This window comes from Brienomyrus brachyistius, chromosome 1, assembly GCF_023856365.1.
Source record: "Brienomyrus brachyistius isolate T26 chromosome 1, BBRACH_0.4, whole genome shotgun sequence".
In the NCBI taxonomy this organism is placed as follows: domain Eukaryota; kingdom Metazoa; phylum Chordata; class Actinopteri; order Osteoglossiformes; family Mormyridae; genus Brienomyrus; species Brienomyrus brachyistius.
In genome coordinates, this window is record NC_064533.1 from 25,681,962 (window position 1) to 25,925,341 (window position 243,380).

Genomic DNA, 243,380 nt, shown 5'->3' on the forward strand with positions numbered 1-243,380 from the left:
GGCTCACCTACCGTCTGTTACCCGAGTTAAGGGGCAGAAATGCTGGAGGTTGAGTTTCAGTTTAGCTCCAGATAGTGGAAACTTAAATACAGAGACCTTCACAAACTAACAAGCCATGGCTGATTTTAGTGATAGCTAGAAGTGACAAATTTTTTCCAATAATTTCTGTAAAGGTATGGAAATGTTTATTTGAAAAGGTTTTCAGTGTTCTGTACATTTTTGGTTTGAAATATAAAGGTCAGTTCCTCTTCATGGCCTTTGTTTTATACTGTAGCGTATTTTAAAGTTGCTTTCTTTCAGAATTCCTGCTCTGGCATTTGAACCCTTCATAAATCAGGCTGAATTCCTCCCTATAGCCAGTCCAGACTCTATCTGCTGCCCCTTGTCCACAGATATGAACAGGACTATGCTGTCCACTAGCACTTTTTTGAACTTCATTGCTGTAGAACTCTTTATTCGTCATTATTTATCTCTGATATTTATTAATATGTTTACTCCTGCATAACACTTACATGCTCTGCTGCTTCCATTATTGCCCATTCTAAACATTCCATCATTGTTCAATTTTACATTGTGTGTCATGTTGTTTTTTTTCCCACTTGTCCTGTCTGTCTCTGCACTTTATGGATATATCTAGAACCGCGATCTTGGAGAACGTTGTTTCATGCCACCACATTTAGTGTACTGAAAGTGGCTGGTGTGACAATAAAGTGTGACATTAAATAATTAATGGTCTGCGAGTTTATTTAAGGTTTACTTTTTTTATTGTGGGGGCTATAAGAGAGGTCATAATTCATACAGAAGTGTCAGCCCCTGCATGATATGTTAAGAATTGGTGAGTGACAAGAGTGGGTGACTCAGGGGCCAATCAGCTTTCATTTCAGGCCAGTGCCCCAGTGGCTCTGAAACCAAACAGACTGTTTAGGGCTTGTATTATAGGCATGGTTGGGTTAAATAATTTCCAGCCCTATGTAGAAGCAGGAGAAATATGGAGGGCAGGTGAAGTATTTTTTTCTCTTCTAGGACAATAATTCCTCTTTTTGTGACAAACTGACAAATGTATAATTCCCTTTTCTGAGGCAGTGACAGCGAGAGCCCCGGATGCATTTGGGATTGAATTTAATCATTCTGCTGCTCTCCTCTCCGCTCGTACATCTCTGGCCGCGAGGCAGGAAAAGCAGGCAAATACCCGATCCGCCCTTTTATCATCTTCTCTAACATCTGCTGCTCGCGCTCGGCATAATTTCCTTAATTATTAATGGGAAATGTTTCGCCTGCTACCCTCTCCGAGGTGAGCAAATGCGTGACGCACCCAGACAGGTGTCACCTTCCTGATGGTTGGGCTTTACCTTTTTGAGCAGTGTCACCGTGGAGTGTACCCCCGAGGGGCTTCTACGAGGGGGGGGGTCACTGTTTTCTCTGATTTTTCTGAGGGCAGGAAGCAGCGTGGCCAAAGATTCAGCCCCATAACCCACTTAGAGTGTCATTCTTTGATCAGCTGGAAGGAAATCTTAAAAGCAACCAGGCCAGTGTAAACCCACCCACTCCCCCCAAGAAATAAAAAGAAAACATTGAGTATTTCAGGAAAACAACAAAACATATTCTTGTTCATGTAAATAATGAAAATCATGTTACATATTATATGGTGTATGTTTTTTTTTGAGTGTGGAAGATGCTTTTTCCCTTCCCTTATTAAATACATAGGTTCCGTGGAGGGGGGGGGGGGGCACAGTATAATTTATGTAAAGTGCTGGATCCCCTGAATCGGCCAGAGCTTTCCTATCTTTAATGGGGCAAGCTATCTGCCCATTAATTTTCTATACCAGCTTGTCCTATTCAGGGTCACAGGGATCCAGACCCTGTCCGGGAAGCTATGGGCGCAAGGCGGGAAATCACCCCCGATGGGGCGTGGGGCAAACTAATCCTGTGATATTTCACCAACTTCACCACATCAAGAAGTGCTGAGCCTGCATATCCATGGCAATGTGTAGTGTTTTCAGGTTCACCTTGTGTCTGCGGCAGCTTCCTCCAACTGTACAGAACCTTCTGCTCTGCTGAATTCGTGTCCCTAAATGGCCCATAGTGTGTGACTGTGCGTGTGCCCTGTGATGAACTGGCATCCCATCCAGGGTGCCCCCTGACTGGTGTCCTGTACTGCCCGGGACAGGCTCCAAGGTTCACATCTAACTCGTACTGGACGGAAGTGAGTATGGAAGATGCTTGTATGGATGTATGTATGATGAGCTTGTATAGCCAAATGTGGTGAACAACATAGCTGAAGACTGTCCAGAATAATTTTCTACAAGTTATAATAGAATAAATGCTTTTGACCTAGATTGATGCGGTTTTTAATCATGTAGTATAGAGGCATTTCCCCTTGTAGTTGCTTCTACAGATCCTTCATGTAGGCATAAATGTACACTGGTTCCACGCCAAGAACCTTTTATGGCTAAAATGCCAAGTAACCAATTCAGTGAAAAAATAATTTAATCAAATCTCCTTCCTAATCTATGACATGTTTGTCGGTACATTTTATTTATTAAATGCTGCTTTATTATTTTTTTGTTTGTTTTCTTGCAGACTGTAAATATAACTTCTTGATTGGTATGTGTTTGATTTTGAAGCATTTTTAGTTGTATTTTTGTTTTGAGGAGCAATGAAATGTAAGGTAATTGGTTAGATTTCATTTTTGGCATAGCAGTATCTAGCTTATCTAGGTACCATAAAGAGTATGGTAAGAACAAAAGCACATCAGGTGTGAGATCCTCAACGTTCACGAAAGGCCTGGACATAATGATCGACTTTCCCAACTTGCTCAGCCCTCCTCCTGTACCCCGTTTGGCCTTCAAACCGTCATAGCAACAGAGTGTGTCGCTAAGCGTGGCTCCTCTGGCATCCAAAAAGTAAACAGACGCGCAGACGCACGGTCTGAAAGAGAACTGCTGCCGGCACAGTGTATTCCAGCAATACAGAAAGCGCAAAGCTAGATTAAACACGATCCCTTCAGTGTTAATCCACAGTCAGAGCTGCTGGAGTGTGTACTTTGCTTTGCCGAAATTATACATGAGCACTAAAGATCTGTAGGATGAATACATGTACATCTCTCCCACATTAATAATATTGAAAATGTTGTGCATTGTAGTTGACCATAAACTGGGCAGATCCCCACAGCAGATGGTGGTTCCCGAAAGAGCTTAGAGAAGGACTTTTTCTAAACACGTACACCTCACAGATCGCAGTAGCTGCTTGGGTGTCTCCACACATCCCCATCACCTCTACTTTTGGGTGCCCAAGTGATGTATCACTATACTGACACAGCGGTTTGCTGAATTCGCCATCTAAGAAAATTAGTCTTGCAGTTTATTTTTTATTTTTTTTGCGGAAAGTTATTTTTTGTCTTTGTGTTGTATTAACAACATTTATTTCTGCATGGTTCTCAGCACCGTCTTAAAATCCCTGTTACATTCCAGAAGAGAAGACCCCTAATACTGCTTCCATCAATCTTCAACTCCCTCATTATGGTCAGGGCGCAGTCTGTGCAGAATGGTTGACCTTCACAGGACATAAATGTCCTCATGATCCTCCACAGTTCCGTAAAATTGCACTTGTTAACTTACTATGACACAACTATTGTTAATGACAATGCTGCTACTGGCTCAGTTTTCATCCACAACACTTATTGTGTTCAAAAGTTTAGCAAAGCTTTCCAGTCTGCAAAGAAATGTTTTATGTTTTCTTTTTCCTCGGTATATGTAAAGACAAGAAGGTTCGAGCCATATAATCAGTTATTATTTTGCTGTTAGTTGCATCTCTGCAGGTTTTCTGTTGTTGCAATTCACACCATTGGCCAAATAGGAAATGTTCGGGCCTGGCATAATCATATTTAGGTTTCAGGCTGTTTATTTTATCTTTCCTGCATTTTGCATGTTACCCACACATCTACAGCACCTCTATCTCCCAGATTGGCTCCATTGTGATAACGCTGGAGAATTGAATCGTCGGTCACAGAAAGGTTGTCGCCGCATGTTAATTAAGGGGAATTGATAAAGGCTAAGGTCAAACTTTGCAGGTGATAGTTTATTATTCACCTTCTTTTTTGTCAAACAAATGTGCTTATCTCACAATTGTTTTTATCTTCCAAGGAGGACACATTGACCTTTTGATATGACAAAATATTAATAAATGTATGGAAACACAGTAACTGGGGATGTGAAATGTTTGCATTGCCGGAGCTTTGAATCCTGAAATCTGAGAGGGTAGAGGTTCAGATAGAGTGGCAGCATGCTGATTCAATGGCTACCATTACCATCTCACAGCTCTATGCATTTGGATTCAAATCCAGCCCCGGCTCTGTCTGTGAGATGCTGACACGTTCATCTCCATATTCCTCTGTATTTCCCTCCACAGGTCCCAGAAGACACATCATTCCTGTGAAATACTGGCTCTAGGGAGTAAATTTATGTGTGTAAATGTTGTGAGATGGGCCACAATCCTGTACAGGCCATACCCCACCTTATGTCCTATTCTTCACACCACTATGATCCTGACTGGATATCTATCCATCTTTGTATTGCTTATCCAGAACAGTATAATGAGAGTCCTGGAGCCTATCTCAGGCAGCATAAGGCCGGAGAAGAGCCGAGAGATGTTGCCAGTACATCACAGGGCACGCACACGCTATGGGCAACTGAGAAATGCTGATTTGCCTGTAGAAGGAAGCCGGGGAACCCAAACAACAGGAGGAGACCATGCAAATTCCACACATACAGAGAGGAGAGGGGATTCGAACCCCCAGGCCTAGAGGCATGCGGTGATATCACAACCCTACCGCACCACCTGTGACCAGATATTCAGTTAGTTTGTTTTTGTTTTTAATTTTACAGATAATGACAACAAGTTTATTAAAGCAGAACAATATCACCATAGATCAAGTACTTTTCTGCTTTGGCTCAAAATTACACAAAAAAATATTTTGTATCCCAAGCTCAAGGAAAATGTCCTCAAAAAATGTCCTAAAAATGATAACAGTTACAATTTTGTCTTCGCTGACTCCCATTTCCGGTTTCCGCCTGTCTGTCTCCACCAGCCTCCTTTTCCTACCTTGTCCCCCAGCCCTGCAGCCAGTTATTTGTACGACTCTCTGAAGGATGATTAACTTTTTTCTGGCTTGTGCACCCCCCCCCATCCCCCCCTCTCAGGTCTGTTAGGTTTGCCTTGTTACCAAGGTGTAGAGGCAATTCTATAAATGTTTTTAAGGTGGCGGAAATAAGAGGGGCCATAATTCATAGAGTGGGACCATCTTAATCCTGCATTCTTGGGGCCAACCAGGCTTCAACTGGGGGCGGTGTCTCTGTGGCCCGCCCCTGTATACGCCCCTGCCAAACAGGTCAGAAATTTTGAAGAAAAATAAAACAGGCATTTTCTGTTTTCTCTTCAGTTCCAATTGTCTCATTTTTTAGAGTTGGGGCTTGTTAATCCTGTGTATCCATGCCACTCTGATGTGTGTGTGTGTGTGTGTGTGTGTGTGAGAGAGAGAGAGAGAGAGAGAGAGCAGGTATACCTATCCTTATGGGGACACAATGTCCCCATAACGTGATAAATATCCATTTTTTTTCCCTTATGGGGAATGGTTTCCTGATCCCCATAAGGGAAAACTCTATTTTATAAAAATCAGTGACTGCTATGAAAAAACTAAAAATGCAAAAACTCTTGTATTTTTCTTGGTTACTTATGGTTAGGGCAGGGTGGGGGTTAAGGTTGTCATAGTTAGCATTTTTCCCATAGAAGTGAATGAGCGGGCCCCATAAGGATAGGTATACCCTACATGTGTGTGTATGTGTGTGGAGTTCGCAAATTCTCTGTACCCTATCTTGTGTGAATTTCCTCTCTGCATTCTAGACCAAGCACATGCTCCTAGGCCAGTTGGTAACTCCAAATACCTCATAGTGTGAGAGCAGGGGCATACCTAGAAATTATGTCCCCCCTGACAAAATGTCACCTTGCGCCCATCCCAGCAGCCCTGCCTCCCACCCTGACTCCAAGCCAATTTTTTTATTCAAGAGCACCTATTAAGTGCTGGAACCCCTGAATCTGCCAAGGTATCCATGCCACTCCAACGCCCCTGTGTGTGATTGTGTGTGCCCTGTAGTGGACTGGCATCCCATACTGCGTGTCCCCTGCCTGGTGCCCAGCACTCCCTGGGATATCTGCCAGGGGTTACCTGGATGCCATCCTGAGGTGAGCATTTGAGTATGCTGGGTTAGCCATAAGCTTTGGATGGTGTCAGAGGTCTCCTGATGGGTAGGGATGGTGATCGTAAAAGCTCTTGGCTAGGTGGGGTGAGGGTAGGGAGGTTCTGTTAAATCAATAATGATTGTTCTGTTACAGTAGGGTGGGCAGACGATCCATTTGGGTAGGCACTGTCCAGCACCTGCCCACTGGTACCCACGCCTTGACCCTGCACTGCATTAGAGGTTGGGAGATGGATCGCTCGATGTTTATTGTGGTAGATTTGTATCAATCTTCCTTTCCATATCGTTATAAATGAGGGCAGTAATAAAAATAAAAGACGTTACAAACTGTCCACTGGGTGGGGTGAAAGTATAAAAAGATTAAGCCTTGGAAGATTATGTTTCTCTTAGGCTTTAACTGACTGTATCCTCAGTATGATACAGTACCTCCACTTCAGCTTTAGGATGGATAAAAGTTTTGAAGCATGTTACCAAATTGTGATTTTGAAAATTGATGTGTACGACTCTCGCACTTAAGACGTGTCTCAGAATGAAATTCGGTGATTAAACATTAGAATTGTATTGACCGACAAAGATTGCTTCAGATTTTGTTTTCTGACATTGTACCTCCTGGGTTGTTCACCTTCTGGGTAAAACCTTCAAACTGACTTCTGGAGTGAGCAAATTTCTGTACCTCGGAGGCTGAGAGTCACGGAGCACGTCGCTTCAGTGTATTAAGTGTTTGGTTAGAGTGTATGTGTGTATTATGTGTAGTATCTATATATAGCGTTGTCACATCACACCTCCAGAACTGAGGATCCATCAAATGTAACCCTGGCTCTGCGTGTGCCTCTTCTCCTGGTGCTCGCGTGGGCTTCCTGAAGATTCCCTGGCTTCCTCCTGCAGACTCGAGACATGCAAGGCAGGTGACTTGGTTTTGTTTTTCACATAACACCCAATGCTTTATGTTTTTTTACTTTGTTTAATTAAGGATTAAGTCCGCTTGAGTGCCCCTACACCAGATTTCTTGTCAAATAGAATGAAAAGTGTGATTCGATGGATGACTGGATATTGTAATTCCCCATATCAACGGCATTTTATTCTTTGACGAAACAAAAATAAAAAATGTTTTGAATGAAGTCTCACTGTTTGGAACAAACTCTCCCCTCATTTTTAATAGGAACATCAATGCAAAAAAAGCAGACAGATCGCTGTGCAGTTGGAAAACATACAGAGATTGGCTGTTTCCTTAATAGCATGGAACAGCTGTACTTTATCCATCCTTGTGTTAAAAGTAGGTAAGTCATTAGCTGCACCCACTGCAGGGTCAGGGGATCACACACACACACACACACACACACACACACACACATATGCATGCTCACAGACAGACAAACAGACAGACAAACATACGCCTGTAATCATATCTTTGTGGGGACCACGCATTCATTTCTATTGGGACAAATGCTAACGATAGCAACCTTAACCCCTACCCAGCCCTAGCCATAACCATAAGCAACCAAACGATATATGAGTTTTTGCATTTTTAGTTTTTTGATTGCAGTTTTGAATACCCTTTTTTTTTTTAATATTGAGTTTTCCCATATGGGGACCAGAAAACAGGTCCTCATAAGGAAAAAAAGGATATTCATCACATTGTGGGGACATTTGGTCCCCACAAGGTAGGGTATATCTGGACCACACACACACACAGAACCACAAACACCATTCACACCTACACATGATCTGGAAACTGCAATGCACCTTAGCATGTTTTTGGATTGCGAGAGAAATCAGAGAACTTGGAGGAAAACATGGGGAGAATTTGCAATTGTTTTATGAAACAGGAATTGAAGTGGTTTATAGATTAGAACATTATATTGGGTGTACAACACCATATACTATAAAAAAAAAATATGTGGACTAATATTCTGAATAAGGTTACTCACACGTCTTGAGTAGTTTATCGAGTACTTCATCAGTTGTATTTGACAGTGTTTGTCTTTCCATAAAATGCATTTTGTCAAATGGTCACACAATGAGCTGTATATCACATACAGGATGAAACATTTACGTTGCATTGGTAAACACAGAGACAGTGACGGACATCTTATATGGGTATTAGATAATGACAGGGCAAATAATAACCATCATACGATAGTGACCATAATTTACTTAATGATCTGCCACTGTGGGCAAAAAATTTGAAGTAGCTTTTTAATTAATATAAAAAAGTGGTCTATGCAGAAATTTGGGATAATGTTACGTGGTATTTCATCTGCTATGCACATAATTATAATTACTGTTACTATAATAATTCACACGTTTAAAAAATGACAAAATTGGCTTAAAGTAGTGCAACAAAACTTTTCTATTTAAAGTAGAAGATCTAAAAGAATGAAGTGACGGGGGTAAAAATCATCATTAATATTTATATTTAAGTTATCCTAGATCACATATATTTCAGGCCAATGGAAAATTAGTTAACTGAGTATAAAGCCTTGCTGAAGTCTTACAACGAGAGAGGATGTCCACTGGGACCATGTCTCATGTTATCTGATCGTTTTTGGTCTCTACAATAATCTCCCTGTTCTCCTTCTAATCCTTCCCTTTAAACACTCATTCTTAGGAGCGTTTGCATGCCACCATTAGGGGGTAATCTGTGTACCCCTGCTCATTTGCTTTGTGGGGTCATTTGGGGACCGGTAGTCTATTTTCTGTTCAAGATCCTGGTCCACTGTAATCCTTGTTTCTATATTGATTACATAAAATCTAAGATGACAGCGCTACCTGAGCGGTGCTAATAAGTGTTCTTAGCGCTGTGTGGTTCTACCCCCCCCCCACACACACCCCCACCTGCATCCTTAGTGGCCAAAGGCTACTGTTTTTATTTATCTCCTTCGAGGTCTTAATCACAGCAATTTGTTCTGTCAGTCAAAGCACAACTCCTGGCAGATTCCGGAAGGAGCAGGTTGAAGGGAAGAAAGACTTTTTTGATGGTAAAAGACCAATTTGGGGGGGGGGGGGGTTCTTGCCACCCAAATATGGGGCATCCTACATGGCAATGAAGCACAACAAACCACCTCCCCCATCCCCATCCCCCTGACCCTGATCACTGAAGCTTGTATGTGCATGTGGTCACCAAAAGAAGAAGAAAAATATATATTTCTAGCCCCATATTATTTTCCTTTTTTTCTCTAATGGGAAATAAAGCCTGAGGGTTGTCACAACAATGTAGAAACATTGGTCACCTTCCAGCTGCCTGGAAGCCCTGATTGGGGACACGATGTCTAACCTGAAATGGGACACAGACAAAAGCTCGAGCTGGGCAGTGAGTATAAAGACTTGAAATGTACAAAAACAGGACAGTTTTACAGGACAATTTATAGAAAATATAGTTTTAAAAAAGTCTATGTTTTTTTTTTTTTTGCCGGGCTTATTTTTATTTCTGTTTCCCCAAATAAAGATCCTCTTCCCATGTCACTTGGTTCTGTTTTCCAACCCTCATGAGATATACCTGATTCAAAACCATCTATTTTCTAATCCTCTGGGAACAGGATGTCCTACATGCATGTCAAGAGAACTCTTTTGTAAATCATTCAAATCCTGTTTTGGATTGGGGTAGAGGTTGACTAGGGATAAATGTACTTTTTGAAAAATTTATATGATACAACATTATCGTGGTATTCGATCGTCGTGGATGGTTTGAGGTGGGCACTACTGACATTCTCCCCCAGAGCCGCTGATTAGGTAAGTGGGTCAGAATACAGAGAGATGGGCAGATATTAGCATACCAGTGAAGATAAACGCTGAATCGCAATGGCTCTTTAGCTACCCTAAAGCAGTTTTAGCTCTACAAGAGAACATTGGTTCGATTATAGGTTCTTGGTAATCGAAAGTGGGCATTAGTAATACTTATAGATAAAGCTGCATGAGACCAGTAAAGCATAAAACTCAATTGTCAACTCTGCACAGTATTTACCTTCAATGTAATCTAATCTAAATGCAATTTTATGTTGTGTGGCCCCAAAGGAGGGGGAGCAAAGACTGTAGGTGTCAGTGTGGATCGTGGTGCGGGTTCTGGAATGAGAAAGAGGAACAGAACCATCACCTCTGGTATTTTATGTCTCTGTGTGATTGATGAACAGGGGCAGAGCAGCAAAACTCTGATGTCAGATTCCAATTAAATAACCCTCAGCGCCACACCTCCTCTCACCCCCTCGCTGTCCTGTGTTTTTTTTTTCTCATGTCTGAAAGACAGCTTTCACTTTGACTCAACAGGGTACGGCAAGTTGCTTTGAAATATCCCTCGATGCTGAGTCTGCCTCACTCTTGCTCCAGGGGAGGGAGCAATCTGACAGCCAATCAGCTTTCAGCTCGGGCCTGCGCTCCTTGGCCCCACCCCTCTGTGACACGGCACACGGCTCCCTGTGACCATTTAGTTTGACGTTACGCAAATAATGTATGACCGAGTGTCTGAAAAACAAGGAAAAAAACCGCCTTAACACCATTCAAAAAAAAAAGTGTAAGCACGTAGCGTTAATGATATACCATAGCACATTTCTGTGTCATCTTTATGGATGAAAAATGTTTAAATTAGTAGGGTGCACAATACTCAGTGTAATATGGAATATGCTTGATAAAATTGTGATTTTGACCACAGATATATCTGGGCTTTGTTTAACTTGGCTGACACAGAAATGTAGCTTTTGTTAATACGACCACAATCCAAGATGTATACAAGATTAACCGGGATTAGGTGTAAAATATGTATATCCTTTGCAAGCTGCGAATGTGTTCACAATGCTTTAGAGCACTAGCACTTAAAGCAGAGACATTGCTGCATGATTTTAAAACATGATGAATGTCATTAGACTGGTAAAATTGAAGAGTAAATATGTATTTCCCTAGGCCGTCTGTTGAATACACTTGCCTCTTCATTAGGCCTTTATCTGGCCAAAGGAATCAGAACTATTTACCCCCAGCCCTGGGACACACAACAAAAGAACAGTTCTGTGGATAAAGGGCAATCACAAATCTCAAGTACCTATGCGGGCAATCCTTAAATAGTCTGCCTCATACGGAACGTGTTTTAATATCATGGCTTGGCCCGAATTCATTCTTGCAACATTTTTTTTTTTTAAATAAAGACTTTCAAAGTGCATCACTGTCAAAACAACGGGACAGAGTCTCAAAAAAACAGACTTTATTACAAAGGTCCTGAATGCCAAGGCCAGGTTGAACCCCCCCCCCCCCAAAACTGCACGTAGGTGCACCTCTAAGTACTGAGTACTGGCTGGCATTAAGCCACAAATTGGTCTGTCAAGATTCAGTACCAGTCAAAAGTCTATACACAGCTACTTTTAATGCATTTGTCTCTATTTCAGCTTTGCTATTCACCATATAATAAAGGCCTTGAGGCAATGAAGTAATACATATCAAATATTGCAAGGAGTAAGAGAAGTGTTCAACACCTTAAAACTTTCTCAAATTTTAGACTCTTCAACATAGTCCCCTTTTGCTTCGATGACAGCGTTTCAGTCTCTTGGCATCCCTTCAACCAGCTTCCCGATGTAGCCACCTTATCCTACAGTCCAGAAGGAGTTTCCACAAGGTCTGGTAACAAGTTGACTGCCTTCAATCCAGCTCAGCCCAAACCAGCTCTATAGGGTTTCGGTCGTGGGACTGTGGGGGGCCTGGTCATCTGTTTCAGCACAATTTCTTTCCTTGTTCACAAAATAATACTTACTACATAACCTTGGGGTGTGCTTAGGGTCATTATCCTGTTGAAAAACAAATAATTTACAGTATGTGTTTCCAGACTTTTGACTGGTACCATATGTAGATCACTAAGAAAGACTCAATGAGTTACTATGGGGTCACTAATGATAGTTTAGGGATGAAACAAGGTTAGCCAATTAGTAGCCATGAAAAAAGAGCTAAACCAGAAAGCAGAGCATGAACCAAAAGTCAAAACTGTTAACGGTCTACCAACTCCAAATCACAGAGCCAAATCAGAGAATGATGAGAACAGACAGACACGAGGGCAGAAAACCAGAAAACCAAAGCAAGAAACAGACTGCCAAGACTGAGCAGAGAGAGCCAGACCTCAAGACAGAGAAACAGGATGCTAAGCAGACAGAACTGAAAGACACAGAGGAGTGGGTGATGATGCGTTGAAATCATCTGGGGGTGGCCATGAGGAACAGCCACACCCATTGCAGGCAACTAGCGAACTGAAATGTGGACCACATGTGTCAAACATGAAAATTTATATAAAAAATCCCAATATCACGCACTTGTATTAATCTTCCAAAGGAAAATGACAGCATCTACCTAACTGCAAAACATTAGTAAGATCGTTTTCAGATATAATGGGGGAAAATAAGCATACTGCTTAATTTGACGATGAATTATTCCTCCCATCCCTGCCTCCATCTTGAGCCTGGACCCTCTCTCTGCAAAGACACTGGGCATGAGGACACACACTCACACATTAAAGGCCATTTTACTGCCACCAGTTCTCATATTATCCTGGTTTTGGACTGCAGGAGGAAACCCACTCAGACACCGTTGGGGTGGGGGGGGCATGAAACTCCACAGAGGACCAAGGTTGGGGGTCCAGGAGCCTTATGGGTTTACAGCTATAAAGTGAAGTCTGTAAAAAGCTAGTCAAGCACATTTTAAGCATTAATATATACAGGTGTAGACACTATATGAAATTATTCTTCTCTTTCTACATTTTACTTTATCCTTCATCACCATTTCTCCTGCATTATGGAGATCCAACTCATGGCACTTTTTCAACATTAGTCCCTTCTGTCTAGTGTGCAAAATATGTTACATTTACCAGACCCTTTTATCCAAAGCAACGTATAATTTCGGAAGCAGGGTCAGCTGATCTCTGGAGCTTTTGGAGTTAAGGGCCGTGTTCATGGACCCAACAGTGACATCACTGTGCCAGCCCTGGGATTTAAACCAACAGCATTCTGACCATGGACACATTTATCACTCAACGTAAGGAGGGAGCCCGTTTTCCTCATAAATTTCCCATATTTTCCAAAATGATTTATTGCATATATGTGGGCTAAGCTGTTGTTGTTTTCTTTCTTTTTCTCTTTCTTTTTCTCTTTCTTTCTTTCTTTCTTTCTTTCTTAACTCTGTTAACAAAATATAAAACAGAACAGGTCATTGTCAGAAACACTGGGGTCTGTTTAGACTGCTTGCTCTTATATTCCGAAGTTCAACCAACATTAATCAGAGTTACATGGCAAGTATTACAGTAAATCACATGGTCATCAAGATTCATATACTATTTTAATCAACGGGCATTAAATGAGAATCAGTCTGATCCAGTAGCAATAAAATTAGCTAACTAAATAACATCGAGGCGGCAAACGCTGCCACAATAAAGAACTGAATATTGTACTCAGTCATCAGCTGTTAAATAGTACAGCGGTCCATTGCTGAAGTCTTCGTTTGACGAGATTCTCTTGGCATAGCTGAAATATGATGCTTCCGTTTTAAATACCGTAGATAGACCTTTATTCCTAAACATTCCTTACGGACATTTATTCAAGCGAAAAATGTAGAACAAATAAGTTTGTTGACTCACTTTCACTAATGTGTTAAGCCTGGTCGCGCTTTTTGTGGTGCAGACATGGACTGAAGTGCAAAAAGTCAGCTTGAACTTGTTTATCAATGTTACCAGTATTCAAATCCATTTAGAAATTTACCGGCCATTCAAATTTAAAATTCGCTCTTTGCTGTGCGATAAACGTGCATAACGCACTTTATCTTTGACAAGCATAATATTTGCGACATAAAATGAACGTGCAAGTATCACATCATGACAGACAAACCACCTACAGTCTTCATCCAGGAGAGATGTGGGTGAAAAGTGGATTGGAAGCAACAGAAAAAAGAGCAGCAGCAGCTCGCCTCCTCTAGGTGCTCATTTTCGGATTTCTAAGAGTGATAAAAGACAATACAAAAGGGGGAAAAAAAGAAAAACTTAACTGACTTTATAGCCGGTGTTTGGACACATGAGTCAAGATTTCAAAACACCACATTTTTAGTGGAATAGCAATGTATTTCAACGGGAATCTTTTTAAATTGATAATATTAGCACACGTAGCCTGCAACAAAACGAACGTACTTATACCGATGACCCACGACAAGTGGAAAAGTAAAGGCATCGTGCGTTTTTCATCTCGTTACACGTGTTAACTGCACTAATTATATACGTTTTAAACTGGAGGATTTTGTAAATGGCGTTAGATGGAGAACAAGCCTCACTGCTTACAAAGTAGGGAGTAACAATGGGATGTACAGATATAAAGTCAATATGACGCTACAGTGATGCACAGATGTAGATGCTCTAGCTCTTTTTCGTATCCAAGATCTCGTTTGTTATTGTGCGTTTAATTGGTGTTCCGACGCGATGTGGGACAATGGGAACAGAACTCGGTTATCCATCAATGCGTTCTTTGAGAAGAAACTAATCTTATACTGTCTGCCTCCCTTTAAGTCAATACAGGTATAATTATCATTTCTGCTTGAAAAGCATGTTAAACGGACGGATGCAGGGTGTGCGATTCGGTCGCGGGTCTGACATCTTCGCCGGAGAGTCAAGACTGCGCTGCAGCTAAAGGCAAAGGCAGTAATCACGCGTGTGTGAAAGGACAGAGCAAAATAGAAAGGGAGAGAGAGAGAGAGAGAGAGAGAGAGAGAGAGAGAGAGAGAGAGAGAGAGAGAAATCACAGCAATCACAAAGGAAACTGCCAGTTTGTACAAGGTTATCACTGGACTTTGCTATATTTCTAACTTTGAAGCATTTATTGGCATCCTTTTCACTGGGATATACGCGGAGCGGAGGATCTGTTTTACATGTAATTCCTATTTTGATAGTACGAAGAGCACTCAGCAGAAAGATCAAGCAGCCCCACACAGTGCTATATAATAACTGCTCGGGAAACAGGTAAGACTTTGAGTTAAAACTAATATGAGATCCCATGCATATGCAGTAAATGTACCGCAAGAATAAAATAAATGAAAATGATTTTGAAAAGTTGCTGTACATGAGTCCCATGAATTAGAGGGCATCGTGAATAAGGAAATTGAGAAGGGGGACAAGATAAAAATCACAACGAATTTGAAGGTAATTATTTCAATCTGTTACTTTTTGAGTTTGGGAGAAGCGATTTAAGTTTGATGCTTTAAGACGAGTGCCGGACTGTTTCTTGAGCTTGAGTAATGTTGTTTCTTGACACTAATGCATAATGCATGACAAGTGATAAGTGCCCGATTCTTTAATTAGTATTCTGAGGATACCGGGTTTTCTGCGGCGTCTGCTGGGTGAGATACTGACCCAGGTTTTGTCATTGCAGGCAGTTGGATGATACTGTACTAATATGTAAATTCTCTTCTTCCTCTCATTTTTTTATCCGTTCTTTTTGCCATGGTTCGTGTGCTATTTTTTTATAACATCTCAACGACAGAACGCTTGATCCATATTCTAATTTTAATATATTTAGGCTATTCATTGTATTGCTTATTTTTGCTGGAGATAAAATAACTGTCGATGCGGTGTATGGGGAGGAGGTGAGTGTTACAGATAGTTGCTGCTTTTAAATAAATGCGACGCCAAAATGTATCGGCATTGTACATTACGACTTCTGCCGCTACGTATTAAAACGTCCGCATTATTATTACTATTTTCAGTTTCAAACAGTGTTTATTCGTAGTTGCGCGCTCCATTTACTAGTTAATCGGATAAAGTAGTCATAGACTGCGGTTTAAAAAGTTTGCACTGCCGTCAGGATTTTTATTGCCTACCTCATATGAAACACATCAATGCATCTCTACTAAGTTGTTAAAATTACAAATCATCTAAAAATCATATCATTTTATACTGAGGGTTGTTTTCAGTTATTATTGACGCATATGGTTGTGTACTATAATGATTACGGGAGAAGTACCGAAATTGTACAACTGCATATATTAATAACGTATCTTTATTATTTGCGCAGTTACTGAGACTGTTTTCCTATTGCCCTAAACTTTGAGAAATTGTAAAATATTAATTTTTCCCTTAGGTTCTGCATATGTTAAAGTATTGTTGGGTCACCATACAATGACACAGAGAGGAAGGGAGAGGGAGAGATAATGAGAGACAGATTACTATTTATATGCGGTCACTTCACGTAAAACTGTATTTTAGAAGTGAAACTGATGCTTACTGAACAGTGCGCTTTGAGCAGATGCAAACGGAGCCGCGTGCAACGCCCGCTATCTACACCAGGTGGCGTAAATTATGTGTTATGAGTTTAGGTATATATACAGCACATGTATATGTACATATTTATATTTTTTGGAAGTTAAAAACAAGCAAATGTCTCAAATGCATAATCAGTACTTTGCACTTTACATCGACTTCTCATATTTAGAGTGAAACCCACTTGAAGATATCGAGTTTTCTTTAGCAGGACATTGATGAACCAAGGCAGCTTGTTATAAGCGGTTAGATGCACATGTTTTGTACAGTTTTTAACATATGAATATCGGTGAGGTAACTGGGAAACTAATGAGATTATATGAATTAATCATTTGCAATTGTCGTTGTGTTCCTGTTCCCGTTTTAAAGTACATAGCCTACCAAACTAATTAAAGTCATAAAACGCAAATATATGAAAGTAATTTTGTTGTAGAGGGTGTCTGTACAAATAAAGGGCATGGATGTTTGTGAACTGGTGGAAATTATTAGAATTGGTACAGAATGATCTGGAAATATTATATATAAATATGCATGTGAGTGCAATCCATGCGGAGTCATTAACAGCTACCATCGCTCTTAGATTTCTAAACCAGTTCCATGAGGCGCTTTGTAAGTTTCCATGTAAGCAGCAACACCAGAGCTTGGATCCCTCTGCCCCTCTCGAGCAAAGCCCACCTTCCCCCATGTGAGAGTACAGAAGGCACAGATAATAACGACACCATATGCTTGAAGTCTTCCCCGCAAGGCATCGGGTTGCCAGATGCCAGGGTCAGCGTGAGCTCCCCGTGTTCCGGGACTCTCGCTGGCCCCTCCGTCAGTGGGTGGGGGCGGGGGGCTGGCACGCGTGTGTTCCTTGTCGGATGACGCTGCAGGCTAATGAGACTTCATCGTCCTGCCCTGGGCCATTTGGTCAAGGCACACAGGACGGGAGTCCGGGTATTCGGCCAAGACTGAGCAGAACTGGTGCCAAGGAAAATTACCGTTTTTGGGGGTCAGCGATTTGGTGCATTGGTAGTGTTACATGCTTGTTGTGACTGAAATGAACCTTATATATACACCAGTAAAGTATTATCCACTAACCTGTTCCGTTCTAATTTATTTAATCAACTGCATAGTCCTAAATACAAGGGAAGCTATTTACTTTCGTCATTGTATAATTTATACTCATGTCATTAAAGTTAAACAAATCCATAATATCTCATTACTGCTACTACATTCACAAGAATCATAGATATGTGATAAACTAGAGGGACATTTTCGGTGTTCCAACTTTTAACTCAGACGAAGCATTTTTTTCAACGCGTGCGCAGCAAAATCCGAGCGGAATTTGCATTGAAAAGCTGTAGCCAGTGAGCAGACAGAAAACGGGAGGATTTAAAGGCACCTGGCGATTACAGGTGTAGCGAAGGTCTGCAGTGGTATTCAAGAAAGATCACTTCAAATACCCCTGCCTCTCTCTACAGTTCAAAGGACGTACTGTGATTTAAGAGGTCTACGATATTTAATTGAGGCTAAGGAGTAACTCATAAAACTAAACCAGACAGCGTACTCGTTACAGGCATGTGCTTCCTTCTGAAGTATAGAACAATGTTGTTTAAGGATTAAGGTTTAAAGGGCTATGGATTGGGAATGAAGAATGGAGAGGGGCAATGCAGGATTATTACACAAGGCGTTTTTCCACCGCAGGAACCTTTTTTTCAGGAACCAGAACCTTTTTTCAGGAGTCAGGAAGTTCTGTCGCGTTCACCCCCTAGAAACTCTGCCGATTGTTGTCTCTCGAAAGTAGTTCTTGAACCTATTAAAAGCTCCATTTTGATTTTCATCACTGCCCTATAAACGCACCAGGTTTAATGGAAAGGAGGAAAATAATTTTTTTATGTACTTTTCCCTAGCTCATGGGAGTTCTACTTACACAAAAATGTTTTGAGGGCAGAAGGAAAAATGACTGGTTCAGAGAGATATCCAATCAGTTTTCAGAAGAGATGGGTCCAAGCAACTAGAAGAGGTGGCACCAGTCAATCAGATGTCTTACTTATTGATTGATACTTCTGTGTAATATTGCCAGGGCTGGTGAAACTTGCCAGCACTTATAATGTTGCATCATTTTCGATTTTGTGGAAGACAGAAGGTCTATTTGCTGTCCAGATATAAGAACAAATTGTAAACATGCCGTGCCCTGTATAAATGAAATATAATTAAAATGTGAATTGTCCCATATTTTTGGATCTGGACCTGGACTGGGGGGCAAAGAGGGAGGGGAGGGGCACAGAATTAACTCTTCTGCCCCTGAAAAGTTATCATGTCCCAAAACATTATCTTCTTCAACTGATACAGTAAAGTGTCAAGGCAGGTTTTAATCATTTTAAGTTTTAAATTATTTATGAAATTATTTATGAAATTATGCGGGGCGGCATGGTGGTGCAGTGGTTAGCACTGTCGCCTCACACCTCTGGGACCCGGGTTCGAGTCTCCGCCTGGGTCACATGTGTGCGGAGTTTGCATGTTCTCCCCGTGTCGTCGTGGGGTTTCCTCCGGGTACTCCGGTTTCCCCCCACAGTCCAAAAACATGCTGAGGCTAATTGGAGTTGCTGAATTGCCCGTAGGTGTGCATGTGTGAGTGAATGGTGTGTGAGTGTGCCCTGCGATGGGCTGGCCCCCCATCCTGGGTTGTTCCCTGCCTCGTGCCCATTGATTCCGGGATAGGCTCCGGACCCCCCGCGACCCAATAGGATAAGCGGTTTGGAAAATGGATGGATGGATGAAATTATGCAATTTGCACTTGATTTTCCCTGTGCGCCCATTACATATATTCTGAAAAAAGTAAATAATAGGCTATATGTAAAATAAACTGAAAGATCAGATTTTTTACAGTATGTGATTAATATACAGATAAATGCTATACATTTGACACAATAGTTGCATTGATTTGATATTTATATTGTGTTAGTACTGAATGAGGGAAATCAACATTGTTAGTAGCCGGTGGTGTAACAGTCGGTATTTTATAACTGTTGAGGCACTCGAAAGATCTTTAATGCTGGCTTTTATTTGGAAATTTGTCTTTTTTTTAAATGCTTTAAATAGGCCATTGCATTATCTCAGCCAAAGAACTTAGATGCACAAATGTATACTTGTTCTTTTATAGCACAATTTCTGAAATGGGAAAAAAATGGAAAATTCCAACGCCGTTCTTCTTCAGTGTCAGTATATCAGTGTCTGCTGGCTTAAGGTGGAGGATATATTACATGGCTTCTCAGACTTGATGATCTGCTCTGATAAAAATTTCAGATGGTGTCTGGCAAGCTCTGAAATGTCTAGTAACTCAGCTCTATGGACCTTTCCAAAGTATGCACACTACAAAACAACTCTAGTTTTAGACATATAATTTTAGACATTTCTCTGGAAAATTGTTTTTCGTGACATTTTCTTATCAAACATGCCTGATATGCATATTTGTCAAATCCTGCAAAACATGAATTTCCTGATAATTGTTCTTCCAATCATTTCATAAAGGAAAACATCAATAAATTATACTAATAAATCCAGATCAACAAACAAGTGACATTAAATCCAAAATATAAACTTAGTAACATGCTGCGTTGGTATCATAAACTTAACTGAATGGAACAAGTGCCCTATGAGTATGTGGGGAAAGCTCTACACTTTTCTTAGCTGTACAGAGCTATTTGTTTGAATGTAGATTATCTGTAATGAATTTTATTTTATTTATGCTATCAAGACTTTATAGGCATCTGCTATTGTCACGAGTTACTATACATAAAAGTAATATTATACTTCTGCTGAAAAGGATTTGAATGATTCATTAAAATATATGAGGCAAGACAACGGGAGCCTAAGAGGGTTTGCTTATCAAGCCTTATGTTTTGAATGATGATGGCCATTTTATTGTATGTTTCAGAGAACAAATTAAGTCAAACACAGTTTATCTTTTGACAAACAGTGCTATTGAAGTACAAGTTTTGCTTGTGGTTTTTCATTATAAATATTAATCTCACAAATGTGTTGGTGTAAAGATATGCTTCCTGACTGAAAATGTGATGAGGGGATTTGAGGTGAAAATAAAGGGGTGGTTAGTAACAATGGGTTTTTCCAGGTATACATGACTGGTAGACAATTATAGTATAAGCAGACAATTTAAATAAATAAGACATTTGGTTTTGGCGGGAAAGGGTCTGTTAGTGTAAATATGGTTAAGCAACCAGTGATTTACGATGCCTCCTAAACATTGCGGGTAAAGATAACTTTCTAAATGTAATACCAGTGCTCCTCTGTGGGACATTTCAGGGGTGTTTACAGGGGTGAAAGCTAATTGGCCCCCTCCCCTTTCACTCTCTCTGATTCAAAACGGCTAATGTTAAAGTTAGCTTATCTGTATGAATTATACCCCCTCTTATACCCCCCCCCCCCCCCCCCCAAAAAAAAATAAAAAATCTTTATTACGTTTTAGTTTTACACATTTTAGATATATGGTACATTTACTTTGTGGAGGACGCGATGCTATGGTTAATCCCCCCTAGTTTATTGTCAAAACTACAGAACCATCAATATCTCCAGGGTCGTCCTGGCAGGGGTAGAGAAGCAGGACACGGAAAGGGTCGTTAGGAAAGATGAAACAAGCTGGATACCATCTTACCATACCTCAATGGGGGACTAAATCCCTGGGTGAGAGAGAGAAAGGGAAGCAAGGGATGAATTATATTCCTGACAAAAAAAAAATCTGTGTGCCTTGTTGCTGTTGTTATCTGCAACACAACGCTCGACAGCGTCCAGCTAGATACATAAAAAATATATCTCCTCCTTTTCATTAGACCGGATGTGTTTATGGGGCAGTGACAAAAATCAAAATGGAGCTTTTTAGTTTATCTGCTTGTACTGGACATACAGCAACATCTTTGCGGCTCGAAGCTGATGACCCAGGGGTGCTGGTGTGGGGGAGGGGTACCGTTTTATCTGTTCCTGGCATTTTGATGTCCACAATATGCAAATCTCTTTTGACCCCTCTCTCCCTCCCTCTTGTCTTTCTTGGCTTTCAATTTCCACAGGAAAAAAAACAAAAAAAAACACGCTGACAACATCCGAAACAGAATGCGGGGAAAAAAAGGGGAATGGCAGATTATCAGCTGCTGGAGTGTTTGTGATCTTTGCGGTAAAGCTAGCTTTTGTAGAATGTTCTCTCCTTTTGTCCGCGTAGACCCTCGACTTCAAGACGGGGAAACCGGGAGGGAGAGCGATACCCTCCCCTTTCAGAGGGCGGTGGAGTCTATTCTCACAGAGCGGAGCTGGATGAAAGCGAGGCAATCGCTTCAGGCTTCGCAAATTTCTCGCCCCTGCATTTATCAATGTATTTTTCTACATTGTAAAACGCATTTTCTTTCACTCTCTTGGGAACTGGGGATGTGGGGGGCGGGGGGGGGGGGGGGGGGAGGGGGGCTGGTTCGGGGCACAAATGTGCTTCTGTAACATACAGTTGTTATTTGCACAACCTGGTCACCTTGGAAGTGGCCACAGTAACAGAGAATCAGAGAATAAGGAGGGGAAAGGGATTGGGGAAAAAAAATCATTCTTCTGGAGGCTTTTCTTAGCATCAAAGTTGGCATTGGGTATGCTGATTTGTCTGGCAGCAGCGCTCCTGAACTGCAGGACAGAAAAGGCCCTTTGAATGTTCCATTGGGGAGCTGCAGTGTTCCATGGTAGAGTATACTTTAAACAAAAAAAGAAAAACACTTCCTTTGTTATGTGTAAGCATCGACCCAAATGGTCCCTAGGAGCGTTCCAAGAGATTTCAAAAAAGTATGGTCTCCGGGGGGTCCCTTAGGGGGATTTTGAAACAATTAAAAAAAATCTCTCTTTTTTTCTGGTTGATTTTTATAATTTTTTTTCCCCTTTCTTTCTTGATTCTATCTTTACTTTCACAGCGATTTGACGTAACCTTGTTGTATGTCTTTGGCCGTTTTAATAAAAAGAAGAAAAATGGAGGGATGCCTTAGCAAACTTACACTCTCAGGTAAGTGAAAAAAATCTGCCTTACAGTGAAAGAATGAGGCCCCCCCCCCCCCCCCCCCCCCCCCCCCCCCCCACTGCTGAAATCCGGCATTATTTTTTCATCCATTACAGAATTATTACTTGCTGCTGTTATTACATGTAGAAGCACTTGTTTCACTTTCACTACGAGAGCTCCTGATGTATAATGCTACAGTAAGCATTCAGCTGTCTTGGCAGCTTGAACCTGGTCCCTTTAGGAGCGCTGTAAGGTTGTATGCAATAAGAGCACGCATTAATCCGCTCTCCGCAAGCCGCGCCGGGCTGACCTTGTACGCATCCTCGCTGACCCGACAGCGTACGGCGGCTCTCTGCCTCCCAGCTATATGTGCTGTACTTCCTCCCTGGTGACATTACAGGCGGCTGGGTCGGACTCCTTACTGTATACGCTGTTAGATGCTTACCTGCAGCGCTATTCTTGAAAGTTTTACAGTAGAGAAAATAAAGTCATCGAGAAAATAATATAGGAAGAAAACAGCATTAGTTATGAGAGACTGTAATTCTGTCGATAAATCGATAAATTCCGTAATACACATAGATACGGAAAGCATAGAATGTATTTTGGTATCTTTTGGTACTTTTCCACTGCTGCCAATAACCAAGCCACACCCAAGCCGAACCGTGAAAAGATGATTTTCCAGTATAAAAATCATGCAAGCTGTACCTGACTCGTACAAGCCGGCAAGCTGGTTGTGGTTTAACCATCTGATTGGTTGAAATATGCAGAGACAAGAAAGAACCAGTGATCTGCATTGATAAGCATGGATTATTAAAGGAATAAAGGACATATTCTATATATTATTCATTATGAGTGTCGCACGTCGTGACATATCGATGCATTTCCAATAACTTGGAACTTGAGAATTTTCAAACTCCTGCTTGAAGAAATACTACAGAATGACTTTGCATTCATAATGCTAATTTACGCTAGCTAATGCTAATCCCACTAATATTTGATGCTAACATAATATGGCGAAACTCACAGATGTGCCAGCAGAAATGATTTAATTAGTAAATCATGTTGTACACACGTCTGAGCAGCAAACAAGCATCTCTTTGGTTTTATGACACTGTGGCTGTTCTGTAACTAGTGTCTCTTCACGTACGGGGTCAGCTACAGCCTGGTTCCCACATGCTGGTGGAAAATAAAACCCCGTATATTTATGGTTTTGTCTGTGTGTTCTGGATAATAGTGGAAAAACACAGACAGGAGCCCCCAACTGGTTCTTCTGTAGGAACGTCTGAGGAATATTTTGGTAGGAACATGTGTTTTTAGTTAGACGACAGGCACGACTTTTGCACTTCTGCTGCCTGTGAGGTGAAATACCACTGCACACCTCGACCACGAATGTGAGAACGCACCTCCATGGTGCAGCCCTTGTTTGTGTGTAGCTATTATTTATTAACAAAGAAATAACTATAAAGGCGAGTATTTCTCTCCCAGCTGCACAGATCTTTCAACCCCTTCACAAATTCTGTTTCCACTAATTGTATAACCTGCTTGTGAGCAAATAATGTGTTAGCTCCCCAGCCAACAGAATATTTATTGTTAGCTTTGGCCTTGCAAATTTCTTCTGAGAAGTACCGTGAAACTGGCAGCTTTGATGCACCGTTCACGTCCATGACTGCCACTGTCAGAAGACTTTCCCACACCAGGAAAGGCAGCAGAGCAGCTGAAACGGCCTCCTGTAATGTCAGGAAGAAATGCCGGCGTGAAGCTGGACCATTGTGACCAGAGTATTGTCAAAGCGTGTCAGGGGGTGGCGAGCCTGCGGCAGCGGGAACCCAGGAGAGAACCAGGAGAACCCGGGGGAAAAGATGATAATCAGTTTTTCAGATGCACACAGGAGATCTTATTTGATCAAGCATGAAGCTTTTGCAGGCAAAGAACAAAAAACAAGTCGGTGCGTGATACCTGATGTGCCTTTCCATGTGTTCAGATAATTCGAAAATATAATACTGCTTAAGCCTGATTACACTTTCTCTCCAAGAAGTTATTTAATGGATGCAACAATCCTCATCTATGACCCAAGCTCAACTAAAGAACTGGAGAAGGAGTATCACAGCAGTTAATTTATCCATTTTTTGTTCAATGATGGAAGACAATGAAGTAGATGAATATTAGCATATTAATTATTATTTATCACTTACAAATTTGTATTATATATGGGAAAACATATAGTTTATGACACCAGTGAGAAGAGTTTGTAATTCCAGCTTTAATGGTGTTTGATTTTTCCTTCACTAACAAAATCAAACTCTTACCAAATATACTTGATTTTGAATTAATGCTATTCTCAAGTTCAGAATATACCTCCGGGATCAATAAAGTCAATCTTAAGTTTAGTTCAAGTTTAACTTGAACCATTTCAGAAAAAGTTAAACTGTTCATGTTTTGTTTGCCATACATTTTTACAGATATGTATTTTTTAGATATGTACTGTAGATATATAGCTACAAGGATACATTGACGTGGATATGTGTGCATATAGACTCATTCATGTTTGAGGTCAGTTGACACGATGGGGTGAATTTGTGCCAGATGTTGCTGCTTGGTAGAAATCATCATTTTGTACTGAGGTCATCATGTTACACCATGAATATAAATATTATTCAGAATCTGCAATGTTGTAGGCAAGAAAATATATTGGATAAACTGCTCTTCATTTCAGTCTCCTGTGTCATTTCTTTCAGTAACCTCCAGACAAATGGCCAGCAGCGAATTATCTGAATCAGAAATGTGTATTAGATACATAAAAAATAATTAAATGCGAACAAAAAAGGATTTTCAAGCGGTCAGTGCAGGATTCTTGTTCCCAGTCAATGTAACAAGTTACCTCAAGTCAGTTATTGACACTTTATTATACATTGGTTTGGAAATACATGGGGAAATTTTATTGTAGAATTTGCTTCATTTGAATGTTTGTTCCAGCTTGGGGAGGAAAAAGCATTTGTGCGGACATGTAATTTTACCCTCTGGTTGTAGTGATCTTTGTGTATGCTCAACTGCTATTAAGGAGCTCATCTTACCGACATCCATACTAGATTTAGAATTATTAGAACATGACAATGTGAATTTGAAAAGCCTCTCGAAACAAGAAAATGAAAAAAAAAGCATGACCGCCGAAAAAAAGGCAAAAAAGTAGTAATTTATTTCTCACTCATTAAAATTCAGTAGTTTATCTGTATGCGATTTTCACAGGATTATTTGTTATTCTTTTTTAATCTATTACTTTAGTTCTTATCAAATTTAAAGTAGAAATGCACGTAGAGCTCATTGTCCTGAGGCATCATTTCATCCCTCTACTATATTGTCTGAGCAAAAGTATTCAGTGAATAGAGGATAGGGAGAGTTGAATTTAATATTGAGGTTTAAAAAAATGCTGCTAGTTGTTTTTACTAATGTAGTAATTTAGTAATTTCGTTGCGCCATAAATTGACACTGACTGCATCGTCTGGCTCTTGACATTTGTACAAACTGACTGCCATCACCACGGTGATCTTAATTATGCTCATTTTCTTTTCTGTCTCTCTTTCATTCTGACAGGTCCTAGTAACACCGTGTTGCCATTCTGGCTCTGTGTTACATTCTACGCATCTGTATCGAAGGCAGTTCCCCTTCTACTGGTCCTCGAGAAGGAGCAGTCAAACTAGACCTTCCCTGCTATCATCTCCTGGCATCATATTTTTCTGGGGGCGGTGACTTTTTCCATCGAGGCCCCAATGAGGCTGTGTAACCCGCAGGTCTACAGTGTGGTGGGCATGGTGATACTGTTCCTCTGCCCATGGGACATCGGCTGCTTGGGCCTGGAGCTCTGGTTCCGGTCCCCTGACCCATCGCCTCCAGGCCTCGGGGATCCCCGGCACGGCCATGCGGAGACAGAAGCGGAGCTGGGTGTGGAACCAGTTCTTTGTTCTGGAGGAGAATATGGGCAGCGACCCACTCTATGTGGGCAAGGTGAGACAGTTTAACCTTTATACCTTTCAGATAAGCACGCGTGGCCATGCAGAGTATTATAATGTGGGTCACCTCTCTCAGTCGTACATGGAGACAGAAAGAAGCGTATTATATCAAACTGTGACTGTGAGCCAACTGCTTATCCAGTACCAAACTGGGTCGGGCTGGGAAGGGGTGGTAGGCAGTACACAGTGTAAGGCAGGGGCACACTCTGGGCAAGGTGCCAGTCCAATACAGGGCACACACATAGTTTAAAGATGCCAGGTACCCAAACTGCATGTCTTGGGACTGTGGAAGATATCAGAGAACTGAAACGAAACCCACACGACACGGGGGGAACACGCAAACTCCACACGACACGGGGGGAACACGCAAACTCCACACGACACAGGGGAACACACAAACTCCACAAGTCACGGGGGTAACACGCAAACTCCATACGACACAGGGGAACACACAAACTCCACAAGTCATGGGGGGGAACACGCAAATTCCACAAGTCACGGGGGAACACGCAAACTCCACACGACACGGGGGAACACGCAAACTCCACAAGTCATGGGAGGAACACGCAAACTCCACAAGTCACGGGGGGAACACGCAAACTCCACAAGTCACGGGGGGGAACATGCAAACTCCACACAGACACGGGGGGAACACGCAAACTCCACAAGTCACGGGGGTAACACGCAAACTCCACAAGTCACGGGGGGAACACGCAAACTCCACACGACACGGGGGGAACACGCAAACTTCACAAGTCATGGGGGGAACACGCAAACTCCACATGACATGGGGGGGAACACGCAAACTTCACAAGTCACGGGGGGGAACACGCAAACTCCACACGACACGGGGGTCACACGCAAACTCCACGCAACACGGGGGAACACGCAAACTCCACAAGTCACGGGGGTCACACGCAAACTCCACGCGACACGGGGGAACACGCAAACTCCACAAGTCACGGGGGGAACACGCAAACTCCACACGACACGGGGGGGAACACGCAAACTCCACAAGTCACGGGGGGTAACACGGAAACTCCACACGACACGGGGGGGAACACGCAAACTCCACAAGTCACGGGGGGAACATGCATACTCCACATGACACGGGGGGAACACGCAAACTCCACAAGTCACGGGGGTAACACGGAAACTCCACACGACACGGGGGGAACACGCAAACTCCACAAGTCACGGGGGGTAACACGCAAACTCCACAAGTCATGGGGGGAACACGCAAACTACACAAGTCACAGGGGAACACGCAAACTCCACAAGTCACGGGGGAACACGCAAACTCCAGAAGTCATGGGGGGAACACGCAAACTCCGCAAGTCACGGGGGAACACGCAAACTCCACAAGTCATGGGGGGAACACGCAAACTCCACAAGTCACGGGAGAACACGCAAACTCCACAAGACATGGGGGAACATGCAAACTCCACAAGTCATGGGGGGAACACGCAAACTTCACAAGTCATGGGGGAACACGCAAACTCCATAAGTCACGGGGGGAACATGCAAACTCCACACGACACGGGGGAACACGCAAACTCCACAAGTCATGGGGGGAACACGCAAACTCCACATGTCATGGGGGAACACGCAAACTCCACAAGTCATGGGGGGAACATGCAAACTCCACAAGTCACGGGGGGGAACACGCAAACTTCACAAGTCATGGGGGAACACGCAAACTCCATAAGTCACGGGGGGAACATGCAAACTCCACACGACACGGGGGAACACGCAAACTCCACAAGTCATGGGGGGAACACGCAAACTCCACATGTCATGGGGGAACACGCAAACTCCACAAGTCATGGGGGGGAACATGCAAACTCCACAAGTCACGGGGGGAACACGCAAACTCCATACACATGTAACCTAGGTGGAGACTCGGTCCCAGAGATGTGAAGCAACAGTGCTAACCACTGCACCACCATGCCGCCCCCATAGATATTATTATTATTATTATTTACATCATCATTGAAGTTATTATGACATATTATTCTGTATATGTATAGTTTAAAAATACTAGTAAATTCAGAGCCGTTTTACCAAAACCATACTCTGAAACCATACTTTGTTCATAGTGATTTTATTGTACTGATGCCAAAGAAGCGGCATGTTGAATTCATGTCATCCTTCTGAGATCAATGGACTGGCCTGTATGATATGAAAATGTTAATATTATTTATGATCTTGGCAAGATGAGGAGGGATATGCACTGTGGTAGATAAAACACATTCCCCTGGTCCCAGTCAGATGAAATGTAACCATACCTGCAACTTCAAATACGTTTTGTGCTTCTAGCCGGTTTTTTGTTGCTGTCTCAAGCACTTTTAAAATATATGATTTTTTTTTTCTGAAATATGGATCGTGCAACTCACAGCTCCTTTGAGACGCCTGTGAGACATTATTATGTCATTCCTTTCTAAAAATACTTATAAACTCTCCTTAACAGGTGTTAAATACAGTCATGTTCTATATACTGTATGTTGTATGTCAGAATATAATATACTAATGGAAATACTGTACTGGATAAGCAGAATGAATGATGGATGGATGGATGGATGGATACGAATTAGACGAATTCATAGCTAAATCACTAATGTGATTTATAACAGTTTTACTCAGTTTGGATGTCATACTTTCTGAAATCACACTAAATGATCATGTCCATTGATTCATTTTGATTTTGTTAATTCATTAGATGAATGACGATGGTACCTCCCTGGTCGTCTCAACAGGGCCCAATCAGGCCACAATCACAAATCAGTTCCTGTCTGCAAATTCTCCGTGGCTCGTATACATTTCCTCATCAAGAACCCGAATCTCGCATGCTTAAAATTAATTGGCAGTGACTTTGATGAAAACATGCATTGCTCGCCACGGAACAGCCATATGTGCAGTTTTCTGTTCAGCAGCCATATGTTTTTCTATTTGGAGATGAACAGTATGGCGATAAATAAATTGTATTCCACCTTGAGTAGTTTTGTGTTGTCAAAAAGTTAAAAAATCTATATATTCTTTAGTTTGCCCAGCAGCACGGCTGTGAAGGATATTTATATGATTTTGTTGGTAACTGCAGGTAAATTCCTTTTAAAATCCGATGTTAAACTTGACTGTTTTTTACAGGATAACTTTAACTTCACCGGGTTATTTTTCACGAACTGGGACTGCCTCTGTAGAGAACATTTATGAGCACACTGCTTTGAAATGCTCCCTCTGTTCCCAGCACTTACCAGTTGCTAAAATTTGCCACCAGTAACTCAGTAGCTGCACTATTTTTTCTCTGTTGGCTTTCAGGCTGTAGCCCTGAAGTTGTAGGCAGTGTTTACAGGTCGTGTTTTGGAAAGGGGGGTTTCAAAATCCCTTAGAGTTGCGACACAGATATTTATGGAATGTGCTTCTTTTTGGACGCCAATCAACATTAAAATTGAAGATACGTGTTTTTTATTACACTAAGCTAGAGTGATTTTGAAGATGGGCCCATGCAAACTTTGGCCTTTGCAATCCACCAATTGTATCAATGCTTGAGTGACTCAGCCAACATATTACATTACCTGAAATTTAGGATCTGATGACAAAGATTTTGCAGAATATGAGCAAGTAAGAAGCCATGATATGGAGTTAGAGGATTAAGTTCGGGACCACAGGCTATGTGGATGTAATCCCTTATGTGGGGATTTCAGCTGTGCGAATCAGCAACAATAAAAATCAAATTCATCCAATAACTGTGACAGGGCAGCTTACATTCCACAATATTTTCCCTCTAAAATAATATTAGAGAATTTTTGGCACTCATAACAGGTCTGTTTTGTGTATTTTTTATGTATTCTTTTGTGAGAAGATGATTCCATATTACAAAAAAAAATGTACCCGTCATAATATTTATGCATCACACACTGCAACACACCCTCCCCCCCCCCCACACCTCAAGGCCAGTTGTGAGCACTCTTCTGTGATTCTCTGCCAAAGTGAGTCTTCTTTTTGCACATTGCATGGCACATGCTATTGTGTAGGAGAGTCAGTGTTGTGTGGGGGGAATGCTTCTCTCTGCAGCCCGCATATATCTGGAAAGCCACTAGGAAGCGCTAGTACAGGTGTGCAGCTGACTGTCCCCCCCACAGGCAAGAGGATGCCAGTTATTTTCTGCTTTTTGGAGCCACCCAACCATAAAAAGATTTGACCCAACATTTGGACTGCAGGATTTAAAGTTAAATGCTAGCTGTTAGCCGTGAAGCTAAAATAATAATAATAATATAAATAAATAAATAATAGCTTTCTGTAGGTCTCATTCGACATGGGTTTCAGTGTTAAAAATCCTCTGCAGAAAATCCAGTTTACGTTGACATTAAATGGCAATTTGGGTGCGTCTGAGAACTGCGGATTAGCTCTGTGGATTAGCTGTGCATGCTCAAATGTGTTCTTTCCAAAGTCAAGCTCTTTTGTTTTGTCACAGCAGAAATGTGATGCACATTTCCCTCTCTCTTCTTCTCGCACTCGCGTCCCTCTCTGTCATGCCACCCCCCCCCCACCGTTACCTAACAGAAATTTGCCTGCGTTGTCCATATCGCGCAGCGTGCCCACGAGGGACGAGCATTAGCTAAAAATGATGTGTGCGTCAGATCGCTTGACCTGCGAGTAAATGGTGTCAGGTGTGATGGCAGAGTTGCTGAACGTTTGCAAGGCATGAGGTGATGCAGGGAACGAGGGACCACAGGGGGATAGATAACCTGCAGATCAGATTACAAACAAAAAACAGGAAAACAGCAGGCATGGACATTCAAATTTATTCCAGCTAGCAGGTTAGAAACTAAATAAACTGTGAAAAAGAACAGCTATAAAGTATTATTATTAGCTTTTCTTTCGTTGCTGTACTTGAGCGTGATTTTTACGAGCTCGGCAGGAATCCACCTGAATCACCTCTATGTTCGCCATCTCCTGAAGCTCATGTGCTACATCAGTGAAATAATTAGCTTACTGTGCTAAGACCTTTAGAGGACATGGGACTGTCAGACTGTTTATCTGCATGGAAGCAATAGGTTTTCATGTCTTTTGACACAGTCTAAACCTACTGTTACACATCCAGTAAAGAAAAAGTCTTATAATGTGTCTGATTTACCTGCCTAGGGAATCTTATATGCACTCGTATTCGATCTGCTAATATGCAGTGATGCAATTTTATCTGGAGGTACATAAAACTGTCCAAAAATGTATTTGTCTTGCTTTCACATTTTTGAGGAAAGTCTAATGCAATAAATGAGGACTTCTTGAGAGCTTTGATTAGTTTTTAATGGCGCTAAATTTAGGCATTCATAGTATCTAATATATCAAGTGCTTCTACTGTCTTCAAGTTGCATATGAATTAATAGAGCACTGTGCCTTCACATGACCATATGACTCCAATACACAACACATCACAGGGACTATTGATCTTATATCCAGTATTTTTTGACAGACCTATACACAGCACTACGAAGATCACTTTTATTGAACTTCATTCTCTCTTGTAAAATACGGAGGACAACATGATCAACCCAGGTGTCTTCAATATTGCTTATGCAGAACTGGGTTGCTGGAGATTTGCTCTCACGTCACAGGGCACAAATCAGGGTATACCCTGGATGGGGCAGACAAAACTGAATAAGCTCAGAACTTCTTAGGCAATTAATTAAACTGGATGTTTATTTGCACCCTGTTGAAAATAGTCACACAGGCATCTATTTGGCTATTTACACCCAGCCTCCTCACTCCCTGCCCCCGGGCTTCATAAAAAAACATAAACAGTGTGTCGCTTGCATGGTCGCACGTCACTTCAGTGGCTGAAGGTGCCAAAGTGGGCTGCATTAAAGGCATGGTACAATAAACACTATGTACCATTTTCCTAGCAATAGTTAGCTAGCTGAAGGCACACAGTTATCTTGCTAACTAGCATTAGCACTAGCTACAGGACTTGAAATTCATTTCTCCGATTAGCTTCTTGGGGAGGAATTTTAGATGTTCAGGAGTTGCAATGACAAAAGAACTATGCAGATTCAATAGCATTAAACATGGAATTTTTAGCAGAATCTACTTCCCTGGGTACAAATAGCATCTGCCTGCCATATACATTCGGGTGCAAATAGCCATTTTGGCTACTTACTCTAGATGAAAACAGCATTGTTAGCTACTGACACCCGAGTATAAATATCACCTTAATTAAAATATATGTATATAAGAGAGGACAAATAATTAGACAGATATGAAGGATATTTGGGGTAATAAGTGGCTCTGCAGTGTAGGAGTCTATGGCTGCATTTATAGGTTACAGGTTCACATCCCATGGCTGGAATTTCATTTTTTATGTGCCCTTCAGCAAGGCCCTTAACCCCAGTTTTGTTCAATGATCCACACTTTTGATCCACTATGTTGCTTTGGACCAAAGCAACTGTTAAATAGATATGTGTATGTAATCAAAAAAATAAAAAATAAACTTTTACACAATTGTAAAAGTTCTTGTCTAATTCAGGCAAAAAAATTTCAAGGTGGAGGTGGCATAAGAAGGGCTATAATTTATACAGAGGGGCTGACCTTATCATTAGCCAATGACATGTTTTGAATTAGTGAGTGACAGGGGAGTATGCCAATTAACTTTCAGCTGGGGCCAATATCCTTGTGGCCCTGCCCCTGTATATGCCCCTGGCAATGGACAAACCTTGAAAGAACATTACATATACCCAGAAATAATACGTGCTTTTAGCAGTGGTTTCCTTTTACCCTCTCTTGCCTTCTTGCCCAGAGCCCTGGGAGGATTCCCTTGACTCTACCTAGTGACAGCTACAACTGCTGAGGCAGCACTTTTCAAGAGATGAGCCACTGCACACGTCCCAAAGGGTTTTTCTTTTAAAATTTATTTAAAGCTGTATGTGTTCATACCTGAGCATTTAATTTTTCTGTGTGAAGATGTGAGAATTAAGGAGGCTTAAACCTTAGCTTTTGGTAGGAAAGTTAAAGGACAGTAGAAAAGGACAGTATTAGCATAGTACAAATGGCAGCTTAGTATAATCATAATATAAGCCTTGTAACATGTAGCTGCTTATGTTCCTTTTTTGTACTGACTGGGTGATGGGATTTTGGATGTTTTAAAGCAGTTTTGACAAATGCTGCCTAGGTATTGTGACAGAAGGATTGCATTTCATTCACAATACTGTACCAGAAATAAGCTAAGAAAAACAAGCCCGTTCATCAAGCTTAATGTTTCTTTCATTAAAAAGGAGAGTGCTTCCTTCTGCTTTATAGATTTTGTAGAAGACTTGCATTTGAGCTGAGAGGAAAAGCAATGATGGCTGGAGCTTTTAATACAACTGTACAATAGAGTGAATGAGATATTAGTGTAATAATAAAATGTAAAACCTTGTGTTACTTTCCGAAATTCTTGCTCATATTTCATTACGTGGGCATTATTAGGTCGGATCGCTTGAGGCTGTAGCCCCGTGTATTTTAAGCCGAGCCTCGAATATTTCAGCCCCGATGCCAGTCTTCCCTCAAAATAAGGCTGCGGGTAAACTTTACATAGCCCCTGATCGTTTCAATAGCTAGAAACTCCCCTGTTTCATTATCAGGCCAGGCAATTGATGTACTTTATGGTAAATGGACTGCATTTATATAGTGCCTTTCTACTCCTACAAGTACTCAAAGCACTTTACATTTTATGCCTCACATTCACCCATTCATTCATACAACAGTGGCAGAGGCTGCCATGCAAGGCGCCAACCTGCTCACCGGGAGCTATTTGGGGTTCAGTGTCTTGCTCAAGGACACTTTGATGGGGTCAGGAGGAACCAAGGCTTGGACCTGCAACCCTCCGGTTGCCGAATGATAGCACTACCTCCTGCGCCACAATCTTCCCCAAGCATATCCTCGCTGATCTACAAACTTAGAAGAAAATGTACTATAAGCTTGATTGCTTTGGACATGTACTGCTCTTTGTGACTCTTGTCTGAGAAAAGCACTTTATAAATTAAGTTTAACTTTTACTTAAATTTTATGGCCAAACTAGTATTCTGGGAATTATTTAGCTTAGTTACCTTAGATGAATTTGTTCACTTATCTATAGCTATAAATACTGTAGTGTAATTAAACATTAACATTAACATTAAAAATTAACATTAAAAAAAAGAAAACCGTATGTTTTAATATTCTGAAAATTCTAAAATTAATTTTGTTAAAATTTCAAAGTCTAGTTAGTGTCTTGTATGAAATTTAGATGTTTATTGATGTCTTTTTCTAATGCTTTGTATGAAATATTTAGTTAGCATTACTGTAATGGTCATTTTAACTGTTAGTCTTGTACGTCTAACTTCTTTTAATACAACACATATATAGTTTGTGCCACGGTTCAGGGTTGTAATGGAAAAACAAATAAAAGACACACCACTCCATCTCGGACCGTGCTCCTGCCTGGTGGATAAACATCAGCAGTGACCTTGAGTTGTGGGATTCGATGAGGTCTTATGGGGTAAAATGATGCAATTCTTTCAGCAGTCGTTTCGGTCAGGTTGTTTCAGCTCCGACTGGTAGCTAAATGAAGGACACCTGAAGCGTTTCTCATGTAAACAATTCGGCAGGTCAGCTTGCGCAGAAAATTCCAGAAGGGACCAATGCCAGAAATCCACATGAGTGTGAGCTGTGTTCTAGGTGTGAATTAAAAATAATAATGATAATAATAATAATAATAAATCATACAGGAGCTGACATAGCTGAGTCAGCTACACAGGGAAACATGGGCAGCTGTTTGCAAAGTTTTGGTGAAGAGGAAAGAAGAGATCAGCATGGGAACAGCTCTCAGGACGGGAAAAATAAACATGTGTCTATCTGTCAGCATGAAAGTATTTTTCAAAGTATTTTCATTCATCCTGGCAACAGAATATAACTGGAAAACTAGCCATCTAACAAGAGGCAGATTTGTATCATGCCAAATAGTTGTAAAATAACAAGAAGGTTTGTGAACCTGTTATGATATGTTTTTTTGGAATTATTTTATATTTTAATGCCTTCATTAAACACATGAATCCAACTTCCACTGAGTTGGTTGGGAAAAAAAGCAAGTGGATAATGAGGACAATCAGGCTTATTCAGTACGTAATTTGAATCAAATGTTCCAATCGATGAAATTAAATGAGAGTTTGAGGGGTCCTGCTCTAGTAAGGAAAAACAACTCCTGAAGCCTGAAGTACTGTACCATAGCCCAGGAAGTCGCAAGGGACCATAAAATTGCATTTCCAGGACAAGATGTGTTAAGAGATGAAGGAAAATGTTGAATTTCTAAAGATGACACTTTTAGTTACACAGCCTATGATGCATGTATATAAATGTCTTTGAGTACATATGTTTTATTAAATTAATGCATGTATGTTCAATGTAATTTATTAACGCCAACATACATATACAACAACTTGAATCTGACACAGTCGAATTTTTCCACGGCAATTCGTATTTTTGAAAATATTCATTGAAATTGGAGGAGAGAATAGCTTGACTGTGATGACTGGCACTCGTGCATCCTTACATAACCGCCCGAGGACGCCACACTGTAATAACCTCATACACTCTCACATGCAGGGTTATAGGTTCGAATCCTCCCTGCCCTGCAGTTTTAATGGTCTCTCTGAGTTGTGTGGATTTCCTTCAGGTGCTCTGGTTTCTTCTGCAGTCTAAAAGAAATGCAGTCGGGCAAACTGGCACCTCTAAATTGCCCTAAATTGCCCGCATTGTGCTCCAGGCCTCCCTGTGACCCCCGACCAGGATAAGTGCTCGGAAGATGGTTGCATGGAGTGTCTACATATTTCTTTTGAAGCACAGCTTGTCAGCATAGCCAAACAAAATGATAAACCCTGACTATTGCGTTTACATTTATACCGAAGCAGATTGTGCATTTTGTATTTAAAAATATGCAAACATATTAATGTGATTAAAGATTAAACTTGTACTGCAGAATAAGGAAAATACGTCCAATAAAAATGAGAATGACCTCTGAAAAAAGTTAATAACACCCTGTATTCTAGAGCCTTGACTATTAATAATTTATGTGACATTATGGCTTATCATTGTATTTTTACAGATAGGCCGACTTTTGGAATAGACAAGATTTCTGAACTGATGTTTCTCCCTAATGCATCTTTATGCATGAACATAAATTCAATCTTTTGGGAAATGCACCAATACATATTCTATCTAGCATTCCACGTCTATTCGCATTGGTTCTCAGCATTTCTCATTCGAAATCAAAATTGAAATTGCCAGTTACCCTTGACCTTCACAATAGATCTTTATCCATACACACCTGCAAACTTGGTCCGTAATGTGAACTGCATTTTGTGCGTTCCTCCATCTGAATTCTTTCATCTCGAATTAAAGCATGCCACACATTTGCACCACAAATGGCATCTGAACTGTTTTAAAACTTTTTTTTTTCTTCCTGGCAAGGAATTTGTGATGTTTCTCTCAAAGAACATTTTTTTCCCAGTACCTAATGCCAGAGTAGTTATTGAGGTGTGATTTTATTCTGGAATACATTACACCGCACCATTCGCGGATATTGTGCATATGTTTTGAATTACATCTGCAAAGCTAACAGGTTTCTGCATTTTCTTTTTAAAAGGTTTATCTCCCAGATGTATTCCATTTTCATTTGTTGAAATCATACAATGTAATATGTATAATGTGTGCACTAAATCTAACAAAGAAACAAACCTATGTAACCAAAGTGCAGTAATTGGCACTTGGCTAGATTTGTATAATTGGCTGTAGCCCTGCTGATCTTCCTCCATTTGCTGAGGCTTGAATCAAGCTGAGAACCATGGTGATTATCTTAAGGGAAATGAATCTGTTGCATTGCTGACTGCTATCTTACCCACCCTAAAGAAACTTTAGAATTATCACTTTTTTCCTTTATATGCTGCCTTTAGCCAAAATACAGATCACCTCAGTCGAGATCAACAGAGCTGCACTGTGTTGTTATGGGTGCATCACAGTTTGACGGATCTTTTCCTCCTGCAGTGTAAAGACATGCAGTTAATTGGTAGGTGTAATGTACCCATGGTGTGTGACAGTGTGTGTGCATGCACCCTATGATGTACAGAATAGGTGTGAGGCTCGCTTTGGCTCTGCATTGGATAAGCAATTGGATTAGAGAGAGAGAGACACAGACAGACAGACAGACAGACAGACAGACAGACAGACAGACAGACAGATAGACAGATAGACAGATAGATAGATAGATAGATAGATAGATAGATAGATAGATAGATAGATAGATAGATAGATAGATAGATAGATATTGAGCCTATTGTCAAGTACTTTCTCATTACAAATGTGCACCTACCCATGCATATTCTGCATACTGGATTAGCAGGGATTAACTGATTGGGCCATTGGCTCAGAGTGGATCATCTGGTAATGCCATCCGGTGATGTCTGGATCCCTGTGAAAGGCTGAAGCAAATGCTTCAGAAGTACCTTTGAGAAGGATAAGTCATGTTCCCCTTTGGCTTGATGGGCAGCCATCCAGAGGAGAGTCTTCTCAGACAGTGACCACTTTGAATTTTCCAGAGTAACCTCCCAGATTTGCGATACAGTCAGGCTATGTATTTTTCGTCTCAGTGGATGTGTCACTTTCAGCCTAACATTGATGATCACACCCAGTTTCCCCCATGATCAAGTTACTTGCAGTGTAACATTATTTTCTTTAATCTGGATCCTTTTGAACGCCCACACATGCCACGTCTGTTGTTTACCCCATAGATTTTGTAACACCTTTTATTCCATAAATACCCAGCCTTTTTACTTATCCATAATTGCTGTGAAGAATTGTAGACCTACTTAATGCATCTATTATTGGACTATTGTTGACTGGAAGCAGTGATTACAAAGTACCAGTGATTGCTAAGCCCAGGAGAAATCATTCCTCTGAGTGTAGCACATTTGTATTTGCTTCTTATCAGCTGTTTGGGGGGGGGGGGGGGGGGTACTGGGAGATTTATTGTGATCAGATTACAAGATACTCGTATGACTTATGCAGGTGAGACATTAAGCTTGAAACCAAGCAGTAGCGATTCTAGAATTTTCTAAAGTGGGGGGGCATGGGGGGGATAATTCATACACAGGGGCCAACCTTATCATTAACCAATGATATGTTTTGAATCAGTGAGTGACAGGGGAGGTGCACTCTGGGGACCAATCAGCTTTTAGCCGGGGCAGTTGCCCCTGTGGCCCCGCCCCTGTACACACCCCCTGAAGCTCTAGTCTGCCAGACCAAGTTAAAATATGCTAGTGTTATACTATGTAGCATATAGCGAACACACCAGATTCTCTGGATCTTGTGCTTCAAGTAGGGATAACCTCGTAACCACTCACGGCAATGACAAATCTGTCAAGAAGTGTGAACAGCACCACTGTCGCTTTTTCCAATTACATTTATTTACTTGGCATACAGTTTGATCCAGAGTGAATCGCAGGTCAGCAGATGCAATAAAATACATTAAAACACTGTCGCCTTGCTGTTAAACAGAAGTGTAACAAGTGGACATTTTGCTAATGGTTGCATTTCAGCAGAATGACGGGAAATGTGCACAAGAAAGTTTCTAAATGCTGGAGTCTCAGAGACAAAATTGTCTGCAAAGTGTGAATTTGGGGATTTGATTCCACTAGAGGCATCACATGTAAGGATATTGAATATGCAACTGTCGACAGAGTGACAGAACTGCAAGGACCACACTTATTCCTCTCCAGTGTCTTCCCCTGCTAGAAGAACCTTCATAAGACCTTCACAAAAAACTTGCTGTGGATTTACATCTTTTTGTGACATCAAACTGTCAAGCTAACATCATTTTACCCAGCGATCATGCTATTCAACCTGAAGTCTGGGTAATAGCTTCATTTTTTTGTTCCACAGATGTCTCCTTTAGCTGAAATCTAGACAAATCTTCTCAGTAGCTCCAAACTGACAGAGCAGCATAATGTTGTTGCCGTTGCATTTTCTTGTGAAATTGTTTTAACAAGAAAATCTGTACTAAACTACTAAACTCAGTATTCCCAACAATCCTAATTCTGGCCAGTAGCCCGAAATACATTTGGGGTGACCCCCCCCCCCCCCCCCCGGAAGAGTCTGCCAATTGCTGCTCAGGAGCAAATATTCAGGGGGTTCATAACTCATAATTTTTCTACTTGGTTATGTGCCTGGCTGAAAGGGTTGTCAAAAGCATTTTGAATGTGGGGGGGGACACACTGGCATACAATTAATATTTTATGTTAAATGTGGGGGGGGGGGGGGGGGGGTAGGTCCAAACGAATAATTATGAAATGTGATTTAATGGCAGCAACGCCCATGCTGACTGGGAGTAAAGAATTTTTTTTGGGGTGGGAGTTTGAGGGCTGAAATCCGAGATTTTTCACATGACCATGTGCCTGACCCAACATAAAGCTTTAGTAAGTAATTGTGTAACAGTGATGAGAGCAGGGTTGTTCTAGTGAGCTAGATATTTTTTTGCTGTTGAAATATTTAAATATTATAACGATTGTGTTGAAACTATGTAAAGTACACTGACTGTATAACAAAGTGATGTGTCGGTTTTAGCTAGCTAACTAAATAATACTGCTTTGTTTTGACCAGTAGAACACTAAACCTGCCTATTTCCATTTCCTGTCTTCTCCTGACAGCCTTCCTTTTGCTACCACTGAACTTTCTTGTTGAGAAAAACAACAATTAATATTCACTTCTTCTCCGGCCAGTATGTTGTGAGAGGCACAGAAAACTCCCACGTAGGAAATCAGCGAGGCCTTTGTGCTTTGTGCTGAGGTTTTCTAATTTTAGACCGCGGTTCTAAACGAGGACAGAAGAGGGATTCGTCATCAGCTAACTGAGAAGCAGGTCTCCATCTAGGCTTCTGGCTTTTTTAACGAGCACAGTAAAGAAACCACTGTCAACACATACTAATCCATTTTATTCAATTAACAGACAAAAATAAAATAAAATGAGTTCTTCTCGCATATTACCTCTTGCTTATTTAAGATTTTAGACCATTGATTCATCCATTTTCCATTTGATGACAACAGGCTCTGCCTTCTTACTGATAAGTCAGAATGAGTAAATCCTGTTAAACTAATCTACAAATACGGGAAACAAATTTTAATATTATTTGAGACTGAGGGGAAAGAAACACACATCCTGTATCAATCAATTACATTTATAGCATTTATTCATACTCTATTCCATGTAGAATGAGGCATAATTCCATTAATAATCACAGTTAAATGACCGTTAGCCTACTGTAAATAAACAAGCAAATTCTGTTGGTGAATTTTTGGTTATATTTGCAGATAGAGGCATTATTTATACTGAACCTCTTCGGTTTGCTGTCAAGCTGGCATATATATATATATATATATATATATTAAAAAAAACTGTACCTGTGGTGACCCGTGTTTATGAGACCCACTAAATTTTAAGCCACTGCTAATTAAATTTATAGCCAGTGCTAATTAAATTGTGCTAATTGTGTGTCCATTGTTCACAAGATCATAGCACTAAATCGTCAGTGTGACATGAACCAGACCCCAATGATTGCAGTGCTGTTCTTGTCATGTACACAAATCCCATACAGTACAATTTCATTATTTTTCCTTTTAAAGAAGCAATAGATATTTCTCAATTTCAGAGAATTTCTCAATTCCAGCAGTACGAAGAGCCTTGTACTACCTTCCCAGGAACTGTATTTTTGCATATAAAGCAACCGATGAATCATAAAATACATTTTTGCAGTGTGATATTAGAAGGTTTTTTCTTCAATTCTTAATTTTTGTCAAACATACCACCAACAATGCTCTTCTTTTCCCTTAGATGATGTATTTTTGATATGAAATTCTCTCTTTTTTTCTTTTTTGCAGTTAGCTGTATCCAAGGTAACAGGAAAATTATCTGAGAATTGCTTTCTTTTTTCAGCTTGACATGTACTCTGGTGGTTCATTATCATTTACCTGTTCAAGATAATGACAGCATTCACTGGAGTATTTAAGGTGATACTACCGATAAAATATTACACTCCCATTATTTAATGTTTTAACACACTTGGCTCTAAATAGTTTTTTCCCACCTCCAGGCTAAAAGTTGGACAGATTTGCGTTGCGATCACGGGATTTTGAGGTTCATTTAGTTATACGATGTCAACATTTATTCAAAGTTACCCCAGAGTTCCCTCCTGTGACCCATGTTATATATAAGGAGTTTGTAAAGCGGTGGACTAGGGACATTGGAGTGTTATAAAAGATGGAAATATGAACCATGATATGTAAAAGTGCAGAGAAACCCAACATCTTTTGGGAAGAAGACATGGTAAAACTTAAAGGGCCCTGTTTTAATGATCTGAAGTGCACGGTCTGATACGCACAATGCTAGTCCCTTTATGGTGTGGCTAACCCGCTTTTGCTAGTTTAACGGTGGGAAAATAATCACAATGCCAGGTGCATGGTCCAATAGGGTTGTACTAATGGCGCTTTCCCATTGGCATACAGGAATGGACCCGTACCCAAGCCGTACCATGCCGATAATCTAGATACAGAACGGGTCCAGCATGCTTTTATTTTCCATTGCAGAAGGGTCGGTTGGGTATCGGCGTGGGCTTTTTCATTTTACGAGTTATTGAGAATGCATCAGTACTTAAACGATGTGTGATACTCTTAATAATGAATAATATATAGAATATACCCATTTTCACTTCCAATAGGCCATTCCGGGGTGGCATGGTGGTGCAGTGGTTAGCACTGTTGCCTCACACCTCTGGGACCCGGGTTCGAGTCTCCGCCTGGGTCACATGTGTGTGGAGTTTGCATGTTCTCCCCATGTCGTCGTGGGGTTTCCTCCGGGTACTCCGGTTTCCCCCCACAGTCCAAAGACATGCTGAGGCTAATTGGCATTCCTAAGCTGCGCATGTGTGAGTGAATGGTGTGTGAGAGTGCCCTTCTGATCCCTGCCTCGTGCCCATTGCTTCCGGGATAGGCTCCGGACCCCCCGTGACCCAGTACGATAAGTGGGTTTGAAAATGGATGGATGGATAATCCATGCATATTGACACAGATCACTGGTATCTCAATGCATTTCAACTAATCAGATGGTGGTGATGCGACCTTCTTGGTTTGATCAAGTTTTTGGCCAGTGTGGATACAACTAGGGTATGACTTGGGTACAGTTTGCATACTTTGCAATGGAAAGACACCAGCTTGCAGTACAGGTTGGTTCTTAGTAGCAGTGGAAAAGCAATATACTGTAAGTCTTGTAATTAGTCATAGGTCAGTTTAGGCTGTAACGTGCTATAAACCAATCAAAGTGTCATCTCCCATTGCCATAATTGCTATTATAACTGTGGATTTTTCACGTAGTAGAATAGAATGATTCTCTGCAGAGGAACTGTGCAGGAGCAGACCATCTACACAACATCAGCATTCCAACAAAGTAGAGGTCTGCATTCCCACTGGACTCGCAGCAATAAAGCGTGGCGCAGGGCACATTTTCATTTTTGAATGTGGGAGTAGGTTTGGAAGTTACTGATATGTTAGCAGAAATCGTAAAAAAAAATTTTAACATGTAAGTGATGCTCAAGTATGTTTTTTTTGTTATTTTGCTATTTTTATTCGAGTGAATACAGAGTTACCTAAAAACTTTTACCGAATAAAAAACACAGGCAGCCTATCTAAAACTTTCGTAAGGATGTTAGCAATTTGAAAGTCCCTCGTCACTCTCGTGATCCCCCAGCTAATGATGGCAGAGCCAGCACGAAAGATTTCAATGCCCGAGGATGTAAGTGTCTGGAAAAGTGAAAATAGAACTGTATAGCTACTTATTGTCAAAGGGGATATGAGATATTTGGCAGTCCTTTTCATTGTAAGCACAATGGGAACCACTTTTGCCCATCATGACAAATGAATCAAAGTGCTATCATACACTGGGCACTTCAGGGCCACATGTGTTCAGTCTCAAAGGGCCAGACGACAGTGACATTCACTACAAGTGCTGGCAAATGAAAAGTGACAACTGCAGTAAAAGCTGAAACAACACACAAATGTGTGGATTTTATTTGTATCGATCTACGACCTGTTATTGTAAAAATACATGCCTATAATAATGTCTAGGCTACCAAACGTGTTTAACTTAAACTTTTCATTACCTGTAATACATAAATAGTAAATAAATACAGTAAAACCTCGGATTGCGAGCGTAATTTGTTCCAGAAACGTGCTCGTAATCCAAAGCACTCGTATATCAAAGCGAATTTTCTTATTAGAAATAATGCAAACTCAGATGATTCATTCTACAACCCAAAAATATTCATATAAAAAGGATTAATATAAACTATAAAGTAAAAATACATGAAAGAAATTAACCTGCACTTTACCTTTGAAAAGAATCGTGGATGGAATCAGGGAGACGAGAGAGAGGAGAACAGGTTAGAGAACAGTTATTTTGTAGGACGACTTTCACTATAACTAACGGAATCACTGCTATCTGTTGGCTTTTTGTACGACTTTAACAAGGAACCTATCAGCCGCTTTTGCCTCCTTTTAGATTTCGTGGAAATGTGGACATTTCATTGTCATTAAACACCCTTATTCGGGTGGTGCTTTTCTGCTAAATTTTTACTATACAAGTGAGGCACGCCGATTGAGACCGAGCATGGGAGGCGATTACCCACAATCCTGCAGCGAGAGAGAGAGTGAGAGAAGAATCAGCAGCTCAGTCGTGATCACGTGACCCTCGGCAGACAAAGCGTATGCATAATACTCATATTGCAAGAACTCGCTCGTTTATCAAGCTAAAATGTATAAAAAAATTTTGCTCGTCCTTCAAAACACTCGCAAAGCAAGTAACTTGCAATCCAAGGTTTGTCTGTAGTTTCAATATAAAAATGAGAAATGCAATACGAAGCCATGACAGGTATGGAGTTCGGATTGACGGATAGTGAGGCAGAAGCAGAACAGAGTTTGGGCTTTTACATCTCATTGACCACGTCTTTGCTTCTGTTTGCTGGCCTCCTAGAAGAAGGTAAAAAAGAAGAAAAAAAAACAACCCTGCTCTAATTGGTGTGGGGTCTTTGATGAGTTTTCACTGATTTATCAGTAAAGCTGTTTTACTGCTGGACACCATTAGCATGTACACCCCATGCTGCCAAATCCAAATCATTCACTCATTTAAAAGGGGAAACGGAGCAATTCATCACATCTACCCAGAATTTACTGCTCAGAATCTGATGTGTTGCCACCAAAGGAAAGACTTGTCATCTCTAGCACACGCACATGCATGCACACACACACACACACACACAGATGGACACACATGAGAGCCTTCTCTACCTTTTCATCTCTTTCATTTTGCACTCCATTGGTTGCCATTTATGCAGATGAAAGTCACCAGTCTGGCAATCAAGGTGCCTTTCAATGGGCACACATGAGGAACACATGTAAATGTAATATAAAAAGACTCATTTTCAAAGGCCTATAGAGGAGAGGGAGTCGTGGCTTTTTTTAATCAGTGTGATCTGCAGGATGCTTTGCGAAAATTTCACGATGAACCAAAAATGATACATTTTTATTTGTTTTTTGATAAAGAGTAGGCGCAGTATGTATGCGTTTCATAAAATAATTACACAATGCTGTAGAAAACCTTTTGAATTTGTGAAATACTATCAATTCCTGTTTTATTTTATGAATATGTTCATCAGCAATGTGTATGGTATGAGTAAATGTGTTTGGTGTGACATGAAGAGGGGGTCGTTGTGGATTAAAAGTCGTTTTAACCAAGGTATCAGTATTTACATTGTATCAATAAAAATACATTCTGCATCAACTTAAAATTCATTCTGTTTTTGGCAATGGGTAGGCTGTAAAACTATTTCAAGGGAGATGGTGGGGGGGGGGGGGGGGGTGGGCTGGGAGGATGATTGCATGGTCTGGATTAAGTTATGTTTCAGACTATAGTCTGCCATGACAGACGTAATAGATTTACATGTTTGCGTCGATGAAAATTACATAGAATTTAGGGGGGTGGAGAGGAGCGATAGTGTATTTTCGGGGGGTGGCATGCAGGAGCATCCCATGACAACTCAAGCTATGGGTTTTGGTAACCCCGTGGTGGGTCCAAGGGCGTACATAGAAATTCTGCCCCCCCCCCCGATACAGTGTCACCTGGGACCCTCTGCCCAGTTTTAGGTATAGTTTTATGTGTTCAAGGCCCCCTGTGAAGTGCTGGGCTCCTTGAATCTGCCAGGATATCCATGCCCCTTCTGCACCCCTGGCTGGGTCACAGTCAGCACCACAGGGAATGTGGCAATGGATGTTCTTTATGAGGTGACAGTCTAGCACAACGGCATCTAAAAGAGATGTAAAGCATCTACACATACACTCAGGTCTTTAATAATATTATCCTATAGCTTCATTGGGACTAAAAATGCTTGTCAAACATATATCACTCTAGATTAATGAGCATACTGCACTTGTGGCCATCTTAAATAACATTGTTTCATTTCATACAAGTACATTTGATACTGGTAACCTACTTTTGAAGTAACCAGACTTCTCTGCAGCTGCCACTGATACTATGTGTTGTCTTGGAGGAGTAAAACACCAGGGGACTTTTGGAAATCAATCCTACTCGATGGATGGCTGGATTCTGAAGCAGTGATGCAGTATTTTCCTTGTGGCTGCCTGCCTACATTTTGTCATTCATTCACAAAGTTTACTATTAATGGTGCCACCTACCCAGGATTGTTTTGGAATTGGTTCCATTGTCCTGGAAAACAAAATGGACATTATTTTTTGGTGTTGATTATTATGTAATTGGCGAAAATGAAGGCCTTTGTCTAGCAACAACTGTTTTGCTAAAGTTAAATGGTGCGCATGTGTGAAAATGAATCCGGAGCCAAACACTGAATAGCAGTTAGCACCAGTTAAGACAAAAGCTTCTCAGTACAACCTACCATTATCTTCTAAACGAAGAAACAAACACATTTGTTTATGGGATATGGGTGAAAAAAAAGGAAAATAACCTTACCGAAAATGAGAGCTACACATTATGCAGCACTGCAGAATATTCTACATTCAGTACCTTCAGAAGGACCATTATTTTTTCATAATTGTTTCTGTCACACCTTTTAAATGACTGGAAATAATGTTTTTCCTCTTCACTAACACGATAAATTAAACCTATTCATGTTGCAAAAATATCCATTCATAATTCACTCATAGTTGTCACATTTACACAAGTAATCACCTCTCCAAGTCACCGATGAAATAGAGACCGCCATTGTACTGTAGGTTTTGTGTGCTTCAACTGCCAAATGAAACCGAGAGCTTCCGCAGACAAAAAATGAAAAGTTTCAGGTCATACCATGGACATTCATTGTGATTTGTGGCTGGGCCGTTCTTTTGTAGTGTTTCAGGTCATTGTTCTGTCGGAACATAAACATTATCCTTAAACGGAGGCCTCTTGCTGGCTAAAACAGGCTCTGCTCGCGGGTTTGTTTACATTTGGCTCGATTTGTCTTGTCCTTGATGGCAACATGCTATCTATTCCTTCATCAGGAAAACAGCTCGGTATGTGATGACACCACCACTATCTTTGATGGTCAAGATGGTGTTGTGCAAGGCTGGACTGCGGGGGTGGGGGGGACATAATTACTTTTAAAATTTTCCTGGCAGGGTGGGGGTGCATAATATCTTTTGCCCTATTGCTGTTTTGTGATATTACTAAGTCTAGGTGATGGTTTGAATTTGTATGGTTTGCACCATAACGCTTCATTTTCAAGCTACAAAATCCAAATCTCCCAGCAAGGCCAATCTGTGAAGTGAGGAAGAGGTTCTTGATCTCTGGCTCTGGATAGTGTCTCCCACTTCTGCAAATAAGTTCTGTGATTGCTAACTGGCTTCTGGTCACTTCACCGAAAATGGCAGTTCTTACCGCTTATCGCTGAATTTGTTAAGAAGATGTCTGTAGAGTCTGCGTCTCTGTGCAGAAAGCTTCACTAATCTTTTTATAACTTCCCTCAATTTTTTGACTCCTCGTAGATTCATTTATTTGAAGCTTCTCAGGTAGGCCTTTGGTCTTAATGATGATGTGCCACATCCAGTCTTGAGACATTGCAAAATCAGTAGAATGTACCTCCCACACAGGTTGACCCTTCACTCGAAAGCCACATGTTGGCCAATCACGTTGTTAATACTAATAATGAACACTTATCCATTGACCTGTTTCTTCAGGTGTTTAATTTTTCAATATGGAAATATATGCTTTAATTTTGAAATTATACATCCATCCATCCATTTTCCAAACCGCTGATCCTTGTGGGTCGCGGGGGGTCCGGAGCCTATCCCGGAAGCAATGGGCACGAGGCAGGGAACAACCCTGGATGGGGGGCCAGCCCATCGCAGTGAAATTATACAGTGTAACTTATACATGAGTGAAAGACCATATTATGACACTTCATAGGATATTTATATTATAAATTCACTGTACACATGAATATGAAATGTACTGTACTGTCAAATAAGAGCAGGACAGGGATTTCCCAGCAACCAGGTTTATTAAGGGCAAAACAGAGGACAGTCATAAGCCGATGCAGGGTCTTAACCAGAAGCCATCTGTGCAAAACACCAAAAGCCAAGTCATGTCCCAAAGTCGTGGTCGTTAATAAAAGAACTGAGGGTCGAGGAGCTGGGCGGTCAGTCAGGAGACATGGAGGAACGAAGACGGGGGAGGGCGGACGTGCAGGAGGGCAGGCAGGAGGTGCGGTAAGTTCGGGAAGGGCAAAACAGATGGAATGTAACTGTGGGAAGAACAAAGAGTTGAAGCGCTCAGTAGCGGCATGCCAACAATACCTCGCCCGCACTACCGTCGGTGCGAGGCTTAAGAAGGGAGTTTTACTTATTAGAAACTAGAGGATTTAGCTGCGGCTGCCACTTCCATGAGGTGGGCGTGACATGTATAGTGTGTCCAGGATTTTTAGAGGGTTGTTGGGTTACAAGCTCAATGAACAGCTGTCCCTATTAATTCAAGCACAGACACACAAGCTTTCTGTTAACTCTGGCCCTTTAAGTGCAGCGATATGTTGTATAAGCACAGGTACATGATTTGCTCATTAGACTCTCATTAACCAAGTGCCTTTTCAGAAACAATAAAACTGTATCTAAAGAATAAATCATTATTCTCTAATTTCTCTGTACATCTGTACAAGAGTGTAAAAGTAGATTAGCAAAACAGTATATATAGCAACATATATGAGCAATGCAAACATGAAGTATATGCATTTTAATGAAGTACTCATTACTTCTTCCAGATAAAGAAGGAATTAATAAACACAGATCTTTCTTAACTATTGTTTCATCCATCCATCCATGCATCCATCCATCCATCCATCCATTAATCCACGTAACAGTTCAGTATCCTGGAAATGGTTAAGGGATTTATTTATGTATTTGCTTATTTGTTTCCCAGGTGTGAAGGAGGCAGAATAGCAGTTTGATATTTTATTAAAGGATTTACAGATTGAATCAATTACAGATAAATCAATTATCCACACATTACCTACTTGACAATCCAAGTGCTCACATTTTTGTGATTCTTTAATAAAAAAATATATATTGGCAAAGTGAATTTGCATATTTAAAGTGCTGTGGAAGTGATGTCATTTTTTCAGCATTGTGATCTATAAAATTATTAGTTTACATTTATTTTTTCTGCATAACAGACAATAAATCTCAGTGTTATTCTCTTGACACACCGTGAAATCATGAAACTAGACCAGGGATAATCAGCTCCTCTTCCCACAGGTCACATTCTGTGAGTCTTCATCAAGGAATCAAAACTACTTTGCATACCATATTATTGTTTTGCTCCAAACATGGACAATAAAACCAACTCAGATAATTGATGGAAGGCACACCACTGGCCTTGTGTGAATAAGCATGCATATTAAATTAATTTATGCCTGGCATTGTTATTTTTGTAGTAATGGTGACTGATTTGTATCGGATATGGACACTTGTTGGAACAGGAGTGTCCATGAGCTGCAGCCATTTAGAAGTGGAGGTTAAGTATCCTGCTCTACATGAGGGTTTTAATTGAATCATTTAATATTGCATGGAAACCTGAGCATTTGGAAATGAACCATTTACTGTATGATGGGCCTGGAGTCTATCTTGCATCCAGGAAGCTCAAATCATGGTATGTCAGTCCATCACGGGGGACACACCCTCACACATGCTTGTGTATTATTTGCACATGTTTTAGGAGGAAACCTAGGGGTACCCGCTGAAAACCTCCAAAAATCTCCAGACATGCAGAGTTTGGCCAGCAGCTGAACCCAGAATCCGGGATGCATGGGGCTACAGAGCCAACATGGGACCCCAAAGAACAAATAAATCAATTCAATAAAAAAAAAGAAAATAGAGCAGTAACACTGAGGGTGCTCTGATTTTCTCTGTTTTAATTTAGCCATTTTTGTTTTACTCTTCCTGGAAGCACAGTTATCAGGGGCAATGTGGCACAGCAGGTTGGGATTCTGTGCCTGTGATTGGAGGGATTTCAGGTGTGAATTTCAGAGTTCACTGAGTGATGTCACCATTAGGCCTTTGAAAAAGACTCTTAACTCTTGCCCCATGGACTGTCTGATCCTGTTTTCTCAATTGTATATAGCATTTGGATGAAAGTGTCAGCTAAACAAATAAAAGTACTTGAAGGACATATGGAACAACAGTGTGATTCTATGTGCTTAACATAATTCAGGTGTATTTCTGTTGCATTACAACTACACCTTGTTTTTAACCATGATTTATATTCCCTAACAGTATGACAAAAGCTAAACAAAAGAACGTAGGGTGACTGCAAAAAATCCCCCAAAAAAATAAACATGTTTATTTTTTGACAATTAAATTCAACACTGTTGTGTTTTTAATAAATCGACAGCACATGGAAGCTGGTAAATGGATAGGTGTTGCAAATGTAAGTTGAAGACCAGAGTAACAACCAGATGTGTAGCTGGCTTTATGATGACTATCATCCAACAACATGGAAAATTAAGTCCCGGCTTGTTCCCAGGCTACATTCTGTGAGACTGGCAGCCACATGATTTTCCTGGCTCCATATCCATATATCGAGTGATTAACCAAACTCTGATATTTATTTATAAGCCTCAATATGAATGCCACTGGTAAAACATGTAAAACATCTTGTGTTGCAATCTACAGCTACACAAAAACAGTTCGCATTTTAGAATATAATCAGACATTATTATTTAATTGCCTTCCTCATTAAATCCCCCAGAAAGGATTTTCAAGTGTTTTTTTTTTTTTTTTTTTGAGTTTCAAGGTTTTATTGTTGCGTATGTTTGGAGGGACACACTGAAATTCTCTTGCTACAGTTGCAGGTTAAGGGATAGGTTCATGGGGGAGGGGGTCAATGAGATAAACAGTAGTGCAATATAAGACACCACAGTGCAATATAGAGGCCAATAAATAAGTAATACATAGGATGCAATGTGGAAAAAGACGCGCAGATTTTCTGCCCGTATTTATCCCAACAACTGATCAAGAAAAGGTCAAATAGGGAAATTACCTTACGGATGTCCAAGTAACTCTCGTTCTGTACTGACCCCAACAATTCATCTTTTCCTCAATAAAAGGCAGGCCACGTTCTTCAAGAAACCTAATGACATTTCAAAACCTCTCTCTGGTAATTACTCTCAGACGCAGACCGCCGAGCAATTTCCCCATTGATACTGCCTGTCGCCTCTGAGCATGGTGATGAAATAAAAATGAGTAATGATATGCATATGTGGGATGTCAGTCTATCTGTTCTTACCTGCTGAAGATGGTTCAGACCTTTGGGAATAAGGCGCGGGTTTTTAGTGATGAGACAACCGAGAGTACTGGGAGGGGGGCTGGCGTGACTTATTTTGCACCATTTCATATATAAACCTACAGTTGGAACAAATTCTTCATACTCTGTGTCTATCTCAAGCCATGGAGTCCACGTTATCGAGGATCAAGGATTTTTATCGAAGCTTACTAGCAACCTCCATAGTGAGGTAAATGACAATCATACAGAACATCCATCCAGAGCCTATCCTGGAAGCTCATCACAGGGGACACTCACACACCATTCACTCACACACCATTCACTCACACACCTTGCACTGACACACCTTTCACTCACACACCATTCACTCACACGCCATACACTCACACACCATACACTCACACACCATTCACTCACATGCCATTCACTCACACATCATTCACGCACACTCCATTCACTCACACACCATTCACTCACACACCAGTCACTCACACGCCATTCACTCACACGCCATACACTCACACACCATTCACTCATACAATATTCACTCACACACCTTTCACTCACACACCATTCACTCACACACCATACACTCACACACCATTCACTCACACACATTTCACTCACACACCATTCACTCACACACCATTCACTCACACACCATACACTCACACACCATTCACTCACACACCATTCACTCACACACCATTCACTCACTCATGCACTCCTACAGGCAAGTTAGTAGCTCTAATTAGCCTCAGCATGTCTTTGGACTGTGGGGGGGAAACAGGAGTACGCTGAGGAAACCCCGCGACGACATGGGGAGAACATGTGAACTCCACACACATGTGACCCTGGCAGACCCAGGTTCCAGGGGTGTGAGGCAACAGTACTAACCACTGCACCACCATGCCGCCCCGTCATACAAAACACAAAAATCTAAATAGTACAAAATAAATACAAAATAAACAGAAACCATAAATATAAGCTAACTGTCAGTATTCACTGAGAATATTATCAATAAATATGCTCTGTAACATAGCATTGTTAGATGTAAGAAACCATATAAGCATATGGTGTATAAATATATATGAAAGTGTAGTTCACTGATAAACTTAAAGTGCAGTAATAATGCAAAAGGGTCAGTCTGTCTAGCAGCATTCTGTGCTAAATGGGACCAGATCCATGACAAAGGGACAGCACGAGTTAAAATGGCATCTGTATCGGATGGACTTTTCCCTAAAAACACATTTTCTGAATGGTTAAGAAATACGCCTGGGGAAACACAATATTTTATATACTCAAGACCTAAAATTTAAAAATAACAGAATCTATGGGTATTTTAAATAGTGGTATATACTGTGATAGCAAGCTTTCCTGTAATATATGATGTGATAGTGAATATTTCTTCCTAAAACTTATGCTCAAATAGAAAGTGTGTCAGTAAATGAAAGATGGGCTCCCTTAATCATCGGAGAGGCTGGGTCACGTTCCCCAGGTTCCCAGTCATAAATCTATTAACCGATTTCATGCAGCTTAATAATATCCACTATCTCTGGCTCCTTTTCCCCAGTATGAAATGCAGTCCTTGTGGAAATGATGGCTGTTTTTATCGGTTGGTTTAACTTCTTTAGCTGAGGAGTATAAATCGGCTGGTTACTCTATCCTGACAATGCCAGAGGTACCTGTTTTCTTCCTGCCTGTATCTTTAATTCAGCAATTTTAAGTTTTTATAGAAGCAAGAAGTGGTTGGTACAGGGGCGGGGCCACAGGGGCACTGGTCCCAGCTGAAAGATGATTGGCCCCTGGAGTGCCCCTTTATCCTGTCACTCACTGATTCAAATCATATCATTGGCTAATGATAAGGTTGGCCCCTCTGTATGAATTTTGGCTCGTCTTATGCCCTCCACCTGAAACAATCGTAGAATATCCCCTGGATGCAAGCTATGCTTAACAAACTGTTGTTAGAGTGGATGTCAGATAATTTGCCCTGTCTATGCTAACTCTTTATTGTTAGAGTGTAAAGCCACATGTGTAATATCGTGTCTCGCAGATCCTTGAAATACTGAACTTTATATATTCTTCTCTGAATGATGGGCCCACTGTGCCAGATAACAAATGAATGTTGGCGAGATATGAAGGGGTCAGAACAGCAAATGCACATCCTTAATGAAGGCTTAGAGACCAGCATCCTCCCGGTTATGTTTTGTGATCTCTTTTTAAAAAAATTCCTCACAGGAGAAAACCTCTTTTTTTTTTCTCCGTGAGAATAAGTTAACTCATTTGTGAAACGATTTCCATTAGGTTACGGAGAGGCACAGTATGCTCATTAACAATACGACATGAATCTCCAATAGCTTACAGCCAGCAAATGTGGTTCTCATTACAGAGACTGGACCTCTGTGTGCCTTTTGGTACCACAGAAGTCAGCACACTTTGACTTTGATCTTCCCTACGGTCACACGCCTGGTGGATCTCGAGATATGGATTCCCACGATAAAGGATGCACTGAGGTTCACTGAGTGAGCAGCAAAGTGAGAGGGAGAGTGAGGTCTTGCTGGGTTTTCCTGTGAATTGCACCAGCTCATTTAGACTTCGCACCATCATCTGACACATCCACGTCCCTTTAATTAACACTGAATGTACAAAGAGGGTTTCACAAATTTATGGACTTGTTTGGGAAGTAATATGGATTTTGAGTACACATACGCAGCACATGGAAGAAGAACTGGAAATAGAATGTGAAAAACCGACTGAATTTGAAGTAGCCAAATCACAATTATAAACACAACTGCAAGGGTGAATCATATTATACTAAATACCAATTAGCAGTTTACATTAGCTATAAAAGAGGCCAGTGCAACAGCTTTTTAATATCTGAGATTTCAAAGCAACATGAACTAACAGGGTTTCATTAACTCCTAATTCAAAGCAACTATGGGAACAGACTCATAAATTAAAGGTTTTAGATTAGACTGATTATTTCCAAAGCCTATGCCGCTCAAAATGAATTAAATATGTGACCCATCACCACGAAATGAGTCTTATGGGCATATTTATACCAGTGCGACTTAAGACTCATTTCGTGGTGATGGGTCACATATATGAAAGATGTGAACAATATACAAAAAAGTAAACTATACATAAATTTTAACATGTATTGAGCTAGTAAAACTATTGTACTATTTATGCCAGATGTATCCTTCTCGCAATAGTATATCCTAAACATACACTATATGGACAAAAGTATAGGGACACCTGGCCATTACACCTACAGGAGCTTTTATGACATCCCATTCTAAATCCATAGGCATCAATATGGAGTTGGTTCCCCCCTTTGCAATTATAATAGCTACTATTTTTCTGTGAAGGCTTTCCACAAGATTTGGGAGTGTGTCTGTGGGAATATTTGCCCATTCAGCCAGAAGAACATTTATGAGGTCAGGCACTGATATTGGATGTGAAGGTCTAGCTCACAATCTCCATTCTAGTTCATTCCAAAAGTGTTTGATGGGGTTGAGGTCAGGGCTATATGCTGGCCAGTCAAGTTCTTCCACAGCAAACTCACTCAATCATGTCTTTATGGACCTTGCTTTGTGCACTGGGGCACAGTCATGCTACAGTAGAGAAGTGCCTTCCCCAAACTGTTCCTACAAAGCTGGACGCCTAGAATTGTCCAAAATGTCTTGGTATGCTGAAGCATTAAGAGTTCCCTTCACTGGGACTAAGAGGCCTAAACCCAACTCTTGAAAAACATCCCTACACCATTATCCCTCCTCCACCAAACTTTACAGTTGGAAAAGTGCAGTCAGGCAATAGGGCTGTACGATTATGAAAAAAGTGAATTGCTATTCTTTTGCTTAGAAGGGAAATAATAATTATTGATCCGCGTAGGAAAATTGTCTTTACACCTCCCACAACTTGCTCTTTTTTCATAGAGGAAGTTGTCTGCGAAGGGCTGCCACCCGTAGCGGCGCCCAGGGAGCTGGGGGTTAAGGGCCTTGCTCAAGGAGCCACAGGCTGAGGCGGGGTTTGAACCTGCAACCTTCTGATTACAGGCACACAGGCTTAGCCCACAGAGCCATACACTGGCTCTTGTCATGATATTTTTTCTTAAATTCAAATGTGTATTGCACTCATTAAACTGCAAAAGCAAACACAACAAAACATGACTGTGCCAAACATATAACTGATCCAGGACCAGGATATCAACTTCTGACAACAGAACGGAAACAACTGGCCAGTCGATTAGGGTATCCGAAACAGCCATACCAAAAGTTTCAGTACCAACAGAACAGAACATTTTTACACACTATGTGCTTCAGCACTCGGCAACCCAACACTCTTACTTTATGTGTCATTTCGTGGCTGAGTTTCTGTTGTTCCTAAATAATTTAACTTTGCAATAATTCCATTTACAGTTGACCATAGAATGCCTAGCAGTCAAGAAATATCACAATGACCCATTCTTTTGCAAATGTTTGAAAACCTGCCTGTATGGGTAAATGCTTGATTTTAAACACTTGTGGCAATGGGTCTGAATGAAACAAGTGAATTCAGTGATGAAGAAGTGTGTTCCAATACTTTTGTCCATATAGTGTATCAGCAAAGCATAGCCGTAGTCTAAAATCGAAGTTCACTGACAGGACTAGATGAACACCTAACAGCACAGTTGCTAAAGACCACAAAAGTATGGAATCAAAAATGACCACAGAATTCATACAGCACCTCTGTGACCCGGACTCAACAAAGACCAACAATGAGCCTCACCAAGTTGGGATTTATGTTGGCTGAAATCTGGAAATTACATATATCTAAGGTCAATGCACAATGATGCATAACCTGCTGCAAATAGCACCAAACCTTGAATCATGAGCAATAAATAAAGATAATATATTAAGTCTTCACCCCTTTTTACAAAATACAGATGGGTTTCCTGATTGGAGAAAGTCTAAGGATGCTTTCAACTAAGAATGCAGGGTGTCTGTGATGGTACAGATATCCATCTTAAATGTTTGCAAGATTGCAGAAACTTTCCTACATCTTCTCCAAGTCACATCCTCGGGTATCACAAATAAAGAGTCTAAGTTTGTGCATCACATTTTTGCCCTTGTTATTTAGGATTGACTATGTGAGAGAATCATCCCCTGCATGGATTTTTTCATGTCAGTGTAGTTCCAGACACATCCAAGAGAACGGTGGAAGAAACCTTCTTGAATCTTTGACCAGTAACCTTTTAATTAGTCTTAGTCCTTAACTACTAAGAAACCTGTTGAGACATGAACCATACTTTTTTCTAGTCATGCCCAACGGCAAGGAAAGTGAATCCACATTCTCTGTAGCAGGAAAAGAAAAAAACACCCTGAAATTCCAGAAATGTAGAATGTTGGCTAATCTATAAGCCATTTTCACAATGCAGTTACACGTGTCACGAATAATATATCGACTAATCTGTAGTTAAATTTTTTTGTACTGTATTATTACATAGATATTCAACAGCGCGAAGAATTAAAATCCAAGTGGCATTAATACCACATTCAATGCTAAATCTTCCGTAGCTATACCGTTTGGCAAATGTCAAAAAAATGTAGCATGTTAATAAAGATTATTGGTAAATGTTTCTTTAATATAATATACTAGTCAAATATTCATCCCTGTAGACTTTCATAGCATCTCACAAGAATATTATACTTAGAAACTGATATGTGAATTTTCACAAGAATTTCAGAGTAGGAATAAAAAAGCAAACTTTTCTTTACACTTCCTTAACGAAGCACAGCTTTGCATGATAAATATTGTACCTGTGAGTAACTTCTTGTGAAAGAAATATGTTTTTTTTTTTTTTACATAGGGATGAAATAATAGAAATAAAAAGGGTGCTGGTTTTTGGATGGAGTAATTATATCTCTGTAATTGTATTTCTTTCCACTCACTCCACAGATTTCATCATAGGCTACAAATCTGATGTTTCTAGTGGGTTCAAGATATAAATTGCATTGTTCTAACATACTTTATATGCAAGGGACGGACACCTCCATCCCCTCAGTCAGATCGGAATTAATTTGCCTCCCTCACACGCACATCCCAGGTATGGGCAATAATACTAAGTTTAGGGAGAGTCCCAAATGCGCTGATTACTCTCACAGAGATCAGAGGTCCTCATTTCTAAATGCTGCTCGGAGGATGTTTTCATCGTTTGTCATTCCACTTCACTGATCAAAATGCAATCATATCTTTGCTCTGGACATGAAGAATCTTGCAATGAGGTATAATTTTCAGATACCCAAATGATATACCATACTGAGAGGAAGGATACATATAGTATACAATATATACATATGGATATTTTACACCCAGTATTATGTATTAGTTAATAAGCCCCATAACTTGCTCTCCAGTTCACACACTTCCTACAATCCCACATTTCATTGCACATTTTATTTATTTGAATCTTCTGATACCATTTTGGTTTTCTTTGCATTACCTATTTCCTGGCATCGCACAATTCAGGAACCAAGTGGGAAAGCATTTCACTTCACAGTGTATGATTGGGTATGTGACAAATCAAACTTGAAAACTTTGAAAAAAATTAGTTGCAGGCAGTGAAGGAAAGTTAGTTTGGACGTGCTTACCGAGTAAGATACTGCTGAGGGAAGTGCAAAGGAGACTAGGCTGTTATACAGCTAGCAGGCACCCTTTATAGCAGTGTTTCTCAACTGTAAGCCCCACTCCCCACCTATAACTTCACGATCAACAACTTTTTTTGGGTCATGACTTAATGACCAAGGAGGAATGTGGGTCCTGAGGCTAGACCCGTTGAGAAGTGCTGCTTGATAGGATTCTGGCGGGTATAGACTTTGCGCTTTCAGTTGACTATATGCTGTATACACAGTTGGTAGGATAGAGGAAAACCTCCCCTCCTGAGACCAGAATATGTAAGGCTTAAGTCTTTTATACCAGACATTTCTAGCCGTCTGCTTCATGTAGCTATGGAGCCTCCAGAGAGCATTACTGAACAAAGCATCTATGCTAGAAAAAAGAAATTTGATAAAGAACAATGACTTAGTCAACAAAGCGTTAGCGAGAATTTTAATCAGAACTGCCAAAGAACAGGCACTGAAGATGACAACAATACATACTTGCCTTCATGTTAATGTGATTTATTGTAAGACATTAATTTATTCATGTCTCTTTGAAATGTACAAATTAAGTACGGTACTTAAGTGCAGACAAGCTGATATGAATTTGATGATATGTAGAGGTCTCTGGGATGAAGTTGACAGAAAGTCATTTGTGGCAGTTATTCAGCTGGAGTTCTATTCACCTTGTTTACATTTGCACAAAGCTTTTGCCGTTTAAGTGTGGGGCTCAGGAGGAAAACTCACGCAGCCATGGTTCGTCATTAGTACCACAGCAGCCAATGAACGATGCACGTACGCATTTGGCATAGTTCACTTCATGTCAAAGGTAAACACCCACTTCTTCTTTACTACAGCTTCACTCAGACAAAGATAACGGGGACGGCAACGTGAAGTACGTGCTGTCGGGAGAAGGAGCTTCCTCCATCTTCGTCATCGACGAGAATACTGGAGACATTCACGCTACCAAGAGGCTTGACCGGGAGGAACAGGCCTATTACACCCTACGAGCTGAGGTCCTGGACCGGGACACGGACCGTCCTCTGGAGCCCGAGTCCGAATTCATCGTTAAAGTTCAGGACATTAATGACAACGAGCCGAAGTTCCTGGACGGGCCTTACACTGCCATGGTTCCGGAGATGTCCCCACTTGGTAGGTTGCTCTCTGTCTGATAAGTGAAAAGGTAATAATGACAGGCAAACTTTACTGTTTCAGGTGAGTTTCGGAGGTGTGTTTGTGTGGTTAGGAACTGAATGTGCATTGATAACACTTTGCACAGTTGGTAAACAATATGGAAAAGTCATTCTGCTCATCTTGAATTTACAAGAAGTAATCACTGACCATACTAGAACTGCCAATCCATGAGTCAATCAATAAATTAATCTGTTTTCATATTATTATTATTATTTATTATTATTATTATTATTATTATCATTATTATTATTATTACCTTGTGTTGCTTTTCCTGTTCCCTATTCTGCTTCAGTTGGGGGGCAGTGCTGAGTATTTGTTTGGCAGATGGATGGATGGATGGATGGGTATTAATAATGTAGGAGCACTACATTTAGTTTATAAACCACTGTTGTGAAAAATATCAGTTAATAAGCAACATTGATATTGCAGTTTTTGTTTACTGATTACAGTGATTTACTATTTTTATCAGCTTTAATGGAATAATTAAGTGGCTGTCACAGACAGGGCAAACTAAAGACTGATAAGCATCGTGATTCTAATATGATGCAATTTACAAGCAACAAAATTGCACTAAGATGTCACACCCGAATTGCAGGTCTGGATAAACTGATAAGTTCACAGCGGAAAATGAAAAGCCATTTTACTTGCTCAATATTTTTCTAATATTCATGTGATGTTATAATCCCGGCCCCGTTTGGAAGCTGAAGCGGCATCTCGGATTCCAGACGCGTGATGTTGCTTCTGGAGTTTGCAGAACATCAGTTGTTCACAGCGAATATTTTTTCCCTCCACCCAGAAAACAATAAAGGATGTCAGTGCTCCATAAACAGAACTACCAGTGAAGATAAATTTGTGTAGACTGGGAACTAGGGTGTAAACTGGGAATTAGGGTGGAAATTAGGATATGATGATGCTCTGAAGCAAAATAAAGGGAATTTGAACAGGTGAAAGAGGATAAACTACACCGAGACTGTGACATTATTTATTTATCAGACATTTTTATCTTTTAAGAAAACAGTCTCTGGGTCAGATAAGGGCCTTGCTCAAGGACCCCACATGAAGTCACTCCGCTCAAACTGGGACTTAAACCAGCAACCTCCCAACAAATGACTTCACCGCCCACTGAGGCAGACAATACAACGTTGAGCTTTAGAGAAAGTCTAGGGCCACTTCAGCAGATGCACTAAGAGCAATTCTTACCGAATAACCTGACCTACATGCATTTGGGTTCTGCGAGGGAATTGGAATACCTGGAGAAAAGAGGGGAAAAAAACAAGGACACATGAATTTAGACTGAACACACAAAGCCAGGGGGATGTATTGTAATGTGTGACCGTGGAGCTCGGAAACCACACACCAAGCACCAGCTACAGTAATAACTGAGAAGAGGAGACGACATCCCCAAAAATTACTAAAGAAATTAAGGTGTGAAATTCAAGCATTAAAACCGAAATCCATTTGTGCGTGACTGAAAAGTAACATCAGCTTGCTAAAAGCAGCAGAAAAGGGACCTGCGTCGATGGAGCTGACGGACTAGGAAGAGCTACAGATAGATCATAATTGATAAGTGCTGTAATAAGGGGGGAATTTTACCATCACAGCGTTCTTGCCAAAAATGCTTTTCCTTTAAAGCTGTACTGCACTAATCGACTGCTCGCTTTGGATGACGGTGTCTGTGCGATAAATAAACAGAGCTGCAAAGCAGGACATGGGCTAACGCAGAAGTAGTGCAGTGACCTAACTTCGCTAACAAGAAAAGGGCCACTGTGGGCCATTGTGTCTAAAGCAAAAAAGGGAAGAAATGAGAGACAGAAATAAAAAAGAAAGGAAATAAAAATCACCTGGGACCTTGAAGAGAAAACCTGTATGTTGTACAACATGAAGCGACATGAGACGACTCAAGCAGATGTGAAATATCAAGGTTTTGTGGACAAAGGAGTTGCTAAGATTTTTTTTTAAGTGATGGCCATAAGTGCATCCATAATTCACACAGAGTGGCCAACCTTATCATAGCCAATGATATGTTTTAAAGTGACAGGGGAGGTGGCACTCTGGGAACCAATCAGCTTTCAGCTGGGCTCAGTGTCCCTGTGGCTCCGCCCCTGTATATGCCCCTTTCTGGATGGTGATTCACACTAATTAATACCTGTTAATACCTTAACAGAAGAAAAGCAAGCAAGAAAAGCCCGTTTCACAGATTTACAATAACATCATATTTTTTTACTGTAGATGTGAAAAGAACAGCAGCCACTTCAAGTAATTCAAGGAAGCTGTACTGATGTATCTGGATTTATAAGTGTCTTCTTCCATTTAATTTTTCAGTCAAAATGTTTTGGCAGCAAGTCGGATGACTGGCTCTTGCATTAGCGTAGCCAGAAAATTGACTTAGGGTGTGCTATGGGACAACAAGGTGTTCCAGAATTCAAACCCAATAATGCATTGTGTGCCTATAATAACCATCACTTTAATTTCTTAAAGGGCAAGCTATCACTACTGTTACATTGTAGTTATGGTTGCCACTTTCAATCTGAAAAGTGATAATAAAAACAATGATAAAACAATGATAAAACAATGAGTGGAGGGCAGGGTTCCCAATGATAAAATTTATTGATCGAGGGGGCTGGGGGTCACAAATGATAAAAGGCAAAAAAAAAATTATTTCATGTGGCGCTTGCACACTGTTATTAAAACCCGTGTAGATGCAGTTGTTGTGTTAGTATTTAGTAAGTAGTTGTCATTGTTGACACAGCACAGCAAAATGTGCCCTCTGCATTTAACCCACATGTGACAGCTAATTAAGCATTTGGGGAGCAGTACCTTGCTCAGGATACCTAAGGGGTGCTTTGCTGGCCAGGGATTCGAACCTGCAGCCTTTTAATTATGAGTACACTTCCCGAACCATTAAGCCACCACTTCCCCTGCGAACTATGGAGGCAGGGAAAGGAGGCATCAGTTGAACCTGTGGTCCGGAAGTGCGGTAGCCCTTTGCTAGCACTACAGATAAATGATAAATGCGGCACCAACAACACTAGCGCTTTCTTGCTTACAGGTGAAGAATATCCAGGTGAATTTGCTTTATAAATACTCAATAAAGAAGAAACAGCATGTGGTCAAATAAAAAGGGACATTTTGAATAGAGACACTTCTTTTCCAGATGTGAGGTTGTGTTGTTGACAAACTGTCACCCACTCACGTCAATCTGGGGGCTACAAGCATACCTTTCCAAGAGGAAATCCGAATCCAACACTCACGTTCCGTCTTAACTGTCCATCAAGACAGTGTCGGGTACAGGAGATGCAGACGCACTGACAGGGTTGGTGCTGCTTTTCGGCGCTCTGACTACATGCAGATAGAAATCAGAGATATGAAGAACGAGATGGGAGCAGGTCAGGCACTGGCAAGGCAATGATAATGGACCCATTCATGCATGGTAATCAGCTAGAGATCTGAAGTGTTACAGCAGGGTTCACGGATCGTCAACCTGTCCGTCCATAGGCAAACGTATCTGTGGCAAGACCTGTCCGTGTCTATGGAAAAATGTTTTGATTGGGGGGGGGGGGCGGGGTACTGTGCAAGCTACATTTTTAAGTACTATGTGGATTGCTAAAATTCCATTTTGATCAAAACGTGAGATTTCACCATGGTGTTGACTACCTGGAAGGTTTACTCACATTGTATGACAAAAGAAGTTGAAAGTTCCAGCAGGTTATTTACTCTGCGGCTGCACATATTCACCGCATCTACTTTGAGAAGACTCAGGATATTGTCCTATCATACAGAAGAAAATGGACTGCATCAAAAAATAGAATCCAGAGAAAGATGCTATTAATTGTACCCGTGTGAATGCTCAGCAATCTCAACATGTTGAAACTGGCAAAACATTGAAAAGAGCAAAGGTCACAACTGCACACACATTCAAACATGTCAATAATGGCCACTGTGACTGTACAGCAAACCAGCAGTTAAAGTACAGAAACAGCTCACTCCTCACCTGGTATTATCCAGAGCACAAAACAGCTAGAGAGGTAAACACAGCAGAAATGTGGAAAAAAAGCGATTCAGAGAATACAAGAACATGAAGGGAAATACAGAGCAGAAAGGTGAAAGTCAAGGAGACAAACATAACTCATTCCGCTATTCAAAAGGAAACTTAAATTACACCCTAATGGAAAATCAAAGAAAAACATGTTACACCAAAACAGGATTGGAGTTCAGATTCGAAACAACCTTGAAGAGATATTTTAACCAAATTAATCCAACAGATAGTTGCACCTCTTCGCGTTCTGCGGCACGTAGGCTGATGCCAATGTCATTGGACATTCTAATGAACCAACTGCCTACGGTGCAGGAAAAAAAAAAACAATCACGTTAAAGAGCAATTTTCCTCCAGTCAGTAGGGGGTGCTCATTACGGACCTGCACCCTCAAGTCAAATGGTATAAAGAAAAGATGCACTATAGAAAAACTGCCATGGATGAGTCCTTACATAACAAGGGTGACTCTACGTTCACTAAAAACACATCAGAGATTTAATTAAATAGATTTAGTCCGTGTGCCTGTCAAAACCATTGTTCATCCATATGAAGAGTATCACAGAAAAACTGCTTCTTTGCAGGTCAGGCAATTCAGAGTAAGCAGTCCAACTGCCCAGGATGCTGAGAGGGAAATGGGATCTGGAAGGTAACTGAAGCACAAAAAGTGAAAAACAAAAAAAGCCCAATTAAGCTGTAATCATAATCTTGGAACCTGACGACCCTACACACTGACAGCTGTATTATATAAACTCCAATGACAAGATGATTATTCAGCTCATTGCTCCAAACATAGTTCACTTATATGCATAGATGGATATATCCGTGTTATTTTTTAGTATAAATTGTGGGCGCCGACAAATAATTAAACTATGTCCATTTTTCGAAGACTTGGAGCCTCACTGGAAGCAAAAGGCTCAGGATAACACAATGTACAGTATGGGATGCCAGAGCATTGCAGGATACATACAGTAGATGACACTGATGGCCAACACAGTCCTTTTAGCTAACACAAAGTAATTCACATATTAATGATATGATCCTATGGGGCCTGGGATTTAGCCAAGTGCAAGGCCGATTTAATAGAAAAAAAGCCACAATTAGTTACCAGAGGTGGGCATTTCAGGTCCAAAAAGTAAAAATCCAAACCAGGATTTTGTTTCAACCAACCTGTTGAGTACTCTGCGACTATGACTCTTTATACACTGGTTGGTTGAAACAAAGTCCTGGTCTGGATTTTTACTTTCTGGACCTGAACTATCCAGCTCTGGTTATTAAAGGGGCTTTCATGAAACATTCATGACATTGTGTAAGCTCCATCTTAATTTTTACATTTTTTAACATAAGAATATCGGACAGTCACCTGTAATGGAATGGCATCCACTCCTGTGTCCTATCTTGCTGAGTCCATCCTGGACTAGGCTTCATGCTGTACAGTACATGACCCTGTACTGGATAATCGGGTGGAGAAAATGAACAGATAATAAACCTCATACAAACTTATGCCTTTAACTTAATCTTAGCTCATAGACACCATCTGGTGGTTGCCACGATCATCCCAAATGACGAAGAAGTAAATACGACCAAAACAAACTTTGACATGATTTTGCCCAGCCTCTAGCTATTTCACAGTGATTCATTTAGGGTTAGAAAAGAGTAGAGAAGCCTACTTCATCTTTTTTTCTTTAGGGTGGTATGGTGTACAACATTTCCTCCTTATTCCCATTGGATGAATCACTTCTTTCCTGCGTTTGAGTACAGAGTTCCCTCTCGTACGGATAGTCACTTACAAAAGGACAAACTACAGGGGAGCTCAAGATCATCATAGAGAGAAGGACACTACAAAGCACCGCAGAAATGATATAAACAAACAAACAAACAAACCTTTGGCTGTAAAATCAGTATAGAATAAGCCACAATGGGAGGAAAAACAGAGGCAAATGGGAAGGCAGACGATGTCCATCCTAGGTTGACTTGTTTGCAGCAGAAAATCGCAAGTAACACGCAGTATCCCTGGCACTCGGTGTCGACACTTTCCTTCTCGCTTTCATTTATTTTTCATTGCTCCGCCCACCACTTGTCTCACAGACAGCTGTGCCCAGCAGCCCATCCGTCAGCAGATGTGACAGGATGTGGATGGACACTTGTCTCACAGACAGCTGTGCCCAGCAGCCCATCCGTCAGCAGATGTGACAGGATGTGGATGGACACTTGTCTCACAGACAGCTGTGCCCAGCAGCCCATCCGTCAGCAGATGTGACAGGATGTGGATGGACACTTGTCTCACAGACAGCTGTGCCCAGCAGCCTATCCGTCAGCAGATGTGACAGGATGTGGATGGACACTTGTCTCACAGACAGCTGTGCCCAGTAGCCCATCCGTCAGCAGATGTGACAGGATGTGGATGGACACTTGTCTCACATTCCTGGGCAAGAAGAAATTTACCTAAATCTTAGTCTTTTTTTCCCTTTCTTTTAGTCATTTTTGTAAATGATTACATAATTGTTTTTTCATTAAACTTTTCTGAAGTGTGGACATATATCATATGTAATATATAATGAAAGGTTAAAACAATTTTTCATTTTTATTCAAATTGTTTTATATTCCATTTGTAAATCCTTTTAGCAGCATGCATTTGCAGATTCAATAACCTTTGCATTTATTCACATTTATTGTTTATTGAAAACCATGTTTGTGGTAATGAAATAAAGTTTTATTTAATGCAGAAAAAAAACCTAAATTACTTCTGAATAATGGGGAAAGGGACAGAAAATGCACAAAACATTAAAACCAATTATGAGCAACACATGGCAAACAGCTGTAGGCCAATGCTGTTTTTTCCTTTACTGCAATTGCAGATTGCATACCAAGCCACAATTAAATCGAGCAAACTTCGTAAACAACTTTAAGATCGCGTTCAGTTTTAATGTCAACAAAAACTCTCTTGACTTATAAACTATATTAATTAGAATAAATAAATTCTATATTAAATAGAAGAAATATTTTATGTAACTAGGGGATTACAAAAATGAAATCATAAGATGTCACGCTATGCTACAAAAATGTCATATTTTTGCAATCATTCATTTTCACTTTAAAATGACACATATCATTTGCAGTATTTCATTGTTCCAAAGTGTGAATTACATATTTCACTTTACCTTAATTTATATTTAATCCATACTCTTTATCCAGTATTAGGTAACAGTGAGTCTGGAGCTTATCCCAGAAAACAAGGGGCAGAACACAGGGCATGCCAGCGCAGGGACCATAGATATAAATGCAAAAACCTTCTGTTGGGGCTTATAGGGGTTATGTTGCTTAGCTGGAGATGTGTGCAGTAACCATCCTCACACTGGGGATACCCTGGGCCGAGCCTTGGCAGGCGTGTACTAGATAAATATGCAGGAGATTTTTACTAAGAGCTGGAACTGCTTATTTCAGTCACCATTAAAGGTGTTATTTACATCAGCCAGCAAATACATAACATTTCTGGGGAAGGGAGAAGTGTGGTTCTTTTACTGTTCCATGTGTGTGTCAAAAAATACACCCTTGGGTCATGCAAATGGAGTTTAAAAGGTCAGCTGGACGTCTTATTAATGCTACACATATCATGCATAATGTTGGGGGTGGCAATGGCTGGAAATCGCTGAATACGAAAGGCTGAGTAACAGGTTGGGTGGAAAAGTAACGAAAGGAAAGCATTCAAGTTCAAACTGCTGCATGGTGTAACAGCTCAGCTAGTTTCCAGGAGTCTCGGCAGGCAGCAGTGGTATAAAGTAATATGCCGGGAAATCGCCGAATAATAAAGGCTGAGTAACAAGTCGGATGGAAAAGTAGCGAAAGGAAAGCATTCGGGTTCGAACTGCTGCATGGTGTAACAGCTCAACTAGCTTCCAGGAGCCTCGGCAGGCAGCAGTGGTATAAAGTAAGATGCCAGGAAATCGCCGAATAATAAAGGCTGAGTAACAAGTCAGGTGAAAAGTGACGAAAGGAAAGCACTCGGGTTCGAACTGCTGCATGGTGTAATAGCTTAGTTAGCTTCCAGGAAGCTTGGCAGGCAGCAGTGGTATAAAGTAACTTACCACACTTAAGGGATGTCAGTATCTGGGCTGCACTTTACACACAGAATACCTCTAATGAAGAAATTCTGAAATGAAAAAAAATGCAAAACGGTCTTTTCAACTTATGTTTCATTAATAACAAATTATTTCAGCTTTACTCCTATGCAGAATGTGTGAATCAATTCCTCTCAACTATCTCATTGACAGATTGAAACTATTAAGGGTGGTTAATGATACTGACTTGGATATTGTCCGTGCCCCATACATGTACGTACTGTATGTATGTATTATCCCCTTCATTGGCACAGAAATCTATGTCATGGGGTGGTATTGCTGTGAAGGCAACCATAAATGTCACAATATGTGTACAGTATCACTTGAGTACTTAATGGCCACTTTATTAGGCGCACCTAGCAAGAATGATGGTACCCTTGCTACTTCAAGGACTGATGAGTCGTGCATTCACAACTGTTCTGTAACTTTAGCGCTGATGGCCTTCACGTCAACCTTAACGAATCCAGTCATCCTCCTCTGACCTTTCTCATTAACATGGTGTTTTCTAAGTACTGCTGATTGGATGTTTTCTGTTCTAATGTCTGGTCAGACAGTAAGTGAACCGCGTCACTCTTGCAGTTACATGAGTGGTTAGCACTGTTGCCTCGCACCTCTGTGCCCAGGGTTTGAGTCTCTTCTAGGGGTGGAGTCTGCATATTGATGGCTTTAGGGCACGATTCTGTGTGTAGCCTCAACCCTGGCTGTGATTAATATTTCGAAGATGATATCGAGAAAGACTGTGGATTTGAATTCAACATCAGATGGGACCAAATCAGACCTGAGCCCCCAGGTAGTCCTACAGTCCAAGAAACATGCTGAGGCTAAATGGGGTTACCAAATTGTCCACAGGAATGAATGGTGTGTGAGTGTGCCCTGTGGTGGGTTGGTGCCCCATCCTGGGTGGTTCCATGCCTTCTGCCCAGAGTCTCTGGGATAGGCTCCGGGCCCCCAGTAACCCTGAATGGAATAAGCAGCTACAGGAAATGGGTGGATATATTTTACTAGTACTTATTCCTAAACACAATAAAATGCCCCCTAAGCAGACTCTATTATATATAGACAATAAATTATATATAAATGATATTCATATCCATCCATCCATCTTCTAACTGCTTATCATATTCCAGGCAGCACAGAGCACAAGGCTGGAATACATTATCGATATCGTGCTAATCCATCTCAGGGCACATATATCCACGCACAATCTTACTCTATGGTAAATATAAACCGAAATGTAAATTAACAAGTGAAAGCGAAAAAAAGCAAACTACAAGTACCAGCATCGATAAAAACTTATCGTGTTGTTGACAGGCTTCTCCTTTGCATCAGAGACCTGTCATATGCGGATTATGAAAATATCACGCATGGGAAATGCGAGGCGTTAATCTCGGTTACTTAAAGATTAAATGCTACTTTTGCATTCCAGCCGTTTATTTTCGGATGAGGCATCAAAACACCAGCCGACACCGCAAACCCAAATGCTTTTTAATTCAATTTCAAGTTAAGTCCCGTTTATTTGTCATCTGGCGGCGCAGGGGAGCAGCTCGATCATTCGCCGCCGTTGTTTACCGGATTCCTCTGCGCATTTGGCCAAAGCTTCAGCAAAGGGCACTTCCATTAATTTAGGCACGTTGCACGCTTTATGGCTTTGCTGGATAAACCGTTCTCAGAGGTGTGAGACAAACTGGGAAGGTCCCCAAACCTCTTAATTCCACTTTATGACTTAAAATGGGACTTCCAGTCTACAAGCTCTAAATTCAATAAAAGCGCATAAATACAGCTCTCGAAAGTCACTGCCATCCCTTATTAGGTCCTAAAAGTAAAATATAACTTAATTGTGAGCAACACTTTCTTTTATATATTTTGTGTTAGCTGGCTAGCCATTAAAATGAATTATTTTTATTTTCGGATAGCAAAATCCATTCTCCTGGAACAGCACATTTATGTCGTGGTAAAAAGTTTTGATTGTGTGACTTATATTTTTATTTAGGTGTAATCATTTAAAAAATTAATAAGCAAAAAAAAAAAGTTAATATAACACAAATTTTGTCAAATGCTGAAATCTCGTAAATGCCTGACAAGCTGCCCACAGTAAAACTGTAATTTTGTTAAATCTGTGCCTGCTAGTCAAACCTGTGGTTACAAACAGATTTTCCAGGCTGCGTTAATGACCCCTAAACACCCCTAAAAACCACGTTATTAGTCTTCACGTTTCAGAAGTGCGACTATGAAGCATTTTGTGGTGTTTGCTGCTGAACTTTTGTTCTATGTTTTTGCGCATTGCGTGTTGCAAGCAAGAATGTGCTACAATGTTAAAATGTGAAAATTCAAGAAAACTCATTGTGGAAAATGTTGCAGTTCATTCAACCATATTTTTAGCCATTATTGGGATAGGAAACATAGGTGTCAAGGGTTTAATTTCTGAGTAACCCAAGCTGCTAGTCTCATTATAGATATTAAAATTAGTAACTGCTATAATTTCCTCCTGCAGTTCAAAGACATCTGCTGTACTGACTTTAAATTGACTTAGAGTGTGATTTTGTGTGTACCGCATGATTGATTTTTGTCGCCTGAGATAGCCCCCCTCCCAATTCTGACCAGGATTAGTATTTGGAAGATGATATCATAAAAGACTGTTGGTTTGGATTCAACATTGGAAGGGAACATATCAGCCCCGACCCCCCGCCCCCTAAACACACACAATCTCCCCACAATATTGGTAGAGATTCTCCATATCATCCATACCCAAATTTATGGCTTCGGTATCGCGGCAGTGGGAGTTATATGTTTATTATAGAGGTGCACTGATTTGATATTTGGGATCAGTACCGGTGCCGATTCATAGCAATTACACAGATCAGGTGTCTTTATACTTATTTAGTTTTCATCAGCCTGTAAAAAGGTAGCTCCTGTTTCTTTTTAAATTGATTTGTATAATCAGAATTTCCCATTTTAGATGTGCAGTTTTTGCAGCATTTATGCTGAACGCTAACACTGCCACTCAGTGGGTGTGAGTGCAGTGACTTCCGCCTGCTGTGATGTCATACGCATACCCTTCACAGTAGGAGGAGCGTAAGAACATCAGATATGAGGGTGATGATCTGGAAGTATTTTGTGCTTTTAACAACAAGTAGTACACAGCGATTCGCAGTCTTTGAAAAAGCAGTTTTGAGAGGTGGAAGTAGCATTTAGTGGAAAATCCCACTAAAAGAAGCGCATGCAATTGTATGGGACATTGTGATGAAAAAAGCAATGGATGATTTAGGAGTCGCTAGCCTGGGCTGTTTTGCGTACTGGCTGCAGCTTGTGATACACGAGGGGCTGTTATCGTGATGAAGTGTAAGTGCAAGATGCTGTTGCCAGTGGGAACATTTTAAGCATTCGTTACGTGCATATCCTCGCTTGGAAGATATTCAAATTGAACTGAAAATGCCTCAAAAACACTTAAAACAAGATGTACAAACGAGATGGAACAGTACGTTATGCATGTATCTAGTAGCCTAATTAAAGATTTTTTTTGGCATACATTTTTTAATTAGCATTTACTAGTTTAAAAATATTAATTTATATGAAGTATAAATACTTATATATTATATTTCGTCTAGGGGGCAGCATGGTGGTGCAGCAGTTAGCACTGTTGCCTCACACCTCTGTGACCTGGGTTTGAGTTTCCACCAGAGTTCCATGCGTATGGAGTCGGCATGTTGATGGCTTAGGTTGTAATTCTGTGTGTACTCTCCCCTAATATAGCCCCAATCCTGGCCAGGATTAGCATTTGGAAGATGGTGTCAAGAAAGACTGTAGGTTTGGGTTCAACAAATCAGCTCTAACCCTCTCCCCCCCCCCCCCCCCCCCCCCTCCCCTCCAGACAAAACACAAACATGCTTGACCAGGTATACTGGCTGTCACCTCTTCTCAGGTTTTGAGTACTCACACCGGGAGGATTGAGGTTACTGACTGTGTGGTATACAATACAACTCAGCAGGAATGACGCAGGTGAAAGGCAAGGTTATGGAACCGCACAAGATTTGGAACCAACATGCTAAGTTGAACAAAGAAATCCATTAAGGCCTGAGCAAAATAACAGCCCAGCATGAATGCATCGATATACCCAAATCCCAGTACTAAACAAGGAGCATTAATCACACGAAGTTTAAATAGATTTATAGATTAGCTGTGGGTTTGGGTGAATACAGATCGTAACCATCTAGCAGTGGGTGTGGCCATGGAGCATAAGCACAGCTGCAGTAGCTAACCTGTGAAGTTAATTCTGCAGCAGAGGGAACATATGGGAATATGGGTAATAATAATCTGCAGAATGAAATGTTAAAGTTCATGAAATAATGCTAGAAAGTTCAAAAAAGCTAAAAAAATAACAATAAGGAAGAAATTATACTAAATGAACGATTGTTTCACAAGGCCACAGCAAACTTCCTTGGGGAGTATGTCCCCCCCACAACCACCCAACTGATCCTTTTTACCGTTAAAGAGCTAATTTTTCGTTAACTGAGGCATCTGCAAGCATTATCCCCCAAATTCAGGCTTATGCCACAGACAGTGCCGTCTCCAGCACTCCCAGCCACATAAGGACATTTGATCTTCAATTTAACAATATTGAGAGATTAACATAATATGACTAAACAAGTAAAACTGACGAAATGTCTTTTTAATGATTTGTAAAATGCAATTAGTAGAAAAGCAATTTCTTGTGAGGAAAAAGTCCCTACATACATCCCTACATTCATTGCTACTTAAAATGCCTAGAATTAGATTCAGGTGCACTGCACCAGATGCAAATGGTTTGGATATCGTTACAGAGCACTTTGGAGGAGCCCGTCTTATTTAAACCTCAGACATTTAGTTTGGTTTGCTTTAGATTGTTGAAGTAAGTGGTATCACTTTTAGCGACATCCGAAGAGCTCTCTGTGGTCTTCAGAAAGAAGACTGCAGATGCATATGAGTCTGGTAAGGCGTATCAAAAGATCTCAAAAGAATTTGAAATCAGTCATTCCACTGTCCAGAAAATTATTTACAAGTGGAGAATATTTAAAACAACTGTCAAAATGATCAGGCTGGACCATTCTAGCAAGCTGAGCTCAAGAGCAAACTGCAAGATAAAGAGGTCTAGAACAATTCTAGAATGTCATCGTAGTACCTACAGGAAGCTTGTGCCACAGTTGATGTCAAAGTACCTGCATCTACTATCAGAAAGAGACTCCACAAGTCTGTATTTCATGGGAGGTGTGCAAGGAGGAAACCCTGTGCTTTGGACAGAAGAATCTAAAATTGAATTACTTGGGCATAGCAACAGAGGACATGTTTGGCATAAACTAAAGTCAGTATTTAACAAAGAGAAGCATGGGGGTGGAAATGTCATGGTTCGGGGCTGCTTTTCTGCAGAAGGATCTGTCCAGCTCACCATCATAGAATCCACTATGAATTCTTCATTGTATCAGAGGGTACTTGGGGACAATGTGAGACCATCTGTCTAAATATTGAAGCTGAAGCAGAGGTGGACCATGCAACATGACAATGACCCAAAACATTTCAGTAAATCCATTAAGGCACAGCTCAAAAAAATGAAACGGAGAGTTCTAGAACGGCCAAGTCAAAGATCAGATCTTATTCGTATTGAGATACTGTTTGGGTTATTTGAAACAGACTGTGCATGCATGTAAACCCCTCTCAAATATCACATAGCTGAAAGAATTCTGCATTGAGGAGTGGGGAAAACCTTCTGGCAGTCAATGTCAGAGATTGATGGATGGTTATAAGAAATGTCTCATTGAGGTTATTTCAGCCAAAAGGGGAAATATTACCTACAGTATTAGGAGATAGGGAGCCTAATTGGCAGTGACCTGGATTTGGCAGGTAGAAATTGGTATCTTAATTTCTTTTGTTAAATGAGTGAATTTGTTTTTGCATAGGTGATGCAATTATCACCTTTATCTTTAGATATAGTTGAAAGAAGTGAGAATATTATGTGTATGTTTCTTAATATTTAATGACTGTGTGTTGTATATACACACAAGTGAAACTTTGATTGTGTCTTCTTAGGGGCATATACAGGGGCACTGGCCCCAGCTGAAATCTGATTGGCTGCCGGAGTGGCCCCTCCCTTGTCAATCACTAATTTGAAGCATAATCATTGCTTGGTCCATTCTTGGCTAATGATAAGGTTGACCCCTCTGTATGACTTATGGGCCCTCTAATGTCCCACATTAAAAATAAATAAAAATAGAAAATAGAAGAATGATCATTGGTGTTCTTAATAATGGGGGAACTCATCTGGTACCAGTAGGAAACAGCCAGAGAAGGAGGATGTGAAGTGCTATCTCTGGTTCTTTTAAGTTAAGTAAATAAGTACATGCACAGATCGTTGACCAAGGATAGAGAAACACTTTAACAGGCACATAGTTAGCAATTAATTATTTTCATATGTGTCTCGTAAACCTGGTATTTATTTATTTTTGTTTATTTTATTATTCTTTTTTTCCATCTCCTGGATCACAGTTCCTTAGCTTGGAAATCTGCACAGAATGCATGAGAAACATATCTTGTTTTTATTGACTGAATATTATACATCTTTCAGTAAAGCAAAAATAAATGATAAGAGATTGTATGGAACTAGCAGTCCCAAGCTCTCAGTCAGTCAGCTAGTTAGATTGGAGAGGCCCATCTTTCTTTTTTTTCTTGCTTTTAGAGACTAATTCAATTGCATCATTAAAATGTAATTGTGAGGTTAAAGAGCAAAGTTATTAATCAGAAAGCTAACTAGACACTTAATTACCTGGATGTTCAGGGGAAAACAGAAAACTGTTGTTGTTTTGATTAATGTGCAATTCAGACATAATAAAACATCATTATTATTATTACAAACACGTGTGATTGGCATGAGAAAGCATTGTTTACAATAATCCACAAAATAACAAGATACATTTTTTTTACTAGATCGTTAAGCTAGCAAATGAACTAGTAACATAGAAGTCATTCTACTGAAGACCTATTGTGCATTCAGGATAAACGTTTATTGGATGGATGGATGGATGGATGGATGGATGGATGGATGTATTGACCTATTTTGCATAGTCGTTTACTGTACAGTGTTAAGAATATGCCTTTTCCCATGGCAATTCTCTTTTTCATTACTTCTTATCTTCTCTCCTCCTAGCAGCCTTAACACTTCTCAATGCCAGCACAACAATGGTGGTTTCACAATGGACTTACCCTCTGAGATAGTAGTGGCACTTACTATAAAATGTAACCAAGTTGATTTTTGTAATCCTCCCACACAAAGCCGCGAATATCTGAAGGACTTGATATTATAAGCGACAGAGTGTAAGAGAGAACCAGACGATCTTAGATTTCGAAATATCACTCTCTCATAATGCAATCAGAAATATTTTCTGCCTGTATTAAATAATTATAAAATAAAATATAAATATACAATATTTTATCTTCATTATGTCCTATAAGGAGGTCCTCCAACTTACTGGGAATAACTTGGGGATTGGTGGCAGGATTGGCACTCCAGGTACCGGAAAAAAAAACTCACACGGGTCCATTTGGACTAGAGTGGTGCTGAGGCATCACCCACCGCATGGCTGCACTCAGGTTCTCATCCCTGAGGTGGTTTGTCATGTGGTGGGTGCAGCAACGCACAGTCCTCAATGTGTGCTCTTTACATCTATCTTTATTTACAATGTAATTGCTGTAATTTACAATGTATTATAGCAATCAAGGTGGCAATGCAAACAATGAAACTAACCCATAGGTTTGTACTTAATCTCGTGACAGATCTGTTTTGTATGTACGCAGGGACGTCCGTGTTGCAGGTAGCGGCGACGGATGCAGACGACCCTACGTATGGAAACAGTGCTAGGGTAGTCTACAGCATCCTTCAAGGGCAGCCATATTTCTCAGTGGAGCCCAAGACAGGTAAATACACGACCTAACTTACCCAGCTGGCTGCTGTTTTCGGTGCATTTTGGGCATTTTCATTTATACCGAGGAGCAGGGTATAATGCTATTGGAGGGATTAACTGTATGTTTTCTGTTAAGAGGCTGTAACATGGAATGAGAATAGAATCTTGTCACAATTGGGGAACCTTGAAGTGCATTATAATACATGTACATTTATGCAGGGGAATACCGAGAAAAAGTTTACACTGGATTTTTAGCGGATTTTAGCGGATCCAATCCCTCCAATAGCATTATACCCTGCTCCTGTTTTTAAATATTGACATCCAGTGTACTGGACTGAATTTAAATTTAAATTTGAAATCGAATTTCCTTTGTTGTCACATGTACACAGTACAATGAGATTCAGTGTTCTCCTCCATGTAGTCTTCCTATACAATAATAACAAAAATGCAATTATATATATATATATATATATATATATATATATATATATATATCCATCCATCCATCCATTTTCCAAACCGCTTATCCTATTGGGTCGCGGGGGGTCCGGAGCCTATCCCGGAATCAATGGGCACGAGGCAGGGAACAACCCAGGATGGGGGGCCAGCCCATCGCAGGGCACACTCACACACCATTCACACACACATGCACACCTATGGGCAATCCAGCAACTCCAATTAGCCTCAGCATGTTTTTGGACTGTGGGGGGAAACCGGAGTACCCGGAGGAAACCCCACGACGACACGGGGAGAACATGCAAACTCCACACACATGTGACCCAGGCGGGGACTTGAACCCGGGTCCCAGAGGTGTGAGGCGACAGTGCTAACCACTGCACCACCATGCCGCCCCATATATATATATATATATATATATACAGTACTGTGCAAAAGTCTTAGGCAGGCAAAGAAAATGATGTTTAGATTATCCTCATGTTGCTGTAAAACTATGATATTATGCCAGCTTAGCCATTTCAGAACCTCTGCTAAAATCATCCTAGTATTTGCAGCGACCGCCCAGTGCAGCCATGTATTTTTTGGCCACTAGCACACCTCATACAGCTGGTCAATCTGTCACTGACCTTTTAAACCAATATATTTAATTATTTAATTGAGCTGTTGGTGAAATTGAACAAAATCATGTAACTGAGGTGCCCCTGAGGAGAAGTTTGGGAACTGAAGTGGTGTTCATCTAGCCGTCCAACTAGATATCAGTAACTTTTTAGAAAACAGAAGAAATTATTACTAGTCTTTATTGTGTTACTCTTAATTTGCACATGTTCTAATGTTAAATTGTGTTTTTTGTTCTAATCCAAAGTACACTTGGTAAACAGCTTTAAACATTTCTTTGGACTGCCTAAGACTTTCGCACAGTACTGTGTATGTGTATATATATATATATATATATATATATATATATATATGTATGTGTGTGTGTGTGTCTGTGTATATAGAGACACACACATGACAAGCTATAAGTAGGATAGCTGTTCGATCGTTATGTTGAACAAATTACTAATGTATGTCGTGCTATTTGCTTCACTCGTTCATCACTTTGGGTAAAAACGCCTGCTAAATAAAGTAAAACGTAAGTGTAATAAATTAGGGGTGTTTTCATAATTAAAAGGATACAGACTGTTAACACGACTTAGAAAGTGTGCTGTATTTATTAGCTGCTGGCATAAAATGATGAAATTGATGAAAGTTATGTTAATTACAATGTGTATGTAGCCACAAGAACACGCACACACACAAACACAGACAGACACACACACACACACATTCACACAAATAACAAGCCTGTGAGATACACAGATTTTAACCTTCCATTTAGAGTATAAAATAGCTTTACAGTATAAATCTCTGCATTTACTGTCTCTCGTCGATTGTTGACATTTACATTAGCAAAACATGCTTCATTAAGTGTGTCATCCATCCTTGCTCTACAAGCAAAAACAACGCTTTGCATGAATCCGTGTTACCCAGATACATACCTATTTCATTCAGAAATGGGTAATTTGCCACATCTGGTAGTTATTCCATTATGGATTTCAGCTACTTTCAGAAATGGTCTGTTTGGGCAGCTCTCCCAATTACCCTAAAAAGCTCTGTTTGATTAGGAGAGATGAGCTTCTAATGCCTAATCGGCTCCTTTTCCCCCTTCCCATACTGGCCACTTACAATGCTTACGCAGAATGTTTTTAGAGTCGTGCCCACTAATTAAACACCACATGTTTATGTTGGAATGTTTCTGTCCTGTGTTCACATAGAGCTCAATTAAGACTTGTTTAATAAGGGTGTACATTAGTGTTAAATGGGGGGAGTGGATGTCCTGAGAATCAGGTGAAAAAAACTCCCTGACTTCTTTCACGTGTTCGACATTCTTGAGTGTATGGGGGGGGTACAGGGGCATTGCTGCCAGCTGAAAGCTGATTGGCCGAGTGCCCTCTCCCCTGTCACTCACCAATTCAAAACATATTATTGGCTAATGATAGTAATTATTAGCCTCTCTCTATGAATTATGCACTCCACCTTAAAAAATTCCAGAATCACCCCTGTCATATCTGTATATGATTTAGTTTTATTTTGCAATCAGTTAATGTGACATCCCCAATGCCCAGTGTTTCCTTATGTAGTTTTTTCCTACACTGATAGTAGTTGAAAGGACTGTCTTGTGTTTTCATCTCTCCCCGCCGTATCTATTACACTGTCTTGGCTCCGGTCCTCATATAAAGCCTTATAATATAATTTTCTGAAATATTCATGAGTGCATGTTGACTGCTGGAGAGAGCCTTGTCAAACAAATAAGTAGCACTAATTATTTGCATCTGACAGTTTTTGTTTTTTTTTTTTTTTTTTTGCAAGACTGCTTTCATTACGAGTTAAACACACCTTCTGTTGCTCGTGCAGTTGTCCCAGTCTTAGACATCTTTCTGGCTGACAGAAGGATGAGCAGAGCTGAGTAAAAGAAGAAAGCAAAGAATAAAACGGATTTAGGAGAGCATTTCAAAGAGATATTCCTGTACAGTAAATGGCATTTGTTATGTTCAGTAATGCATATCATCTACTATTACATTTTCTAATAACTTTTCCATACTGTAACAACTGTGGTTTCATACATAATATTTTGTGAGATCCCTAATTTATTGTCGTTTTTGCTAATTCCTGGATTTCAGCAGCTTTGTTATTTTGTATCCTTTACACACTACACATTAATACATGTCACTCAGCTGAAATTGCCAAGACTGAACGTACACATTTAACAAACACGCAAAAACAGCATGGCGACAGCGAAGGCGGCTCTCAAAAAATTAAATGAATCATGAGCTAATGATCCAGATTTATTTCCACCTACACAGGTCACTTGAAAAAAAATATCCATATAAATAACTGAACTTGAAAAACGTGAAATGTTCAAATAATAACATATAAAAAGCTAGCTCTGCCGAACTCTCAGAAACAATAGAATACAACTCTGGGAAATTCTGCCTTGATTGGATTTAGTCCTATAACTTCATTAGCTGGGCATACTGGCCACAGTGTTATATTATAGAGGATCAGTACCGCAGCATTGAGTTGTTTCCTTCAAGCTCACCTTCAATATAAATAGTCCCATTTTAATTAAGATACACACAAATGCTTTACTTTCTATTGTCTAGGATTGCATTCTATAATCCATGCTATATTCACACTTCAGTCTGGTCAAATGGTGACGTCAGATGTCACACTAAAGAAATAGTACCATTGGGCCTCGTATAATGTAGTGACTATTCATGGCCAGCAGGGGGCCAACCTTTGGGACTCCATGCAAATGCATGATTTGAGTGGTGGTAAAAAAAAGTCTGAAATAAAACCAAGCAATATAACAGAAGAAGTTTATTCGGCTTTACACATCACAGCACAAATGGTATCCATATTTTGGTATTGGTTTCAGTGCTGGTATTGTGCTTTTTTTTTTTTTTGAAGAGTAGAAGCCTCTGAAAGCAAATGCTTTCAAACAGAGACAGGAATGTAATTCATAGTTATTCAGACATTGCAAAAGCCCGGTTCTAGCTTTGATGAAGTCCTGGTGGTAAGGCGCTGTGCTTCTATTGACAACAGTCCATGTACGTATGGGGGCCTTGAGTTTAATGCAGGTTCCAGATGGAGTCTGCTTAATGGAACCCAGGAGAGGTGTAACATGAAGGTTTTGAGAGGAAAACAGCAGCAAAGACAATGTCTGCCGCAGTGCTCTGCATGCTGTGGAGGCGCTTGAACTTCTTGGATAAATTCTATCACGTATGGCATTGCAGTCTAGGCTAGCAGTAATGCCTCAGCTCTGTAGGCCACTACCTGAGCTCTTTGTCTTGAGTTCAACCTGCACTGTAATTAACGTGAGCGACACAGTGACTCAGTGGATAGCAGTAATGCCTTCCGCCTCCAAGGCTTCCTTGCTTTCTTCTACTGTGTGTCGAGGTAGCATGTTCTCTGCATGTTGCGTGGGTTTCCTCCCACAGTCCAAAGACATTTAGTTAGCTTAACACTGTCTGTATATTGCACATAGTGTGTCTGTGTCTCCTGTGATAGACAGGCATCCTATCCCCGCCCACCTCAGTCCCTGACTTGTATAATTAGTTGCAAGATGGATGGATGAAAATCATGTAGCTACCAACAGTCATATCCCACACAGCCTAAAGGAATATTATGAATACATGACTCGTAAATAACAAATTGAATATCTTACCTTAATTTGCTTCTGGTAGATTCCTGTGGGTTCAATTAAAAGCACAAATTAGTACTCAATTTTAATGCTACCAGTCCGTCATTCACTTCCTGTTCAGGAACCATATCATTTAGCACTGTTTTTCATTAAAGGCTTTCATTTCAGTTCATCCTCTGAGAAATGTGATAAAAACAGGTACCTCTAGTTACACCAGTTTCCTCCCGCAGTAAATCCTGTAGCTAGAAAGTCCTCAGGGGGGTCCAATCTTACCCAGAAAGGGCCACTGTGTATGCGGGTTTTCGCTGCAGCTCCCTACAGTAATTATATTACTAATTAGAGGATTGATTGGCTGAAGAGTCCTCACACCGGGGTTTGAACAGCTAACCTACAGGTCACCCCAAAAACCCGCATACACATCGACCCTTTGCGGATAAAATTGGCCACTGCTGGCCTATAGTGTTCGATTACTGTATGTGTGCGAGTGTGATTTTACCCTATAACAGACATTTCACCCAGAGTGTCCCCTGCTTCAGGCCCTGTGCTTACTAGGATAGGCTCCAGTCACAGGAAAACTGGTTTTGGATGATGGGTGAACAGATAAAAGATTTAATTTTTAATGATTAGCAAAGTAACAAAACAACCAGAGCACATTAAGATAATGAAAGCATTTTATGAACTGCTATAAATAAAGCAGTAGGGGAAAAAAGTAGTGTGTTTATTGTGGATCATGGTATGTCGCTATATTTTTCTCAACCTCCAGTAAGAAAAAAAGTCCATAATCTGAAGGACTCTACTGGTGACCCATAGGTCAAGATTGAAACTGACTTACAGGTCAGTGTGTGCAATACATTCATTTAGATGGCAAAGAGCAATGGAAGGAGAGCAGGAGAACAGACACATCTGACCATTTGAGAAGGTAAAGACGTAAATTGCTCAGCAGCATTTAAAATGAGCTGAAGAGGTTTCATGTGCAGAGCTAGAGGCTCAGCCAGGTGGAATGACAGCAGTTAAGGTGTGAGATGGATTGTACCGCAGCTTTGGTCAGCAGATAGGTTGACAGTGTTGTGGAATAAGGGCAGATATATCAAGCACTGTACATACACTCACATACGGGATAGGTGAATGTCTATAGGTGAGGTGAGGGTGAGAATGTGACATTTTTGGCAAGGATGACAGTAAGGTTTTTGACAGTTGTTGATGATGCCACCGTTGAGTTGTTTAGTGCTACGGTGGCTTGACTGGGATAGTTCCATGTTCGACAAGCTAAGTTGGAAGTGACTGTCTGTCATCCAAGTGGAAGAATCTTGCAATTTGGGAAGGTACTTCCGTTTTGAGAAGTATATGGTTATATATAATATGATTTTTTCATTGGGGGCTGATGGTGTGATTACCTAATACATTTATGAAAAGTTATACTCTTCTTGATGTTATTAGTTATTAATGCAAATTCCTTAAGGTTATTAAGTACGGTTTTCCTGGACTGACGGCAAATACACAGTTTGAACAATTGTTTGAAGTATTACATGCTTCTTGGTCAGATTAGCTAGCTTGGCCTTTATAGATTTTTATACTCAGCCCTTCTGTTGAGGGTCCAGATTTCATACTGCCAGAACAAGAAGTGAAGTTCAATGGATCATATAATGTCAGTGCTAACTGAAATGATAATAAGATCTACGAGTAGAAACAGCTCAATAGGTTTATAAATGGATACATATAAAGGCTGAGAGTCTGAATTCTGAAGAAGGTCATTGTAAGCGCTTTATAATGGAATTGAAAAATAGAACTGCTTAACATTGCAGGTTAGCTGTGAAAGGTCATGATGTAAAATAATAATGTAGACCTAGTTATATATACTTGTTGTGTATTGCTACTATTTACAAGACATAAATAGTGCTACTGTTTAAATTTGCGAACTCTCTGGGAGCTTCGTGATGTGCTGTCTGCCGAAAGCTTCAATGCTTTAGTTAAGAACAAGTAAAACGATGTGTTGACGATACACTTCATTGAGTACTTATTCTTCTGAACAGCTCCACTTTTATTCCCCTAGAGGACAATACAACTCACTCCCAGCATCTGTCTCTCACCTTTTACTCTCTCTCTTCTTTCCCTCATGTTTTGTCTATTTTTTCATTCCTCTTTTATTTCAGGCAGCTACAGCTGTAATGAGCTTTATGTTATCTGCTTTAGTCAGATCAAGAATGAGTTGTATGTGTGTGTGTGTGTGTGTGTGTGTGTGTCTAGTATATTTAATATCCACAATGTTAAATATGGAACGTCTGACAAATATTGCTATAGGTAAATTAAAACCAGCTTTTGGTTTTAATTCTCCATGGCAATTAAGTTCTTATGTCCAATCAAGAAAACAATGTCAACCTGCTGCTATGAACTGCGTATATATTCTCTGGTGAAATTTATGTCGTATATCAGTAATTTTCCATCGCATCCATTACTTGCTGCATTTTATTGAGAGGTGGGAAGGTGCACAGGCGGCGTGATGCGGTAAATCTCACTTTCTGGCTGTTGTCAGCTTTAAAATGAGCACAGCTCCTCCCTCCATCAGGGACCATGTTTACAGTCCCATTGTCACTGTTCATCAGGAAGAGTGCTGTAAGTGTGTGGACACGGGTTAAAGTCTTTAACACATTCGTGATTGACGGTGCACCACTCTCGCATGATGAGGGCCTTCTGGGCACGTTCTTATTTAAAGCTAAATATCGTTCCTTAATTGGGAATCGGAGCTTGCACAAGCTATTTATCCAGAGTTTTCCTGATTCGATCATAGCAGCACTAGACCTTGGAGGTTTTTAGCGCGTGTGTTTGGTTTTCAAACTGTTAGTTGCTCGACAGAAAGCTTTGCCGATTGTAGGTTTGTATTTACAAGTGCTTACTAACAGCGTGAGTGTCCAGGGGATCCCGTCTATCCTGCATACTGAAGATTCCTCAAAGCTTCATTGCAAGATCCCAAATGACTTGCAAACATCTAAATACAATATTTAATGCATGTCCTGCTCACTTTCCTCAGTTTGAATTCCACATGTAATTACTGATCTTGCTCATTCTTCCCCTCGTATGTTTCCTTCACTTTTTCCGTTACAGGCATAATCAGAACAGCCCTCCCCAACATGGACCGGGAGACGCGGGACCAGTATGTGCTGGTGATCCAGGCCAAGGACATGGTCGGCCAGATGGGGGGGCTATCCGGCACCACGTCGGTGACCATCACCCTAACGGACGTCAACGACAACCCACCTCGCTTCTCCCGAAGTAAGACGTCTCCCCTGTCCAGCTCATGATGACCTACACATATTTGATCAGTGTTGAGATTTTTTTACCCCATAACAAGGACAGATTCATTTGTCTGGTAGCCCTATGCCAATATCAGCATGGACACTCAGGTGTTGCCTATTTAGCTAACTGTTCCGTTGTTCCTGGGGGGGCCATGATGCTGGGCCATAAGCTATATCCTATATATTAATCCTGCCTGGCCCTTAGTCTAAAGCAAGTATTTTCACCTGTTCTTTTCATTATTTTACGTATACATTATAATTTCATGGTATAAGATACCCAGAGTTATTTTAAAAACAATTAGCTGATGAAAAAAATATTAGCTGTCTTCACATCACCAATTTAGTTGAAACCAAATGCATTTCATATTAAACTCCTGCCCACAGTGAAGAAATTACTTTAAAAGAAAAACAACTATTAAATCTATGTGAAAACAGATTCAAAGTTTTATTGTTTATATGTACAAAGTACAGTGTACAAAGTACAATGCAATTTTTTTACTGATTACTTTTGAATTTTACTGATGAATTTTGGTCAGTCTGCTTGGTCCCCATGATTGTATAAGGCTTGTTTTTTGTTTTTTATTCATAATCATGCATTTCTAATTCCTGAATTTGTTTTGCAAGGAACCCATGAAAAACATTTTCTTCAAAGCCCTTGACAAACGTTGAACAGTTATACAGTATAATAATTTACACTGATTAGACATATTAAAACCCTGTGAGACCGACCAGGATAATTAGTTAGAAGACGGATGGATTGAGGAACGTATTAAAATCAGCTTTATGATCTATGCTGCCAATTTTCGGCTTATGGTATCATTATTTGTACCACAGAAGTTAGGTCTCAGCTCCATCGGTTCTTGCTGTTTCATGCACCAATTACTATCAGTGCTGAGTGTGGCTAAGGGGGCAGAACAGGAAGGGGCGGGGCAGAGAGGGGCGGGGCTTCCCATAGCTCTTCTAAAGTCACTGGTGAGAACTAACAGTTTTTTTCACCTGTCCGGTGCTGATTGTGTATGGGGCAGCACAGCCCGCGAACTGGTATCACACCTCAACCCAGGTTGTTGTGCCAGGAGATGAAGAGGCCAAGAATGAAGCAGCTATATATACTTTTACTTAAGGCCAGCAATTCCACGGCGAATTAAAGAGCCATCTCTAGTGTTCTATTCCGGCAAATACTGCTGGAGAGATTAGCACAGGTGTGACTGATGGCTACACCAGGGCAATGGAGGTGAATGGGTTGGCAGATGCCTTGTATATCATTATGAATATGATTTTAATTAAGGATTGGATAAAGGAATGAGGACATTATAGACAGGCCAATGAAAATAGAGCTTTCAATTATATAAACGATACTCATCTCATCTGGCAGCCTAACCTTTTCATGTCTTATAGCTCATAAAATGTCCCATATTCATTCTTTTGTACTGTCAACAATATTGTATTGTGTTGGTTCTTTCAGGGTCTGAACAATGCTGTGTAGATTCAGCATTGAACTCTGATGAACTCTGAACTCCTTTTTCGTTGGAGTTTTAGTATTATCATATTGGTGATGGCAACTTCAGTTCTACATCTGAATGACAGTATGACAGAATATCAATTAAACTATGCACAGTAAATAAGGATTCTCCTCTATGTGAATCATCCACCTTCCATAAGCACTTATGGGCCCCGGAGTCTACCCCAGGAAGCGAAGGGCACGACAGAAGTTAGGAAGGAATTCCAGCAATTTCAGTACCTGATAGTTGTATTTTTATTGCTCTACGGGCCATATTGAGTTCCACAGCATGAAGTGTAGGGAGAACTGCATCGATTTTGCATGCAGCAGGAAAAAAATTGGTATGATGTAGAATGGGAATGATGTGTTACACTAACAGCAGGGACTGTTATACAGTTTGTAGTGTGGACAGATATCTAACAGCCATTGTAAGGCAGACATGTTTCAGTACATTTTGTGTACAGTAATACTTATAAGTATTTTTGCTTTTTATTCCAGAGTCCTCCCAGTACACTGTACAGGAATCCCTGCCCATAGAGTCCGTAGTAGCCAAGATAAAAGCCGTGGACGCCGACCTGAACTCCAACGCAGAAATGGACTTCAGAATTATGGATGGGGATAGCCAAGGGACTTTTAAGATCTCAACTGACCAAGACACACAGGAGGGAGTCATAACTCTACAAAAGGTGCATTTGCACGCGCCATGAACAAACTTAGGGAGGAAAAGACACACAGTAGAGTTTACCTGCTAACTATGCTGCTGGTCATGTAATTAAAATAGGGATAATTATGAATAATATTTAATTTAGTTGTGTGATGCTTAAAAAGTATATGTGGTGCATGTTTTGGAATTTGTTAATTAGTTACTTCTTTTTTATTATTTCACATTTCAGATGGGAGTTGCATTGCTATTTTAATTTACACTCAGCTTATTTGTTCTTCATTTAAATGCCTCAGCAGTAACTACCGCTATGCTAATATGTTTGTTTTACACTGAGTTAATTACAATGATTAATTATAATGTCCAAGTGTTGCTTATTTATGTGTTTCAAACAATGGGGGGTGGGAGGGGGGGTGGGGTTGTGGGGGCAAACAACAGAAAGATACATAGGATAAAGATAGAAGCATAATGAGTACTTTAAGGTAGAAATAACAATCGCGCTCACATCCCCAGCACTACCATCACTTATTCAGTAATAAGTAAATTCAGTAATAGCACTAGTTCTTTAAATCTGTAGCCAGCACTTTTGATTTGCTACCAAAGCCAATAGCTCAGCCTATCTGGTTATCCTGTCAACAAACATGGGAGTTACAGTTAATTGCAGGGTGTGTGTGTGTGTGTTTGGGGGGGGGGGTGGACATTGTGTCTTTATGCTTCCATTGTACTCCTCTACATGCAGAGATGACAAAAGAGAGATGTCTAAATTTTCTGCTCTTATAACAAATTGTACATGTGTCATGTTCCTGTCAACCTGGATTCAAAACCAACTATATCATTGTTTACAATGACATCATTTATGAGTCTGACAAGTCAAACAAATGAACAAGTGAGAAAAACCATTTAAAAATAGACATGTCTGGAATCTGACTTGCATTTTTCTCCCAATCAATAGTTTTCCATCACATGGCACTGCTGGAAGTCAATAAAGACGTCTGAATGAATGATATATCTGTGAGCTGGGGACACATCACACAGTTACTACATAAACAAAGCTGCGATTTCATGACTTTAGGACAGTGTAAAAGGTACAGAGGATTTGCCAGACTGCACAAATATTTTCTACCCACAAGGGGACTAAGTTTATGATGCAAGAACATATATAATCATTAGTTTAATTGTTTATTTATTTATTATATATATATATAATTAATTTTCATTTATTTGAAATTTCTCTGTATTTTTTATTAATTTTTTTAAAAAACCCTCCAGCCTCTTGACTTTGAGACGAAGGCTAGCTACATGCTAAAGATCGAGGTCACGAACCGGAACATCGACCCGCAGTTCCTGAACATGGGCCCGTTCAGCGACGTGGCGACGGTTCGGGTGACCGTGGCAGATGTGGATGAGCCGCCCATCTTCACCTCGCCTCTCAACAAGATGGTGGTCTCCGAGGCCGCCAAGGTGGGCACCATCATCGGCAGTGTGTCTGCGCACGACCCAGATACTGCTACTAGTGCTATCAGGTAGACACCTTTCATCTGTTTTTATGGGTCATCGGCAACGTTATTCTGTCTCTTTGATTATCTTCCTATTCATATTTTAGTATATATCTGTTATTGTGTGCAACATTTGTTATTTGCCTTTACTACGTCAGTACATAGCAGTCAAAGTATCTTTATGGTCGTATACTGAGATGGAATTTCGATCTCGTTGGTCGTAGAGCAAATAAACAGTAATAAATGTACAGATTTATACCATGGTACTGTGGAATTCTTCATTTTGATTGGTCAGAAGGGTTAGGGGTAGTTAATTTTCAATAACCATTGAACCACAGTATTAAATTGATGCACTATTATAATCTTCAATGATACCTAACATTCTAGACATTGTTTAAAATCAACAGAACCAATTTTGAATCAATGACTGGCTTATGGTCTCAGCATTGGAATATTTTTGGATCATATCTAAGCAAAATGTTTAATCATCAGAGGAAGAAAATTCTACTAATAAATATAATATTGGCTTGCAGATATGAAAATAATGTCTTTAGGTACAAATATCTGAGATTGAGTACAGGTGCAAATGTACAAATATATAGTAACGGTGGTCTAAATCGGTTATTGTACTCCAAGCTGTGCATTGTAGATTTTGAAATGCTCTCCATGGAGGCAAAGAACCATTAACCCTTATGTTAGAGTTAATAAATCGTAACATAAAACATTTACACATAACACCTGGACATAAGAGAAAAAAATGTAATTAGAAATGTCGTCTAAAGAAATGCATAGAACAAACAACGATGGCACTCACAAACATCAAAGTAGGCATACACACATGAGCCATAACTCTAAACTGAGAGGTGAAGTGAATAACATTGATTATCTTGTTACAATGGCGCCTGTAAATGGCGCCATTATATATTAGGCAAGTGAACTGTCAGTTCATGAAGTTGATGTTCTGGAAGTAGGAAAGATGGGAAAGGGTAAGGATCTGTGCGACATTGACAAAGGTCAAATTGTGTGGGTCAGATGACTGGGTCACAGTATCTCCAAAACAATAGGTCTCGTGGGATATTTGCATGCTGTGGTCAGTACCTACCAAAAGCGGTCCAAGAAAGGCCAGTCGGTGAAGCTCCTTGATGCTCATGGGGAGGGACGGCTAGCCCATCTGGTGTGATCACACAGGAGAGCTACTGTAGCACAAATTGCTGAAAAAGTAAATGCTGGCTGTGATAGAAAGGTGGCAGAACACACAGTGCATCACAGCTTGCTGCGTATGGGGCTGCGTAGCTGCAGACCGGTCAGAGTGCCCATGCTGACCCCTGGTCACCACCCAAAGTGCCCACAATGGGCATGTGAACAGCAGAACTGGACCATGGAGCAATGGAAGAAGGTGTCTTGGTCACCCAAGTTACATTTTCTGTTACATCGACAGGTCAGAGCATGAGGGAAACGTACACAATATAAGGCAGTTGGTTTTAATATTACAGTATGGCTCATCGATGTACTTTATGACTAGGAACTGCAGTGGTATATATTTACTGAATAAATATGAAATATATAAAAGAAATTGCCAAAACGCTTGTTCCTTCTTTAGCCCAGAATCTAGTTTCAAGTTTTAAGTTTTATTTGTCATACACACAAGCATACAATGTACATTTTTCCATAATTTTTATATTTACTCTCATGGCAGAGTTCCCTGAAGCATTTTAATTGAATATAAAATTTGTAATAATTTACAATCATACCAGAAATCCAGAGGTGTGAATAACATCGAATAAAATAAATAATTAGAGAAATGAAACCATTTCCTATTCCGTTAATGAAAGGCAGCATAATTGCTGAAGTGAGTTTGCGGCCAAATGGCAATTTCTATGTTAACAATTAACGCAATAGTAGCTATGGCTATGCTAGCAGAAAGAAAAAAAAAACTCTTTGGAAAAGATTGACTGCGGATAGCAGCGGTCGCAGTCAGGTCCGCCCACCCGCTGTAGGCTACAGGGAGTGGGCTTGTTAATTTAAGCAGTGTTAGGGGCGACTGGGGGACGGGCTGGGTGGTGGAGAGAAGCAGGAGAGCAGGTGCAGTGCCGTGGGCGACCTTGTCGTGCCTTGACTGACGCAACCTGCATGCTATGCTGGCGCCTACAAATGTGGAGCTGTTCTCCCTCGAAAGAAGCTTCATTGATTCAGAAAAGAGAAAGGCTAAAAAAACCAAGAATCAGCGCGCATTTCTGTACCCAGTTCCAATGAACAATTAGCTATAGAGCGGAAAATCCAAAGCCAGATGTTCCTATAAAAGAGACAAACCTGACATTGCACAGATGGGACTAACTCAAGGAATGACTTTTGATAATTCTAGGCAGTACTGATTGAAGCCTGTGTGGCACCTAGATAAGCTTTACTGCCAGCGCCCCCCGTCTGAAACAGCGAAATCGGCTTGCTAAGTCGGCACCCCCTCAGAAGAAGGCACCCAGGGCAGCTGACTGAGTCGCCTAATGGGCTGACTGGCGCTGAATAGAAGATCTAGCTACAGTCTAGTGTTAGCAGTACAATCATGATTTGAATGGCCTTCAATTCATAGTCCATCTGTGGGCCACATTTATTTAGTGTTTTCAGCTCTGTAGGATCTGGTAACTTGTCACTTTCTGTCACCTTCATTGCTAGTGAGCATTTGAAACATTTATCATTGCAAGAACAGAAAAATAAATGTTTCTCACTGCATGTGGTCATAAATCAACAGTTTATTGCATTTTAACAGTAATCTTAAGAAGGGCACTCTGATGTTCCATGCTTTTCTAATCTGCATTAATATTGGATTATACTTTGAAGACTTTGATTAGGAACACTGATTTTATATCTTTTTTGCATTATTAAAAATTAGATTTTAGTCCATCTAACAGTCTAAATTGTCTAAACTGAAGCATTTTCAATCAAATGCAGTGTTGCATTTGATTACTTTTTTGATTTCTTAATGTTCTAGCGTTGGATAGCAATACTGAATATGGCATTCATGACAAAAGTATCATTGTCATGAAGCATCCAGTAAATTTAACTGATATTCTGGGACTTAATGAAAATGTTAATATAATTTACTCTAACTGTTATGATTATAAAAATGCTAGCATATGGTCTAAAATGATTTTCTTAACCTTGAATCTCACAAAATCTAAACTAAAAATCCAAAAACTACGAGTATTAGTACTATATTTTTTGTGTCAACCAGTGTGCAAGCAATGTGCCATTCACCATTTTCTGATTTTCACACTTTGTGTGGAAAACTGTATTTTGGTGATGAAAATACTACATTTTAATACCGTTGTGTGGCAAGATATTCACCGACATACATGAACAGTGTCTCAAAAATTAGAAGAAATGGATGGAAATCATTTTCCAGCAGCACTTTTGTAAGATTTGTTTGAACTCTGGCGTTTCGAGCATTAACAACTCCTCAGATAATCTTATCCATCTTTCCCGAACTCCTAGGTATTCCATAGACCGCAATACAGACCTGGAGAGGTACTTCAATATCGACGCCACGACTGGAGCCATAAGTACAGCAAAACTACTGGATAGAGAAGTCAATGCAGTGCACAACATCACAATCCTGGCGATGGAGAGTCGTAAGTAGAATATCTCAGCTGTTACCATGATGTCTTTGAGCTACAGTGGCTGCAGAAGCTCAAGTTTCCTACATTTACATTTATTTTACAAATGTCCCTGCTAGTTAAGCTAGTTGATCGATTTATGTTAGGTGTTCAGCTTAAGGTATGTTTTCACATGATGGTTTGATGGTTTAGCTGGTGATGCCAGCTTAAGATGGTCATTGTAGTTGATTTAGATGCTCATAGCTTGATAGGCTGGTCACACCAGCATGACCAACTGGTGACCTACCCAGCTAACACCATCAAAGAGCAGAAACAGTTGGGACATGAACGTCTAAGACCATCTTAGATCTTAGATCAGCTAAAACCAGCAACCAGTATAAGCTGGTTTTTAGCAGTTTTTTTTTTTTTTTCTCCCACAGGGACGTTTGTCTAACGTGACGTGCAAGCGAGGCAGATACTGCAAGACATCACAGGCAGACAGCTGTCAAGGAATTACTAGGCCGTTAGTATAGTTAGACTGAGCTTCTAATCAATCAACCAATCAGTTTTATTTGTCAGATACTCAGTTAGACTCACAATATGTAGTGAAATGCTTCCTTGTGTAGCTCCAAGACTGTGAAACAAGGGGTGCATAGCATTAAACATTAATCAATAAACATTACACAATAATCACTGTAAGTGATAACTATAAATAGTCTGCAAGTAGCAGCAGAGTGACATAATGAATAACCAGTAATAGAGAGTTACGGGAACAATAGCTATACAATGCATTACAAAACCACTGCAAGACCTTAACAAGAGAATAGGTCAGGAGCTGGATGAGCTAGCTGAAGCAAACCTGATAAAAGGTGGTATTGAGGTGTTTTTTGAAGGAGTCTGGTTTACTGTTCTGCAGCACGAGTTAGGTGAGTGGCAGAAGGATGCAGTGTTGTCTGACTAACTTAGACACCAACGGTGAACAGTGCGATGAAGTTTTTGACTCTAGAGAGCTTCATTAAAAAATTCTAAAGATATGCACCTGCTTACCCTGGACAGACTCGCAGGAGTGCCTGGGATAGGACACGGTGTAGGGATACATCCTGGACAGGATTCTAGATTACAGACTACAAAAAATGTGATTATGAATGTGCATAATTGTAATTGTTGATTATAATTAAATTCATATCTTGTAGAGATCCATATTGCTTTGAACAGCAGCTCAAACGGCAGGGCAGAATCTGATTGGGTAGCACAAGTCGTCATTTGATTCTTTTTATACCTGGTCAATTCAAATTTGCTGACGCTTCTGCCTTCAGTAGAAATTATTGTGATTCTGATTATTATCTTTTTTTTTCTCCTTCCCGGTCTCCTTTGACTGTCAGCAGTGCCGGTCGCATTGTTCCGTGAGTGTGATTGATGTTACACTGTAGGTGATTTGGGGGGAGCTCCAGTCAATATTTTACTTGTCGGGATTAGGGCACTTCCTCTCTTATGCTCGCTGCAGTAGAGCAGATCTGACAAACCGAAAGCAGATGCTCCTCAGCAGAGGTAATGGGTGCCAAGCTGGTTCACTGCAGCGCAAGACGTCATACGTGTTTCCTGAATCAGATTCCACTAGACGTGCTCTGTGACATCTTTGTGTAACTGGATGGGGATGTAAACCTTAAATCTACAGGGCGCATTCTTACAGGGTGCAGGAATAATAATAATAATAATAATAATAATAATAATAATAATAATAATAATAATAATAATAATAATGAGGGGTGATGTGTGGCTTAGGGAGTTACGATGCTGTGTCTGTGACCAGAAGGTCTGACATCCAAGAATCAGCAGAGTGATTTCATTGTTAAGCCCTTGAACAAAGCTCTTAGTACACAGTTGCTCCAGGGACTGACTGATCCTGCTTTCCAGAAATGCAAATCACTTTGGATAAAACCATCTGTTAAAACATATACAGAGGTAGATTAATAATGAGTTAATGGCCAAGTGTTTCGCCTCATGCCACCAGTGGTTTGAATCCCGCCTCCACCCTGCGTGGGTGGAGATTAAATGCTCTCCTTGTGTTGTGTAGGTTTACTCCGTTATGGTTTTCTTCTGCACAAGTTCATCAGCAGCCATAACTTACTAACATATGAAAACTAAACGTAAGGAAAAGACTAAATCACCGAAAGCAGCATTCTGCAGCAAACACTATCACAGAGACAAAAGAACGTCAAACACCAACTCTTGCAGTAAAAGTAACATAAGCTCTATTGTTCTAGACGATCAAGCGTAATGTAGCAATAGTGGAAAGTGCAGAGAGTGTTATACTTTCTGAGGTGGTACGTTGTGCAGAAGTTTGTGAAGCAATGCTTTAGACTGGCTCTGGAGGTGAGGCGTGCCTAGGCTTCCACGTGAGCTTTGACTGCTACTTCCCAGTTATAGTGTAAGCAGTTGGATGGATAGTTAATAATAATAATGATGGTAATAATAATAACAATAATAATGCGTAAATAAGTAAGATTCATTCGGTTTCTATTATACCTTTCATTAAGAAAGTCTGAAAATGATCAGTTAGTGTAAAGACAAAAACAAAAGACCAGGATGGTGAGCTGTGTGAAATGGGCCTGGCAAGAGAAGGGGATTTATTGCGGAAACACTGTTATTTTCACTGAGAATAATGGCAGACAGAAGACAGGGCAATAAACTCATAAAAAAAAAAGAAACTGAAAAGAAAACCAAATAGATGGGTTGAAGATGGTGGGAAATGCGGCACGGAGTTCTGCATCTTGTGACGTCTTCCACATCACTAGGGCTGGAATAAATAAATAAATAAATAATGGGTACCTGCCAATTTACACACAGTGCATGGAGGATGTGGAATTAATCAGCACTCTAACCCTGGTCACATGACTCTCTCTATTGAGACAGCCACACCCCGTCTTCTCACATATACAAGTGCAAGTCATAACAAGAGAGGCAAGAGGAAGACGTGATAGAGATGCTAATTATGTAGAAAATGGCAGAATATCCTGCCTGAGATGTGGAAAGAATGGTTTGATATGAATTCCGATGCCAGGAGAAGGGGTGACAACATACAGGCGGAATGTGTGAAGAACCAAGCCTCGTGCAAGTTTGACGAGCGCATGGCATGCATTACCGGGGAAACGCCACTCTCTGGAACCATCCCAGGTGCTGATAGCTAAATGCCAATGCTCCTGTTTCAGTCGTCTCCCACACAGACGCCAAGTTTCTCTTAATTTTCTGTCACGTTTTTAAGAAATGTAGCCAAATAGCCCAGAAAATGATGTAAATGTTTGTTTTTTTTTATTTACTTTTTTAGAGGAATCAAATAGCGCTCATCAGCTCTGAGCGCAAGAAAATTCACCACTCTTATTCTCGGCCTGACTGACACCCTGACAGCGTTATCTGTAGCAAAACGTGGGGGTGGAAACCTTGCCGTAAGCCACTTCCCTTGGGGGGGCTGAAGATTTGCCAGTGGGCCAGGCATACCTACAAGGGTCAACCCCTGTATCCTATTGATGGGAGAGATTGGGCAAAACCATAATAGCAAGTTAATACTTTTCAGTCTCCAGACGTTCTCACTCACCAAAGAAGCATCCATCTCTGACAATCCTGTTGTGTAAATCGATTGCCCACAGGGCTGTCCTGTAAAATGAGCAGATCCTACCTGGCTGGAGAACAGCAGTGTTTAGTAAGCTTTATATCACCCATGAGCTGGACAGTGACAGAGTGGTAATTCCTGCAGTTTAATATATGCAAAAACATCTTGGGAAAGAGCTTTTATTTGCACCTGCATGAAGGTAACGCCGATGGTATAATTTATAAAAACATTGCTGGATTTTTATTTGATTTTTACTATATCACGCTGTGGAGGAAAATTCCAGTGTAATGTGGTATTAGCTGGATAATGCATTTCAATACTCCCTGGAACACACTGGGAAATATCAGAGCAATTTTATTGTGGCCAAAAAAGAAGAGTGTAGATGGAAATTGAACATGAGCGTCGATGGCTGCAGACTAGCAGGCAGATTTTGTTGACTGAGGCTGTAGATGTTCAGAAGGCCTCCAGAGGATTTCGCCTTGAAACCTAAAAGTCCGTCGTTGGCCATTGAGTGCCATTAGCAAATAGATGGACATGTTCTGTCTGCTCCTAATGCCATGGGTATGAGATGGATCTGAGGTGGGGTGTCTGGCCAGTGGGCTGCACTGAAAACTTGTGCCTCCACATTTTGTTTGCATGTTCTCCTCGTGTTGCTCGGATTTATCCCACAGTTCAATAACATCCAGTTGGAGGGATTGGCAAGACTAAATAGTCCGTAGTACCAAAATGGACCCCTGCCTCGTGCTTGGGATAGACTCAGAGATCTCTGTAAGATCCATTAGGAAGATGTACCTTTATATTTGCAAGTTATCTGCCTGCATTGATATCCATCCATCCATCCATCCATTTTCCAAACCGCTTATCCTACTGGGTGGATTGATATCATATTTCTCTAATATAATATTACAATTAATATCATTGTAGAATTCACAAGCTGATTGGCTCCTATACTTGTGAAATTGACAATGTTAATAATAAAACAAAATGTACCGCAGTAAAAAATCATAAATGTTGTTATACAGTTCACTTTTGTAAGCTTAAAACAAGTATTACTGAAAACAGGGCTAAGATTATGTATGTTGATAATACGTTTACAAGTATACCATTGAAATTTGCATGAAATGTAAATGTAGGATAAAAACAAATGCAGAGCTTTATTTTTAGAGAAGAGGAATCAGTGTCATTTTTATGTTTCCTACAATTTCTACAGTATATTTCCTAATTAATTTGACTAGAGAGCTGTGATGTTTTCAGCATATTTATGCTCTTTAAAATAGTAATTCTGTACCATAGCCCTTAAAATTTTGCAGGGCAGAATGATTAAAAGTCATTATTGATGATATTTACTTGCAAAACAGAGAAGGACAAATTTATGAAACCCTTTAATTCCCTATAACGTTTTCCTGGATAAGTGCTTGGAAGATGGATGGATTGATGTAACTCTACAAGAGTGAATGGAGAGGCAATCTGGTGTCATTTAAAAACTTTTTATGACATCCATCCATTTTCCAAACTGCTTATCCTACTGGGTCATGGGGGGTCCGGAGCCTATCCCGGAAGCAATGGGCACGAGGCAGGGAACAACCCAGGATGGGGGGTCAGCCCAACGCAGGGCACACTCACACACCATTCACGCCCACGGGCAATTTAGCAACTCCAATTAGCCTCAGCATGTTTTTGGACTGCGGGGGGAAACCGGAGTACCCGGAGGAAACCCCACGACGACATGGGGAGAACATGCAAACTCCACACACATGTGACCCAGGCGGAGACTCGAACCCGGGTCCCAGAGGTGTGAGGCGACAGTGCTAACCACTGCACCTCCATGCGCCCCCCTTTTTATTACAGAATGTACATATTCTTCTAACGTGTATCCTGTCAATCCATACAGCCATCCTTCTTTTATAAATGCTCATTCTGAACATGGTCATGGGCCTGTTTTATACCTTTTTGGTGTATGCCAAAAAAAACACTAGTTAACACTACTAATCCTTAGAGAAAAGCTGCCTCTTTCAGCATTTTATATTTCAGCTGAAATGCTCTTGTTTTTAGTTTCACTTGAGCAGATGTTGAGTGGCTAGCAGGAGTCGTACCACTGCAAATTTTTTTTAATTGAGAGTTGTCATGAGAGTCATGTCGATATTGATTCATCGCTGATAACGTCAGCGTATGAAACCATAGGAGAAGGGAATGCTTTGGAACAAGCGATAATCTGTATTTGAAAACTTATTACACATGCTGACAACATACAGCAAAACTGTTCTTTGCTGCTGTAAGGCACTTTCCCACCAAAGCTCAGGAACCTAGTTCCTGGTTCCCACGACGGGCAACTTTTGTAACTTCTGGCCACTTTCATGTGTTGCTTCTACACTGCGCAACAGGAACTGTGGCCTTTACGCTAAATAAGCACATAACTTCTCACAAAACTACACTGCCACCCCAAAACGATGGAGGATAAACAAGTCATTGTATTAGTTATTGGGGGGAATCGATCAGAATTGAAATGGGAAACAGCCTTTTATTTATAGATAGTTTTCATTATTAAATCTGGCCAGCAGATCAATTTTTCGTTTTCCACAGAATAAAAAATGATGCAACATTATTCTGCTAATAAGCACTGGCAAGTTTCACCACTAGCACTGGTGATATTAGTCGAAAGTATGTTGGTTATCAATCAGATTTTCCGTTTCAGAAATATAAAGATGCAAGCAAAAGGGTATTCATTAATGTCATAAACGTAACCGAGTTACAAACAGAATTCCATCTGCTCAGTTTTTGCTCCTATGCTTTTATCTTGCATACCTAGTGCTCTCTGTGGCGTCTATGCTGTTAGTGTCATAATCACATGATAGTGTGCAACACTACAATTTCTGGTTAAAAAACGGGATGCATGGGATGTAGGTAGAGGGCTTAAGTCTAAAAAAAGCACCTTTACTGAACATCTGATTATGGTATTATGGAATTACTATAATTTTGTAATTGGAGGGTACGCACACCAGTGAGCGAGAAACAGCATTTCAGTTCTCATGTCTGTCTTGCACATATAATGTGGATTGACAACGAAATGTCTTTGACTCTCTTTGACTCTTATTTGACCTAAGTTGCTAAATTAAGCATCCTGCTTTAGGAATTGGTGAACACTACTGTAGGTTAATTGGGTAAACACATCGCTTACATGAAAATCCAGAACAAATTAACCTTCACATAATATAGAATAACAGCTCCTGTCATTATCGACTAGAAGTATCCAGAATCCCTTTCTCCATACAGTCAAGAAACAAAGGATATAAAATCATTTATTCAACCCCTCATGTACGGTGATGGGAAAAAGTAAGTACACTCCTTCAGTTTTATGAGTTTGTACAAAGCATCACCTTGCAATTTCCTTGAGGATTAATATAGCATTTATGCATGTTGGTAGGCACAGTTTGTATATATGTTTGAATGTGTGCACACATGCTCCTTGCTTTGCAATCGTTCGACTTGTATCTTGACTTTACAACGGTTTGACAGCGATGCACATTTATTAGTCAGCTTTGAAATTTGTTTTGTTCCTGATTTAGCAATATGCCATTAATGCTTTCTACTGATGCTGGACGACGGCATCGTCCATCCAGCCACACTCATGAGTAGAGTATGAGAGGCCCCCTTAAGGGATAACTCATACTTTGTGTCACACACAGCATCATAATCTCACACGTACAGCGCTACACTCTCACGTAAACATTACTATACCCTCCTAGATGCACAAACATACTTTCTTTTAATCACTAGCAATTGTTACGGACGCAAGGCATGGTGCAGGCAGGGAAAGGAGGGTGTCAATCCACTTGCGATTCCAAGACAAACATGAATTTTTAAAGAAACTAGAAACACAGGGTGAAACTACAAGAGAAAAGGACCACAAGGGGTCAGGAAACAAACAGGGAACAGTACTGAATTAACTAAACCATGAAATAAAGCACAACTAAGAAACTAGGCAAAACCACGGAGAATAGAACTGGGCAAGAGAACAGAGGAGCAGACACACCATAACATTCACATGGCAGACTGAGGAGCAGGCCAAAGGCAGGCCCTTAGATAGAAGCAGCTAACCAACTAAAGAGAGGGCAAGTGTGGCACATGAGAATTAACCAATCAACCGAGACACTGAGCGTTTAAGCACCTTTGTGATTCAGGCCCCCAGTTGCAATTGTATCTACAATACACATTTCAGAGGCGTTGTAAGAATCATTGCACACATGACGGTACATTACGGTAGGCATGCTACTGTAAGAGCACAATTCATGACAAATACATAAAACTATTTACATTATGTGCAGGGGTATCCCCTGCGCTACGCTACTGTATCATCTCAGTGATACCTGTATGTAAGAAAATAAGAAATTTACAAATGAGAAGAGATCATTTGGCCCATAAAGCGTGTTTGGGGAGAACTTAACTAATAGCTCAGAGTTGTTAAAATCTTATCTAGCGCTGATGAAAAGGAACCCAGTGTTTTAGCTTGCACTACACTAACAGGAAGATTATTCTGTACTCTAACTACACACTGTGTAAAGAAGTGCTTCCTCAGATCCAGTTTAAAATGTTCTCCTGCTAATTTCCACCTATGACCAGAGTTCTTGTATTGGAACTAATATTGAAGTAACTATTAGGTTGAACAGCATCCAGATCTGTTAGAATCTTATATACCTGGATCATGTCCTCCTTTAATCTCCTCTGGTTGATTCAGCTTAGCTAACTTATCCTCATAAGACATTCCTCTAGGATCAGTAATAATTCTTGTAGCCCTACGTTGAACCCTTTCTAAGTCTTTTTTAAGGTACAGTATGGTGACCAGACCTGAACACAATATTCTAGGTGGGATCTTACCAAGGGATGTAAAATCGTAGCATCACCTCCCTTGACTTAAAGTCCACAAACCTAGAGATGTAACCTGTGCTGCTAGTTCAGTATCTGCTATACCACCCATCTTGGTGTTTCTGCAAATGTAACCAGTTTACTGTATATACTGATATTAACATTGGTAATGCTAACGATAAGGAATAACGATTAAGGAATAACAGTGATTCTAAAATTGAACCCTGAATATCTCACTTCTTTGTCAATTATCTGTCTCAGTTGATCTCAGTTTAGTGACTAGATCTTGAATTAAAAACTTAACAATTTTTTTAAACAAGTTAGCTTACTTGCTGGAAAAAAACCAACAGACTGCTAAAAATATTGTTCTTGTATCACACGGTAAACAACACACGGTCCATAGATTGGACTGCTATGCTGTCTAATACATGACGTGTGTGGCATGGTTGATGAGGAAGAGGTGGTTTCAGAAAAGATTCTGCTTTAATTGTGTGGAGATGGTCTGTATATGTGAGAACTGACATGGACAAATTCTACAGTAATTTACAAACTTTACAAAGATACCGTTAATGCAACAGGTGGCAACACAACAAATGTTTTTAACCATCAGAAACGTTAACACACGTTTAAACATCCGGAATGCATGGCTATGCATGTACATATACGAGCACATTCTCCTCAGCCACAGTGTCTTCCACAAGTTCTGAAGTCACCAAACATAATCACTCTTATTAACACAAAAATTCTGAATTTTACATATATCATTTAATTCATTTATTTATATATTGTCTGCATTTGTTGTAAGCTGTGTTCATAAGTGTGCAGTTACTGAGTAAAGCGATAAATGTTCATTTGTACATACAATTGTATGGAAAAAAAGAACATGCACTTTTTTTATATAATGAGTAAGTTTATTTTACATGTACAATATTTTCCATACGTAAATAAATAAGTTTATTATTATAATGCTACAAGCAAACAGTTTCTTGTAAGGACAGACTTGCTGATATATCATTACTACATACATACAAAAAAAAAGAAATTGCGATCTATATTGCGATATTTTGGTCATATTGCCCACCCCTAGTCCGAACTCAGTTTCCATCCAGAGTCCACAGGAGATTCTTTGCTGTCTGAGGTTTAATTAGCACCAAGGAAGACATGCGAACAAAAATTTGTCCGTGGAAGAAGTACCCCCAAAACATTTGGAATGGCCAATTTAATTTGACACATTTTTATTTGAAAAGGTTATTTCAAACATTTTGATTGCAAAGCTAGGTTGAGTAAAGAAGTGTTAAAAAAAAAAAAAAAGTTTAGTTTGCTCATTAAAAGTAAACTAACACAATTGGAATCGGTCAGGATCAGAATCAGCAGATTAGACTTAAACAAACAAAAATATAACCCGCAATCGGTGCATTCCTACATAAGAGATTTTACTATTTCTTTCTTTATTCAACAATTAGTGAGTAAAAATGCAGATGACATGTTGGGGGGAAAAAGGAAAAATTAAGCAGTTAATTAGAAGAAATCCATCACCACTTCTATTAAAGCAGGACTTTTGGCAGGTTGGTGATCTGCAGTATCCAGGTTTGAGTTATTAACACCATCCCAAGGAGAAAAGACATCAACACTGATCTCAGGGAAGCAACTGTTGCTGCTAATCAATCTGGGAAGGATTATAAGGCCATTTCCAAACAATCTGAAATCCTTTTTGCACAGTGAGTAGGATTATTTACAGATGGAGGATATTTCAGACCGTTGACAGTCTTCCCAGCAGTGGGTATTCCAGCAAATTCCCAGTTCAGACGATAGTGTTTATGGAAATGCTAGAGAACCTGAGAGCTACTGATCACTGATCTCAGGTAACCTGTTAAATGCTAAAGTTTATAGCTCTGCGATCTGAAAAAAAGGCTGAGCAAGTATGGATTTCATGGAAGGATGGTTTGGAGAACATCCATTCTCTACAAATGGGAACATGGCAGCACAACAAAGGTTTGCAAGGTTAGATCTGAAGAAGCCCAAGCACATCTGGAACATTATCCTTTAGAAAGACACAAAAGCAGCAAAGTTAAGTTGTAATGGACAGCACTTGAGTTGGGCATTGCAGTCATCGAGGTGACCGTGAACTCCCCTTTACACCAAATTATTAAACAGGCAAGTGATAGGCCATCACACCTGGTAAGGACTGGAGGCCTGAAAGAGATAAAGAGGGTTTGAAAGAATCAAAGGGGCTGCGCTTTCTTTGTAACTGCACTTTCAGTGTAACTGTAGGTTACAGAAATGTATCCAATGAAAAGAACAATCCTTGATAGTCAACAATGTGCCTATATGTAATCAGGACGTAAGTCAATTTGAAAGAATTCTAGACAATCAGCATCAATTATATTTCTGAAATATACTTCAGCCACCCCCCAATTTATACACAGGACAGTAAGTGATCAGAAAATACTGTAGATGGATGGCTGGATGAATGGTTACATACGGTATAGCTGACTGTATGACTATGATCATCCCTCTATGACAATGTCAACACATACATAGTGCAAGCAGAGGTCTTGTGCTGCGTAAGACAGCACAGGGCACTTTGGATATCTTCAAACAGCTATCGCACATTAATATTCAGAGCCTAATATGGCTGTAGCAGTCTTCACAGGCTACACACAGTTCCCCATGGGGCCACCGCTAGCTTCAAAGGCGGCTGTCTCCGGGCCGCCGTTTTCACGCTGCTGTCTTACCGTTAATGAATTCATGCAGCAAGACTCAGGATACAGTCACACCCCAGGCTTAACTTTAAATGACATTTTAATTAGTTACTTTTTGATACGTGAACTGGCTGTCTTAACCGTCACGCCTCCTGTTGTATGAAAAAAAAGAGATGCATTGTTTCAGGCATGCAGGATGGGCGGCAAAGGTTTCCATAGTCATTAGTGCATTGTGACATTTTCGGTGGAGGGCTGCACGAAATGGCTGTCAGTCTAGCCTTCCGCTCTTCATCAACCAATTAGACTGCAGACATGATGGACCGAAATCTTCCTGTTATAAAATATAAAGCATGGATTGAGAAGGGTGTGGCCCAGTGTAACAGGATCGTATAAACGTAGTATGTTAGCCAAGGAGTTACAATTAATATAAAATCACTTTATTTAGCAGATGCTTTTGTCTGAAGTGCGGTAAATAGCACATTACAGGCACTGATGACGATGTGTTGCAGCTAACAAGAGAACTGTAAATTAAAATGTTACTTTTAAAAGCATATGGTGCCACTATGATATGCATGGATCAGCAGGGTGTGAAGCAGTTGGTTACAATGAGATGAAGCAGAAGTTAATTCATGCACAAAAAAAAAAAAAACGTAGGAAGAAAGGGAAGAAAACGAGAAAAGTTGCACGCAGCACTGTCATTATACACACCCAGTTTGATATTGTACATTTTGGTCTCGGACAAACTTCTGAAACAGGCGAAGTGCGTCTCCCCCGATACACACACCGGACTCCGGTATCACCCCCCAGAGCTGGGGAGACCCCCTGTCGCTGTTGCCGTAGACGGCGCATAGCGCTTGCCACCCCCCGCTTTCTCCCTGGCTCCAAAGGAAAAACAATTCTAATTAACTGCCACATTAACTCCGCCTCTTCTTCTCTCGCCCTGCTGAGTCGACAGCAGGTGTGAGAGACTCCCTGGCAGATGTGAGCGGTCTATTTTCAAACCAAATCACAGTCAGTGCCAGTGAACGGTAAAGAATCAACTATGGCTCACTTGTGCTTTCCCCCTCACAACTCCGTAATTGGGAACCTTTTTTTTTTTTAACTTAACTTTAAGCACTCCTTACAATATTGGATGGATCTGTTATGTGTGAAACAACTGAGGTACACAGAACAAATGTGTTACGCTGAAGGCAAAGCAACAGGTAGTGCAGAAAGAAATACAAGACAAATATGTACGTAGAAATAAATACAGCAAAGGATAACAATAGAAAAAGGAAAAAAAAGACAATAAATATGTAATAAAGTAAAAATAAAGGCATTAAGAATAAATAAGAGAACGATGAAAAACAATGTTGTTCATACAATGCAAAATGGCACATTGTACATTCCTGGGAGTATGAAATCTGTAGTGTTTGTAGCTGATTTGTAGTTCTGATTTGGTTAATGGAATAAGACCTGGTCAACTGACTGCCACTCATGGGAGGTATTGAGAAGACAGAAGTTTCCAGGTCAGCAAGAACTATGTGACAGGGCAAGTCCAGAGAGTACAGTAAATATTTTCATTGCTGAGGTACAGGGAAGTTACACACCATATATCTATGGTAAATCTTACATATATGGCCCCACAAGGCATCTTACTACCAAGAAGGAAAAGTCCTTGCAGTGGCATAATGGTGCCGAAAAATCATCCTGTAACACTTTCAGTTATAATAAGTTTAGTTGTTTATACCTGTTTAACTGTGCCGACAAGCACACCGTGTAAAAACTGAAGTACTTAAACAGATACATGGACAGTGCTGATAAAGGTAATGCTGCGTGAAGTTGCATGTTCCAGATGGTCCGTGAGTAAATCTGGCAAAATTGTTTCATGAAGTCGAAAGCCACCCAGAAAGATGCTTTTTTTCTTCAGAAGATAAAAAAAAAAGTTGACAAGCTGTGCTCAAGCTGTGTAGTGCTAAAGCGTGCAAATGGAAAAGTTTTCCTTCGTTTTCTCGTTTTAATGAAGTAAAGAATAAACGTAGAGCATTTACGTGAGGCAGTGACTCCCATGACCTGGTGCCGGGCGGATATCCTTTGTAGAAGCGCTGTAAACAGAAGGACGTGCTGGAGAAGCGCGAATGGCGAATGGTTCTCGGTGCTCTCCTCGCTATGATCTTAATTAGAGCGCTTCCGTGCTCGGAAAACCGCGGCATCTGTACAAAGCTTTTGGGGAAGATGGCTCAATTCTGTTTCACTATTTGTCATTGTGCATATTCTCACCTACGCACTCTCTCTCGCTCTGTCTCCATCTGTAGACGATCCATCTCAAGTTGGGAAAGGCACTGCCCTGGTCACGGTGATGGATGTCAACGACAACGCGCCCGCGTTCGCCATAGAGTACAAGCCCTTCCTCTGTGAGAGTGCCACCCCTGGAAAGGTACGCATGTCGCTTTGACAACCTACTAGCTTCTTTTACCCACTGTATTGACGTGTTGACATGTCTTCTTTCCTCTACAGTCAGAATACTAAATTCTAATATAAAAGTTTAAAGCTAGAAATATATAGAATAAAGCAGTCATGCATTGTTATCATTGTAAACCAGTTTATATAATATCGGTCAGCAACTTCATCGTAAGTTGTATAATGTGTTGAATCAAATTTACTATCTATTTACTAATTAATCAGTGCACTTTTAGTATGACGTCGTTGGTAGCACCACAGTTGTTGGTAGGAGCCTTATGCTAGTAGATGTGGAGGTAATAGTAGCTGGGGTCATTCAGTGAAGCGTGTTAAAAGACTGATCAACAACTGACCCCTTACAAAAATGTCCCTGGCCTCTCCTATCTATGCTGAAACAAGTCCACAGGTCACAGAACCAAACCACATTGTACTCTTCCATTCTGAGACCTCAGAAAACCTCTAAAATAATAGATGCAGAGAACATGAGGAGTGAGCGGTTAGTGCCTTGGCCTCACACCTCCATGGCTGTGGGTTTGATTCCCATCCACATTTCATCCTGCGGGGATTTTGCATGCTCTCCTGATCAGACCAAAAACATGTGACCTGGCGAACAGGCGTTTCTAAATCGTGCACAGTGTGTGAATGTACTGGCATCCCATCCGGGGTGGCCCCGGCCTCATGCCCTGTGCTTCCTGGGATAGGCTCCAGGCTCATCGTGACAAAGCGTTGCATCAGCGCTCATGGAAGATGGATGCGACAGATTTTATCATCTTTATTCTTCTTTTTTTATTCATTTAATGAATGACTGCAATATACCTTTAAAAGCAAAATCAAAACACAGACGACGTGCTACATTCCAACTGTGACACCATATGCGTATTATTCCATAAGCACTTACTACCAGAAACAGGGCGACGAGTGTAATGTTACGTAAAAGGGAAAAACATATAAACAGGGTATCTGTGGCGCAAGCTGTTGACTAGGCGCGCGCTCAGTCAAGCCAGCCCATCGTTAGCAAAACTTTAAGAGGCCGTTCGGGCAAAAAAAATGCAGAATTTTGTTACTTTATCTATTTGCTGTATATGCGAATGAAAAATGTTTTCGGTGTGATGTCAGTGTCATGTGATTCCCACAGAATTGTGATCCCCGAGGAACACTCCTGTAACATGGCATTCATATTAGAACAGAATTTCGGTATGATAATCATCACAGATATAAAATGAGAGTACGATGCATATGTGAAATTAAATGCTACCTTCCTCCTGTATCAGAAATAGCTCTCTAATAACAACAAAAATGAAATAAGAATCATCAGGTATAAATTACTGCCTCGGTAAATACTATCTAGTTATTAAAACAATTTCATTTCAATTTCCAACCAACGGTGAAATTCTGCTGTCCGTTCCTTCTCCAGTTCAGACATTAGGCATCATTAGGCATCGGATATGTCTATTAGTCCGGAAGGAACAAGTGCCTTGCTCTCTGATGTCAGATTTTTGTAATTCAATCGCTGCCCATGCTCAGTTTAAATGCATTGCAATAACATGAAAATGAAATGGGTGGACTGTCGCATGAAATTAGGTTTTGGGAATTTGCCAGGATCTCGATACAGCATCTGGGGTGCCGGTAACTTAACAAGATCTCTAGAAAGCAGATAGCCTCCACCAATAGTATGCATATGAGTGCTACGGTAAGTTAGTGGGTGGCATTGTTGCCTCATACCTCCAGGGGTTTGAGTCCCACCCCTGCCCTGCTCTGTGTATGTCTGGAGCTTTCATGTTCTCCCATATTGTGTGGGTTTCATCCCTCCTGCAGTAGGTGAATTGGCATCCCATAGTGTGTACAGTATGTGCACCCTGCAATGGCTGGCATGCCAAACAGGGTGTACCCCAGCTTCCGTCCCTGTGCTGCCTGGGACTGGATCCAGCCCCGACTTGTAACCCCATCCAAGAATAGCAATTCTGCCGTGCAAAGGCAAAACACAATAAATGCTTATTTTGTCAAAATTGAGTTATGAGCGATATTGGGTCTCCTAGACTCCGTACTGTCTCTTGACAAAATATTTTTCATGTATGCTGAGTTTTGAAGAAAATACTATCAAAATACCATACTATCATTTTCCTACCTACTACACATACAAGTGGATGGTCGAAAAAAACTCTGAAGTCTCTTGTCTCCTTCTCTTTGTCAGCGTCGTTTACTGTGATTTGCTTTTGTAAGGCAGAATTGGAAGATTGATGAATTAAGTTTGCCACCATACATGCCTCATTGTTTTCAAGACTACAACACCCCTCAACCGAAGTGAAGAACGTTATTTTAAAACACAATAAATGATGCGAAAAACTGTTAAAGGGATAAAATGCACACAGAATTCTCACAGCTTTTTATATCATGTCAAAGACCTTCACACGTTACAAGAGCTTCATGACTTTTCAGACTATCAACATGGTATGTGTTAATCTGAAAAAGAGAATAAGCTTGATATGCTGACAGATAAAAAAAAATAAAAGGACTTGCTATACTGAGCAATAAGTGCAAAATAGGACAAAAGGACAAGAAGCCTCCCAGCCTAAAACACAGCCTTTAAGAGGCTTCTGTTAAATAAATCGATCGGGCATCTTCATGAAGGTATGCTACTGTTTATCCTGGACCTAATCAGAACGAAAAACTGAGACAATGAGGTAATTAGGCAGGAGACAAATCCATGAAAGCTGTTTAACATGAGACAGACCAGTCGAATCAAATTATCACACCCGGTGTTTTTAAGGTGAGTCAAAAAGAACTCGGAGTTCTTCTCAGCGATAATATTGACTGCAACATGGAACGTTACCAATGTGAGTAAAGGTTAAACTGTGTTTACTATGGAATTCAGAAACCACAAATCAGCATGAATCACCAGAATTGTTGAACCTTTGAGGAATACTGTTGGATCCTCAGCAGTAGTGTGGGTCAAGAGCAAGAGGGGTCAAGCTGACCCTTTAGGCAGATACTGTAGCATCTACGAGCTCCATCAATAACAAGGTTACGAAACGCATTTTAACACGTCCCCTTCGTTCGTCCTTCTCAGGGCCTTGCACATTCCGAAAATAGTATTGTGTTTACTCCGAGCCGTCTTCACTTGGCTAGTGTGCATCCTTTAGAAAAGCTCCGGTTAGCTCTGCTACCCAACCCTGGACTCAAGAGCCAGGAATCAGCAGCACATCATCGGTGCCGCCAAACTCATGTGAATAGGCCCCAGCCCTCAGATCTCCCCTTATCCCCGGTCCCAGAGGTGTAAATGCCCTAGCCCCAGCACCGAGGCACCATGCCAGAGGAGATCACAGTCAGATGCATTCCCCGGGGTCTGGTCCTCCTTAACGAGGTTAGTCCAGCGCCATCTGTTGTACCCTGGGCTTTGTCAATGGCTTCCAGATTGCAGTGGCATGAAAAATAATAACATTACAAGCCAACCACGTCGCCTGCACCCCCCCTCCTCGAGACTGATTAGAGTGGAGCATGAATATAATAATCTGTCATATTTTACCCTAATTAAAGCTTTAAACAAGGCAGCTGGCCTTCTCGAGAGACACTCCGTGCATTCTTGGTGTGGCTGTCTTGAGCCGTGATATTAATTGATTTTATACCCAAGGTCGTGCGCCACCATAATTTCTATTGATGTAGACATTACATACATGAGTGGACTCAGCCACTGTTCAATTCCCGGAACAACCCCCGCTCCGCCTCAGCTGTGCGTACAGAGCACAAGAACATATGCAGCCAGTGGCCCGAACCTGGACTGAAGCAAAGTTGGGCCAGTGTCTCTCTTAGAGTTCAACATATTGTAAGCAGACTACATTTCTCCAGCTTTTCCCAACACTATTTCTCCCATAATTAAAAAAAGCATCCTGTAACTAAGGCTATGGACACAGTAACCTCTTTTCTAGAAGAACATCCCCAAAATTCCCTCATCTGTTTTCTTTTTTTACCCCTCAGGTGCCCAGCTGACCCTGTTTAGGCCTAAGAGGGTAATTAGCCTAAATAAGAGAGAGCTGGATTTCATTAGCTGAGGTGATATTAGCACGGCGCCGGTTTTCAGTTGCCATGGTAGAACGAGAGATCAGCCAAATCCAGAGCCCCACCTTTGCTCTGATTCCTCAGCTTTAAACGGAGATTCCGTTGTTTTTCTCTTGTATTTCAAAAACAGGCCTGCGCACATCATTATTGTTTTTACGTGAAAATCTTGAAAAATGTACCCAATCACGTTTTTCATGCCTACTTCAGTTAGGTATAAAAAAAGCAAAATAAGTTGAAAATGTTCTGTATAATCTCCTCCCATTATTCTAAGCAAACAGAGCTGCATGGCGTTTCAGACTTTATTATACTTTGTTTCTTTGTATGTCTTACTTACCAAAGAAACTAATAAAACAGAAATAAAACAGAAATGTTAGTTATGCTCCCATTTACTTGGGTAACAGTTTTGGGTAAATGGAGTAAAGTATCAATTCTGCTGCTGTGAATTTGTTGATTGGAAAATCCTGCCTGACATGAAATCTCTCTTTACTCACAATTCTTTATATCAGATAATGGAAAAACCTGCCATGTTGATTTCTTGTCCTTCTCAATGTTTTTAGGCGTCAAAAATATGGTTTGTAAAAAACATTTTCCGAAATCAGAGCTCACTTTATTGGCCATGTACACCTGCATGTATGAGAAATTCGTCTTGGCAGTACTGGTGCATACATTCAAAGACAACACAGGACATAAATAAAATATAATAAACAGAAGATTTAAAATATAACTAACAATGCAAATCAGTACAACTTACAGAACTTATAGTGAATAAAAATGTGCAATATGTGCAAGTTTAACTGCTGCTCCTAATCAAATTCCCTAATAAATAAATACAGTAAATATGTTAAATATTAAGTACAGCTGTACATGGTTCTGTGCAAAAGGACATACTGTACCAGTAGTAAAATAGTCCAAGAATGTGCAAAAAAGGTTCCAGAGATGTGCAAATGTTATGGGAATTTTCTTTTTCTTGATTTTCATATGTGCCTTCTTGCTATCCTATGAAGAAGTAATGGCTGTGAGCAAACCTAGGGTCAGCCATTTATATGGCAGTCCAGGAGCAGTGTTTGGTGTTAAGGGCCGTGCTTAAGCACCTAGTAGTGCTATAACTAGTCTGCCAAGCACAGGATTTGAATGTGAGATCTTCCTGATACAGAAACACAGGACTCCTAACCCAAAGATCCACCACATACTGGATTTGGCCTCAGGGAGTGTTACTTATAATGATCACATGATGGTTATTATAACTAATCTCAGATTAACCCACAGCTTGTGTAAGAGGCCAACACATTTTGCATGTTTAGTAAGTCGCATGACTTGAACAAATCTACTCCTTACTAAGAAGGATCAGTTCTGTGTATTCGCAAGTGAAATGTTCCCCTATAGAGTATTGCTCAACACAGTCCTCTGAGACCCCCATACACATCTTTTGCCCCCTCCCAGCTCCCAGTACACCTGTACCAAACAATCAAGCAATACTGAACACCAAATACCTGGTGAACTACAGTCCCTATTACATATATTCTTTAATACAGAGTTTCTCACCGAGTCCTTGAGGAGTCCCAGTCAGTTCACATTTTTGCTCCCTCCCAACTCCCAATGCACATATACCAGGTATTTGGTGTTCGTGATTGACTGGGAGCTGGGAGGGAACAAAATTGTGAACTGACTGGGTGTCCCCGAAGACAGAGAAACACTGACCTAATATATGTACAATGGGCTTTGAAGGCCCCTACAGAGAACTCCAGTAAATTAGATTGTTACCTTCTGAGGGCAGTCCTACCTATGCCTGGAATGGTCTCCTGGCTTCTACCTTAGGAATAACATCACCAGTCCTTATTGGCTGGTAGATTACTTCATACCCCCCTCTCTTCCATCTCTTAGCATCCTAAGCGCGGCTCTTACACCAGCTGATTTACTTTTAGCACACCATAAATGGTATGGTGAATCTCAAAATTGTAGAGCGAGCTTCCAAAACTCAGTCCACAGGACATGTTTTTGAAAAAATTCTGTGACTTTATTGAGTTTTGCAAATGTAGTGAAAGTACTTCTTTGATTCACATGAGGACTGAGTGAGATTTGGTTCCCAATACTGTGACAGGGAAGCCTGGCCTGAGGTCACTGTAGGTCTCATCCGAAAAAACAACAGAAAATGAGTTTTGGAAATTTGCTTTTGAATTAATGATTGCCAATCACGTGTCAGTTTGAGTTTGTACAAGCTTTTGCCCTGTGATAGACTGGCATTGCACCTTTGTGTGTTTTGCTTCACAGGATACACTCCAGGTTCACCATGACCCTGTAATGAATAAGTGATTAAAGAAGATGGATGTTCATAGATACATAATATAATTACACAAGTGTCACTTGTGCACCTTAAGTAAATTAAAATGCTAATGTTTGTCTCATTCAGAAATGTTGACTGTTGTATTTCATTAGTCAAATGCCCAAACATACACCATACATCTGCAGAATGAAGAGCCTTTCCACCCACAGAAAGAGGTGTGTTTACTGGCGGCCTTGATCAGTATACGGGAAGTGGTATCTTACACGTAGTTATAGGGTTCTCATTCAGTATACAGAAGGAGGTGTGTTAACTACAGTGGCCCTGAGGGTCAAAACAAAACCATGTTTTGGGAAAAACAATGCCATTTAACAAAACATACTGTAATATTTTGGAAAACAGAACGACATTTCACAAGAGAACATTTCGGAAAACACAATGATATTTCACAAAACACATCAACAAATGCAACAGCAAATCAGAAAACATTGAAAGATTAAAACAGCGAAATTTCTTGCTTAGTCAGATAACTTGCAGGATTTAAGGCAGCCTTTGCTAAATGTCAGTGAACAAACATATGGTATCATTTTATGTAATCTAATATGTTATACTGAGGAAGGAGTAAATTATGCACCTTGGTGATCTCTGCGAGCCAATCTTATTTGAAACTTATCCACAATGGCTGAAGTGTAACTTGCAGTGCATCTTGGGATAACCTTCTTCATCTAAATGCATTACCACTTATGGCTCATAAGAATCATTTTCTCACACAATATGACCAAAGATTTCAAGAAAATCTTAAAGTGTGACATGGCTAAAGTGTGACATGCATTTAGTAAAAATAGGTTATCCCAAGAGGCACTGCATCACTACTTATGGCTCTTAAGAAACATTTTCTCACACAATATGAACACAGATTTAAAAAAAAAACCTAAAGTGTGACATGCATTTAGTAAAAGAAGGTTATTCCAAGATGCAGTGCATCACCACTTATGGCTCTTAAACATTTCCTCATGAAGCGTGACCACTATGCATTTCATTATTCACACAGAACACTGCGAAAAACCGGCAGCCCAATTTACAGTTTATAAATCCTTCTTCAAATGCCACTCTGCCAAAAAATATAGTATGCACAAATATCAAAACACATAATATTTAAATATACAATATTATGTGATCCAATCATTTTCAGTATTGCTTATGTATCTTTAAATTGGCTTACCCTTTGTCCAGAATTATTCAGATTTAATTGTTCACCAACTCACGGATAACCGAAACCGCAAATGTGAAAATCATGAATATGGAGGGGCGACTGTAATAAGTAAAACAAAAGGTATGCATGGATTTTATGACATTGTATATGCTTAGCATTTATACATGATTTATGTCTTTGGATATGAATGGTTTGTGTTGTAATTTAAGTATGTCTCCTTAAGGGGAAATAGATGCATAGCTTAAATAGTCCTCATGAAAGGTTTTAGTTATGATCGACAACAGAGTTAAGAGAGGCGAGAGAAGGTAATGAAGGCCGAAAAATACAGCCACCTCATATCCATAGTAATGAAATAGAAACGGAAAAGAGGTTTTATTAATTGGAAAATCAGACATGTCCGTCACGGATGTAAGAAACAGATGGCTTGCATTACCAAGTATCCAAAGCCCAGTTTCACCCCACCTTGAAAAGAGTAATTTATACTAATAACCTATGGCATGTGGCTGTTAAGCATTCAAAAGGCATGTTTAATTTACTCTTTCGTTTTATTGTTAGCTATTGCAGAACTGTTACTCAGCTTTGTCACGTTACAAGAGTTCCGTCTTGTTTTCCATCATAAGAATCGGTAAGCGTGAGGTTCTCGTATTGCTGCCTATGTGTTTATCCTTCCTATTGCAATTGTACTGCTTACGATTAAGTCACAGGCATTTTCATTGGTTTGTTCTCACACATAGCAGTGTGTAAACACAGAATCCCATTAAATCTGTGATTTATGGGTCCCCCGTGCGTCATGCCAACAGGTAGCGTGCCAGCCGTGAACTTTATGTCTCTGTGTGATTTTATGTCTTTACATAATGCTTCGCTCACTGCGACTCCAGTGGAAGCTACTGCAGATACATCAGAGAAGATTGGCCAGAACTAACCGTTCATTGTTTCCCTAATGAATGCCAACATGGCTTTCCAGATCATTCTGTGTGGCTTTAAATAACTTTGCTGGAGCAGGTGTTACTATTTTATTATGTCCAAGGTGTTGCAATAACTTTTCGGGGATTTTTTTTTTTTTTGTTTAATGAGGAAAGAAAGTTAGAAAGAAAACACAACTGGTTAAAATGCCTTTCCAACTAAGTCAGTTCATATGCAGGCATCCTAGATTCTCCAACCGTACAGATAATCATATGCTGCCTCACCTCAAATCATGCACTGTTGTAATGTAATGATCCCAAGATGTACATTACCTTGCACACAGACAGTGTTTACTCCCGTTTAGATAAAAATAAAATGTTTTGACTGCTGTCATTTCATGGTAAAGCATGCTATTTAGGCTATCTGTAGCAATTCATTAAATTTAACAGCAGCAATTTAATTTATGGTTTAATTTTAACAGATCATTTAATATTTAAAATTGTGTTTTAATCACTGTATTGCACGCATGCTGCAATAAGGAAACTGATCTTAAATAATCCATGAGAAATACTTTTCCTATACAGTATATGCTTCACGTTCAGGTCACACTGATAAATGTACATAGCTAAAAATTTATGTGTGCAGACCGATCGTCTGTATTTCTATTATAAATTATATTAGTGATGTTCTATTGTTATGAATTATATAAATAATAATTTTAATTCTGAAGTAAAACTCACTTAATCCACATAAATACATGGTCTTATATATAGTTCTTGTTTATTGTCTCTGGTCCCACTTCAAAGTTACTTTGGGGGCCCGTGCCCCTTGTATAATGACCGTTTGTGGCCAACAGGGGGCACCAAACCTTGGGGAGGGGCTGCAAATGCACAATTTGAGTGGTGTTATACACCGCTGCTGAGTACTCCAGTTTTAACATAGTTAAACGTTGGTGACAAGGTCTGGTATATGTGTATATATATATATGTATATATTCATGCATAAATACTGACACAATTAGCCTTGGTGAACGTACTGTGACAGACCCTGACAACCGCTGCAATTTCTTTAGCCACCAGCTGCCACTGATCCCAAAGATTTCTGTTTGCAAGAAGGTCTGAACCAGCATATATTTCCAGGTCATCCAGACCATCAGTGCGGTGGACAACGACGAGCCTGTGAGTGGACACCGCTTCTTCTTCAACCTCACTACTAGTGCTGCTTCCAACCTCAACTTCACCCTCAGAGACAACAAAGGTCAGTGGCCAACGGCATGCAGCCTTGGCACGTATATGGACAGGGGTGGTGCATCTCCCACGTGTGCAATATTCTACATATCATACAATACTGTCCTATTTGCTGTTACCCTAAACCCAAGATGCATCTAAATAAGACTTGGATGACCATAACAAACCTTTACAGTACGAGTCTTCTTACTCCCTTCGGAGGATGCAGAGATCATCGCTGGCCTCTGTTCTAAGATTCGTTTCATTTTTCGCCTTCTTGCTTTTCATTTCTTGTTTTGGGTGGTAGACTGGTATTGCTTTAATGAAACATTTTATACATGTAAATCATATAAAATTACTATGTTTTTACATGTATTTCCAGAAAATGACTGTTATGCTACATCCTGTGACATTCTGTTTCACGCCCATTGTGATTAAATGTAATTCAAAAGATTTACTTATAATTTATTTTTGATTATAACTAACCCCGTGACCCAATAGGATAAGCGGTTTGGAAAATGGATGGATGGATGGATTATAACTAACATCTCAATTGTATTTATTTTATAAATAAGGCCATTTACCCAATTTAAAACAGTACATAACGGTCTTCCCCAATTTAAAATGGCAAATAACCTTAAAGTACTGTAATAACACGTTTACCGTCTTTATCAATTAATTCATTAGTTTCATATTTAGCTACTAGATACAGGGTACAGGTTCTCCCCATGTCATCGTGGGATTTCTTCCGAGTACTCCGGTTTCCCCCCCACAGTCCAAAGACATGCTGAGGCTAATTGGAGTTACTAAATTGCCCATAGGAGTGCATGTGTGTGAGTGTGCCCTGTGATGGGCTGGCCCCCTCATCCTGGGTTGTTCCCTGCCTCGTGCCTATAGCTTCCGGGATAGGCTCGGGACTCCCCGCGACCCAAAAGGATAAGCGGCTTGGAAAATGGTTGGATGGATGGATAGATGGATACAGGGTACAGTATAAGTAGTTAGCATGCAAGTGCTTGTGATCCACTGCTAACTCTTTAACGGCCTTGATTGACCTATTATATCTGTAGTCTTCAGGAATTACAGCCATGCAACAGGATGCCTTTAATTCAGAACTTTATATATGTGAGATTAATTGTCTGAATATTCAAATTGCTGCATCAATAAAGCATATTCCAGTTGAGGTTTTCGCATACTCCACAGACTGCAATTATCAGCCTTAGGGTACGGTAATTGGCTTTCTGGTGGACATCCTTTGTCTCTGTAAGGCTTTCAACTGTCATTGGTGCAGAGAGCTGACTATGTAAGTCCGACAGTGAGGACTGCGTCAGCTCGGAATGATTTATAACTGCAGAGTCATGACTTTGCATTTACCTCACAGCGATCGATATTAACCACCCATCCATCCATTTCCGAAACCACTTATCCAGGTAAGGGTTGCGGTTATTTAAAATTCTGTGAATTCCCCTCCTATTCTAACGTGTTATTGTGATTTGAAATGGTTTCCCTTTGTTTTACCATGCATAATTAAGAATACAAAGTGTGGATTGTAGTGAGAAATGCGGGCTGAATCTGGAACATGAATCGACTTATATTATTAGCGAACTGCTGTAATTAATAGACAGGGCAAATGGTGCAGTGATTGCATCTCTCCTGACAGCAGCGTGCATGCTCTGCTGCAGCCACAGATGAGGCTGTGCACTGTACACAGTGATTAGGTGGGTGCCCCCAGACAGGGGGCTGATGCGGTAAGACATGCGTCAAGGGCAGCAAAAGCTGATTTCCTTCCATGGGAAAACGGTGTGCGAAGAATTTCTAGAGGCAACAGTCTGCATGTAAAAGGCAGGACCTACAGTAGGTATCACTCCATTATTATAGTGTATCCCAGAGAACGTAATCTCATATACAGCAGGCTCTCGCTATCGCTGAAATTATTGAGCTGTAGTGTTAAAAAACGAAAAAACACTTTAATATTTCAAAGTCTCATATTTTATGCCCAGTTTTCATTAGGGCGGCTCATTTCTTTATTACTTTTGCTCAGATTCCCAATAAATTCCGAAATGATTAAAATGCATTAAATGACTCTATAATAAGAACCATTTCATATCTTAAATTAAACTGAGGATGCGTTTTCATAATAATCTATAATAAATGCTGCGAGACGTGTATGAGGGAAATTAAGACGCACATTTTGGCAAAGCTCTTCGCTCAGGTGTGCGACTCACCCTGGTCTTTGATCCGCGATGTGCTTTCGACAGACAACACGGCGTCCATCATGACGAAGCGAGGCGGGTTCAGCCGGCGGGAGCAGGCCCTGTACCAGCTGCCCATCCTCATCGTGGACAGCGGCAGCCCGTCGCTGAGCAGCACCAACACGCTCTCCATCCGTGTGTGCCACTGCGACCCCGACGGTGCGGCCCAGTCCTGCAGCGCCGAAGCCTTCACGCTCTCCGCGGGACTCAGCACCGGCGCCCTTGTCGCCATTCTTGCATGCGTCCTCACCCTGTTGGGTAAGACACACGCAGCCACGCCGAGCAGCCGGTCCGCTGACAGGAGCTGACATCTTTTGTCCTTAATAACTCCGCTTTTCTTTTTACGGTGTTTAAATTGAATTACACCAGATTAGTTGACCTGCTGTGCAAATAATTCTTTAAGAAAAAAAAAAAGGCATTTATAGTTGGGGCATAGCCAGGGGAGCTTACATGCACGGGAGAAGCGCAGGGCCCTCTGTTAAAATGGGGCCTCGACTTGTTTAAAAACATTTTAACCCCACTGAGGAAAATAGCAGGGAGGAAGCCTAGCGACTGAAATACCCCCGGGGCCTCTGACCTTGGGGTATACCACAAAGCACCCCACCTTTCATCCTGCCCACTGCTCATAATTCCTCGGCCAGGACTTCAAAGGGGACCCCCGAAACGGCAACCTCTCCTCCCACTTGAGGCCTCTCCTGACCCCCCCATCCCCCCACCCCTCCTCAGTTATCCCCCCGAGACGGCAGACCTGTCACTCACCATCAAGTTCCCATTGGACTGAGTGACTGTTCTTCTGCTGGGTGTCCATTTCTCCCTTTAAACTATCATCGGGACAGAATAAAAATGACTCTGTAAGAAACGATCCGTACTGCTCAAGCCCAGATTAATGTAGAGTTGCAAAGATGGGGTGGATTTCAATCGACATTTGCCAATCTAGAATTTTTTTTTAAAGTATGGATGTTTAAAAAAACATGCTTGCAGTGATAAGCTGGTTCCATAAAATAAGATCATGCTTATTAATTAATATTTGACCTTTTACTGCTACCAGAGCTGCATTCTTCTATACGGTTGACATTTTACACACAATGCAGCAACAGAAGTACCTCACTGAAAAAATGTTTAATCTGCTCTAGAACCTTTCCTTTCCATTATTGCACTAATTGTTACACCGAGTTCCATTTAGCTATAACAATAGTAACTTGAGTGCTGTTGGGATTTGCTGTTATTCCCCTGGGTGCAGATTTGAGGCTGTGTGTGTGTGTGTGTGTGTGTGTATGTGTGTGTCCAAATATCCCACAATGTGATACAAACCGGATATTTTGATGTTGTGGGGATATTCAATTTTATAGAAATCTGTGACTGCAATCAAAAAAACTAAAAATTCCAAAAGGCCTGTATTTTGTTTGCTTACTTTTGGTTCAAGTTAGGGCTGAGTAGGGTTAAGGTTGTCATTTTTGGGATTAGGGTTTAGCCCATACAAATGAATGGACGGTCCCCACAATTATATGAGTACAGGTCTATGTGTGTGTGTGTGTGTGTGTGTGTGTGTGTGTGTGTGTGTGTGAGTGTGCGCATGCAGCTCAGCATGACATGGTCCATTAAATGATAGATAGATAGATAGATAGATAGATAGATAGATAGATAGATAGATAGATAGATAGTTTTAAGCGTGTAATGAATGTAGGTATGTCCTTGACAGCAGGTACTGTATATACACTAGGGGACACTGACAGCAGAGTCATCCGTGTGCTACTTACACAGCGATGCATACTTTGGAAGAGCAATCAATCTGACTGCTACGTCACTATCTCAGTCCAAGCAGTCTTAACAGTATAATTACCTTATCAAACATAGTCTATGTCCAGGGGCGGGGCCAAGGGGGGCACTGGCCCCAACTGAAAACTGATTGGCCCCTATAGTGGCCGCTCCACTGTCACTCACTGACTCAAAACATATTATTGGCTAATGATAAGTATGAGTTATGGCCACTATATGCACCCCTCACCTTAAAATATCCTAGGCTCACCCCCGCATATCCCAGCCTTTAAGCTTTCAGTGATGTATTTGATGCCCCGTAAGCAGAACTCTCACTAGGGTCCCATTGTTTGTGGACTATGAACAGCCTGATTAGGCAGTTATGTGTTATACTGACCTACAAAAGGCAAAACACAGGAACTACATCAACACTTGGGAAAAAGGCATTTTCCTTGCTGTTTTTGTAGTTACTGAAATTTTTACATTTTTCTTTTTTTACAATTTTCAAAACCAAGCATAACTGAACAGAGATATTTTGATACAAGATGTTTGAAGAGCCTAAAATATGTGATTTCTCAATCATCCATCCATAAATCAATCCATCCATCCATCCATCCATCAATCATCTAACCATCTAATTCAGGATCCAAGCAGATCCCAGCACCAAATATCACTAATCCTCTGGTTTATTCTTTGATCACTGGGAAATCCTGGCAGGGTCTGGAGTACCCAAAACATTTTGAAACTCTTCCATATATTTTCTCCTTGAGACAAGGGCCACGAGGATCAGAGCACTGCAGGAATGCTTATTTCAGGCTTAGTAAATCACAGGACTCCCCCAAGCTCCCCCCATCACGGAGAAGAAAATGAGCAGAAACCCTCAGAATTTCCATTCAAGGTCAGGCGTGGGGAGGAAAGAAAATCAACATGAAAATCGCCATTTTCCCCAATACCAGTCATCAGGAAATATGCTTTGTGGGGAAAATCATCACGCAGTTTTGTTCTTTTCCTCAAGGGCAGTGATTTTAGTTCCTGTTTTAAAGAGTATAATGTAAAGGTGTTTAATTCTTGCCAACAGGGCTGCCCATAAGGGGAGAGAAGGGGGAACACTTTCACAGACACTAGGGGGAGTCCAGCCTCGGGGAAAAAGGAATGAGCGATCTGGGAATGCCAGCCCCCCATCCCGCATGGGAAATTTTATCGTCAGCATCCTGCTTTGGCTCGGAAAAACTTATCGTCAGCGCCCCCATGGCAAATTTAATCCGCCCCAGGCAAAATTCAAATTTTGCTTAGGAACCTGAGAAGGGCTAGGCTGGCCCTGGGGGTGGGGGGGCTGGGTTGGGGGGGGCAGCCAAGACTTTGTGCATCCATGCCTGTCAGTACAAATCACTTAAAAAAATGTAAACAAATAACATTTGAGACAACTGGCTACTACTGCATTTCAGGCACAAGCCACTTAATGGGTCGAGGTATGGATGTGTACCAGAGGATTGCAAAAGATTTTTCACGGTCACGTTACTTAGTGTTATTACTTCCTTATCAGTCCAATAGGAAGCTGACACCTCCCTCACCCCTTCTCAAAGTGTAACGCCCTGTTTGTGTCTCCCGGCCAACCCACGTAGGTTGGGGCTGCCACCTCAAAAAAGCCAGATCGCTGAAGGGCAGCGTGGACGTTGGCGAGCTGATGGCCGTGTCAGTGACAGCAGCCGTTATCACCCCTGTTCTGGCCCTTTCGCCCTCATTACACCTAAGCTATGAAATTGGGGAGGTAATAGGGTCACGGCAATGTGTGCTCATAGGGCATAATCAGAGCACAATCTTAAGTAGCCGCACTACCAATTCCACACCCTTGTCTGAGACACGCTTCCACACAGGAAGGACAATTTATAGGGGACGGAATACGAGGTACTGCCCTCAGCTGACTTGCAGGCATCTTGCCCTCGGTTTATTTGGTTTTACATTTGCACTTCACACAGTCGTAATTCCCTATCGACTGCTTGGAAAGATGTAGATTGAAGTGATGTGTCCCGGGACTCTGGAGTAAATAACGGCTCTAGGTAAATACAGAGCAATATGTGAAAATCCGGCCCGTTTGAAGCGCAAAACTAATTCGATACTTAAATTGCCATTTGCTTTTCTGACTAGGAGCAGTTAGAGCATATCAGAGTAACCAGAGATTGAATCTAAAATGCAAAAGTGTCAGAGTATGTTTAAAAATATTGGGAAAGATTAGCAAGTCAGTATTAAATGATCTTTCTAGAGCAGTAGGCAAGATAGCAGAAGTGAATTAGGACAGTATTGCTGTTGTCAGGTATGTGTATTATCCAATTTAATGTTTATTCCTGGGTGGCATGGTGGTGCAGTGGTTAGCACTGTTGCCTCACACCTCTGGGACCTGGGTTCGAGTCTCCGCCTGGGTCACATGTGTGTGGAGTTTGCATGTTCTCCCCATGTCGTCGTGGGGTTTCCTCCAGGTACTCTAGTTTCCCCCCACAGTCTAAAAACAAAAAACATGCTGAGGCTAATTGGAGTTGCCCATAGGTGTGCATGTGTGAGTGAATGGTGTGTGAGTCCAATAGGATAAGCGGTCCGGAAAATGGATGGATGGATAATAGTCCCTGACTGCTGCTGATCAGCTGACTGACTGATCCCTGGCTATCAAAGACCGTCACAGAGAACATGGAGGCCAAGTTAGCGACACAGCCAGAGTCTTAGATGCTGCTGCTAATTTTTGAGACTCGCCTGACAACCGGGCACTTTTTTCCTCAGCTGCATATCGATTGCGTTTGATGGATTTTTTTTTCCTCCCTTCCATTCAACAGAGGCAACAACTGAGCACCGTGTTAAATTGATCCATTTCATACCTGAACCTGTGTCTCATTTCGGCGCGTAGTAAAATGTGAGGATCTCAAACGCGAGCTGCCTTCCAGCTTCGGTGACTTACTCCCCCCACATGTGTAATATGCAAGCACACCTCTGCTCATAGGAGGGGAGCTGCAAATTGGGCACTATCCATTGTTTCTGGAATACCTGTCACAAATCTGACTCTGCCCCTTGCCACATCCTTGTCATTTTCAGGGAAGAATTGACAGATCGGTGTTTTTTTTTTCCTTTTGTTTTTTTGACTGGCACACTTGAATCAATAACATCCTTATTAATAAAAATGACAGCAGTTGTCTGTTAGTCTCTTTTTTAGCAGGATAAACTATTTTGTCACATTTCCTCCTTTTCTAGAGGCTAGGAAAACCGTAGCTAACATGAGGTGAAAATTACACACCGTGATAAAGCGCAGAGTGATAATTAGTGCAGAGCACACATTTCATTCCTTGATGCCCTCCCCGGTCTTTAATTAGTTTGTTTATTTTAGCCAGTTCGATAAACCGCCTCTCCGTTTTCGAGCAGTGCGTTCCCGGGACTGAAGTGTCCCATTAGGGCAATTATACGCAAAGGAGTTATAGACGCGACAAGTCCTGTTCTGAAATTCCTATGACTTTTTTATCCCTGTTTTCCTGTTTTCTGTCATTTTCCGTTTGATTGTGTGGCGGAAGATGCCCCCCCCCCCCCCCTTTTCTTTTTCCTACGCTTGGTCTGTCTAATGGAGGGAAAGTGGAAAAGGCTGGGGGAAGATATATGAGTCTATGGAGCAGTATTTCAGACTGTCTTGTGCCAGCACTGATGGATGGATCATTAGACAGGTCTGTTCGCCCCAGCGCGGGTGGCTATTTCCAGCTCTAATACATCCACTGGGATGGGGAGGAGCCGTCACAAAGTTGCTGAAAGTCTCGCAGGACTAGCTCTCGCCTCTCTCCGCATTTCCTCCCTCTGCCGCCCGTGAGCCCGTGCCAGAAGTGTGTAGTCTGCCTTTTTATGGCTGCTCTTCTGCTCCCGTATTAGAAAAATTAGTCACCAAATTTATCTCTGAGCCCAGCACATCAGCTGCCGTGTTCTCCTGCTTCTCTCCGCGTTAGCATTTCCGACAAACCGCCGTCTGGCTCATGCCTTTGCGGATGCATTTTTAAATCATTTGGCTCCATGGCTTTTGCGCGGTCCTGTCACAGGAGGCGTCGTGCTTATAATAGCTAAGTAGATGCTTATCGTTCAGGGAGGCACCCTACAAAAAAATACTTAAACAGTGACTCATTACAGTGAAAGATAACATCTGCGGTATATTTTTATGCTTTCTTATTTTGAGATGTTGTTTTATATAATGCGATGAGTGTTGGAGAAAAGTTTAACACAGAAAGGACAAACATACCTCTAATAGCAAAATAATATATATAAACAACTGAATAACAACAAATAAGGCAAAAATGCTTGATAGTAATATTAACAGGATGGAAAACGTCTAGGTATAACTATCTATCTTGGTGTCATCAAGTCCATATTACAGTCTATGAATGAGATAAACTAATATATGATGACAGACTGATTGATGTATGTTGGTTATTCCATGACGCGGTTGCATGAGTAATGATGTGGCCTCCGGGTTTGGGGTTGCCATTCTGCCCCACGTCTGTGTCCAGTATGTACGTTCTTTCCACCTTTGTTTGGGTTCTCTCCCACAGCCCAAAAACATGATTTACTGTAGGTTGATTTATATAAATTTTGTATATCTGTGTGTGTGTATGTGTGTGTCTGAATTATGTTTATATTACATTGTGGAGGGCATTTGGTCCCCACAATGTAATAAAAACTTGTTATTTTGATATTGTGGGGACCATTTTTCAGGTCCCCACAAAGATCTATGAATGCAATCAAAATGCCAAAAGTCTTGTATTTTGTTTGCTTACTTATGGGCAAGGTTAGGGATGGGTAGGGCTTAAGGTTGTCATTGTTGGGATTAGAGTTTTCCCCATATAAATGAATGGAGAGTCCCCACAAAGATATAATTACATAATTACAAAGCTGTCTGTCCGTGTATATATGCGCATGTGTGTCTGGGTATGTATGTGGGAGGCTGGGTGGGCTGTACATATGTATCTTGGATCTAGCATTTTCTTGGTTCTTGTCATCATTGGTGGTGTGTGTCCTGCTTTCCCAGTTTTTAGCAAATATAAATAGACAAAGCTTTTACTTTGCTGTTGTTTTTCTAACTATGGGCGGCGGAGCCTAACTGAGATATTCAGTACTGAGGAAAGGATGCTAACATGTGTTACCATAAATTTGAGTTGTGTGTGTGTATGCGTGTGTGTTTATGTCTGTGTGTGTGTGTGCGCGCGCGCGTCTGTGTGTGAGTGGGTATATCTTACCTTATGGGGACACAATATCCCCATTTGTTTCCATTATTGGAAAACTCAATTTAATAAAAAAATCTGTGACTGTAATGAAAAAAACAAAAAATGTATTTTGCTTGGTTACTATGGTTATAGTTAGGGAAGAGTAGGGGTTAGGGTTATCATAGTTAGCGTTAACATTTTGCCTATAGAAATGAATGATATGATAAAGATATGTTTACCCGACGTGTGTGTGTGTGTGTGTGTGTGTTTTTTTTTCTTGATGTCCTATGATTACGCAGCAAAATGTCCAGGGTGCACCCTGCCTCATGCTGGAAGAGAATCCAGGCTCACTATAATCCTGCATCAGATAGCAATTCTGGGAAGATTAATGGATACGTCATCATTTCTGTTGCATTGATATATTAGCTGGTGTGTCAGATGTTTTAGTTCAATGTACATTATTACAAATTTTGCTGTTGTCTATACATAGGGAAGCCTGACAGGTTAAGTATTGTTGTATTTGTCCCTGCAACAGCATATTAACTTCTGAGATTTTAACTTGCAACTTTTTGGTCAAGAGGTTCACTCTTCAACAAGCGTCTTCATTCTTGTTATTCTGTTTCTTGCAGTCTGTTTTCCACCCATTAAAAATAGGGACAGTACAGAGACATTTCCCAAGGCAAACAAAACTCTTCAAGGCTGCAGAATAACATGGGCTGCTCTGAAAGGTTTTCAGCGCTGCTGTACAGGCTTTGTTGTGTAATCCAACAATAGCTTTTTCTTTTTTTTTGTCATCCCCATTATTTCATTGCCAGTGGAGATTTTTTTTTTTTTTGTTGGCACGAGGAATCATTCATCTGCTGAAAGAGTCCCTACTTTTAATAATGAAGTCTGAAAAAGTCAAAGAGTGAACATGGAAATATGCTTTCAGTTCAAGATAATATGATTATAATACTGGGCAATATTATAAGGAAATAGATTTGACTTAATAATATTTAAACAGTTATAAACAGCTTAAGTTTCTTGTATCTATATATAATCCAAATTGTTAAAAGACTCTGATGTATGTGTAGATTAGATCCTTACTAGTCCACTGTTTCTCCTCCGCTGCAGTGTTTGTCTTGCTGATTGTGACGATGCAGCGACGGAGGAAGGAGCCTCTGACGCTGGAAGAAGAGCGAGACGTCCGGGAGAACATTGTGCGCTATGACGACGAGGGGGGGGGAGAGGAGGATACAGAAGCCTTCGACATGGTGGCCCTACGCAACCTCAATGTCATCCAAGATCCCAAAGCCCGCCGGGACGTGTCCCCTGACTTGCCCACCCTCTTCACCTCGCGGCTCGCGTACAAGACCCTACCGGACAATGTCATCTTCCGAGAGTTCATCTGGGACCGGCTGAAGGATGCCGATGTGGATCCGTCGGCTCCCCCATATGACTCCCTGCAAACATACGCCTTCGAGGGTAGTGGCTCGGTGGCAGAGTCCCTCAGCTCGCTGGAGTCGTTGAGCATAGACTCCGACCAGAACTATGACTATCTCAGCGAATGGGGACCGCAGTTCAAGAAGCTAGCTGACCTGTACGGCAGCAGCGAGGGCAGGAATTTGTTCTCTTAGCCCCATTTTCAAACACTCCCTTTTTCGACTGACTGCGGAATTTGAATCCCATGAGAGGGAAGCTAACATGAAACATTAAGCTACTACCGAAAAAAAAATAAAAAACGAAGATGAGGGAAACATCCAGCAGAAGACATTTGAATGATGTATTTAACGATTTTCTGTGCTATTTACATGGATGCTCAAAGAGAAACTTTGGATGTGTTGACTGTGATGAAAACGATGCTTAAAAAATGAAGCAATTAAGGCAAAGACATAAGCTAGGCGTTGTACTGAGAATTATCCTGGGACATTGTCAAGCTGACAGATTAGGCTGAACCCTGCGTAGTGACACCGGTTCCCTCATTTTACAGCTGGCCAAAGTGCCAGCATAACTGTTGTTCGCTAAATGCTAGAATGCTAATTACTGCTTTTTTTGTCCTCAAAATGATGACTTTATTTCAAAGTGTTTTTTTTTTATTTCTTTTGTGGCTAGTCAGTGCAAGGGCAGTTTAATCAGTTCAGTGATCATTAAAGTGTTCACAATCAGTGGTTGTATTTTTTTTTCTTTTTTTTCCTCAAAAAAACCTTTTTTAAGGAAAAAAAATCTAAATGTTATGTTATAAATGTGGGTTTTCAGCTTGGATTTTACTGTGGGGGGAAAAAGTGTCTGACAGAGGTTCCTGAAGTAATTGCTCTCTTACTATGTAAAGGAAGCTTTATATTCCTTTCATTGTCTCCTAGCAAACAGGCACCAATGCAGTTACACACTGTTTAGATATTCCGACGCCTTATCTGATTGGTACAAAAGTGTAGCTCATACTCATTTTCTTTTACTAAAGGTTTGACTGCTTGACAGTGATGCTATTGTTTTCAGCAAGGCAAACACATCCTCTAAGTGTGTGTTCTTGGGCCTGGTTCTTTCATGTTGTCAAGTGAAAATTGTAGAAAATACTTCACACCCAGTGACTCTCTGCTCTCCGGTCTGCTCTTAATTTTATTATCCGAAATTCAGCGTCGGGTTTCACAGAGCGTTGGCATCGCCCGCTATTTCGGATGCATTCGTGGTTGCAGATTTTACTGATTTTTACCGATCAAGCACTTACAATGAAGTCAAGGACATCCACAAGTCCTGTCTACCTTATCTAAATATATATTAATAACAAAAAAGTTATTCAGTACCAAAGTAGAAGTCAGGAGTTGAATGTTTTTGCTACAAAGGTGTTTTGAATTTGACTGTTGATTTCTTTTTCTTGTTTATTACAACAGCAATGTTTACAACAGAACAAATACTTCTTTCATTTTGCAAGGCAAAATTTGTGTGACTGATGTTTTTCCAGTTTGCTCAAAATAAAAAGAACATTTGTTTCTTCAAAATGCTGCAGCCCACTTCCTTTCAACATGAAAAACAAATCGCATACTGTAAAGTTATCAAAGTGAGGCAGATACAAGATGGGGTGTACGGGCAGATCTTCACCAGCACAGAAAAAATGTGACAGATCACCTACGCACCTTCTACAACGGGCAGCTTTGGCGAATGCTAAAGTTCTACCCGGACCCTGTGAATTGAACGAGCTCTACATTTTTCAGAGCTTCATGAACCCGCCTGCTTGACAGGAGAGTTACGCGCAGATAGAAGATTGGGCTTTGCAATCAAGGGAAAGTAGCACAGGATCACAAAGCCAAACCTCTTACAAATTAGCCGGGCATTTTTATGTGAGCGGTGAGGGTCCTGTTTTACGGCACCTTAACTCCTTTGAGGATGATGTGCCACATGCTTATGGCATCTGAAGGAGACGCAATCTGTGAAAATGATATATATCTGGAATTTGAATCTTCTGTGTCTCTTGGCAAGCCAAAAATGTGACGGATGGGGCTATTTCATTCAAAATTCAGTTTAAAAAAATTCTAAAATAAAAATCTAAATAAATTAAGAAGTCATTTAAATGAAAGAAACCATAGCTTCTGGAAGACATAGAAAAAAAGATTGATCCGTCATCCACTCTGTGCCAAACTCTCCAGCATGACTGGACTTTCATCCGAATATATCTGGCTGACTTGAAAATGTAGTTCTTATTGTAAATTTGTGCAAATTAATAATTATGTATATTTAAATAAGAAGGGCAGCATGATAGGTTAGTGGGGACGACCAATCACGTATGGATTAGGAATTTGAATGCTATGTCTACTCTGTGTGTGTGTGTGTGTTTTGTTTTTCTTGATGCCCTATGATTAGATGAATAGGCAGTACAATGTTCACGGTGTACCCTGTATATATTATTTTGTAATATGATTAAAACCTGCTATTTGACATTGTGGGGAACATTTTCCTGTCTCCACAACGGGAAAATTTTACCAAAATGTGTGACAGCAATCAAAATACTAAAAATGTCAAAAGTTTTGTATTTTGTTTGGTTACTTGTGGTTAAGATTAGGGATGGGTTAGGGTTAAGGGTGTTATTGGGATTAGGGTTATACCTATAGAAACTAACTCCAAAAAAGTGTTGGTTTCCTCCAGGTTCTCCAGTTTCATGCAAAACAGGGTGCTCAGTGAATCGGTGACTCTAAATTGTCCATCATGAGGGATGTGTGAGCACAGCCTGTGATAGACAGAGTGTGCGGGTGTTTCCCAGCCTTCGGCCTGTGTTACCTGGGGCCTGTACAGGATAAGCTTTTGGAAGATTAACGGATGATATGGTAAATATACAATCATTAAAATGCAGAGAGATCAGGACACTTACAGGAATACATATATTTTTTCTCATCTTTTCTGCAATTAACCATGAGAAATGATAAATAAAATGCTCCCAGAAATTCATTTATTTAATACTTAGCAATTATCTCATAAGTTGCTGCATTTATTCCCTAAGGTAATAACATTTCTTAATTACTCAAAGAATATTGCTGTAATTTTAAAGGAGATAATGGAAATTAATGATACTCAATGAATTGCATAGATGCCTTGCAGGTAAATAGATTTCTTAAGTGGTTTGTGATCTTAAAAGCAAATCTAAGTTTGCACAAATAATAATAATTTCACTTAATTAACAAATAAACACAAAATGAAGGAAAAAAATATTTTTTATTGAATATTTGAGACACCTGGGGTCACCAAAATCAGTTTTGACAGGAATGTGGAATAAATTGACTGGATGGCATCTTTCTAAGAAGAAAGATCATGTAGTGCCGATCGTCTAAAATGCATGTTTATTGATTTATTTTACACACTTTAATTGCTTGTTTCTTTAGTGTAGAGCATTTACTGCTTTTTAAGCTCCTTTAGGTGGAAATACACCATGTCAGCAGACTGCATTATTCGGTTTTCGCGAAACTATCTGCTCATCTTATCTTCTACAGCAAAGGCAACCCTCCCTAACAATACTTCTCCATGCTTGGCAGCTGTAATGACCATTGTTCTCCATCGATTGAGCCTCGAGGCAATTAACAGTCGACAGCTGAAGAAGACAGAGAAGCAACCACGAAAGGAGGTGCAGAGACTGGATCCTGTTGTGGTTCTTCTGTGATCTGAGTAGAAAGAAAACTAAAACTAAAAAACGGCAAAGGCCAGTGAGGCCGAGTACTCAGTCAGACGAGGTATCCAAGAGATCGAGGACGAGGAAAGAAAAGCCTCTGAAATGCTCAAACTCAGGGCAGAGATGGTGAACACGCCAGGCAGGCTGGAGACCCAGGTCAGGCAGGGTAAAAATAAGGGTCATGATCCAGACAATCTACTCCAGATAGCAAATCTTTGACTTGAGAATTATATAAGGCGGTGAAGACAAAACACAGCTGTTCATTTATTATGTTGCTCAAAACTCTTTCGCTAAATTTATGTGTGTGCGTGTATACAGTATATATATATATATATATATATACACACACACACACACACACACATAAATTTAGCGAAAGAGTTTTGAGCAACATAATAAATGTTGAATCCTACACTAAGTTTTATTCCTTAAAAATTAATTCTCTCTAAAATCGAATCATTTCATTTTTTCCCGCTACCCTGCAGAGGCGGGATTATAACCCCCTACCCCTCCAGGTGTCAGGCTACAGTGCCACCTTGTGAACCACTCTGCCATGCACTTGTTCTTCTCAATGACCATCACAAAGTATTTGTCGAATATGATGCAACACAAATAGTTTTGGCAGAAAACACTACTGATTTTCCAGTTGCCAAATCAAACAATTTTGCCAGAAAATAAAGTAGACATCGTGTGCAATGAAGACACAACGGTCATGAAATTGGCAGGTTTATTTATGAAGTTAGTAAAAGCTTATTTCCATGTCATAGTCTGGTTAGGCTTTGTCTCTCTATCATTACTGAGGTATGAGTAATGCATTACAATCTGCCTTTAAGCCACTCTTCTTATCGATTACAAACAAATCCTGTTTCTAGCTGCCCGTAATGAGTAAGCACCCATTTAGTAAACTATGTTTACGTCTTCGTTCAACATGGGTGAATATGCTGCAGTGATTCTCAAGGGAAATTACTTAAAGGCACAGGGGCGAATTATGAATGTGTATAACAAAACAATGAATAAAAATCATAGGAGAAAGGCATGATTTGTAGAAATGGAATAATGTTATTGTGGGGAAAACACTGTAAGAGTGTTAATATAGCATACACACAAACATAGGCATTCATCTTCTGCGCTTATCCTGGTCAGGGTCCAGAGGGCCTAGAGTTTAGCTTTTGTATTAACTCCATAATTACTCCATTACTATAAATTCTTTGCGGGTATTTTAAATTTCAGTCTACTGTTAGAAATATAAGCCTTTAATTACCTTTAATGAGCAGTTTACATTACATACGGCACCTTTAATGTCTGGGGACATGAAGATGAATGTAGCTCTTTCAGTTTAGACTACCCAAAAATACATAATATTATACATACTGCAGGCTACTAATGTGTTGTTTCAAGGATTCAAAGAGCCTTAGTGCTGATAGTTTTTATTGTCATATATACAAAGTAGAGTGTACAGAGTACAATGGAATTCTTTAAATCCTTCTTCAAAGACTAGACAATTTACAAAGCAGTGCAACATTACAATAACTAACATTAAATAAACAATAAACTAACAATAAACAACATGTACTATTGACAGTTGTGATGATCACCCAAACAGGAAGACACAGATCCAGAGATGCAAGCAGATGCTAGGTTTATTGGCGTGCCTTCTATGAAGGTAATAGGAGGGGCTAGCAAAGGTTGTGGTCGGTTTGGGAGCGCTGGGGTCGAGAACCAGGGAATCCGTCCTACAGGTAAGCACGAGACAGGTACACACGGGGGAGAGGGAACGGGACATGCCGGTCTCGGCAGGAAAGGCAGGTCAGGAGCGGGAGCAGTTCTGGGGAGGGAAAGAAGGCAGGTAAGGCAAACACACTAGGCACACAGAGTTGGAATGGGAGATCGGGAAGACGAGAGACAAGTAAATGCTCGTTATGGCATGCAATCATTCGGCTCAATACTTCGTGAAGTGCTGAGGTAGGTTGGTCTCTTTTGTACTTCCTCTAATTGCCAGTGACGTCGCACACCCGGTAACTCCTGCCTGCGCGGGCGTGACCGTTAACTCCGTACACCCGGTAACTCCTGCCTGCGCGGGCGTGACACAGTGAATATGAGTGATCATAAGAGTGTAAGTGAAGTGTTTTGTGTGTTAGCAATATTGCACATAAATGTGTTAAACACACTATTAACATATCATGCACATTGTGTACATTATTTTTACTATTGCCCATGAAAACAGTCTCTATATGTCACATATGTTGAGCAGTCTGACAGCACTGGGGTAAAGGCTGGCTCTGAATCTTCTGGTGCATGTGTCGATTGCCCTGAGTCTCCTACCAGAGGGCAGGAAAGAGAAAAGTGGCAGTGCAGGATGCCTAGAGTCCTTTGCAAAAATGACAGCATCTTTGAGGTGCTTTCTCGTTGTGCGCAGAGCAGACGGCTTAGCAGGACGTTAACAAACCCTGTGAGGATGGACTCCACAGCAGACCTGTAGAAACTGGTGAGGACATCTGGGCTTCCCTTGAATGCCTGAGAAAGTGAAGACGTTGATGGGCCTATTTGGTGACAGCTTCTGTATGTTCTGTCCACTTCAGGTTATTGCTGAAGGTCATCTCCAAGGAACCTCTCACGAATGAGAATAAATACTTTTTGTTATGCAGGACAACCTGTGTATCTACAAAGGCAGGAAAATGCAAGTCAGTCAGTTGCACTGCTGTCATATTGAAGACATGAAGTGTTATGTAACAACTGCCTGTGTTACAACAAAAAAACAAAAAAAACTGATGCCTACTCAACCAAAACAATGTCTACAAAATTTGATATCACAGGACAGTGTTTTCCAACGTGGTCCTCAGGGTCCCCCAGACGGTCCAAGTTTTTGCTCCCTGCCAGACAGCCCACATTTTTGCTAAAACGTGGACTGTCTGCGGGTCCGCCAGGACCGGTTTGGGACACACTGTCATTGGAGGACAGAGTAAATAAAAACAAGCTATTTCCCTTTTCAGGGACATGGAATACTGCTCCAAACCTGGAAATAACTGGAATAGTTGAATGCGTTTCAATGCATTATGCAGTACTGTACATATTAAACTACTGGACTGCATCCTAGGGGGCTTATTAAAGTGGGGATAATTACAATGAAAAAATATAACACATTTATTTTCATGAAAACACACCCTGACGTTTTTGGAACATAAGACATATGCTCAGACCTGGATGAGGTGTTATAAACTACCTGTCAATGGCAATTTAAAATACTGAAACTTCAAAAAGTACTTCCCGAAAGACACTGTCTCGGTAAGATGATGAGATATAGCTGTTAGATGATTTGGTATTAAACCAAAAAGAAAAGAAATCGCCCATTATGAGACATTTGAAGTCTAGAAATGTTATAAATGTTGTGTGATTTATAACTGCACATAGTATATTGTTATGAGATTCAGCTGAAAAAAATAATTAACATTGTATATTTCATTTGCCATGTATTTACGATGAAATAAAAAATGCCGTACTGTATGTTACAATTATATTACACCAAAGCAAACCGCGCAGATCTGACCAGGGCATTTACAAGATGCTACAGGCTCCATCATGGCGAGCGCTTCATAGGTGATGATAAATGACAAGTAGCGGTGGTAATGGATAATAGATGGAGCTCTATTCCTGAAGAACATTAAAAATGTATTTCATAAAATAAATGGTGTTATCCATACAGACTGAAACTTTCTGAAAGATTTCTCTTTAAATGGAATGAAAACGCAGCGGTATCTTTTATGCATATAATTATATTATTACGTTATTTTGCTATTTATTTATTTTACTAATACACTGTGCAGTAGTTAAGTATAGAATCCTCTATTCCAAGGATAAGTACAGTAATGTGTCACTCAGATGTCACTCAGTCACTTTCCAGTAAAATCCTATACAGTACATAGCTTGAATTAATATGAATTAGACATTGCAAAGAAAAACAAGGCAATAATTGTTATTTCAACATAGTTTGTCATTATTCACACGTCCTAGGATAAAGAAGTTTTAAAATGTATAATAATGGCACTTTGTGGATCAGTATTCTACTACTACTTGCACGATCAAAACTAATTTTGACACTGAGATTAGCCATCATCTTTATTTGTGCATAATGTTTTCCTCCATTCATCCACTTTCCAATCACTTTTCCCGGTCAAGGTCACATGGGGTGAAGAGCTTATTTCATGCAGCACTGAGAACAAGACTGGGGCACACCCTGGGCAAATTCACATAGACAGTCAGACACTTTGGACTGCTGTTAACCTCAACGCATGTCTCTGGGCCAGGGGCGAGTTACGTTGTAAGGTCCCGAAGCTGCCATGACTATGGTTCCCCTCCAAGCAGGCCACTTGAGCAGAAAGTGAAATGAGAGGAAATTTTAAAAGATGCAATGTCAGTAAACTGCTAATCAATGTGCTGGGTGCTGGCAATAATATTTGCAGGTTAGCAGTACAACTTGCGGACCTGGTACGTGCTGGTTCATCGATTAGCCAGATTAAATGTTTGACTGTTCCTTTTTTCCCCAAGGCATGACAGGGTCCGTGATTTTGCCAGATGAGGCCTTAGATTTTGTTGGGGCTCTAGGCATAAACTATGGGAGGAAAGTGGCAAGACATTGTAAAAACAAACAAACAAACAAAAGAAACAAACATAGCATGGAGGTGAGATTCTAACCTCCATCCTGGATGTGTGAGGCTACATAGCTGCCCACTGGATTTATTGAAATAAAAATTAAATCACTATATTGCTGCTAAGAAATTGAATGTCATAATGTGCCAATCGGTACTAGCAAATCCACCTGACAGCATGTTCTAGAAACAAAGCAGGTCCTAAACTTCCAATGTTGAGCAGCCAGCTATCAAATCAAGGTAAATCAGCTCAGGGGCGACAGCCCCAGGCAGCCCACATGGGCAATCAGGCACGCAGAGTTATCGAGACCTCAATCTGCTGCCTGCAGATTAGACCCAAGGGCTTTGACCAAAACACATAACAGAGAGTCAACACTGGTTCATATCGCGGTGGCCAATCGGCTGCAAAGGTGGGCATTGGGGGGTAAAGTTTCCAGGCAAGTGCAAGACCCTCCATTCTGAAACAAATAAAGCGTTTTGAAATTGAGTGATGCAGAAATTCCTAATGGTCTATTAAGCGGTGATTTGTGAGATGAGCAAACCCATACAGTCCATACTTCTTAGTTTCCATGCAGAATTCACAATGACTGTTGTGGAACAAGTAATTATTTAACATACTGGTCTCTATTCGTCTGTGATGTAGCTCGTCAAATCACAACAAGATCCTTAAATACCGTAATTCACATATAATACATGAACATATCTTTAAGAGTTCCTTACAGTTTTTTAAGATGCTGTTAAAAATACTTAAAGTTTTTTATTGTCACGTGTATTCAATGAACATAATGAAATTATGGTGTCATGGTTGCAGGCTGAAGGACAGACAGCAGAGCAAATCACTGGATAAGACACAAGACAGTGCAATACGAGTATAAATCTACAACAGTACTAAAGATTATTAATGAAATTTCCTGGAAACCTATACAGTGTGTCTTATTCCTTGTGCCCTACTTTTCCTGGAATAGGCTCCAGACTAACGAAACCACAACTGTTACACCTGTGTTGCCATCTTCTTTCATCCCAGGTCTCCATTATATTTGCTGAAAACTTTCTGGTTCCCTAAGGCACAAAACTTTGCCCTCATTCCCTGTTTTTTTGGGTCTTGTTTTAGTGGTTGCTGTTGTTGGGAGTTGCCTTTAGCCTCTGCTGTTTTGGATAAGAGATTCACCCTGAGTCCATCCATGAATGTACAGAAGATTGTGCATGGTAAGAAAGAAGATGGATGGATGGATGGATGGATGGATACATTCTGTCTCATTCAAAATGTTATAAAATGAAATACTGTCTTGATGATTTAAAATAGAACTGTAAAGGTCACCAATTCATTCTTAAGTGGAGAGCAACTGCATTTTTGGCCAGGAAAACACAACCACCAAATGACACTCTATTCTGTTGTGAAGGGCAAACTCTGCGGAGCCCCAACACATGCAGGAAGATCAAATGTTTTGACTTGATGGGGACTATAGTCATAATAAAACAAAAACGCATTATAATACACAAAACAAGTACTACCTTCGAGAATTCAAGAAAATAAACTTAAATGCATTGGATTCTTCAAAAAAGGCATCGTCTGTCTTGAAAACATCACAAAGCAAGGCACTCAGTTAACAAGTTTAAGCAGGTAATCACTCAACATGTCTTCTCAACTCTTCTGCATCAGTCCCATGAGATATGGGGAGCTTCACGGTTGCTTTGCTTTGATTATTCTGTCCCAGTCTTCAAAAAAATTCCATGTCATTGAGATCTGGAGACTGGGCAAGTCATGTTATTAGTTTGAGTTGTCCTTCACTTTCCTTCTTCACCAGGTAATTCTTGATTAATCTAAGGTGTGTTTTGAGTTGCTACAGAGGCCTTGCTGAAGAATGAATGACTGTTCTAATCTTGAGCACACCTTTGGCATATGATGCACAAGCTTGAGATGCCATGAATTTGGAAACAATAACCAGAAGTGTAGCCCCAGAACATGACATTGAGTTCTTCATGCTTGACAGCAGGAACCATAAGAACAAAAATCAAGAGCCCACCCTCTCACTTTTCCCAAATGCACAACAGGCATAATGTTTTCAAATTACGACTCATTTACTTACTTCCGTTCCTGTAATTCACAGTTATGTCTAGCCTACCCACTCAACCGAGGTGGACCAAAAGTAACCAATAAGTGATTTCATAGAATTGTCCCTGGACATCCCATAACAGCTCAGGAACCCCCTTCCACAACTTTTACCCAATAAAGAACTGCCTAAAACCACGGATGCAATTCGATCACTGATGCCCACACAACATACTTGTGAAGGAAACACCACATACAGTATATACATCGGTGGCAAAAAAGATGGGGGTGGAGGGGCATCCACCTCCAGGCCTATCATGGCTCACTGCACAATTTACCAAGTGGGATCCCCTCCAGACAGCAAATGGTACCAGGGGCCCCCTTTTCATAGCAGACTCTAACAGTCTATATTCAATTTTTTATATAGCAGCTTTTAAAATAGTCACCCTAAAGTGACTTTAAAGCATGTAATATATTCCTATACCATTTGTACAAAATATTTCAAAAAGAGGGAAAAGAAAGAAAGAAAGAAAGAAAGTTAGATGACAATGCAAAATTCACAACAATCTGCAAAGAATGCCCCTGTCACGCCCGCAGGGGCGGGGCACCACAGTGGCGATACCACCTCATCACTACGTTACTTAAAACTAATACTGACTTAGTAACGTTGTGAAGTATTGTCGCCATGCTTATGTGCACTACTGGGCGTTTTCTTGTCCTTTGTCTCTCCCGCTTGCCCTGCCTGCCTCACCTGCCCTGCCTGCCTCGCCTGCCCTGCCTGTCTCGCTTGCCCTGCCGCCTCGCCTGCCCTGCCTGCGTCGCCTGCCCTGCCGCCTCGCCTGCCCTGCCTGTCTCGCCTGCCCTGCCTGTCTCGCCTGCCTTGCCGCCTCGCCTGCCCTGCCTGCCTCGCCTGCCCTGCCGCCTCGCCTGCCCTGCCTGTCTCGCCTGCCCTGCCGCATCGCCTGCCCTGCCTGCCTCGCCTGCCCTGCCTGCCTCGCCTGCCCTCCCTTCCTGCCCGATCCTGCTCACCCTGCTTGCCCTCCCTGTCCTGCCTCCCCGATCTGCTCTCCTCGTCTCTCCCATCCCCTTGTCGTCTTGTCTCGTCCCCGCATGTAGGACTGACCTGCCCGGCTAACAACCCACGGAATACGACCCGACTACCCTTTTGGATTTACCCACTGGATTTTGGTGCACTCGGCTTATTAAATAAACCTTTGTTGCTCTGCAAGAGAGGGTCTCTTCCCTGGTTTCTGGACACTGCAAAATACTTCGCCTGAATACCATGGACCCTGCAGAGCACCAGCAGCTGCAGCAGCAGATTGACCAGCTAACCATGCTCATTGCCCAGCTCCTGGAAGGACGAGTAGCCCAGGCTGACCTACCGACTTCACCTCCCAGAGCGTCAGCCTCCGTACCAGTCACCATGCTAGATAAGTACGACAGCAACCCAGATCACTGCCAAGCGTTCCTAATGCAGTGTGGGGTTTACATTGAGGAACACCCCGAGCACTTCACGGAGGAGAACGCCCAGGTGCGTTTTGTTATTTCGCTCCTCACCAGTCGAGCACGCGACTGGGCAATGATGCTCTGGACAGACGACAGTCCGCTCCTCGATTGTGTGTGATTTCCAGCAGGCTTTTAAGGGGATATTTGATCACCCCGCCGTCGGACGCAACCTAGGCGAGAGGCTGTTTGACATAAAACAGGGAGCTCGAACGTTCGCAGAATTCGCCCTTGAATTCCGGACCATCAAAGAGGGGCTCCGCTAGCTGGAGGACTGCCTCCGCATCATATACCGTCACGCCCTGAACTCGGAAGTACAGGATGAACCGATGTCCCGTTGGTCCGCGTTGTCTTTCGAGCAGTTCATTGAACTTTCTGGCATGCTGGACAACATCAGGAAGCACCGTCGCAGACGCCCCTGCCTGACAACTGCACCAGTTCAACCACCTGTCTGGGAAGAACACGCCGGACCCATGCAACTGGAACGCGCCCCGCTCACCTCTGCAGAACACCGGCAATGCACAATCAACGGGTTGTGTCTTTATTGTGTAGAGGCTGGACACGTCCTACGCACCTGCCCCGTTCGACCACCGCAGCACAAAGCACACCTAAAGGTAGGCCTTTCTACACTGGTGGGGATTTCATTAACCCAAGTGACCGTTCCAGTGCTGGTAAGCTGGGGTGGAGTGGGATGGCATACGCGTGCTCTGGTTGACTCTGAGGCAGCAGGGTACTTCATGAATCTAGAACTAGCTCGTGAGCTGCAGATCCCCCTGCAGGTTCACTCCAATCCCATCACAGTCCTAGGTGTCAGTGGAGAGCCACTGCAAGATGGACATGTAGGAATTATTAGCTCAGGTAAATTTTTATATCTCCACCAATATGTTTTGAAATTAATTAACTTTTAATTAATTATTATTTAATGCTGATTATTAACCAATTGTTATGCCGAATGGTTGGCTCCTCCAAACTCAATTGCAAATTGAGACTTAAATGGGATTCACTAATAACCAGTATCGCTTAATAACCTGGGTTAGTAGGCTCGTCCAGCGCGCTGCGTCACCAGGTAATGTAATGATCGGTAGCGAAGCTCCCCTCTCGGCCGATGAGAGAGAGTCTCGTGATATTTCAAGCGAGTTTGAGGTTTCAGAGCTTGTAGCCAAATCGCACAGAGGGGATTGTTGTGTAAAAGTTGTGTAAAAGAAATGCATTTATTCCTACAGTTAACATAAGACAGACATTACACCTAACACAAACAATAAACACGAAATAACGGAATAGACACAAGCAATGTGATTATGGAAATGCAAGACCGGATCTAAATGAGTAACCTTAAAAGGGAAATACTGTTCTGCAAAACAAGCACAGTTTGTGGAAACACGACCCTAAAGTCATATAGCAGGTTAACGGAACAGCTTAGGTTGTTAGAAATGAAAGGAAGCTGGTTTACTTGCTTGCAGAGAAGGGTGGGAGGGGGTCTTGGCAGTTGGTTGCAGAGGCTGATGAGCTGACGGGTGATGGCACTCAGGGAGGTGCGGCGTTTGCAGCAGTTGTTGGAGTGGAGCCCCTTTGATTCTCTCTCCTTGTGAAGCTTTGTCTTGGTTGCAGTTCTCTGTCCAGCTGGGCCTTCACTGGCAGGTTTCAGGAGGGCTTCTTGTGGGCTTCTCTTCTCCTGCGTTGATGTTCTCTGCCTCTCTTCGAGCTGATGTTTTCTGCTGCTTCCCTCTCATTTTTTCTGGCTTTGTTCTGAGGTGCCAGGTTTTATAGTCTAAAGTTCATGAATAGGAATGACTAGGAACTCTACTCCTGGACCAATGGCTGACCATCCATTTGCTGGGCATTCGGAAGGGGGTCTGTATCAGTCCTTTTTGGATTTATGACTAGACTCATTCCCCTTTTATTGATGATTTTTGTTAAGCTGGTGTAACTTTTGATACATACACTTTCATGGTAACCACTGACCAGATTTGGAATCAGGAGTGATTTTCCATCAGTTTGATACCACACATGCCATACCAGCCTAGCGGTTCACACCTCATACGACCTGTAATAATTAATTAACCTTTACTTATATATTGTATGTTACTGACTCACATCAGTATATGGTATAGGTGGTTTGGGTTGCACCTCAACAGATGTTACACTTTATACATGACATATTCACATTCCAACAGCACATCTTACCCTTAGATAGGCATGGCCGTTAGTCTGTGGTAATACCAATTTAAATTGCACATCTGGGAACAACACATTTTGCTTGGTGTGGATTATCCCAATTGATCTTCTTCAGAATGGATAATGTACACCTTAATTCAGTTCTGTTAATATAGCATGTAGAACACAAAGAGCTTGCTAACGGCCACAAAGATCAGATAAGGCCACCGAGGAATGTGGAAGAGAAAAAGGGGGGGGGGGGGGTTGTGAAACAAACGAAAAGAATATCTGAAAGCTAGGACAAATATAACCTGTACATACCTGTATATTGAGACTAGTAGTCATGAGTAAATGAATATACAGATATACAAAAGCCAAACTTAAAAGAAACTTTCTTTAGGGTGTTGGTCTGTTGGGTGAATGGTATGTACTGTAAGGCAGGATGTATGGGGAGGGGGTTGTGTGCCACGTTGAGGGAGCCCTATCCTTGAGGTCCACTCTGCTGTCTGTAGGTCCCTAAATCTTTGGGCAATAAAAGTTGGAGTGCTGGCCTCCCTTGTTATCTGTTTGTGTGTGTGTGTGTGTGTGTGTGTGTGTGTTTGTGTGTGTGGGGTCACAAACCCCCCTTTGATGCCTAGGCCAGCGAGTACCTCTCATACCAGGGTAAGGCCACCTGGAATTTATATGTGCATGTGTGATCCTACAGACAGGTGAGCCATCATACTGGCCCAGTTACGTTGCAGGTGGGAGTGTTTCACATCGAGACCCTCTACTTCTTCGTTCTTTCCCGAACAATGGACCCCCTTATCCTGGGTCATCCATAGCTGAGGGATCACAGCCCCAAAATAGACTGGACAACGGGTGAGAGCACTGCCTGGTCACCTCGCTGTTTTCAGCAATGTGTAGCTCCACCTTGCTGTGCCTCCTCGATCGAGAGCCCCGAACCCGAGAACCTCACCCAGATTCCGGCAGACTGCTCAGACTACAAAGACATCTTCAGAAAGGCGCTCTCCTTCCGACTGCCACCACAACGTGAATGTGACTGTGCTATTGACCTCCTTGAGGGATCACTGCTTCCCAAGGCTCGCCTCTACCCATTGGCAGTGAAGGAGGAGGAGGCCATGGAGACGTATGTGCGAGAGGGACTCAAACAAGGTATCATCCGCCCATCCACCTTCCCAGTCACTGCAGGATTCTTTTTTGTAAAGAAGGAGGACAGGGGGTCTCCACCCTTGCACTGACTACAGAGCCCTCAACGCAATCACCGTTTGCCGACGGGAACCCCCTGCCGCTAATCCTCTTAGCACTTGAACAGCTCCATGAAGCCACCATATTCACCTAAGCTAGATCTCCATAGTGCCTATAAATTGGTAAGGATTCGAAAGGGGGATGATTGGAAGATGTATTTCATCACTAATACAGGCCAATTAGAATACAAGGTGATGCCGTATGGGTTCACTAGCCCATCTATATTCCAGGCCTTCATGTACACTGTCACGCCCACATCGACGGACTCTGCCGGAGACTCTGCCGGAGGCTCCGCCCCGACCACGCCCCAGGGGCAGAACTCGCGGGGTGTGTCAAGGAGACTGATAGGGAAACAGATTTAAGCACCGGGCACCAGTAAGACGGTGCAAAGTATTGAGCCATGCTAATGTGCCTTGCTGAGCGATCTATTGTCCTTCGTCTACCCATTGCTTCCTCCCTGCTCTGTTATCCCCGTGTACTTACCATTCCTATTCATCTTCCTCTCCCCAGACCCGTTCCCGTACCTGAACCGTCTTCCCCGCTGAGACCGGCGCCTCTTGCTTCCCGCACCCCGTGTTCTCGTGTCTTGTGTTTCTTTGTAGGACAGACCTCCCGGCTTCTGAACCCCGCTTTCCGACCTCGACTACTCTCCTCATTTATCCCTACCTGTACTGTCGCTACCGTGCTCCTAATAAAACCTCAGGTTGCACGCACGACTGGATCCCTGCTCCTTTCTGTTGGCCTGCACCACATACACCATTTTCTGGGACATGGTCAACTGGTTTATGGTGGTGTACATTAACGACATCTTGATTTACTCCCCTTCCTTCTCTCAACATGTCAACCGCATACGACAGGTTTTCCAGAGACTCCGATACTACCACCTCTTTGTAAAAGGGGAGAAATGTGAGTTTCACCGTGCCCAAGTGCAGTTACTGGATTACATCATTTGACCTGGAGAGGTTGCCATAGACGATAGAAAGGTGGCAGCCATTGAACAATGGCCACCTCCCCACACCATCAAGTAGCTACAACGATTTTTGGGGTTTGCTAACTAATTTGCTATGTTTCATCCGCAATTTTAGTCAAGTTGCTGCACCCCTCACATCGCTCACTCAAGGATCTGGATCCTGGACTCCAGAGGCCGGCCGAGCCTTTCATGGCTAAGATAACCCCTTTGAGGTCGAGGTGGATGTCTCAGAAGCCAGGGTCAGAGCCATCCTCCTCCAGCGGAACCAGGTAACTGGTTGCCGACATCCGTGCGCGTTCTTTAAAAAAAAATTGTCCCCGACAGAACACAACTATGACGTGGGAGACAGAGAACTGCTGGCTATCAACCTGGCATTAGAGGAGTGGAGACACTGGCTCGAGGGGGCTCACCACCCCTTTCAGGTGTTTACAGATCATCGGAACCTTGAGTACCTTCAAGGGGTGAAAAGGCTGAACTCGCACCAAGCCCTCTGAGCTATGTTCTTCACCAGGTTCTACTTTAAGGTTTCTTACCTCCCGGGAAAAAAGAATGTTAAGGCCGATGCCCTCTCGCGTCAGTTATACTCGCCCGAGGCCCTCTCACAAGCCGAGTCAGTGCTGTCTCCTTCCTGCTTTGCCGCCACCACCTCTTGGTCTTTAGAAGAGCTGATTTGCGTCGCTAACAAGCGCTCAGTGCCTCCAACTGAATTCCCAGCGGATTGGCTGTACTGTATGTCCCCAATCCTCAAAAGATGACAATCATCAGCTGGGTCCATGCCTCCCATAGCTCTGGACACCCCTGTGTCTCCGCCACGCAACACCTGTTGGCCAGGAGACATTGGTGGCCCAGCTGGAGGGGAGCAGTGGCGAAGTACGTATCATCTTGTCGAGAATGCTCCTAGTTAAATCATCCCATCAACCCCCAGCTGGCTTACTCCAGCCCTTGTCCGTCCCGTCTCAGCTGGAGTGGTACAGTACTTAGTGGATTGGGAGGATTTCGGCCCCGAGGAGCAATCTTGCGTTCCAAGCTTGGACAATATTTGTATAACTGAGGCTGATGTGGTACTAAGCCTAGCTAAGCTCAAAATAAATAAATTGCAGGGCCCTGATGGGATTTTACCTATAGTTTAGAAAGAGATGAAGGATACACTTAACCGACCTTTAATTTTAATATTCCAGAAATTGTTATATGCGGGTGTGGTACCTTCTGATTGGAAGCATGCTGATATAACGCCCATATTCAAAAAAGGGGATAGAAGTTATCCAGCAAACTATAGGCTAATCAGTTTAACTAGCATTACTGGAAAAATAATACAAGCTATAATCCAAGTGAAAATGGTAGATTAACTGGATGCAAATAACACTCTGAGGGATAGCCAACATGGATTTAGGAGAGGTAGATCCTGTTTAACTAATTTACTTGAGTTCTTTTGAGGAAGCGACAAGACAAATTGATCACAAAAAGGCCTACGATGTGATCTACTTAGATTTCCAGAAGGACTTTGATGTTGTCCCCCACAAACGGCTCTTGCTTAAGCTCAAAGCTGCAGGGATTTTACGAACTGTAGCAGCTTGGATCGAAAACAGGTTAACTGACAGGAGGCAGCGAGTAGTTATTAGAAGCACAATGTCACAGTGGGCCTGCGTTCATAGTGGGGTACCACAGGGTTCAATTTTAGGACCACTATTGTTCCTAATTTACATTAATGATATTTACACCAATACACACAATAAACTGGTTAAATTTGCAGACGACACCAAGGTGGATGGTGTAGCAGACACTGATCTAGGAGTGGAGAGGCTACAATGCGATCTGGATTTAATTAGCAACTGGGCTGATAGCTGGCAGATGAAATTTAACATAGATGAATGTAAGGTAATCCATGCAGAATGTTGGGTTACATCTCTAGGTTTGTGGAGTTTAAGTCAAGGGAAGTCATGCTACGATTATATAATTCCTTGGTAAGACCCCACCTAGAATATTGTGTGCAGGTTTGGTCACCATACCTTAAGAAGGACATTGCTGCCTTGGAAAAGGTGCAACGTAGGGCTACGAGAATGATTCCTGGTCTTAGAGGAATGTCTTATGAGGAGAGGTTAGCTGAGCTGAATCTGTTTAGCCACGAGCAAAGGAGACTAAGGGGGGACATGATCCAGGTATATAAGATTCTAACAGATCTGGATGCTGTTCAGCTAAATGGCTATTTCGATAATAGTTTAAATACTAGAACTCGTGGCCATAAGTGGAAATTAGCGGGAGAATATTTTAAAATGAATTTGAGGAAGCACTTCTTTACACAGCGTGTAGTTAGAGTATGGAATAGTCTTCCTGTTAGTGTAGCGCAAGCTAAAACCCTGGGTTCTTTTAAATCAGAGCTAGATAAGATTTTAACAACTCTGAGCTATTAGTTAAGTTCTCCCCAAATGAGCTTTATGGGCAGAATGGCCTCCTCTCGTTTGTAAATTTCTTATGTTCTTAAGGTGGCTGGCGGAGGAGGAAACTGCCACGCCTGCAGGGGCAGGGCACCACAGCAGCAGGCGATACCACCTAATCGCTACGTTACTTAAAACTAATGCTGCGAAAACGTTGCGAAATATTGTCGCCATGCTTATGTGCACAACTGGGCGTTTTCTTGTCCTTTGACTCTCCCGCTTGCCCTACCCTGCCTGCCTCGCCTGCCCTGCCTGCCTTGCCTGCCCTGCCTTCCTGCCCGTTCCTGCTCACCCTGCTTGCCTTCCCTGTCCTGCCTCCCCGATCTGCTCTCCTCGTCTCTCCCATCCCCTTGTCGTCTCGTTTCATCCCTGCATGTAGGACTGACCTGCCCGGCTAACGACCCATGAAACACGACCCGACTACCCTTTTGGATTTACCCACTGGATTTGGTGCACTCGGCTTATTAAATAAACCTTTGTTGCTCTGCACGACGGGGTCTGTCTCTTCCCTGGTTTCTGGACACTACACCCCCACCACTGTGAGACCCCTTCCCCAGCCCTGCTATACATATAGGAACTGAATTCCCCCCTCCTTCCCCCCCCCCCAGCTTAAATGATATGAAACAAATAACCAGCTAAATCTACGTATTCAGTTTCCCAGGGGCTCTTCTGGGAGCATGACCCAAAGCAGAACTCTTTGTCAGGGGAAATTTATCAGCAAAAGGTTCCAACTGTACTGAGGAACTCCATAAGACACACAATCTACAAAACCCAATTACAAACCACAGCACCTGACTTTTAGTTCAGCAAAACTCAATAAAAAGTTATAAGAGCAAATATTATCATCCTAATAAAACAAATCAGGCATAAAACAAATACTGTCAATGCAAGATGTAGTCAAAATGATGAATACCTGCTTCTTTCTCTTCATATCAGGTTTATGCGCTAACATTTGATACTTAAATTCAAATACCTGAAAGCAGAATGCCATAAGATTTTGATCAACTTTTGAAATAAAGCATTAGAAGTAATGACACTGTCTTAATGTACTTTATTATGCTACTGACAGTTTAAGTTAATTCTTAAATTAATTTTGCTGAGTATATGGGTTAAAATATTTTTATTTAATATCTTTAGATTAACTAATTAATCCTCCAGCTCTCCTGGAGAATAGTGTAACATTTTTTGAGAAAAATCCTTGACTGATTTTCTCCTGTATCCCCAGAAAACCCAGGTCAATAACATCGTGCCCTGTTCCCAGTTTCTTTTGTCTCAAAGATGCAAGCATGCCTGAAAACATGTCACATGGAGATTTTTGATTATGGGGGAAACACAGTATTTATGACCCCTGTCTTTGATTCAAACGATCGACACTCCACAAAATCAGATTAAAATTCACGTGAACACAAAAATTATTTTACTGGTCCTCTATGGCTTAAGAATCAGTGAATTAAATGAACGTCACAGAAGCACTTTTTCTTCTCATCTAGATCCCACTAGCAAAATGATATTTTATTTATGTTATTTTAATTGATTCACTATATGGTTTTCATCCTGGACATAATGTCCTGCAATGATGAGTAGAAAACAGAGGTGGGGACTCAAGTTTGCCATTTGCAGTCGAGCTGCAATCCAGTGGCTCTTAAGTTACGTCATACTTGACTTGGAACTTGCTATTTTTTGACTCTGACTTGAATTCAACTCGTTGATAGCGACCCGTGAACAATAAGACACTCTAAGGCTCTGCTGAAAAGACTCATTGAGTGAACAACTCTCCCCAAACCATAAAGGCGTTAAACACATCACGATGTGCGGCTGTGCGCAGAGCATAGGGACTGTACTGGGGCCGGAGAAGCGTGACGTCAGGTCATATCAGCAAATCTTTCAGTTTTGCCACTAGTAGAAATAGCAGACCCTATCTTATGCGGTGCCAAGTGTCAAGCGGCATTTTGTCCATGAAAGGATGAAGACTTCGTTTCATGCACAGAAACCAAAAGGAATGTTTCATTATGTGCACAGAACGGATATCAGCACTTTACATTTCATGGACAGAAGAAACTCATTTTGTGGACAAAATGCATTTCCTGAATGATGCACAATCATTTCATGGATGAACTACATTCCATGAATTCCATTTCCTGGACAAAATGCATTTCGTGAAGGAAATGCATTTTGTGATTTAAAGAAATTCATTGTGTGGAATCACGAAATGCACTTTGTTACGTTTGTCACGAAAGGTACCTCAAAAAGCCTTTTGTCTTTGGCTGAGTCACGTAATGCCACATAATTACTCTTTTGCGGAGGTAGCCTCATACTGTAGTACCTTCCAAAGCGTCAGCTTTGATTTTGCAGACCCACATCATTATGTTTAATTTGCATTTAAATGTAATAAAAATATAAATAACTCCTGGGCTAATACGTTTACTGTTATATGTACTCAGTGTCACTATTTTTAATATTTTTAAGCCAAGCTAATGAAAGATACAATGTAAAATAGAACAATAAAATGCTGACTTATAATATATTAGCACAAGGAGTCGCAGACTGTCTGCAAATCCTTGTAGAATCGCTGGTGTTGTGAACTGCTGATGGATCTACAGTTACTTGAACTGGTCCACAGAGTGTTCAGGGGGACTGCCAGGACAGGAAGTCATTGGTCAACTGCCTATTATTATTACGCTCCTAATTAGCTTGTGATTAACATGACGTGCAGAGCAGGGACCGGGGAAGCAGGCATAGAGAGCTGTAGATATGAGCAAAACGGGATTGATGGTGGACTGACACAATTCAAAAACACAGGAACGCTATAACACTACAATGACCGGACTGGTACTGAAACGCACACTAAATACATTGAACTAATGACAGCAACATGAAACAGCTGATAAACACAGGGATTCCACACGAGGTTAACGAGGGGGCGTGGCACACAAATGGAGCAGATGATCGGGGCAGGAAAACTCAATGCCGATCATAGCTGCCGCAGGTACACTGTGAGATTTATATAGTACTGAAGTAAGGTTGAACAATGCATATTGATTTCAAATTGAAATCACAATTTGAAACAGCACGATTAGCAAACTGCAATGGCTCTGATTTAAGATATGCATCATACAGTACATTTGACCAGGGCTTATAAATATTGTGAGAGTAGTTTTACAAATTCATACTGTCCTACTTCTGTGACAGTCATTCCCACCAATCAGAAGTGCCATGCTCCTCGCTATGCTAGTTATGCTCACCGCATGCGCACTTGCATGTTAGTTTTGTACACCCGTGCAGCAAAGTTTGTGTTTATAAAAAAGTTTTGCACACTTGTTTCCAAAGCCACATTTTTGCAACTTCACAGTTGTACATATTTTTAGAAGCCATGATACATCTACACACGCAGAAACAGGGAACGAAACCCTTACAGTATGTGATACTGTTTTATGTTTGATTGTTCTCTGCTAATAATAAAATAAATAAATAAATAAATTTTAGTAGCAATTGACATGTTTAAGTTTTCATCATTGCATTAGAATATAGACCATTGGTCATGTTGAAAGCTAGGATGGAGGCGAAGGCAGGCATGGGGGGAAACAAATGGGGGCTTTATTAAAAGGACACTACAGGCAAAGCAAAGGAGAGGGACCACGAGGGGTCAAAACAAGGTGGGGAGGAACAGGCAAGAACACTGGACGCAGGGCAGACTGGGGAGCACATTCAGGTATAGCAACATCACTGATGAGGGAGCTGACGAGAGGCACCTGGGGTGATCCATGCGAGGGCTGTAACGAGAGGTAGGATTAAACAAGCAACCAGTGTGGCTCGTTCTCTCACACACGAGGGAGAGATGGGATGTGGGGCATGATATCATTTAATATTTTGAGTTTCTCATCTGGTAATACTGCATCATAGGTTAAGTTTGTTACACACTAAGTACTGAACTGAAACTTCAGTAAATTAATTAAAAAATTAATTTGCAAATCAAATCACAATATCCTTCAGAAAAATTGTGACTAGATATTTTCCCCAAAATTTTCAGCCCTATACTGTATAAAAAGTGTAAATTGCACATGGAGTGAGTGCCCTGTCACCAGCGTATCCTTAGGGTTATTAGATGTCATCTTTAAGGACAGTAACTCTTTTTGACACTTGAAATACAGTTTTTCATATAAAACAATAAAAGAGGTTTGATTTCACAAAACACACATGGCTGAATATGACTGAATATTGTGCCTATTTTAACACGTTTTAAACTGACCTATTTTAGCTGATATCTTACAGAAATGTCTGGGAACCAAACTCACTTATGTCAAGGTTGCCAACTCTCAGACACCTGGCGTGAGTACATACAACAGTAAAAGTATGAGCCCAGGATTTATTTGTGTTGTTATTACATTTAAATGCAAGTTAATCGTAATTATACGGGTCTGCAAAATCAAAGCCGGTGCTCCACCTTCTGTTCATTGGAAGGCACTACTCCTTCCACAGGGCTGTGCATACCTCAACAAAAAATGAAAGGCATTTCGTGACTCGGCAGAAGATGAAATGCATTTCATGGTGCCTTTCCTGACTCAGCAGAAGACAAAATTGATTTTGTGATTCAGCAGAATGACTTTCTTTAATTCACAAAATGCACCTCGTCCCTGAAATGACTGTGTATCATTTACAAGACGTATTTCATCTCTGAAATTACTTTCTATAATCCACGAAATGCAGATCGTCCATGAAATCATTGTGTCATTCAGGAAATGCATTTTGTCCACAAAAATGACTTTTTTTCTGTCCACGAAATGCAAAATGCTCATAACAATTCTGTGCCCAAAATGAAACGTTCCTTTTTATTTCTGTGCATGAAAGAAAGTGAAGTCTTTATACTTTCATGGACAAAAGGCAACAAGGCATTACCTGATTTCGTCATAAACCTTAGCTTGCTGTTCCTATCTCTTATGTTAAAGGGGTCGATAGGGTGTCGATAGGGTGTCTTAAATCAGCCATAAAATACCCTCATATCAATTATCATCCAATTTGTTTCTTACCTCTTGGTTACCTTGGTAGGCTTCCTTATCCATGAAAAGATTGGTTTTAACATTTTTCTTTTGACAGCATACCTCTCATTTGCAATAAAAAATAAACGTCAATAAAATTATATAAATAAAGTGAACTGGTCTTATCTTGCCTTACATGTATGGGCATGCCTTGCCTAGTGAAAAAAAAATATTTTGTTTAAATAGAGATTCCTGACAAAGTGAAAACGCATTGATACAGTACACAAATCAATTCGGTGCTTCTATGCATTTAACTGAAAAACGGGTCGGTGCCGACCCTGACACGATTTTGTGACAGAACGTATTTTGTGCACGGAAATGAGCGCTTGAGACTTGGTGCCCTATACTATCTGCGGGATATTCCGAATGTTCTTCTGAGTTTAATTTGACATTGTTTTACACATATTGTGTTGTTACACAGTGCAGGGTTGTCAAGTTTGGTCGACTAGCTGACCAAATTCAATTCCATACAAGTCTGCACACACACTTACATGGTTAATTTGACATTGTTTTACACATATTGTGTTGTTACACAGTGCAGGATTGTCAAGTTTGGTCGACTGGCTGACCAAATTCAATTCCATACAAGTCTGCACACACACTTACAAACCTTGTATCTGCAGGTTTTTGAAACAACCCAAACGATGTTAATGTAGGTATTTTAAGGTTTATAATGGAACAATATATATTTGCCATAAGATTTCTGAAATCGTGAAATTCTGAAAGAGTGAGTGTCACGACCAGATGCGTGACAGTTTTCAACCCTGACAATGACACAGATCAGTACAGATCGCTCGAAATCTGATAATTTAGCGCGTATGTTTCAACAACTCCGTTTCCTTTCTGACATAAACCAAGTAAAGCCGTATTTTCCTACAACACAGAAAGTGCCCACACCTTGAACCCGTGTATGGTATCTAGCGTTATGTCTTAAATTATTTGGCGTTCCATCACGCATTCAAATGTAATGATTTTAATATACTAAAAGCATAACACCAGTAATTAATTCCATTTAACAGTAATACCACTCACTTTTCCATAACTAAAAGAGCAGCATGGCTACACTCTTATTATTATTGTTTTTTTTTTTACATGGAGTTTGCAGTTTTACTTGCATATTCATTTATTTAGTTGCAATAGCTGAGAGAGAAATCTATTTTATCCATTCCAGGTTTTTAGAACGATGTATAAAAATTTATTTATATAAAAATTTAAATTGCGATTTATTGTAAACGCGCATTTACTTTATCAGCGTGCCTTACGGGGTCTGGATTATGCTCATTCTATAGCCTGTCACATCACATGGTTCGGTCTGGCTCCAGAGCAGATCCGGTCTAACATGCTTTCAGCACAGTAGTTTGTGCATATACGGTCCAGCTTAGGAATTTATGCAAAATTTCCTGTACGGGATGTTTTCCTGTACGGGATGTAACCGATGATTGCGGTTACTTTGAAAATGTATATAAAGCTTAAGGAACTATGAAACATGCCGATTTTGAACTGTTCAAGTCACGAATCCCCATTTAGTTGCATCAGTTACTAATAGAAGAAAAAAAATAGGTGGCTAAATTTTTGATACAGTAAATAGTAACGTGAAAGTGGAACCACAATGGAGACTTGAGACTTGACTCTGATGCTAATTTCGTGACTCATGAACAGATTTCGGGGATTTCGCTCCATTTCCACTGGAGCATTAAAATGTCATTAGTAAGAGGTGTAGTGTAAGGAATGAACTATTTCGTTTTTATTATTAAATGTTATAGATGTTTTTTTTTTTTTAATTATATCTGCATTTTTTTATTTTGAATGTACAGGAGGTTGCAAAGGGAACATAAATAGATGCATTTTTTTGCTATTTGCTTTAGTCAGGAATTGGAGTCTGAATGTATTTGAGAGCAGGAATGTGCAGAGCATGTGTATGCACTCCATGTGCAGAGAGATACAGAAAGGTGAGAGAAAGGACTTTTCTCCATGGAAATCCACCCCTGGTCCAATGTGTGCATGTGAGGCAGAGATTTATGTCAGTCACAGGGAATATGGGCATGTACAACAACATGCCCATCTGGTTATTTGGCAGTGCCTTGGTGTTCGACAGTGTGCACATTGCATTTTAAGTCTCAGCTGTTTATTCATCCAGTGCCTGTTTCTTCATTTGTCTTAACAATCATTTGTTTGTTTTCATTTTTACAATTGTCTGTAACTTTTGTTATTACTAATCACGCAGGAAAGCACAAACAACTCAATTCTTTGTTTGAGAGATTTGAGGATACTAAACAAAAGTACGAAAATTCAGCACACCATGCTACTCCAGATTTGAGAAGAAATCTAATCAATTAAAATTACACTGTAGACAACAATCAACGTACAGACACAGCAGTGCTGGAAGCTTCCACACCGCATATTTTCTGTTTTGTCAAAGAAAAACTTGACATTACCTTACTTGCAATGGCTCAGAGATTGATACGACCATTTCTCTAATTAGACCACCATTGTTAGCTGTTCATGGCTATCAATGATACAAAAAGAACTTCAGTGAAGTCTATTGCTCGTTCTGATTCTCAGTACCCAGCTCAAATGCATGCAGGAAGCATAGCTATTAACCTTCTTATTACGCAAACTCTGTAATGTCCCAAAAGCCTGTGCAGTCTGATTAACTGCTTCAATCAGTACAACTGTGCAGCTTCCTTTGTAAGCCCATCTCCCCTTGAGGTATTGTTGGTTTGATGTCACTAATGAGCTGATTCTTGGGTCTTCCGTCCAGCTCTGACCTGCCCTTCCCTCCCATTTCCAGCCCTTCTTCTTTCTTGTCTCCTTTAATCCTTCCCAGTGTTACCAATACCTGTCTCTTGTGTTTGTGTAGGACAGATACCCCCTGGCTACCGACTGTTTCGGATCCATGACCCTGACTCCTAGATCAGCCTGCCGATTTATTCTCTGTTCGCCCTCTTCCTCGAATAAAACCCCAGTTATCTGCGTTTGGGTCTCTGAGATTCTGTCATTTCCGAATACCTTGCCATGAAATGGACCCAGCAAACACCCTCCATCAGCTGCAGGATGAGCTGGCACAGATTGCACAGCTCAACACCCCGGTGGGGGCGATTCCATCAAGGGCAGCAGCTCCCCCATCTCCGCCTCACCCAGCATTGGGGATTCCAATCAGCAATACAGACAAATATGACTGACAACTGCCATGCCCCTTTGATGCTGTGCAGTCTGTATTTAAACCATAATGCTGAAGATAATATTCACCAAAAGAACATAATATATAGCAAAATGTAAAATGTATATTTTGCAAACTAAATGACTCCCCCCCCCTCTCCATATCAGTTATATTGTCATTTCAGCATTTGAGGGATAATGATTGGCCTGAAGGATCATGCTAGGCAGACAACTCAGAAACTTAGGCTGTAAAAACCAGATGTAATTTGCATAAAATGCTTACTGTCTTCATTAGCATTGCGATAAGTAACTTTGTAACACACTTGGCATTTGTCCAAAGACAATGAATATGAATTGCCACATTTTCACATATATTTAGAAGCTGAACATTCGTCTTTTTCAGAATACTGGACAACACGACACATTTTCATATTTCATTTGTGAAATGAGAATAAAGTAACTTGAACACAATTCTTAACCTTTGCTTTGTCAAAAGACTGTTGAATTATGGGAAACCGAAAGAAATCTAATATAAGCGGCTAATATGAGTTCAGAATGGGGAAAAAAAATAACTTCTTCACAGATACATTCCTGGTGATGCTCTGAAGATCCTCCGAGCTTCCAAAATGATGTCTGAGTAAATTTCTTCACTGTAAATAGCTCTAACTTTCTGTGTGTGAGTATGGTCTTCTGGGTTTCCTTGAGGTATGCCAGTCCTCAGGGCAAAAACATGTATGTCAGTTGGCTTTTTCAAACTTGCCCTTAATATATGATGAAACTTTGCGCAAGTATGTGCCCTACAGTGGACTGTCATTGGATGTCCTTCCTGTGTAGCAGCATTTGGCCTATGACTGCCCCATACTGGACAAGAGGTATGAAAGTAGATGATTATGGAGGTGCATGAATTACTTTTAGTGTATGTGAGTATTTATGTATTTCACCATATCTCAACATACGGGCTATAACACGGATGGTGCACTGCGACATATGTTATGTGCTAGCAGAGTTAGCAATAAGCTTCCATATGTCAGTGTAAAGGTCAGATCAATAAGATTTTAACCAAGAAGCATCATGTGAGTTGGGGAAAAAAAGTTCTGTGTACTTAGTATGTCACCAGCCTTTGTGCCGTGAGCCTATACTGGACTGGGCAACTGCATCCCATTAATTCCTCTGCACTGAAAGATGGTGCTCATTCGTAGGTGAATGGGGGAAAGAGCAATTCGACAGCAGGGTGAGCAACTGGCGTTTCAGCACCATGGGGGCGGATGACTGAGTTAATGAGCACACCTACTGTGGAGACCACATCAGTGTCTTTACTAAAGGTCCAGCTGCTCTCTTGCTCATTCTGTGTGCTGAGCTTAAATTATTAGCTTTATTTGTACTATTATCATTATTATTACCAGTAGTGCTAGCAGCAATTTTAGTATTGTTGTTGTTATTGGTGTCACTGTCATCTTTCCAATGTGTTTTTCAGGGCATTGGATCGTCTAATAACAAGCTCAAAATGAGGTGGCCATCAATAAAAGGTCAGCATTCATTACTTCACTGGTATTTTGTGACTTATTCACAGAAATAAGAGAAGACAAATGATAAGTGTGTGTGAGTGTTTATTTTTTTCCCTCTAACTCGAATGTTCTGCATTTGTCCCTGTGTGAAAACAGGGACTTCATTTCGGTTTAGTATTTTGCAGGACTAAACAGAAATTACTTAGGAGGGAGTGGAATCCTCAACCAGGGTGAAATGGGTAAGAATTTAGCATTTTGGCATGAATAGATCTGTACTTCAGAAGGCTGCTCTGTTTAATGAATGACAAACTGTAATTCATGGAATTTCTTACAACTGACGCAACATAAGTTTGTCTGAGACTCGCTGAACCCAGTGCCCAGATTCTGTCACTGTGATTTATGACATGGTCTACAACTGGACCAATGTTTTCATTTTAAATATTCGGACGCCTTTGCCCCCTCCTACCCCAAGCTGTTGCCATATTACCAAGCTACCTTCCCACTCTGCAGGCAAACCTGCCCACCCGCCCCCATCCTCCTGCACTGCCATGCTCCCCTCTCTGTCACTCACTGCAGTCTGCAATCCAGTATCGTTTGCAGTGTTGAAAGAACTGCGGATATTTATTTTAAATCTCTCAGTTTTGTGCTCTTTGTAAAGAAATTTTGATCCAATGTTTGATACAATGGGCCTTATGTTACAATGTTATAAAAGTTCTAATGATACAAATCCTGCAACTTACTTAGCTTGCATTTAATGAAAATGGAGACCTTTCAATATTTGTTTTGTTTATTCTTCTTTGTTCTTGTTAATATTACTAATCATTATATATAAACATTACATTTCAAATACCAAGCGCAATAATACTAAATAATATTACTAGTAATAATAAGAATAATAATAATAATGATCATTAATATTATTATTTGTAGTAGGATTGTTGTTGCTATGCGTAGACAATATCATATTTTGATTATCTGCTATGATTTGTTTGCCTCAAACTGGGGTACATAGTCATTATATAATCAGCTTTATCTCAATGGCTTTTATATTTTTTATATAATGGAGCAGGGGTCTCCAACTCCGGTCCTGGAGAGCTGCTATCCAGTAGGTTTTCTGTTCCACTTGGCTTCTGATGAGCCACACCTGTTCCTGGTATTTACCTGAGGACTGTTGTGGTTCATCAGAAGCCAAGTAGGATAGAAAACCTACTGGGTAGTAGCTCACCAGGATCGGAGTTGGAGACCCCTGTAATAGATAAAAGTATAACACAACACAGTGTTTTAAAACTGATGTCTTGATTATAAGCTATTATTGACCATAATGCCTTCACAACTTTGAAGTGAATGAAAATTGGATTATATATATATATATATATATATATATATATATATATATATATATATATATAAAGAAAACTATTACTATTGCTATCAGAATTATTAACACGTTATCCTGCGGAATTCAGATGTGTTACATTCAAAACTATATTGGACCTAATAATGAAAAATGTATATTAAACAGACGAACTTATAATTACGCACGTCTTCCTCACAGTTGACATGTTCTGTCTTGATTCGAATTAGTGTTGCAAAATGTTTATGTAGAAATACACCGAAATGTATAGCATACTATTAGAAAGGCAGATGTGGCAGTAAATTTCATGGATGTATCAAATGAAATGGTGACACTTATAACTTAGTAAATCAATTATTACTCAAGTCCAAACAAATATAGTGACTCCATGAAACACATGATCATGAGATAAGTACATAACTAACACTTAGTTTCTGGATTAATTAATACATTAAGCAAGAGTGTACTACTACATTATTTGTGCTCCCTCGGGTAATGTGCTACTGCTGAAACAAATATAAATCTATATATCTATCTATATATGAATATTTATACAAATGTTAAATACATTTGTAACAAATGTATTTAGTCTGCTATGATACTGAATCTTTTTGAAAGAGGTCTTTATGAGCACCATTTCTCTGATTTGTGTAATAATTTTATTTCATAATTTTTATTTTTTCTGTTTACATGCCATTTGTGTAACAGCACCCCTACGTTTCAGTAACATAGCTTATGTACTGTATATGGAGTTATGTACACTGTATATTAAAATTCTGTGGGAACCTTTTAATTGTGTCATTCTTGTCAGTAGTGAATGATGATACAATTATCTATGATAGTTATAAATAGTTATACCAACCTATCAACATTCAGATCATTTGGTTAAGTGTAGATATAGATACTTTCAGCAGTGGAGCAATGGAGTTGGAGACTATAACTAAGCACATAGATGCTGTATGCTGTTACAACGCTGTGTTCTGCAAGGTTGCATCAGTTCCGGCGATGCCAAGCGACTGAATAAACTCATCAAGAAGGCCAGCTCCATCACAGAATGACCATGGACTCACTGGAGGCAGTAACAGAGAAGAGGACGTTGGTGAAATTGGACAACATTATGAACAATTCTGGCCATCCGGAGGTGCTTCAGGGGAGGCTGTCCTGGAGCACATTTAGCCACTGGCTCATTCCACAATATGCTAAAAAAATACTACTAGGGATCATTCCTGCCTGTTACCACCAGACACCACCTCCAGATATGCCAGCCCCACCTCCAGCCCTAACCCAGCAGGAAGTATTCAGTCTTGTTATGGTAAAAATCCGGTGCTATCTGTTGTAATTGCACATACTGTATACCATTACTAATTTACTATTCTAATTTGTTATTTGTATCTTTATTTTTTTTCCTGCATTATCACAATATTCTGTTTTTCAGATTTTTTCATTTATACTTTTTAAATCTGTTTCCACGCGTTTACTTTGCAATATGTGTATTTTCTCGGAACCTCGTCTGTTTGGCACTACATGTATGGTTGTCTGTAGATATTCCTGCTGCTGTATGCACAAGACTGTCACACTGGGATAAGTAAGGTCCATCTCAGTCTTAATTGGACTTTGTACTAGGAATGCTTGAATGACTAAGCACTGCAGTGCAGTTGACGTACATGAGTGGCTCAGCAGGTTGGGGCCCTGTGCTTATGATCAGGTCGCCGCTACGAATCCCTGGGGCCAGCTGACTGTTACTGCCATGCGGCCCCTGAGTAGGGCCCCGGGCCCCTGAATGCTCCTAGAGCATCACATACTGTGTGACCCTGCTCCTGGACATCATGCTTCACTCTCAACTGCAGTTGTAATACAGGGGAAGCATAATGGGGTACATAAAAGAGAAGCATTACAAAGTACTTTATTTGAATAAAAAAATCTCAAGTCCTGGCTTCTATTGGCACTGCCGGAAAGCAACGAGCTCAGCAGGCAAAATTAACATCAAAGGCAGCACCAAAAAATGCCCCAGCAAGAAAGTATAACAGCTGGAACATAGCTGAGTGTCTCTCACTCCTTTCCCAAAAAAAATAAGTGCGTTATTTATCCATCCATTTTCTGAAGCCACTTCTCCAATTCAGGGTGAAGGGTGTCTAGAGCCGATCCCAGAAGCTATGGCTGTAAGGCGGAGAACAAGCAAGGATGGGGCGCCAACCCTGGACTTGAAGGCAGGTCTCAGAGGTGCTAACCAATGCCTCCCAATAAGTGCTTTATATTCCTAATAATTTGTTATCAATTAGATTTGTGTGGCGGAGCTGGTCCCCTGACCTCACCTCCCACAGGCAAGCATGTCACAATTGCTTGCAGTGAAATGACTAACGATCATCAAGCTGAGACAATAATTTCCTTTTCATTTATTACAGTGCACTCATTTACAAAAACAAAATCAATTCACTGCACTTTAGAATCCTTTTTGTCTCTGGAAATTTTGAAAAACTTTTTTTTAAACTATGAATATTCTAGAAATATCTCTTTTACTGTTTAACCTTACGTGAACTGAGGGGGGTTCATGTTGAATTGGGGCAATTTTTGCCTTTTTGATATGGTTACTTTATAATCAAGGATGCACATGACTGATACACAAGTACACATTCATCTTTAAATGCGATACATGCTGCAATAAATTATTGTTACAGTTCAAAAATGTACTTATTTTATGTGACATTATATGACAAAAAATTATTGTGTGTGTGAACCTTTATATGCTAATTCGTGCTTCGTTACCACATAAAGGTTCAAATGCATGGTTATTTCTTGTCCTAGTGCAAATGCACATATAATACATACACATTTATGCTGTTACATTTATGTCAATAATCAGTTGCCACACATATCACTTTTAAAGATGAATGCATGTTTTGTACATCCCTGTTTATAACTTAGGGGCGACATGGCAGTGCAGTTGTTAGCACAGTTGACTCACACCTCTAGGACCCGGGTTCGAGTCTCCGCTTGGGTCACATGTGTGTGGAGTTTGCATGTTCTCCCCATGTCGTCGTGGGGTTTCCTCCGGGTACTCCGGTTTCCCCCCACAGTCCAAAAACATGTGGAGGTTAATTGGAGTTATTAAATTGCCCGTAGGTGTCCATGCATGAGTGAATGGTGTGTGAGTGTGCCCTGTGATGGGCTGGCCCCCCATCCTGGGTTGTTCACTGCCTCGTGCCCATTGATTCCGGGATAGGCTCCGGACCCCCCACGACCCAGTAGGATAAGCGGTTTGGAAAATGGATGGATTGATGGATGTTTATAACTTCAGATGTGAAAGTCATAGATGTCATGTACTGAGGGACAAAGGACTCGAGGGCTGGCATCAGGAGAACAAAAGGGACTTTATTAACAAAACAGGAGCAGGGAAACAAACATAACCTTATGACCTTGAGAGTTCAAAAGGGGAAGACTGACTCTAGGAAGGGTACAGGCAGCAGGAGGACTGACATTAATGACAGGACTTGGGATGATGAAACAAACAGGTAGTCAAGTAGAAAGACTCACAAGGGGCTAACGACAGGGAGCTGGGTGTTATTTCCACATAAGGGTTAGGAACGAGAGCCAAGACGAAAGGGATAAACAAATGACAGGTGTGGTTTGTTAGGGCCAGAACAGGGAGGAGTTCAATCAGGGATATGACAAGATACACACGTCTGATACTGCACCTAAAACCAAAGCTGATCACTGTATCTTTAATTGCAGTAACTTACATGATTGAAATTCATCACTTCTATATCATTTTTGGACAGGAGAAAATTTGTTTATTAATTAGCGCTCCCGTAATATTTACTAAAATACAAAATAAAAACATACAATTAGAAATGTATACAAAGTGTATACGTATAGTGTAAGTGTTGATGATGAAAGATTCTGAGGTTGAGAGAAGAGATGATTGTCCAATAATCCAGTTGCTGGGGGCTGGAAACTGAGGGTGGGTTGATGGAGATGAGTTTGGGACAGGGGATTGAGTGTAGGCTGATACATGTCAGTACACCAGGTCACGCCGACACATGGGTCCGTTCTCTAGACACCTTTGCAGACCGGCTGTCTGGGCCCAGTTGATGATCTGTTAGCCAGTGCCAGATGGCCTCAAGCAGGAGGTAGAGGGGAAAGCAGAAAAAGAAAAAACAATAATAGTATAGTATTGAAAATTAGGTTGCAGAGAACTACCGTGCAATGGCTTGTCCAATGTAATTGCTTAGCTGAGATACAGCTCTGTGATCAGGGTACATCCACTACTAAGCAACTTTAACTACAGCAGAGACTAAAGAATTCAGCCTGGACACAATACAATAACTATCTTCTTATGTATGAAACTGGAAAAAGTTTATGGGATAAGGTTCCTAACAATCATTAAGTGTGTTCATGGATTTACAGACTGTGTATCGTACTTTATAGAGCATTCTTTTTAAATTTGTTGTTAGCTACAAAACAAAGAATCAGAAATTCACACATCTAAGATTTAGTAAGAAATTTTACAGCTGCTTTCAGTGCCAGTTGAAGATACTTTCGGGGTCTCATCATGCAGCCATATATTAGACATTTCCAATAATTATCTGTCAATTATAGCACAAAGGTCTTTCTTCAGTTCAGTGGGCAAATTTTAACAGGAAGCTACCGATGTTCAACTTAAAGAATGTACATCATACCCTACTAACATCATTAATATCTTATCTATGTTCAGCAGAAATAAACTCTGTACCATCCAGTCCCTAAAGTCCCATATAAAGGCATAAAGCTGAAATGTTTTGCTCAGCTTTACAGATAAATGGAGATTTGTGTCCTCAGTGTCACTGTGGTAATTAACACCATGCTTTTCAGTAACATCTCCATGGCACAGAATAATATGGAGCGGAGCAGTGGGTCCAGCAGCAAGACTTATGAAACTTATGATTGTTCCATATTGATAACTAATCATTATATTTTATGAAATGCTTGAATTTAGTCTTGCAGCTACTTGTGACTTGTTTGTTAGCCTCAATAAAAGGATCACATACAAAATACAGATAAAGAGACCGTCTTGGCCCATTCAAACGGTTAGATGGCCAGCAAGAGGCAATATGGATCATGTTCCAGGTCAGTAACTCACAGTAGAGTATATGTCCTGGGTACGATGTTAAACTGCATCTGGCCCTGCAAGCGGTCCTCCAACTTGCAGGGAAAATTTTTGGGTGTTAGTGGCGGGATTGACAGTCCAGCCACTCAAACAACTCATGACAGCTAAGAATAAACAGGCATGATACCCTTCTGCTCTACACAGGAGTAGCTCTGCTGCAACTGCCCACAGGAAGGCTGCACGCATCTTGAAGGGGATGGGGTAAAGATTTCGAGAGCCTCATCCCTGGAAGAGTTGAAACCGTCAGAGAGGTAATAGGGTCAGGCCTGTTGGGGATCAGGGCTGGTGTGGTGCTGAGGTGTCGTCTACTGCATGGCGACACTTGGATTTCAGTTTGAGGTGGCCCATTCGGGTAGACGCGTGGAACATCTTGACCATTCTTTCTCTGTAGTCAGGGGAGCTTCACAAACTCCACATTTTGTTAGCAGCATTGAGTAAGCAGACCAGGGAGTGGCCTGATTTCTGTTGGTGGATACCTACTTTTAGTCTGGTCGGTTTAATGGCTTCCATACTCAGGGAGTACCTATAAGGATTGTGTCAGTCCCCATGGGTCTGAAGACCGGGGTGAGAGTGGCTCCATATTCCTTGACTTTGTGAAAGGCTATGGGTTGCTATATCCTGGTTCCAATGCTCTGAGCCACATCATTGGACTTGGTACTCCAATATTGGTGGTGCGTGAAGGAGATCGATCACATCCTCATGGGCAGAATTTAGAGGTTCCTCCAGAACTGCAGGGTCTACAGAAGTGCTCAGTTTGTGAATTTTGACCACAGACTTCTTGTTGCTACTCTGAAGATTCAGCTTAGATCCAGCAGGCTACCACCTACTATGAGAATGAGGCTGGACTTAGCCAGACTCCAAGATCAAGCTGTTTCTGATAAGTTTGCACACAGTTTGTGTGGGGATCTTGCAAACTTGGGTGTGACTACTAACTCTAATGTGATGCGGGAGACCTTCCATAATAAGACCCTGAAGGTTGCTGAGGGTTCAGTTGGTGTCACCAATGTTCCCAGAAGGAGATGTTTCATCGCGCAGGGCATCCTGGATATTATTGAGAGGAGTTTCAGCAATTGTTAGACGAATCTGTTTGTAAGGCATTTGTTAGACGAATCTGTGAGCAGCTGACAAGCCATCTGTGGTCTAGTGACCCAGATCCTGCTTACAGAAGAATCAAAGCATTATGCACATCTGAATCTGTTCTTTGGAGACTTGCAGACACAGCAGGTGATGGAACGGTCCTTACAGTTGGTGATAAGGCTGTCCTCCTGGCATTGCATGCAATATTTGCTTCCATTTGGGAGTCAGGCATCATCCCAACTGACTGGAAAATGGGACTTGTAGTCCCTATATGGAAAGGGAAGGTTGATCGCCTGGATTGCAACTACAGAGGGATAACACTATTTTCAGTGCTGAGAAAGGTTCTTGGGTCATCCTTAACAGGATCCGTGATCACTTACTCGTCTGTCAGCGACCAGAGCAGTCTGGTTTTATGCCTAAGAAGTCTACCATCGACTGTATCTTGGCACTGAGGGTTCTCATTGAGCACAAGCACAAATATCAGCAGAGGTTCTTTGCAGCTTTTTTCGATTTTCGTAAAGCGTTTGACTCAGTTGATTGTGTGGCCCTGTGGGACATCCTGAGACTTTGCAGGATCCCCCCGAAGTTGTTGGACATCATGGCCGACCTGTACATTGGTACTATGAGTGCTGTGCAGAGTGGAGGGAGAACCTCCACGTTCTTCCCAGTTGATTATGGGGTTCGCCAGGGGTGTGATCTTGCTCCTACTCTGTTCAATGCTTGTATGGACTGGATGTTGGGCAGGGTCGTGGAGTCCAGCAGCTATGGGGTGTCCGTTGGTGAAGAAAGATTTATTATCATGACTTTGTTGATGATTCTGTGATCTTAGTGCAGTCAATGGAGGCTCTGATCGGGGCTCTCGAGAGACTGAGCTAGGAGTCTGAGAGTCTGGGATTGCTTGTGTCCTGGATAAAGACCAAGATCCAGGCATTTAATGACTTCTTAGGCACAGCTATAAGTAGTGTGTCTGTCTGTGGGGAAAATGTTGACCTTTTCAAGAGATTTACTTACCTCAGCATCGACATTTATGTCTCTGATGACTCTTCCTATGAAGTCAGCAGATAGATTGGGAGAGCATGGGGGGGTCATGAGGTTGCTGGAAAGGGGTGTGTGGCGCTCCTGATATCTTTTCAAAAGAAGAAAGTTCCGGGTCTTCAGAGTCCTAGTGCTCCCTGTCTTGCTGTATGGCTATGAGACATGGGAGCTATCCAGTGAGCCGAGAAGACTGAACTCCTTTGATACTGTCTCTTTGGAGAATCCTTGGGTACCACTGATTTGACTTTGTGTAGAACGAGCAGTTGCTAGACAAGTCCCAAATGAGGCACATTACCTGCAATGTGAGGGAGCATCAGTTACAGCGCTACAGCCATGTGGCATGTTTCCCTGAGGGTGATCTAGCTCACGGGATATTCATTTTTGAGGACCCAAGTAGCTGGACCAGCCTGAGGGGACGCCCAAGTAATACCTGTCTGAGGCAGATAGATAGCCATTTCTGGAGTGTGAGACTGGACTGTGTCTCTCTCTGGGGGGTCACCAGCTAGGATCCTGAGGAGTTTCGTCTTATGGTGGGTGTGGCAATACACTGCATTAGCGCATGCTTCCCAACTTGACTTGACCTGAGAGTATATTTTCTCTGAATAAGTTTGCAGTTTGCAGTCTTATAAAGAGACCTGGTGTTGCTCTGTACTTCAAAATTCCACAGCCATTAGTCTGCCGGAATCAGTTACAGTACTGGAAAACATCTGAGCCAGTTCCAGAGGCAACCATGGAATCCCAAGAGATGGCACTACCTCCATCATTCTTAAGATCTTTTGCAGCTCCTCAACTTCCATGCCTTTTTAAAATTTGTCACTTTGATTAAGGTCAACGTTAATCTGAACCATCCATGATGTTTCCTTCCACAACTGCAGTGGCTCAACTCCATACTTATTTGCAAATTCCAAGCTGACCTTTCTGTAGTAATGATGTCAGGACTCCATCTTGCAGTTTAACTCTTAATTCTCCCTTGGCATCTTCTGTGCCTAGTCATTTGAAACAGTAAAAGAGACGGACAAACTTCATACAATAAATAAATAGCTTTGTTTCTTGTTTATGTTATTTTGAATAACCTGAATGGATGGAGAAAATCGCACAATACAAATATGATGCTCAAATAAAATCTTTTGAAACTCGAATCTCCAACTTAGCTAATACAAAAATAGCATTCAAGACATCTTTGCCAGTTTCAGAATATCAACTTAGAAGTACTAATAGGTAGGCAGGACTATAAATGGGGGAGAGTTCACAGACGGAGGTTTTTGTGCTGAATAGGTCTCCCTAAGCCTCATTTGTAAAAATATTATAATCTTATTCTTTCCATTAATGCAGTGAACAACCCAGGATGGGGGGCCAGCCCATCGCAGGGCACACTCACACACCATTCACTCATGCATGCACACCTACGGGCAATTTAGCAACTCCAATTAGCCTCAGCATGTCTTTGGACTGTGGGGGGAAACTGGAGTATCCGGAGGAAACCCCACGACGACATGGGGAGAACATGGAAACTCCACATACATGTAACCCAGGCGGAGACTTGAAACCGGGTCCCAGAGGAGTGAGGCAACAGTGCTAACCACTGCACCACCATGCCGCCCCCCGTGCCATTTTACGTAGCCGTAAACACATCATAGTTCACCTCTGATTTACCATGCATCTATTAACCATGTGCTTTTCAAAACTTGTCAATTAATGTAATTAACTGGCCAAAACCAATCAGCAGCAGTCACATCAGTAGTACCCATCTTCTGGGAGAGACACAGTGAAACATACTAAAACTTATTACAGTTACAGCATATGCTTTTAATCACACCACTAATGATTTTCTAGCATCATCTGCTGTTTTCCCTAAGATATTCCTTATTGGTAATGTTGTCATGCCCAGCCTCCATAGCTAGTTATTGTGGATGTTTTTTTCAGTTTCTCATTGTCAAAATTGTTCTCTGTTCCATCACAGAACCCTGTTTGTTATCTAACTCACGAAGCAGTCTGTTAGAAATTAAATCAAGGATATCCATTTGCAGCTATCATGTCCCTACATCTTTTCAAATATTTACTATGCTATAATAATTCAATTTAAAAGCAAATGCATGTAAATCAAAACCCCTTTGAAGTTCTAAGTTTTGCAAAACGCCATGTAATTTAAAATTGGTTTTATTAAAAAAAAGACAATACAAATTCATAGATGCCGATCTTTGTAATTAACTCACAAAAAAACAATCAAGTTGTGTCAAACTAATTAACTTGTTCACAGGTGAAAACAACCAATCCTCTGTGCTTTCACTCTCATCTAACATGTTATGAATTCCGTCTGCTAAATTATTCGCTGAAGAGTACCTCAAGTGAATTGGGAAAGACAAACACATTTCAAGGGATATTTCTGAAAGTAAGCGCTAGGGACACTCTTCCCAGATTATTCCGAGGGCCTGAACAAATCATTAAAATAAATGCCAAGTCGACATATGTTTTATTTTGCTTGAAATTCAAGCAAGAATTCTAAGGTGATATTTTCAAGCCTTGGAGGGACATGGTTAAGAGGTCAAACACCTAAACAAGGACAGTTCATGCACAGGCATAAAACCAAAAACAAGTTATAAATGGAAAATAAACCAGTTTGTAGTCATAGTAAATATGAGAATGAAAGTTACAACAGTGTTTTAGGACAGCCTGGATTAAACTAAAGATTTTTCCTTCCATCCCATACTAAAGCATTTACCAAAAAAAATTATATTTTCACACGTTTTTGTCTTGAGTGACACTGAACTATAACTTCTAGGTATATTAAGCATGAGATCATGTTGTTTTCATGACTACTCATATTCAAATGGTCATCAGGACTAAATTTATCCATCTCTCACCTACTACGTTGCTGTAAGGCATATTGATTCTTGTTGGATGCTAACATTTACAGTTGTGATTGCCCATTTTTTTCATTTAATAACCCTTCAAAGGTTTATCTCATCGAATGGGCCCCTGTTGTCTTCTTGAGCTTCAGTTATCCATATTCACTGCATTGCTGCTTCATCTTCAATACTTAAACTTCTACAAATATCATATTTGACTAGGTCCTGTGGCTAGAAAACAACCCCAAATCACCACCATGCTTAAAAGTTTGTACAGTATGAGGTGTTTATGCTGATAAGCTGTGTTTGGTTTTTGCCAAACATGGTGGTGTGCATTATGACCAAACATCTCCACTTTGGTCTCATCTGTCCAAAAAAGCATTGTTCCAAACTTCTTGTGTTTTGTTCAGGTGCAACTTTGCAAACCTAAGCCATGCTGCCATTATTTTTTTAGAGAGAAGAGGCTTTCTCCTGGCAACCCATCCAAACAAGCCATGCTTCATCAGTCTTTTTCTAATTGTACTGTCATGAACCTTAACATTTAACATGCTGTGGCCTGTAGAGGCTGAGATGTAACTCTTGGGTTTTTGCAGTTTCTCTGAACATTGCATGGTCTGACCTTGGGTTGAATTTGCTGGGATAGCCTTATAGACTTGTAGCTCTCAACCCAGTCATTGTTGCTTGCATGCGTCTCTGTTCCTGCGTGTTCTCCCAAATAAAGTCCCCTAAGAGGGTTGTACCGCAAGAATCTGCATTTTGGGTCATCCTTTCCCCCCTTGGCATGACACATCCACTCTTGGGAACACTTGCCACTGTCTTGAACATTTTCCACTTGCGAATGATGGACTTCAAATTTTTTGGACATGGCCTTATAACCCTTCCCAGATTGATGGGCAGCTACAATTACTTAATATCATTGCTGATGTCTTTCCTCCTTGGCGTTGCGCTAGCACACACCTAAATGCTCCAGACCAGCAAACTTCTATAGAGGTGGTCACACCTGCCGATGATCAGTTAATCAAGTGAATTTGATTAGCACCACTTGGCTGCTACTTGCCCTCTTAATTCCTATGGATACAGCAAGGTCAGGTCAGGATGGGGAGCATGCAATGATGGAGCATGTTGCTGCACCCACCCCAGGCAGACACATGAGGCAATCCCACCCTCTGGAAATGGCTTTCCATCTGCCACAGCCAGGTGTTGTATGAGTGTCCCCTTGGAGTGGTCCAGCAGCTTGGATCTTCAGCAATGAGGATCCTGCGAGCCGGATCACCCACAGGGAAATGTGCCACATTCGGGACTCCCCTAGCAACCAGAAAGTCAGATCAGTGGTACCCATGGACTCTCTGAAGAGACACAATACCAAAGGAGTCCAGTCTTTGTCTCAACTCACTAGATAATGTCTATGCCTCACAGCCATACAGCAAAACAGGGAGCCCCAGGACTCTGAAAGACTTGGATCTTCATCCTATTGCAAAAATATTAGGAGTGCCACACACCCCTTTTCAGAAACCTCATGACCCCCCATGGTCTCACAATCCATTCGCTGACTTCATAGGAAGAGTTACCAAACAAATGAATGTCCCTGCCGAGGTAAGTGAAACTCTCAACGCGGTCGACATTCTCCCCGCAAACAGACACACTACTGATGGCTGTGCCCAAGAAGCTATTAAAGGACTGGATCTTGGTTTGTATCCAGGACACTCACACTCAGAGTCCTTGCTCAGTCTCTCGAGAGTCCTGATCAAAGCCTTCATTGACTCCATTAAGATCACAGTATCCTCAACAAAGTCATGATAATAAATCTTTCTTCACCAACGGACACCCCATAGCTGCTGGACCCCACGACCTTGCCCAACATACAAGCATTGAACAGAGTAGGAGCAAGATCACACCCCTGGAAAACCCCAGAATCAACTGGGAAGAACACGGCGGTTCTCCCTCTACCAGTGTACCCTGTACCAGTGTACAGGCCGACCATGACATCTAGCAACTTTGGGGGGATCCCGAAAAGTCTCAGGATGTCCCACAGGGCAGCTAGATCAAACACTTTATGACAATTGATAAAGGCTTCAAAGAACCTCTGCCAATATTTGTGTGTGCACTCAATGAGAACCCTCAGTGCCAGTATGCGGTCAATAGTAGACTTCTTAGATGTAAACTTGACTGCTCTGGTCACTGGTAGGTGAACAAGTGATCACGTATCCTGGTTAGGATAACCCTAGCAAGGACCTTATCCTGAACTGAGAACAGTATTATCCACCTGTAATTTCCACAATTTAGGCAATCACCCTTCCCTTCCCAGATAGGGACAAGTCCACTTTTTGAGTCAGTTGGGATGATGCCTGTCTCCCAAATGGAAGCAAAGATTGCCTGCAATGCCAGGAGGACAGCCTTACCACCAACCTAGAGAAGTTCACCCACGATACCATAGATCCATGTAGCCTTCCTTACCCCCAGCTGATTCAACAAATCTCAGTAAGACTGGGTGGTTCACAGCTGATCGGAGGATCAGCCTCATGAACAATGGACTCAGAGATGTCCAACATCCTAGCCAGATGATCAGCTATAAACAACTGCTCAAAGTAGGCAGCCCAGTGGGTCACAACTGCAGTGTCATCTGTAAGGACCATTCCATCACCTGCCCTGACTGCAAGTCTCCAAGGAACCGATTCAGATGTATGTAATGTTTCAAGTCCTGTTTAAGCTGGACAAGGGTCGCTAGTCCACAGATGCTGTGTCACCTGCTCACAAAGGCCTCTTTATTTGGCCCCACAGCAGTTACAGCTGTCCTCCTCAGTTCCCGGTACAGACTAGAGAAGCTACTAAGTCATGCCCCGCAACTCCACTCGGTAATATCCACGGTCCCCTGCAAGATGAAACACCACCTTCTTGGAACATGGGCAACACCAACAAAATCCTCAGCAAAATTCAGGGTCTTGTCACGGAAGGTCTCCCACATCATATTAGAGTCGGCAGTCACACCCAAATATGCAAGTTCTTCCCACAAACTGCATGCAACCGTATCAGAAACATCTTGTTCTTGTAGTCTTGCCAAGTCCAGACCCATTCTTCTAGTAGGTGGTAGCCTACTGGATATAAACTGAATCTTCAGAGCAGCAGCAACACAGCTGTGGTCAGAATTCACAAACTGAACACATCTGTAGACCCTGCAGTTTTGCAGGAGCCTCCAGCATTTGTCCATGAGATGTGATCAATCTCCTTCGTCACACCACCAGTACTGGTCTCCCATGACCAGGGGAGTGTCACCTTGTGGGCACCCATCAACCACCAAGTGAAGTTGCAAATAAAATGTCTCCCTCCATGAGACATCACTCACTGAAGTTGGAGCATACACTGATACAACGCACAAGACACCCAAGGAGTGCCTTAGCCTGAGGTTCATAATACACTCGTTGAAAGGAGTGACATCTCCAACAGGCCTGACCCTGTTTAGCTCTCTGATAGTTTCGACTCTTCTGGGGATGAGGCTTCTGAAGGCTTTCCTCCATCCCCTTTGTGATATGTGCAGCCTTCTTGTGGGTGGCTGCAGCAAAACTACTCCTGCGGAGAGCAGAAGAGTGTCATGCCTGTTTAGATTGAGCTGTTGTGAGTTGTTTTATGGTGGCCGGAGTGCCAATCCCACTGCTACCAACCCCCAAATCTTTCCCTGCAAGTTGGAGGACCGATTGCAGAGCCAGATGCAGTTTAACATCCCAGGGTGTTTTTTCACACAGTGCTTCTGCATTTTGGGTTAGTTTTTCTTAAATACACAATGGCACAGATAATATGACATGTGCTATTGTTTATCTGAGGTTGACACAACAGACAACACATCCAAAGAGGGTCTAATTTTAAGAACTGCTAAGGACCAGATTATTTTTCAATATGTCCTGATACATAAAACCTTAGAATTGGTTTTACAGGTGGCTGCCCTTCGCAGACAGCTTACTCTATAAAGAGCAAGTTGAGAGAGGGGTTATTATTATTATTATTATTATTATTATTGAGGGTGCACTTTCCACATGACTACATGCTAGAATCCTGTAGTATATAATTTGAAATGAGTATGCTTAATATGTATTCATGCATCATATGTATCAAATGATGCATGAACTGCAAGAATTCCTTTAGCTGGTCACAGCAGGACAATCTAAAGTAAACAAAATTGTAATATGGAACAATATACATTTCTAATGTCCTGCAGTAATGACATATATGCTGTATGAGCAAACAATTGTAATGCATTAGATTCCATTGATCAGAATAAATATACATTGCTTTTAATTCTATTGGTTTCAAATACAGGGCTTTAGTGAGCCTGGAGCCTATCCCAGGCAGTACAGTGAACGATGCAGGTGACACTGACGAGAGGTCAGTCTGTCACAGGGCACTCAGATAACCATGCACTAGGGGCTGTGGGGGGGGGGGGAGTCTGCAGCGTGACAACATGTGAAGAACACACTAACACTGAGCACACGGAGCCTGGGGCAGGAATCGCATTGCCAACCCTGGAGGTGTGATGCCTTGGTGCTGCCCACTGGGCCATTGTGTCCACCCTATGGATATGCAGAAAACAGATAATGTTACCATAGTATTACTTACTATATCTGCATTATGATCAACTAGGATGATGTTTCACCTCAGTGTATGACTCCTTGTGCCGTATATCTGAAGATGACAATGAAATATACTTTGACTTGCTATATCACATGACAAATTGTTTGCCCCCCCCCCCCCCCCCCCCCCCCCCATCGGGAAAAATATACAAGACCATCAGGAAACATACCAACAGACTGAGGACAGTTTCTTCCCTCTGTCACACCCTCCTCTCCCACACAAGCACACACACATACTGGTTTGTAGTCATATCTTTCTGACATGTTTAGTTTTTTGATTGCATTCACAGATCTTTGTGGGGACTCTCCATTCATTTCTAGGGGGGGAATTCTAATCACAACATGACAACCTTAACCCCTACCCAACCTTAGCCTTAAGCATAAGTAACCAAACAAAAAAGAGATTTTTGACATTTTTAGTTTTTTTGATTGCATTCACAGATCTTTGTGAGGATCTGAATAATGTCCACACAATGTCAACATATTTGTAAAGATTAAAAATGAAAAAATCTAAATTTTTTTTATCACATTTTATGACAATATAAACATAATCCACACACACACACACACACCCACACACACACACATATATACACATACACATACTTCCCTCCCCTCCCCCAAACTGCTGCTAATGCACTGATCATCTTACAGCTAGGATTGTAAATCCTCTTATCTTGTTTTATTCTCTTTCGAAGTGGATGTCTTTAGGAAAGTGTACTAAGCAAAACATGATCAGATATATTACAAAATAGTAATTATTTTGGTTTTTTCCCCCCTTGGTGTCACTCCTTGGATCAGACCTTAGAGGTGCCCAGCCAAAGTTCTGAAGGAGGTCCTACTCTGAAGTGAAACCTGAAAATATTTCTAGGTGGTGATTGCCAAAATCAGGTACTCTGGGAAAAAAAAGAAAAAAAAAACACAAAATATATAAAAGATCAAAGAGCTCAGGCAGGGTCATGTTTTATTCCCTGTCATTACTGGCACATTTGACATGATTCTGAGACCCTCAGTGGGCGGAATGTAAAGCCTGAGGGCTATGTACAGTTACACCCAAATTAGGCTCATTCCAGACCTCTGCTACATAAATAATTCTCTTGTGAGCTGTTGTTGAAATTGTTTAGTTCTCCATGGCCCCTGGTACTGAAGGGCTCCAAAAGTAGTACAAAAGCACGAATGCCATGGGTATCCGCAAAAGGAACCGCAGGGAAAATCCATATACGTGAAAATGAAAAAGAAGTTTCCAAGAAAATGTATGTTGAGCGTTGCTATAATGTGAACGTCTTGTAACTGCACAGAATGCAACCCAACAAAGTAAGAGGATGGAATGGGCAGCAGAGATAATATGCAAAGGAGCCCTAACGTAGCTCCTACTGTAGCTACGTAAATGAACATTTAAACAAAGCAGCAGAGACTAAATCAGCCCGAACGTCCATCCCTTGCCAATCCCTCTGACGGTCATCACAGCGACCGTCGCTACTGCTGCAGAGATGTGGTTGGTTGGTTTGGTTAGGAGCCTTGCTCAAGGGCTCAACAGCGATTTCAGTCTGCTATCAGCAGTATTTGGACCAGCAGCCTTCCAATCATAGACACAGTGATCTACGAACTGGTTAGAAGTCAGTGATGTTACTAAGAGAGAAAACTATAAAGGAGGATTATGGGTGAATGTTTGGTCACAAAGATACTGGTCTAAAGCGCGACTAAAAACCAGCCCACCTGCATATGAAAAGCAGCAGCTACTATTTACAGTATGGAATCAAACCACTTCACTTATGCCCCAGCATTCATTATTACTTGTATAACACTGCACATTTATGACGAATAAATCCTACAATTCTAAAGGTCCACTCTAAGCAGTTTTGGAAATTTTGTGTGCATAGTTATTTGTATCAATTAATTTTATTCTGTCAAGTGTGAATTTAATTTGCTGTTGCTGAGGTATTTCATCTGCTTAAATAAAAAGAGTATTTGTTCAATGATAAATATCCCCTTAACATTAATAATGATGTGAGGGAATTTACAGTAGTTATAATTATTTTTATAAAGTTATCAAACAATTTAATTACCTTTAAATTGTGTGTGTGTGGTTAGAACATAGTTGCTGGTCAAAATGTAATAGCATTATCATTTATGGTATCCAATTTGTACTTTAAGGCATTGGTGTCAGTAGTTTTAATTCCTTTGTAGTGAGTTAAGACATTTCAGAAGCTTTTAGTGACTTAACCTCTTCCTCAATTAGAATTCAGACCACGTTCTTGCCTCAGAGAATGCTTTTGCCACAGAGGTCTTTTGGCATTGCTAGTTTGGAAATGGCATTTATCTAGAGGTTGAACGGTGACAGATGTGCAGCACAGCTACAGGGGAAGAATACTGAACGATACAGAACAACAGATTTCAGCGCTATGCAGTCTGGACAGACCTGAACTGAGTGTTTACAAATAACTACCCCCCCCCCAGATATTCAGATTTTGAACAGGCCCTCATTTTGATTATTGAGTACAACACATTATCGTGAACATCAACGTTATTTCTATACAATTTACCTGGGGCTGAGAAATTCCTCACACAAGTAAGCCATGGGCAATATTATTCTATCCTGGAATGGGATCCCGGAATGATTTCCTTATTAGTACTTGATATGAGATGAATATCGATCCTGCCTCTGCCGAATCATTTTCCTGTTCTTCAAAAAATGGAATCGTCAAGAAGTGCCTGCTTGAATGAGAATGAGGACGATAATTAAATTACCGGGCAATATGTGACAGCTTCCCTGTCATTCCCATAGATACTGTTTTTGAGCGGGGGGAGTTTGAGTGGAGGCTTGAAAGCCAGGAGAACACATTCAAATAAAAACAAAGGGAGTTTAACCAAGAAAGTACCATCAAGAGGATACGAGTACTGGATCTTTCAGGAGAAGCTTCACCCCTTCTGCTGTGTATCTGTGCATCTTCTCCCCTTCCCTGCATTTCAGACCAGCTGGTCTTACTGCTCATTATTTAAGTCGTGTTCGTCGCAACTACTCACAGCATATAAGTAGGAAGCATTAGCCAGGACATGAACTAAATATTTACGTGAACTTAAAATGGTAAGACACGTACTGCCGGTGAGAAATGAAAGGGGCATGCAATTCTTACTTCAGCTTTGAGGGTGGATTATTTTGGTACCCTGATATCGGAGTTCACAGAGGACTATAAAGTGATTTCTTTTAGGTCCAGAATGCAGTCACAAGACTATTCTAGAACTAAATGTAATCATATGAGTTGTGTTGTCTTCTCCTTGTGCTTTATTCCAATTAAATGTAGACCAAAACATTAAATAGCATACTCAATCATAGCCTCAACTGGACCTGCAACAATAACTTAGAGATCTTCTCAAACATTTTGCATTTACATTTTCTCATACATAATTGCTGGTAAGCATGCTGTGCTGTACCTGGACTGGTTACTGGCAGCAGAACTGCTTGTGAAGCAGACGGTGAGTTATTAGCTATACAGAGCATCTGATATTATTATAATTAGGGCTTTAATCTTTTTCAAGACATTTTATTGACCACGTGCAGGATGTGCAGTAGAATGCTTGATTTCAGACACAGCCACTACAGAGCAACTATAAGTGTAAAGTGTAAATAATATAGTATAGAAAACAGTACAACAACGCAATGAAAACTAGTAACAGGCATTTTAATTCAGAGAAAATGCAGGTTCCTTGTGCTGCTACTGTCCTGCTCCGTTACCCACCTCCTCTGCTCCACATTGTTATTGCGATGCCATTGTTAGGTTCACTATAGCTATATTCTGTAATGCACTTGGCCTAACGCTATTTTTATAATAATCGATGAGATGCTTCTGCCTCTCTCCTGAGCTGTCAGGTCCCAAGCTAGCAGATCATCAGCAGGGCCCAGACAGCCCACTTACAACAGTATGTAGAGAATCAATCTGCTTATTGGCATAATCCTGTACATCAACCAACTATCGACCCACTCAGGAATATATGATCTCTTGCTACCAAATTTTGACTGACTACTTGAACTTCAAGCACCACTTAAAAAATGTGTATATATACATACACACACACACACACACATTTTTTTCCCCTTAAATTAGCAACTTAATTGGCAATGCGCAAAATAATGGTATACAAAATTGGTGCACTCTATTGACTGTATCTATATGTCTATCTATCTAGCTAGCTATCTAGATATGCTGTAGCATCCTAAAATGTACAGAACACAAGACACCCTTGACAATAAACCTCTCAATCACAGGTCACATACTCACATACAGTCACACGCTATGGGCAATTTACTGGTATAATTGCACCTAACTATATGTTTCTGGACTACTGCAAAAGTGCAAGCGAAATACAACCTCCGCAGACACAGAGAATGGGGAGCATGAACTGAGAAACATTGAGAGACACCCACACACATCCTGTGACTGGATTTTAAGGACTTCATGTTCTCGTCTGGATTACCTGGAAGCAATTTATTGCGGGTTGAATAATAATTAGTCTGGGACCGGGCACATGGAAAATGGGGGCTAACAGTGGTCTTACATAGTACGCAGTGTTAGATAAGAAGCAACCCAACATCAAGTAAAGTCCAGGAAGATACCTCCAGAAAGGAAAAGCATATTTTAAAGGAATAACAAGGCAGGTAGGTACTGAATAGTATGTTGTATTGAATCCCATGGTACATTCAAATGTCTCTGCTGAATATACTACTTAACAGTCGACATTTAACATCCAGAGGAGCAGAGGAAGGATGGTAGCGGATGCTGATAGATGAAGGTGTTTTGATGCAGGTGGCAATAGTTCTTCTGCCCTTCAATGCCACTGATCATGTATGGAGTGGTGAAGGGGGTGTACACCTAAATCGCCTTCATATATTTTGTAATGTTTTATATACCAGTACTAGAAAGTGTTCTCTGAAAGATAAGTACAGCATGCTACACATCACGATTATATCTATGCCATTCTGCATATGGTGTCAACTGTTAGCATTAGTGTATGTGTTGTTTTCTCAAATGACACTTCATTTAAAATTACTATATCAGAAGTTTGCAGAAAATTGGCGATGGTTGACCATTCTATTAATAGAAAAATAGTCTGCAGAAGGTTTTGCTTTGTGTTTGGATCAAGAAAAATGTTGGGAACAAGAGGGGAAAAAAAACAAAGAATTTGGTGTAGGGGAGGTTATGGACTCTAAACAGCCAGAAGCTATATGAAGTTTTTTATTCTAAAGAGGATAAGATCAACATAGTATGTGAAAGGGAATATGTCCAGTTACAGAACAGGATCAAGGTGAAGGACACCCATGGGGATAAAGATGTAACAGTCAATAATGGTTTGTGGCCTCTGTTCCTTCAAGACCCCACCACTCGAAAGCTTACGGAAAAAAAGAGAAAAGTGCAGAAATATTGCACGGCATTAATCCACACACTGTACAGCTTATGTATGGCGATACGTAAACATTTCCCAAGATGAAAGTGGGGCCTATGCATGGGCTTGTTTTTCATTACAATCTACAAACAAAATAGCTACATAGTTCAGCAGGTAAATACTACAAAGTGTTATCATTCCAGTTGGCTTTCTGCTTACAATAGTGTGAACATTCCTTTTGTGAGACAATGTGTGTTTATTTTTTTTGTCACCACTGTGCCTGCTCCTCTCCACGCTTATTTTTCTCTCTTGCAGGGTGGAGATCTCTTGTAGGAGCAGGTGGTTACTCTTAATTGCTTATCGGGGGGGGGGGTTGGTATGAAAGGCTCCTGACCTACTCTTCTGTGACTTCTCGCCTCCTCACTAGCACCCTTTGGATGGTTTAGCACAGGGGTCACCAACATGGTGCCCACAGGCACCAGGATGCCCCCAAGCACCACATGAGTCGCCCGCGGATCTGTTATAAAAATAGCACAACTCACCAGTGAGCAGCGTCTAAAATGTAATTTTATCCTGTTGCTAATTTTTTTTAATCGCATTTGAATTTATATAGATTTGAAAATAATATCTAAAAAAGGCATTTAAAACACGTATTATACATGAAGTTTAGATAAGTTTAGGAGGGCGTTTCACACTGGTAGCCCTTCGTATGGCTCAGTACCTGTGAAGTAGCTCTCAGTTTCAAAAAGGTTGGATACCCGTGGTTTTGCACATACCGATTTTCTGTCACTTCCTTTAACCTTCCATTTACAAAGACATCTTGCATACATAGAGCTTTCACTATGTTTTTCAATAAATATTATTAGATCAGTCCAATCCACATGCTGTACTGCCAATTAAATAGCATGTTTAAGGCAGGACAGCTAAAGGAGTACAGAGGGACAATGTCGCGGGGATTTACCGCTACATGTTAACACCCTCTCTTGTGGTTAACGTCAAGGACGTCACTCCTGACACTTTCGTGATTAAATGCTCTTATCTGGGGATCCTAAAAGATGTCATGTCTATGTGACACTTATATGGTTTTCTAACAACAGAAAAGCCAGTTCTTCCATAAGGCGATTGAATGTGACTATGGTAAATGTGCCGTAATATTGAACAGGGTACCAATATAACATCATCAAAGTATATTGCGTTACATGAACTTATTTAGTAGACGCTTTTGTCCAAAGTGACATACAAGTGAGTACAAGGTGGTGTCAGAAATCAGGGGTAGCCAGCTTTCCCGGAGCAGGTGAGATTTAAGGCCTTGCAGTCCCTTGTTCTCAAACACGTACGTTATATATTATATATATGTTTTTTGTTTATATCTTTATGTATTATTAAATCACATACCAGTAAAGCAGTAATAATCTACTTTAGGTGCTCAATTTAAGATGACAGCTGTAATGTATAATGTATATCTGCTCCTTCACACTGGCTTATAAAATGCAGTCACCTTCAAAATCAACATGTGCCGAAGCAAAAAAAAAATGACATTAATGTTATTAAGATAAAATATATGTATAAATATAAAGAGGAAAAAAGACAAGTTCAATAAATTTTCAGTTTGGCAGTTTCCTATGAATACAGAAATAAAAGGTAATCAGTACCTGACAGCATTTAAACTGCAAAAAGCGGCTGGACACATACTGTACTGTGACTTAATGTATATAAATGAAGCAGTTTGACTCATCAGTGTACAGCAGCCCGTCCAACCAGAAGCCTGCTCTATGTCAGCTGGTCAGTTTCACCAAACATACATACAGAAGGAATCCTACAGCCATATTTACAAACAGGTTCCATCAAGTATTAGAAGTCATCCATCCACCTATCACCATAAACATAACCGCTTAATCCCAACTTGGGTCGCAGGGGGGGACTGGAGCCTAACCCAGGAACAAGGGGCACTGGCAGGAACCAACCCTGGGAGGGCGCCAACACAACACAGTGCGCACACACGCGCACAGAATTACAGCGCTAACCACTGTGCCACCATGTCACCCTTGGAATTCATTGTGCTCACTTATAGTAGAGTCAAGTCCTCTGTTTTATACAATGGTGCATTTTATTTGCCGATTGCATAATCATAAACTGTGCTATAAGTCATCCTCTATACATACTATAAGGAGGACACCTGTAACACACATTCACACACATGACCAAAATCACTGGTACAGGATTATCCATGAAACTGACAAAAGCAACTGGCATCCATCATTCTTTTGTTTCTTATTCCATAGTGCCCTTTGCTTTTGACTTCTAACTTCGCACATTTTTTAAAATTATATGGCAGAAGAAAACAGAACGGACAAAACTGTTGGCACCCCTAACTTAGCATTTTGTAGCACAGCATGTTGAGGCAATGACTGCAATCAAGCACTATCTCTGGTTCTCCATGATATGTGTGTATCTTGTGGATCTGATGCACAGACTTGGTGACAGTAAAGTAGTAGTAGTAGTAAAGTAGAGAAAAGGTACAGGAGGTGGCTGCAGGGCCATGAGGGAAGAGGCTCAGAACCTGCCAAGGCTACTGATCGCCCCCCAGTGCTGACTAACATCCCACCTGTAGCTAAATGCACTGAATTCAAAAGGCAAACAGCTCAGACACTGAAAGAGGAGTGAACAAAGTTAAAGCAATTTTTTAATGTAAGTGCACCTTTAATCCGTCACAAAATAAACTTTTTTTTTAATTAAAGGCTAATATTAAAACATGGCACACCTTTAAAGTAATATAGCAGAATTTTAATGCTGTGTAAATGGAATATTCTGCAAGAAAAATACACAAATATACATGATAAGACTCCTGAGGTGTACTTCTGTGTACAGTGGACAAAAGGCACACATCTCTCTGGATATAATAGCATGTGGATTTCACTCCTACCACTGAAGACAACAAGTGTAATCCGTACACACATATTTTTTATTATACATCTGTATATACGATCATAAAACTGTAATGCACGAACAGTATGGAAGCTAGATGGATAAATGAGTTTTATGTATATCTCAGTAATAAATGTAATTATAATATTTTTACTTAGTCATTAGGCATATCTTCTATGCCTACTGCAGAGCAGGTAAATTTATCCAGCTATTAACTATACCCTGTTCCATTGCCAGAGAAAGGGTAACTTCTGGCTCAGGTGGATGCAGAAATGATGTTGAGTTCGGTATCCCCTTCAGAAGTGGACAAACAGAGTAAAAACAATCAACATTATTAAGTTTCATGCCTGATAATCAGGGGTGTGTACAAGAGTGGGGCCACAGGGGAACCTGCCCCTGCTGAAAGTTGATTGGCTCCTGGAGTTCCCCTTCCCCTTTCATTCACCAATTCAAAACATGTCATTGGCTAGCAAGATAGGCCCCGCTTATGCTCCCCATCTTTAAAAAAGATCCTGGAATTGCCCTGTCCATAATGATTCTAAAAAGCATACAAATGCCTGCTACCTATCACTCCACCTTCTGTCATTCTCCATTTGTGGTATGCCAATAACTGGACCATGGTGATAATTGCATCTCATTCGGTGCAACGATCCTGATTAACTGACTAGTATTCTCAGATTGTAATCAAAATTGTAATTTTTCAACTTAATAAATATGCAAATACTGCTAATCAATATTGAGACCATCTCCTATTTCATTAGACGAAATTACGAGCGGCAGCTACAGTTTGATTAAAAAGTTCATAAGTGCAGCCCAAATCGTAAGTATAAGTTTAATATTAAATGTGAAACTCTCAGTTTTTATATATGATTTTTTTTTGTTAACATTTTGGCACAAAACTTTTTTGATAAAAAATACACTAAAGTCCCAAAAACCTAAGCGATCGGAAGAAGAAAGAATGGAGGTATGGAGCTATTTTTCGCTACATTATGATTTATGATTTACATCTATATGTCATCCATCCATCCATCCATCCATCCATCCATCCATCCACCCACCCAGCTTGAGAATATCTGAAGACACCCACACACAGAGCAAATGTGAGACTCAAACCTACAAGCCTAGAGGTATGAAGACACAGTGAAAACCACCAAACCATTGTCACAGTAATCAAATAATTTCCCAATCTTGAATTTTCAAATATTGATCTTTCGTACTGAGGATCCATTAACAACCGGAGTCAAATTCACTATGCGTGTGACCATACTTGGCCAATAAACCTGATTCTGATTCAATTTTGTCAAAGTAGAACAAAGACTCTGAAAAAAGTGGAATGACAAATGCCATAAAATCACAATGCCCTTAAGAGCCATTATTATTGAGGTAAAAATGCTAAACATCATAAAAGGAGTTCGGTGTAAAGGGTGTCATTCTGTTAAATTGTGAAGTTGGACCACTGGTGGATTTATGTATTTGCGACATGGGCAGTCGCCTGAAAGCGGCATCTTGCCGGAGGCGGCCACACAAAAACAATCAGCTGTGATATTTGCGCGATCAACTTCCTATCGCTCATTTGCACGTCACGTCAGTAATATCATGTGGGTCAATTAACCCGCCCAGATTTTAGTTTTTCAGCTAAGCAGACTATCACTTAAAAGTAGGGTGGGGCCGGAAATGGGTTGACCTCAGGTCAGCCCGCTGGAAGTCCAAGGGGCAATTAATAAAATAACTTACCACTAATTTTGTACATTACTAAAGCAATAAAGCAATTAGTAAAAATGTTTATCACTATTTGTATCATTGCAAACTTCTTAATAAAAAGGACAGTTTGTGCCAAATGGTGTTTCTTTTTCTGATAGAGAGAGCGGGTCAGGAAGATAAAAACACGCTTTGGTTGTGGGGGGGGGGGGAGGGGGGGACGCTAAAGGAGGAGGTTGCGATACAAGCTAGAAGCTCCAATGAGTTGGACAAAGCACCAGGCTTGGGAATTGTACAAGGGTGGTGAGCGTGATGAATGGATATTTAAGTGTCATCATTAAATAAATGAATAAATCAATAAGAACACAGATACATCCCAAAGCTGCAAATCCTTATAAGTATCAAACTCTCTTCTCCAGAATGTCCACAGCACTCTGCTCTCCGTCTTCCATCATCACTCAAATTGGTAGTGACGGCTCTTTGTCAAGTCATTTGTCGAACATATTGACTGTCGTGGACCTTCTGCTTTGCTTTTTTTGATTTACTTTCTTCTTCCAGGGTCAGTTGATAAACCACAGAGATGGTAATTGATGGTTTGCACCTATTTAAGACAGGAACTAATCAATCAGTTGGATTGTCTGTGAGTATCACCAGTGTTTTGGCAGAGAACTGTTTGTTTCACAATTCGTCATGTTTTTAATCGATTTAAGACAAAACTATAAGCTGCATTTAAACATTTTTGCTTTGGTTGTCTTTTGTTTCACTTTCCATTTTCAAGGTCTACTTTCTTTACTAATATTGTATTGTATATGGTTTATCAAATACGGGGATATGGCAAACCTGAGGACCATCCCAGGAGAATCTTGCTGTTTGAAAGTAGAAAATATGCTTAGTTATTCCGTAACAGATGCTTTTACTTAGTGCAGAGTTCTCAAATTTAATTTGCTTCAGATATAGTTCAGCAATTTGGGTTAAGGACTGGACCTTGCCCAAGGGTACGACAACTTTCTCGGCATACTTCCAATATTAATACGCACTCTTTGTGTATTTTTCACGAGAGAGCTGGGTCTGTTATCTGTGGTTAGCTGTGTGAATGATTAACTGTGGAAATTAAAGAATAATTTGGAAAAAAAAATATCCTGGTGTAGCTTTGATAGTGCTTCCATTAAGTGAAATATGGCATTGTTAAAATTAAAGGTGTTAAGTGTGTGGTAATTGTTCATCTTTTATTGCTCACTGGTTCTTCCTGCTTTGACGATAAATCTGAAGACACCTGTATGTGTGATGCTGTTGTTTCAGGTTAAGGGAACAATAGGAGCAGATTCATTAGCATGGAAGTAGCAATAGAGCAGATGTTTAAACGAGTTTGTGGGTGGTTGCTATAGTGACTTTATTAGTGAAAGAAGTCATCCATTGGTTTAGTTATAATACCTAAAAAATGCAGTATTTCTGCCTGCACTGGAAAAGTGTGAAGGTCAAAACAGGACAAAAGAGTGCGTAATGGATCCAGATTGAGATGTATAGCTTGTGTAACTAAACAGTTTTCAGTCACAGTAGAGAACAAAGAATACAGAATGGAAGGCCTGACCTGCACAAACATATACACGCATACACACACATGCATATGTGGTAGCACTTTACTGGAAGGGCAACAAATTATGTAGTATTACACTATAACTTATGTAGTAATTGACCACAAATGTCCTAGTTACATACTGTTCTTTCCTCATTAACAAATCGTTACAAATGTTTTATCTCAGCAGTTGCTATATTTGTTGCTATGCCTGTTAATTCTATGAACCTTTGCGAACTACTGAAGTAGCTAACGAATGAACTACTGAATTAGCTAACGAATGAACTACTGAAGGAACAAGTAATGAATAACACATTTTTTGTTCATTATTAATGAGTCGTGAGTTTTTTATAAGTAGCTACTATTTTTGTTAGTGATTTGTTTTAGTAACTGAGTAAATAAGTATTCATGCCCCTTCAAGTAATGTGTTATTGCATAGTCACATGTCATTGTCTTGTATGTTTTGCGTTTCTTGGTTTTAAAGCATGACACTGTATTTTGTACATCAGGACCTGTACAAATGGCAAATAAAGTTTTGATTTAATTTCAATTCACTGGCAAAGTCACTTAGAACCATGTATTGCGTATATTTGGCCTGTAGGAGGAGTATTCTAAAGATGTGCAACAAATGTGTAAAACCTGCAGCAGTATTTGGACAAAGTAATGAACAAAGTGTGCTCTGTCCCATTCAGCGAGCTGAGACCTTACACAGAAGTGTATGCAAAGGGTCCATGTGTGCTGGGATTTCTTGAAATTAATAAGACACACTCAAAATCTGAAGAGGAAAACAGGAGACACACTACAACTACACAGTCGTTTGTGTAGGTGGTGTTTGGGGTTGTGATTTACTGTAGTCTAGACTATGTAAACATTTGTTATTCAGTGTTGTACACTTACACTGGAATTTCTTCAGAGGTATGTTGGGCTCTGATAAGCTGGCAGACTGCCATGTGCTCAAAGTAAACATTAGTTGTTACTGATGCGGTGCATTGTGGTCTATATACTTAGCCAAAGACCGCTTCCATTTGCCAAAGTGTGGATAAATGCATGTCAAGCGTGCTGCACTCGGTTGATTTGAGGAATTGGACACCCTTGAAAACTTGCGTTAAGCACATGAACATGCATGCCAAGTGTGGTAGTGTGTAAGTGTCGACCAAGTGGGATAAATGGGAAAAAGCCCATAATTACATGCATCTTGCTACTTACGCATTTTACTGGCATAACCAGTGCAGCAGGTGCAACCTGCGCAGGTGTAAATGAGGACTCCCTCCACATAATGACTCTCAGGTATAATGAGTGTAATCAATCTATCAAGTCAGTTAATTAGCTAGCACCTTTGCCTAATTGCCCAATATTGTAGCTAGTATTAATGTGTTTAATGACACTGTATCTACATGAGTATGTCCAGCTTGCCTTGTTTCATTTGATTGTCCTGTGTACCGTCCTGTTTCTCCTCTCCATGCCATTGGGCTGTCAACTTTGCTCAGCTGGCTGGCGTGAGATTTTCAATACGAGATGAGTCTGTGCTGGCATATATATGCAGTTTTATTACCTTGTAAATAGTCTGCAGGGTTTGCAAACGACCCCAACACTTTTGATGTAGCTAATTTTAGGTTTATAATGGAATAATATAAATTTGCCGTAAGATTTCTTGCATGAGCGTGAGAGTCAGAAAGCCTGAGTGTCACGCCAGATGCGTGAGAGCTGGCAGCCCTGATGCTGGTAAGTGGGTTTGCCTTGCCCTCTGTGTCATGCTACATATTTTACATTGCCTTTTATATTACCTTATATTTCTCTCCCTAAAATGCTGTAGGTGTTTATTTTTGTTACATTGTTTATAATGTATCTATAAATAACAAACTAGCATGTATTCTTTAAATGTTTATTTTTTGTAAAATGGATAACTTCATATATACAGTATTCCACAATGAGAGATATTTACAGAGCAATACATGCATCAATCTATTCTTTTTTTCAGCTGTTTATATAATTAGGGTTGCAGTGAGAATGCTGAGGAGATACAAACTCAAGCAGATATTCAGTCAAAATCACCAGCTCTGTTCTGCTTTGGAAACCTTACAATTCGGCACAAATACACGTTTTATAATTGCAAAAAAGGTGGAATATTTTAAAAGTAAAACAGATACATGCAATCATAAATTAATTACATCATCAAACATTATCATTGCTTAGCCCTTACAAATAATAATAATAATAATAATAGACGTTTTATATGAGCTTTTTTACACCATATTGCATCAAGATGTGTAGGTATTCCTATGTAGAATTCCCTGAATAGCTTTCATGTTTAAGCATATGCTGATGGAAATAGGAGATTTTTGGTGAATGTTATGTTTGCATTATATAACTCATATGCACGTTATTGTTACCCTGATCCAGAATGGAATGTTATATAAAGATTCTGCAGCTACTTTAATTCCATAAATAAATCAAGTACATAAGTTCACTTGAACTTCAATTTGTTTCTGTATAGCGCCTTTCACAACAGAGTCACCCTGAGGCACTTGAGAAGAGTGTGAGGTAGTGAATTATGACATCATTCGTACAGAATGATGCATGAAAGAGAGAAAAAGGGAACAAAGAATATCAGACGTCAATGGGGGAGTGGAACTAAAAAAAAAGTAGGGAGAACCTAGGGAGAAATTAACCTTCTTTAATAAAAGCAAGGCGGAAACAAAAAAAATACAGTCACACATTATGTAATAATATAGTAATGTAGGCCTATTGTATTGTAAATTATAAAGCCTGTTTTGAATAACACTTCTTTCTTACAGCTTGAATAGAGAAAATGTTTTCTTATTTATTTAGGAACATGGTAGGACACGACGATTCCCCTTCAGGTCTTCATTTGTTCCTGATCAGACTTTAAATTTCAAATGGCAAAATGTCACCACTGAGGATTAGTAGACGGAATTAAAGCCAAATGACAGTCTGCACTTGGAAAAGGGAAGCCGTGACATTGTCAATAATGTTGTCCGTCCTTCATGTGTCCTAGGCACACGCTTCGCCTCATTAGCGACAAGCCCCGCATGATGTAAGCCCCGGTGTGAAGCCACAGGAGGTGCTAGCATGGCGTTCCCTTGGGCCCAGCCGATTATCAAGGCAAAGGAATGGATATTCAAGGTTTAGTTAAGAATAGGGCGGTACCTGAGCATTAATCTTAAGAAGTAGCAGTCAGTTTACTGTTTATAAATGTAATCCCATGAGTCATAATTATTTCATTGACATCTTAAATAAGTAGGTATAGGGAGCCCTTTATTACTCTTGACATTATTTGGTCCATGTCCTCTTCAAACAATGGTGCCAACGGGTTAAGTTCTGGAGTGGCAGAACATATCAAATCCTCGTGATTTTTTTTTGTGTTGGGCACCACTATACTGCCAATGACACTTTGCGGTAGAAAAATCGGAAATGTATAATCTCATTATTAACCATGACACAATTTCAAACAGGTTAGTTCCAGAAACATATTATGAAGGCTGGCGCGAGGAAACAAGAGAAATATTATTCAATGTAAGATGCTTTACTGCCAGTCAACCAAGGTTGGTGTTATTGGGATCTGAACCTGGAACAGTACAGTGACACCTGATGGCGTGAAGATAAGGACTGCAAGACAGAAAACATTCAGAGCATTCCAAAGAGGTTCACAAACCAAACCCACAGCCTCATCTTCCTGCAGTTCAGTCATCCTGCTTGTTCATGTGTGTTCATTCCTGAAATTTTTGATTGGTAACACACAACAAATGTTTTGAAATTTGTATTATTTATGAAATTTACCATTAAATGCCCTTCCCTAAATTTTAGGTAATATTTTATTAAATAGAGAGTGTTACAAAGATAAATACATAGAATAGTATAGATTGATGAATTTGATGTACTGTATAAACATTGCTGACTCAGGCCTTTAATAAGTGATCTAAAAGACACATAAACAATTACTTAAATATTTACAACTTAATAAGGGTTTCAGGAAAGCCGTGTGAGTTTTTGATTATCGTGGCTCTGTGGCGCTTTTAGGATATGCCATTATGAAAATTGGTTCTGTCAGGATGATTCACGGAACCACAAGACACAGGGAATGGGTACAGAATCAGCAGTTTTGTTAAGAGTGGGGAGTACATGGAGCAGGCGGGGATAGGAACAACACAATATATAATTTAGGTGAGAGGGATGTGTGACTTAGCAGGTTAGAATTCTTTGCCTGCAATCAGAAGGTGACCAGTTCAAAGCCCAGGGCCACCATTCTGATCTGACCCTGAATGCAGACCCCAAATGTGACTCTCATCTGTATGTGTGTCTCATGGAGAGCAAAAAGGATCAATAATGTGTTACTGTTCTATCTATATATTTAGGAAAAACAAAATAGTCATTTTCTTGAGATGGGTGGAAAAAACTGTAGTATTCAGTCATTGGGAATCTAGTCAGGATCTGAGGATAAAGAGCATAACGTGTGGATGTATATGGGCTGTCAGGAACAAGGAAGATGGAATGAATGAACACGAATTAACCGGGTTATGGGGATCCCGATGCCAGCACCTTTCCTCTCGTACCCCAGCCCAAAGCCCATCTCCAGTCTACGCATCTCACGATTCTGCATACCAAAGCGAAATTCAAGCCGTAGGTCGCGCATCTGTCTTTCTCGGAAATGCTGGAAGCTGTGTCAGATCGAGGCTTGATAGCATTTGTTAAGACACGACGAGGAATGCTGGCGAGAGAGAGAGAGAAAGGTGAGAGCTTCGAGGGGGAGAAGGTCTGATGAATGTGCATGAGACAGGACACACTCAGCCTAAGGCGAGAGCCACATGGACTATGGGAAAAACTTTGAAAAGCGTCAACGGCAATCCACAGAGACACAGACCTGACGCTACATCTACCTGTACCTTAAAAAGCATGGTTCAAAGCTCAAAACAAAGGTCATGTAACACCATAGACAATGAACGCCGCACCGCAATGAAGTCCAATTGTGTCCTTTATAGTATTTTTCTTTCAGCAATGTGGTTAATTAAAGCACTGGTTTACCATTTGTTCGGTACATAACACTGAATTTGCGATAATAGTTTTTTTTTTTTTTTTTGGGTGAGAGGCCCAGCTGTTTCTGCTCTCAAAATAAATTGGGGGAAAAAAAGTTTTTTAGTGGAATATTCAGTACAACTGGCTGAATCATACAATCCCTGTATAAAAGTATCTGATAACCAAGCACACCATATGCTAATTGTTCACAATGACAGCCTATGGTCCACTACGGCAGGCTTGGCAACGTAATTGAGATTTCAGCAGATTTCGTTGAAACCATAAGACCGCGCTTAATTGTTCACAGTGTGTGACTCTGTGGTGTAGTGACTGCGTAAAGTAGCGTATGCGCATTAAGAGATAGCGATGGACGTCTACCTGCTGTGCTGACTGTTCCGATTTGGAAGCAGCATGCTGAATAAAGAAAGTGTGTTTACACATGATAACTCTGAGGTCCCTCTGAAACGTCGTCCTTAGCTAAACTTACTCAATACTGAGCAAGAACAGGAGAGAATCTAAAACAGGAAATGGGGCTGTGGAAAAGAGGAAGAGGAAGAGAGCCTTTCTCATGGAAACAATGAGCATCAGTGGTGCATCCAGGCAAGGGCAAGATTGGAAAAAGTGTTCAGGACGGCATCCTCTGAAGGGGCACAGACTTTGCAAACTACCGGTGCCACCCCCCTATACTGCAGCTACAGTGTGAAAATACAGTGGGGGGCAGTGGTCAAGCATGCTTAGGCTGCCATTTAGGCTTTAACCGCTACTGTTGAGTAGCACTGGAATTCATGCACCATCATTAAAAAACTGGGTTGTTTTCTTACATGTACAATCTGTATATGTCAGATTGAAGAAAAAGAGCTGCTTTATCAGTAATGGTACTGCAGGATTTAAATGGGAAGTTTGAGTTGTGAATTCAGAAATATGCAGAAATCTGAAAACTGGAAAATAAAAATATAATGTGGTCATTTACTGGATATCGACGTTCAGGCAGTGATAGTGCAGCTCTGGGCCAGTGAGGCAGGTGTGCTCATTGCTTATTGAGGATTAGGGGCTTGGGGTTTGTGCTTTTTTGTAATCTATGAGCAGCATGTACATTTCCAGGCTGATTATGCTACACAAACACAGGTCAGAGATGTATTAGCCCTAATGTATATTGGTCAAATCTAGTACGAAGATGTATTTTCGGAGAAGATACTAATTATTCAACACTTTACACAGACGTGATGATAACTCTTAACTGCGGGGCAAAGGCCATATGAGAATAATATAACAGAGAGATGTTGAGGGAGATTATTCAGAGGCTTTGTCTGAAATGTCCTTGTTATTTTTTGCTGTGACACAGAGACAGAGACGAGTGTTGAGGGAGATAAGTGCCGTGACTAAAGGACTATACTGTATATTTTTCAGTCAGGTGGAAGGATTTTAAAAGGGATATAGAGGTCACATGACTGAAAGTGGGTGGGCACATCTGCCCAAGAAAGTTCTACATAAAACATGGATCTAGAGGCAGCATGGTGATGCAGTGGTTAGCACTGCTGCCTCCGCTTGTGGGACCCGGGTTCAAGTCTCTGCCAGGGTTCCATGTGTGTGGAGTTTGCGCGCACTTCCCCCGTGTTGTCATGTACTTTGGTTCTGCCCCCCTGCACTTCACAGTCCAAAACATATTAAGGTAAACTGCAGATGCCAAACTGTCCATGAGTGTGCCCTGCAATGGGATGGCACCATATCCTGGGTTGTTCTCTGCCTTGTGCAGGTAGCTTCTGAGATATGGATGGCTGGATGGCTATTTGGAATTTTGCACAAGAGGAATGCATCAGGTGCTTAACCATAGATTTTTCCAGTGAAGACACTGTACGTATATAAATCTAACCCTACATTATTATGTAATTGATACCTTAAATATGTACATGGCGGAGTCTTTTTGGTGGGCCTTGATAATGACTCACACTGCCAATTGTCTTTCCAGTAGAAGACTCAAATTTATTTGTTCATTTCTATAATTATGTTTTTGGAAACATTGTATTGCATAAATAACAAATAACAGGGAGTGCACTCTTTTAAATTAATATTACACTGCCATGACATTATCAAAAGCAGAGGATTTAACAGACAGACAGACACAGACAGACAGACAGACAGACAGACAGACAGACAGACAGACAGACAGATAGATAGATAGATAGATAGATAGATAGATAGATAGATAGATAGATAGATAGATAACATAAGCAAATACATACAGTATAACTGTGCACGGTTATTGCAATTGTCCAATTAGTTACCACTAAAGTAAAGTCCAGGAAAAAAATATATAATTGCTTGGAAGAGGTAATTAAGGCTTCATTACTTTTCTCCAGCAACATAATAAGTCCATCCACCAATTTACATTCGCTATCCCATCATTACCAGAATTCCACGATTGTTACCTCATTAAACATCTTGCACGGGTTATTGCCTTCAGTACTACGGAGAATGCCCTACCATTTTGTGGATGACAAATACATTTGCATTCCTCTCCCTCAAGAATCAGCCCCATTCTGAGAGGATTTTCTGCCTCAGTAGCACATTGCAGGTTGTTTGACAACGAAATGCATGAATTATAAAGTTAAATATTCACAGAAGAGTACTCTACACAGGCAAAAGGAGCCCCAAAGGATACATACACATTTTTTTTAGTCAAGTAATCCCCTTTTGGGATTCCATTTCTCCCACCTACCGAGAGTAATTTATATGCTGTAGAAGTACTATCATAGATTGGTTACAATAATAAATAATATATAGAGGAAGTGGGAAAATATGGAAACACAGATCAAAATATTAATGACCACAGAGCATTTATTAAGGAGTAGGGCCACTCGTCTCCTTAAGAACAGCTTCAATCCTTCTTGGACTGCTGTCATGCAGGTCCTGAATTGTTCAGAGAAAAATACTGGACTGTTCTTTAAGGGAAAAAAAGTCTCAATTTCGTTGAGGTATGAGATAGAAATCTGTTCCATGCTCTGCACTCCAAAACTTGCCATAAAGGTTCAATAATGTTTCGATTCGGTGGTTGCGAGAGCAATGGGAGGGATCGACTTCATCCCGGTGTTCTTGATCATCAAGCCTAATGATTCCCACAAGACAAATTGCCTATATGATCACTGTGGGTTTAATGCATCCTTTGGATTTCTCCAAATGCAAACAGAGAAGTGCTTTTTCCATTTGTCGGGGATCCAAGCTTGTGTTTTGCACTTGGTTATGTATATAAAATGACGTTAAAAAGACAGTATATGCAATATGGTTATATAAAAATATAAAAAATCATCTCACATCAGGAGAGCATTTCATCCTTAATGGACCAAAAATCTGGTGTTATTTGTTGTAATCTACCACCCGTCATTTACCCCCCCGCCACCCCCATTTAGTTGAAAGTTACACCATCCTAGACAATAATACTAAGGCATCTGACAATTCAAATAGCCCAGGGGCCACCGACCATGGTAATGTGCCTCTGACCACTCATGAATTTGTGTAGTTGTTTGGATTATACATACTTTCATTGCACTTTATATTTGTTTAGCACTACACATTTGTGTCTGTGCAGTTTTATTGCAATCTCACCCTTGTATGTAAAAGAATTTTCCCCTCGGATCAACAAAATTTTGTAGTACCTGGCAGACCAAGTCATTGCGGGAGCAGAGAAGGACAAGAAGAATTGCTTGCCAGGGAAAACGCACAGTTTAATGACAGTCCTGAAAAGGACTATACCAGGCACCCAACGAGCACCGAACAAAATACACAGAACAGAAACACAAGGTTGTCAGATGGCAAACTGTAAGGTGCAAACACAGTACAAGAGTTATACAGATTAAGAACACACAAGACACGGGCAAACATGCACGCGACAATAGAGAAATGCAGCCATTAACAACAACAATAACAGTACAAAAAGGGCTATTTACAATTACAGACAAGGGCTATTTACACCTGGGGCATGCTGGGACATGCATCCCACCAGTGCTACAGTATATCTTATTTTAGCAGGTACAAAAATAAGGTTTAAGTCTAATCTCAGGTGAGATATAACAGATTCCGACATTGTCATTATATAACAAAAAATAACTAAATTGTGAAAAAAGTAATGTTGATGATTCAGAAGCTGGTAGCACCACTGTTGGTAGCAATACTTTGAGATAATCAATTTCTGTGTGAGATTATTAGTCTCCCACATCATGTTAGAGGAAGACAGCCCTTCCCTACAACACTTCTTCATGTCATTGGTGTCTGACAACATTGTCTAATGCACAGTGTTTTCAAGGTCCAGCCTCAGCATTTCAGTGGGACTGAAAATTGTCCATTTAAAAACCTTTATTCTATTTCAAGGATTCAGTTGTAAATTTCGTGGCTTCATTGTGATCTTTGTGCTGCTTCATTACTCGACTAAAAGGTTTCGTTTCAGAAATCTTTGGATTTGTTTGGATGCAACCTAGCAAACCTAAACTGCGCTGCCATGTATTTTTTGGAGAGAAAGAACTTTCTATTAATTACCCTTCAATGAAACCCATAATTGTTCGACCTTTTTCTGATCGCAGAGCTATGAACTTTAACATTTGACAGGTTACCTGAAGTTGCTGGATCCCTATACTGTATGTAGCTCTTGGATTCTCTATGATTTCCCTGAATGCTATACAGTCTGACCTTGGGCTGAGTTTGCTGGAATACCCACTGCTGGGAAGACGGGCAACGGTCTGAAATATCCTCCATCTGTAAATAATCCTACTCACTGTGGAAAAAGGATTTCAGATTGTTTGGAAATGGCCTTATAACCCTTCCCAGATTGATTAACAGCAACAATTGCTTCTCTGAGATCATTGCTGATGTCTTTTCTCCTTGGGATGGTGTTAAAGCAAACCTGAATTCTGTAGACCACCAATCTGTTGTATTGTTTACCTGATGCTAGATTTGTCTAATTCTAGAAGCTGGTAGGATCCAAATTCTACAGATGATTGTTTATACCCTGATATGTTAAAAGAGGCTATACTTTTCCACATGGCTGTGTGCATTATAATGTTTTGAAAACAACTGTTTTCCAAAATCCCAGCTTTGTGAAGCAAGCTTAGGATGCTCTGTTTCTGTAGAGAATGGGTCTCCGAAATCGTCTGTGCTCATCTTACAAAATTTTATACTTCTGAGTATTTATTGTACCAGGCATCCTCCTAAATGTCCACCTTTCTCTGTCAAAGAGCAATCCTCAATGCCCATGCAGTTTGTCCATGTTCAACATACATCGTCATAGTTTTAGGAAGTTCCCCTTGACAACATATACACTACTAACAAACGCTATATGATTATAACAAAGATTACAATTATGTAATGATCTATGAAAGTGCACTGGATGTTCTACGAATGCATTACAAAGGCATTATGAAGGTGCACTGGATGTTCTATGAATGCATTAAAAAGGCATTATGAAGGTGCACTGGATGTTCTACGAATGCATTATAAAGGCATTATGAAGGTGCCTTTAATGTAAATTAATGTAACGTAATAAAAAAAACACATTGGCAATATTGATCCAGTTTGCTCTGTAAAATTTTTTTTTTATATGTATTTTTTTAATATATATGTGTTTCTGTCATGTTTGTCCACAGCCTATCCCAAATTTGGAGCAATAATTGAATAGTTACTTCTTCTGGTGGTATAACTTTTTCTTCCCTTGAGTATTTGTCCTATAATTTGCACTTTGATTTAAGAGGCAATTTAAAAAATTTTCCTTCTGAGACCTTTTATATTGGTTATGCTTGACTTCTAACAATTTGAACACTTTTACCAGGTCAGTTCATGCAACAGAAGCATTAAATACAACACTAAATTAGGCAAACAGAAATGAGTCTACAACTACCACCACCTACAATATATTAATATGAATATTCTACAATTTTATGGCATAATACTAAATGTGAAATGAAATACAGTGCAAAACTGTTTGCCAATACAGGATGCACTTAATGAGCTTCGGAAACCTAAGCAGATGCAGATATAGTGACATCTTAATGAAGCCAATAGTAGTAATTACATACACATGAGCCCATATTCATTAAAGCATTAGTGAAATTCCAGTAGAATGAATACAAGTATTTACACAAGGAGCGGTGCTAAGTTCCATTAACAAAGGCGTCAGACTCATTAAATATGAAGGGTCTGTCGCAGAGCAGCCCACTGAGTGGCACGGGGATCCTCTCAGGAGCTCCGGAGGTTGAAGTTCAGTGTGCAGAGCTCAGTCCCCAATCTGTCTTCAAACAGTGAGAGGGGTCCTGCAACCGCCGAAGCTCAGGGGAATCTCACAGAGGTCGAGAGCAGAAGGGCTTTTGATTTCAAGATTTGTTTTAAATTTGTACTGTAATTAAATTTACTGTTGCCCATTTACAGTACTGGCCCCAAGCAGGGCAGCTTCATTTAGATTTCCTATTGCTTTTCAGATCAGTCTCTTTATTTTGCACAACTATTTTTTCTCTTCTCTCTCTTCTTTGGTCCACCACTATGGAAACAAACTTTTTCTTTTTATCACTGCGAAGCCAGGTCAATATAAAAAGCCATTTAAACATATCAGAACAATTTTTTATGAATCCTGGCGGTCAGCTTAATTAGCCGCGTGCAATGCTACTCATTAAAGCATCATTCCCCAGTCCCAGCACTCAAATGTGGATGGCATAGTTGTTTGTTTATACATATGTGTCACATAGAGAAAAAAAAAACACAGAAAGCAATAGCCACATATGAATGCATATTTCTGCAACAACGCAAATTTCTGCTGAACTAATCTATAGTGTGTCCAAGACTAAGGTAATAATTGTACTTTGGTATGGTTCCACAGTTTTCATTTGCTTGATTTTACATATGTGTTATGTGGTTAAAATGAAGAATTCCAGTCAATTTAAATAGTTAATATAATATAATAATATACAGAATTTATTATTAATATACTATACATAGCATTTAATAAGAAGACTGTCAGACTTTTTAATGAAACTGTGAATGCACACTGTTTGCAGTTTTAAGAACATTCCTCTGCCCCCGCTAACCCCCAACCCCCCCCCCCCCCCCCCCCCAGATCCCCCCCCACCCCCGTTTCTTTGTCAGGAAGTGTTTATAGCATGTGTAGATTTTTACCTGGTCTTTAGATATCTAGAGAATATAAACACTGAGCAGTACGCTGCAGACGCTTTCTTATTTTAGAATATATATCTGTATTCATTACAGGTCTTAAAAATACATTTATTGTATAATTAATGCAATATAGGCGAGTAAATAAATGAAAACAAACCTGGGCTCTAAAGTAATTCCACATGCTTCTCATCTTAATGAAAATGCTCCTTCAGATGAACCAGCTGGAGAACAGACTCGCATGCAAAAGTAGAATGTAAAGATGGGCTTATAGTTATCTGGGGTGTTTGTGAAATACAGAGGGAAATGAAAAATGGGAAGAAGTAGGGGAAACAGGGCACTAAGACTCCATCCTGCCTTTCATGGCTCTTAACCGATTTGGCAAGTTCGGGAATGTAAGGAGATTTACTGGCTGGCACTTTACGAAGGAATGTCCATGTGAGAAAATGGGAACCAAGAAAGTGTTAACCCAATTTAATGTGATTCCATTTCATTTATAAATCAGCACCAGAGGCATACAAGAGACAACTGAGAAATCATGTGGGTCAACCATGTCGCAAAAGGAATGTCAATGCATGAAATGTCAAAATAAACCACAACTTTAATGAGAGAAAATGAGGAAAAGCTACAGTGAAAGGCCTCTCTCGCCCTGTCCATGTATGTGCTTCTGTTCTCTGATGCGTTTCACCGATGGTTGACTGAGCTGCGGTACCATGTCTGATAATCGGACTCACTCTTTACCTTTAAGACAAACCTCAAGACCCACCTGTTCCATGAATTCCACTACCCTGATTCCTCTTTTCATTCCCTGGCTGTTCTTATATGTTGCACATCTGTTCCTTGAATAGTCTTACTAAGTTCTTACTTTGTTAGATGTTGTTGTGTAGCTCCCACTCCAATACTGCTTATACTCGTACCTGGACATTCACTGGAAGTTCAGCATAGTAGCACTTACGCCTAGTTGGATCCTTGACAGCCGTATGGTTGCAATGTGCCATTTGCCTCATTTGTACATCGCTTTGGACAAAAATGTCTGCTTAATGTGTAAAATGTAAATGATTACACAGTTTAATCAGGCAGAGCAAATGAAAAACGCAGAGAAGAGAAGCAGATTCTATAATTTCCTTATACCACCCTAACAACATTATGAGCATGTCCTCCTGCTGACCAATCAGCAAACCCTAACACCTCGTTATGACATCATGTCAGAGCATCTCCCTGAACGCTTCAGCAGATCCCCGCTGGTTTATATAACCAGCCGATAATCAGCCCCCATGTGAGCTTGCATGTCACCTGACTTAACATCTGAATCTTGGCTACTGTCCCTCATTGACCCAGTGGCTAAAATGAGGATGGCTTTAGGGTAGTTTGGGATAAGGTGAGGAGGGGGAATCACACCCAACATACGCATAGATGGGCAGACGATCTTTGGCAGGGCTGTTTTTGATAAGTACTTTTGTTTATAGAGGACTTTGGTGGACAGAAAAGGACCATCGACAGCATCAGTCTAACCCTAAATTCCACTCATCATTTAAACATCTTCAATTTTTTTCTCCTCACTTACATTTTCAGGGATTTCAATTCTGCCGGGATGCCGTTCTGCTTTCTCCCAGAGACATATATCATTAGTGTGTGGTGTCATGCAGTATTCACACTGACATTGAACTTGACAATATGTTGTTATTTTTGTGATGTTCCTAACGGTAACTCGCAGTTACACTGGTACTAAGAATAATGACAGTAGTAATACCAGCAATGTAGCATAACCGCATAAGGAACAATTTGTAGGTCATACAGCACATTATGATTTTTGTAAAACTTTAAAATAGCTAAGAATGTGTTGAAGAAAGTGGAACATTGCAAGCGATGGTGCACAAGAAGATATCACCCAGCATTCATCGGCCAAGAGCTTAACGATAGCCATGTCTTTCCTATATTTATATTCAATTTTCTGCATTCCCAAAGGAAAGAACTTTCACTTGTATACAGACCAGGATGGAAACTCGACAGGTAACAATATTACCTTAACAAGCACTCCCTTGGGTACCTGCCCCTTAAAAATCACCTGCAGAATTTATAAAAGGCCCGTTTTATCACATGGACCAAGTCTGCCCAGTTGTGTTTTTTTAAACTTTAACCTTCTACATCAGTCAGCCGAGCCTGCCCAGACACCCTGTCTTAACCTTTACCCTTCCACAACTGCAAGCAGATGCTATTATCTGAGTATAATACACTTAGAAAAATCATTTCTTTTAATTCCATGAAAATATATAAAACATGTATACATTTCATTAAAATGAAAGAGTAAGGTTCGGCTACAGTCAGAATGATCTCCTCAGAGGGCAACTGTCTCACCGTGTGGAAGGCAAACATCCATTCACCTTCGCTCATCACACCTGCGCAGGAGACCTCCTGCATTATTCATGGCATGGGGACCCGAGTGCTTTCAAACGGCTTGTCATTTCCAATTACCCTTCATCAGAGTGGCCATATGCTGCCGTTGACGGGGAACTTGTACAACGCAGATGAGGAGTAAAAAAATTCCACCTCACTTGCTCTCTTGCTCTTTCTCTCTCCCCAAATACCTGAAATACTATAGAGAAAATTACAAACATCCTGATGAGGTAGAAGACCAAACCATAAAAAAGTCCGGTAATGTTTACATATTATTATTGCTGCGTGATATTCCGAGATGCACACATTTTCCCCTGCAGTGTCACACTTAAATTTGAACTGTAGTGATACTCTCTTTCCTGCTGGCTAAACAGAATATTATGTGAACTGGCATTATTTATTGAACCCATAATGCAGTTTAGAAACTCCAAGGCAACACAATATAGAGCCAATTTTAGATTTGCCTGAAGGCAAATTATAGCTTTAGAAAGTCTGTGCCTTGCAGGGCGCCAGAACAGAAGGCAAGAGGTGGACATTAGAGTTGGCTGTTAACATTTTGTTGTCTTTTTATTTAATGCACAGTCACATGCAGGTATTTCAAAATTCACAATGCACTCAGAATTTAGCTAACAGCAGGGGGGAGGGGGGCAGGGGGTCGAGGGTCTCAGCTCATGACCTAGGGCAGTTCGCCAGAATGCCCCAGGAGGGGCAGAGAGCGGGTAGGTATTACTAAAGGAACTGGGTTATCATCACGGCTCTCCATCCCGCAGAGAAAAGGAAGGCGAGAGGTGAGACTCAACTGCTACGGGGGCAGAACCCAAATGAGCAGCTTGTCATGCTGTTCTGCACAAAACAGCGATACCACAGTTTCCAGACTGAGTTTCCAGAATGAACGAAATAGTTGAAATAACCCTTCAAATATAACAGGTGCTCTCTGTAATGATTAGGCAAAGGGAAAATGGCAGCCAAACTCTCTGACTTCACAACAATTCCGAAGCCTTTCTACTACAGACTTCTAACGCTGGCGATCACACAGAGAAGAATGTCGGACAGAACCAGCAATTTTGTGATCACTAAGTCGATCACAGGTACACTTATTACCTCAGCTGTTCGCCCTCCTGTCACTCAGGATGCTACGTGTTCATTGTCTGTTTCTCTCACATGGTGTCATTTTCATGATGACTGGATGAGATACTCACACCAAGTCAAGTCAAGCTCTCTCTATAGTCGTCTCAATTCTGTAACGCATGAGTCATGTGTTCATACGAAATTTCATTCACCATGGTCATATTACAAAATAGTTATGTATGGAATATTTATAAGTAAGATATACAACACATATTAAGACAAGGCAATAAAAAAACAGTCCGATGGTAAAATCTACACTTGAGAATTTAAGACATAAACTACAAAAATAGTTAAAACACCTGGTTAGGTGAGAAGATTGTGCAATGGAATGGAATGAACAGATGGGGAAAAAAGTTCAATAAACAGATAAAATGGGATGTAGTTTCTGTGTGCTGAGAATGTCCAGAGCCTTGTCTAGAGAGGAGGCCGGTTTGTATTTTTAGCAGCCCCAGTCTTAGGATTGGGACAGGCCAGAGTTTTCAAGTCCAGTTCAAACATGTTCATCTTAAACAAAATCACAGGACCATTTTACATCTGTACTTTTTAAAAATATTGCCTGTAAGTTATTAGATTACATTCCGCATTGTTATTGTGCTGAGTACAGGTACAGAGCCAATAGAATCCAGTTAATATCTAACCAGGTACAAATAAAATATACACAAATGCAATGAATTACAAATAAATTCTATATACAAATATAATGTATAGTTCTGAGCAAAATGATGTATGAGGTAGTGTACTAAGAAAATACAGAAAATGCAATGATACAAGCGCAAACTGTGAGATATAAAATGTGCAAATAAACAGCCAGTTATTTTATTTATGTGCTATCATACCTCGTTATGCGTAGTGCAGACAAAAACAACTCAGTTTGAATAACTGCTTTGGATTTACAGGGTTGTGGCTTCAAATTACCACCAGCTTATGGCTTTAAAACATCTTCATACGTTTGCATGATCGTAAACACCTTTCTTCAGCCTGTTGCCAATCCCATATATCTACCTGCAACCATTTTCTTGTCCAGGAAGCTTTGGGAGAACACGACTGATGTCTTGCGTACATTGTAGATTAATAAAGGCTTCCCCCTGCCTTAGGAAAATTTGTGGGTAAAAAAGAAATGCCGTTTTGCTTATGGAGTGGTGCAGTATACTTAACGACCTGTTTGAGATGTTTAAATATGATCTGCTCTATTCTAATATTGTATTTCCTTACTGAAACAACTAAAAATGCAACTTCAGTTCATGTTTGTACACATCATCTATTGGCCCATCTTTAGCAAAAAATGATAGAGGTTAAATATGATTTCTACATGATTGAGTTTGTATATTCCTAATAATGCAGTACTGGGGGCCACGAAAGACAAGGTGATGCGTCTCAGCTTCTAGAAGATAATCCTGACGCCACATTGAAATTCATGTGCTCTTCCGGGACTTGAAAGTCAAGGTTGTTGTGTTCCAGGAATATTTGGCAGGTGCAGTCTATGTCTAAGCTACTATTGATCCTCTGACTTGTATGCTTAGAGTTGCCCTATATGGGCAGGGAGGTGAATCTCACAGCGTCTCAACAGAGAATCTCCCCCATAGAGCTGCCTTTTATGAACCTTCCAGATTGATGCGAATGTGGATAATGATATCATGTCTCTTCTCATTCCTGTTAGTGGATGTGGAGCTACTTGCAGTAATCTTTGGCTCAGCATTAGAATTGTCACATTCTGGATTTTGTTCATCAGCTCACTGAGGTCCTGCCTCAGTCGTTCCCAATGGAGACAATTAGGAGTTGAAGGACAACTCTGCCCGATGCAAACAGTACCTACTAACACTGCGATTGGACAGCAGGGGTGCCCGTTTAGATCAGTGCTTTGGGTCAGTGAACCAGTAACAGAGAGTCAGTGACACAGGGTGCTTCCCCTGACAGTAACTCACTGCGTTGTCCATCCAGCCACACTGTTGCTGAACCATATTCCAGGATATTGTTCATTTATATGGCTTTGCAGAATTTTAGGGATTAGGGGGACACAACTCAATCATTTAAGTAGAATGGTCTTCTTATTGGGAAGATGAATGAAACCAAATTAAATACTGGGGAGGACACACGTCCTCTGCCCTGCATTAGGGGCTTATTCTCCTGCAGTGTTTCTGATTTCTGAGTTCTCACCTGCTTTACTCATTCATTTAACAGGTACAAGCTGTAGAAAAAATGAGTCAGTATTAATTATAAGCAATAAGAGGCGTATACAGGGGCGTGCCCATAGGGCACATATGAATACTTATCGTTCCTCTCCCTCCATTGTCACTCACTGAATCAAGACAAGATCGGCTAATGATAACGTTGGCCCCTCTGTGTGAATTGTGGACTTTCTTATGCCTCCCACTTAAAAAAACGTGATTATGCTGAGGTGTTGCTAAATATAGCTACGCTTTGCTGCTCAGTGATTGTGGCGCATCTCTGTTCTTCTAGCATTTTCAAAGCATTATACATCACATTTTAAACAGTTGCCCGGAATGGTGTCTGTGTATTAAACTGAAAAATGAAAATTCCCCTAACCCTCTGTGACCACCTGCCTGATATAACTGATGATCCCTTCATACTTTGAGCCAGAAGAGAACCCTTGGAAAGATTCAGGCATTGCCTCACGCCGCGCTGAGGGAGAACCAGGTCAGATTTTACTATAAGATATGCTGTGTCCCCCCGATTGGTCAAACGGACAGCATGATTATTGTAGTCAGGATAGTATGAAGGCTGCAGAGTTTCTTTTTTGAGTCCTTGGATTCTTCCTGCTCCTCTTCGTTCTCTCTCTTTTTTACCTTTATTCTTTCCCATCACTGACATAGGCGACTGTATGTCAATAAACTGCTAGTGATTTGCATAACTCTCATTTCCCCCATTTTGCTAACCAGTAAGCTTCCCCATTGAACTACTGAAGTACTGGAGTTTGCTCTGTCATTCAAATCAGTCTAAGTAATTAAAATGAATGTCTCAAGGACATTAATTTTCTCAAGCAAAATTCTGCTGTTCTGTGCTAAACACTTTTATTGTTTTATTCTCTCTGCATCATTGTTATTTAAATGCTTTCTTTCCGAGTAAATGCCACACCTTTCAGATCTGAACTTTATCCTTTTATAAAACGAATTATTTTTAAACAATACAATAAAAAGTCACCTTTAATATGCACCAGTGAGCATACCTCCTCGTGGGCTTCGACTTTTGTTCAGGTCCCTACCCAGTGCGATTGTTAATAACCGTCAGACAATACCTGGGGAGCAGTATGTGACTCAGTGGAAGATTGTTGGTTCAAATCCCAGGGCTGGCAGACTGATACCACCTCCGGGTCCCTAAGCAAGGCCCTTCACCCCCGATTCCTCCATTATCTCCAGCATGCTGGCTGAACTTGTTCTGTGACCCCCAAGTTTCCACTTACCTTTATGTCGGTGTCTCGGGGAGCAAGATGGGACAGGACAAAACATTATTTCCCCATGGATATCAGTAATGCATCACTATTCTATTGTATTCCATTCAAAGTTGTGGTCTTTGTTTGGCCCACCCCCACCTGAATTAAGTCTGCAGCAATTCTGGGCACCTTGGGTCTTTTTCCGTGCCTCTGTCCTTTCCTGGGCACCAATGACATCATCGGGGCATCTACTTACCAGGCTTAGTCAAATCTGCCCTGCCTTGCTCTGCCAGGTTGACGTGTGCATTGTGAACCCATGCGGGATGGGCCCTGATCCCTTATGAAAAGCCGGCTATGACAGTCCAGGAGTTACTAACAAGGACATAAACGGGAACTCCCAGGGGGCAGGAAGGAGCCACTAACCAACACCGTGGTGCACTGTGCACCTGCAGCCGGGGGGCTTATAATACAGTCTGACAAGCAGCCAGCTGAAATATATTTGTCAGTAATTAAAAGACATGGAAGGGCTCTGCGAAGCAGGGGGAAGGGAGGGCTGTAGTGGGGTGGGGGAGGAGAGCGGGAAAAAGAGCAATTTTTTGTCTTGGACAAAGAGCCATTTTTGTAGGCGAGCTGTTGTAAAAGTAACACAGGCTCTACAGGCTCATAAGAAATCAGATTTCATTACCATGCACAGACTGCTGTCAACTGCTAGGAATTATCTAAGCACTAACAGTGGTGGAAAGTTACAAAGTATAATTACTTCATTACTGCACTTACGTACATTTGTCACATCTGTACTTAAGTAGATTTAGTCATGGACACTTGACTTTTACTCTACAACATCTTATAGCAAATATTTATACATTCTACTTGACTGCATTTTGACTTAGTGTTGCATTACATTTTACAATCACGTCGCTTTAATTTATATAAATCGGATTACATCAGGGAAAGGTAGTGATCAGACGGATAATACAGAGATTCTAGAGCTTTTCACATCAAAGTAAAGCCCAGTGAGTAGGCGTCAGGTTTCGAATCCTGTCAACTCTTACAAAACCGCATGTTTTTTTTCCTCCAGTTCAAGAGATCGATTGCTATACGGTTTGTACTATATACAACAACTTTTGATTCATTATGGAATGTGGCTTTGGAAATGTCAAGAGGTGATCGTTGGATGTTTGCGATCAGGCTAACATTTATGATTTAGAAACTTTGCACGAGTTTCCAGTTCTACGTGTAATAAAGGAAGAATAATCCATAATTTAAAAAGGAAAATACAAAAACTTTTACAGCGAGGCTTGATGAAGGAGACAATCCACTTAGAAACTCTCAGAAGGGTTTAAGATAACAGAACCAGAAAAGGGGACCACAAGGGGCCAACAACAACAGCTAACATGACACGTGGGCTAATGCACCTGGGCTAATGCACCTGGGCTAATGCACCTGGGCTAATGCACGTGGGCTAGGGCTGGACAATTTATCGATTTCAAATCGAAATCGCGATTTGAAACAACGCGGTTAGCAAGTTGCAAAGCCTGAGATTTAGGATATACATTATACAGCAGGTCGGACCCAGGGTTTAAAACTGCGGTGAGAATAGATTTAAAAATTCATGCCGTGCTCCCTGTGTGACAGCCATTCTCACCAATGACAAGCGCCGTGCTTCTCGCATGCCAGTCATGCTCACCAATCAGAAGTGGCCCAAGAAGATGTACAGTATAGGCCCACAAACAGCAAACACGTGAATCCATAGGAAAATATTACATTCGTGGTGCGGAAAACTACTGATTCCGCTATTGAGCTATAATTGAATTACCTTCCTATTTCATGGTCCGAGATTGTTCCAGAAAGGTCCTATCATCAACATCAACAGAACCGGCGAGCTCCTTTTAAACACCAGCTACAATATACTTCAGCGTATCATACCTTTTGTTTTTGTTAATAGGCAATAGCATTAGCATACCGCTAACCCATCAAAACAAGCATGAGACAGTCAGTAATCCTCACAGCAGCGGAGTCGGTGGCCTCCAAAAAATCCGTAAAACCCATAATACAGTTGTGTTTATGTCACAGGTTTTTGTGCTTATTAATTTAAGTGTTTCCAAAGATTAATCTTAATCCACAACAGTGATGAAATAAAAGCCTTGCTTTATCATAAATGCTAAAAGAATAGATCGCTTTAATTTTTCTTTTTGCTGAATTGTTTTCATTATTATTTTATTTAACTTGACACACCACTTCTTTAAATTCTCATCCTTGCATTAGAATATAGACCAGTTAATATTGATAGTATCTCATGCTGCATCATATGTTTTCAAATGACTACATACTGAATATTGAACTGAAGCTTGACATAAAAAATTAAATTGCAGATAAAATCGTAATCGCAATGTCTGTTAGAAAAATCACGATTAGATATTTTCCATAAACCGTGCACGCGGGCTAATGCACAGGGGCCATTGAGGAACTGAAGAAGAGCAGGCACTTAAATACAAAAATAACAAGATACAATGAATGACAGGTGAGAACCATAACTAACCAACCAATCACTAAGGCAGGGGTGGCCAATCTTATCCGCAAAGCCTGCATGTCCGTTATACGGAACAAAACTACAGCTGGATATCACCAGCACACCACGCGCCTTGTAGGCCAAGCCTGCAAGTCCGTTATAGCCGAAAAAAATTACAGTTGGATATATCCGGAATGCCACGCGCCTTGTAGGCAGAGACTGCATGTCCGTTATAGCCAAACAAAACTACAGCCAAAAGCAGCCCTTTGGACCAAATTGTTAGTCCGTTATAAGCGAAATTCTGTTATATGCGAGTCCGCTAGCGCTATATATGATGATTTTTCTGCCTGTTCTTAAAGGCACACGGCCAGGATCAGCGGACCTCGTCCACTATAACAGGATTTTACTGTAATTATTTTGGAATTAATTAGAATGCTAAGACGTGATTTTATAAGCTTTATTATATTGATTATGTTGCAATCTCAGCTCTGTTCTCCATATTATGGAAGTATCACGCAGAGGATTACTTTTGAAAAGATGGTTTTATTCTCTGCTTTCTTGTCTTGCTTTTACTCACAGCACTGACTACAGGGTTCCATTTTTTTATATACATACAAGACTCACTCTCCCGCTAACTCAAACAAAATCATGTCATTACACCTTAACAAAATAATTCAATCTGATAATGTCAAATATTATGTCAGATAATACATAATTCAACAGATTACATGACATGAGTAGTAAGATTGCGGAATTTTGTCCGAGGGAATGATCTTTTGGGAATCTGTTCCCACACGTCGTACGTTCTTTGAGACTTCGCTTAACTAAGCGAAACAGTTAACCTGGTCCAGAGCAGACTTGTTCGCAAGTGTAAATTACCATGGTAACTCAATGGGGATTCAAACACGTTGATGGAACGGAACTCTCACTTAAATAAGACAGACTTATCAAAATAAGCAAACCTTTCCCTTAATCCTGCTTCGTGGAATACCCCCCAGGGGATAAAATAAAACCAAAAAAAACAAATAAATGTGAGACTGGCCTCAGACCAGCCTTGAACTCATGATAGGGGATATATGCCTCTGACCCACACACTCACGGTGGCCCCAGGGAGCATGGGAACGCACTAGGGCAACAGCACTGCTGGTCAAATGGGGAAAAGGCACACAGGACAGGACTGGAGGAGCATAGACCCTGACAAAACCGTGAACTGTTGAAGCATACACCTTAAGGATCAGGTACTGCTGTGAAATGTTGCGCAAAGCACACATGCAAAACCTAGTGTACATGCGACTGTAGATCGTGTGATTTGTGACACAACTATTGTCATACTGCACAGCCCTACACACATATATCAGTGCTAGAACGATTGCTGAACTGTGTGGCTGAGAGTATGTGGTTAGCTTATCAGCATTAATCATTGTAGCTGGTTAATTATGTGAACCTTATTTCAGTTACTGTAGCAGAATGCAATGCCATGGTGGATTCTTGAATGCTGTTCCCAGGGGTATGTGGCAACAGTAGTAACCGCTGTGTAAGAGGGGTAACTTTTCACCCTTATTCATTTTCTTGACTCAGCTAAACTGGGCACCAGATACTGCATAAGAAACAATTCACAAAAGAAGTATGAAAATAAACATTACCAGGATTCCACAGTTCAATAGTAAGCGGAGTACCCAGGCAACACTGCAACCCCCCACACAATGATATACTGTAATCACAGCAATCTCTAAAACACTGGTTATAATATTTCACAATCAGCGAACACACACTTCTACAGCTCACACGTGTAAAATAGAAGGGCCTGGACAGCTCACATCCATAACAAGGGGCCGGGAATACCAGATTAACATGTGGTTCCTCCTAAATAACAAGCAAATCAATTCATATCAAAACAACAATATTATTTAAATTACTAGTCGGGAAAGACATCACAATCCACCAAAAACAAAAAACCACAACATAAAACATAACGAAAACCACAACATAAATCGTAACTCAAATTCTAGAAGGAACCACAAACCTTTCATGTGGCGCCTGGAGTCCACGCTGCTGCCACCCGACGTGGGCCTGCGGCACCAACCTCCCAGCAGCGCTACTCCACGGCCTCGGGATCGTCCCAACCCGGCACACCCCGTCAGTACTCGCCTTACGTCCTAACAACGCGATGATCTCCCCAAAATATGCGCCTTCGTGTCACCATATGGCAGCTGCAGTGTGGATTCCAAGCACCACCAAGCGCTACCTCCTACGCTAACATTTATATCGTCCATACTTCCGCCTCACAGGTGTCCGCTGTTAACCATTACTTGTCACCATAAGAATCCCCGCCTACAGCTGCACAACCATGCCTCCTGAAAGTTTGAATTTTACAAAATATACAGACAGTAGACACTTATAATGCCATGTTATATAGATAAATTGGGGAGTATAAGTTGAAAAACATTTGTTTTAATTCTTTCAGTATATTTACAAGCAAGTACCTACTTTTACTTAAGTAGAAAGGTGAATGGGTACCGGGTAGCTTTTGTTTACTTCAGCTTTTACTGGAGTCCATTTTTGCCTGTTTCTTTCTACTTTTACTTGAGTAAATTGTTTGAGAGCTTCCTCCACCAGTAGACATCATCCAGGTGTCCGCACTGCCGTTTCTAGGGTTTTGATGCTAAAAAAAAAGAAATTATCCCATTTTCAGAAGTACAGCTGCATTGGAATTCTTTAGTTTTTGCAAACTCCACATTGTTCTCCATTGAGACCTACAGACACATACTGTACGTCTGAAAGTGAAGCCTGGGGTCTGAGCAGGGCACAAGGTCAGCCACTTCCTGGCATTTTGGGGGGAGGGGGTTTTAGGGTCAGGATCAAAGGCCCACCGGAAATGTGAATATTCCTTTAAGCACAACATGTGAACCGAAGACTTTCTGGTCACTGACACAGAGACCTAATCTGCTCAGCCAGAAACCTCCAGGAAGAGGGTTACTCTGTATGATTGTAAAAGCCTTATAATGCCCTAGCCAGGTTGGTTTGTAGGGCTGGCGAAATGGACCCACAAAAGCTTCCCCTCCCAGGGATATAATAGGCATGTTTTATTAATGAAAAATTGTTCCTTTGAATCATTGGGAACGCAATAGCAGTAGTGGCGACCTAATGGTTAGGGAAGCACACTTGTAATTGAAGGAGTTCTGTTTCGAATCCCTGACCAGCAAATACCACCTCCTGTTATGTCAAGTGGATTAAATGCCAGAGACGTATTTTTGTTGTTGTGTGTAAATGATCACTAATCACCAATTATGTCAAATTATAATGCACTAGAACTGCACAAAATTTACAACTTTTTGCTCACCTCTTCTATTTCGTATCCAGTTCTTCACGTAGAATTTAGTTTTGGTAACAACTCAGTTGGATTGGTTCATCTTGATGAAATATTTTAGATACTCTCCCAGTTTATCTCTATAAACCGTGTGTGTATAGCTGTTAAAAAAGGGGATTTTCAATAGAGACATAGAGCAACAAGAATATTGGCTTTTAGGAGTTTGTTGTGTAGACTAGTGTATAGGTTATTTAGAGTTCTCGAAATATCAAAAGTCCAAACCAAGTTTGCTGTAAAAGACTTTACACTAATTATAGCAGCATTTCTTAATGAGATGATTTTAGTGGGTCAGAGAGTGTGTGCTTTAAAAAGAAAGAAAAAACCCATGGCACCCCCCTGATAACTTTTACCGTTGCCCAGAACATTATCGTGAGTTTGGGCCATGATTTATGGACCAGGGTTATTACAGTTAAAGAAAACTAGAAAGACTAAAACTAAAACTAGGAGTGAAAAAAATTTGTTAACTGAAATAAAAATAAAAACGACAGTTTTAAACAAAATGAAAACTAAATAAAAGCTGTAATGAACAATGTAACACGAACTAAAACGAAATAGAAATGCAGGTACTGTCAGCATCAATTTCGTTTTTACCCCCTTGATTTACACTGCGTTTGTGGGTTACACTTCACATCACACCGTACTGCCCACAGGAAGCAAAGACTTTTGTCCGCCATATTGGTGCATTTCTTGTCTGGTTGTAGTATTTGGAGTTATATATACTGTTTTTCTGCATTTCTGAAGGTTATGTGTGCTGTTTTCATCTGGACTAACAACAGGCAGCAAAGGTAAAGGATTCATTAGGATTCCAAAAAATTGTAAATTACCGTGACCCAGAGAGGAAAGCTGCACATTTTCTCCATTCTCTCTGTCTCACAGACTCACACATATGTGCCGTGCCTAAACAGAACCAAGTTACCAAGCATTGTTTAATGGTTTGCCATCGGATCTCTGTTCATTAATTATACTTGTTTCTTATTTATTCTCATTCCCATACCTATCGTCAAGGTTCAAACAGGGCTGTTGGCATTGCAAATTACTGCTAGAGTCTTTCACACATTCAGTGTTGAGTGAGATGTTTTGGCATTTTGAGTGTTTGGAGAGTTTTTGAAATTGCTGTATTAAACTTCAGCATGCTCTTAATATTTCGTACAATAATTTTGTGATTGCTTTACTTTAATATTTCTGGGAATAATTCTTCACTCTAACTACTACTCCCCTCTGGGATTTCACTGCAGGACACCCAGGAAGACTCCACTTTCCCAAAAAACTGCCGAACCCATCACCTGTATGTATATTGTAATCAGGGAATGGAAGCATCAATAAACCAGGTCCTTCATAGCTATTAAAATGTGATGGTGTCAAAGGAAAGAGATGAGGGGTTTGGAAGGGAATGTTAAGGCAAGAAAACAAAATGCTTCACACTTTCTCCCAAAGCTAAATAACTTGAGAACAACTGATATATAGTAATTACATTGATATCTAAAAAGCTGAAAATTTCGACCCACCCTGCTCAAAGACGTCTTTAGAGAAAAGCAGACATGGAATCGCATACAATCCATCAAAATGTCTGGATGATGGAAGATAGCGAGGGTGAGTGATCATGGTCCAGCTGCTGACAGGGGGCAGGGGACTGAAAGCTGGCCGTTGCAGATGACGGTGTTATTAGCCTACGTCAGGCCAGCACATGAACCAGCTCATTAGAGACAGATGCAAGCCATCACTATCCAAATCTCAAGCAAAGCAAACAAAGTAATAATTAGCCTGAGAACAAAGGCACCAAAGAAATGTATATTTTCCATTACAGACACATTATTTGTCACAAGGGCCCATTATTAGTTAAAACAACATGAAATGCATCAAATATGAAACATTCTAAAAGCCTGTCTCCTATAGCTAGTTATTCTTCATAAATGATAATCTATTATAAGTTATGGTGAGCGTGAAGTCTATTCCAGGGAAGGTGCCAGGCCATTCTGCGCGTGCACGCACACACAGACACACAAAACAGACATTTTAGATCATTTTATATTACACCAAATCAACATAAACCATGTTTTGTGGAATTTGGAAGGAAGCTGGAATGTCCAGAGAAAAGCCACATGTAGCCAGGGGGAGGAATTAATCCAACAGCCCTGGAGATATGAGGTACCACTGAGGAGGTTCTACGGAGCCACCATGCTACCATCCTCTGTTTTATGTCACAAAAAAGATATTCATCGTTAAACAAGCAGCAGTATAAAAAAACCTGAATAATAGCTTTACTAGAATAGAATAGAATAGAATAGAATAGAATAGAATAGAATAGAATAGAACCTTTGTTATGGTATGTGTACAATTTAACTGTGTGCTTTCTGCACCAATGCTATGCATTATAAAAATAAATTTTGACCCATATACCAACATAGTGAGCAGTGGTGGTTTAATGGTTAAAGAAGCACACTTGTAGTCGAAAGATTGCAGGTTCAAATCCCTGACCAGCAAGGCACCACTAAAGTTCCCTGAGCAAGGTACTGCTCCCTGAGACCTGAATTAGCTGCCCCCTGCTATGTCCCATTGTCACATATGGGTTAAATGCAGAGGACACATTTTGTTATAGTGTGCTGTGGTGTGTCAGCAATGACAATTGATCACTTAATTCTAATTCTAAATATAGATATACAGTGAACAGCAAAGTGCAGAGTGCAGTGGTGGTAAATGTTGACCCCATAAGGATCTGTCTCTGCATCACTGTTTGCTGACCCTGACCATTTGCAAACAAGCCCTCAAGCTGGAGTTCAGGCACAGCTGGAGACCGTGGGGAAGAAAGTGCCCATAGATGTTCACTAGATGACAGCTGACCTTCATGTCAATAACCCTGAAGATATAAGCTGCACGTAGTAGCAAAGCAATTTTACATCCTTTATTTCTCACAACCAACTTTTCGTGATTTATATAACTTGTTGTTCATTTAATTTGTCAGTTTAGAAGTAATTTAAATAGCTCAATGACTTCTTCAAAAAGGCATTTTTAAATCATTTAAGCTTTTCTATTGTTGCCCTTGAACATAATTGTGAAAAAATATCTTTGACATTCTCAAAGAAATTACATAATCCATCATTATAAGGCAGCCCCCGGGTTAAGAACATCCAACTTATGGACAACTTGTACTTACGAATGCATTGCTATAGCGCCCATTATATAAAAAGTTCAGGTTACATACAGTGGTTTGTCATAATGAAGGCATGCGTTACTTTGTGACACTCATGAAAACATTTGTCAACAGTTCATTAGCTCGAGGTACAAAACAGTACTATATGTAGATACTGTAATTTTTACTATTTCTGTGTCTTATTATTTTTCCAATTTACCTACAACTCCGACTGAAAGACAGACATAGGGAATAGAATTCATTTGTAACCAGGTGGCTGCCTGTACTAAATAAGCTATTCTCCAAATTTCTCCCTTTCTGCTAAATCTTGTCCACATTCTGTTATGTTTGTACTTCTTTACAAACAAACTTAACCCTGCAAGTTAGCCACAGCACTGCATAACAACTAAGTTCAGTCGTATACTTGGGAAGATGAAGGATGTCAAACACCAGTGTCCAAAAAAAAATAATTAACAAATAAACAAAACGGGCAACTTAACTAACCCTCCAAGGGTATGGAGGTTCCCTTCTTCAAGGTAAGCAAAAATAACTTAAACCCGAAATAGAAAATCCATCCATCCATCCATCCATGCTTTTTCTGCACAAGGCAAGGAGAACAACCCAGGCATACTCACACACCCTGATAAAGGCAATAATACATGTAATATAATGTAATAATGACCTTGCAGTCATAAGTTGTTTGTGAAGACCTAGATCTGTTGGCCACAAAATAAAAAAGACTAAGGGAATTGATGTGCATGCCATTTCACAGCCTTTTCTCAGGTGTGTACAGGACTGTGAAAGGCTTTTCACTCAATCGGAGATGAGCAGCAAATGGTTTTGGTCCAGTTACAGAAATGAGCTGTAAATAACCAACTGCGTGAAATGAAACATTTCCATGAACTGTTTTTGTCCCACTGCCAAGACAACAGGCTCGATTGGCAGCGAGTTTTTAGATGTTTCTAGAGACATTGTGTCCCCATAAGGATAGGTATACCCGCTCACACTCACACACCCACACACACACAAACAGTATCTTGCTACACAAAATCAAGTAAATTAAGATAAATATGAATATGAAGAACAAAAACAGCAGTTTTAAAAGGCATACAAGATTTAAAGGTGCAGCTGCAGACCTCATGTGAGGGGACAGTGTATACCTAAGACTTCGTGAGACTATTGGGGAGTGGCACCTGAACTTCAGTCTATACCTTTATATCACCAAAAGCACCTGATCCAATGACTTAAGTGACTGAGAGAAAAAGTAGGGTTGCAGGAGGTTGGCATGGTAAGAACATGCTAAGCCATTCAGGCAATAAAGCCATTCAAGCACTTACATATGTTCCATAACACGATAAATGGACAATGTACAATAAATATGTACAACAATAAATATGCACAATCATCTCTGTGTGCAGCCTGGTAGGTAATGAAGAGAGGCTAGTGTGGGCAGTATATGGTCATGCATGTGACCGTTAGAAGTCGAGCTGCAGTGTTTGAAGGTTGGGGACGAGAGAGAGAGAGAGAGAGAGAATGCTGACTAACACCAAGGTACAGGCAATTGCAATAGTCGAGAGAAAAGGAGATAAAAGCATGAATCATCTCAAAATCAGTAAAGGAGAAGGGTTTAGGCCAATATGTTTAGCTGTAAGCGGCTGACCTTGACAACAGCAGACATAAGCCTACATTGAAAATCTCTATCAAATATCACATCTAAGTTTTTAGCAGAACGCTTTTTGTAGGGTGCAAGTGGGCCAAGGTCACAAATGGGGGAAGTAAAGAAGTCAGAGGGCCCAAACACTGCAATCTTAGGGTTACATTCAGGTTTTAATATCTTCTACACTCCGACAAGGACTTAGGGGAGTCATCCTGTTTCTGTGGCACATACTGTAGATTTGCATATCACGTGTGTAAGAGCGATAGAAGATACCATAATTTATTAAAAATTGACCTTACGGGGAGGATGTGCAATGAAAGAAGATTGGAACCAAGAATGGACCCTTGGGGGACCCCGTAGGTCTGTCAAGCTGAGGAGGAAGAGCAGTCCCCAAGGCTGACTGGAAAAACTTCTGCTAGGCAGACACTCTGTAAAACACACAGGAACAGTAGCCTGTATGCCAACATACTGCTGAAGAAAGGGGAAAAAGAGTTTAATGGTCCACAGTGTCAAAGGCTGCAGTGACGCCTAAAAGCACAAGAATGGTAGCACCGTTGCCTCATACAGTACCACTAGGGTCAGGGGTTGAAATCCCACCTGTATTCTGTGTGTGGATTATGCATGTTCACCACGTCAGTTAATCTAAGCTGGCATACCTTGTATATAGACTAGAACTCCTGCCTTGTGCTCAATGCTGCCTTGGATTGCCTCAGCTCCCCCCTCCAGTTATGAAGTTGTGCATCTCTAATATCAAACTTTCCAATGGCATTCATGCATGACTGTGTGTGCCCTGCGATGGCCTGGCATCCGATTCAAGGTGTACCAAGCTTTTTGCCCCATGTGCTGCCTGGAACAGACTGTGCCCTTCACAACCCTGAGTGCTTGGAAGATGGATGGATGATTCTTGGGAACATTACACACATTCTTGCTCTTCACTCTATCTTCTAGATCACAGGTCCTTCAAAGAAAAAGCAGCAGCTGAAAATAATGACAATTTGGCAAATTAGCTGCATGCTAGGACAAGAGGCTGCTTCATACTCAAGGGCATCTTGAATCACTACGAAGTTTCAGCTTTTTATATGAGAAGTAGCCCTGGAATAATGTACAGTCGCTTTTACTCTCTAACTCTTAATGCCAGACCAAAAAAAAATAATAATAGTATGCTTTTTTCTGGGTTGTTTATTAAATAGTACAAGGGCTATACAAAGTACACAGTTTATTAAACAGTACAGGGGCAAACCACTCATATTTTTTAACTCATATTTTCAATTTTGTTAAAATTAGATTCATCATTCAAGTTCAAGTTTTATTGACATGTGCTCCGAGGAAAACAGTAAAATCCTTGTGCCACAGTCACAGGGCAGGGGGAAGGTGGATGGGTGGTGGGTATAGAACCAGTAACCATGAAAATAATGGAAAAATCCGTAGTGTAGTAAAAGATGAGACAATTGTAGTGTTGGGGGTTCCCATTGACCACTGTGGCATGCTGGACCAGTGCAATCCATGTAAATAATGTATAGCTGTGTGTAGTTAGCATCTATTGTGTTGTGCTAACTGTCATCTATAGTGTTTAATGTTATATCTTGTAAATAGTGGTGTGTGTGCCCACCTTGTGTAGTATGAGTAGTGAGGATGGCCAGGGTGGTGGGCAGAATGTGTGTCATGACTGAGGGTGTTTGGTGCTTTGTGTTTGGTCCTATTAAGGACTAGAAATAAAAGTGTTCTCACTTTAAATAAAACCACCTCATTCCTGCTACCAATATGCCTGTGTCTGCCAAGTGTTACAATATATGTAATTTTATGTATTGAGTTATTAACTTACATAAAATGACTGTTTGAAGCCTTGGAGTATGGACTAGCTACTGTAGGTGCAAGTTGCCAGAATCATTAACTATGTAAGAATTAATGCTTAAACAACGCTTTTGAGGATACATCTGAAGCACATGCCAATCAATAAGTATTTGCATGCTTACTGAAACATACCTGCATTCAATTTTCAAGCTATTTATTCGAGCAAGAATGGCGTTGAACTGGAATGATCCCAGAAAACTTAAAGCACAAGACTTTATTCCAAGCACAGATTGGATCAGACAAAACAGCAATAGTAATTAAAGACTAAAAGTAATTAACAGAGATAGTTAATAACATATTAACCTTGCAAAAGGGTTTATTGCAATAACTCTAGATAAATAACCAGTGTAGTGAAACCTATTACTTATAGAATACCCTTGATGAGTGAATATTAATGGGATTTCTGCACATTGTTTACTTCTTAATTAACTGGTAAACAAGTTTATAAGGACAGTTTAACACGTAGCACAGAAAACTACAACCGAAACAGCAGATATAGACATCGGAAGGTGCGTGGGCTTGTGGGTATAGTGTGCAAGGGGACAAGATGCTGAGAAATGTATTGGGATATGGCAAGCAGGATGAGAAGCTGAGGAGCGTCTGACATTTCTAGAGTTCTAATTTCATTCATAGTTTCTTATAGTTCGGGAAAATGGTGCTTTACTACTATTTTGGAGTATTCTAAATTAAGTATTTAATACTTACCAGAAAATTGCTGGGGTTACGGTTTACAGTGTGAATTTGCATCAGACCAAGCGCTCCCCTTTTCTCCCTAAGCTCTATCAACAAAACATAGGACTGCATTACACCATGTGACAGGTGTAAGAAAAAGTGGTCTTATAATAAAGAGCAGGAAAGGTGTAAATTTATGTTTTGCATTTTTCATTGGAAATGGCAGCGCAGATTAACAGAATAATGTTACTGTTACGTTTCGCCGCGATCGCTGGGGAGCGGAGAATCGCTCGGGCAGGCAGACGGGCGGAATACGGGCAAACTTCGGGTTTATTCAGGAGACGGGACAGAACGGCTAGTACGGACATCTACTAACATCAATGACACACACTGAACTGAGGCAAGACACTGACTGAAATAGACCAAACAACAGGGTACAGCTGGGTACAATCCGGGAAGCACACGAGGATAATCAGGGGGGCGTGGCACACACGAGGATCTTACGAGCTGGGCGTGACAGTTACATTGTTTTTTTTTTGTTATTTGAAAATATTGATCAACAGGACCGATTTAATAATACATTATAAACATGTCGCAGGCCTGTACTTTCAGACGGCTAAATGGTGAATGAGGAAATCCCTACAGATTTACAGAAAAGGGCTGATCATCCAGTGCAGTCATCACCGTTATTTTGGCTGTTGTGTCTTTATCTTTGGCACTGCTTAATTTGAATATTGATTAAGTTTAAATATCGGTAGGCAACATTGAACTAATGCCAATATCTTCCTTTTTAATGACACTTAGTCGAAACTGAAATGTCAACCGATATCACATTGCTTGTTTCATCTCCATAAGGACAATATGCAAAACAAAACAATAATAATAATAAAATAATAACATTGAAAGAAACATTTCACTTAAGAATCATGAGAAAAATCACAATCTGCATTCTAAATGGAAAAAAAAACACAATTCATATTTTACCCAGAATATGTCTGGGCCAGTGCTTGTCCAGCCCGGTCCTTTGTGTCTCCTCCCTGTGTGGCCATCCTGACCTCCTCCCTGCCTCTTGCCCTTCAGCCCCAGTGTGCCCAAGTCCCTGCAGTGTGTTTTGCCCCAGTCACTGGTTTGTGCATGCAGCTCAGAGACTATAGCCCCTCTGGCCATGGGTTTGAGGCTAGCCAGAGGCCTGCCTTCTCTGTTACTTGGTATTTATTGATTTTCTGTTTCCCTTGTGTTTATCCTCCATTTGTTTCCCTGTCCTAGGTTTGGCATGCTTGTGTCCTGTACTCGCCTAGTCCTGTTTATATTTTTGTTCCTTGTTATCTTAGTGTAGTCTTCCCAGTTTGTGGTTTGTGTTTTCTAGGTTCAGCATTTGTTAATTGTTCCATGCGTTGCTCGTCCTGCGACCTCTGTGATTAGTTGGTTGTCTGATGTTCCACACCAGGGGGTTGTTCCACAAAGCAGGATTAAGGGAAAGTCTGACTTTTTTCGACAACCTGGGCTCATTTAAGTGGGAGATCTGCTCCATCAACGTGTCTTAAAAGAATCCCTGCTGAGCTACCGAGGTAACTTAGGCGAATGAACAAGTCTGCTCCAGACCAAGGGGGTATTTTTCGTACGTGGATTAGTCGTTTAGCCGGATGGAATTGTTGACGATTTGGCATGATCCTGGATCTGTCGGTTTTTTGAAACTCTTGCTGGATGTCTTGTCATAACAGCACATCAAAATCCTCAAACCTGCTCAGAGCAGTGGCCTGCACTATGAAGCAGAGTTACTGGCTTATCGGGGTAACTTGTCGGATTTAAGGTACCACAGTTTAAATGGACTTCATATTCGTTCACCAGACTAACTTAAATCCGACAAGTGACCTCGATAAACAAGTAACCCCGCTTCGTAGTACAGGCCACCAGATTGTTCTGCGTAAACAAGGATTAGCTCACACACTTAATTAGTGTCTGTGCTTGGAAATCCATTCAGTCATGACCTCGCCATTCATGGATGAGCGACCAATTGCAATCGGTGCACAAATAATAAGAAGGGAATTTCAAATTGAGAGGGTTTCGCGTGATCGGCAAGATCCTTTATTGTTACTGGATGATATTTTTTTCGAAAGATACCGCTTTAGCCGAGATGGAATATTATATCTTAAAGATTTATTAACTCCATATAGTAGAAGTCCAACTAGGCGAAGTCGTGCTCTCACAGCCACACAGAAAACGTGCATTGCCCTTATATATTTTGGAAGCAGCAATTTGTTGTATACTGCAGGTGATGTAGAAAATATATCAAAGAGTACAGTTTGGCAGGCTATTCACAATTGTTTTTCCTGGACACCTGCGAGTGTGTTTTATGCCACTGCAGGTAATGCATGCACAATAAAATTACAATTCTATAAAGAATTTAGAAATCACACTAAGATTCTCAATACATATATATATGAATGAAATGTTGTGTCTGTACTTAACTTTAACTTGCTCCCATGTCCTGCCTGATTGTGCTTGTATTTGATTTGTAATTATGACAAAAAAATTATAATGAAACATTGGAAACATAATACTAAATTCAAGTGATAGATACAGTAACTAAAAATTACTTGCATATTTAATTTGCCAGCCATCGTTTCTGGTTTGGGTCACTTTTGATGCGTTTCCTTTAGTACAAAATAAATCTTCATCATACCCCTTGTCATGCCCGGCTCGTACGATCCTCGTTTGTGCCACGCCCCCTGATTATCCACGTGTGCTTCCCTGATCGTACCCAGCTGTATCTTATTTCGCCCTGTGTTTTGTTCCATATCAGTCCACGTCTTGCCCTGCCTTCTGGCCATCATCGATGTTAGTATCCTTGCGATGACAGCTTTCCCCGTATTCTGCCTGCCTACATCGTCCTTCCCTGCCTCATTCCTGCCAGCCCTCACCCACGAAACCTGACACCCCTCTAATAAAATGTCCTGCTTGAATTGCGTGAAAAATTGTGGCCTGTTTATTGACGTCTTGTGGAAGCCAATGAGAGACTTGCCGATCAAGTTTTCTAGACTCAATATATATGGGGTTTTCAAGCAGCTCGGGCACGTGCAGTTATCTCGGATGAATGGATCCAGCTAGACTAATCTACTACACAGCTACATTTGAAAAACTGACTTATCCCGGATTAGTTTCACTGACATTAACTCATCCAAGAGGAGGCATCTGATCTCAGATGATTTAAGCAACGTATGCAAAATACTCCCCAGGTTAACTGTCTCACTTAGATAAGCGTTGTCTCAAAGAACATCTGACGTGTGGGAACAGATTCATATTTTACAGTTTAGCGTGTTAATAGTGTGGTGCTCGTGGGCAATATAAATAGCCCCAGTCTTTAATTGTAAATAGCCCTTGTATTTTTGCTGTTGTTATGGTTATACTGTAGTTGCCTTCCCAATTGTGGCTTTAAGTGCCAGTCTAGCAACACCTTAACAAAGAAAAGGAGATTGCGAAAAACCTCCAACACACGACAAAGAAAATAATCAGTAAAACAAAAGGTTTATTACAAATAGTACAAATAATGGCTCGTATAACAAAAGACCGAAAAACAAGACCCAATAACAAAAATATCAAGGCACAACGCCAAAGCCATGCCCGTCTCTCACACAAACAAAAAGCGGTCATGACGACAAAACGTGACTGGGCGGAGCATCACTAATGGAAGAGCACAGCCTCCTCTCTCAAGGGAACAGCACCCCTTTTATTCAGCCTCACACCCAATTACCGATGGCAGGAGCAGGAACAATTAACCACCGCCGTCCTGCAACACAACACACAGTCACAGAGCAAAGCACCGCAAATACACTGTGACGTAACACATGTATATTTGCCCGTGTCTTCTGTGTACCCTGTCTGATCCTCGCATGTTCTTAGCTTGTATAACTCTCATGCCTCCACTTTATGTATTTGGGTTTGGTGCTCGTTGGGTGCCTGTTACAATCCTGTTCACGACTAGAATAAAGAGCACATTCTGTTCCGGCAAACAAGTCTCTTCATCTTTCGCTATGTTCCCAATGTCTCGGTCCACCAGTTGCTACAAAATATTATGATATCATAATATATTACGTAGAGATTTCCTCAAATGTCACCATTATCCATCAGCCTTTCGAATATAGAAAGTGCAGTATCAGCATTTAGAACTTCGCTTCAAATGATTTCTTAACCACGTTTTGCTGCTTCAGGGTTTAGAGTTGGGCTATTGCTGTTCTCAAACATACAAATTAACAAGAGACCCACAACAGTATGACATTTATTTTATTGTCCTTTAGGATGAGATTGAGAGTGTGCTTGATGACCCATTTCATAAATTTGATAGTCAATAATGTCTGACAAACTTACAACAATGATTGAACAATAGAAGTCAACAAGCACATCAATTTATTTTTTGTCACCACAGATTCCAGCTTTTGATACATCCAGCCTCTTAATACTTGGCTGATCACACAGCTGCAGCTGTGTTTATAATTTTAAACAGATCTCAGTTACATGGAGGCAAATAAACCTGCTCAAAGCCCAAGGCCAGTATCATTAATCCTTCACAACACTCCATGCTTAAGTAAAATTCTCAGTATTTCGTTTTTTTACATGACATTGAAAAAGCCAGTTGATGGATAATTTTACTCCTCAACACAGACCAATCGTTCAGTTGTCATACTTAAAGCAAATAAAACCAAGGAAATGATGTTCGATCCAAAAACAAAAAGAAACCATTCACCGTGCCTAGTCAATTTACTAACCTTTCCTTTCGGATTGATCAGATGCTGCATTATCTATGTAAATCACAATTGTACAGATTCTTCTGTTTCACAGAATATTTAGCTTCATGGCATCCCAGCTTTCAGCATGAGTGCATATCATGTTCAAACAGATGCGAGAAGAGACGGGCAACAAGGAATCATATTAAAAGGATCAATATATTGAGCAATGTCTGCAGTAATTACTGGTTTGAATATGTTTGCGCCTCAAGAAAATGTTTGGGGATAGTAAAGCAAGCTTGTACATCATAACACAACTACAAATACCCAACATCTTCAGTTGAACATGTGCAACAGGTTGAACACAGACATGCTCCTCATAAAGGGGCAGGTTATCTCCTGCTCATAATTATTGTTTTTTCACAAGGTATTTTACTATAATTTATTACATAATTGAACTAAATTAATTACCCATTTTTACAAGGGCTACTAGCTGGTATGCTAATAAGGAGTCCATGTTCAGTACCCTATAATGGCCATTTGCAATACTTGGTGCTTCCTTTTGGGTTACATAGAGGTCAGCCCACCACAATACACAAACGCAGCCACCCACTCATACACAACAGGCAATTTGCACGTCAGTTAGCATAAATGGATATCTTTGGACTGGAGCACCTGCATGAAACCCACACAGTACACAAAGAACATGAACCCTCAACACTAGAGGCCCTCAGCGCTATCCACTGATCCACTAAATGAAAAAAGAAATTTACAAATGATTGTAACTCAGAAACTGATATTTTGGTACTCAACACAAATATTCCATGTTCAGTACGTTTCAGGAGACAATTAAGTACATTTTTATGAAAAACACTGGATTTTACTGTATGTCCCTATGACACTGAGCCAGATGAGCAGTTACAAGATAGAATAAGATGTCTGTATTGTCATTGTACTAATTTGCAACAATAGTTACAGTAATGTGTGTGATTCCCCAGCGATGCTTTGAGGTTTGTGTACAATCTGTACATGTGCAGATAGACAGATGGGTGGGTGGGAGGATGGATGGTTTTAATAATTCTTTTTATAGTTTTATTAGTTTTTTTTTTCTAAATTCTTCATTACCCAGTTATATTAGTAGGAAGTATGGTGTCTTGGGTGTTTGAGTTCTTTAGACAAAGGTTTTACTTAGTTTAATTTATTTGACTAGACAATGAAAGAGCAACTGTAACCTAGCCTTTTCTGGACCAGGTGACCTTATGATCAATAAATCCATTTCTGGGTTAATTTAAAATGTTGTATAATAGAAGATGAATTAAATCTGACCCTATGAGCATCAGATTGTTTTATGTTGCAACTACTTAAACCTTGAGAATCCCATTCACATTCACTCATGAAGGGTATTCCACTCTACGGGTAATAGGTTTCCCAGACTTGAAAAAAATACAGTTATTGTACAGTATGCTTTATTAAAATACCATTCAGCATGGATCTCATTTGCAATTATACTTCTGGCATGGGCATCGCCGCCATTAAATCTGAGGGGGGCGTGTCCCCCTCACATTTCATAATTATTGGTTTGGACCCGCCCACATTTAACATAAAATATTAGTTTTATGCCAGTGTGCCCCCCCCCCCCCCCCCAGATTCTAAATCCTTCTGATGCCCCTGACTTCTGATATTAGAATATTTATTTGCAACTTAATTTAATATTCAAATTCTGCAAGAATAACACACATGGGTCTACTATTTAGGCCTGAGCCAAAGTTATCCTAAGCCAAGCTCTTATATTGAAAACACATCTACATACTGCATCTGTGTCACAGTCACCTCTCAAAGTCTGACCCAAATCAGGCCAGCTCTGGGTGTTCTGATGGCCTAGGTGAGATTCTACAGACCCCACCCACCCCCTAGAGCAGCAGAAAGAAATGGATCAATTCATTTCTATTAATAACATTTCAGTAGCGCACGGTGTCTGGTTGCACTGCTAGCTCACATCTGTTTCAAAGGAAAAGTATTGAGAAATTAAAAGTACTGTTCTCTCATGTTTCTAACTGTATTGTCACAGAATGCAACTACAAGAATTTTAATCGCCTATGTTGCATACCCCGCCGGTACCAGGTATTGCTAAAAGTGTGTTATGAACAAAACGTTTTTAAAAGGAGTCTATACAACACGGACAATCTGTATTCCACTCATCCTTACACAGCAGGAAATTGTTTTTGCCAAAATCATTTTTTTTTTGCTAAAATCTTTTATTGAAATAAATATGCAATAAAACTCCTCACATTCAATAATAATAACAATACCAGCAGGTATTTTAGATCCAAAATCATTTCAGTAATTTGTAAAGTTTAGTTTTCATATCAGACAGGGGAGGACATACACATTTTTCTTTCTAATAGCTTCATAAAATGTTTGTCTAATCCTAACAAAAGCCATGTTAGTGACGAAATTACAACAGAGATCTCTCTGCCACTCAGCATAATCATGCATTCTCGCTGAGATGTAACCATGCATTTAATCATTTTAAATAGGCTTCATATATTTAATTCCATCAGTTTCCATAAATAATTCGAGAATGTTTCTGACAAACTTAGAAATCGCTCTTTTTGTGTAGAGTGCGTAGGTTTTCCATTTCTGAAGTGGTTTAGGATCACTGTGGGTGCAGAAGTATTTGTATTATTCTACGATATTAATATCACTGTCATTCTGACTTAAAGGATGCTCCAAAGACCTTGGCCCAAAGTCAGCTGACATTTGTTTTGTTACTGTAAAAATCAATTAATTTTGTGCACGTCAGTCATAAAAGTGACTTATCTCATTTCTGTATTTGGTTCCAGGTAAAAGGCACATCAAAATGGCATGAACCTTGATTTATACGAGCAAGTTCTGGTGCAGCCTCTTAGTGCGGCAGGAAAAAAACAATGGGTGCCCCATACAGAATACTGAAGGGTCACATCTCAAACCATTTGTCTGGTGAGACGTGTGCCTTTTGTGATATTCTCCTTAATAATGTTTAATGTCCTTGATTGCAGTCCACAGTGGAGAAAATTACCATGTACTGTGACTAGTTCAGAGAAAAGCTCTTTTTCTGAGCTTCTGGCTATATTTAATTGTACATCCATTTTCCATAACCACTTATCCAGCGAAGGGCGACAGTGAGTCCATTCCTGGAAGAAAATGGTATGAGGCAGGGGAAATACTGCAGAGGATGTCAATCTACAGTATAACACAATCACACCCTATGGGCAATTTAGAGACACCGATTCACGTAAGCAGTGTTTGGTAAGCAAAAATAGCGTTCTGAGAAAACCCACACATATCAAGTGCAATTTGGAGAATTTTGAGTTGACCTTGTGTCTTCGTGCTGGGGAAGGAAACCGAAGTTTACAAAGGAAACATGAACACGAACAAACTGAATAAACACAAAGCCTGGGCAGGAATTGAGTGCAGAATATTGATATGAGGCCACCCTGCCTTCTACTGAACCACTACTTGACCTATGTGCCCTTGTGCTTGGTGCTCTTGGTTACATGCTATTTTATACATCCTTGTGTAAGTTTATTGAAATAAACTGTGAAGGAAATAAGCACTTTTTTTTCCAATTGGTATTTTGAATCACACTATTATAACATTAATACCATAATATGACCTCCTGAGTTTTTCAGTACTGTTTTTGATCACATAACTAATGGTTGCCAGACACCTACTGTTATTGCAATGTCCTTGTAGGTCTTTTCTGTGTAGGGTCATGATCTTCATGCGCTCTTTGAGAGTCACAGCCATTTCGTATAGTGACTGAATTACAAGTAACAGGTAGTTAAAACAGTAACCTCACTAACCAAGGTAAGTGTGATGCCATCTTGGCTGATATAATGACTGTGCATTGGCAATTACTGTATTACTTCATCTGATTGACAAACAATAATGCATTCCAGGTCCCATTTATATGCACATGTACAACAAAATAAACTGATGCAAAATGGCAGCTTTCCTACATGAAATAAAAATTCTGATAGTCAATGAAAAGGTGAGAAACACTGCAGTTTGTTTCAGTTATTAACTGTAATATACATTATTTTTCTAATTTTAAAATCAGTTCAAAATGTGTGTTGTGCACACTTTTCTCCTGTAACATCTCTTGGTGACTTTTGTTTCCTTTAATTTTTGAAGTCTGTTCTTTCTTTATTCTTTTTTTGTCTAATTATTGCTGTATCCAGTACCTGTATGGGGAAATTGTCATTCCTCTAAAGTACAGAAACCAGACTGAGGTATTCTATAAGAGAGCCACCTGTCTGCCTCTTCATGGATCCTGGGATTGTGCAATCAACCATATACCTGGATCCACTCACCCGCAGTTGTGTTTAGCTGTGATCAATTTCAGAGTTCAAGGCCATGGAATAGTATATCCAGGAAGCTTTGGACCAGGAATTTATCTGGTCTCCACCTAGCCTATCAATGAATTGATTACCATGGTCTAAATGAAGTGATTATGAAGTTTCTCTGCCCTTTACTTTTAGTTCCTGCAGGCCTGCAGCAATTATAGGAAGCCAAGTACATTACCAAGCTATACCTGCAAAGGACATGCAATCTCATTTGGATATACAAAGGATATGAATGTAAGATGGCATTCCATACCAAGAATGGGCACTGCAAATATTTAGTAATGCATTCCGGTCTACCTAATCTTCCATTGATTGCTCTGGCTCATCATTCGAAACTTTACGTGATACTTTTAAATATCGTTTACTATTTATATTGACAATCTCCTTATGTAGTCCTCAGATATCAAAGTTACATCAAGCACATTTGCTTTATGAAAGTGAATACGAGTTCAAACAAGGAGACCTAATGAATCCAAACGTGTTCAATCACATTGATCCAGGTTTTATATAAAGTAAGTCTAGCCCACTTCTTTGCCATTACAGCAATTCGGTTCACCCACCTCCACCACCTTCGACTCCCCATCCTGGTCCGGGGTTGGCTCTTTCACTTCCTGCATGGTCACCCAGCCAGATCCGGCGTCTGGAACCGACGACCAAGAGACGGGCTTCGCCAAAACACTGTTAAATCAAATCAAATAAACACTCGTGTCAACTATCAATTGAGGTTTCTTTGGTTGAACTGCTGTAGATTCGTCTGGTTCATGTTTTAGGTAAGATAGAAAGATGTCAGTTTCATATAACAGAAAACCTACTTCCTCAGTTATACAATTAGTGCTCAATACAGTAAATCCCAGAAGATCAGTAGTAGCTGTGAAGGGGTGGCCTCCACCTTTGTCAGGTGAGGTTCACATTCCTAGGAAAGTGCCAGCACCACTTATGACATTGCTTACAAAGAACTGAAGACCAGAACCACCAGTGCCCCAATTGTGAATCATGAGGGGGCAGCATGGGGGCGGTCCTTCCAAAGAGCAAGGTGGGCCATCCAGGTTACACCCGTGCACCTTCTTTTCTAAGAAGCTTTTGTCTACAAAGAGGAACTATGGCATCAGCAGTAGAGAATGTTTATCTTGTGCTTACAGATAATCATAACCTCAAATGCATCAGGATGGCCGAGAAACCAAAACATCAGGGATCAAGGTCTATGCTTTTCTGCTGTCTTCAGCTTACCCTGTCATAGAGAAATTGTTCAAAAAATGTCTGATGCACTCATATCCATAACTAACAAAAGAGTCAATATGCCCCAGAAACCATTTTGTATAACATCACTTGGATACGGTGGGATAAAATGGATCCGATTCTGTAAACCCTCATCAGCAAACCCAACCAACCCCCTGCCGGCACCCAGCTAACCTTAATCATATCTTGTGATTAATTTTACTTCTTAGCCAGTTATCACCACAAGCTGAACAGCCAAACAGAATGTCAGCCAGGAAATTATTTGCAATTCTGTTCAGTTCTTTGTGATTATTGTTATATCTGCCAACATGATTAGTGCATTTTTCTTCGATGGGCTAAATACATGCAAAATCCCCTTATTAAAAAATCAACAAATTTTTCCCCATTGCAGACTATCATCTAATTTTTCATCACTAGACTCCGCATTCCCATTGAATGGCGAACAATCAGACTATCCCAGTGGTGGACAAGTGGCTGCTACACAGTGAGGAACTGTGACAGGAAACACGGTGAGGAACTGTGACAGGGAACACGGTGAGGAACTGTGACAGGGAACACGGTGAGGAACCGTGACAGGGAACAGGGTGAGGAACCGTGACAGGGAACACGGTGAGGAACCGTGACAGGGAACAGGGTGAGGAACCGTGACAGGGAACACGGTGAGGAACCGTGACAGGGAACAGGGTGAGGAACCGTGACAGGGAACAGGGTGAGGAACCGTGACAGGGAACACGGTGAGGAACCGTGACAGGGAACAGGGTGAGGAACCGTGACAGGGAACAGGGTGAGGAACCGTGACAGGGAACAGGGTGAGGAACCGTGACAGGGAACACGGTGAGGAACCGTGACAGGGAACAGGGTGAGGAACCGTGACAGGGAACACGGTGAGGAACTGTGACAGGGAACACATGTGAACCTACTGCATGCCATTAGTTGCCAGAAGTTCCATGCTGACAGCATGCTCTTCAGTACCAGCCAGGTCAAGGAGTTTGGATCTCCACCTGTGACATATGTCTCTAACTTCAAGGTTTTTTTTTGTTACAGAAACAAACAACCCAAATGACAGTTCACTTCGGGCCAGTGTCTTGGCACTGTCCTTTATGTCAATCTATGATCTCCCAAACATTTAGCATGTTAATAATGTATCCTATCACATCCTATCACTATATCCCAAGTACATGATCCAAGGTTCCACTTGTAAATTATGCAGTCTCGTGGGGCCATTTGTCAAAGTTTCATACGCACAAAAATACACCTGGAATGTAGAATGTTTAATGTGAAATCCTGTATTTATCAAACAAACCTTAACACAGAAAAAGTCTATATTTACAGAATCTCAGTAGGATGTTTATGCAACACTTTGAACAAATTTGGAAAAGGCAAAACCCACTTTAAAGCAGGGAACTGCAAGTAATCCAGCAAAATGATCACATGGATGCCAACAATTCATACCATCAACCCAAGCCTTCGCATGAAAAACAGTAAATCTAAAAATGTGACCCATGATGGATTTTAATTATTAATTCCATTTATTTTATTCTAATGGAATTCCATGTATTTTTGTAAGCTAAAAAACTATGTATTTGCCTTTGGTTATTTAATATGTTACTTCAAATATTACATGTTGTCATCTCTTTCAAGGAATTAAAACATCGTCACGAGTTGCACTAAATATGAATTAGACATTTGTATGTATGAATTGACTTCTAAAAGTCATTTTTGCTAGTGACCATGTAGCCTAAATGGAAAGATTAGAAGGGAGCAAGTCTTCATGAACCATCAAGGTTATTTTTATTAATTTGTTTTCTGTTTGCACTATGTGTAATGTTTTTGCACGTTGTCTGTTTTGCTTTAAATATACGTTTCCCTACACTGTGGCTGAACAGACAAATGCAAAAACTACATTTGCAGCGATGTCTAGTTTTCCAAATGTAATCAGGGCAATGGATTGCACTGACATTGAGGGCACCTCAAATCAAATCAAAGTTTATTTATCAAATACACAGCAGTTTAGTATACAGCAATAAATTGAGACAAGCAAATGAGTGCTAATTAAGTTACTTTTGTCAAGCCATGTATAAGTTTGAGGGTGAAGATGTGGGTTTGCCCTTGATTGGTATAGTCTCATTACATTTCTGATTGGCGCCCTGTCCTGGTTTATTCCCTGTCTTGTGTCCATTGCCTCTGGGATAGACTTCCGACTGGTGCGACCCTGTAAAGGACAAGCAAGTATAGAAAGTGGATGGATGGATGGATTATAGGAACAATTATTGCTTCTAAACCCTACTATCTACCCAATCCCTGTAACTGCTCATCTAGTACAGGGTCAAAATAAGTCTGGAGCCCATCCCAGGAAGTACAGGGCATAGAGCAGGGGAAACTAGAACGGATGTCAGTCTGTCACACGGCTTGCAAACAAAATTAGACACTATGGGAAATTTGGAGAGTATTGGAGAAGACTGGAGTGCTCAGAGGAAAGCTGTGTAAACACATGCGGATATGTAAGCTTCATTGACACACACACACACACACACAAGCAGGGGTGTGATTACTGAAGGTGCTGTGAAGGTTCTACCCACTGAGCCAACACGTTGCCCCATACATTCTAAGTATTAACATTAAAACACTGGCAAATGGAGAGTGGTTATTATAGTCTCTGGAAGCAATTTGAGAGAAGCCCCTGATAGCAATGCAATGGAGTTTAACACTGCCTCACTCCCATCCATAGATGCGAATCACATAGAGCCATATCCCTCTGCTATAAATTGGTTTTAGGCTCCTAAGTGTGATTTTATTGTTTTTTGCTTTATTAACATCTTATTTTGTCTCATTTCTATACGTTTGGGTAGTTTTTAGACCCATGATCACATCCAGGAGCTCTCCTGGGTGTTGTAACAAATGCTTTAGACCTTGACTTCTGCTACATGGTGCTTAACTGGTAGGGATTAAAAATGGGCCCTGCATTCCACTGTTGTGCAGAGACAAGATATTAGGAAGAGGTGGAAGCAGAATTAGACATAGAAAAAAAGAGAAAAGGGTCTTTTGTTTTAGTGGTGCACTCAGATTGTTGACCAAGGCATCAATAAGCCATTAAGATCTCCAGATACCATGCAGAGCTGTACATACGCAGTGTGTTCCTGGGTCCGCTTCAACTGGGGCTTCTGCAGTACAGCCAGGAAAAGCCATTTTGGCAGACATGACTGGCACCCAGCGAGTGCCAGATTTTAGACTTTGATATGAACATATTCCCTTCCCTAGGGCTGCCGCAAGAAAAATAAATAAATAAATAAATAAATAAATCGAAGCAAACTGGTTTATTGTCTGTGCAAATGTAGCACACCTGTTCAGTACCTGATGGAGAGCGGTACGATCAGTCATTCACTCCATACATACAATGAGAGAGGAAAAAAAAGCGAATGAATGTAGCAACTTCCACAGAAGTCTATAAAGGGAAGGAGGTGTTTGCCATTTATACCCCCTGCCATTGTGGTTTTCTTTCTAGATCTCCCTAAAACCTTCGTTTCCTTCCAGTGTCATCTAACTAACATACAGGGAAGTAAATCTCTTATTACACAAAGCCCCAATATGTCAAATAAACAAGAGCACATCTCTGACTTTGTATCAGTCTCAAAGATGCATAATGTATTTATTCTCATGACATGTAGCTGCACTCATTCACCTTAGATGTGTGTCTGTCCTGTATTTAGAAGAAGATTAGTACATTCTGCCAAAGACAAACTGTGCTTTTCTGATTCGTTCTCATGGGGAATAAAATGTTATAAAAATATTTAGAACAATAACAAATCAGCCCGCCTTGTGTCTGTAGCTTCCATAGGCTCCAGGTCCCCAAGATCCTGCATAGGACAAGCAGGTACAGAACATGGATGGATGGATGGATGGATGGGACAATTCAATCCTCTATTCTCCATTTTCTTGTCTTATCTTTATTGTGTAGGTATCTGCTGTACAGTATGTATGTATGAGAGCCACTATCAACCAGAGACAAATTCTATCACACCTGTCCTTGCTTTACTAATTGGCTAATTGAACCTGCTCTTGGCTGGGTTCAATTAGAGCACAACCTTACTATAAGAGAGCAGTTAGCAGTGCTGGCTTTTTGGTCATCAGCAATGCTCTTCACAGTCAGCAGTACCCTTGTCTGAGGATTGGTTTTTGTGGCTGTTAGTGTGGGTCTGTGTTTGTGAGTAGCCAGCAGGTACTGACTTGGCGGTGTCGGTACTGCCTGGGGTTCATGGTCCCAATTGACTGCCATTTGTCCTTGGGCTTTTGCTTGGGTGGTTTCTGTGTTGGGGCTTCTTCATCCCAGGTGGCCATCATTCTGTAGCTGGTGTGCTGTGCTGCTGGCTTCCTGCCTCTGAGGCTTTAACGTCCTGAGATTTGTTTTTGTCCCTTTTAGGTTCCCAGTTTGGGGGTTTCCAGGCCTCTGCAAATGAGTCAGCCAGGGACGGATTACGGACCGGGCCAGCGGGGCCGCTGGCCAGGGGCCCTTGGGATGCAGGGGCCCCGTGGGGCCCCTAGCCCAAAACAATTTGCAAGGCTTATCAACAATATATGTTCGTTTGTCTATTTTAGAGGGCCTACATTCTTTGATCCTCTGCCTACAAGGGCCCCTGACCCTATAGGGAGGGCGTTTGGCTGCCAAGGGCCCTTGAATTGTGATGGTTGTGGGGGGGGGGCTCGCAAACGTTTTGCCCAGGGGCCCACACAACCCATAACCCATCCCTGGAGTCAGCCTTCTTTTCAACCGCATCTTGGCCATCCATCCAATCAGCAACCAATGTACCCCTGGTTCCCTGTTTCCAGCAGTGTTGAGGACGGTTGGTCTCAGAGGCCGGGGGCAGAAGGCCTGGTGATGGATGGGTGGCCCAGGGAGAGGTTCTGTCACAGATATGGTTTTATTAAGGTTAAAAACCATTTTAATCTGTATCCTGAACCAGAGTTGTGACAAAATTCCCTGTATGCGTGAACATAGTTGGCCAAATAAGCCTGATTCTGACTAGGGTGGAACAGCTGTGAAACATAAACTATAAATATAATTATATTGTACCTAACAGGCCCTAGAAATAGTAACATTTGCAATTGTTTGAAGACTGCAATAATTTTCAATTATTGTAAAAACCAGTTTAATTTATTCTGCATGTAACAACAACAAGAAGATTAATTCATATAGCGCCTTTCACCGACCTACAGTAAGGACGCTTCACAGAGAAATAATAAAGAAAAAAACCTAATTACAAATAAGACGGAAAAATTATAAAATTATAATAGCATGGCAAAGATAGCAGGCTAACTCTAATCATGAGTATTAAATATCTGGCTTGTGGGGGCAATTCCATAGCTGGTGGGGGGGTTTGGTTGAGTAAGGATGTCATATGCGATAACTTTGAACGTCGTAAATTCACATTAAATGCTTCTGGGACTATAACGTGTGCACTTGTTCACCACAGAATTGGTATAATTTTATAACAGTTATGTACCTTGATGCTGTATGAAAATGAATTTTCCACTGGGATCAATAAAAGTAACATTCATCCTCCCATCCAGTTAAAATATGTACAGTGTCTAACCCAATTTAAATATCGAAACATGATAGTGTCCCACAATGACATCTCTAAAACAAGACGCATCTGACTTTTTTGGATGAACTTATGATGAGAAGACAGGGGGCGCTGCACCTTTTCCCAGTACCTGTCCCTACTGGCCCTACCTTGAGTGTGAGGAAATGAGTTTCCACTTGGGATCAGAGGAATCCAACATCATTCTGCTCACAGCTACGCTCATGTTCTCCGGGATTGATCTCTATGTAACTGCCGCATAGGTCCTTTGTGTCTCTTAAATGAAGTATTTGGGTTGTCCATTATTTTACTAGTACAATATGCTATACTCTGCATGAAGATGAAGGATTAGAAACCATGTTGGTGAGTTGGACAATAAATAACAGCTATGGCAGGGAAAACCCAGACGATTTGGGGCAGACTGTTTAAATATATGTCCAAAATTGCAAATTTACAGACTGCACCCCAAGGTCCTGCTCTGAAATGGGTAAAACATTCTGATAATCGTAAACAAAGTTCTAAAACGTTACTCTGTTTATTTTGTTTCAAAAGAAAGGAATAAAGAATTTAAGTAATAAAGTATACCTTATCTAGGAAAACATAAAACAATGATTGAAGTTAAAAAAAACTTAAACAATATGGAATGAAACTACTATACTCTATATACTCTAAACTTTTACCAGACTAATAATCATCTATATAAAAACCTTATCCTTTACAGACTTCGCTATATTTTATGTTTTTTCACTTTGTTCTTAGTTCTGAAGCTACAGATCTCTGATGTATCCTTTTTATTTATTTTTTACCATTTCAGTCATTTAATAAAAATATATCATTATCACCTTATAATTTGTAAGTAGAAAAAAAGGTTTCATTACAGAAATAAGTAATGCAATAAGCAGCACTGAGCATTCAGAACCTTGAAATACATTTTTTTATACTTTAGAGGACACAAAAAAAAAAAAAAAAAAAAACTGATGGTCATTAAGATCATTAGCTGTAGTTCTGGAATGGCAGGCACATACTGTAATGCTGAGACTGACGGCTAGACAAAGGCTGGGAACACTGTGGTAGCTGGAGACAGCCACCCTGCCGTTATAGGTCCAGACATGATGTTAGAGTATAGCAGGGGTGAGGGCTTCCCAGTGTGAGTCCTATCCGGTGCTTATTTGGGCGCAGAAGTTCTAAATGTAATTAGAAATTGTTCATAAATCCACCTTCTCTTCTGCCTCCAGCTCGGAGCCATCTGCTCCTCAGGCCACCGACGAGACGCAGATATCCGGCTTCCGACGCTCTCCGGAGGAAGGGTCCATCCATCAGTCCAGCAAGCCGCTCATAAAGCACGAACCACCCCTTTCCTTGTCTCCAGCCTCCACGCTGTGTTTGCTAATCCAGGGCCAAAATGAATCAAGAGAATGACTCTCATCTCTGCTTCACCGTTCGATTTGTCAGATGTTCATGCATCACATACGTTTTTGAGCCCTTTGAAGGAATCTTTGGCCAGGAAATTATTTTTATGACTTTTCCTATTAGCTATTAGTTACGAAAATCATGCTCAGTAAGACAAATAGCCTCATGGTTCCTATTCGTGCATGATATGATTGACCTTGCACCACTTTAAGAAGGGCATCAAGATGTCCTTCTTCTTTTAAGGAGTATGAAGGGTGTGGGGGGACCGTAGGAAACCCCCAAAGACTTAAATGACATTAAACTGAATGATGGACTTAAATGACATTAAACTGAATGATGGATTTAAATGACATTAAACTGAATGATGGGGAGAGCTTCTGCTTATAGGGAAATTGATACATAAGCTGGAATTATTTTAACAAACATTAAGCATTAAACGCAATATTACTAAGTGGCATTCATTCAGTGTTTACCCTGCTTTATGCCATATGGTTTATGAGATGTACTGCAGACCTGCCAGGATACTTCTTCTTTGAATGTTTGTTTGGGATCACTTCCCATAAACCACTATATGACATGTTCTAGCTATGAACTCTCCACACTCAGACTCTAACTGTTTACACAATTGAGAAAAGCGTCACTTTGACAGTTTGGTTAGCTTTCAAGGGTGGGGGCCCAAACACCCCCATCCCCCATGTTGGCAGGAGATTGGTATTTAGATAGCATTCCCAGAAGATTTCAGTTTTGCCACTGGCCATATGGTGGTTGAAGCTAACACACCTCTAATGGCTGCATCAGATACCAACAAGCTGACATACGCTATGCCCAACATCTCACCAACAAGCATCACAGCCAACTGAAGCCAAGGCCTAACAAATTGCCCCAGAACATGTTTCCAACCAATGCACCTCATGGGAAGCCCAGTGGATGAGAAGCACATGTCCTGCATTCACCATGGCCCTGTCTGCATAGATCTTCTGACCACAGACACTTCGTTAGTTCGGAACTGACTTTGTGCATGCTTAAACATAACAATCAATGCCATAATTCACTGTTTTCACACAATTTTCTTTATTTGTGTGTGTGTGAATTATGTTTATTTTACATTGTGGGGACCAAATATCCAGCACAATGTAAAAAAAAATATTTTTACATTGTGGGGACTATTTTCCAGGTCCCCACAAAGATTTCTGAAGGCAATCAAAAAACTAAAAATGCCAAAATTCTTGTAACTTGTTTGGTTACTTGGTTGAAGTTAGGACTGGGTAAGGGTTAAGGTCGTCATGTTGTGATTAGAGTTTTCCCCATAGAAATAGATGGAGAGTCCCCACAAAGTTATAATTACAAATAATGTGTGTTTTCCTTTTGATGGATGCATTTGTAGTTTTTTTAGATTAATAGTAGTGTAGTTGCATTTTTTGTTGTGTATGGGACTAAGGGCTCTGGTAACAGTATGTTATTTGATATTTTACTCCTTTTGGTTATCAGGTTATCTATAAAGACCATCTTTTCTCCCTTTCATTTTCTGATCCTTCAGGAGGTGTAAATATCATCTTCACATATTTTAGAGCCTCGAAGCATGGAGGGAATAGCATTTCATTATTTCAGATATATTATCCTGTAGAGAACACTCATGAGAGAATATCTACTCTTAAAACTGTTTAATGCATTTAATGCATATCATTTGACAATAAGAACATAAAATCAAACCTTTAATTCCTATAAGCTCAAAACCATACTGGTATAATGCATATTTAATCCACTTTTATTTCATTGGCTTTTATTATTGACTTTATTGTTTGAATTTGGCTAAAAGTTCAATCCTAGCTTTTATTGCAGTTTTTCAATGGAGACAATTGAGGTTCAGTAGTAAAAGTCTGAAGCTTGAAAGCTTGAGAACTCAGCTGCTTCTTGTTTATAAAAGTCTGCACTAATTATTGTAGCATTAGATCAGTGCTTATAAGTCATGGTAGCTTAAGCTTTGGTATAATGAACTTCTGTATGGTTTGCAATATACTGTATTTTAACTGGAATATCTGCTACCTAATAATAATCACTTGCAGAGTCACTAAGGGTTGCATTAAAGCTGTTTTAGCCTATGTGTCCATAACAGCAGTATTGTTACGAAAACGTATAAAACAATCAAACACAATATAACTCAATATAAGAGACGTTACTGATTATGTAAAGGCATACTGATCGTAATACTTTTAAATCAAGTAATTTGTTCTGACAAGAACAATGCTTGTCTTCAGGTAACTGAAAGCAAAAGTGAAATTAGAAATGTGAAACAAGTGCTAGGTGCAATATGTAATTTATTTTTCATTATATGATGTATTTTTGCATGGAAAAAAAATTGCAAATTAAATAAACTTTAGTCACAAGCAACACGACGCCAAGAATACAAATAAATCCCTGACATGTTATTGCTGTCGCAATCGCTAAGCAACAAGTGATGTCTCTTATCTGTTATGTGTGTCAAGGGATACCAACAAGCTTCAGAAAACCAATAAGGCAACTCCAGTCAACATCCATCCATCCATTTTCTGAGACCGCTTATCCTACTCTGGCTCGTGGGGGGTCCGGAGCCTATCCCGGAGGCTATGGGCACAAGGCAGGGAACAACCCAGGATGAGGGGGCCAGCACATTACAGGACACACTCACACAGCATTCGGTCACAGATGCGCCCCCAACCAACAACTGCAGAAAATGTTTTAATATCTGAAAACATACATTTACTTTGTAACAGGCAATTATTACAGTTTTTAGGTATAACAAAGAAGAGAGAGCAGTGGTTCAGCGGCACCGCGGTTATTATCGCCTCACATCACACGACTGTGGGTGAGGATACTGCCCCCCCCCCCCCCCCCCCCCCCGCTTTTGGCAAGGTTTCCTCCTGCAGTTCATGCAGGTTAGAAAACTGGAGTCTTTAAAATGCCCTTCATGTGTGAGTTTGTGGCCCATCTTGGATGCTTCCATTTAGTTACCTTTCATTTTAATTGTGTTCCATGTCTGGAATTTTAAGTAATGTTTTTTTATAATTAAAGATTAAAGAGCGCATTGATTGAGAGCACATTAGGGGGAGCTGTGTGGCTCAGCGGGTTAGGACTTGTGCCCATGATCAGAATCCCGGGGCCCGCAGACTGATGCTGCCGTTGGGCCCCTGAGTAAAGCCTTTTACGCCAAATTGCTCCAGTGGCACTGCTTGCTGATTGAGCCTGCACTGTGACCCCCCCCCCAAGCTTTTTCTCACCTATACTGTATGTGCGTCTTATGGAGAGCAAGATGGGATAAGCAGGAAGACAGTTTCCATACTGCGATCAATAAAGAATCATTATTCTATTGATTTACTACTAGGATTCCCCTGGCTGGGACTACGTGTGTGGTTATAGAAAATTAATCGGCACACTTCTGACCAATCGGATTTGAGAATTCAACCACGCTGTGGTATAAAATAAGTTTATAATAAAAAAATAGACCACTTTGAGGATTTTGAACATACTGGATGGGTTTGTGTGCTTTAATGATCCACAGTGCTATGGTGTATGGAGTTTGAGCGTCTGGTTGGGCTTCCCTTGGTGAACAAATCACTGCAGAAAAAGGTATAAAAAATAGCAGTGTACCCTACGGGGAGGGTGTGTGTGCCAGTGAGTGTCTGGTGGATGGAGACCCACGTAACCCTGCGGGTCTCAGCCCGAATTAGATACACGGAATCAGCTTGTGGGCTGGGTCAGGGGTGCTGTTATTCTGGAGACGGGCATGAAGCCATGGAGAATGACATCCCCTCCGAGCTGCTCGGCACGCAGCCACCGCGACCCTCACCACGAAAAGCACTTTGAAGATGATAAAAAGCCATCGTTTCCTTGTCTCTCAGGCCATATCCTCTGGCTATACCGAGCTCCCATCCTGTTTCCCTGACCACTGCAAAGAAAATGACTGTCTTCTGTGTGGCTTCCTCCCTCCCAGTTTGTAAGACCCAAATAAAGCCTTCAGCTGGTCCTACCGAGTCACAGAATCGTTCTTGCCATTCTCTCAAAAAGTAGCCATTCTGTAAATATTATCTTAAAATAAGTCCAGGAGATGCGTCTTCAGCCCTGTTTTCTATCAGTCTTTCCATAAGCCACCCTGCACAATCAACCCACCTGATTAAATGTACACTCTGGGCTGCACATTAAGCTCACCCATTCGCCTGATACCAGTACTTCAGATGAAGGGTGAGAACGAAAAATAAAAAAAAAACTGCATGCCAGATTACAACAAAAAACCACATTATGTCACATATTCATCTCTCAGCACTGGCATGTCTAAATATTCCCTGCGGTGATCATAAGTACAGGGCCGTGACGGCCAATCCCAGTTTCAAGCCAATCAGCTTGTAAGGCCAAATCAATGGGTATTCCACCGCAGAATACACCACCTAAATATATAAAACCTGATGTGTATATTGTGTCCCTGTATGAACGGAATGTGGGATAATATCCTGTTAAATGGTATTTATTCCCCAAGACCTTATTACTTATTACTTTTAAAGTAATTCAGGAAAAATGTCACTTGTAACTGAGGATTTCGGAACAGGTTCACTTCTGCCAAGGTCTTTTTTAACACCTCCTTAGCGTCAAACATCGAACCAAAGAAGGCTGAGCTGATATTTAAAGGTCAGTGCGGCTCATTCGTACTCCGACCCCATTACAAAAGATAATTTCAGTATGAATACAAGGAAGGTTTTTGCCCAGATGCTTGAATCGCCTTAAAAGATGTTAAAAACATTTTCCGAAATGTCTCCCACTTTCTGCATGACCTGCCCAGCGGCCCGTGGTGCCTTCTGGTGAATGAATGGCAATCTGATTGCATCAGGAGTGAGCACCACATACACAGGTTTTGGATGCCAGTTTAGATATAGTCCAAAATACACCTTTTTCACCATAATGAATAGAAAAATACACATGTATAGATTTTTTTAAGCCATCTGACCACCTTCTGACCTTTTACTGTGGTCAGACCTGCAGGAAATTATGAGAATGTACAATACCACTGTATGTGTGTGTGTGTGTGTGTGTGTGTGTGTGTGTCTGATGATCACCAACTTAGAAAACTGCAGCCTGGTCCCTGGTCAAATGTATTGGCTTTCAAAGGGGAACCACCCCCTCCCCACCAACTCAGCGGATTTAACCGAGGGAGACTTCCCCCCAGTTCACCCCCCAAGTTGAGTACTTGCCCCTTTGAGAAGCCTCTGCACAGCCCTGATTAGTACTAATAGTGGCTCAGCAGTTACAGGTATGTGCTTTACATCTAAAGTTATGTAACCTTACATCTCAGCCGTCTCTGGTCAAATTCTACACTCTGACTCTGTTTTGGCAAATGTTTTTGCCTCTTGACCTTTCCTGCACACTGATTCTGTCCATTTCTCATCACTCAGTGTGTGTGTTTACACCTTTCATATGTTCAGAGCCATAGATGGGTCTGTTAATTTGTAGCATTCAATAATCGCATCCTATACTTATAATTATATTCCTTAATTAACCATTATTTTTATAACTGGGCAAAAGATTGGTAATTAGTATTTTTTTTGCACAAAATTTGTTTACAGAATAACTGGATATGTCAAAAGTTTGAGAGACTTTCTATTCATTAAGTATACATAAAATTAAACAGTTTCAGCTGATGGAACTGACTTGCAGTATAGCAACAAATTATCATAATATTAATGAATAGTCAGTATTAAGTGAATCATAAATAAGGCAGCACAATGTGAAATGTGTTTGGCAAATTGTCTTGACAGGATAAGCAAAACAGGAAGTGAAAAATTCACAGAACCACAAATAAATAAAGCAATCACATTCCCCTCATACTACATTTCACTTCCCTCCATTAAGCCTGGTTTCCACATTTTGTGTTATTTGATAAATCGGCTAATTGGCCTTATGTGACATTCTGGGGATTTGGAATACTCCAAGGGTAGCAAGTGTTTTCCCAACGTCAAGTAAGTGTGTTACAAGCTACAGGCTGCCATTTCTAAAAACTAATAAATCTACTAACTGAATTACTGATGACAACAAGGTATGACCAGCAAACTCTACCACTCTTGCCTCACTGTAGTAATTACTGGGATGGTAAGTCACATTCTGTGCCATTTAAAGTATAAATAAAGCTCTAATTAAAATGTATTCTGAAAACTGTAGGGCCTCTGGGCATTGGGCACTGGAGCTTTGGGATTTCCAGCATTGCTGGTCCTAGTCTGATGGAGCCTCAATGAAAATCAGCAGTGGGACTTGCATCATGAACAGGGGCGTATACAAGGGCAGGTCAGAGACTAGCCAGCTGAAAGTTGATTGGCCCATGGAGTTCTGCAGCATATCATTATGCATAAGTTAAAGCATATCATTGGCTAAGGATATGGTTGATCCCTCAATATGAATTATGCCCTCTCGTTTGCCTCCCACCTTAATTTAAATATCCTAGAATCACCCCTGTTCATGAAGGAAAGGACATCACTGGCTGGAGGGGATTATAAAGATTAATTGAAATTAAATTGAAATTAAGCAATATAATTAAACTTTGGGTGGGGTGCTTAGACGGGCTATATGAGTGTGTGTGTGGTGTGTGTGTGTGTGTGTGTGTGTGTGTGTGGATTATGTTTATATTCCATTGTGGGGACCAAATGATAAATGTTATTTTGACCATTTTTCAGATCCCCTCAAATATCTGTGAATGCAGTCAAAAAACTGAAAATGCCAGGTTTCGTATTTAGTTTGGTTACTTATGGATAAGGTTAGGGCTGGGTAGGGGTTACGGTCATCATGTTGGGATTAGAGTTTTCCCCATAGAAATGAATGGAGAGTCCCCACAAAAATATAATTACAAGACTGGGTGTGCGTGTATGTGTCTATGAGATAAATAGCTGGATTATTTAATCTGTGGTTAAAAAGAGGCATTAGTCCTCCCATTTCAAACATGGCATTTCTGAAATGTCAGTCATATTATTTAATAACTGTCAAAATGAAACAAGACAGTACATTCAGTTTTTCTTCAATTATGTATATCAAATGTCTCCCTACATCTTCCTAAGTTGTTGTGATACGCAGCCAAACACACAGTCCAATTACCTTCTTAATTATTTTAAACTGCTGGTGGTTCGGGAGCCCTATTTGGCATCTGTAATGCTTTTCAGTCATACTGCAACACACTCTAGGGTTAAAATGGAGCAGAACTTTCTAAGACATGCATGTTAATTTCCAGCAGGCTTCCAAGGTGGCATTGGCCTCAAGAAGCATTTGGGGATTTCATTTATTCTGTTGTTTCTCCATCCATCTATCCATCCATCCATCCATCCATCCATCCATCCATCCAGTAACATTAGCTGTGGAGGCAGCAGAGGGTACCAGGCTGGAAGTGCTGTTTCTAAACCCTCCCTGCTGAATAGCATTGGTGCAATTTTTTCACTGGTACCTTTCCTGCCTCATGAGATGCAGATAGAGTCTACAGAGAAACTAAAATGTGGAAAAAGATGTAATGAGAGAAACGACTGCTAACCCAGGTTGACCTTTAACTCCTCCTATTATCACAGTCTGTTAACAACTGCTTTGTAATTAATGTGCTAATGTGACTTTGGCGGGTGACCATGTGTGTCTGCTGCCCCCTCCACCCCCCCTCCCCTTTACCCCACTTTTTTCAATTAGTCAGTAGTTTCTAATATAGATTCTCATTACTGAAAGAAAATTGGATTTAAATTCCATGTCCATCAAAGGCAGAGTAATCTCAAGCCCATACAAGAGCATTATGCCATGGACTTACCTTCAAACTAATGTTGCTCTGGTAGGAAATTCAGCGTTTAATCTTTTTTCCCCAGAAAGTGCTTCCGCTAAGTGCTTGCGCATTCATGTATTTTACAATGAATTGAGACTTATATTTTCGTCAATGCATAGTAGACATATTAATTTACTGACTTATTGACTTACTGTTCACTTACTGCCTAGACAGTGGCAGGGGGGTTAATATGCACAAAATGAGTACTGTTAGGTATTCCTAGGTATTCTTTAACTTTTAAGATAGTTAAAGTTGTGACACGGCATAATAGAATATTTATACGTATCATGCGTTTCCTAAATGTCACATTATACATTACAACAGTATGCTTCTGTTTCTGACAGCAATGGTTAGCACTTTGTAAATCTAATCAGTGTTGGGCTTTCCTATGAGCATTACATAAAACATTGTTTTGAAAGAAAATAGACAGCTGTACTTGAAATGTAATCCATTACATTTCACATTCATGAGTTTTGAAATACCATAATTTCCATTCAATTAATATTACGAAACAAAGAAATCACAATACTACTTAATTGCAGTTTGCAGCCACCATGTGGGTACTGCATGAAATTTTTGTCATTTATGTCAAGGGGACTCCCCAGGGCCGGAGTGGGACTAAATGTCACACCCCAGACGGGCTTCTGGGGTGGGTAGGAGAAACTGCATGTGATCAGCCAGATACAATCACCCCCCCCCCCCCAACCAACACCAAAAAGTAACTTTTCTACAAGAGCCCCTAAGTAAACAAAGGTGTTGACATAACCCATAGTCACATTTGTTTGGATCTATTCTTGTGTTGGTCCACACCCCCTGCTGGATAATATGCAGTACTGACAAATAGCACAACTGAGGTCTTAATGTAAAGGTCTCCCAGTCTAGTTCCGGAAAACCACCAGCCCTGCACATATTTGGCTTTCCGCTCATTTCACACACTCTCTGCTAACTACCACCCATTTCATGAGCTGAATCAGGCGTAGAAGAACAGGGAGAGAACTAAGCTGTGCAGATCTGGGGCTCTCCAGGACTGGAGTGTGAGACCCCTGTCATAATGAAACATCACAATTGTCAGAATTGTGTTAAAATCAACAATTATATAGATAACATCAGAGCAAACACACCAATTACTGGTCTTATAATACATCTCTCTGCCTCTAATGGTAGAATTGTTTTTCATAATTTCTGCGTTTGCTACATAATTTTAACTTTTTATCATCAATCCCGTTGCAAACACTTATCCATTATATGATATCAAGACAGCATGGAGGTTAATGCTGATGAGCTCAAGTGAGCACAGACAGGGGACACCCTAGATACCAATCCATTGATTCATCAGCTGTGATGCCAAAAATTGTGAAGTTGTGGACAGTATGGGGGTAAAGGTAAGAAAAAATTCAAAGAAAATACAACCACTCCTCGTTAGAGGAGTTGATTAGTGAGTGTTCGCAAACTCAGCGGTTATAAAAAAAAAATAATTTTCCAACCCATGCACACATTTATGACTGAATTCCATATGCCTGACAACAAGAATATCCAAAATGTCGTTAAAATGCCCCCTTCATGAATGATTAAGGAAATTGAGAATGGATGGCCTGTAAAGTCACGCCTAGTGCACTGTGAGCATTTCGATTAATGGCCTGGTTTTTGGAATAGAAAACGGCTAAAGAAGTAGCTGTATTAATTTTTGGAATAAATTAAAATTTATATTTTACTATATTTTATAATTTCTCTGAAACCTTGAAATGACTTATTTTTAATTAAACAGCTTATTTTGCCTTAAAATATGAGTAACTCTCCCAAAATCAGTTACATTTCTTTAGCAGATTTTTTTTCTGATGCATTTTGTCCCTAATGGCAAGTTAGGAAAGCTAAGGATAAAAGCAGAGGATTAGCCAGCATCCAGCACCCCTGCAGTAGTTGGGGTTAATGGTCTTGCTCAAGGGCCTAACAATGATACAATTACTCTGCTGGCCACCAGATCCAGCCATTGAAATATGCACCACACCATAACTTCATTAACCATCAACCAAATCAGGATTCGGACCAAAACGTGCAGGGCACATCAGCAGTACATCAGCTTTACCTCTTGGCCATATTGCCCGCTACGTTTACAACATTACAGTATGTCTCCATATGCCACTGGGAGCCCTGAAAATCTCAATAAAACGCAAAACACCCTAGAGGAACAGTGTCTATACAGTGGCCAAAAATTGGCATTCACTCAACAGTATAAACTGACAATAATAATCAGTAATTTGCTCAACAATTTCTGAGATGCCCTTCAGGTAGTACTACTTTCCTTTTTTGGTAAAGGTCGTCAAATTTGTCATTAAAAATGATGAGGAAACATACTAAACACTTGTAATTACAGGGGAGGGTTTGGATGGGTTGAAAAATTATGTCCAAAGCCAAAGATGGCAGGAATAACTGCTGTTTCCAATTATTACCCCACTGTGCATACGCCGCACAACATCTGTCTTCCACTCAAGGTCATCCGGCTCAAATTCTGATTTTCACTGATTGTTCATTAAATGGGGCAAAGCATAGCTTGAAATTTTATTCAGCTAAAGGTTGACATTAATTTCCCATCAGAAGTTTTATTATTATTATGACAATAAAAATTATAATAGACAATCTATAGTGAAGTGATAATACTGTAAGAAAAGAAAGTTTAAATTAAAGAAGATATTTTCGGGAAACAAATGACAGTAAGCAGTCTTCTGTTGTCACAAATCAAAAAAAAAATCCATCTATCCATCCATCCATTCATTTACCTATTACTGCATCTTGGGTGGGGAGCTTGGAGCCTATCCCACTTATTATAGGGGAAAAAAGCAATGGTCACCATTAAACAGAATGCTAGTACATTACATAAAAAGAATCGAATAAACTGTTACAGTCGGGCTCGTCAAAGGAGGGACAAGTCACATAGCGGAACCAACAAAACTGGGTTTTATTTAACAGCATAGAACAAAAAGGGAGAAAACAAAGGGACTGTGAGGGGTCAAAACAAAACTAATAAAATAGAAATCAAGACAAGGAGTAACACAGGAAAACTAACAAACAAGGAATAACAATCAAAAGGATGCAACTAAGAAATACACAGCAACATAGGAAACCAACTAGAAAGGGAAACAGCCACGACCAAACGCACCAAAAAGGCACAGGGCAAAAGCAGGTATTTAAATACACACTGGAAACAGGGATGACAAAGAACAGGCGTGGAACAAACCAAAAACAACCAATCAGCAAAGTCAAGGAACAACATGACAGAGGTGGAATACAATTACATTAACATGCACAGGAACTAGGGAGCATTAACAAACACGGAGGGCTAACAAGACTAGGAAAAGCATAACACAATAAGTTCAAGCAGAACACAGTTAACCCAGGCACTGACAGGGTTAACTATGACAGGAACACCAAGAAAGGACAAAGAAAACAATACCAAACACTAAGGAAAATAAAATCAATATAAATTAAGCAAAAGGTGAGTGGCCCGGAGAGAGGGCAAACACACTAGGGACTAAGGATACAAGACAGAGGGGGGAAGCAGGGTGACCAGCGACACCTGCTGGCCAACAAGGGTCAAAACACGTAGGGCAGGGAAGAACAGGTACAGACCCTGACATAATTCACCAATATCAGAAGTGCTATTATGCTTAGGCGGGAATATGTAGTCCTTGACTTAATACCATTAAATACTCATTTATACACACCCAGAAGAAAAGATTTCATATAAACTAGCATTTAGCAGTGGGACCCCAAGTCTTCTGGAGGATTAGCAGTAATTGGCTTTGCATATAACTGGATCTCCCTATGTTGTGTGGAGATCATTTGAGACTGGTACCCTATGGCGCAGGGTTGACAACTTTTCAAACAATCTCATAAAAAAAATTGAACCAATAACATTACAAAAATCTCATTGCTGACATGTATGCCTGTCATCAAACATGACGAGATACACTGACCGGCCACTTTATTAGGTACAACTTGTTAGTACCGGGTTGGACCCCCTTTTGCCTTCAGAACTGCCTTAATCCTTTGTGGCATAGATTCAACAAGGTACTGGAAACATTCCTCAAAGATACTGGTCCATATTGACATGATAGCATCACGCAGTTGCTGCAGATTTGTTGGCTGCACATCCATGATGCGAATCTCCCGTTCCACCACATCCCAGAGGTGCTCTATTGGATTGAGATCTGGTGACTGTGGAGGCCATTTCAGTACAGTGAACTCACTGTCATGTTCAAGAAACCAGTCTGAGATGATTCGAGCTTTATGACATGGTGCATTATCCTGCTGGAAGTAACAATCAGAAGATGGGTACACTGTGGTCATAAAGGGATGCACATGGTCAGCAACAATACTCAGGTAGGCTGTGGCGTTGCAACGATGATCAATTAATACTAAGGGGCCCAAAGTGTGCCAAGAAAATGTCCCCCACACCATTACACCACCACCAGCAGCCTGAACTGTTGATACAAGGCAGGATGGATCCATGCTTTCATGTTGTTGACGTCAAATTCTGACCCTACCATCTGAAAGTTGCAGCAGAAATCGAGACTCATCAGACCAGGCAACATTTTTCCAATCTTCTATTGTCCAATTTCGGTGAGCCTGTGCGAATTGTAGACTCAGTTTCCTGTTCTTTGCTGACAGGAGTGGCACTCGGTGTGGTCTTCTGCTGCTGTAGCCCATCTGCCTCAAGGTTCGACATGTTGTGCATTCGGAGATGCTCTTCTGCATACCTTGGTTGTAACGAGTGGTTGTTTGAGTTACTGTTGCCTTTCTATCAGCTTGAACCACTCTGGTCATTCTCCTCTGACCTCTGGCATCAACAAGGCATTTTCGCCCAAAGAACTGCCACTCACTGGATGTTTTCCATTTTTAAGACCATTCTCTGTAAACCCTAGAGATGGTTGTGCATGACAATCCCAGAAGATCAGCAGTTTCTGCAATACTCAGACCAGCCCGTCTGGCACAAGATGTGGCCCATGCCAGGTTCAAAGTCACTTAAATCACCTTTCTTCCCCATTCTGAAGCTCGGTTTTAACTGCAGCGGTTCGTCGTGACCATGTCAACATGCCTAAATGCATTGAGTTGCCACCATGTGATTGGCTGATTAGTAATTTGTGTCAACGCGCAGTTGGACAGGTGTGACTAATAAAGTGGCCGGTGAGTGTAGATTGTTACAGAGTTGTGTCTATTTTGGAATTATTAGATTTTAGGACCCAGTTAGAAAACCCTCCAAATTTTCAGTCATTTTAACCAAATAGAATATTATTTACATTCAGGTGAAATAAAACCAAAATACAAAATGGACCACATTATAAAAACAACAGTTCTGCCTCATATCTTCATATATTCATTTTAGTGAAAGCGATGACTATGCTTTTCATTAATCATTCCTTACTGATCTTCACATTCAAATGTGCACTTAAGGCCAT

General features: G+C 40.7%; 1 protein-coding gene and 1 long non-coding RNA gene across 2 annotated transcripts; one reads left to right on the forward strand and one right to left on the reverse strand.

Moving 5' to 3' along the window:
* Nucleotides 1-11,509: 11,509 nt before the first annotated feature.
* LOC125705868 (uncharacterized) lies at nt 11,510-13,934 on the reverse strand. Its single transcript, XR_007381723.1, has 3 exons — nt 13,846-13,934; nt 12,625-12,688; nt 11,510-12,013 (listed from the first exon to the last, which is right to left on the reverse strand). It is a non-coding gene; the product is annotated as an uncharacterized LOC125705868 (long non-coding RNA).
* Nucleotides 13,935-14,998: 1,064 nt separating this feature from the next.
* On the forward strand, nt 14,999-125,976 carry LOC125705370 (cadherin-7-like). The gene is given in 13 exon segments (XM_048971914.1): nt 14,999-15,210; nt 26,114-26,376; nt 26,378-26,524; nt 58,910-59,204; nt 75,213-75,332; nt 83,118-83,285; nt 85,305-85,492; nt 86,737-86,990; nt 90,450-90,586; nt 104,014-104,135; nt 113,745-113,862; nt 116,087-116,338; nt 124,165-125,976. Coding segments are annotated over 12 exon segments (2,391 nt in total). The 5' UTR covers nt 14,999-15,210; nt 26,114-26,289; the 3' UTR covers nt 124,668-125,976.
* The last annotated feature ends 117,404 nt before the right edge of the window (nt 125,977-243,380 follow it).